Source organism: Ptychodera flava, chromosome 7 (genome assembly GCF_041260155.1).
Source record: "Ptychodera flava strain L36383 chromosome 7, AS_Pfla_20210202, whole genome shotgun sequence".
NCBI lineage: Eukaryota > Metazoa > Hemichordata > Enteropneusta > Ptychoderidae > Ptychodera > Ptychodera flava.
This window is the reverse complement of record NC_091934.1, coordinates 5,082,642-5,338,085: the sequence shown is the minus strand read 5'-3', so window position 1 is coordinate 5,338,085 and position 255,444 is coordinate 5,082,642. Positions and strand designations below refer to the sequence as shown.

The 255,444-nt window shown below is 37.2% G+C and overlaps 16 protein-coding genes and 1 long non-coding RNA gene across 19 annotated transcripts; 7 read left to right on the top strand and 10 right to left on the bottom strand.

Moving 5' to 3' along the window:
• Positions 1 to 14,070: 14,070 nt before the first annotated feature.
• On the bottom strand, positions 14,071 to 16,649 carry LOC139137772 (uncharacterized). The gene is made up of 2 exons (XM_070706039.1): positions 16,401 to 16,649; positions 14,071 to 14,482 (listed from the first exon to the last, which is right to left on the bottom strand). The coding sequence occupies exons 1-2, from the start codon at positions 16,532 to 16,534 to the stop codon at positions 14,071 to 14,073; spliced, it is 546 nt and encodes a 181-aa protein (XP_070562140.1). The 5' UTR covers positions 16,535 to 16,649.
• A 550-nt stretch (positions 16,650 to 17,199) lies between these two features.
• LOC139136657 (uncharacterized) lies at positions 17,200 to 31,445 on the bottom strand. The gene is made up of 4 exons (XR_011553217.1): positions 31,072 to 31,445; positions 21,586 to 21,708; positions 20,256 to 20,328; positions 17,200 to 18,001 (listed from the first exon to the last, which is right to left on the bottom strand). It is a non-coding gene; the product is annotated as an uncharacterized lncRNA (long non-coding RNA).
• A 23,042-nt stretch (positions 31,446 to 54,487) lies between these two features.
• LOC139137771 (uncharacterized) lies at positions 54,488 to 62,461 on the top strand. Its single transcript, XM_070706038.1, has 5 exons — positions 54,488 to 54,751; positions 55,309 to 55,940; positions 57,823 to 57,997; positions 61,516 to 61,648; positions 62,451 to 62,461. The coding sequence occupies exons 1-5, from the start codon at positions 54,497 to 54,499 to the stop codon at positions 62,459 to 62,461; spliced, it is 1,206 nt and encodes a 401-aa protein (XP_070562139.1). The 5' UTR covers positions 54,488 to 54,496.
• Positions 62,462 to 79,946: 17,485 nt separating this feature from the next.
• LOC139136655 (uncharacterized) lies at positions 79,947 to 100,826 on the top strand. The gene is made up of 5 exons (XM_070704435.1): positions 79,947 to 80,447; positions 81,104 to 81,735; positions 83,421 to 83,595; positions 97,570 to 97,702; positions 98,920 to 100,826. The coding sequence occupies exons 1-5, from the start codon at positions 80,223 to 80,225 to the stop codon at positions 99,060 to 99,062; spliced, it is 1,308 nt and encodes a 435-aa protein (XP_070560536.1). The 5' UTR covers positions 79,947 to 80,222; the 3' UTR covers positions 99,063 to 100,826.
• LOC139136536 (uncharacterized) lies at positions 88,785 to 91,139 on the bottom strand. The gene is made up of 4 exons (XM_070704259.1): positions 90,955 to 91,139; positions 90,485 to 90,742; positions 89,989 to 90,083; positions 88,785 to 89,867 (listed from the first exon to the last, which is right to left on the bottom strand). Exons 2-4 carry the CDS (start codon positions 90,501 to 90,503, stop codon positions 88,785 to 88,787), a joined length of 1,197 nt encoding a protein of 398 aa, XP_070560360.1. The 5' UTR covers positions 90,504 to 90,742; positions 90,955 to 91,139.
• A 2,180-nt stretch (positions 100,827 to 103,006) lies between the features above and the next one.
• Positions 103,007 to 121,265, top strand: LOC139136631 (deoxynucleoside triphosphate triphosphohydrolase SAMHD1-like). Of its 2 annotated transcripts, XM_070704405.1 has the most exons (19): positions 103,007 to 103,141; positions 104,897 to 106,198; positions 106,848 to 106,922; positions 107,375 to 107,494; positions 108,336 to 108,706; positions 108,957 to 109,030; positions 109,770 to 109,930; positions 110,724 to 110,842; positions 111,064 to 111,134; positions 111,421 to 111,579; positions 114,337 to 114,384; positions 115,403 to 115,582; positions 116,572 to 116,663; positions 117,037 to 117,093; positions 117,602 to 117,800; positions 118,068 to 118,142; positions 118,328 to 118,429; positions 118,699 to 118,839; positions 119,945 to 121,265. In XM_070704405.1, the coding sequence occupies exons 5-19, from the start codon at positions 108,544 to 108,546 to the stop codon at positions 120,065 to 120,067; spliced, it is 1,764 nt and encodes a 587-aa protein (XP_070560506.1). In that variant the 5' UTR covers positions 103,007 to 103,141; positions 104,897 to 106,198; positions 106,848 to 106,922; positions 107,375 to 107,494; positions 108,336 to 108,543; the 3' UTR covers positions 120,068 to 121,265. The 2 variants fall into 2 exon arrangements, with proteins under 2 accessions (XP_070560506.1, XP_070560507.1); XM_070704406.1 differs by lacking the exon at positions 103,007 to 103,141 and having other exon boundaries at positions 106,082 to 106,198; positions 106,848 to 106,934.
• A 4,718-nt stretch (positions 121,266 to 125,983) lies between these two features.
• On the top strand, positions 125,984 to 139,851 carry LOC139136630 (uncharacterized). The gene is made up of 15 exons (XM_070704404.1): positions 125,984 to 126,233; positions 126,768 to 126,981; positions 127,391 to 127,521; positions 128,308 to 128,452; positions 128,956 to 129,138; positions 130,115 to 130,335; positions 130,750 to 130,890; positions 131,144 to 131,372; positions 131,767 to 131,851; positions 132,367 to 132,536; positions 132,827 to 132,940; positions 133,385 to 133,522; positions 135,306 to 136,748; positions 137,179 to 137,501; positions 138,331 to 139,851. The coding sequence occupies exons 1-13, from the start codon at positions 126,144 to 126,146 to the stop codon at positions 136,739 to 136,741; spliced, it is 3,297 nt and encodes a 1,098-aa protein (XP_070560505.1). The 5' UTR covers positions 125,984 to 126,143; the 3' UTR covers positions 136,742 to 136,748; positions 137,179 to 137,501; positions 138,331 to 139,851.
• On the top strand, positions 137,127 to 138,726 carry LOC139137770 (cyclic GMP-AMP synthase-like receptor 2). Its single transcript, XM_070706037.1, has 2 exons — positions 137,127 to 137,501; positions 138,331 to 138,726. The coding sequence occupies exons 1-2, from the start codon at positions 137,127 to 137,129 to the stop codon at positions 138,724 to 138,726; spliced, it is 771 nt and encodes a 256-aa protein (XP_070562138.1).
• Positions 139,852 to 141,005: 1,154 nt separating the features above from the next.
• LOC139136629 (quinone reductase-like) lies at positions 141,006 to 146,301 on the top strand. Its single transcript, XM_070704403.1, has 3 exons — positions 141,006 to 141,235; positions 144,479 to 144,715; positions 145,643 to 146,301. The coding sequence occupies exons 1-3, from the start codon at positions 141,106 to 141,108 to the stop codon at positions 145,873 to 145,875; spliced, it is 600 nt and encodes a 199-aa protein (XP_070560504.1). The 5' UTR covers positions 141,006 to 141,105; the 3' UTR covers positions 145,876 to 146,301.
• LOC139136628 (uncharacterized) lies at positions 146,072 to 150,489 on the bottom strand. The gene is made up of 3 exons (XM_070704401.1): positions 150,413 to 150,489; positions 149,621 to 150,095; positions 146,072 to 147,973 (listed from the first exon to the last, which is right to left on the bottom strand). The coding sequence occupies exons 2-3, from the start codon at positions 150,080 to 150,082 to the stop codon at positions 147,614 to 147,616; spliced, it is 822 nt and encodes a 273-aa protein (XP_070560502.1). The 5' UTR covers positions 150,083 to 150,095; positions 150,413 to 150,489; the 3' UTR covers positions 146,072 to 147,613.
• A 3,658-nt stretch (positions 150,490 to 154,147) lies between these two features.
• Positions 154,148 to 156,391, bottom strand: LOC139136076 (uncharacterized). 2 transcript variants are annotated; one of them, XM_070703864.1, is made up of 3 exons: positions 155,809 to 156,391; positions 155,097 to 155,556; positions 154,148 to 154,600 (listed from the first exon to the last, which is right to left on the bottom strand). In XM_070703864.1, exons 2-3 carry the CDS (start codon positions 155,553 to 155,555, stop codon positions 154,226 to 154,228), a joined length of 834 nt encoding a protein of 277 aa, XP_070559965.1. In that variant the 5' UTR covers position 155,556; positions 155,809 to 156,391; the 3' UTR covers positions 154,148 to 154,225. The 2 variants fall into 2 exon arrangements, with proteins under 2 accessions (XP_070559965.1, XP_070559964.1); XM_070703863.1 differs by lacking the exon at positions 155,809 to 156,391 and having other exon boundaries at positions 155,097 to 155,568.
• A 4,014-nt stretch (positions 156,392 to 160,405) lies between these two features.
• Positions 160,406 to 161,977, top strand: LOC139136075 (histone H4). Its single transcript, XM_070703862.1, has one exon. It carries the CDS (start codon positions 160,408 to 160,410, stop codon positions 160,717 to 160,719), a length of 312 nt encoding a protein of 103 aa, XP_070559963.1. The 5' UTR covers positions 160,406 to 160,407; the 3' UTR covers positions 160,720 to 161,977.
• Positions 161,978 to 167,769: 5,792 nt separating this feature from the next.
• Positions 167,770 to 171,021, bottom strand: LOC139136627 (tripartite motif-containing protein 2-like). The gene is made up of 2 exons (XM_070704400.1): positions 170,886 to 171,021; positions 167,770 to 169,694 (listed from the first exon to the last, which is right to left on the bottom strand). Exons 1-2 carry the CDS (start codon positions 170,962 to 170,964, stop codon positions 168,838 to 168,840), a joined length of 936 nt encoding a protein of 311 aa, XP_070560501.1. The 5' UTR covers positions 170,965 to 171,021; the 3' UTR covers positions 167,770 to 168,837.
• A 5,212-nt stretch (positions 171,022 to 176,233) lies between these two features.
• LOC139137769 (solute carrier organic anion transporter family member 1C1-like) lies at positions 176,234 to 183,062 on the bottom strand. Its single transcript, XM_070706036.1, has 5 exons — positions 182,899 to 183,062; positions 179,320 to 179,479; positions 177,525 to 177,703; positions 177,069 to 177,133; positions 176,234 to 176,618 (listed from the first exon to the last, which is right to left on the bottom strand). Exons 1-5 carry the CDS (start codon positions 183,060 to 183,062, stop codon positions 176,347 to 176,349), a joined length of 840 nt encoding a protein of 279 aa, XP_070562137.1. The 3' UTR covers positions 176,234 to 176,346.
• A 9,844-nt stretch (positions 183,063 to 192,906) lies between these two features.
• Positions 192,907 to 193,761, bottom strand: LOC139137768 (solute carrier organic anion transporter family member 2A1-like). The gene has a single exon (XM_070706034.1). The coding sequence runs from the start codon at positions 193,759 to 193,761 to the stop codon at positions 192,907 to 192,909; it is 855 nt and encodes a 284-aa protein (XP_070562135.1).
• Positions 193,762 to 218,476: 24,715 nt separating this feature from the next.
• LOC139137767 (uncharacterized) lies at positions 218,477 to 219,667 on the bottom strand. The gene has a single exon (XM_070706033.1). The coding sequence runs from the start codon at positions 219,665 to 219,667 to the stop codon at positions 218,477 to 218,479; it is 1,191 nt and encodes a 396-aa protein (XP_070562134.1).
• A 17,481-nt stretch (positions 219,668 to 237,148) lies between these two features.
• LOC139137766 (solute carrier organic anion transporter family member 1B2-like) lies at positions 237,149 to 245,184 on the bottom strand. The gene is made up of 4 exons (XM_070706032.1): positions 244,982 to 245,184; positions 244,389 to 244,480; positions 238,207 to 238,533; positions 237,149 to 237,327 (listed from the first exon to the last, which is right to left on the bottom strand). Exons 1-4 carry the CDS (start codon positions 245,182 to 245,184, stop codon positions 237,149 to 237,151), a joined length of 801 nt encoding a protein of 266 aa, XP_070562133.1.
• Positions 245,185 to 255,444: the final 10,260 nt, after the last annotated feature.

Genomic DNA, 255,444 nt, shown 5'->3' with positions numbered 1-255,444 from the left:
TGATCTCTGATAACTTTATGACATGGTCATGTTTCTTTTCAAAGATGAATCTAGGCTCTTTCCATGTAAGTCCTTAGTTTTATTTTCGGAGATATTATCACTACCAAAATGTGATTTATCTTTCTTCTGTGGCAGCAGAGAGGTTAACAAACGAAACTACATGGCCGTAGCCTGCAAGGGGTTGGGAGGAAGGGGGACAGCTGCCCCGCCCCCCTCTGGAATTTTGGTAAACAGGCAAATTTTTCGAATACACAGAGATGCTTATAAAACACATATTTTCCGGGGCGATTCCCAGCACGCGTGCTTTGGATTGATGAATTTATACTAATCTCCAGTGTCGCTGTACCTACACTGACTCGTCGCTGCAATTTCTATTGTTTCTATGGTTTATTGTACGCTTGGTTAACTGAGTAAAGTGTTTCACCTAAATAAAGTATGTTGTCATTTACACGTTAGTCACTTCGGGTCACGTGTTCATAACAACTTTGGCAAACCCAAAATGTCCAAGTTACTTTGTAATTATTTAAAAAAATCACTCTGTGCATGTTACTATGTCATTATTTGTGATTTACTGACTGATAGGCATAGACCAGGACGGGATTTAATCGATATAGCTGTCGGACATTTCTGTCAAAACTATAAATGGTACCCCTCCCGGACAATAATTTAATCGGCTTCATATCAGACATTATTGTTGCAGTTTCTTTTCCTTCACTATGGCCCGGGACGGAGGGGGGGGGCAGTATTGAGTTAATAATAATTGTCAGAAAATCATAATTAACACTTTATTTGTATATTACCTGCATTAAAATCGAGACGGTAGGGGTCATTAATTTAGGGCAAGGCCACTAGTTTTCATGCAAAAGATTGGGGAAGGTCTCACTATTTTCCACGCAACCAGAGTTGTGCCTCGTGTAACACGGTGCAAAAGTTATACATCAAATATCTGTCCCCATTCTTATTCCATTCGAATAAACCTCGAGTATAACCAAAACCCTTTTGTAATATGCCAAGGTGGATCTGTAAGCCGCGAATGAGATCTGCAGACTGGTCAAGCCAAATATACTGACGTCTTCGAAGTCACCATGACCGAGAGGACAGACTGACAAAAATGAGATTGCGACTGTGACTGACGAAATCACTGCTACAGTGATATAACGGATCACGTTATTACACAGGCATAAAAAATCACCACAGATGACGCCCCGACGAAACAAATTGTAGTCCACGATTAAGGACGAGAAACACTAAGCGTTGAATTACTTTAAGACGCAGTTCTAAACTTAAAGATCATGCCACGATAAAAAAGTGAGCTGTAACACATGAAAAGAAAAAACAAGTACATGAGCAATGAGGTATTTCAGTGTTTCAGGGTCGCTGAGAGGAAACGGCCCCCTTTCACACTAAGAATCTCTGATAAATAATTACCTAGAAACGCATATGAACCATTTAATATTCGAAAGCCTAGATATTAACCAAACCAACTGCGCTTATGTTGTATCAAGTGCTTACTCAAGTATCATGTTACGGAAAATTTAAATAACCTTTAAAAATCCTTTTTGACAATGCAACAATATTCCCGGTAAAAAAATTGTACACCAAATATCAAAACTATCAGACAAGTACTTTTTAGGAAACATTTTTTGACCAAAAATGACAAAAAGTGCCCCAAAACTCTAAAATTGTAGATTACGTTATAATTTGAATATCTCACATTTTGCCCATCCCTTTGAACCTGTATACCAAATACAAAAGCTGTCAGACAAGTGATTTTGGTGAAAAAAATTTTTTTACCAAAATTGACAAAATTTACCTTAAAGGGACATTAGCTGTAACTTTTGACTAATTTTTCACTACAATGTATCAACTACAGAATTTTACTATAATCCAATCATCATGACCAATACTCGGTGTCCTGGTTGCCAACACGGCTTGTATATGTGAAATAACCATTGCTATTGTTGATAAATGTATTGTAGTCCGGATCTAGCTGAATACAAAATTTAAACAATAACAATGCAGATATCGATTATACTCATATAGGGTATATTTATGAGCTAAATATTAGGAATTTCCCCATGGTTTAGGGATTCAAACCAGAAACTGCAGATGATACACAGAACAAACAAAATTTAAAAAGTGACCAAAGTTACAGCTAATGAGTCGTTAAAGTCTAATGTGGTGTTCCGTATACTTTCATATATGTATATATACAAGAACGTATATCGAGTATATTTTACCCAGTGAAAGTACGATGAGGTAGGTAGAATACTACTACAAACCACAATTCGCAGGATTTCCCTTTTTCTACCTCATTTGCATATATTTGATACTGACATGTTCATATCAACAAATTCACATCTCCACCCTCGCGTGCACCTGTACACCAAGTTATAAGATGGTAGGTGCTGTGGTTTTGGAGTTTTTGATGTAGATGGACACACATCCGCACATACATACATACATACATACATACATACATACATACATACATACATACATACTTATAGAGTCTGACATACAGACGCTACCAACTCACCATATAAGCTCTCTTAGGTATATATATACATACCGAAATGTGAGCTAAAAACTTCAAAAAGATCTACATTCTGCCAACATTGTTTGAGCCAGTCACAAAATTAAAGTTACAATTACTAGGTGGAGTAAGTGAGAGTATGTTCTGGGTGAAAAGAGAGACTAGTCGTACACTGAGAGTAATATAGTTCAAAGTAAGACCTTGCAAGAAAAGCTGTATTTAACTAAGGACTAAAGGAAAAAAGAGATACTTCAAGAGGATTTACACTCTGCAATTGATTGAAGAAAGCATACTCTGAGATAAGTCATACAAGTAGAATTTTTTCAAACTTGCTCTTCTTACTCAGCTCGCTCTTTTGCTGACAAATAAAGGGCAAGCACTGCTGATATTTCAGGGGAAATTTCCTACGTTCACAAAGTATCATGTTGAGTACTTTTTAATTGTTGAGTGCAGCATCGATTGCTTGCACAATAAGAACCAGTGCTAAATTCAACCATCCCCTCTAAGGTGAATTCAGTATTAATTGTGATTGTTGGCCATGATTTTCAGTAATTTTGTTCAGTGTTTCAAGTTTGGATTTCTATTTCCTACTGCACTATGAAAAACCTATTCTTTAGTATCTCAACACAGCGACCATATTAGTAATAACCTTTTTTTATTGTTGTCAAATTCAAGTCCACATTTCAATTCAATTTGTAGTGATACCAGTGCTGATTGTACACACTGTGTCGTGAAGACAAATTCTCCGGATTTCATTATCTTGAGGGAATTGAAAAAGACACAGTGACTGTATTTGTTACAAGGAATAAAAATGCTAGAAATAGTCCAAAGTTCATGATATCAGGGGTTTTTATTTAAGAAATTACACGTACAGATGAACAAGTTGTTAAATACATTTGCTTTACTTGAAAAAAATCCAAAACTAACAGAATTAACCATGCTGTTCACACGATTTGCTGAATGAGGAAAAGCAGACACTCAATTGATGAATCAAAGTGAGACTTATGTGGTCACTATGTTCAATGGGCATGCATTTGAAAGATATGGTGTGGTGCACATCTTGAAAGGTATGACTGTGATCTGAAAAGTCATGCACATGACATCTTGTTGAGCAAATCCTAAAATTAAATATGGCATATTGTGCTCCACAAACCATACTTAGTACTTTAATACTATTAGTATACGGTGAATATTTTAATTTGGGTAATTATTGATTTTGGCGGAAAAAATGATAATCCATTAAAGATACAAATGGACAGTTCCATAGCAAGCTAAGCACTCAAAACTGTACGTATAGTACTATTTACTACAGTATGATGAGAGTACATGTGAAATGCAAGGTTACCTTGATGTTTGAGACACCTTTGACAAGTGGATAGGGTAATGAACTCACTATCTGAGGATGGTGAGTTCGAGACCCGGTTCAAGAGCGGGTAGGTCCAGAGTAAATGACTCACTGTTGGAGAACGGTGAGTTCAAGACAATAACACAGTGTTGTGCTCATCCTGTAATTGGGCTAACGCCCGTTGGATGATAGACTGATAAAAAAAGGTGAAACAATTCTGGACATATAGCCCAAAGAATGGATATTCAAATGACCAAATAATCAACAAGCACCGCTCATGAGACAAGTGTTAATGCATCTTTATGTCACAGCAGACCATATATGAACTGATCACATGTTTCATTACATATTGCAGTTTTGCGTAAATTTAATCTTTTGCCACATGTTTGCAACTTCATTGAAAGTTTTTCATGATCAACATCATGAATAATATTCACCACATATTAATTCTAAAGGTCATTAAGTATACAAATGTATAATTAGCTGAAATAAAAATACTGTCTTGGACTTCTCTCATTGTATCATCACTTTATATGGCAAGTGTAATTGCCTTTGGTCAAGTCCTTTATGTTCCGTATGCCAAACTGTGAAAGCTCATTAGATATGCAAATTAGATGATCCCTAGGAACATGCCAACCAAAGCTATCTGATATGTGTAGTTTTTTGAGAATAAAATTTTCTGACCAAAATTGGCAACAATTGCCCCCAAAAAGAAAGATTGCAGATTTCATCATAATTTAACAAATATCATTGAGTTCATCTATAGGAACCTGTATACCAAATTTCACAGCTATCAGATGAGTAGTTTTGGAAATACACATTTTTTGACCAAAAATGGCAAAAATTGCCCAAAAAATACAAAATTACAGATTTCATCAGAAATTCAATACCTATTACTTAGTTCATCTATAGAAACCTGTATACCAAATTTCAAACCTATCAGACCAGTACTTGTGAGAAATACATTTTTTGACTAGAAATGGTAAAAATTGCCTTAAAATGCAAATTTGCATATTTCTGCACAATTTGAACAAATCTGAAATAGATCATCTCAGGGGACATATGTACCAAATATCAAAGCTATCTGACTGTTAGTTTTGTAGACGGAGATTTTTAAAGATTTTTTTACCAAAAATGACAAAAATTGCCTAAAAAATACAAATATGCATATTTCACCACGATTTGAAGAAATCTGACTGAAGTCACCCTAAGTAAACTGTTTATCAAATTTCAAAGCAATCGGACAGGTGGTTTCAGAGAAGAAGATGTTTTTACCAAAAACGACAAAAAATGCCCCAAAAATACAAATATGCAAATTTCACCACGATTTGAAGAAACTTAAGTGAGGTTACCCCAAATAAACTGCATATAAAATTTCAAAGCAATTGGACTCCCGGTTTAAGAGGAGGAGGCAATTGTTGACAGACGACGACCGACAATGACTGAAAATCAACCTATTTGACAAGCTCCGCATGACTGACAGCGGAGCTAAAAAGTTGATTAAATATGCAATTAGGAATTGCCATGAAGTAAAAATGCTTGATAACTTTCAATAATGTTATATAGTATCTTCTATATACATTGCAAGTTTTGTTAACTTTTGTAGAGTCAATCCATATAACTATATATACCTAATTAGGACAATTCATTAAATATGCAAATTGGCTATAATCTTTCATGTAACCCCTTACTATCTTTCACAGCTGATATATCCTTGTGTGATCAACATTTGTAGCAAATCTAATCAAATTGTGTACAGTCATTCTCAATGTGTATCAGTTATTTTAATCATTAATTATGCAAATTAGCAAAAAGTATGTAAGCCAAACCCACCAAAAACTAATCAGTCTTGCCATTTTCTAACTAAATCTATGTACCAGATTTGATTCTAATCTAATGAGCCGTTTTTGAGATATAGGGCCAACAGATGGATAAATAGACACACAGACATCGCTGCGACATAAGCTCATGTATTAACACATGAGCTAAAATGATGCATTTAAATTTGACTATCCTTAAGCTGGGTTCACATATATCGGTTAGTGGGGGCTGGAGGAATCGCGATTGAAATTTTATTTTTTCTGATCTCCCCCCCCAAAAAAAAAAAAAAAAAAAAAAAAATTCGTAGAGCCACATATTTATTAGGTATGCACTCAAAGAAAAAAAACATGTATTTGGCAGTTCTGCTCAAAGATGTACAACACTGCTTGTTATTAGCAATTTGTAGAGCCATATTCCTAAGGCAAGTTCTCTAATATTTAACCACATCAGTGGACTATTTTGATTTATCAGTCCAAATCAACTTTAGCTAAATCCAACTCTGGCCATGCCAATGGCACCTGCTGAAGAACACACAAAATGACAATCATGAGAGTATGCAAATTGTGAATTTCTGCATTCATTATATGCTTAAAGGTTTTACGAAATTGACAATACTGTAGGTAAAAATATTCTATCAAATAAACATTTAAATCTCTGAAACATTTGGTGTAACAATGGTAAATTTGGTAAAATCAAACCAATTAGTCACATTTTTCATTTAAATTAGTCTTTACTGAACAAAGTTTTACTTTAATTTGTGTTTATTATTTTACTATGTGAATGTGAAAATTTAGAAAATTTAGCATGGTAGCCCCCATCTTTTTTCTTTAATATTTGATTATTCTCATATGCCAGAACTCAAAACTCCCTGATAACATTCAAATCTCCTACTCTTCCATGTGCTGCTTTCTGGCCTGATCTTATGTACAAGTATGTTTCCCTGCCATGAGCGTCACATGACCCAAACTCTCCTTCAGCTATTTCATAGTCAGAGCTATCTCTGTCACTGCTGGTATGCAGTGACAGTAACACTGTCCATAGGCAGCAGCAGCAGGGCAGGAGCAGTATTAACTTTGATAATTCTGACAATAATTTTGTTCAGTTTATACAACTGCATTCTTGCTCTTTTTCCTACAGCATATTGCAATTCGAACTGTCCAGTATTCAGCTTGCGAACACAGTCTGTGAATATGTATCCTGCATTTGTATCACAGACAAATGACTTTACTCTGGAGTCTGTAATTCATTACCACCAAATATTCACATATGCAGGCTTTTGATGACAAACTGAATATTGTGTGTTTCAGCATGCTGTAGGGAGACAGCAAGAACTGTATTTGATATATTGCATAGAAATATTGAAAAATTATCAACAGGTGCTAACAGGTGCAGCAGTGCTCCGATACTAATTGGCCTACTTGTTTGTTTTTTATGAAATACATACATGTACAGTGTACATCTTTTCAAGACAAAAATAGTGAAATGCGACAAAATGCTTCCAGATCTTGTTTAATTATTGCTAACATTAGAACAATTGGATGACATTAAAATGTTATTAAATTTTCATTGAATTACCCACCAAACCTTGGAATTGTAAAAAAGGGAAGCAAAATATTTTCATATCCCCCTTCAGGCAGAGCAAAATTTTCAAGTCCCCCCTCTACTACCCTAAAATTTTGACTCCCCCTCATTTTGTGAACGCAGCCATAACACTGCAATGGAAAATGTGCAAATACCATCTTTCTATGCAACTGATTTACTTGTAACAAGTCATTGACAATGACATAGTCCCCACTTGTAATAGGAGTATTAGTCTTGATGGGGCAGGGAAATGAGGTCATTAAGAAGTATCACTGGAGTGTATATGTTCAGATCTATGGACACATGGTCTATGTCATTGTTCCCAATTTGAAACAAGAGGCATGTCTAAGTTATGGTTCTAAATCGGGAAAAAAGATCAGACCTCTAGCTGTATTGGCCAGCCAAGAAAAACATATGGGCATAATAAATGAGGTACAAGATGTGACATCTTAAGGTCTATTATTCTATCAAAATTAAAGCGTATAGAACTTGTGGTTACTGAGTTATGCATATATATGCATATTTAAGGTCAAAGGTCATTCAAGGTCACGTGACATTTTGAAAAAAAAAACATTGTATTGCTAATTAATCCATATATGCCAAAATTCAGACCTCTAGCTCTATTGGCTTGCCCACAATTATATATGGGCATAATTAACGAGGTGAAGCGTATGTTGTCATAAGGTTTCCCATCCTACTAAATATACAGGACATAGCATTTGTGGTTACTTATTTATTGACATAATCATGTATTTTAGGTAAAAGGTTGTCGAGGTCACATGACATTTTGTCAAAAAATTTCTATTCTATAGTCTATCCCTATATACTAAAAATCATACATTTACCTCTATTGGCTTGCTCAAAATTAGATATGCACATAATTAATGAGGTAAAATATGTGGCGTCATAAGGTGTCCAATCATACCACATATGAAGGGTGTAGCACTTGTGGTTCCTGAGTTATGGACAAATATGTATATTCGAGGTCAAAGGTCACCAAGGTCAAGTGACATTTTGTCAAAGTGTCTGAGATATCTGCGTGAACGGATGGACTCACATGGATGGACTCACGGACTGACATGACCCAACTATGAGCCCCCTGGACTTTATCTGTGGGGACTAAAAACTGTGTCACTGCATCCTTTTTGCAATATGAATACGATGAGAAACATTTTTTTTTTCTTGGCCTTATACATGGGAGTCTATGGACTGCCTTATACATGGGAGTCTATGGACTTCCTTATACATGGGAGTCTATGGACTGCCTTATACATGGGAGTCTATGGACTTCCTTATACATTGGAGTCTATGGACTGCCTTATACATAGGAGTCTATGGACTGCCTTATACATGGGAGTCTATGGACTGCCTTATACATGGGAGTCTATGGAGGTGAAAACTAAAAAGTCCTCTAACATGGCCAAATTTGATCGCATTGTGAAACAAATCGACGTTCATCTGTATGAGGTAGGGTACTATCCTTGTACCAAGTTTGAACGAAATCGCTCAAGGCGTCTCTGAGATATCTGCGTGAACCGACGGACGCACGGACGCACGGACATGACCTAACTTATAAGTCCCCCCGGACAGTGTCCGTGGGGACTAATAACGACAGGAGTCTAGATGTTTGTCAGTGATGTCAACATAGTTTGCTTAACTCACATAGATAACTAAGCCGTATATATGGTGTATTTGTAGACATCTGTCTCTCATTAGCAAACAATCAAGCAAATTATTTTTAAACAACAAAAAATAAAAACATTAATTTGCACCTACAGGGTATAATTTCAATGAAAAGTATTTCATTATTGAAATAAGAATGTGACGGACATAAGAAGATTTACAGGAAGATTAGTAGAGGTATAATTGCTCACTCATGATAATTTTGATATTTATAGTGTGGTGAGAGTCAACTGCACCTGCTTGCCACTAATTATGCTGAAGTGCTTTCAGCTTTCTAAACAGTCTGGATAGCCTGAACTGAAATTCACTTTTTCACAGTAACAATGTTGACATACAGGCTGTGTTTAATAGATGAATACAGACATTTTGACATACTTTAGCCAACAGACTAGGTGATAAACAGAACAAAATTTCCAGAAAAAAAGAAATCTTGGAGCTGCATACTCTCGAATATCATTTGGTTTGAAACAGGTTTCTAATATTTTGTCACTCAAAAATCCCTTTGGCTCAAAGTTGGTAGTCAGCAAAGATATTTTGACCAAAAACAGGAAAAACTGACCCAAAATAAAAATATGCAAAATCACTGCAATTTGACAAACCTGACATGTCACCCCTAGCAACCTGCACATCAAATTTCAAACTTGTGCAACATAAAATGGGAATTGTCCCAGACTTACAAATTCTCGCAATGGCTGATTTGCATAAAGATGGCGATGACGTCATAGCCGCAGTGCATTGTTGTCCTCAGGGGTACAACGCAACGTTGCTAAGGTCAGGAGGGTCGCCATTGTTGTTGTCTCTTTTGACATGTAAATCATGGGTCGGTACGCCTGTGCAGTCGGACACTGTCCCGAAAAGTCGTACCGCCGATCTGAAGGAGTACAATTTTACAAACTGAAGCATCAACCTAAAAGTATACAGAGGATATGGAGAAGAAGAATAATGTTGACAAGATCGACGGTGAAAAGACAGAGTGATTTGAACGACGTTTGCATTTGCAGCCGTCACTTCCATGGAGGTGCGAAAACCAAATTTCACAACATCCCAACGATTTTTCCAAAGAAGTGCGATGACGGTGATATTGTGTGGCCACAAAATGCCAATACACGTCGACGAAGTGTTGTCAGACGAGGGTTGTCGAAGCGGTCACCCCTTTCTGTTAACAATAACAACAACAACAACGAGACAAGTACAAGTAGTGGGATGTTGACGTTGACGGAGAAGTTGGAGTATTTGAAGCGAAAGGAGCTTACGGAAAATAATGAGGTAAAATTTAGCCATTTCGTCGTGTTTTTTGAGATTTGGCTATACAGTGCATGTAAAACTAGATACTCGAAATAAAAGAAACCGTCGGCATTCCCAGCAAGCCGCAGATCGAGCCAGAGTTCATTTACAAATGGCGTAAAAACTGACCGACACCTGTGCAGCCATGGGGGCTATCTTTTCCACTCTCTAGAATGCAACGCATGGTAGTTATCTGAAAATGAACGGAGAAAAGAGCGTGTGTGCAGTGATATTTCTAGACCTGTAATATAGTTTCTTAGCGTTGGGTTGTTGGGAGGGAATCCATGTTGTTTTGGTAGTCCTGTGCGTCTAGTCTGGGGAATTCCCAGTTGATACAATGTTTTCTTGAGGAGATACACTGTTGCAGCTACAGGTTGTGTCTGTCTGTTATGGCTATTTTTAGCTCACTGTTTATTTTAGTCGTTATATTGACCTTCTTTCAACCTTGTTTTCAGCGCAAGAACAGAGGGAGAAATCACCAAAGTTGTCAACCAAGTTGGCAAGTTTACAAGCCAAGGAAGATAAGGAACCAGATGGGGTAAGACGATGACTATTTGCTGTTTCAAGTATTTCAGATCATCATGTCACAATAATGCCAGTGAGTAATATGTGATTGTGAAATGATTTGTATAAGGTCAATCTCCAATTTAGCATGTTGTTACCTGCAATAATTGTAGCCACTGATATGTGCAATGACTTCTTATTGCTGTCCAGTATATTGAAGCAAGGCATTGATCAAAACAGTTTGTTCCAGTAGTAGAACTCTTGTTTGTCCTTGGGTGAAAATACTTTGTGAAAAAATGCCATTGCTAATAGACAAGTGAATTGAAAATTGGAATTTCTAATTCATTAATAGACAGGTTGGTATGTAGTTGATATAAGCTTACCTTCTGAATAAAACTTACTCCGAATTATGAATAAACATTGGCTGTGAATTAATTTTATATCATTTGTTACAGGTAGCTACAAGTTCTGTTTCTGGGACTAAAACAAAAGCTGCAAACAGATTAGAAGAGTTGCAAAGACAATTACAAGAGGAAAAAGCGAAAAATAAGAGACTTGAACAGCAATTAGAAATTGAACGTTTTGGTTTGAGGAGATTTATGTGTAGCAATGAGGATTTTAAGTTTTACACTGGATTACCAGATTACTTTTGTTTTCTTGCTGTTTTTGATTTTTTAATACAGATGGGAAATTACATTATTGGGGTTCTAGTTGTAAAGGTAACGCTCCTTCTTATGTTACACCAAGGGGAAAGAGAGGAGTTTGGCAGCCGTTGATGAGCTATTTCTTACACTGAATAAGCTTCGCCAAGCATACCTTGAAAAAGATCTGGCTCATAGATTTCATGTTTCTGAATCAACAGTAAGTAGAATATTCTCAACCTGGATCAATATCATGTATAGTAAATTCTCCCAACTCCCTATTTGGCCATCATCAAATTTTGTTCGTTCTAAAATTCCCAATGTTTTTAGTTCTCTAGGTTACGAAGATACATTTTTAATCGTAGATTGTACAGAAATTTTCATTGAACATCCAAGCAGTTTAGCCTTACAGAGCATCACATTTTCAAAGTATAAAAATAATCATACTGCTAAGGGTCTGGCTGGCATTTTACCACATGGACCAGTAGCCTTCATATCTGATTTATATGCTGGGTCAGTTTCAGACAAAGAGCTAACTGAGAAATGTGGCTTGGTGGAGAAATTTTCTGAATTACCTGGTGTACATGTAATGGCTGACAAAGGTTTTGAAGTACAAGAGTTGTTTGATTCTGTTGGTGTACGTGTAAACCACCCTCCTTTTTTAAGAGGATGTAGTCAGATGACCATCAGTCAAGAAACTGAAACACGAAGAATTGCTCGTCTGAGAATTCATGTTGAAAGAGCCATCGAGAGAGTTAAAAATTTTAGAATATTGCAAATGACAATTCCAATCACTTTATGTAGACAATTAAATGAAATATGGCATGTTTGTTGTCACCTGACAAATTTTCTACCGCCTCTCATTGATGATCGTAGTGACTAAGGTAAATGACGTCATTCCTGTGTCAGCAAGGTGTCTAAATTCTAAATTGATATTTACAATAATACACATTTACATTTATGTAATAATTCAATAATTTATTGCAATTTATATATAAAGAATTTGAACATGAATTATTTATTTATTAAAATTGTATTTATCATATAATAAATAGTATTTACATAGTTTTCAACCTTAAATATAAATAATAACTAAACATTTACAACTAAATTTGAGTGTATGGGTCATTTGTTACCATAAACTAGCTTATTTCTGAATTTCTCTTTTCTATAATAATTTTGCATTTATGGTAAAAAGCAGTTTGCACTGTTGTATGATGGTAAAATGTGATGTCTGTTTAGTGGTCACCATTATATGACAAAATTGAATGATGTCAGTTCAATTTTAAGAACTTTGAATGCATCCAAAGTATACAGATAATTCTGAAATATAACATGGATCAGCACTGATAGATTTTCACACTTTACTCATCAGTATCCCTTGTGGCCAATGCAGGCAAAATATAGGTAAAATAAAATTCCCCCAAAGTTGGCAGCATTTCCCCCCACAAAAATGGATCTTTGTGAATCCTCTCAACAGCAAAACCACATGGTGACCACACAACTAAATCACACCAATCTAGCCCACATACATAAAGCTGGCCCTGTATCTGGTAATAATATTTATGATTTCTTCTCAATTTAAGCTTACTGTTGGGGAAGTCAAAGAAAGTATCAGGCATTTTGGAAGCTTCTTCTGGTGTATATTTTGCATATTTTGACAAGGACTTGACTTCCACACAACCATGTTGGGCAATGTTAGCAATACCTGCTTGTTTAATAGTGACAAATCTATCCAAAGATGCACCAAGGAAAGGATAATTTGGATTGACAACTAATCCCATCTCTTTTGTTGTTACTATGTAGCCATTTTTTTCTACATCTTGTATATACTGTGCTAATGCAATACTCTCACTTGTAGGCCCCATTTGGTATGTATTATTAGAAAAATTCTTTGGATTAATTATTCTATCAACTAAAATATCAGGGGGAAATTTTTGCCTACATACAACCTCTTTAAATTTACTGGCTGTGATTCTAAATTTACGATATGCATGCCATTTTGGATTTCTATACTGACCCTGTGTTGACATTTCTATTGCATGTGACTCATCAATACTGCTGATGTTTACTTTGGATTCATAAAAATCAAATTCATTTTCATCAACATTAAAAACTAAAGGTTGACTGCTATAGTGGACATTTGTACCTGACTTCGAATTCACACCAGTATCACAAGAATTATCATCTGTATTTCCTTGCAAAACACCTTTCACTGTGCATGACTTGTCAACCTGAACTTGGTGTGTATTATGACGGGAGGCTCTCAATTATTAGAGTACAAGATCTCAACAAGATGGGTTGATCTTGCACAGGCACTTAAAAAGTCTGCAAGTTTTTGAACTTTGTCCTTTGTCACAGTTTTCTCTTCTGTTGGGCATGCGTTGTAATCATCTTTTCTTTTCCGAGGTCGATATATTTTATCTGAATTGCAGTCTCGTTCATAGTCATACTTTATCCAATCAATTGAGTCAAATTTGACAGCTGTGTTGCCATAAACACTAGGGTGGTGGTGGGTTTGTAATTTCTCAGTGCTTGTTGTAGTTTCAGGTATCTCATTCAAACCACATCTTTGAAAATCCATAACAGAAAAAACAGTGGCAGCCACATGTTTACAATACCCACCCACACCTGCCTTACAAACACATTTACCACCTAGTATTTTACCGGTGTCCTTATGAACTATAATTAAGGGAGTACTGTTTACTTAGTGGCACTGGTTTGTCAGTCTTTGCATATGACTTAACAACCATTGACTTTATAAGTAGAGCTGTTTGGTCTTCACTGTCATGTAAGAAAATGTTCCTGACATGGTTACTTTTGTAAAAGTTCCACCCACTGTCCCTGTGTTTCCTAGCTGTACTGAGGCAGTTGTCACACTTGGAAATAAAATAATCAAAAATGCTGCTATCTGTGAGGTCAGGAAGACTACTCAGATTCCTGGTCCATCCACCTGCTGGAGGGTATGTCAGCAAAGACTCCACAGTGTTTGTTGAGACTGGTACATGGTTCCCTTCAGTACTATGTTCTCCATCAGGATCAAATAGGTATTGGTCATCCCATCCATGACCAATATACAGGTACACCCTATGACAATAGAAAACACAGTATGAGTTCAATTATAATTAGTTGATTGGGTGAAAAATTGAAATATTTGAAATTATTTACTGCATAAGGGCCTGGATAGAATTAACCATGGTAGGGCTGGTGCTTTTGAAATTTTAAAAGTAGTGACTCTCCCTCCCCAAAGTTCTTACACTAAGAAAAGGTCCTCCCTGAACACTGTTCATGAAAAATGGTGAACTCCAATGTGTCTCTATTAGTGCTACTTACACCAAACTTCAATCACACACCAACTATATTACTATTATTATTATTATTGTTATTGAGTACTATTAAATACAATGCATTGTTAATCATTCTGTGAGAAAATTTTAAATAAGGAGTACATAGAAGATATGAAAAGTATGCATGCTAACAAAATGCTGTGATTTGGTGGTGTTTTAATATAAAATATTTGTATTCCAATCATAATTATTTATTATTCTAATGCATTTTAGAGTGTATGAAGTTATTATCATCCTAGCAGGTTTACAAAAATATGTTAACAAAATGCGATTCTGTGGCTTTTCTATTATTTAAACTGTATGTTAGGTATTGTGATGAAAGTAATAGTAAGAGTCAAGGGGGGTTCCCTATTTACCTTGGGAAATATTGAAATATTCTAACAGAAATATGGTTTTGTAAAGTCCGTTCATGAAAAATGGTGAATCTCCACTAAATAATAAATGCTTGCACAAAATTTAGTAACCCCCTAAATGCTTGCATGAAGGATAGTGACCATCTTCCAAATCGCACCAGCCAAATCCCCCCCCCCCCCCGGTTAATTCTGTCCGTGCCCTATAAGGTCATTCAAGTGTCAGGGAATCCCTGGACTCATTGACGGAAAGGTGGAATACACAGACTCATTTTACAGTTGGACGCTACACCACCACTACCAACTATCATCGCTCCTCACTATAATCTCTGTAGGATTATATTGTCATGGCAGTGATGTGGAGAGCACCAAACGTCTAAATATAAAAGAGCCCGTTCCACTTTCCACCACGCACCATGGCCATTGAGTGCGCAATTTCTACCGTGCATGATGACCCGACATTTACGGAAATTACAGATTTCTGTTGAGATACCACTGCCAAAGATGCATTACATGTAATACTGGACGTGACCAATGTCTGTCTTTGATAAACAGCAAGAATAAATACTTAGCTTCAATGAGTCTGCATAGCTTCGTAATCCAGACATTACACTCTGACTCAGACTAGTGACTTGGCTAACCAAGTTATCAATGAAAGACCAAACTGAAAGCATATCACTAGCGGTATAAAGCAACATATTTGGTATCCGATGCCAGTCGTTTCGATGATATCCTGGTTTAAGGCGGATATTTCCGAAAATTCAAACTAGCTACGAAATCAAGACGAAGTGGAGACACTGCATTGTCGCCATTTTATAAGTTTTTCGGACATGCGCCGTCGTCGGCGGAAAGTTTCTATGGCTCTTCCAATATGCAAACACATCCTCACTTTTCACGTTCAATTATACTTCGTACTATTATGCAGTTGGATTCAGTGATGGGGAGGGAGTATGGTATTTTCATCGATACTACACACAAAGTCGTGACATTACGAAGGTTCGCGTCAGTGTAGTTATCTATCTGCGGATCCTGACTGCTTGTTGCCGCTTGCAAGTCTCTATCGCAACGTATTTCACCGTGCCGACTTAGTCAGCAAATGCACATAGATCCATAATATTTATCGTACCTATTAGGTTTTTTGTCGTTGAATAAATAGATTTAGGAAATTTGATGTTTCCTTACTATTTGAAAAAAATTCTGTTCATATTTCTTTAGCGACGAATCGCTCTTTGCTTTATTGAACCACACGTACACGGGACTCCAAAAGCTGCAAGTTGTAAAAATCAACTTTTATGAAATTTTAATTACCTTTCAACAAGTTCTCGCTTGTTCCCTCGTAGACTTGCACCTTTCCTGCATCTGAGCCACCTCTTCAATTCTGGAATGGTCAATTCTTCAGGTTTGCGACCATTTAAGTTTGTACCAGGGATTGCAGACGACATGTTTGCTTATGAATATGTATGTAAAAGTTTACAAATGGCTACCCTAGCAACGCCTTGTACCCCTGAGGACAACAATGCATTGCGGCCGTGACGTCATCGCCATCTTTATGCAAATCGGCCATTGTTCGAACAAACTTGTTACCTCTAGCAAACCACATACCAAATTTCAGACCAATAGGACAAACAATTTCAGAGTCGAAGATTTTTTGACAAAAAACAACAAAATTGCTGGAAAATACAAATATCCAAAATTTGAACTTCAGTTATCCTTAAGAACCTGCAACTGAACTAGCAGTTCCTGAAAAGAAGATGAATGTTGATGGAACACAGAGGATGGAGGACTGAGGACAATCCACTTATATTAATAAAGCTCTGTGTCATTGACAGCAGGCTAAAATCTCACTTATGAAGCAGTCTGTAAGAAGTGTTGTGCTTTAGGAGCAAAATTAGTGTGAAAGGAAGATATTGTATAGCACTGATTCTCGATTCTCACTACATGAAAGATGAAACACACATGCAAAGAAAATATCTGTAAAGGCATTTTTCCATCAAAAGTCACAATACTCAACATCGTCAAACTCTAAGGTGATGTTGAACTTGTTAACCCATTAATGCAACTAACATTATGACACCCCCTGAAAAAGAACTCACGAAAGATGATACAGTTCAAATTGGTAAATAGGTGCTTTAATTGAAATATATAGAGACCTCTTGCATGTGATAAAAAGAAATATGTTTGAATGAAATCTTATTTGAAATTCACAATGTTTGTGCTTGCAATTCAGTGAGAAGACACAAAATCACTAATAAAGTATTGCTGTTTTTCTGTATTGCCCTTTGCATGATAAAAAGTTAAATTGATAGCAGGCCATCACATTGACATTTCAGATCTTATCACATTTGAAGAAAATTACTGGACATACGTGGGTCATGGTGCACTTTCCTCAGTTCACACCTGCCAAAGTAATATTTCCAGACATAAAAATAATAATGGCTGGCAAATTTTGATAATATCAGAAAGAAAGTAACATTGCATATATGTATGCTCAAATACATTGTCCTTGTGTCTAGGGATTAAAAAGCTACTTAAGTTTGTGAGAATTACATCATCCTATCAATTTTACTCCTTTGTACATGTATGTATCATTTACATGAAGATGCAATCCACATGGGGGTTGGACTAATCATACCAGTGTGATAATTAATATGATCCTGCATTTGCATTGCCTAGGAGTAGTCTATGTGAAATTGTAGTCTCCTGTAAATGTTTGCTTTCCTAATGCTATGGCTCAGCTTTTAACATGGCATTTCAGTTATTTCCAGTCCCTGTTGTACAAAACTTTTCCCTGCACTAGGTATTTTTCAGCTTCAGACTTTGTTACTGTGACAAAAAAGTGCCTGTCAATGGCTTCTTCCTCAGCCTCAGTCAGTGGTACTTTTCATCCATGAATGTAGCATGCTTCCTTCCTATGGAAAGGTAAGAAATGAGAAATTGAACAATTTAAAAATTAGAGACATGAGGACACTGAACTTTGATCATTGTTTTAACTCTTTATTACATGCTCAGGATGTCAGTTTGTTTAATCCTCTTATTCCCAGGTGGTATTTATTTCTATGGTTTGTCTATGGAGCCTGGTAGAAAGATGATTATATGGATTCAAGATACTGCCATGCATCAAAATTAGTGTTGTTCAATGATAGCCTACACTTGAGTATTAGCCCCTCACATTGTCTAATATTCTATCTACACCCCATGATAATTCCTTCCTAAGCCCTCCCAAGTAAAATCCATGGCGTGACTCTTACAAAGGAACCAGTTTTAAAGATCCCATTCAAAGCAAACAATCACACAGATATACCTTAATTGTTAAAGCGAAGAAATCTGTGGTACTGTCTCAGATTTTGAAGCACTGGGGTTGAATGGAGGGAGATCACTTGCTTAACTGACATAGTTTCTATGGAATTTAACTTGAATAATGCAATACAGTATACATACAAACTACATTTAGCATCCACTACATCCTAACTGAAAGGCCACTTTGAGACTGGTTTGATTAGCTGTAATACATAAACTACACATTTGTATAGACATCACAAAAACACACATCATTAGACAGTCTAATTTAAGTTTAAAACAGTACAGTACACCTGTTACTTTTCTGATTTAAAAAAAAATATTTTGTTTTTGTACCAACTATCTTTTCTTCTCCCTTGAAATGTCAAGTTTTCACCTAATCAAAGTGCACTGTGAATTTTGGTGTGGACTAAAATTAATTTACTAACAATCACAATTTAATATATGATATATGCTGTCTTCACAAGTTGAACACTGGACATGCAACGTGCTTTTCGCAACAGAAGAAGACAGTGCAGTTCGTACAATTGAGAATAAAATTAATAATAAAATCATCAAAACTTACAGCTACTGTTCTGAGGGAACATCAAACACAGTGTCTGAGAGTTGTTCTGAATAGATAGGTTGCAGTCAACTAGGATTGTATAGTTTGTTTTGAAAAATGGTCAATATAAAAATGGTTTCACTGAATTTCCCTGGATACCACAGAATCTGGTTTTGATGATATGAATATATGCAACCTACATGTATTTATACACATATCTAATGGAACTCAGATGTGACAGGATCAGACTCAGACATGGTGGAGATCTTTTCACAAAAGCAGTTTATACCTCACTTAAAAGGGAAGAAAGGACAGGATAAAGGTCAAGAAGAGGTATTACTGCAGAAAACTTGGGAAGGAGAATAAAATTCCACAGTTTAATATCATCAGTACTTCAACGTCAGTGCCACATCCAAGCTGCCATGAGTGAGAGGAACAAAGAAACCCTATCAATGATAATTCATCCCTCACAGTTGTGTAGATTTCCCATAATTTATTGCAATTTGTATCCTCGGAGATACTTGAGTGAAGTCTACTATATCTCCCATGTGTAGACAAATTCACAGACTATCTATCAAAATTTTGAAAACGTACTTTTATGCACACCATTCTTCTCAATTCTCATTTTAAATAATTTGGAAAATTATGCATAATTGAGAGAGGAGATAGCATTTTTGTGAAATTTGCCAGAGATTGTCCTCAGCCATACAGAATAATGTGATGGAAAGTAGGGAGACTAGTTGCACCTGTTTTATGAAACAAAAGGATATTGATTTTTTGCAATGGAAATGACAAAAGAAGTTTGCATGCTAAGATTTCTGAGAGAATGACTCCTTCAGTTTGTCATAACTTGCTGCCTAAAAAGTATGGCATTTGTAGTACCCGCAGAATGTGACTTTTATGGTTGTTTAGTGGTTATTTTCAAAATTTCACTGAAATATCTAAACGTACTTTTACTAGATATTATTTAAAAATTATTCTGATGCTACACACTAGTGCTTACATGCAGAACTGAAACAGTTTTTAGAAATTTTAAATTACCTTCAAGGATACAAATCAAAGAGTATTGTGGGTAATTTATTGTACTGTGTCCCTCTAGTGTGCATAAATGAGGTCTATATCTAGAAACATACTGACAGGCTGTAGGCCCTAATGACTGCAAGTTACTAAAATAATTTCCCTTAACTTAAGAATTAAAGGAAATTATTTAATTTCAGGTAACTCACAACTTAACAGGCAAACACATGTACATGTACTGTGTTGTCCTTACAACCACTCAGTACACTGGCAAGGCGTCAGTATATCATTAACAATTCACTGACCAGTTTTGGCTTCTCTTTCTCATTTTCAGAAGAACATGGCGCTTTCTTTTCCTTTGGATCTTTTCCCTTGAAGCTAAGCAAAAACAAAGCATACATCATGTATAAATCATTTAGCAAAACTAAATATTTTTACCTGCAGTCATGTAACTGAATATTCATCTTAGAAATGCAGAATGTCTGTATTTGACATTGCAGAAGAAGAGGTATTAAACTTATGAGCACTACTCAATCATGATTTGGGAACACCTGCCAGACAGTATCACTTTCCCACCTGCAGAGTCAGTAAAAAGCAGTATTGAGCCATAACTATATGTATTTTCAACCACTTGGCTTTATATGTTGTAACAGCTTTAGTCTGAAAATCATGTGTACAGTATCTCTGTCTTCAGGGACCTTCAAATCTTCAAGTCTATGTTAAAGTGCAATCTATGGGACATGTTTTGCTTCACAAGTTTTACTACCTTTTAGGTAAAAAAACAATTAACAAGGAGAATATTCCCAAATCATGATAATGGAAAAAGAAGGCTAAAAATGAGAAACTTTTAAAAACAAAGTAACTTTCATTCTCATATTTTCAAATGACTAAACGGGAGACTTGATCTACTTACAATGCCAAATATCCTTCAGTTAAAACGCCCTAGACTTTGATGAAGCCTGATCTTCCAGTCTATCAATTTCATGTTCTGTGAGCACCATGCCCCCAAGAAATTTGCAAGATGCAAGAACAAGAGCATGTGCAGCATTCTGAGACAGTTGATGAATCCCAAGGCACCGGGAAAAAGTTTATTTACCAAACATGCACACGCTATCATGTTTGCAATTTTCTTGGCAATTGATAGTTTCAAGTACATGTACCGGTATATGGCATGTACAGCCCCTGATATTTTAGGAGGGAGGTTGATGCAGTTGGTCTATATTAATAAGTTTGATGATGAGAAACCAACTTCATTTTTGGCCTAAAAGATTGAAAAGCAAACAAAGTGATACTTTGGAATGAAATTTATGTACAGTATACATGTAGTTCATCATGTGAGTGTTTGATTTTGATGACATCTTGTTTATCTTTCTTTGAAGTGATCGGATTGGTTGATATGCAAATGAGCCATTGGTTATTTGAGTCCACAACTGCAGAAGTGCCTTTGCTCAAATACGACAAAAATTAGGAAGTTACAACAACAAATGCATAAAATGGTCATATTTATTCCTATATGTACACACATACTGTTGCCCAGTATTTTTACCATGATCACATGACTTCTAGGTGCATGATACCATCTAAGTCTATCTGGCATATATTTATACTGCATTAGGAAAATTATTCATAACTTACAATTATCACTTTTATGATCAACATCCTTGGGACAGAAATTCATGACAGCGACCTCAGGACTGGGATCCATGGTAGTGTCCTAGGACAGGTATCCATGACAACATCTTCACCCAACTCCTATAGCTTTAAAAGAACAAATCACATACACACCGCAGTGAGTTCAAAATGAAAGCTAATGACTCTGAGTCTTTATCACCACTTCTACAACCTTGGCACTTTTTCCCCCCATGATTCAAAATAAATCAAGTTGATGAAGCCCTAAACTGCAACTTCTGTCACTAATTTAGCTACTGGACCCCATTAAAAGAGTATAAAATTGTATTTTATAATCACAGTTCTCCACAGGCCCATTAAATGTGGCAGACAGCTGGAATTACCCACTAACAAAACATGTAACAAAATACTGTATAAGACATGTAAGGCCACTTTGGGATGTGACTCTTTTTTCAACTCTGTATTTTTGTGGTAGTTTTAAGGATTAGACCTTTCAGTATTTATCTTGGTCAATACTCTTACGATGTGTTTCAACTTCAAAGGACATTTTTTTCTAGAAAACTGACCAGCTTTATGCTACATGTAACTTCACTTGATACACAGTGAAGTTCCATGCAGTTACAAAGTTGTTATTCTCGATTGCTTTTTGAGAGTGTATTTATCATGTGATCATCATGTCTACTGTGTAGAGTCACTGTGACATATTGAGGAAAGTTGTGACAGGTACTTAAATTTTATGCAAATAGTATGCTAATATTGTTATGCTAAAATATGGAAATGAGGCAGCACAATTTTTCAATCCAATCGTGGAGACCATTGATGTTGCAATTTGCAAGATTTATTATATTACTATGTAAACAGAATTGCTATTCCCCAATATGTCAGAGAATTTGCCATCTTGATGTTAAGAAGTGGACAGTTTCATTTGATTTGTGAATACAAGCTTTGGGGAGGGCAGAATTTGAGAAAAAAAAGGATCGGAGTGTCTCCTTGAATCTCATGCATACCAATCAACCCCCGACCCATTGCTCATAATTACTGAAGTCTCCCTTAGTTTAGTTTGGTACAAGAAACATAGCTTTTGATTGTTATTGGGAATTGAAACATGCCATGAGCGTTAACACACTGAAATCTTGAAAATGTTTTGTACAGCATGCCAGGAAATAAAGATTGTTTATGCTTCCATGTTGATTTATTCTCAGCAAAGTCAGACACGCATCTGAATTAAATTCTGAGTGCATTGCAAACCATAAGACATGGGAACTTGGTACATGATTATGGAATGTGAAACATAAATTAGGCTTACCCCTTCAGCATGGCTGACTTTCTGATTATTTTTTTCCCAAAGGATATGCTCGTGAACTTTATATTTATAAGCCAAGATTTAGTTTCAAACTCCCAAGAATACTATAATATTAACACATAATCTAAGTATTCTTACTTCACTTGATGATATAATTTAATAAAATCTCTTTCACCCACGCCCATAGAAAAACTTCAAATATATGTAGACAAAGAGGAAATATATAGGGGAAAGAGCATTCCTTAAGATACAACAATTATTGAATGTTTGGACTGGCCTAGGTATTCTAAGCTTGATTTGAATGCACAGTCAAAGGCAATGTGACGCCAATGGTAAAGGCTTACATTCACTGGGAAAGGGCTGAACGAAGGGTCACAATAGCGAAGGACCAAGGGACAACTGAACAAAAGAAGAGTGAGCTCTGTCTCAAAATATCTCCAGATTTCCTTTGGAAGCACATGTTTGACATGGCCCAGACGCGCACGGTTTGCGCTTCCACTGAAAGATTAGAGATTTTTGGAGACAGAGCTCATAATGTTTAGCTGCAGTAGGACTGAGTCCCGGGCTCGGAGTAAGTCACCTCGACACCTGTCCGTTTTGACCCCAACACTCTCTTGTCGCTAATTGTGCTCACCTCTACATTGTCATATCTTTCTTGTTTCATGACGTTTTACTGAATATATCATGCATCTTTCCTTGGAAAATTGGCTTCTGAACAAACAATTTTGCTGTTTAGATACACAAATGCAGAGCTCAGACACTTTTACGACCAAGCGCAGCGCGCAGACAGCTGTTCGTAGTTTTTGGTGACTTTGATAGACCCGGCCCTAGCCCTGTGTACAATGCTGTGTGTCCCCAGAGTTATACGGACCGGGGAGGCCGTATAAGGCCGGGAACAAACAGCGTCGTACGCTGGGCTAGGACTGCGACCGGCCGTCTGCATCGCTGGGCAAGGACTGCGACCGGCCGTCTGCCAGTTGCGAGCTCGGCCAGTGCCCGCGCCGACCAACTCGGCCAGTGGGAGAGGTCGGCCACTTACATTTATATGATTGCGTACATTTTCTCTTCACATTCAACAGTGATGTTATGATGTTATTTTGTTGAACATTCAGTAAACAACGAAAAGACGTTCCACTCTGAAAAACACATTGGTGGCCCTAGGCCTTTCAGCAGATCGCGGGTAGGGCGTACGATCGAAAGGTACAAATTGGCAGTATTAAACATTGCTGCGAATCCGTAGCCTTTGCCACTCGGGTAGCTTGGTCATTCCCAAAAGAACATGCCAAGGACTGGCAGGGCTCGTTTTCGCAGCAAGCAGTAACAATGACTTAATTGTTGATCGTTGGATAAATAACGTTTTACGCTATGGTTTTTATGGTAGTAAATCGTAGGTTTTAAGTTTTTTTAATGGAAAGCAAAACACGATGTGACGATGTACCACATACACTGCGCAGCCGATTTCATCGTGTAGTTAGCGTTGAAGCGAGGTAACCTCCATGGGGAAGGAAGTTTGCAAACATTGCACTCTTGAATGACATTGACATCGCTTTCACATTATTTCACAGAGAAGAAAAAGTGATCCGGACTTTATTTACGGGGATTTTGACTCGGGTGATGATCTGGTGAACTTGTGTGCGTCAACCAAGCGTGGTCGATCTGCCAAGAAGAGCAACAAGAAGGCTGCACGTCGTAAGAAATTCTACGCTGTTGCAGTGGGAAGAAACACTGGGATCTTTGTTGACTGGGACGCTTGCCATAAGCAGGTTGTTGGTTATTCAGGTGCTTGTTACAAGGGTTTTAATGCACGCAGATTAGCGGAGGAATTTTTGCAGAACTTTTTCGACACCAAGGACACGAACTCTGATTCAAACGGTAAAGTACAGTGTTGCAATTCCGAAGAGAGCGACATGCATATTCCCGCCACAGCACATCCCTCTCTGTATGAGTCGTTTGATACCGTGATTGAGGGTTCTTTGAATGAAGATAACAATTTTTCTTCGCCAGAAACATGTGTGATGATCCCTTTTACGCGTGATGTACCAACTAGTGAGGTGACCGATGTTTTGCCGCCAAATAGTCCGGTGGATGGCCGAAAAGAAGAAGAGTCTGTCAACAAAACGGATGTTAATACGCACGTTTCTTCTCTAGCCGTAGAAAGACTTGAGAGTAACTACATAGTACTGACTGATCGATACAATTCCCTCTTTGAGGAAGTTGCCTCACTGAAAAATGATCTACGGTCTATCTGTGATCATTTTCAGAGCCAGTTGTTACAGACACAGAAGGCCGTTGAATTGCAGTGTCAAGATCGTGTTATTGCCGAGGTACGTGAATTGAAAAAACAATTGTCATCGTTGCGGAATTCTCTTGAGAGCAAAGTGGCGGAGATCGAGGGCAAATATGCTTCAACTGTATATTCAGTCGGTGCTATCATGGACAAACTTTCTTTTATTGATGATAAAATAACAACGGCTGATACTAAGTTAGGAAAGGTAAACTTGGTGAATTCGTTTGCTGAATCTTTGAACTCCGTGTCACGTTCACGGAGAAACACCTCTGCTTCTGCGACCGCTGTGACGTCATCAATAGAGGTTGGTGTAGGTGCAACTCGTGATTGTGAGCGTGTTGTCTCCAGTGTCGCACCTCCCGCAGATCCTCTTTGTCACAATGTAGTTGGTAATATCACTCCCCAGCCGCAAACATCTCATTCAACAACACCAGAACCAATCCCGTCGAATACTCCTCGGTCTGATCCTCTACCGCCGTCTTCCGCGGTAAACCAGAGCCCAGCGAAATTCTCACAATCGACAGCGCGTTCGCCTACCGTTCCAACTCCCAGTACTCCGAACGCGTACGCTAACCGGTATCAGAGTCGTCCAGATGAATCGCGTCGTAGCAGCGTTGATGAAGCTGATAGTCGGACGAGTTCTACATATCGCCGGACACAGTCTCGCATATCGGGTCCGCATCGTCCACGATTCATAAGAGATGACGGTCGTAACGTGAACTGTAATGTCCTTGTATTAGGTGACTCAATTACTAAGTACATCAACACGAGTTTGTTATATAAGAATAAGCGTTCTGTAAAGCTTAGAGCTTCAAATATTGATGAAGCTTTTTCAAGTTTGAGAAATGTCAATAATATTGATGCAGAGATTGTAATCTTGCATATAGGGTCGAATGATGTTGGTTACTTACGTGATGATGTAATAATTGATGGAATAATTTCACTGTGTAATGAAGTTAAATATGTCTGTCCTAAAGCAATGATTGTTGTGTCGGGTATCTTACCTTTCCATGGTGAAAACTCCATTCTAAATAATCAAATCCAGTATATTAATGAGAAGGTTAAGAATGCATGTTCTGACATAAATCACTGCGTCTTTGTAGATCATTATAGATTAGGTACAATAGCTACCTGTATCACAGTGATGGAATTCATATAAATTCACGTGGCACAAGTTTATTGGTGAGTGATATTAAATGGGTGTCAGAGCAACAAAGAGAAGCGATGTAACCACTCATTCTCGTACATATAGATCCCCGTCAAATTTAGACGGGTGGATAGTAGAGATTCTTTCCAAGGAAATAGGCCCTACAATAGAAGGCCATACTATAATTATGGCCATGGTTTATACGCTAGATATGATCAGGGTGATCGCAACCAGTTTAGATTGTGACCAGCACAGCAGATATGTTAATGCAAGTTACCTGTATCACAGTGACGGAATTCATATAAATTCAGGTGGCACAGGTTTTTTTGATGAGTGATATTAAATGGGGTGACAGAGCATCAAAGAGAAGCATTGTTTCCTTTCATGTTGTTTGTTTTTAATGTCCTGGGACTGTCTAGATACAGCCACTAATGGCTACAATATTACACAGTGCTCCAAAAGAGTTGTTGTGTGTCCATTAACTTTTGTCAACCTAGTGCTAAATTTAGCACACCTGTTATTCTGGCTACTTTTTTCTATTCCTATTTGTAGTCAGCTGTTCATAAAGTTTTCCTTCAATTTATCCAGTTCTGTTATTCAGCTTTTACACTGACATGTGTTTTGCCTCGCAGACACAGAGTACTGCTGTTTTAAGAAGGAATTTTAAGCGTTCTTTTTTACGTGTTGGAAGTTGGAACATCCAAGGTGGTTTATCAAAAAAATGTGATGATGAAGATTTTCTATCAATTGTTAACCAATTTGATATAATGTGTATTCAAGAAACCTGGCTTTCGAAGTCAAACACTGTTGCTTTTGATAGTTATAGTTATTTTAGATCTGATAGAAATTACAACATAAACGTAGTAAACGTGCTGCTGGGGGATCTGTTGTTGTATTTAAGTCATGCTTTAAGTCAGGTATCCATAAGATGAATTCGAAAATTTCTGACTTGCTCTGGGTAAAACTTGATAAGGATTTTTTCTCATTCAGTAGTGATGTTTTTATGTGTTGTGTATATTTGCCTCCACAAGGCTCTGTAATGCATGTAAATATGATTATTTTGAAGCTCTACATTCTGAGATTCTTGAATTTTCGAGTTTGGGAGACATAATTTTAGTAGGAGACTTTAATGCTAGGACAGGTAATTTGCAAGATTATATTCAACATGATGACATAAATCACTGTCCTACACCTAATGATTATATTCCTGACTCCGTACATCATAGAATTTCAATGGATAATGGTAATTGTAGTATCAATCCCTTTGGGAGACAACTTATTGATCTTTGCATTCAAAATGGCTTACAGATTTTAAATGGTAGAACTGCAGGGATCTTTATGGAAAACCAACTTGTTACAAGGGAAATGGATTTAGTACAGTAGATTATGGTATTGTTGCAAAGAATTTAGTGGACCGGATAGATTATTTCAAAGTATATGCTTTTACACATTTCTCTGATCATTGTCCAATAGGTTTTTCTATGAATATAAATAATATTGTGAAGCGGTCAGTTGATGTAGAGTGTAAACCATGTCCAAGTAAATATTTGTGGAATGATAATGCTAAAACAAGATTTCTTAAATACTCTGCAAAGTTCATCAATTCAAGAAGACTTTAGAAATTTTAATATTGACTGTCAAAGTTCCCATTCTTGTGATGATATTGTAAAAGTATTTGAAGGTATTATTCACAAAGTTTCAGATCGCTGTTTACGTAAGGTTACGCCGAAATTGAAAAAGAAGAAATCAAAACGTGTTTTTCAGCCTTGGTTTGATAAGTCTTGTTTTTCACTTCGTAAAGATCTGAAAGATTGCTGTAAACTGTTGAATCGCTACCCAAATGATCCACATATTAGAGGGAGATGTTTCACTCTGAAAAGAGATTACAAAAAATTGTTAAAATATAAACGGTCTTCTTTCAGAGAGAGTCAATTGAGGAAGTTAGAAAAGGTTTATTCCGAAGACCGTAATGATTACTGGAAATTGTGGAAGGATATTTCAGGGAGTCATGTCAGTAAGAAAGTAGACTCGTCTATTTCTCCTAGTGAATGGTTTTCTCACTTTAAGCAGTTGGGTAATTTTTCTTGTGAAGAAACTGATGTTTCTAAACGTATTCTTTCTGAATTAACAAAAATGGAAGCGGCCAATGAATATGATGTGAGTTTTATTCTTAATTCCTCATTTACAGTATCAGAAATTTTAAAAGCTTTGCGTAAATTAAAATCGGGGAAATCCCCAGGTGTCGATGGTATTTTGAACGAAATGCTAAAATATGGTGGTTCTTCCATACTTACTCCATTGTGTTCATTATTCAATGTCATCCTCAGATCAGGAACGTTTCCAAATGCTTGGAAAAAGCATATTTGGTCCCTGTGTTCAAATCAGGTGATACATGTGATCCGTCAAATTACAGAGGGATTTCTATAAATAGTTGCCTTGCAAAACTGTTTACCTCTGTGTTGAATAATAGGCTTATAAACTTTCTTAATAGCAATGGTATTCTTTCGCCATTTCAGTCTGGTTTCAGAGCAAAGAGGAGAACTGCAGATAATCTTTTAGTTTTGCGGTCAGCTATTGATCAGCATGTCTATGCGAAATTTTCTCAGTCAAGCTATAGTCCCAGTCGTAGGTACCTATATTGTTGTTTTGTAGATTTTCAGAAAGCATTGACAGGGTTTGGCGTACAGGTTTACTTTGGAAATTACAGAATATGGCATTAATGGTAATTTTTATAGCTTAATTAAGTCCATGTACAACAACATTAAGTATTGTGTGAAAAGTAACAATTGCTTTACTGAAGAATTTGACTCCATTTAGGAGTTAAGCAAGGGTGTAATTTAAGTCCAACTTTGTTCAATATTTTTATAAATGATCTTCCCAGTACATTTGGTTCCAGTGAGGACTGTCCTATCAAACTTGGTAAACTCCTTTTCAATTGTCTAATGTATGCTGATGATCTTTTATTGATTTCAGGATCTGAAACAGGCTTACAAAGCTGCTTAGATAAACTTCATAGTTTTTGTCGTGAATGGAAATTAACTATTAACATAAAGAAAACGAAAGTTATTGTGTTCAACAAAAGTAATCATCTTGTAAAAGGAGTTACACTCACTTACAATGGAGTGACTCTTGACTTAGTGAAAGAGTACTGTTACCTTGGTTTTGTCATTACCCCAAATGGTAAATTCAAAGGTAATTTTCACAATCTTAAATTGAAGGCAATGAAAGCTCTTTTCAGCCTTCGTAAGGGCCTTCAAAATGGTTCACTTTCTGTAAAAGTTGCATTATCACTCTTTGATAGTTTAATTGTTCCTATTATGACGTATGGCTGTGAAATATGGGGACATGAAATTAATGACAAGTGTAACTTTCTCAATGATGTTAGTATTTCTTATTATAGATTTATCCTAGGAGTCTCTAAATATGCACCGTCTGATGGTGTTGTTGGAGAGCTGGGTAGATATCCATACACTTTATGGTGATAAAACACATGCTCAAATACTGGCATCGATTGGTTTTATCAGATGACATCTTATTGAGATCTGCTTATACATCCAGGTTGAATTCAGATTGGTATAATTATATACAAAGAATATTGAACTCTCACAGTGGGAGCGATATATGGTCTTGTGTTTGCAATATTAATTCCACAGTTAATAATGTATATGATAGTTTATGTGAAACTTATGAACAAACATGGCTGAAAAACATTCATAATGATAAAAGGAAGTGTGGAATGCAGAGGAATAAGCTCCGAACTTACAGACTTTTTAAGACAAAATTTGGATTTGAAAGTTACTTGCTAGATATAAGATCTTTTACCTATAGGAGGTGGCTGACAAAACTAAGAATTTCGGATCACAACCTACAAATAGAACTGGGTAGAAGGTCAACTCCTAAAGTTCCTGCAAATGAAAGATTCTGTAAGTTTTGTAAGTCTTTAGTTGAGGATGAATTTCACTTTGTTATAGAATGTCCAAAATACAGAACGTATCGAGATGGTCTATTTTCATCCACAAGTTTGTATAATCCAGGCTTTCTTGATTTGAATGACAGTGAAAAGTTCATATATATCTTTACTCACAAAGATAAACTACCTCTTGCCAAATTTATTTCTTGTACTTTAGTTCCTCCCCCAGCAGCGGCTTCATCCAGTGTTTGCTGAGTTTTGTAATTTTTGCCTTACCGCACTCCTTGAGTGTGTTGTCGAGCAATAAAGTATTGTATTGTATTATTATAATTTTAGCGAGACCTAGAAAATAGAAGAACACTGTAGTCTCATCATATAACCATACTCCTACTGGCCGAACTCGCAACTGGCCGACCTCTTTTTTATTCGGCCCGGCCTGGCCCTGCATCAGAATTACATAGCGGCCGCCGCGTGGTATGCACAACGGCGGCCGCTGTGTTAACCACACACTGTGCCCTGAATACCGTGCTGTGTGTTCCCGGCCGTTATACGGCGTCCCACCGCATACAATGTATCTGTCGAGCCCATTCAGGTGCGTTCCAGACGTTACAAGATTCAACTAAAGTCTTTCAAAGTGCTATTAGCATCGAAAACTCTGAGGACATAATTTTCATTTTCAGTTTCATTCATACCGAAGTGATCGAGACGGTCAGGGGCCTAGGGTCGAGTGACTTGTAGAAGCCGCTGCAGCTCACAAGTTACCCGCGACAAAAATGGGGAAAGGTTATAACTTCATAACAGCCGCATAGTGTCATATATAGGAATACAAAGCAGTGGGCACTTACCACTATATCCTTCTCTGACTTGAACGAAAACCAGGAACGTAGTTATAGTGTTCGGTAGATCATGGAGGTACTACCTCCATGGGTAGATGTACCACGTCTCTCCGGGACCGTGGCTGTACAGTCGATCCCGCTGGCTGAAGTTGTTTGCACTAGTTACTCACACATGGCAGACATAACCATCCGAGCTCAGAATATAGTGCGTGCCGTGTTGCGCTTGATTGACACGTTAAAGGTTGCTAGTTTGGTGTAATTGTTTGACATTTAGCAAGTACTATACTTTTAAACAATTGCTAAGTAGATAAAAATAGATGAAACTTTGAAATTATGGTCCGCTACCTCCGCTACCCTTCGCTACCCAAAATCTCATTTGCATAAATGAATCGTGCCTCATATCATGCAATAATTGCAATAATTTACAAATACATGCGTATCAGTTTGTGACCAACAGAGATCCAGGCAGAAATCGACATGTATAAAGGGTGATATAAATGTATTGTAATTTATACTGAACAGGCATGCACCTAGTGTACACAGAATTTCAGTAGAATTTAGAGATATCAGCCGATGTCACCGTCGCGGCTCAACTGCCGCCACGCGCAACTTCGATTTTAGCGAGCAGACGTTTTCCTAATCTCGCGCTGGCTTTGTGTACGAATGGAACGTATAGCAACGCCGTAGTAACCAGAATCGAGGTAGTTCAGAAAGGCACGCGATGGCCCATATTTGGGCACCGAGCCTGCTTATGATACGTTAAAAATGCATGAATGTGAGGGCGTTTCCCCATAGCTTTACACAGGTACGTGAATGGAGGGAAATGATAAATATGACTTTCTTCACGTAAAAATACAGACGTTTGTCTTATGATAATCACAATTTTTGTTTTCAAAGTATATTGTATTGAGAAATATTAGTATGTGATTTAAATCCCTTTGAATATTCAGCGTAATTACATCGAACCCACAAATCTTCCAGTGAGAACAAATGAAATTCAGTTAGCTAGCAAATACGTTTAAGCTGTTTCGTATTAGAGAAATCTTCTACAGAAATCATATGGACCCGATGTGACAGCTTGCTATAAATGCGGTGCAATACTATCTACAACCAGAAATCCCAATGTACTGATAATGATTTCGAAGGGAAAAATGATAGAGAGAGTTAGATAGATAGATAGATAGATAGATAGATAGATAGATTGATAGATTGATAGATTGATAGATAGATATAGGGGAGGGAAGAGATATATAGAAAGACAGACAGAAACACAAATATACAGACAGATTCATTATTTTTTATTGAATATGTTCCTATTAGCTTTTGTAATGTCCAATAATTTACACATTTTTGCTCACATTTCCTGAATTTCCCTGGAGGCACTTCTCTGCAAACCTTCAGGAGTCTAAAGGAATTGTACGATTGTACGAGATGATATTGAAGACTAGAAGCTGAGAGTTATCGCTTAAATACCCCAAATATCATGTCCAACATCCGAGTGTGATGATCCAAAACCCTCTGACATTAAACAGTAACAATCAAGACGTTAACAATTATTCAATTTTCATGTTGGGCTTTTTCTGCGGGGTGTCCCACTCTGTTTTCTTTTCTCGAAAGGGCCTTTTTTTTCTACTGAGTTTTTTTTTTTTTTTTTTTTTTTTTGGTAACCTCGGGGTTTTTTTTGTAACCTCGCTTTGGTTTTTTTTCCAAGCTGACCTCGTTTTGGTTTCTTTACAGCCTCAACGCCGGCGCGATCTCGGTCGACTTTTCAATTGTGATTCTCTTTCTTTTTTTAGTCAGACCTGATGGTGGTTCGTTTTGTTTTTTGGTAGTAGTGCAAGTACTATTTGTGGTTTTGTTTTTAATCATTTCAATATGTTTTGTGTGTGTGCTTGATTTTTTTTTCTTTTTTCCCTTATAATCAGCATTCATCGCACCTTTATATCAAATACAAGTGTATGTGTACGTCAATAAGTGTGGGAGTGTGGTATTTCCAAATTTTTGAAAAGTTTATCTTCTCATTACGGTTTAAAGAATATTTTAAAATTAAGCATTACATAACATTCTGCTCTTTTTTGCAATAATACTTTTCTCGTTTATTCTCTTCCGTAATTCCATCGAATTTTTATTTCAATCAAGAAATACGGTTGCACGTCATCTTTATCTGTACAGGCACATTCAAATATTTAATGACACGTATTTTCAAATGAATGCTATTTTTATGAAAAGGTACATTAATAAAATGCAATGATGTGGACGAAAGAACTTTTTTCTTTATTATTCATACACGTTTAAGACTTTTTTTAGAAAGAAAATTTGACAGTTTATTTTTACTCTATGACGATAAATATTTTTGAAACATTTGGCGCGCCGTAGGCGTGCAGTTCTTATTGAAAAATAACAAACTATTTACCATAGTTTAACGCAGTATAATATGAATAGGAGACCCCACCTGGCATAGTGAAGATACTCCGAAATTAAATTTTAAATCAATTTTCAATTAAGATAGAATGCATCTGGGAAACAGATATTTGGACGCTCAGAATTTTTCAATTCTTACCTCATCTACAACGTTTGATTTTTATTTTCACCGCCTTACTTTTCTTTGAAATCAAAAATTTAATTTTTGTCTATAGACAAAAGCCATTTTAAATTTCAAATGTCTGTCAATCTAACTTTAGTTGTTTCCCTAGTTCCATACATTTGCAAGGTGACCCCAATTTTTATTCCTGATTCTAAATGTGAATGAATGAAAGATTCCTTTCGGAAAATTTGTTCGAAAGTTTAAGTCTTATACTTTCGAGGCACATACTACCCAAAGGCAGAATTACGTAAACAAATTGACAATATAATTCCCCCGAGGCACCATCTGTTCTCACAATATCTGATCTGTTCATTAATATATAAAATTAGTTAATCATGTATATACTCTGGCTTACGATCGAGTGGAAACGGCACGAAGATTTAATACTTCTCCAAATAACTGTAGGTATACATCACAAAAATATTCTACATTATTTTCGTGGTTTTGTGTAGACAGTAAAATAATCTTGAAACGGTTCAGAAGTACATTCATCATATTGGAATTAGATGCGGTATATCATGATTCTTACTTTTGGATATGACGCTAATTTCTAGTCAAAGTTTTCGTTGGTTTGACATCATTTTTCTCACGTGCTATTGGCAAACTAAAACACCTTCAGAAAATTTTACAAACCCGTAATTTAAATCGTATATATTGATTTACTTAGGAAGATTAAGCCAACCTTAATGTTTTGAACGTGACATATACTATCATGTTATTTCACATAGAGGATTGCCTGCATATAACTTACATTACCAACATGTCATTACTTAGAGTCTCCAGTACTTTAGGTTGGTGGACAATAGTGTAAAGCTAAAATTCAATGATTTAATCGTAATGCTATTGCATCGTAAAGAAATTGTTCCGTTTTTGGTATTCGCTTCACAAACCTTAGTCGATTTGGTTTGAATAACATGTATTTTTTGCAGATACAAAAAATATTGTGAACATGTCGACAATAGTGATAATTAAAGATGTGAATACTACACGCGGGACATCGGATTAATGATGAATCTCACGGGCAATATTGCTAAATCTATTCAGAATTTCATGAACACAAACAATTTAACACAAGTGTACGTCGCTAGTCCACCTATCTCAACGGTAAGTTCTCGAAATACCCTTCTGCTGATTCACTCTTTTGCATCCCTTATTGTAGATTAATAACCAATGTAAAAACACCAAAACGCGAAAAGGTTAGCCGAACTGATTGTTTGACCTTGTGACATGAACACTCTGTATATAGTTCTTTACTTTTTGTATAAAAGCTCAATTCGAGACAACATTCCTGATACTACATGGTAAATTATTCAATAGTTTTGATAAAATGAAACCATTTCTAAGACTTTAGCTCCAAATTGTATATAAACAAAAAAAAACACATTGAGTGTTATATCTATGAATTATGACATTATCTCGATAAGGACACTATCGAGACATTCATCTACACATTTGTAACATGTCAGTTAGAGTATTGCAAGAGTCTCTTGTTCGGAATTAGCACAGATCAGTTTCGCCGTTTGCAATCTCTTGAAATGCCGCAGCACGTTTAATCGTTCGTTCTCGCAAAACTGTTCATATTACACCTAACTAGTTGAAGTATATTGGCAGCCTGTTGAAGTACGTATTAAGTTTAAGATTCTGCTACGTTACGTTTAAGTAAACTAGTTATTACTCTCAAATTAATTAGAGGCTTTGCACCTGTACATTTGGCACAGTGCTAGCTGATATAAGCAGTATGTCCAAAGCAGAGATCTCCGTTCTGCAGACAGGTTACGTCTGATTCCACCTCGCGGTAATTCAGTAGGACATACAGCCAGAGAGCTTTTTCAATGTGCCTGCTATCTTTGTGGAATATGTTGTCTGTAGAGGTTCGTACTGCAAGGAATGTTGAGTATTTAAACGCGGTTTGCGGTACATTCTCTTAACCGCAGGACTGTTGGTATTGTGTGTTATTATCCGTGCCGTTGGCATTAAGTATTTTGTAAATGTTGCATATTCGTTTTAGTGTTCTGTACAGTGTAATGTGACTTATATGTGTATTGAGATTTTTAAACAAACAATAATAATAATAATTAATATAAGTATTATATAGAAATAGGTTCAATTTCCGTGAACATTTCACGATAAGGGTATTTTGGGTCGAAAAGACCAAATATGATATCGATTTCACTGCCCCATGTTTCCATAGTAACCATTTTAGGGATTGAAAATTCCAGTTTTTCTAATATCCCATGAAAAGTTACTTTGATTGATATGAAAATTACCTAGTGGGCTAGTTCGGATCAGAGAACACAAAAACAAGGCCTATCTCAATGTTTCGAGTTGCCATGGTGACTATTTTGGGATTGAATATGCTACTTTTTCCCTAATTCCTATTAAAGAACTATTGATTGATGTAAAAAAATTGATGATAAGGGTTTTTCTTGTTAGCACACCAAAGAATCACACTCATTTTAATGTGAGATGTTTCCATGATAACCATTCAGGGGTAAAAATTACCAGTTTTTCAAAGATTCCACCTAAAATCCAGTAACCAACAGAATATGTTATATCAAAGAGATATTTTGGGTTAGAAAGACCAAATATCCAGTGTAAAAATCCAGTAATCAACAGAAATATTATACCAAAGGGTTATTTTGGGTTAGAAAGACAAAACATGATATCCATTTTTACTGCCTTGTGTTTCCATAGTAACCAATTTGCGTTTTAAAATTTCAAAGTTTTTCCAAATTCCATTAAAAGTAATCCCAGTTACTATGCAAATGCTCTCCTAAGTGTATTTATCACAGCATGAACTCCATGTTCATTTTTGTTTCATGTTGCCATGGTAACCATTTAGGTAACCACAGTTTTTTTATTTAAAACCATGCATATTTTAGATCAGGGGTATCTTTTTTCGTTAACAGACAAGAAAAGGCTATTTTACGAGATTCTGCCAATAAAGTAAATTTTCTAGTCTTTTGATGTGTATACTTGCACACCTTTATACCCATTCATAAGGGTAGTGATGTCAAAAGGAACACCTAACTGGGAGGAGAGAATATACGTACGACAATTAGAAGCCACCCCTATTGACAAAATTAAAATAAACAACACCTCTTTTTCAGACTTCCCACAGCTTCAATGAACTGTTATTAGATTTCTATATAATACTTATAGCCCCTAAACTTGTAATAATAATAATTAATATAAGTATTATAAAGAAATAGGTTCAATTTCCGTGAACATTTCACGATAAGGGTATTTTGGGTCGAAAAGACCAAATATGATATCGATTTCACTGCCCCTTGTTTCCATGGTAACCATTTTAGGGGTTGAAAATTCCAGTTTTTCTAATATCCCATGAAAAGTTACTTTGATTGATATGAAAATTACCTAGTAGGCTAGATCGGGTCAGAGAACACAAAAAAAACCAGACTTATCTCAATGTTTCGAGTTGCCATAGTAACTATTTTAGGATTGAATATGCTACTTTTTCCCTAATTCCTATTAAAGAACTATTGATTGATGTAAAAAAAATTGTTAATAAGGGTTTTTCTTGTTAGCACACCAAAGAATCACACTCATTTTAATGTGAGATGTTTCCATGGTAACCATTCAGGAGTAAAAATTACCAGTTTTTCAAAGATTCCACCTAAAATCCAGTAACCAACAGAATATGTTATATCAAAGAGATATTTTGGGTAAGAAAGACCAAATATCCAGTGTAAAAATCCAGTAATCAACAGAAATATTATACCAAAGGGTTATTTTTGGTTAGAAAGACAAAACATGATATCCATTTTTACTGTCTTGTGTTTCCATAGTAACCTATTTGCATTTTAAAATTTCAGTTTTTCCAAATTCCATTAAAAATAATCCCAGTTACTATGCAAATGCTCTCCTAAGTGTATTTATCACAGCATGAACTCCATGTTCATTTTTGTTTCATGTTGCCATGGTAACCATTTAGGTAACCACAGATTTTTTATTTAAAACCATGCATATTTTCGATCAGGGGTATCTTTTTGCGTTAACCAGACTAGAAAAGGCTATTTTATGAGATTCTGCCGATAAAATAAATTTTCTAATCTTTTGATGTGTATACTTGCACACCTTTATACTCATTCATAAGGGTAGTGATGTCAAAAGGAACACCTAACTGGGAGGAGAGAATATACGTACGACAATTAGAAGCCACCCCTATTGACAAAATTAAAATAAACAACACATATTTTTCAGATTCCCACAGCTTCAATCAATTGTTTTAAGATTTCTATATAATACTTATAGCCCCTAAACTTGTAATAATTAATATAAGTATTCTGTAGAAATAATAACGCGAATAATAATAGATTCAATTTCCGTGAAAATTTCACAATAAGGGTATTTTGGGTCGAAAAGACCAAATATGATATCGATTTCAGTGCCCATGTTTCCATGGTAACCATTTTAGGCGTTGAAAATTCCAGTTTTTCTAATATCCCATGAAAAGTTACTTTGATTGTTATGTAAATTATCTAGTGGGGGAGTTTGGGTCAGTAAATACAAAAAAAACAGACTTATTTTAATGTTTCGAGTTGCCATGGTAACCAGTTGGGGATTGAAAATGTTACTTTTCCCTAATTCCTATTAAAAAACTATTGATTGATGAAAAAAATTGATAATAAGGGTTTTTCTTGTTAGCACACCAAAAAATCACACTCATTTTAATGTGAGATGTTTCCATGGTAACCATTCAGGAGTAGAAGTTACCAGTTTTTCAAAAATTCCACCTAAAATTCAGTAATCAACAGAATGAGTAAAATCAAAGGGATATTTTGGGTAAGAAAGGCCAAATATCCAGTGTAAAGATCCAGTAATCAACAGAAATATTATACCAAATGGATATAGACAAAATATGATATCCATTTTCACTGCTCAGTGTTTCCATAGTAACCTATTTGCATTTTAAAATTTCATTTTTTTCCAAATTCCATTGAAAGTAATCCCAGTTACTATGCAAATGTTCTCCTAAGTGTATTTATCACAGCATGAACTTCATCTTCTTTTTTGTTTTATGTTGCCATGGTAACCATTTTGGTAACCACAGTTTTTTTATTTAAAACCGTAGACCCTCGAGAGGATCAATGTTAAAACTTAATTTACTGTTTTTTAATTATTTTATGGATTCTAAGTAACAACTCTTAACATTTGTTCTATATCTGATTCAATAATTTCAATTCATTTGCCTTCATTCTAGGAAGAATAATAAAGATAATGTATATTGGGGTCATTCTGGTCAAAATTGTTTTCCCTTAATTTTAGTGTGTTGATTAATTTTATATAGACCAGAAATAAATTTTCAAGCATTTTTAATTTTGTGTCATGCAGTCATCCCAAATAAGTGTGATATAGTATAGTACTAACTTATTATGCATTCATCAAATTACGTTTATGCCTTTAAATTAATTTGATGTGCTAAAATTAATTCTACTAGTATCCGAACCCAATTCCCCTTATCACCCAATGTACCATTATTTATCACAAGCAGGAACAGTAGCGCACAGTTTTTTTGTTTTATTTAAAACACAATTCACTGGTACTTATTTATTTTATGGATTTATAATTAACGACGTATTAATGTTCATTTTATAATGATTTATTTTGATTTATTTGCCTCGTTCCAGGAAGAATAATGAAGATAAATTATTTCTGATTGTGTAACTAAAAGTAAAATTATGGCCATGTAGTGGTACAGTACTTTTTGTGTGACCTGGCGTGACCCCATAAACTCTATGATTTGCAAGATCTCCCCTTTCCATGACAATGTCTAAATTTGAAAATGGTCCTTGTATACCTTTAAACATTTTTTGAAACCCAGCAGGCCAAGACAAGGGGGAAATATTACAAGTTAAATGTTTCATGTTTAATACTGCCCAGGGCTCGAAATTAACTTTTTTTCCCAGGTAGTCCACTTGGGCTACCATTTCCTGAAGTTGGTAGCCCAGTGGCTGATAGTCCATGCATATTTTAGATCAGGGGTATCTTTTTACGTTAACCAGACAAGAGAGGGCTATTTTATAAGATTCTGCCAATGAAGTGAATTTTTGATGTGTATACTTTTGATGTGTATACTTGCACACCTTTATACCCAAGGAAACAGGTATAATGGACGACAGCGGGAGTTTTGTGACCTATGAACACGTTTCACTCTCAGAGTTGTATGCAAATTTTAAAAGTCGCCATGACAACATGAAAAAAATATGGCCTTTTCATCAGCACTAAGACATACTGTAGCAGGGCTTAAATAGACCATGGCCCTTCTGTTGGGAGGAGGCATAATTTCCGTGTCATTGTGATTGATACATTATTATCAAAATGCAACGAGAATGCGTGTTTATTGGCCATCGTTTCCTGTGCCTGTCATTTAAGTACGTCAGTTCAGATATTGAAACTTTGTTGCAAAGTTCCAGGGCACGGCTGGTCGTCTCCAGAAAAGTCATACAATGGCAAATTTCTATGCCCAGCTGGGTTTGACTGCATTTATCTAGCTCGTCCCAAAGTGACGGACGCATCTTTCAACCTTTCAGCTTGCTGAAAAATGCATTTATTGATTCGTCAAAGGCCTGTGGACTCGCTTATTTTTGCACAAGTGCTACATGGACATAGGAAAAAGTTGTTGAATACTCAGTGTTTCAGTGAATCCGCCATGATGAGAGTTCTCAAATCAAAAAATGTTGCCGAGCTCGAATACAAATGTCTTCTCATTAAATTGCGTCATTGTTATACAAGAGTTAGCATTCCAAAGTCTGTCACCCTGATTTTTTCAAAGTTTGGAGAAGGCCAGTATTTCCATCTGAATGATTGAACGACGTGAAACGCAAAATTCCATCGCATATTATCTGGCAATATGTACAGTAGAAATACTGTATACCGTCACTCATGGTACGTATAAGCTTACGCTCAACAAAATGGCCACAGGCGGCGTGAACTTTCTGAAAGGATTTCCTAAACTTCCAATACTTGTTACCTTAGGGACTCACTTGTGATGTCCTAAAAAGTATTCTCAGAAGTAATTCCAGTTTCTGTCAACATGCAAAGCTCAACGACAAGATTATAGCACGAGACGTAGTGTACAGACTACACATTCTCGCGCAGGTAAACTCAATTGCGCATGCTCATATTGGCAGACTACACTGGCAAACGACTGCGCATGCGTGAAGGTATATTTGCAGCAAATACACTGGCATAGACTCTCCACAGTCGCTGTACCTTGTTTTGTGCGCGCCCACGACTGCCACGATGGGCCTGCATTCGAACACCTCTTTTTCAGAATTCCCACAGCTTCAATGAACTGTTATTAGATTTCTATATAATACTTATAGCCCCTAAACTTGTAATAATAATAATAATAATAATTTGTCTAATGAGTACAGCTGCAGAAAAATGAGACGCTTCTTGGCCTTGAATTACCTTATGCGTCAACTTTACTTTTAAATAAATGCATCAAGTTTATGCATCATTTTACTTTTAAAAAAACAACCCTTAGTTCAACTGTCAGCCTAATTTCTTAATGATTGACGTCAATGTGTGTGCGGGGAAGCATATCCAAAATAACTTTTGTTTTGTGTTATTCCCTAGCGACGTTAAGTTATTGCATTAAGCCCTGGATACGAGAATGCGCATGCATATAGTCGTAAATAAGCGTTGGTTACGAGTTTCCTAGTGTCACAATAAAGCACGTTTACGATATTTGAGTTCTAGATATCGCTTTCTGCATAACGCGACTGGTTGTATTGTCGCCCTTCAATCTTCGGTCTACACCAGCCCCTAAATAGCTGGCAACGTCTTTGGCAACAATGATATTAATACAGGTGAAGGCTAGATAGGAACAGCTTCTTAATGCATGGGTAAACCTATCTGACTCGACTAGGTTTAACAAAGGTGCAAAGATGATCTACTGCCAATCATCCATTCGTATAAACTTTGCTATTCTAGGCTCAAACTATCCTGAATTTGTCTGAAATTGTTTCCAAAGACAGGTAATGAAGAATCATGAGCATACAATGATAGATGAGATTCAAAAGCCGAATACAAAATAGAAGAACCACATATCGGGCCTTGTAGAACACCATAATTGATTTGATTTATCGATGAACTATGCTATTTTCACATTCGTATTCTTTTTATAGACTTTTCAAGCGCTTTCAACACCATTGAACCATATGTTCTCCCTAGACGTCTTATCAATATGAATGTCGATGCCAACATAATTCTCTGGATCAGTGATTTTCTTAGAGAAAGACCACAACGGGTATGTGTAAATGGCTACATGTCAGAGGAAATTGTACTGAATGTTGGTGCTCCACAAGGTTGCGTGTTATCACCTACTCTATTTTCTATTTACACAGATCACATGAGGTGCAATACTGCAATATCTTGTTTGTTCAAATTTGCTGATGACATGGCTCTTATTGGGCTACTCAAAAGGAAGATTCTCTTTCTGAATATTTCCATAATGTTGAAATTTTAAAGAACTGGTGCATAGATACTGTAGATAGCTATTTAGATATGAATATTAGTATTAAAAACAAAAGAGCTTGTCATTGGTTGTAAAGTTTGCCCGGATTTTACTCCTGTCACAATCAACGATGAATCTGTTAAAGTCGTTTCATGTTTCAAATACTTAGGTTCATTTCTAGATGAAAAACTTACATTTGATGAAAATACTGACTATATAGCGAAAAAGTCTCAACAAAGATTATTACCTTCTCAGGAAACTCAAATCGTTCAATGTGAGTCAAAATATCTTACAAATGGTGTACGGATCCCTCATTGAGAGTGTTTTAACCTATAATATCATTTTATGGTATGTAAATTTGACTGTAAGAAAAAAAGTAAGCTTTCTCGTATTGTGAGGATGGCAGAAAAAATTATTGGCTTTCGTCAAAATTCCCTTGTAAACCTTTACCAGCTGGCAGTGAAAAGGAAAGCGCAGAATATTGTCAATGATTCTGATCACCCTCTTCGTGGTTACGTCCAGAAACTCTCGTCAGGGAAACGTTTTCGGTTTCCTCGTGCAAAGAAAAACCTCTTCAAAAAGTCATTTCTTCCATCAGCAGTTTCAATTTTAAACTCAAACTCGATGTAGTTGTTTTAAACCTCCAGTTGGTCCTTTGTTGTTTCCGTCTATGTTTCAATTTTTGTATCTATGTCGCTACCTTGTGTGTGTTTTTAAGCATTTCAATGTGGAATAGCGTCCCTTTTTATAGAATGCTCTTGCTAGTTGTACTATTTTAATTTGTATATGATGAGCCTGAAGGCAAATTTCTACATTTTATTGTGGATAATAAAGTAATTGTTGAATTGAATTGAATTCATGGTATCCACCTGCTGTCTGTCAGGCAGATATTGTAACAATCAACAGTTTTCTCATTAAAACATCCCGCTTTAAATTTATGTAACAAGATATTATGATCAACCGTACCGAAAGCCTTCTGAAAACAAATTAAAATAATCCCTGTCTTGTTAATGAATGGGACACCTGAAACCAGATTTAAATTCATACAATAAAAACTCTTACAGAGATATTTTCAACTTGAATAGAGACAATCTTTTCAACATTTTCAAAACTTCAGATAGCACCGACGCTGACTGGTCTGTAGTTGCAAAAAGGCAGATCTGTCACGTTTAACATTGGCAAAACTTTTGCACTGTAAATAAAACAATGTAAAAGTTCTATAAGTCCGAATATCTGTCGAGAGGCGCATTCTTCAGAATGCAAAATTCATATTATTTGGATAATAATGATTCTATTCATTTCCCGTTTTACTGACAAAATATTGAAATAACATTTTTGGTGGTATATTCTGAAATATGTTTGAAAAGCCTTTTTGAAATAGAAGGCATGTTTCAAATATTTTCGATAGGATTTCTTTGTTGAATCATTCCAATAAAACTCCGATTTTTTTTTTTATTATCAAAATAGGTTCTACTTTTTAGTTTGATATCCGACAAATAATTCTCATTGGAAACTGAAAAAGTTTTAATGAGTTACTTTTACTTTTATGTAATAAACTGAAAATGTGCATATCAAAAATTAAATTTTGGAATTTTTTCTTTTAATTTTCTTAATTAAAAAAGAGAAACTAAAGAGTGTTTCTCCATTTTAACGAAAAGAAAATAGCATTTTTTGGAAGTGTTCTGAATTTTTTATTTCTCAGTAAATGGATTGGACGGTTGGTACACGCATTGCGCCTGTCCATAACATGTACCCACACTGGCCATTAAGTAAAACGCCGTATGGCCTGTGGATACTACATTTGTTTGTCGGCTAGATTTAGACATGCTCAAGTGACAAGTCACACTCGCTCAATACACGATAGTTGTTGAATTAACATTTAACAAATAAATTTTAGAATGTATGGTTCTGTTCTCTGGCGTTTATGAATTGTGTATGCGTTACTTGCTTTGTGTTTAGTTGTGTTTAGTCGGTAATTGCGGTCGCATACTATTTTAATACCTTCATTTGTACTTAATTTCTGTTTATAAAGGATTTATGTAATATCCAATATATTTTCCCACTAAATTGCATATGTTTAAAGCTACTGAAACATAAATGCGACCCTGGACTGCATGTTATCCTCAACGATTTAGCTGTTATCATCGTAATTTTTTTCATTGTTTGTTTGTTAGTCTTTTTTCCACATCAAGGGGGGATATTAATTATCGATAAATTTATATATTTATAAATATGAACAGTATATTTCATACATCTTTAAATCCAGATTCACTCTTTGCCAAAATCAACATTCTCCTTTAAGTACATAGCATACTCCAAGTGTCTTTTTTCAGAGGTATTACTTCGAATGTCTTGACTTTGTTTTTTGTCTGTAGTTTTTTTTTAATTGTTTTTATTGATTGTGTGGTCTTTTGTTTTGCAGAATTTAATGCAAGTACTTAGGAATTTAGGGTTCGCAGGCTCCTTTTCTGCTGAAAATATCACAAGTGACAGATATATCAAAGCGAAGAATGACTCTTATATATGGTCTCTTGTTGAACAAGAAATCTGCACAAGTAAGTTTACATTTGTTCAATCTTATATTTGAAATTAAAAAAAAAAAAAACATGCCACAGTAATAAGTAAGCTTACCTATTTAACTCTGCTTTTTATGAATCACCGTTTCATGCACATATTTCTATCAATCTGATAGAGACAGTATCTTCCAATTCTCTTTATCAATCTACCTGATTTACTAATATCTGCAATTCAAAATGGCCGCTTGCCATGTGTTACCCATTTTGAGAAGATTTATTTTCGATTTTTACAAACATCAGACGAAAACAACTATGTTGATACTATTTCAACTGTGACCGTTCGTTTTGATGCCAATTGCAAGTTTTAGTTTACTAATCCGATACTAGGACGATGACATCATCTTATTCACGTGAAAGGTATTTGTTTTGACGCTTTTACGCTTTAGATGATTGATATCTTTCAAAGGAAAGCTATGCCTAAAGGATTTTAGCAAACGTGTTACCTCACATAGGGCATAAAAGTGATTCTTCAGGAACATTTCGCCTTTATCGAAATATGCTCTTTCTTTCATTTCATTCTCCACCTTGTCACGATAAATTTTTTTCGCGAAGGATGTAAATAACAAAGTTTACGATATGTAAAATATAGATTTTTACGTTGCATTAAAATCATTGAAAGACCTGTGTTTATTAAAGTACGGAGTAATCTCTACCAGAATAAGTCAATGAAAGCGAAACCACATTAGATTAAAGTCGACATCCAGTGTTCCTACCATCATTTTTAATGATTATCTTTTATAGAGAAAGAAGAATAAGCTGATATTGTATAACGTTTCTCTTCGCAGATGCCGACGTATTTGTTGGGCACTACAACAGCACTTGGGCGCTGAGAGTCCGAGACAGAAGGTTGGGAAGTAAAGCTAAATGCTTGACAATTAAGGATTTTGCAGCTAACTATACGAATGAATTATTTAGCCGTCGTCGCTAACGGGACAGCAACATGGAAGTTCAAATTTAATATTTTATCGTTTTATTTAAATTTGGAAGCATTTATTTCGGAAAGGTGTGAGGCATCGTGTTTAACTGAATATTATTTCTTCTTCTCATGCTTACTGTCCTTTTCCATCATATTTCGTATAAATGACACTGAAATCTGAAAGGAATATCTGTACGGTTTCACGTACGTGTTGCACAAAGTGGTAAGTTTCTTTTTGGTTTCTTTTAGGAATTACAGTATCCAACTTTCGATACATATATTGCATTGTTTGATTTTACAACTGAACTTCATTCCCGTTTTTAGCTATTTCATTTTTATTTGTTCCGTCTTCACAGTAGTCACATTTCTACTATAGACTTTACATCTACCAAACCGTCGCTTCATTGGCTCATATACGCTTATATCCGCGTATTTGTTCTCTTCATTCCTAGATCGTTAAAAACACACTGTCATTTTCGTGTAGAACACACTAATTTTCGTTCTTTTTTTCCATTGTGCTTATACAACCTTTGGTAAAGGTCGTCCGTGTACGTTCGAAACGTTAGGAAGAATAAACATCCATTGTATAGTAGCAGATGGGCCTTGTCGATTATGTTTCACACGTTAAGATTAATTAATTTTTATTGAATTGTTGTTGTCAGATATACATGTTACTATTTGTGCCAAGATACAGATTTGCGTGATTCTACAGATTTTTATTGTATTTACTCCGTTGTGATCGGTGGTAGACTATGGAAATTTAACCAATTCACCAGTCGTATTTGCCAACAGAATATACTAATAGATTGCCAGTGGGCATGGTGACACAAGAAGACACCTATAAAATGTACTACGCTGAGTCCCATCTGTTCCTCACCAGTGTCCTGTTCACGAAAGCTTGTTGCTTGATAAAGTGTATGAGAGAGATGAAATCTGAGTCGACAATCATTCGGATGCAAAAGAGATGACGAAGTAGTCACTGTCGTCATGTCTGGTTGAAATTTGCAAATAGGCTTTAAAAACTGAAATATCGCGACCAAAATTACTCTAATATACAGTGATGCTAAGTGCAGCATATCCTTTCATGTTTGATGTTAGAAATATTCTTATATCATCATATTGACACTTCAAGAAAATCGCAAGTAATACAAGACCCAGTCAATGGTACAATCGGAATGAATCCAAGATACATAAAAAAAGATGATACTCCTGGGTTCAAACGCCTCAGAGACAGCAAAAAGCTTGGAATGGCAAACTTTGTGTACCCTGGATCTGTTTAACACGGTATTTGGTTAGAAATTACGTCATATTTATGATAACTTACATCAATTCGTTTTAATAATCTTTACGGCCCTGATAAGGCTTTTGCGGCCCGAGGTCGTACGGCGGAAGCGCCCGAGCGTGCGAGGGCTCGTACGCCGTACGACCAAGGGTCGCAAAAGCCGTATCAGGGCCGTAAAGGTTTTATCATATATCTTATGGAATGATAAATATGTGGTTTACGTAATATTCAACATTGTTTAGACAATAAAAATGCGTGCGATATCAAAAATTCTACGCCATTTGTGTCAATTTTTCAAAAATGCGATCGCCGCTTCCCGTCGTACGGAAAAAAATAATATTGCATATATTCATTAATGGAAACCACACTTACCAAAATCTAATCAATTCTTGCAAGTAGCATATGGTACCTGTGTACTAAATCTGACTTGAATCTGTTCAGGCGTTTTTGAGTTATCGTGTAAACACACACACACAAACGCACGCACACGGACAGACAGATAGACATCGCTATGACATTAGCCCACGTGTTTGAACACGTGAGCTAATAATAAAAGGGTCACCCTTACGATGAGTATTTCAGTGACTACTATAAAATTGTATAGAACATTCAACCCAGTGCACTACATAACAAATTAGAAGTGTCCCGTCTAATAGACCTTTAGACCTGTAAAGCGGATTAAAACATGTACACTTGTCATAAACACCTGCTGCGGATATAATGAAATAATCGCCATAAAAACACGTCAGAAAGGCTTAATGTTAACATTTTAACTCGTTTTTCTCTAATCTTCGCTTCACTGTTGGGTTTGTTATGATTTCTGAATTTTCTAAAAAGAAATTGAAATTCAAGATTATAACAACAAAACCATATTAGAAAAAGGTGTCAAATTCTGAAAGGAGAATACCAAGATATGCAATATCTGAATTAAAAGTAATCTCAAACAAAGATTGACTTAAAAGTACAACAAAAATGAATTCGTCAATTTCACAAAACAGTAGAATTTAGCTTGGCCGTCATTAGGGGCAAATTAAAGACTGTGTCAGATACACAATGATTCATTGGCCAAATACATTTTGGGATCGACTCACTATATCGTATATGTCTAACAACGGTAAAAACGATGTGTAAAGTAGCCTTTATTTCTTTTATATTCATCTTTCCTTAGATCATGTGCATTTATTTTATAACCTGAACTACACTCAGTTCTAGAGGCATAAACATTTGAATATATGTACAAGTATTTGTTCCAACTGATTATCTAATGTGAACATTTTAAGCCGCACACAGTAGAGGACTGTACATTTGTTGTTGGGGAAACAAGTATCCAAATTAGGAGTGCGAGAAAAAAAGGTTACCAGTAATCGGAGAGTGAACAAAATTGAACAGTAAATCAGGTACGGAAAAAGATGCCACCTCTTAATTCGTCCAGACCCCCCAGGACATCCAATGGTCAACCCCTTAGACACGGACCATTATTCTATGAAACTGTCTCGGAGATATCAGAAAGTGTCATTGCCAATAGCAACTAGTTATGTAGTAATTTTTAAGGGGTGCTGTACGAAACACAGCGTATTTTTCTTGAAATCACTTTTTGCAAATACTAATTTAATTTTAAGAAATTGTGAACCCAAGATTGAAATATCCGTTGGGTTCACCAATTACCTTGTCACGTAGTCATAATTTTGGTGAGAAAGAAGTTTAAATTTATAAAAATGTATGTATATCACCCGATTTCCTGGTTTCCCTTTCTCACAATTATATTATTAGATTTCTACAGAATTTAACTCCACTTTTGCCTGATCCAATTTTCTGACATTGTCACATTATCTTCTTTATATTCAATTTTACCAAAAGACAATTTTGTTTAGCAATAAAATTCTCACATTTCGGAAAAAGAGATATTTGAATTTTGCCCTTTCACGATTTTCATCACTTTTTGAGTGTCAGTGTTACAACCCCTGCCATTTTTGATTGGGATAGAATATGCAAAATAAAAATAGGTGGTTGTCTTCTGAATGTACTCTTGTTCCAGGGAAATATTGAATTTCAGAAAATAATATCAAGTTTTTTTATCTTAAATGAACTTTTATCAGAAATACTAAAATGAGGTTTTCTACCAAAATATATACCCCTTAATCATTCAAGTAAAGTATTGATGCAATACTAAATTTAAGATTCTCTGCGTTTTATGTATACACTACTAGGGGGTTTCCTTGTCATCTTTGATGACAAACATTCACTTGGAATGGAAAAAAAATGCGTTGGGTTAGTGCAGTACCATTTCCCTTCTCAGTCGTTCTAAAGATTCCCACCTTTGTAACAAATCACTAACAATGAATTCAGCTCGGTTTACCGGCATACTAAGTTAGAGCCTTTCAGGATAATCGCAATAGTGCCACATTCGTTCACTATAGATTTGCTAACTTCAACTTAAGCCTGACATTTTATTCGTAAAATATTACTCCTAATGCGATGATTCAGACGATTCCGGGACTAACTGTAAGTGTGACAACTACTTCTACAATTTTTTTTCTTTCAGTAGAATGCACCTCGAGAATATATATTTGGACTGTCAAACTTCTCAAAATCTCTTCCTATCTACCACTTGCGAAGTTCACTTTAAAGCTCTTTGAGTAAGAGTTTTTAAATCAAAATTCCATCTTTCTCCATTGAGTTTACACAGGGACGGCGACCAGTTTGAACTTCCAATGTTGGTAAATCTTGTGTAATTTGTTTCTCAAGTACCATAAAATTTATGGTGACCCCCTGAATTTATGCTTTATTTTAAAAGTGGTTGCCTTGGGAAAATTTGTGCGAAAGTTTAAATCTTTTACTTTCGAGGCGCGCACTACCTTATGGATTTTTTTGTGTATTAAAAGGATCACTTACAAAGGAACTGACTTTCGTTAACACCAATTGAATACTTTCCCAGCTCTAATAAAGTTGTATACTTGTTCAACAATTCTATATTTCGAAGGACAGGTAGTCATCGCAGAAATGTTTAAGAATATGCATAAAGAGCTGTTCAGTTTCAATATAGCATCAACAACTCTTGATCAATTTTTGTTCATGTCATTTATTACAAGGTAAAATTTTAGGGTGCATATACCTAAAATATATTTTTGTTTGATATGACACGAATGTGGGATCATAATAATCTTTACGGCCCTGATACGGCTTTTGCGGCCCGAGGTCGTAAGGCGGAAGGGCGAGAACGTGCTCGGGCCCGTACGCCGTACGACCAAGGACCGCAAAAGCAGTATCAGGGACGTAAAGGTTTTCATGATTTGCCTAATAGAATGATAAATATGCATTTTATATAATATTTAGAGGTTATTAACCAATATCGCATGTTCCTGTGTCGAATCAGCATGAGTGTCATTTGTGCTGCATCAGACACGAGACGACATCGAGTGTCTGACACAGCACAAATGACACGAATGTTGATACGCCACAAGGAAAAGGCGATATTGGGTAATAACCATTTTATCTTATGCCCGTGCCCATAATTTTACTAATCGTACAAAAACTTCAAATTTTGAGGCTTTACGTTATTACGCCTTGCGCATAAATATTGGAATGTTTATGTGAACAGGCTTCTTCTATAAAGTATACGACGAAGTCAACATCACGCGCGACATCGCTGCAAGTCCTCCATATCTCAATGAACCCGAAGAAGGAAGACACCGGGATTCAAAAATTGTCATAAGGGAGGACGCTTTTAAGGTGCAAAACGCTATTACAATTGTAACCGATGAAAAACTTCAAATCTATCCTGATTTCGATCATGCTCGATCGTCGTGCGGCATGGAGCTCGCGCGGCAAGGGGCCGCCATTTTGTTTATTTACCCTGAGAATTGCCATGTCAACAGTCGTCGCGCGCGACATTGCTGTCATGCCACGCGCTCACTACCTGTTCGGGGGCAGACCGTGCACAGTGCCGTGCGAACGGCAGAATGTTTGCTAGAACTTGGCCAAAAAAATACGACAACTTCATAAGGAAAACCATTGGAAAACATAACAAGACTCAACATGTTATTTCCGTATTCGGCAACCAGAAATACCCGTGTTCCTCGACGCCCTTCAATTCTTTACGTCGGCGACATTACTTTGCAGGCCGAGAGTGGCAGCCATTTTTTTGTTTACATTGTTTACCAACACACTGCTAATGTATTTCGGGAGAACTCCAAAACCTACGTTTATCGTGCATATCTCGACATTTCCAGTGAAATATCACGGCGGATATTTTACGGTGAACGTCACTAGGATGAAGCAATATGGGAAAGGGTACATGATAATCAGCCTTATTGAGGATATAAAAATAGTGTGCGATATCAAAAATCCATCGTCGTTTGTGTATTTTTTTCATAAATGCGATGGCCGCTTCCCGTAGAGAATTGACTAAATTTGTTTACCTGCAGAATTCTAAAACGCGCAAAGCAACATGCGTATCAGTTTGTGACCAACAGAATCCAGGCAGAAATCGACATGTATAAAGGGTGATATAAATGTATTGTAATTTATACTGTACAGGCATGCACCTAGTGTACACAGAATTTCAGTAGAATTTAGAAATATCAGCCGATGTCACCGTCGCGGCTCAACTGTCGCCACGCGCAACTTCGATTTTAGCGAGCAGACGTTTTCCTAATCTCGCGCTGGCTTTGTGTACGAATGGAACGTATAGCAACGCCGTAGCAAGATAGAAACGTCGTAGCAACCAGAATCGAGGTAGTTCAGAAAGGCACGCGATGGCCCATATTTGGGCACCGAGCCTGCTTATGATACGTTAAAAATGCATGAATGTGAGGGCGTTTCCCCATAGCTTTACACAGGTATGTGAATGGAGGGATATGATAAATATGACTTTCTTCACATAAAAATACAGACGTTTGTCTAATGATAATCACAAATTTTGTTTTCAAAGTATATTGTATTGAGAAATATTAGTATGTGATTTAAATCCCTTTGAATATTCAGCATAATTACATCGAACCCACGAATCTTCCAATGAGAACAAATGAAATTCAGTTAGCTAGCAAATACGTTTAAGCTGTTTCGTATTAGAGAAATCTTCTACAGAAATCATATGGACCCGATGTGACAGCTTGCTATAAATGCGGTGCAATACTATCTACAACCAGAAATCCCAATGTACTGATAATGATTTCGAAGGGAAAAATGATAGAGAGAGTTAGATAGATAAATAGATAGATAGATAGATAGATAGATAGATAGATAGATAGATAGATAGATAGATAGATAGATGGATGGATAGATAGATAGATAGATATAGGGGAGGGAAGAGATATATAGATAGACAGACAGAAACACAAACATACATACAGATTCATTATTTTTTATTGAATATGTTCCTATTATCTTTTGTAATGTCCAATAATTTACAAATACATGCGTATCAGTTTGTGACCAACAGAGATCCAGGCAGAAATCGACATGTATAAAGGGTGATATAAATGTATTGTAATTTATACCGAACAGGCATGCACCTAGTGTACACAGAATTTCAGTAGAATTTAGAAATATCAGCCGATGTCACCGTCGCGGCTCAACTGTCGCCACGCGCAACTTCGATTTTAGCGAGCAGACGTTTTCCTAATCTCGCGCTGGCTTTGTGTACGAATGGAACGTATAGCAACGCCGTAGCAAGATAGCAACGCCGTAGTAACCAGAATCGAGGTAGTTCAGAAAGGCACGCGATGGCCCATATTTGGGCACCGAGTCTGGTTATGATACGTTAAAAATGCATGAATGTGAGGGCGTTTCCCCATAGCTTTACACAGGTACGTGAATGGAGGGATATGATAAATATGACTTTCTTCACATAAAAATACAGACGTTTGTCTTATGATAATCACAAATTTTGTTTTCAAAGTATATTGTATGTATTGAGAAATATTAGTATGTGATTTAAATCCCTTTGAATACTCAGCGTAATTACATCGAACCCACAAATCCTCCGATGAGAACAAATGAAATTCAGTTAGCTAGCAAATACGTTTAAGCTGTTTCGTATTAGAGAAATCTTCTACAGAAATCATATGGACCCGATGTGACAGCTTGCTATAAATGCGGTGCAATACTATCTACAACCAGAAATCCCAATGTACTGATAATGATTTCGAAGGGAAAAATGATAGAGAGAGTTAGATAGATAAATAGATAAATAGATAGATAGATAGATAGATAGATAGATAGATAGATAGATAGATAGATAGATAGATAGATATAGGGGAGGGAAAAGATATATAGATAGACAGACAGAAACACAAACATACATACAGATTCATTATTTTTTATTGAATATGTTCCTATTATCTTTTGTAATGTCCAATAATTTACAAATACATGCGTATCAGTTTGTGACCAACAGAGATCCAGGCAGAATCGACATGTATAAAGGTGATATAAATGTATTGTAATTTATACCGAACAGGCATGCACCTAGTGTACACAGAATTTCAGTAGAATTTAGAAATATCAGCCGATGTCACCGTCGCGGCTCAACTGTCGCCACGCGCAACTTCGATTTTAGCGAGCAGACGTTTTCCTAATCTCGCGCTGGCTTTGTGTACGAATGGAACGTATAGCAACGCCGTAGCAAGATAGCAACGCCGTAGTAACCAGAATCGAGGTAGTTCAGAAAGGCACGCGATGGCCCATATTTGGGCACCGAGTCTGGTTATGATACGTTAAAAATGCATGAATGTGAGGGCGTTTCCCCATAGCTTTACACAGGTACGTGAATGGAGGGATATGATAAATATGACTTTCTTCACATAAAAATACAGACGTTTGTCTTATGATAATCACAAATTTTGTTTTCAAAGTATATTGTATTGAGAAATATTAGTATGTGATTTAAATCCCTTTGAATACTCAGCGTAATTACATCGAACCCACAAATCCTCCGATGAGAACAAATGAAATTCAGTTAGCTAGCAAATACGTTTAAGCTGTTTCGTATTAGAGAAATCTCCTACAGAAATCATATGGACCCGATGAGACAGCTTGCTATAAATGCGGTGCAATACTATCTACAACCAGAAATCCCAATGTACTGATAATGATTTCGAAGGGAAAAATGATAGAGTGAGTTAGATAGATAGATAGATAGATAGATAGATAGATAGATAGATAGATAGATAGATAGATAGATATGAGGGAGGGAAGAGATATATAGATAGACAGACAGAAACACAAACATACAGACAGATTCATTATTTTTTATTGAATATGTTCCTATTATCTTTTGTAATGTCCAATAATTTACACATTTTTGCACACATTTCCTGAATTTCCCTGGAGGCACTTCTCTGCAAACCTTCAGGAGTCTAAAGGAACTGTACGATTAAATCGCTAGTCAACTGCTGGCTCGTTGATCTTGTTTTTATATAAATAACATGTTATTGTAAGCAGAATAATCACCAAGGGAGTAAGCCAGCCTAATATTAAACAGGTTGCCAAGCGTTTGTCAGATTAATATCATTGTGTACGAGGCTATCACGGCAAAGGTTGATGGGTAGGATTTTGGCTGGATATCGCAGATGTTCCATATAATCAATGAATGTGTCGTTCTCCATATTTGTTGATTTCAACGGCAACCTCTCTTCTTCGAAAACACTCTATGAACATGTTGCTTCGAGGATTCGTCGCAATTCTTACAATGTCAATTGTAATTTGCTTTTTTGCATCGTCATGGCTAAATATTCATGGTGGTCATTATAGAAGAGCTTACCTACCACGACCGAGGAAGAAACTGACGACTCTGGAGAAAACCGAAAACAAAAACTATTCTGGTATGAAAGACACAAGAAGTAAAGTAAGCTCATCGACGTCACTGAAATCGCAGCAGACACCTTTTAAATTTGTAAGCAAACATTGTGTTATTGAGTATATACAGTGATATGACTGCCTCTTCTACACTGTATTAGCTTTGTGTGTAGGACTTAACGTCACGGCCGCCAAATTAATTTCTGATTTTATGCAATCCAATGTATTTGATGATTTAGAGCTTCTGTAAATGTGTATTCGCCATCTGTATATATCCTGCAAATTCATCATGGGCAGCATTTGTTAAGGCGTCTCTGCACTTCAGAAGCCTACCAAAGATAACTAATTGGGCCAAAATTTAACATGCAATACTTTCTCCCAACACTTATCACTGATAAATACAATGCGACACCGTTACATATCATTCTTACGTAACGTTATAACAATGTATGTTATATGTATGACATTGTTATACATATTTCTTTTATTTAGCGTCATTAACACAATGGTAGCCTTTAAAACTTGTCCTATAAAGAAGAGTTTGAACTGTTGCCTTTGTGGTTAAATTTAACTGGCCACTTTCAATACATCTTATTACGTCTGTAGGTCAATCCAAATTCATCTACACGAATCCTGCTGTATATCAATCCCATTGGACGCGGTGGACCAAACTGTCAGTACGGTCATTTTAAACATGCCCTGCAATACTCTATCGCGCAAAATCGTTCTTTGGTGAACGCCATTATGTTTTATGAACATCCTATGTTCGGAACACTCGAACAGCTGAGAGACGCAAGGACACTAGAAGAGACATTTGATATCGACCAGTTGAAGAAAATTGTTAATATTATATCTCTGGAAGAATTCAACGCGAATTGCAACAAAACAGTCAAAACCCTATTAACATCTCCTAAAGCACGAAAACACTTAACCAATGCGTATTCAAATTCTGCAAGACTTTATCATTCTGCATTCGATTTAGCACTACCACAGTACGAACAATTACCTGCAACAAAAGATCAACTTACCGAACGGCTTGAAGCAGCGTCCTCGATGAACTGTGTTGGAGTTTGGGTCTTCAAGGCTGCAGGTCTTTCCATACCGACAATTAATGAAAAAGTCGACAAGCATCTGGTACCGTCACTTAGTATACGGCATTCGGCGGACGGCATTCGTAAAAATATCTTGACGGGACGACCATACCTTGCGATCCATTGGAGGAACAAGCCTGAAGAATTGTAAATAAGTTGATATCGCTCATGCCTCTGTTGTAATGAAAATTTTATAGATAAGGTGAAATGCACCTCGGCGACAGATATTTCAGATATTGGTAAATCTTGGATAATTGTTTCGCTGGTACTGAATTTTAATGGTGACCCCTAATTGGTACTCTTGATTTTGTAAGATGATAGTTAAAGATTCCTTCAGGAAAGTTTGAGCTAAACTTTAAGCCTTTCAATGTCGAGGCGCGTATTACCTTTCGTAGAAACTTAAATTAACTACGCGGAATACGAAACTTTGTGTTTGAAACTGATGGGCTCATATGTGTCAGATAATACTCTTAAACTCAACAAGTGTTTCGCTAATCAGACAAATGGTTTTAGGAGAGTTTGTCAAGAATACGCTTGTGTCACTGCATGAAAACCCAATAATACATATGCTGTATCAGCATGGATTATTACCTGTATTTTAGCTGAATAGTGCATATGCAGATGAATAGAGTCAAGAATCCATTGCTTTGTATTCAGCAAGTCTGTATTCATGTGGATTCATGTGAGTTCAAGTGTATTATTCTATTATTCAGGCAACTAATTAATTTGCATTTGATTCAATGTGTTTGATAACAAATATTGGCCCTGTCACGAATTGAGGCAAAATGAAAATGTTAATCTTTCGATGGTCTGCAATGATTATTGAAAAATAATACACCATTTCCCCTAATTTAACACAGTATAATATGAATATGCAAACTCACGTGCTATAATGAAGACACTACGAAATTAAATTTGAAATCAATTTCCATTTAAAATAGAATGCGTCTGGGGGACAGATATTTGGACTCTCAGACTTTTTCAATTCTTGTTTGACCTACCACCTGTGGGGGTTCATTTTAAAGTCCTTAGTTTATTTTTGAAATCGAAATTTTATTTTTCTCCATAGAGTTACACCGAGATAACGGCCATATTGAATATCATACGTCAGTAAATATTGTGTAATTTGCTTGTCCAGTTCCATAAATTGGAAAGGTGACCTCCCGATTTTTATTCTTGATTTTGAATGTGAATGATTCAAAGATTCCTTTCGGAAAATGTGAGCGAAAGTTTAAGTCTTATACTTTCGAGGAACATACTATCTTAAGGCAGAATTACGTAAACAAATTGACTATTTAATGCTCCAAGGGCACAATTTGCTCTCACGCGACCTAGCTAATCTGTAAATTAAATATAAAATTAGTTAATCATGTAATACTTAGCTACACGATAGAGTGGACATGTCCAACGGGATTTAATTTTTCTTTTGATAACTTCAGCATCATTTTCTTCTGATAACTTTTACATCATTTTAGCGGTTTGTGCAGACAGTAAAATGACCTTGAAACGGTATAAAAACTGCATTCATAAACTAAAATTAGATGCGGCAAATCATGATGGTTTCGCTACTTACTTTTAGACGTGACGCTAATTTCTAGCCAAACGTTTTAATGGTCGAAGACCATTTAGTCAAATTGGTATGGGCAAACTTAAACACCTTCAGAAATTTTACAAACTCAAACTTAAATCATATATTTCGATTTACTTTATGTACTTAGGAAACGTTAAGCCAATCTCCATCTCTTTGCACATGACGTTAACTATCATGTAATTTCACATAGACGGTTGCCCCTTTAACTTGAATTTCTAACATGTCATTAGTAACAATCTCAAGTACTTTAGGTTTGTGGAATATATTTTAAAGTTGAAATCGCGGTAATTTAATCGCAATGCTACTGCATCATAAAGAAAATGGACCATTTTTGTATTCATTGCACAAAGCATATTTGATTTTGTTTGACTAACATTTTTTTTTTTTTTTTTTTTTTTTTTTTTTTTTTTTTTTTTTTTTTTTTTTTTTTTTTTGCAGATACAAAGCATTTTGCGAACATACCGACAATGGTGATAATGAAAGATGTGAATACTACAGGCGGAACCTTGGACTAATGATGAATCTCACAGGCAATATTGCTAAATCTATTAAGAATTTCATGAACACCAACAATTTAACACAAGTGTACGTCGCTAGTCCACCTATCTCAACGGTAAGTTCTCGAAATACCCTTCTGCTGACCCAGTTTTTTTTCATCCCTTAATGTAGATTGATAAGCAAAGTAAAAACACCAAAACGCGAAACAATTAACCGATTTAATTGTTGGATCTTGTGACATGAAAACTCTTATAGCTCTTAATTCGAGACAACATTCATGATGCTACATGGTAAATTACTCGATAGTTGTGATAAAATGAAACCATTTCTGAGAGACTTTAGCTCCAGATAGTATATAAACCGCAAGAAATCACGCAGAGTGTTATATTTATGATTTTGGACATTATATCGATTAGGACATTACTGAGACATTCATTCGAGCATTTTGTAAAAATCCAAGTTAGATTATTGCAATAGACTCTTGTGCGGAATAAGCAAAGATCAGCTTCACCGCTTGCAGTCTCTTCAAAATGCCGCCGGCCGTTTAGTTAGCCGTACTCGCAAAATTGACCGTATCAAACCTGTACTAGTTGATTTACATGCTCTTGGTTAAGTACGTATTAAGTTTAATATTACGCTTCTTTACGTTTAAGTAAATTAGTAATTACTTTTAAATTACTAAGAGGCTTTGCGGCTGTGCAGTGGGTAGAACGCTAGCTGATATTATAGTACGTTCTTACAAGAGATCAAGTTACATCTGCTTCCCCCTCGCGGTAAATTCGGTAAGACATACAGCCAGACAGGCTCTTCAGTGCGCGTCATCTTTGTGGAATATGTTGTCTGTAGAGATTCGTACTGCAACGCGGTGTGAAAACCTATCTCTTTAACATGAATTATAAGTGATTTATTTTTGGTGGTACCTTTTCTTCACCGCAGGACTTCTCGTGCGGTGTGTTTTTATCCTTGCTGCTTGCAATTGTTTTGTAAATGTTACATATTCTTTTGAGTGTTCTGCACAGTGTACTGAGACTTATATGTATGTTGCGTTTTTAAGGAATTTTACTAATAATAATATAAATATTTTGTCTAATTTGTACAGTTGAAGACAAATAAGACGCTTCTTTGGTATTAAATTTCTTATGCATCAAGTTTAGTTTAACATAATTATGCAACCTTTTGTTTAACTGGAAGCTAGCCTAATTTCTTAAAATGAGTGGAATCAATGTGTGTGCAGGGAAATAGGTCCAAAATAGATCTGATAATTTTGTTTTGTGTTATTCCCACGCGACATTAAGTTGTTGCCTTAAGCCCTGAATAGGAGAATGCGCATGCATATAGTCGTAAATCCAATTACTTAAAGTGTAGTATGAGTTTGAGCCTAGAAATCACTTTCTCCATAACGCGTCTGGTTGCATTGTTGCCCTTCAAAATTCAGTCTGAACAAGCCCCTAGATAGCTGACAATGTCTGTGGCAACAATGCTATGATTACAGGTGAAGACTAGATTGGAAAAGTTGTGAAATTTATGGCTAAAGCCATAAGACTCACCTTGGTTTAAAAGGTTCAAATGTAATCTATAGCCAATCAGCCATTCGTCTAAACTTTCATTCAAAGCTAGGCTCAAACTATCCTTAATTCGTCGAAAAATTGTTTCAGGAGACAAGTAAATGAAGAATCATGACCATACATTGAAAGATGTCAATTAAAAGCTGAATTAAAAATAGCAGGGGACCACATATCGGTCCTGGTGGAACACCAAAATTAATTCGATTTAACGGATAAGTATGCCCATTCACAGTAAACACCTGTAAGCCAGATATTGTACCAATCAACAGCTGTAAATTGTCATTGAAACATCTTGATTTCAATTTATGTAACAAGAGATTATGATCAACCGTATGGAAAGTCTTTTTTGAATGCGAATGAGACATATTTCAAACCCTGTCTATCTGAAACCCGATTCATACAATAAATTATTATTATACAGATATATTTTCAAATTGAATACAACATTTTCGAAACTTCAGATAACACCGACACTGTAGTTGCGAAATGCAGATCTAGATCTCCCGCGTTTTTTAAATTTTACAGCAAGTTTAGCACTCTTAAATAAAGCATTGTAAAGTTTAATATTCCAAATATCTGTCGCGAGGCGCATTTAATATATATCACTAACCTTCGATATACAAGGTTCATTTTATTTTAGATAAACGCGATTCTATGTTTTCCGTTTTACATGCAAAACATAAGGTTCATTTTATTTTAGATAAACGCAATTCTATGTTTTCCGTTTTACAGGCAAAACATTGAAATAACGTTTATGGTAGTATTTTCCATCCAACACATTCTAAAATATGCTTAAAAAGCATTCTGTAATAGAAGGCATTATTTCAAATGTTTCAAAGGATTTCTTTTTCCCCAATATTTTTGATTGAATCGTGTTTAATTAAGCTCCCGTTTATTAATAACAAATGCGTTTTGCTTTTTCATAAGTTTGACGAAGTTGTGTTTAGTCTGTAATTGCAGTCGCATATCATTTTTATACCTTCAGGTTTACTTAATATCTGTTTATAAAGTATTTAATGTAATTTCCACTTTATTTACCCACTGAATTGCCATTAAAACATTAATGTGGCCGTTGACTGCATATAATTATCCCAAAAGATGCAGCTCTTATGTCGTAATTTTTACATTGATTGTTTGGTAGGCTTTTTCCCACAATCAGGGGGAAGGATATTAATTACCGCGGTAGTCCCGCGTCCACAGACTACCAACTCTTCTCTGGGACTACCAAAATCCATGAAATGGTAGCCCACACGGACTACAAAAGCCTGGGGCCTGACAGTCAGTCAGTACTTGGCATGACTACATGTCCGGCCTGTCACTTTGGTACCAGCTAAATGCAGTCAAACCAATGTAGACACAGAAAGGCCAGGCTATGACTTTGGTATGCAAGTGACGAAGACGACCGTGCGGTGGAACTTTGCAACAAAGTTTCTAAATCTGAACTGCCATACTTCAATGACAGGCACAGGAAAATATGGCCAATGAGAATGTATTTTCGTCGCATTTTCATCAGAATGTATCAATCACAATGATATAGAAATAATGCTTGGTCCGTACAGAAAGCACATGGTGTATTTTTAGCCCTGTTGAAGTATGTCTCCTTGCTGACAAGGTCGTGTCGTTGTCGTGACGACTATCAAAATTGCATAACATTCATTCTGCCTGTTTCCTAAGGTATTAAAGGTGTGCAATATTCACATCAACTGACTAGAAAATTCACTATCTGAATAGAATCTCGAAAACTAGCCTTTTCTCGTCTGGTTACCGAAAAAGATATCCCTGGACTAAAAATGCATGGGCTACCAGCCATTGTCACTGAGCTATCAACTTCAGTCCAAGTGGACTACCTGGGAAAAAAGTGTATTTCGAGCCCTGCACCGGTACATTTATTCTTAATACACGATAACATTTAATACATCTTCAAATCAACATTTTCTCTGTGCAATAATAACATTCTCCTTTCTGTACATAGCATACCCAAAGCGTCTTGATTCAGAGTTATCGCGTCGAATGTTTAGACTTTGATCGCAAATTGTTTTAACGGACGGTGTGGCTTTATGTTTTGTAGAATTTCGTGCAAGTACTTAGGAATTTAGGAGTCGCAAGCACCTTTTCTGCTGAAAATATCACAAGTGACAGATATACCAAAGTAAAGAATGACCCTTACATATGGTCTCTTGTTGAACAAGAAATCTGCACAAGTAAGTTTACGTTTGCTTAATCTTATATTGATAATATTGAAAGCATTGCATTAATAAATAATCTTACTTAATATATGAACTATGCATGTTAGGAACCACCGTTTCATGCACAGATCGTTTAAGTAAAAGCAAAGAGTCTATGCCTAAGTTACCTATCAATATGTGAAAGACAGTACGTTCCAATTATTGCTATCGATATACCTGATTCACCGATATCTGCAAATCAAAGTGGCCGCTTTGCCATCTGTTTAGAGAAAGTTTATTTTCGATTTTTACTAAATTCAGACGAAAACAACTTGATACTTTTTCAAGTGTGGCCTTTAATTTGGATGCCAGTTGCAAGTTTAATCTACTAATCCGATGCCAGAACAATGATATGATCTTATACACGTGAAATTAGTTGTTTTGATCCTCGTACGCTTTAGATGATTGGTATCTTTCAAAGAAATGCTATGCCTAAAGGTTTTAGGGAAAATGTTAACTCACATAGAACATAAAAATAATTCTTCAGGAACATTTGGCCTTAACGAGATATTCTCTTTTATTAATTTTATTTTCTTGTCACAATCACCTATTCTCGCGAGGGACATAAATAACAAAGTTCACGATGTATAACATTGAAAGTACGGCTGAGTATTCTCGGTCGAAATAAGTCAATGAAGGCTCAAGCACTTCAGATAAAAGTCGATTTGCTAGTGAGACGTCCCACATTAGTTAAGAATATTTATTTTTATATATGGCCATCTGCAATTGCAGATATTCCATGTCCTAAATCATCATTTTTAATGATTCTCTTTCTCAGAGAAAGAATAATGAGTTGATATTTTATAACTTCTCTCTTTGCAGATGCCTATGTATTTATTGGGCACTACAACAGCACTTGGTCGAAGAGAGTTCGCGAGAGAAGGTTGGGAAGTATGGCTAAATGCCTAACAATTAAAGATTTTGCAGCTAACTATACGAATGAACTATTTAGCCGTCGTCGCTAACGTGACAGCAAAATGAAATTTCAAATTTAATATTTTTTTTCGTTTTATTTAAATTTGAAAGCTTTCATTTTGGAAAGGTGTGAGGCATCATTACTAACTCAATGTTATTTCTTCTTTTCTTTCTTACTTTCCTTTTCTATCGATCATATTTTGTAAGAATGATATTGAAATTTGCGAGGAATATCATACAATACTTTGGTATTCGGCGTCAGCTACCCTTATTGAGACGTCTACACTGAGTGTTTAATTATATGTCGTTGTCGGCAAATAGATTTCTGGCTTGATTTTAATTTGCTTTTGCCAAAAATGAATATGCACCTTGCATGTACATAAAACTTGTTCGAAATGCAGATGTTTCCAAAATGATGTGGATCATATGCAAAGTGAATACATGCAAAGTAGGGACTTAATTTCTTTTAAATAAAATTTAAAGATGCTATTAGTGAGTCCATCTGGCTAGGAAGGGTCACGAATGACTCATTAACCATGGAGAAAACAACATCTTTGCAGACGATGACAATCTATTACAGCAATGTGTGTGTGTTCGCCGAATGACCAGAAAGCATCATCTTTTTTGAACAAGGCTAGACTGAAAAAATCTTCTGACAAGAATCTAATCAATTAATCTAAAAAGTTCACTGAATACAATAAATTGAAAGGGTGCTTGTAAGCTTCGGCAATGCAAAGATGTTCTGGTGCAGATATTTTCACAGTACAATTCTACGACACCTCTATGGAAGCATTTCGATCCAACGGGCGCCATAGAACCTTCTAGCCATGTTCGAAAGAACTTGATAAAGTTTTTCTCTTCTAATCTTGTTTACATGAAATCAGATGCCAATATCTCCCTATGATTATTTTGTCACAAAATGACGTAGATATAGCGAGGCGTATGACAAGGAGAACGATGATGGCGATGGCGAGGACAACAAAAGTGTACTACTAATGATTCAGAGGGTGAAGATTACAATAATTATGATTTAATTGAATACTGTAAGTCTAAAATTTGGGAAGCGAAGTGTGAATGTGAACTTTGTGAACTTCTGTGATTTACATGTATGTTGGCTTTCATTAGAAAACTGTAAAATAACACAATTCACAGATTAAAAACAAGAGCGTAGAAATGAAACTGTTGTTAAGTCCTACTTATTGTTGTGTGTATATGTGGTAGCCTTTAAATCGTCAAAAGTGGACGAATGTATTTTGCTTCAGCTGTATCATTTAATTCAAAAAGGCTAACTGTTGTCCAAACATTAAATAAAAGTTCCGAACTGTCATCTATAAACATATTTATTGGATATTATATTATGTGATTCGGTGCTCTTTAAACATTCATCTATGTGCATGTCCATAACCTCAAGTAGTGATCAGTGGTAGACTATGGAATTTTTACCAATTTACCAAATTTTCAGTACATACTAGTAGATTGTGTGAACCAATTTATCAAGTTTTTCATTATTTTCAAGTAGATTGTGTAAACAATCTATTGTCAGCAGGCATGGTGAAACAAGAAGTGTACTGGGTTGCGTCGCATCTGTTCTTATGTAAATAGGTGGTCTGATTAAGTCAGTTCCTAAACTCTAAGATTTGAATTTTGCATAATCTGATCAATGACAACAATTATCACATGTTGCAAAAGGCAAAGTTGTGAGTGATGCCTGATTCTTTTCATTCTGAATGTGTTTTCAAAATCCAAATGGCTTACTGTTTGTCTGAATCCCAAAGTGCAAACCCAAGGCAGTTACGATACTACAAGGAAGGTTTAAACCACTGCCATGACTCGCTATGATAATCTAACAACTTTGCTTCTATACTTGAAATTCATATACGATGGTTGAAGTAATGTGGCAGTATATCCTAAGTTTTATAACGCATTCAACTGCATGTTCTGAATGCCATGAGGAAAGTTGGCGCAAAACGTGACCAATGCTATTCAAAGTTACTGTTTCTATGGAAATGTATCTTATTGTTAATTGAATAGTAAATGTCTGTGAATGTTTCGCATGGAAAGCTACTAGAACTCTGATCCAAAGATTATAGAAATAACGGGCGACTCGCTGACCATTAACGATTATTTATGGGCAAGTGCGAGAGGAAAGCCAAAAATTAACGGGCGAGTTTTGCCGAGCCCGTTTTTTTTTGTTTTTTTTGGCTTTCCTCAAGCCCGCGCCCATAAATAAACGTAAATGGTCAGTGCGGAGTCTGTTATTTCAATATTATATTATCAACAAACCCAAAAAAGTCACAATTTACGAAAATTTCTCGTGCGAACGACAATGTGGCCCCAGAACCTGTCAGTGAGTAGTGCGCACGCTGCAAAAAATTTGCAAATCCGGAGATTTTTTGAAAAAGCATCTAATCTTGGCCCACAAATGCTCCATTTATTTTGAGGTTGATTATGATCTTGTACAAATCACAATTTTCATTTTAGCCGTAAAGTTACTGTGTTTACGATATTATTCATATTCACGGGCATGAAAACAAACCATTACTATGTATTTGTGGGCAGTCACGTGATTCAGCTCGGCCATAAAACGCAAGGGACAGGGCATGTTAATATAATGACAGTTAATTGTGGTCTGTTTCTAAAGTTATTGAAAGTTATGGGGTCTGTCAGATGTACTGCTGTAGTTATGAGACTTATTTGCGCAAAGTACCCCAGCAACTTTATAAGATCCTGAGTACAGTACATCCACTCATTCTGTTTTTAGCCAACCAAGAGTAGGATTTCATTCAAATGAACAGCTTATTCTAAAATTGCACTTCACTTCACAGCGCACACATTTTATGTATCCGATGTCATTTCAGTGAACCAATGTTAATCAACAAAGGTATATATAATGAATAAATTCAACATGCGTGTATGTGCATGTCCATAAGTTCAATTAGTGATCAGTGGTAGACTATGGAATTTTTACCAATTTACCAAATTTTCAGTACATACTAGTAGATTGTGTGAACAATCTATTGTCAGCAGGCATGGTGAAACAAGAAGTGTACTGGGTTGCGTCGCATCTTTTCCTCATTTAATAGGTCGTCTGATTAAGTCAGTTTCTTAACTCTAAGATTTGAAGTTTGCAAAACATGATAAATTAAAACAATTATCACATGTTGCAAAGGGCACAGTTGTGAATTGTGCCTGATTGTTTTCATTTTGAATGTGACTTTTCAAAATCCAAATGGCAAACTGTTTTTCTGAATCCCAAAGTACAAACACGAGGCACTTACGATAATACAATGAGGTTTAAACCACTGCCAAGACTTCCTATGATAATTTAACATCATTACTTCTTTACTTGAACCTCATATATTATGGTTGAAGTAGAGTGCCAGTATATCCAAAGTTTCAGAACGCATTCAACTGCATGTTCCGAATGCAATGAGAAAAGTTGGCGCAAAAAGTGACCAATGCTATTCAAAGTTACTGTTTCTATGGAAAAGTGTCTTTTTGTTAATTGAGAAGGAAATGTTTGTGAATGTCTCGCATGGAAAGCTACTAGAACTATGATCCAAAGATGTAAAGTCAATTGTTGTCTGTTTCTAAAGTTAATGAAAGTTATGGGGTCTGTCAGATGTACTGCTGTATTTATGAAAATTTTGAGAAAAAAACAGCTCATGACGCAAAGTACCCCAGCAAACTTTATAAGATTCCGAGTACAGTACATCCACTCATTCTGTTTTTAGCCAACTAAGAGTAGGATTTCATTCAAATGAACAGCTGATTCTAAAATTGCATTTCACTTCATGGCGCAGATATTTTATGTCTTCAATATCATGTCAGTGAACCATGTTAATCAACAAAAGAAATTATAACGAAAAAAATCAACATGATAGGGATGATCATATGATTTATCAAAGATTTACAAGCATGACGAATCCTAGTAAATTTTAAGATCTAAGGTACAGAGGGGTTTATGCCTGCAGCTTGGTCATTTTTTGTCACCTGTGCTCACACTCCAGGCTCAAACATCATGTATGGCCGACTTTGCGCCCTCATTTGGCAGGATTTAAAAACGTTTTTAAGCTATATCTAGCAATGCTGATCAATTGATTTAGGGACCCTACTGCTGTGAACGTGATTGTTTATTACATCTTCTGAAAAACAGATTTATATCAACTTATCATCATATTATATGATATGAAATAGTGTTCAGAAAGTGAAAGTCAAGTGCCATTTATGCGAATGCGTAAAAGATATTGTACTTCACAGGCAATGCTAAGTAATGTGAAGGTTAAAGTTCTGGTGAAACGCCCATGTTGCAAAATCACAGAAATACAGTTCATTATCTGTAGGACAGTTATGTTTATTTCCTTTATCGTTTAACGCGCAGGATTATTAACTATGAGAAGAGGAAATGCAATGCGGGCGTGCCTCCAAAACCTCTCCGTACGGCTTTTTTCGGCTTTCCGAAGTTTGCCTGACGTCCTATCTTATAACGCTGATAACGGGAAGTAAGTATTTCACACATTCGTGAGCTCTCACGGGGAGTAAGCTTAACTTCTAGGGATTCCGCTTGCATAAGTAGTATCATACTCTGTTCACGCTAACGCGTGCAACACTTGCAAAATGCTGAATGCGGCGAAAATTATATCAAAACGATTGCGAATGTATATTTTGAAGTGAAATTCGGTTTCGCCAGCCAAAGCTACAAGTTTTGCCGATTGACCGAAGCGGCTAGCCGTCTGGCGGCGGAAAATCGCCGCCTAAAAGCAGGACGATCGCCGAGTATATATGCACAGATCGCTTCGTTTACCCTCTTTCATAGACGATAAGGCAATAATCTTTCTCAAATTGAAAAGAAAACGTAACAAATGCGATGGACGGTGCGAATAGATGACATATTCTATTCTCACCAAGTTACTTCCGGGTTTATCACTTGATTTTGGGCTAACGCCTGTTGGATGATGGACTGAATAAAAAAAAATTTCTGGCTCAGTTGAAATCTCATTATTGTCCTCCGTATATCCAATCAAGAGATGGACAATCTATGTATTGTATTTGTTCGTTTACATCGCCGACATGTGTCGGCTGCTCTGATTCGCTAAAATTTTTAAGGCAGTCAATCGTCATTAGTAAAGGCGTCGTGAAGTTCATACAGTTGTCGATCCGGTTTTTACAAGGGATAATTACCGGTACTAAATGTTGGGGTTTTTTGTGTTTGTTTTATTTTTTGGTTCGAAAAAGCAATCGAAGAACAGAGAAGTACGTTTGGTTGTTTTATGAAGGAGGTATATATTTGGGGTAGAAAATCTAATTTTTCGGATAAATGATAAAATTTATTTGGGTTTAAAAACTTGATGCTATCTTCTGAAATTTAATATTTAAGCTGAAACAAGGGTATGTATAGAAGAAACATTCATTTCAATGTGCGCTATCTAACCTCATACTGAAATGGCGGGAGTTGATAGACTGACACACAAAAATGATTAAAAATGATAAAATCATAAAAAGCAAAATGTCCCTCTTTCAGAATGTTTGAACTTGATTTGAATAATCACTACGGAGAAACAAGACCACTAGCCAAAGTTGAAAGTATCAGTGAAGTATCGTCGAGTCAGTTTGTGAAATGTCTTGCAATTCCTCAAAGCGAGACCAATATTGAAACTACACATGGCAGACATGTCAGATGAAGACTTGAGGTCTCGGCTCAATGGCAAAATTGCCAGACAACCTAGACCTGGCCCCTCAAAGATGACAGTAACCACCAGTTCAAATACAAAACCTTATACTATATCTAGAGCTTTCAGGAAGTGAACAGTCCTTGTCGATCAAGACTTAGAAAGTACTTTTTCGGTATTAGGTTGAACTGTTTGTCAGCTGGCACGCCCTGCATGCTTAGCGATCATTGTGGTCTAGCGAATTTGGAAGTGAGGATGCGTATCTAACATTGCATTCCGACAACATCACCATCAACATTGGAACAGGTCATAATCACGACAACATGGTCAGAGAATGGACGTCTTTGCTGAAAAAGATGTTCAAAAATTATGACAGAAAATTTCGTCAGAGTCAGGAGTTGAAAACCGTGATTAACAGTTCAGCGACAGAGGGAATGATAGTTGGTGAAAACACTGATGTTCCATAACTTCATAAATATGCAAGCCACACTGACCAAAATCTTATCAGTTCTTGCCATAAGTCTATTGCACCTATCTACCAAATCTGACTTGAATCTTTTCAGCGTTCTTGAGTTATTGTGTTATCAGACAGACAGACAGACAGACACACAGACATACAGACACAAAGAGAAACAAACAGACACACACGGACAGACAGACAGATAGACATCGCCATGATATTAGCTCACGTGGGTAAGCACTTGAGCTAAAATGCTAGTTCATAACTTCATAATATGCATGCCACACTAGCCAAAACCTAATCAGTTCTTGCCATTGGCATATGGTACCTGTTTACCAAATATGACTTGAATCCGTTCAGGCGTTTTCGAGTTATCGCGTAAAGAGACAGATAAACACATACCAACGGGCAGACAGAAGTGGCCACGATATCAGCTCACGTGTGTTAACATGTGAGCTAAAAATAAGCACCATATGATTCGATTTGGAAATTAAAAACTATGTATTCTCGTAGGCATTGAAAGGAAATTGCATCCGTACCATTTATATGCAACTTGAAACATCATCTTTCAATATAATGTGATTCAAAAAAGCTGAAACACGTGAAATCCCAGCGACAAAGAAAACAGAGTGTTCGTGGATCGACATCAACGCCTATTGCATCGAGCTGTATGGTATCAGCTGATCGATACAATGAGTAAACGTCGATAGTAGTACAACATTCAATAGCAAACAATATCAACAGAGTTCAAGTGTTAATCAAATGTTTAAATTTCATTAATAATTGCATCTACAAATTTACTTTGCGATGACTTCTTGAGAAGAGCTATTGTATTTGCCGAACGGGAATACTCGACGTACAAACGTGTGCTTGAAAGGTACAGTTGACAAACATACAGGAGTGTCTTTGTGGAGAACTACAGTGGAAACCGACGATGAAAGTTGTCGCCACACCGATTACATCCGGATTATCAGAACTGGGTAGTCGAGATGTTAGATCAACGGAAAGCCCACGTAACGGTCGTCATGATTGTTGGTCGTATCTGACCTTTGACGAGACTTTGAATGGCTCCCGAGTCATTTCCGTAGACGCTTCTGGTTAAGGTTGATGACAGCTGCCAGTGTCGGCCCGCTTATGGCTGGTTCGAGTATCTTTTCAAGGTTGCCTCATTTACAGGACCACTTACATAATATGCCGTGTGTCAAACCTAGCATCATCTAGGAGTTTGCAAGCGGACTGCGTTTTGTTTCATCTAGGCTGTACATCAACGAAGCGAGCCATGTTGTGAACAACGTAGTAAAGCACACGTGCTGCAGCGTACCAGCCAGACGGGGCCTTCTAAGCGAAAACCAGACAGAGCAGGTGACAGTGTGTGTGGGAGGACTCAAAAAAGACAAAGTGTACAGTAAGGCATTATTATCAATATTGTGCACAATTATCGATTAATATATGGCATGGCTTTACCCACAATGTCCCCCTTTTCAAATGCCAAGCCCTTATTTGTTTACAAACAAAAAATATGTATTGTTATGTTCTCTACGGGGCCATAATGCTCGGTAATCAGTTACATTATCAGTAATCATCAAGGGGCTGACGTCACAAAATCCACTGGTATTGACAAAGCTATAATATACTGAATCGGAGATATATCATGCAAATACCAGAGAGTATACATGGAGGAGAAGAACACCACTGGTGCAGTATAGATTATATTTCTTTCTTAATTCACCTGAAATAAAGAATTCTTACGTTTACGTGGAAGTTACGAAGCATGTAGAACTGATCATATGGCTGTTGAATTGATAAAAATATTGCATGCAGGAGAGAGAAAACAGGGTATTGGAAAGATAATAGTTGCCTGTTGCAAGATACTGTGTATTTGAATAACCTCGTTATTGTTTTCGAAAATTTGGTTGTACTTATGATCATTTAGAAGTGTCACGAAACAGTAAAAGTTGCATATAATTGAAAACCAGAAGAAAGAAAGTAAGTATTTATCTATTTGCATTCAAAGGCCTGGCACCGGCCAATATACAAAGAGGAGTTATATGACAGAACCCCATTGCCTGTGAGTGGAATCGCGCCGCTTGCACTCACAGGCCATCGGGTTCTGTTATTATTACATATGTTCTATCTTTTATTTGCATACCTACTGCCGTAACCTATGGGAGTTTGACCGTTCAATAACTTTCCGTATTTTGTACAGTACGCGGAGTCCCGAATACGGGCGACGCGCCTGTTTGACCTTTGACGTAGCAATTTTATTTCAACAATCGCGCGCGTTCCATTCATATCGCGCGTGCCGCATCCCTCAAAATTTACCATAGAATTAGTTTATACGGACGATTAATGGAGGGAGGTGTATAATAATAGGGTTATACACAAAATACGGCCCTGTATGGACGAGGGCTCAGTGAGTGACGTATTGGACTCGCCTTTGGCTCGTCCAATACGTCACTCACTGAGCCCTCGTCCATACAAGGCCGTATTTTGTGAATAACCCTATAGTATTTATCGAGAGAATCGACGATTAGTCGTGCGTACTACCACAGGGCACAGAAATCAGTCCCCTGGGGTGGGGGAAGGGTGGGGAGCGATAGGTTTTTGTGCAACGGTTTCCTTTATTTGATTTTATTAATTTTGACAGTGATATTTCATATAAAGAGGTCAACTCTAAACCGTCTGACTGCTTTCTTTATTACTACAAGTAATTTTATTAATTTTGACTGTGGTATTTCAAATAAAGATTTCGACTCCACACCGTCTAACTGCTTTATATATTACCGACAAGTCCTTATCTCCTCTCCAACTTGTGTATACACCACTGTAATTGCTCCAAAAACATTGCCAACTTGCTAATCCGCCGTCCGTATCAGCGGATTAATTGATTGAGTCAACATCGCAGCCGTCGCACACGTGGTGAAATATTTTAATTAAATATTTTAATACGTGTGGGACGGCTGTGGTGTTGACTCAATCACTTAATCCGCTGATACGGACAGCGGATTAGCAAGTTGGCAATGTTTTCGGAGCAATTACAGTGGTGTATACACAAGCTGGAGAGGAGATAAGGACTTGTCGGTAATATATAAAGCAGTCAGACGGCGTGGAGTCGAAATCTTTATTTGAAATACCACAGTCAAAATTAATAAAATTACTTGTAGTAATAAAGAAAGCAGTCAGACGGTTTGGAGTTGAACTCTTTATTTGAAATATAACGGTCAAAATTAATAAAATAAAATAAGGTAAACCGTTGCACGAAAAACCCTCCCTCCCCACCCCAGGGGACTGATTTCTGTCCCCTATGGTACTACTTATCTGTCAAAGCTTCAGGGCGACCCTGCGGACTTATATAATATTGACATCACTTTAATAAGGCATCGAATCAGATTTCACTTTTCACAGGTCAACGCCGCCACACCCTCCATTTTGATTGGCTAAACTCTTGTTTACTTGTCTATCAAGGATGACGTAAGAGGAACGTCAGAGGGCTTGAACTCTGCTTGCGATCGCTCACACATACGTAGCCATAGATAGCCAAATGACGAGAACTTTGAACGCGGAACGCTTTTGATTTTTTCACATTTTGAGCTTGAAATTCTTCTAAATGATCGATACAAATAACAGTTCGAAGATTTTTACGAGAAATTTAAGAGTACGATACGGCAAACGTAACTTGTCGAATGATCAAATTTGAGTGTTCACCGTGGAACACAAGCGCTCACTCAGTCTCTGTTATCAATAACGTGTAGGACACACAAGCACAGAATAAACTGCATGTAAAAGTGACTTTTTATTGTAAACAGGGAATGTGTGATTCGATGTATGGCGGCCACTGTGTATCCATCATTCAACCATTGAGCCAGAAACGGAAGTCGCCCGTTGTCAATGTTTTGACTTCGCTGACAAACAAACTGCTCCTGTGGATATTAAAAATCATCCTCACACTATAATAAGTACATGCAATTTTCTTTGTCGTAGTTTTTAATCGGTAATGTCGTGCATTTTACTATAACAAGCATCGAACCAAAGTGAAACGAAATCTTGTAGACGACATTTTTTGTGTTTACAAACATAAATAGTTCTGGGTCAAATTTGGTAAATACTCATTAACATAAAGGAATGCCATAATGTTTTTTGGTATTGCACTGCAGTGCAAATACCGGTAGTATGCGCGCGCTTAGATGCAAGTAAACTGTGGTACATATGTAATAATATAGAATACATAACTTGTGACAGAGAATAATACAAATCAGAAAGAAAGAAAGGGAAATACACACAATTTCGTCAACTGCATGCATCAATAGGTGTGTACGTGTGATTTTCTCAATTTCAAGCTTTTACAAAATAACAGCGACTGCCCAGTTGATCAGTATTGTTTGAACTGAGCAGATTTTTGGTTTCTGGTTGTACAATAATTTCAATTATTAAGTATAATTTCCTTAAATAGTCATACAACGGACACACTAAAAGAAAATGGTATTTACCCTCGACAGCGTCATTGTATATAGATTACAAAATTATAAAAATGCATCAATACAATGTCTTCTCCCTTCCTATATTGCAAGAGGAAGAGCAGCACAACGGAAACAAGCAAATGTTTGAATTACTTTATAATCGCAATGAAGTGTTAGGTATTTTTCTGGCTCTAATAAACTTTTATACTCTCTGTATAATCTCAGTTTAGGTTTGAGTGACAATCTGGTTTGCCATTGTTGCTTAATAATATCTGAAGCTCTTGCTTCAAATATTTAAATAAATAAATCTATATCACCCACTTCCTGTGTAAACCAGACAACACCAAAACCATGTGATAACAGGATAGTTTTGACAGAAGTTGCCCAAGTATGGCGTCCTTATAAGTCTCAATTACATAACATTCGATAGGCCTGTCGAGGGAGACGATTTTCAGGCATCTGAGACAGTCTCGTTCAAAAACGTATACAACGTTTTTAAGTATGAAAATAACTAGGTAATCGGCCACAATCCTCAATACAGCTTAATTTGTGGTATTACGTGCAATCCCTAATATTCTGCACCATTTTCTCTGGATTTTCTCAAACACGTCATAGTATTGATTCCCCAGATTTCAGAGCGACAACACAGAATGGGCAAAATCATGGTATCAAACAGTCTAAATATAGAATGGAAATCAAACTGTTCGATTACTGGCTTGACTTGCTAGTGTAAAAACTGCTTAAGACCAGCTGTTTCTAGTGGATAACAATACGCCCACGTATTTATAGTACAATACAATCTCAATATTACATCGGTACCAAAATGCTACCTTTCCCATCTGGACCTGTGGCTCCCTTTTCGAAAGATCATGACCTTTGTTTTACCCAGATTTACTTGCATATGCCACTTTGTACAAAATTAGTAAAGAATATCAATCAACCGTTGAAGATTGCTCACAGAATCTGAAAATAATACTACATCGTCTACCTATAATAAGCAAAAAAATCGGCCATCTCTTTTATCAACTGAATTCCCTTATATCATGTTGACATGAACATGGAATTAACTGAATAGGATTGGGCTTAAAGTGCAGCCCTGTCTTACACCGACTGGACACTCAAAGTACTCTAAGGTTAAATTACCTGACTTAACACAGGATTTAATATTACTGTACATAGAATAAAGAATGTGGTACATTTTACCTCTAACAACAAGTGACATAACTCTTTACAATAGAAGTGTATGATTCACTTTATCAAATGCTTTGGAGAAGTCGATGAAAATACAATATAACTTTCCACGTCTGGTACTTAAATAATTTTGGATGATGGCATGTAGAATGAAAATTTTGTCAGTCGTACTGTAGTTTTTATTCTAAATCCTGCTTGACAATCTGAAAAAATACTAGATTCGTCCGACCGTTGTGTTAAACGTTCGTTTAAGATAGAGGTAAATTTTTTTCTGAACACATTTAGTAGGGATATTCCTCTATAGTTGTTAACGTCATCAGTAGCACCTTTCTTGAATACTGGAATAGTAACAGCAAGAGACCATTCTTCAGGAAATTCTCCAGTGTCAAAAATAAAATTAAATATTTCTACCAATAAAGGTAATATTACATGTGCTGAATATTTGAAAAATTCATTTGGTAGCCCGTCTAGACCTGGAGATTTGTCAGTCTTTAACTTTCTAAGGCTATTCAAAACCTCGTTTTCTGTGATAGAATCATTTAACGCTGTCAACTCCTGATCCAAATCATTGTTTCTAAAATCAAACCATTCAATTTCTTTTTGAATGGAGGATAAAAACTATGAACCACCTATGTCAGAATGATTGCACTCCTTATGCAGATTACTGAAATAATCATACCAGGCTTGAATGCATATTTCATTTTAGTCCAGAAAGCATGTGAATTATTTTCTCACGCATCTCTACAATTATTTCTTATACTACCCTGATACGTTTTCTTAGAGTTTTCACATGTCTGTTTGAAGAATTTTCTTGCCCGTTTATAATTATCCAACGAATCAGGAGTATCCAACTGTCTGAACAGCATTAAATTTTCTTGCATAGTTTTCTTGCCCTTTGACATGACCTTCCAAACCAAGGCGATGGGTAGATTTTTGTGTTTTGTATTGGCTGCGCCTTCCTTCAGCGCCTGCGGTCTGAAGGGCCTCATTTAATTTCTCAATTGCACGATTGCACGATTTACATTTGGTAGGGCCATGCGGGCTTCCTGTGTTGTATCAATTACATCTGCGGAAACAAGTTTGTCTCTGAAAGTGTTTCTACAATTCTCTGAGAAATAATAGCGTGTACTCTGTGCATTAGTATTACTTTTAGTGAAGGAATCTTTCGTACTAAAATCTCTTACAAAATTCAAGCAACAGCTGACAGGAAAGTGATCTTATTCTATTCTTGGAATAACTACAAAGAAATGTACCTGAGAAAATAAATTCAACCAGCTGACATGATGATGTAATCAGCGACACTTGCACCATTTGGTGTGACACACGTAAAATGATCTTCTTTGTCATTGGTCATTCTGCCATTTAAAATGTGTAAATTAAAATTACAACAGTTGTTTAGCAAAGCCTTTCTCGCCTCATTGACAAAGTGATCTTTTGATTTACGTGGCGCTGAAAATAATGATGGATGATAAACTACATCATCGATTGGCAAGTGATCCATGGAATCATCAAGTATGAAGTCATTTTCCACACCCGTACGAGCATTTAGATCACCTCCTATAATAAAATAACAACAAGGGTTTTCATGTTAAAGATGCACAAGTTGATTTTCTAGCGAATCTATACACTCAATGACAATGTCTGGGCGGAAATAACAACAATAAAAGATGATATCACTAACTGAAAAGACTCTTATCTAAACGCACAAAAATACAATTTTGAAGATGAGAGTGTAATTTGTTACATTTCTCAATAATATTTTTTCTAATGTAGACAGCAGTACTAACAAGATCGAGATCGATCTAACAAGATCGAGATTTTCCTATGACTTTGCTACGTACCAAAGTGCATAATATTATGACCATTTGGGCCTTCGGACTACTATGCCCGAAAACTTTGGCATTGTCTGCCACCTTGCAGCAGCTTGTCGGACGCAGCCAGTACTGTCTTTGTTGCCAAAAAATGGGAGAAAATGCTGTGTGTACATCATACATTTATAGTAACAACTAAATTGAGTATAACTATGACTGTCATCATTCTGTAGACTGACAAAGCTGTATTTCCACTCGGCACTCTTACTCGTAGTTCTCGGCAACCTGTTGAGGGAATTTTCTGCGGTTCTCCCAGCTACGCATTTTTTGTGTTCAGCGGTGACTGCGATTTTGTCTGTGAAGACAAATCGTATGTTGGCTATTTCCATCATACATTTAGACAAAAGATGATATTCGAGACTCAAAATCCTACCATTGGGTGGTTTTTACCCCTGATAAACCATCGTTTCAGGAGAATTCAAAATGTCCCGCCGAGTGTATGCAAACGATCTGCCTCATCAGCTATCCCTATTGAGTGCCAACGGTACTGTATATTCCAGATTACATTCGGCACAGCGTACTGTATTGGTAGTGTGGCATCTCTTCTTCGTCTTTTGGGGATAAAATTTTCCTCCTTTTCTTCCCAATCCACAGACAATAAAAAAATTTTGCTGGTTGGGGCAAACGGAATAGTAAAGCTTTTGAAAATTAAAGGTAGTTCATTCCAGGATGTTGAATTTGCTACTGTGGATCTGAGTAAATTGAAAAAGTGTTTTGCAATCAAGTTTGAAATGAATTATTCGATTTCTAATAGGTTTTCCTCTTGTGTGCCTTAGTAGTGCTAACCTGATTCATTTTGCCGTGCGTTATATTTTTCCGTGGTTAATGACGGCCAAGTAAGGAATTTGGTTTACGGCGTAATTTTAATTTTTGGGGTTATTTTAGATTGTATTATTATTTGTACGTATTCTTTTGAATTTCCTAGATTTTCGAATTTAGCACTGCTGTATTGGTCTAAATTTTCTGTGAATCGAAAATTAAACGAAAACGTTTGAAATGTTACTGGGTCTGTCTGCCGAGTTGTCATGGCGACAAGTTCCTGACCGGTCTCTTTCACGCTTTTCAGACAACTTCTCTTGCCCTTGTGACGTTCGCTTCTTGTAAAGTTTGAACTTGCGGTGGCAAAGGAAAGGTTCGTAGTCGAATACATCGTTCCTGATTATCAAGCTTGGAAAGGTAGTCGACACTTCAAGGCAATTCTCACGCCGAGATAAAATGTCTTTTGGCAGCCTGATATCCATCTTTGCGGGAGATTTCAGGGAAATTAACTCCCTCTAGAATTTCGAAAATCTGTCAATAGATAAAGTAGTTTTCCTTGAAAATAGGGTGAATTAATTACTATCTCCTGTATTGATTACTTCACTATATTATAGATGGACGGGCGTCGTTGTTTCTATGGTCTATCACAAATGCATGTGATAAACTTGGCATGACAAGGAAGGGAATGTTGATTGTCCGGCACCACTCGTTATGTAATAGGTGAAAGGGGTACATACATTGTGTGTGCAGGGGTAGATATGGGAGGGACTGTACCGGCTGCTTTCTGAAATTTGTTTTAAATTTTAATTAAAGTGTTTTTTTATGTGCTTTGCTGAGACACACGTCAATACAATTTCAAGTTTTCCTCGCCAACTCAGTGATCATCGATACTGCCCCGGAGTCCCCTCTTTTTCCAAATCTCCCCCAGTAAATTCTCAAAAGGCGTTTGTAAAAGACTTTCTTCATGGTAGAGTCGTGTCGTAGACTGATTGATAGCATTACGAGGAGTATTTTTAAAATTGCATAGAATAGCGTATAAAAGTGTACCCGGTGCACTCTAGAGTAAATCAGAAATGTCTCGTCAAAAATAACCTTTTGACAAGTAATGCAGATTAAAACATGTACAGCACAGCTGGCCATAAATATCGTCTGGTGCGGATATTATGAAGATTATCGCCATAAAAACACGACAGAAAGGCGTAATATTAAACATTAATAAGCTCGCATTTCTCTAATCTTCGCTACACTGTTTTGACATCCAAATGTAACAATCTATTGCGAATCTCTAGAATCCGTGTAAATTTAATGTTGTTGGTTATGATATCTGAATTTTCAAAATACGAGTTTGAAATTAGAGAGTAATTACAAATTTACAAAACAAAATTAGAAAATTGCCTCGAAGTCTGAAAGGAGAGTACTAAGTCATGCAATACAGAATTTTGCATGGCGTCCTTTATTCTATGAACGTGTCTTGAAGATGTCAGAAATTGTTATTGTGAATAGCTACTAGTTTTGTAGCAATTTTAGGGGAGCTGAACGAAACACAGCGTATTTTTCTCAAAATCACTTTGGCAAATTTTCATCCAATTTTAAATTATTGTTTGTTGAGTTAATCTTTCAGCAGTCAAACAGTCGTAATTTTGGTGAGAAAGAAGTGTAAATTTATGAAAATTTATGCATTTCACCCATTTCCTGGTTTCCCTTACTCACAATTCTTAGATTCAACTGAATTTAATTGCACATTTGATATTTATTGTGTATTTAAACGATCGATTACAAAGGAACTGACTCTACTATAAACATCGATTAAATACTTTCCAACCTCTGGCGAAGTTTTATAGCTGTTCAACAATACTTTATTTCGAAGGACAGGTAATCTTCCCGGAAATGTTAAAGAATATGCATAAAAGCAATAGTTTGGTCACAGTCAGTATCGATATAGCACCAACAACTCTTGTCCGTTCGTTGTTTACGTCGCTTACCACAAGGCAACACTATAGGGTGCATATTGCTAAATACATTTTTGTTTGATAACAAGTCACCGTTGATGACGCAACAGTCCCCTCTTGTTAATTGGTAATTTGATTACCAATTTGACCCCCCTAAAATAATGAAAAATAGACATTGTAAGATATGAGCCCACAAGTAAGCAACGCACATTAGGTCTATGCCAATCTAGGCCCTTGTCCGACCTAAAACACAGGTGTGATAAAATTAAATATAATACGGCTAGTTTTCAATCGGGTTCGACGCAACTCAAGTGATACAAAAAGCAAATTTGGGATCATAAATACGATTTTTCAAATAAAATACCGAAGTTTGTCTGATGGTAATTAAAAATTATGTCTTAAATGTGTACAGTATATTGTATTGAGAAATATCAGTATGTCGATATAAATCCTTTTTAAAATTCAGCGCCATTACTCTGAATCCCATGTATTTTCAAATTGAACAAATGAAATACAGTTATCTGGCAAATCTGTTCAAGCTGTTTCGTATTAGAGGAATCTTTTCACAGAAATCAAAAGGACCCGGTGTGACAGCGGCCATATAAATGATGTACAATACTATCTACAAGCAAGAATCCGAATATACTGATACTGGAACGAAAATTACATGTATACAAACATATTTTAGATAGATAGATAGATAGATAGATAGATAGATAGATAGATAGATAGATAGATAGATAGATAGATAGATAGATAGATGGAGGAGAAGAGAGAGACAGACAGACAGACAGACAGACAGACAGACAGACAGAGACACAAACATACAGACAGTTTATTATTTTTTCGTTGAATATTTTCCTATTATCTTTTTTAATTCCCGATAGTTCAATTGTGTAGCCTAAAGCACCCCTATATCTGTATAATTTCTCTGAACTGGGGACACTTCTTCTGTGTAAGCCTCCAGTAGAATCTGTAGTAGGTGACCAAAAACGTTCCACGATTATAAATCACTACAGTGTTTGTGGCTGGTTTATGTGATTGATATATAAATAAAAATGTACGATATGCACAATAATCGTCAAAAGAGTACGCTAATACGGAACAGGTTGCCTAGCATTTGTCAGATTTATATCATTGTTTAATGGGCTATCTTCGCAAAGGTTGATGGGAAGAGTTTTTGTTAGATATCGCAGATCTTCCATCTAAATAAATGAATGTGTCCTCCATATTTTTTACTTAAAAGGCATCCTCTCATCTTCGAAATCACTCTTTGAACATGTTGCTACGAGGCTTCCTTGCAATTCTTACAATGTCAATTTTGATTTCTTTATTGGTATTGTTATGGCTAATTCTGTATGATGATTATTTTGGAAGAGGTTACCTACCACGGCCGAAAACCGAAAACAAAAACTCCTCTGGTAAGAAAGACACCATGGAAGACACAAGAGGAAAAGAAACCTCATCGACGTCACTGAAGTGGCAGCAGACACCTTTTAAATCTGTAAGTTTAGTGTAAACATTGATTTAAGCAACAATTGTGTTATTGAGTTTATATAGTGGTATGACTGCCTCTTTTAAACTTTATTCGCTTTGTGAGTAGGACTTCACCTCACATCCGCAAAATTAAGTTCGTATTTTATGCAATCCAATGTATTTGACGTCTTAGAGCTTCTGCAAATGTGTATTCAACATCTGTGTACATCTTGCAAATTCATCTTGTCCATTAAGGTGAGGCGATAACACATCACCGAGTCGGCCAACAAAATTAGAACAAACTTACCGGCAGGTATTCAATGATATATGATGGTTTTATGAAATACGCCATCCCGTATGTTTATTTGATACGCCATCCCGAAGGTACATCTTACTTTCATATTCAACAGGCAGCATTTGTAAATGCGTTTCTGCACTTCAGGACCCTCCGAAAGAGCCCTCTCCTTTAACTAATTGGGTCAGTTGCATTACTTTCTTGCAACACTTATCACAGGTAAAGACAATACGACAACGTTGCGAAACATTGTTGTACATACTGTACTTGTATTAGCGTCATTAACACGAAGCTACACCTTTAAACTTGTCTTATACAGAAGAGTTTGAACTGTTGCTTTATTATTAAGTTTAACAGACTACTTTCAATACATCTTATTACGTCGGTAGGTCAATAAAGAATCATCTACACGAATCCTGCTGTATATCAATCCCATAGGACGTGGTGGCCCAAACTGTCAGTATGGTCATTTTAAACATGCCCTGCAATACTCTCTCGCGCAAAATCGTTCTTTGGTGAACGCAATTATGTTTTATGAACATCTTATATTCGGAGCACATGAACAGCTGAGAAACGCAAGGACACTAGAAGAGACATTTGATATCAACCAGTTGAAGAAAATTGTTAATATTATTTCTCTGGAAGAATTCAACGCTAATTGCAACAAAACAGTCGAATATGTATTAACATCTCCAAAAGAAGGAAAGAATTTGACCAATGCGTATTTAAATGCTGCAAAACTTTATCATTCTGCATTCGTTGTAGCACTACCGCAGTACGAACACCTACCGGCAACAAAAGATCAACTTACAGAACAACTTGAAAGAGCGTCTTCGATGAACTGTGTTGGAGTTTGGGCCCTAAGCGCTGCAGATTTTTCCACACGGACTACTCATGAAAAAGTCGCCAAGCATCTGGTACCGTCACTAGATATACGGCATTCAGCGGATAGCATTCATGAAAAAGTCTTGAGGGGACGGCCATACCTTGCGATTCATTGGAGGAACAAGCCTAAAGAAATGTAAATATGTTGATATCGCTCATACATCTATTGTGAAGACAATTTTATAATTAACTTAAAGATAGAGTGCGCCTCGAAGACAGATATTTCAGATATCGGTAAATCTTTGGTAATGTGTTTCTCTAGTAACAAATTTGAACGATGATCCCCAATTTTTATTCTTGATTTTGAAAGAGGACAGTGGGCAGATTCATTGAAGAAGTGTGAGCAAAAGTCTTTCAATGCCGCAGCGCATATTACCTTTCGTAAAAACAAAAATTAACTACACGCAGTACGTTTGTATCTGGTCTGATGGAACTGATGGGCTAATATGTGTTAAAAATAACCCAAAAATCAACAAGCGTTTCGCACATCAGACAAACGGCTCTAGGAGAGTTTGTTTCTCTAATGCCAGACTCCTTACATTTGTCTGTATAATTGATGCACTCTTTAAAATATATATGACAAGAATAAGTTTGTGCCTGATGACAAACATTTGGTCTGTCACCAATTGAGTCGAAATATAAATGGTAATCTTTCGATGGTGTACGATTATTATTGAAAAATAATAAACCATTTCCCCTAATTTAACACAGTATAATATGAATATGCAACCCCACGTACCATACTGAAGATAATACATAATTAAACATGAAATTATTTTCGTTTACGATAGAATGCGTCTCGGGGAGAGATATTTGGACAATCAGATTTTTTCATTCTTCTCTAATCTTCCACCTGTTGGGGTTGATTTTGAAACCCTTTCAGTAAGGAAAACTTTCACCGCCTTTTTTTTAAATTAAAATTTCATTTTTCTCAATGGAGTTATCACGGCGATGACGACCATTTTGAATTTCAAATGTCAGTAAATCTTGCATGGTGACCTCCGATTTTAATTTTTTATTTTGAATGTGAATGGTTGAAAGATTTCTCGGGGAAAATGTGAGCGAAAGTTTAAATCTTGTACTTCCGAGGCACATACTACCTAAAGGGAGAATTACGTAAACAAATTGACTGTATAATTCTCCAGGGGCACCATTTTTTCTCACACTAATATGTAAATATAAAATTAGTTAATCATGTATATACTTCGCCTTACGAAAGAGTAGAAATGTCTCCATGATTTAATATTTCGCCTAATAACTTAAGATATACATCATAAAACTATTGTACATTATTTTCGTGCTTTTGTAAAATAATCTTGAAACGGTTCAAAAGTACACTCAACTATTGGAATTCGATGTGGTAAATGATGATTGGTTTGGCATCTTACTTTTGGATGTGACTCTAGTTTCTAGCCCAACTTTTCATTGGTTTAAGACCATTTTCTCACATTTTTTGGGCAAACTAAAACACCTTTAGAAAATTTTACAAACTCAAAACTTAAATTTCTATTATATTTTTATTTACTTTATGTACTTAGGAAATGTTAAGCAAACATCTATGCTTTGAAGATGACGTAAACTCTCATGTAATTCACATAGACGACTGCTTACATATATTCAACATACATTCTACATTACTACATTACCAACATGTCATTATCAATAATCTCTTGTACTTTAAGTTTGTGGAAAACATGTTAAAGCTGAAATTGCGATGATTTAATAGCAATGCTATTGCATCTTGAATATATTTGACCATTTTTGCATTCACTGTACAAATCTTAGTCGATTTTGTTTGAATAACATGTATTATTTTTGCAGATACGATGTACATTGTGAACATGTCGACAGTGTTGATAAAAAAAGATGTGAATACTTCGGGCGGGACCTTGGACTAATGATGAATCTAACGCGCAATATAGCTAAGTCTATTCAGAATTTCATGAAAACCAAGAATTTAACACAGGTGTACGTCGCTAGTCCACCTATCTCAACGGTTAAGTTATTTAAATACTCCTTTGCTGACTCACTCTTTTGCATTCCTTATTGTAGATAAACAACCCAAGTAAAAACACCAAACGCGAAAAAAAGTTAACGGAAGTAATTGTTGGACCTTGTGACATGAACACTGTGTATAGCTATTTAGTTTTGGTATAAAAGCTTAATTTGAGACAACATTCCTGATGCAATATGGTAAATTATTCCATCTCTGTGAAAATATTGAAACGTTCTGAGAAAATATAGCTCAAAATGGTATGTGAACAGAAAATAATTCACACTGAGCGTTATATCTATAAATAAAAAATCTATCTCGACAAGGACACTACCGAGACATTAAATCAAAGCATTTTTAACGTCTCACTTACATTATTATAATAGTCACTTGTATGGAATTAACGGAGATCAGCTTCATCGTTTGCAATCTCTTCAAAACACCGCAGCACGTTAAGTCAGCCGTTCTTGCAAATTTGGTTATATTACACTTGTACAAGTTGATTACATTGGCTGCCCGTTGAATTACATATTACGGGTGATCGAGCCACTAATTTTTTTACCAAAGATTTTCGTTATTTTTCTCTTACAGTAAGACTTAGATGTGGGGATGAGATTAGGACAAAAAGTCATTATGTCACCAGATTAATTTGGCTGCTAGCAGGATTTGAAATACGCCCACTTTATCCCCTTCGAATGACAGAAATTATGGGACTACCGTAAGAGTTGCCCTACCCGATATATTTACCTTCAGTTACTTTCTTGAAATGCTGCACTTGTTTTATTTACACGTGAACCACATTGAATAATAAATGAAAGTTAAGATGTTTTTTCCGCTGAAAATGTGCATAATATTTTAAATTATCACTTCTCAGGCCTTCCAAAACAACAGTTAAAGCTGTTGCAAACTTAAATGTAATGACCACGCCTTGTTCCATACTATGCAGAATTATTTAGATTTCCAATCCAACAATTTGCTTATAAGTACATGAATTATTGTTCAGATATTGCATCAAATGAAAATATATATGCCTCAAATAAAAATATAGGATCACCAGCCTATTTACAATGCAACATCGCTTAACATCACCCCCTACCCATATGTGATATAGGAAAAATCACAATTTGATGAGAAATATGTCCTTTTAAAATTACTTTGTTGAGATTTTTAAATACTTTGTAAATATATCAACATTCAAACATTTAAAACTTACAACTCGAAGATAATATCATGTTATTCAATCATCACTAGCAACGTCCGCTTTCATGCTAAAAGCTCTGACAATAGGTTGTATGGAGATAGGTTTCCATCAAAACCACTGTGTAATTTTTACAGTGAGCACTGTCCCGTACATTGGAGGCGCGGGTCGTAGAGTGCGCGTTCTATCGTTTGCAGCTATGATGACGCAGCAAGCGACTGGTTCACCCTTAATGGTATACTGTCACCTGTTCGAATTTAGCCACAGTTATCATAGAAAGAGAAAATTTAACCAATCAGAGATTCTAAGGGGTGGCCGTTTTTTAAAATAGCGCCCTCACAAGGGCATTTTGAATACCAATGAACGCCCCTTTGACCATATATGGGCTTATTTAGATTACAGGTGACAGTATACCTTTACAGGTGTACCGTCACCTGTTCAAATTTTGCCACAGTTACCATGGAAAGACAAAAATCTAACCAATCACGGATTTCTAGCTGTGGCCGCTTTTCAAAAACAGCGCCCTCACATGGGCATTTTGAATACCAAGGAACGCCCCTTTTACCATATATGGGCATATTTAGATTATAGGTGACTGTATACCTCTAAGTTTAAGATTATGCCACTTTACTTTTAAGTAAATTAGAAATAACTTTTAAATTATTAGAGGCTTTGCACCAGTGCCTTTGCAGAGTTGACATAGCAGCTGACAACGTCTTTGGCAACGATGCTATGATTACAGCTGAAGACTCGATAAGAACTGCTTCTTGATTTATGGCTAAACCCATAAGACTCGACTCAGTTTAACAAAGGTCCAAAATAATCTATTGCAAATCAGTCATTCGTCTAAACAATTCTAGGCTCAAACTACCATGAATTCTTCTAAAGTTGTTTCAAGAGATAAGTAATGAAGAATATTCAATCATGAACATACGATAAAGGACAATCAAAAGCGGAATACAAAAAAGCAGGAGACCACATATCGGTCCTTGTGGAACAACACAATTGATTCGACTTATCAATGAAGTATGCCCATTTACGGTAACCACTTGCCAGATATTGTAATAATCAAGAGCATTCAATTGTCATTCAAACATCTTGCTTTCAATTTACGTAAGAAATGTTATTAGTCTGTGGGCCGAGCCCTAGAAAAAGCTCTGGAAGTTGATTTTTTTAACCCACACGTTTGTAGATATTGATATTATGTGAAAAGACAGTTTACAATATGCTTGTATGGAAATCACAATTTTCCATTGCAAAATCTTGCACATTAATTAGATTTTTGACCAAAAAGCTTGGTTTTTTTGTAATTTTCAGTGAAAATGATGAAAAGTATGTTGTTACTCTGTTCATGATAGTTATTGTTGAGTGTACCAAAATAATTATAAGAAAAATTGAAAACAACTGTTATTTCATCGAAAAACATGAAAAAAGCACTTTTTTACCAAAAACACACATTTTCATGTTTTTTGTGAAAAAAAGAGATGATGTGTTTATTGGTTTACTGTATGTTCAAAACCATGAAACTATTCCCTTTTCATCTTTAATTTTCCCACATGAGATCCACAAACATTTCTTGAAAATGTCCAACATATATTTTTTAACTAAAACTGCAATTTTTTTAACTTTTCACACTAAAAAAGAAGATGTATCGACCGGGCATTTCCTTTGATTTTGTTGAAACGGTTGCTGATCCTACATGATAAGGTGTGATGTGTTGTGTTATTCCTTCTTCAAAAAACAGTGGTTGGTGTTACTTTCATATGGCTAATTACCTTCTTTTAATTAATTTTTACCAAATATGGAGAAATCCCTAGGGTCCATACTTATCGTATTCTTAACCTTGATGTACTCAACTATTTGAGAGTATATGGTAAAAATTGCCTGGAAGTTTCAATTTACACGGGAGAAATGACCACAATTGTTAGTCTTCACTCTGGTTTTTTATTCTTTGTGTTTTTTGTCAGATGAACAATCAGTGGAAATACATTTCAATTGAAATCTCCCTCATTTGAAAGACACAAGTGTCCATAATTCTCTATTGTCAGTGAGTGTTATCTGTATTGCGATCACTATGATTGAATGTTTGATTTTGTCTATGTCTTCCTTACAGTTAATTAGTTTATTCAATGTCACTTTCTATGTCTGAGGAGCTATCATTCTCTTCATCTGCTAGTTCACTTTCATCAATGTTTGTTGTGTTTGTACAGGAAACACACTGACACAGCTCTGTGCAATGCAATTCCACTTCTCTACATGAACATCTTGATGAGCATCCAGACTTCTTGCATTTACAGCTTACAAAATTGATGATAGAATCTGGTGCAGGGGAAGTGTCATCCACTGGATTGATAGCTCTGAGTCTTGCAGTATCCATCCATGTCCATGTGGGCTTGGTGCATCCATTTTGGCTTGCAAACATCGCCTGTAGATTGCTGTTTGGTAGTTTGCACGCTGTGTATGCAATTTCAGGCTGTCTTTGTTTGGAGGGAGGGCACCATCACTGTGTAGGCCAAGACGAAAGCAGTTGTATCTTGCTTCATTCACATTACTGCATCGGCTTTGTCCATACAAATTACAGACAAAGGACTCTATTTGTGTCATCAGGGTATCAGACAATGTCCATGACATTCCCAAGTCATGGAATGTACCAGTGTAGGTATCACTTCCAAGCAGCATTTTTATCATCTTCTTCTTGCCTTTGCTTTGAAAGCACTCACGCTATCACAGCCAGAGAACACATGAAGGCCAAGGAGAGCCAGGGAAGTCTTGTCTCCCAAAGACTCTGATATCTTATTTACATAGAGGATTTTACCATTTTTGCTGGTTTGATGTAGGAACAGCTGGCCCTGTAATTGATGAGCACAACTCACAACTAACATCAAGACATCTGTATCAGGACTGCGAATGACAATGTTGTCTGCCTCCCCAATGTATGATGCATGTTGAGCATGAAGTAGTAGTCTTGTGTCAGCCTCTCATGGTCACACTGTAATTCAGGTACCTCGGTTACGTCCATAACACCGTCTGCAGATTGCAACCTGTAGCATAACTCGCCATGGTAACATACATGGTGATACCCTGCAGGCATTCTGATTCATATTCTTTCCAGGATTCAAACAGAAAGAGCAGGAGAGATTCCTTATTCTTACCAGAGGCAAGATACTTTTTGAACTGCCTTGGCATATTTAGAGTTGGTCTTGTGATCCGGATCTCAGTAAGGGTACCTGTGTTTGCTCTACGTTTTCTCTCTGCATCTTTTATGGACTGTTCTCTGTACTGATCGATGACAAAGTCAATTCTTGTTGCACCATACTTAGCGGCGATTGCTCTCAACTGGTAAAATATGCTGGATGCAAATTCTCCAAATGTAGCTGGTATTTTACTTTGTATTTGAATCATCGCCATAGCATCAACAATAATGGCAGTCTTGCCTTTGAAACTGAGGTCAACAATAGCTTCTGGAAATGTTGCCTCCAGATGATGAGCAAGAACAGCTTTATTTGTCTCCGTCATTGTCTCATCGAAGTTGGCCAACATTGCTGGAACTGGGCCTAGTGGGTATGTCAGAGCATCATGAAGATCAAGTTGTCGTACCTGTGCAATCAACAGCATTCTCTGGAGAAGATTTCTATTTTCTTTCAGCGACAAGCAGTTCATGGTTACTTTTGACTTTGGTTTCTTGGATATATCTGCAAACGTCTTCCCTCGTACCACGGACATTTTGTCAAACAAATCTTTGACTCCTTGTGTAAGACGCTCACTCTCAAACTGTAGGTAGGCCTCTTCGCCTCTTGAATATGCATTGGTAAGATCTGATGTGATCTCTTCACTAGCTAGGGCACCAGCTGTAAGATGAACTAGTTGACTATCTTTATCACTGGTGAACGGTGACCCAACTGACAGCAAGGTTGACATTACTTCTTGCACATCAGATTCATCTCTCTTCATCCTGGCTTGTGTCAGGTCTTTATTTTCTGACTGCTTGTCTGTCTTACCAGCTGGGTGAAGCAACCTGTTGCAATAGCTGAACGTGCTGGATGACTGAGAATCCATCGGTTGAGGCACCCTTGTTTCGTGTGAAACCAACCAGGCCACCTTTTGTCTTGGATTCACGATTGAAAGTCTGTTCGATGACTTGATCACATGCTGTCATTGAAAATGGATGATCACATGATCGCTGTACAGCAAATTCACCTTCACAAAATTTCTCATATACATCAGGATGTGCTTGTGGCAGAGCTAACATTTCCTGCAGATAGACTGGAAGATAACGTGAATAATTGACCTTCCCATAGGCAAAGTACCATGGTAACATCTGTCGTATAGCAGCTAGATGTAAATGCCAGTCCCCCTCACGTGTACCTCTGATGAATAGGAGTAGTAGCTGTACCATGTTCAAATACGAACTCCAGAAAGCATAATTGACGTTGCTTTCACAGCACCTCTCTATATGGTCTGTGTATTTCTGTTGTAACTGCTTCATTTCTTCTGTATTCACTGCATCAATGAACGAATGGGGATAGCTGTCACGAAGATCAAGAAGGCTGGCGATGACTGGTAAATGTTCCTCTTCAGTCAAGCTGTCAAGGAACTCATTAAAGCGGAGACGGTGCATGGCCTCTGCAACCAGTTTATGGCAGCGAACACTTCGGTTGTAATGATGTCCGCTCATTACACCATTGACTGAACCTTGGGCTAAAATACCAGACTCTATCATGATATCCTCCAAGCCAGCATCTCTGAAGCGCTTTCCTATTGCGAATAGAAATGACATCGCCGTGTGAAATTCTCCAAGACGTAGTATTAGGCGTTTTGTGTACTCTTCATTCTGCCATCGGATTTCCTGTGCCTTTGAATAAATTGCCAGATCCATATTAAGTACCACACTTTGCAGACGGAGTTTATTAGCGATGTCAACACTTGTACTCAGTACTGTGTTTATTGTGGACTTCTCTGTTGGACTGGCATCTATCACTGGTAGGTAGCCAATTTTGCTGACAGGCTGTATGATATTGCCTGAGAGTTGCTGATTGAATCCAGTCCATGCCGGCAAAGTCACATTTCCTTCCTCGACCTAATGATGCAAACATGAAAAAATCAAAGTGCAAATGTTAAAAGAAGAAAGAAAATATATAAATAAAAATAAAAATCATGCGACATTTAAGTAATTGATGATATGTCAATACATACGGTACCTGCACAGTTTTGCACATCCAAAATGCCAAGTCTTTAGTAAGTGGTACATCAATCACTCTATCCTGGTTTTGAAACATGCAATCAGCATCTGAACCTATAGGTAACATGAAAAAATAAGTTATTGTATTGAACTTGATATTCCAATAATAACAATAATAATAATAATAATAATAATAACAACAGTATTTCATGGTAATAGTACATTAAGAAAATGTCGATTAAATTAGCAATACAACAACTTTCATAAAATGTAATTAAAACATTAACCGACAAGGAAATAAATATAAGGGTTTCAACAGTTAAAGGGACACCGTTATATTGGGGTTAACGAGACTATGTATGAACAGTAATTGGTTTGATTGTTTACATATTGTTTAAACTGAGAAAATGCAACAATGATTGAAATTTAGGATGAAGGGGAAGGGCAAGTAAGGCTTTGTGCAAATGGTGCGATAATATGGCAACATTTCATGAGTGTGCGCTTACAATACTTACGACCGTAATATGAGACCATGACATCATGATACGTGGTGACTGTGATGATTATTGTATTTCACAATGTACAACCTGATGGTGCAGGGCCATGGCGAGGTCGACCATGGTACTCAATAATGTTGCTTGGTGGAGCGGTAAGTGTCCTTTGCTTTGACTTTGTAATGGCAACTGCAGTTGAAAGGTTGTCAGCTGTACTAGCTTCATCTCCAGTGTTCCTTTGAATTATGATTCCATTGGTGTTGTGAGTTGTACCTTTTCCTACAATATTATCATAATTGAAATAAACCTCGTAAGAAAATAAAAGTTAAAATGTGAAATTACCTCCTTGTATTAAAACTGCAAAAAGTAAAATCACAGCAAAATGTTTAACACAAAGGCTTTAAAAAATTAAGTTTTCATGGCGTCTTGGTGTAAATCATAAGCTGTAACATGGAAAGCTAATCACAGTATGTGTATCTGAGTCTACTTACCACTTAGAGTTTCTTCACCAAAATCATTATTGTCCCAAACTAAGGTGGTAAACACTTCTTGACAAAATCCTAGGTGGCAAACCATCACTGTGAAGTTGTTGTTGAGCCAGTGCTGTGTCATGCTCTAAAACCGATGAATGTGAAATACAGTGGCCCAAACCATTCAGCAATCCTATCAGAGATGAAGATCCTGTCATGTAACACACTGCCATACCGAGAGACAAGTGTTTTGGGGTGACTTTCCGTCCTCGAGATGACAAGAAGATTAAGTCCTGGCAGACTGATAACAATCTGTTTTCTACAGCTGACGGGACATCCACGCGTTCACTTGTGAGAAAGTCCTGTGATGTGCCAGTACACCAAGCTAGGAATTGAACAGCTTTGTTGGCACAATACTTCTACTTTGTTGAATTGACAGGTCTTCTGCCCTTGGAGGCCAGTTATTAACGCCTTCAGTTTCTTCAAGAATACTGTGAATATTCATTGCAGTGTGAATCATCTCAAGCCTTTCATCTTGGCTGTTATCATAGCTTGTTGTCATCGACTGTGATTCCATTTCATTTTCACTCTCTTCACTTTCAGAATCTGTATTGGTTATATTCAAGATATGATAATCTGCAGCAGAATCTCCTCGGTTAGCCATCAGTATTTCGCATTGGCGATACTTAGGTCGAATAAACACTAGTTTGTCACCAAACCTTGTTTGCAGTCTTTTTTTTAGTGACGAGTTTTTGTATGTAGATGCATCTATGTCTTCTTCGTCATTGATCATTTTAATAAAGATATTTCTCATCACATCCATTGCGATGCACTCTCTGCCTTCAATGATTCTCTTCTGTACAACTTCATCACAAAATTTCTTAAAGGATGGGGCATACATGATACCGCTGTCTTCCTCTGCTTTTTTCTGATATGTGTAAGTTACACATCTTGTGTAACTTAGGTAACATGATTGGTGATACTTAACTTCTATACTGACTAAGTCTTGACCTCGCAGTTGAATCAACAGTTTCTCGTCTTTCCTAAGTTCCGCAGCTTTAATCAATGTATGCCCATCAGTTTCACAGGAAGTAAGTCTTTCATTTGACCTCTTTTTTGTTATCGGGTCCCGTCTTTGTTTCCGACGTCTGCACAAGATGCATATCGGTGGTAATACGTGTATACTTCGGCGCTTTGCTGCCGAAATGGCGGTGGAAGTAGGATTGGACCGCAGGTGTCGCTTTTTAGGAGAAACTTGGTATTGACCGTCATTATCAACTTCCGTCGGCTCATTTGATTTGCTTGTTAACAGCGTTTTCCGCACAGTACCTTTCTCTTTGCGTTTCTGTGCCTGAGTAAGCCGGTGTTTATCTGTAAAACGCTGATAGCATACACGATGGAAGCCCGCCCGATCTCGGCATTCAGCGCTTACCTGCAGTGCTATTTCCTGCTCCAAACCATCAGAATCCTTCCATACTTCAGTACATTGAAGTAATTTAGCCCATGATTTATCCGTGAAGGAATAAACAGGCTCATTTCTTTTCGTCTTCGCGACGTGGCATACACACTGCATATTGGCAAGGGCGGCCATCTTGTACGTCTATATAACGCATTGTTTGATTGGATCACGCGATTGAAATGTCATCGCAGCCACCAATGAGAACGTTTGTTGCTCCCGACAAACAAACTAATGACCTTTTACCCCTATTTGCATCTACTTCGTTTTATGGGACTTTTTGGTTTAATTCTACGCCCCACTCAGGCAAAGGAGGTTGAAAAATTTGTTTTCTATATCTTTTGGGCAAGTATTTGTCATTTCAATCGTTTATAACCTCCAAATTCGATTTAGTTCCATTTTTGAAACGATAGATCTGGTCGGCCCATGGACTATATGATCAACCGTACAGAAAGCCTTCCGCAAAATCAATTAAAATCATCCCTGCCTTTTTAGCGAATGAGACAAGTTTCAAACACTGTCTGAAATACAATTGAAATTCATACAATAAATTATTATTATTATTATTATTATTATTATTATTATTATTATTATTATTACAAGTTTAGGGGCTATAAGTATTATATAGAAATCTAATAACAGTTCATTGAAGCTGTGTAGGAATTCTGAAAAAGAAGTGTTGTATATTTTAATTTTGTCAATAGGGGTGACTTCCAATTGTTTTACGTGCAGCGCAGAATTATGCATTATACTGTACGGAGAGAGGGGGATATCATTAAGCCAAGGGGTAATTAAATGCTTGTCGGAAAAGTGACACTAAGCAGTGTACACGATACCAGCAGGCCTAGACTTTTAACTTTTGTGCGAACTTTACGGATACACGTTCAATCGGTTCGGTTTAATTTTGTTTTTAGTTTTCTTCCATCAAAAGTCACGACTATGAAAAAGATTTCCGATATAAATTAACAATCTCTCTCTCTCTCTCTCTCTCTCTCTCTCTCTCTCTCTCTCTCTCTCTGCAGTGCTATGCTGCGACCACCGAACGAATATTCCCCACCCCACCCAACTCTAACATAACGTATCCTGTACTAATTCTTTCATAAACATATCAATGTACCATGTACAATGGATTCATTCTGTTGTATAATTTAAAACTTATTCAGACTTACTTCGTAAGCGTCATATTGGCATTGCAGAATAAACATTTTTCTGCATTTCGCATGTTTCGCCCTGGCAGTGTAATCTGGCAGAGACCCTGCGATTCGCGTTCTTCTCTGTCGAAACACGCGCGCGCCCTTCAGAGACGCGACGCGAATCCCAGAGCATGCGCTATTGGGAGTGCGTGGCGTGACATTAGAACGTCTCCGATCTCGCGCTATCGTGTCGTTGGAATGTTGACAGAAACTGGAATTACTGCAGAGAATACTTTTCAGGATATCACATGTGAGTGTCTAAGGTACCACAAAGGACGTTTAGGAAATCCTTTCAGAAAGGTCACGCCGCCTGTAGCCATTTTGTGGAGTATAAGCTTATAAGCTTACGTAACTCAGCACTGCAGCGTATACAGTATTTCTACTGACGGTACTGTACATATTGCCGGAAGATATGCGATAGAATTTTGCGTTTCACGTCGTTCAATCATTCAGATGGAAATGCCGCCCTTCTCCAAACTTTGAAAAAAATAGGGTGAAAGACTTTGGAATGCTACACTACAGTTTTCGAGAACTCATGGACCGTGGTTTTATTCAACAATCGAGAGGGCTAGGGTGAGTCGAAATTTTTCCTATGTCCATATAGCACTCAAAATATGCGAATCCACAGGCCTTTGGCGAATCAATAAATGCGTTTTTCACCAAGCTGAAAGGTTGAAAGATGCGTCCGTCACTTTGGGACGAGCTAGATAAATGCAGTCAAACCAGGCTGGGCACAAAAATTTGCCATAATATGACTTTGTTCTGGAAATTACGAAGACAACCGGCCGTGCGGTGGAACTTTGCAACAAAGTTTCAATATCTGAACTGGCATACTTGAATGACAGACACAGGAAACGATGGCCAATAAAAACGCATTCTCGTAGCATTTTGATAATAATGTATCAATCACAATGACACAGAAATTATGCCTCCTCCTGACAGAAGGGCCATGGCCTATTTGTAGCCCTGCTACACTATGTCTTAGTGCTGAAAAGGCCATGTTGTTGTCAGGTTGTCATGGCGACTTTTAAAATTTGCATACAACTCTGAGGGTTGAACGGGTTGTTAATGGGTCACAAAACTTTGGAGTCCACTGTCGTCCATTATACCTGTTTCCTTGGGTATCAAAGGTGTGCAAGTATACACATCAAAAGACTAGAAAATTCACTTCATAGGCAGAATCTCGAAAAATGGCCTTTTTTTTGTCTGGTTAACGAAAAAAATACCCCTGATCTAAAATATGCATGGGCTACAATCCACTGTCACTGGGCTACCAACTTCAGAAAATGGTAGCCCAAGTGGACTACCAGGGAAAAAAGTTAATTTCGAGCCCTGGGCAGTATTAAACATGAAACATTTAACTTGTAATATTTCCCCCTTGTCTTGGCCTGCTGGGTTTAAAAAAATGTTTAAAGGTATACAGGCACCATGTTCAAATTTAGCCGTTGCTACCATGGAAAGGGGAGATCTAGCTAATCATAAAGTTTATGGCCAGGCCAGGTCACACGAAAAATAATGCACCACTACATGGTCATAATTTTACTTTACTTAAACAATCAGAAATAATTTGTCTTCATTATTCTTCCTGGAATGAGGCAAAGAAATCAAAATAAATTATTATAACATGAATATTAATACGTTGTTCATTATAATATATAAAATAAATAAGCACCAGTGAATTATGTTTTAAATAAAAAAACTGTGCGCTACTGTAACTGCCTGTGATAAAAAATGGTACACTGGGTAATAAGGGGAATTGGGTTCATAAAATTAATTGAGATACTAGTAGAATTAATTTTAAGCGCATAAAATTAATTTGAAGGCATAAACATAATTCGATGCATAATGAGTTAGTACTGTACTATATAACACTTAGCCTATTTGGGATGACTGCATTAAACAAAATAAAAAATACTTCAAAAATTATTTCTGGTCTATATAAAATTAATTCTAACACACTAAAATTAACGGAAAATATAATTTTGACCAGAATGGCCCCAATATACATTATGTTTACTATTCATCCTAGAATGAAGGCAAAGAAATTACAATTATTATTATTATAGAACAAATTTCTTAGTTGTTACTTAGAAATCCATTAAATAAATAAAAAACAGTGAATTATGTTTTAGCATAGATCCTCTCGAGGGTCTATGGTTTTCAAAAAAAAAACTGTGGTTCCAAAATGGTTACCAAGGCAACATAAAACAAAAATGAACATGGAGTTCATGCTGTGATAAATACACTAAGGAGAGCATTTGCATATTAACTGGGATTACTTTTAATGGAATTCGGAAAAAAAATTTGAAATTTTAAAATGCAAATAGGTTACTATGGAAACACAGGGCAGTAAAAATTGATATCATATTTTGTCTTTCTAACCCAAAAAAACCCTATGGTATAATATTTCTGTTGATTACTGGATTTTTACACTGGATATTTGGTCTTTCTAACCCAAAATATCACTTTGATATTACACATTCTGTTGATTACTGGATTTTAGGTGAAATCTTTAAAAAACTGGTAATTTTTACTCCTGAATGGTTGCCATGGAAACATCTCACATTAAAATGAGTGTGATATTTTTGGTGTGCAAACCAGAAAAACCCTTATGATCAAATTTTTACATCAATCAATCGTTCTTTAATAGGAATTAGGGAAAAAGTAACATTTTCAATCCCAAAATAGTTACCATGGCAACTCGAAACATTAAAATAATTCTTGTTTTTGTGTTCTCTGACCCGAACTCCCCCACTAGATAATTTTCATATAAAATCAAAGTAACTTTTCATGGGATATTAGAAAAACTGAAATTTTCAACCCCTAAAATGGTTACCATGGAAACATGGGGCAGTGAAATCGATATCATATTTGGTCTTCTCGACCCAAAATACCCTTATACTGAAAATTTCACGGAAATTGAACCTATTATTATTCGCGTTATTATTTCTATATAATACTTATATTAATTATTATTATTACAGATATATTTTCAATTTGAATATAGACAATTTTTTCAACATTTTCGACGCTCTAGTTGCCGAAGGCAGATCTGCCACTTTTCTTAAATATTGGCACAAGTTTAGCACTCTTGAATAAAGCATTGTAAAGTTTAATATTCAGAATATCCGTCGCGAGGCGCATTCTATAAATTACTAACCTTTATAATGAAAAATTTATCTTATTTGTGGATAAGAACAATTCTATTTATTTTCCGTTTTACAGACAAAACATTGAAATAACGTTTTTGGTAGTACTTTTTAAAGAAAAAGTAAATAATGATTGTTCTTTTTCAACGAATGAAAGTACCATTTTTTGAAGTTATTTGAATTTTTCATTTCTCGCTGGATTGGACGCTTGATACACGCATTGTGCATGTCCATAACATTTGCCCACACTGGCATCGAGTAGAAAAGACTTATGGTCTGTGGAGACTACATTTGTTTATCGGCAAGATTAAGACATACGCAGTATGACAAGTCACATGCGTTCAATACAAGATATTTCTCGAATTGACATTTACAAAATAACTTTTAGAATTCACGGCTATTTTCTCTTGCGTTTATTAATTTTGTATACGTTAAATTTATTTCACCTGCGTTTATTTGAAGGGCTAATTGTATGTCGGTTTTATGTCTGATGGTTGAGAGATCACTGTTTGAAAGTAACGAAGCCGTGTTTTGTCGGTAATGTGTAATGTCGAGATTATTTACCCACTTAATTGCATATGTGTGAAGCCTTTGAAACATGAATGCGGACATGTCCTGCAGTGCGTGTTATCCTCAACGATTTAACTGTTAACGTCGTAATTTTTTCATTGATTGTTTGCTAGGCTTTTTTCGTAAATCTTCAAAATCTTGCAAAAATCAACAAACTAGTTTTAGTACATAGTATACACCAAGTGTCCTAATTCAGACGTATGGCTTCGGATGTCGTTACTTTTATCGCAAATTGTTTTCAAGGACGATGTGGCTTTATGTTTTGTAGAATTTCGTGCAAGTACTTAGGAATTTAGGGGTTGCAAGCACCTTTTCTGCTGAAAATATCACAAGTGACAGATATACCAAAACAAAGAATGACCCTTACATATGGTCTCTTGTTGAACAAGAAATCTGCGCAAGTAAGTTTACGTTTGCTTAATCTTATATTATAATATTAAAATCTGTCAGTTTGTTCACGAGACATAACTTAAATGAAGTGCTCTTTGGTGTTGACGGTTACTCTGACATTCATAATCACTTGCTACTGTTAGCCAAAAGACACATCTATGCCATGAAAATGAAACAGAGTAAACCACACTTTGCAGCTTTTATGTTGCAAGTGAAATTCAACTACCATCTAGAGTACGAAATAGCTCTGGAAAAAAACAAATTAGAGAGACATTGCAGCAAATGGATTTCAATTTTACACAAAATTGTAGATAACTAAGCACTGTACTTCATTTTAATTTAAGTTCATGTTACTAAAGAAAATGTTACCAATAAAACAATTTAAATACAAAAAAAGCATTGCACCAATAAATAAGCTTACCTATATGAACAGATCATTTAAGTCTAAGCAAAGAGTCTATTCAAAGTTACCTTTAAATCTGTTTAAGACAGCACCTTCCAATTCTTGTTATCAATCTACCTTATTTACCTTAATCTGCAATTCAAAATGGCCGCTTTGCCATGTGTTACCCATTTAGAGAAAGTTTATTTTAGAATTTTACTAAATTCAGACGAAAGCAACTATGTTGATACTACTTCAAGTGTGGCCATAAGTTTTGATGCGTGTTGCGAGTTTCAGTCTACTAATGCGATACGAGGACGATAACATGATCTAATACTACATGAAAATTAGTTGTTTTGATCCTTTTACGCTTTAGATGATTGGTATCTTTCAAAGAAATGCTATGCCTAAAGGTTTTCAGCAAACATGTTACCTCACATACGACATAATACTGATTCTGCAGGAATATTTTGCCTTTAAAGAAATATACTATTTTCATTAATTACATTTTTTGTCACAAACACCAATTCTCGTGAAGGACATAAATAACAAAGTTCACGATATATCAAATATATATTTTTACGTTCTATGAAAATCATCAAAATTACTTATGGGTTTTTAAGTACGGCTTAGTATTCCCGGCCGGAATAAGTCAATGAAGGCGAAATCACATTAGATATAAAACGATTGATTGACGAGACGTGCCGCGTTAATTAAGAATATTTATTGTTTACATACTGCGGTCTGCAAATGCTGATATTCCATGTAATTAGCCATTATTTTTAATGATTCTCATTCATAGAGAATGATTGATGAGTTGACGTTGTATAACGTTTCTCTTCGCAGATGCCGACGTATTTGTTAGGCACTACAACAGCACTTGGGCGCAGAGAGTACGCACTAGAAGGTTGAAAAGTATGGCTAAAAGCTTGACAATTAAAGATTTTGCAGCTAACTATACGAATGAACTATTTAGCCGTCGTCGCTAACGTGACAGCAAATTTAACATTTTATCGTTTTATTTAAATTTGGAAGCTGTTATTTTGGAAAGGTGTGAGGCATCGTTTCTAATTGAACATTATTTCTTCTTCTCATTCTTAATTTCCTTTTCAATCATATTTTTATAAATGATACTGAAATGTGTAAGGAATATCTTTACGGTTTCTCATACGTGTTCCAAAAACTTGTAAGTTTCTTTCTGGTTCTTTTATGAATTACAGTATCCACCTTTCAGTACATTGCATTGTTCAATTTTACAACTCAACTTCATTCCCGTTTTTAGCTATTTCATTTTTATTTTTTCCGTCTTCACAGTAGTCACATTTCTACTATAGACTTTACATCTACCGAACCGTCGCTTCATTGGCTTATATACGCTTGTATCCGCTTATTTATTCTCATATTCCTTGACCGTGAATAGCACACTGTAATTTTCGTGTAGAATACACTGTAATTTTCGTTTTCTTTTTTCCATTGTGTTTCGATAGCCTCTGATAAAGGTAGTCCGTTTACTTCCGAAACGTTAGGAGGAATAAACATCTGTTGTATAGTAGCAGAAGGGTCTTGTCAAATATGTTTCACACTTAAAGGTTAATTAACTTTTTATTGAATTGTTGTTCTCAGATATACATGTCACTATCTGTGCAAAAAATACAGATTGCGTGATTCTACAGACTTTTATTGACGTTTGCTCCGTTGCGATCTGTTGTAGACTATGGAATTTTTACCAATTTACCAGTCACGCTTGTCAACAGAATATTGTGTGATCGAGCTATCCTCAGCCGGCCTAGTGAAACAAGAAGACACCTATGAAATATATTACGCTGAGTCCCATGTTTCTCATATAAATAGTATAATTTTATTCATATTAAGAGCTGATTCAAAAATTGTATTTCACTTCACTGCGCAGATATTTTCTGTTTCCAATATCATGTCAGTGAAGCAATGTTAAAGGTACACGGTCACCGAAAATTTGAATATTCCATATATGGTAAAGGGACGGGGCTTAGCGTACTTACCATTAACATCTGAAGCTGTTGGACCTCCATATTTGATGCGCCAAAGTTCATGCAGACGACGCTACTAAGTATGCCATGGCTGGTCGTGTGGGGCGCGCTTTTTAAAAAGCGGCCACCCGCATAAAATCTGTGATTGGCTATTCAAAAATCAGGTGACCGAATACCTTTAATCAAGAAAAGTAATTCTAACGAAAAAAATGCAACACAGTAGGGATAATTATGTGATTCATCACAAATTGATAAGCATAAAGTATCGTCTTAAATTTTAAGATCTAAGGTACAGAGGGGCTTATGCCTGCAGCTCGGTCATTTGTGTAATCGATGTTTCTATGATTCAACATAGGAGGCAAAACACAACAAAAACTCATGGCTCAAAACATTATATATGGTCGACTTCACGCCCTCTTGTGGCAGGATTCGCAAACGTGTTTTCCTATACCAATAAAGATGAAATGATTTAGGGACTCTACTGCAGTGAACGTTATTGTTTCTTACATCTGCTGACAAAAATGATTCCTATTAACTTGTTGTTATGTGATACTCAAAAGTTTTGAGTAAACGAAAGTCAAGTGCCATTTATGAAATCCGTAAAAACATTTTACTTCACAGGCAATGATAGGTAATGTGAAGGCTAGACTACAATTATATTTGCAAAAGCACATAATTTAATTATCCCAACTATGTTGAATTGTATAGATTTGGGTTTTCATCAATAAAGTCTTCAAACTATGGATATTAAGTATACTTATCGTCTTTAAAGCTATGCCTGGTTCATGTAGGTTCAATCATCATATACATCATATTACAGTATAATCTATATCCCAAAGAAAGACCACTGAAATTTATACTGCATAGATGGTATTTGACTCTGATGAGACTAAACATGTCAATAAACTATTTTACTTGTTTAATATGTCTTCCAGAGAATAATATACTCACCACTTGGTCCTAATAGTCATAGATTTTGCTTAAATGATCATAATCTCCCATTAACAAAATAAACAGATTCTTGTTCACCGGAAAATCAAAACTAGGACTACTTTCTTGTACATGTATATGAATGTGAACTGACTAAACTAGATGTATAATGTGTTACGTTTACAGCTCTGTGTCCTAGCGCAGACATTTGATTGCCTATTGTAACATAAAAAGTCCAACTTGTCTAGAAGGGGAACAGCTTAATCATTTATTTGCATACTGTCACGACTTTGGTATGCATCTATAATTAACTAAAGGTGAGTCGACAAAAGGAAATGAGAGTAAGATCGCTCCTATCTAGGGACATCGTCAAACAGGATGGAACGATCTGTCAAAATAGAACATGGAGGTCCAGATTCGATGCCTGGTTATTATTAGTGACTTAAGTAGTTGTAGAAACAATACATAATTTCTAAAGGACGATTTAGCTAGACACAACGACAACAGCACTACCTTAAATGTAACCTATAGTTCCTTAAATACTTCTCTCAAAGAATAAGAGAACACGTTCATACATCAGTAAAATATGTATGTTATCACACATTACAACAATTCCGAAAAATATCGAAATTCACCACTGTAAAATACCATAATAATACAAAGTCTTTCAAAAATTTATTAAAATCTTTACAAAGGTCACTGAAACCGAACATATACCACTGTGAACGAGACGAGCTACTTGGCTGTGATAAAAGATTTGACCTTCAAAATATCTAGGCTAGTCAACATGATTTTATGTCATGCCCTGTGCCCTGTAAGGAAGCACATTATCTCATCCACAAGTAACAAACAGATCATCTCTTAATATTCAGTAGAGGCGTAATTTTTACGCTTATGATGTTATGTATCAACATTTTTTTGTTTACTGAGTGATTTTATACATTTTTCTATGTATTCTCGATATCACAAAAGGTCAAAAAGGCTCTCTGTTTATCTCGAAGCATCCCTCGCCTGGCCACTACGTGTGGACGTTGGTTCAAGTGTATAGTGTATACTGTTAGACATATTACGGTTTTCAGTAGCAAACATTCTGCTGTCACAGGCTTGTATTATTAGTTAGCCAATCAAGTCTGAGTTACCTCTAGGTGTCCATTGTTATGCATACAACGCACCAAAACACCAGTTGTTATATAGGATAAAACCCGAGTACGAGGGCTCTTCTGGTATATAAAGTCCAACCGAACGATAAAATGTCGAGGCCGCAGGCCGAGACATTTTATCGTAGGGTTGGACTTTATATACCAGAAGAGCCCTCGTACTCGGGTTTTTTCCGACTTAAAAACTATCGCCCCTAACTGGTATATTTTCGTTTTCAATGTGTTTACGTCAACCGTCCCCTTTGTCAATGTAACATGTTTAGGATATGAATTAAAACTTTTATTTGTGAAATAGCCTTCCAATGTAATGGAACATCCTATAAATGCCCTAGGGCACATTAGATTATGTTTGTACCAAAGCAGATTTTCTGTTGCAGCTGGATTCCGCTGTGTTACCAAATTTCAATATTAAAACGTACCAGATGTCTACAGAATATGACATGTTCACTTTTGATTGGACAGTACTTCACTACGGCGCTGTCATTCGTTTCTGGAATTTGGAGACCAAGGCTTTACGAGTAGATAAAACACCCTGAATTGAGCACTCTGATTAGTCAATCAACAGTAGATAGTTTTTAAGTGACTTTAAAAGATTCTAAAACACATTCATGGTTTATATTGATTTAGTCTGATATCATTGTTGAACACGTATACGACATGAAAACTGGCAGGTTAGTGAGATGACCTTTCAGATGGTGCTAGTCAACATGATTTGATGTCGTGCCCTCTGTCCTGCAGCGGAGATGACGTCACTCCATTATAGTACTCATGCGTGTATGTTCAGTTGGGTTAAAGATTAATCGGGAGTTTGATTATCCAGGTCCCGTATGTTGAAATCTTGCCAATTGCTTATATAGCCTACTTCAGTTTAAACGTCACTGTTCAGTCCCTATGAACATTTGCTTGTCTAAATTCATTGTGCTTTCGATCGCCAAGAGACGAGACGAGGAAGAAATATCAGTCAAGGTAGTTGCGGTGAGTCCCACAATCTATAGACTGTTCCAGCGAACTAGAGTTGACCTGTGCGAATTCACAGGCTGGTTTGTTTCAAAGAAACTTGAGGGATATACGCAAATGACTCAATGTTTGCAACGGCAGTTTTAGACGCTTTATTGGAATATGTTCATTATGCATGTTCGAAACAAGCCCAACTGATTATATGTATATGTCGACAGTGTTTGTTTCGACTTACTTGACAAATATCCTATTATGTTTACGCTTTCACTTTGAGGCTCACCATGACGACGACATAATAGAGATGACGTATAATGACACGCAGTGACCTCAGCAACTCCTTGTTTGCTCATACGCAAATATAAAAGCTCTGAAAGGTAACCACTGGAGCGTGATATAAGGTGACGCATATCAGCCATCTGGACGAGTACAGACAATGTTATTTATTGTCCGACATCATGATTATCTTAAATATATACAAAATCGTTAACGGAAAATTAAAGCCATCATCATTTCCAATGATTATCGATAAAATTAAAATTTTCATATGCTTGAATTGCCCTGTATCGAAAATGATGTTTGTAAGAATTTCATTGCTACTTCTGATAAATATTTTGCCGTTGTATATAAGAAGCAAGATGAAAAATATTTAGGTATTTTCAGCAACATGTTTTTAATTTGTTTGTTGTTGCATTTTTTTTTTCTTTTGTTTGTTTTATTAGTTTTGTGTTGTTTTCGAGAACGTAAGTACAAGTATGTAGATTCAATATTTGGACAGTCCACATCGAAACATTTTCAACTCGGTCATTTCCCATCTTACTCTGACCAAGGTTATAGATAGGGTTGGAGTGTATACATCGAGTGGGCTAACGTCAAAACAAGTGTCACAAAGCAAAAGAAGAATCTCCAATCAGTACACTCAGTTTACATTGAATGCACGTACAACATATTTCGTCATTAAAGTATAATGCGCCACCGTTACAGATATTTGGACTCTCGAACTTTTACAATTCTTGTCTGATCTACCACTTGAATTGTGGGGATTTATTTTAAAGCTCTTCTTGTTATGAAACTTTTCTCTATTTTCTCTTTAACGTTAACACGGGCATTGCGGCCATATCAAAAATCTGTAAATCATAGGTAATTTGTTTCTCTATTACCAAAATTTATTAATTTTGAAAAAAATGGTTGAAAAAATTCCTTGAGGAAAATTTAAGCTAAAGTTTTAGTCTTTCACTTTCAAGGTGCATACTACCTGAAATTTACAAACCTATTCACAAAGCAAATAGTATCACAATTCATGGATATACATTATTCTCCCTCAAGCTGATGTTAAAATAACTCAACCTGTGTGATTACAAACCTGAAAGTAAATCTGGCATAATTGGCCAATTTCATAAAATTCCAGGATATGGTGGTTCCCTCAAAGAGAATTCGCCTTTATCGATATACTTATAATTATAAGCATTCCGAATGAGTTGCTGATACTGCTTGTACGCCAACAAAGACTTTGGCTTGCTAAACAATTACGAAAACAAAGAATTGTAGGTGTACGTGCAGTCTGTCACTATAAATCAGTTGATTCAAACAGCCATGATGAACATATTAAAGCGTATTAAAACTGTGTTGTTGTAAACCTGAGTCATTTGCGTGTACCTCTTGAGAATTTAAGGACAGGCAAACTTGCATTTCCTCAACGATCATGTACATTACTGTCCATTGACAACATAAAAAAACATTAATGCATTTTCAAATTTCATAATTCTTGGTTTTCAGAGATGGCAGCCTTGTTGTTGGCCAAAGAATGGATGTCTGACAATAGTATTTCACCGGTGCCATATGTGAATCGGCAAATCGCAAAAGAGATCGCTAAGAGGACTGGTTTGAGAGTGTATTCAACGGTAATAGACCCTGAGATTCCTAAACAGGTAGCAGAAGATGCGAGAATGTCAAATGTCGAATTAATGAAGCCAGAAGTTGATAAATTTATCGCGACTCTGCGTCAAAAACCAACACGGGACTGGTTATATCTGTACAAACACTATTACCCGAAAATCGAAAGTTTAGATATACCAATACGATTGGTGGTCGGCCACGCTGCGCCCGGAGAAGACAACACCGCTAGTGCTGCTTGTAACATACTTGATAAAGAGTGTAACAAAAGCACTCATTTGTGGATTTTCGTCCACTTTATACCGGATCGCCTGATTCATCAGCCAAGAGAGTTTGTTAATTCCCCTGGCTTTAAAGAAGAGATGGCAAAGGAAATAGACGACTGTGCTGTCATGTCTACTCTTGTAGCCGCTGTCGGACAGATAGTATATAACCATTTTAAGAATCACTTTCGAGGTCTGGATGACAGAGGTAGGCCAAAATGCAAGTGTTATCTACCATATCCTGAAGAACAATTTTCGAAACTGGTAGTAAGCCCGGCGAATATCAAAACTCACGCTGAAATTCTCATGATTTGCAATGAACACGGCGAAAATCCTAGGCAATTAGCCAAATTTGATAGTATCGTCGAGTCAATTTGCGAAATGTCCGGCAACTTCCCTGACGTGAATCCGATATTGAAAGTTCACATGGCAAACATCTCTGAAGAAGACTTAAGGTCTTGGCTTAACGGCCAAATCGCCAAGCAGCCAGGACCTGGCCCAGCAAAGATTACAGTCGTCACCAGTTCAAATACGAAAGCAAATGCTATATCTACAGCTTTGAGGCAGTGTACAGTCCTTGTCGACCAAGACCTTGAAAGCACTTTTTCAGTAATTGGTTTGAACTGTCTGGCAGCTGGCACGCCCTGCTTGCTAAGCAACCATTGTGGTCTGGCGAAATTCGTAAGTGAGGATGCAAATCTAACATTTCATTCAGACAACATAACTGTCAACATTGGAGCTGGTCATAATCACGACAACATGGTCAGAGAATGGACGTCTTCACTGAATAAGGTCTTCGGAAATTATGACAGAGAATTTCGTCGGAGTCAAGAGTTGAAAACCCTTATTAACAGTTCAGCGACGGATGGCACTATTGCGAAGTTGATGGAGTCGCTGATGAAAAATTGCCCGGGGAATGAAGGTTATGAGACTAACGCGTTTAGCTTTTTTATACTTGATGTGGTGAAAATTTCCCCCTCTTGGTTGATTGCACAAAGAGTAATTTTCAAGAGACACTATGCAGCTATAAAAAGTGGAATATCAGATTTGTCTGTTGATCAAATATTGACTTCAATGAAAACACTTCACCAATAAGTTTCCAGCAATCTATATTTTGAAACCTTATCTAATTGTCCGTCATCTCTGTTAGTTTTGACTGAAATTGGTCAGTAACTCAGAATTAGTCGTAAATGGAGAAAGATTTAAAAAATATCTGTTTGGCCGCTTGTCGTCTTCGTCTGCATTTGGCCTCTGGTGGCATGACTTGTGAAATACCCTGACTACTCCGTAAAATTAACTCTTCTGATAATTTTCATTACCTCACGCAGTCTGACAGCAAGCTGTCCACGTTGCAAGTTCCTAGTGAATACGAGCGTAAAGTTACTATCAATCCAGAGCGGCACATACTGTTTTAGAGGTGACAGCACACGAAATTTATTAATGTAGTAAATAGTCGAAACGCAAAGAGTTCTAAAGAGGCATGGTATAAAACAGTCGAGTAAGTCATATGCACACGGCTTGATCAGCAGTGTTCGCCAGATAACATGTATCCATTCTTTGTGTTTTTTTAGTTGCTAATGTGCCAACCCTGCAAACAGTGGAACAAAGTGGAGCCTCCTCAAAATCAGGCCTGTCTGCAAACAGGGGTACGAGTTTCAGTATGTATATTGTTTGGTGCACTTGAATAATTCATGGAAAGCAACTTTTTTGTTGGGACAACTTTTTTATTCACATTGACATTATTTTAAACTCTAGGTGTTTTGAGGAACAAAATCAAGTCCGCTTCTTAAAAGTTTTAAAGAGCGGTAAAGGACCTCAGTGTCATTATTTTGAGGAAGTGAGATTCACAGACTGAGCGGGCGATAAAATTGTAGCAAAACACATGATAGAATATTGTTTAATTTTTTGCGACTTGTTGATACGTCAACTGTTAAAAAACTTATGCAGCTTTAACCCTGACTGGCCACATTCCGGCTACTCTCGGTGAGTACTGTGGTACCATTCGAACATACTTTTCAATTGATTCCTTTGTATTAAATAGAAAAATCATTTTCATGCAATGCGATATGTATTACGTGTAAACATACATGGGTTTCAGGTCGTGACCATGGTACCAATCCTGAAGAAAGTTCAGCTACTTCAGTATCATCGTCGCAAAGTGAAACGGCATCGGAACCCAGTTATAGTCAGGGCAATCAGGACGCTGGGAAAAACCTCGGTGAGTTAAATATCATCGCATTTTTCTCCATCATTACCGATTAGATACATACCTTCAAATCATCAAAAGAGGGTCTTTTTATTCAGAGCCTCTTCGACTAATTATAATACAAACTTTAAATGACAACTAATTGTCCATTTTGCTATCAACATTACCCACCACAAAAATTGCGACAGGTTGCTTTTTTCCAAAACCTTTAAAGTCACCTTGAAAATGATATTAGAATCGTCGTAGAATGCACATTGCTATGTCTATTTTAACATGAATCTTATTCGCAGTAAAAGACTTGCAACATGAAGCATTACTTAATCTATTAGCGAGAGGTTAAACGTACATCCTTCCAAAAGATTGCAGGTTATGTTGCACCACTGTCGATAGCCTTTTGCTATAACATCAAAGTCATAGTTTTTATATGTTGTTTGGTCACATCTTCATATAGGTAATAGACAAAGTTTAAAACATACAGTACATTTGAACTCTATGTAAAAGCCATGAAGCAATTGATGACGCCTACAGTGAACGAAATAAGGGAAACTTGAAGGAGGGTAACACTTCCTCGCTACACTGACCTTTGTGTTCTCAAAATCACCAAAACGTTCTTCATATACATCAAATAATATTAGATTACGTAAGTAAGCAAGTTACGCAGACGTAAAATCTATTTGTTCCTTTTTGTTGCGTAGCATGTCACTTGCATACGTCTTTCAAATTCAGCCAAAATTTTGACATACCTGTCGTTTTGTGTCCAGATAGTTTTACTTTATCTGGACGTTTATGGGGAATTAAAATACCGTACTTTTAGGCCATTACAGAAAAGAATATACCTTTATTACATTAACAGTTGTAAAGGTCACTGCAAGAGACAGTATGGATACCGTGTCCCAGTCTGATCTTGATGAGAGTGTATTTCGACATATAAGCAGTGACGAACAGTTACCCACAGTGAGGAAGTACTTTGAAGAGAATAGTGTTACCATGGGGGAACCCTCTCAGGGAGAAAGTCTAATAGTGCCAGCAAAGGTTACAACTATCGATGGGCTTGAGACGTTATGGTCCGATATGTGGAGTGGAAAACTGGACGAGGTTTTTCGCAAGGATCTAATCACGAAAGATGTTTGAAAAGAGTAAACACTACCACCATTACCGTCAAGGCGAACATTCGAACATGGGAGTACAAACAATGTAAAGCATTCTTACAATACAGCCGCACAGGTATTATTTTTCTTAACTATATATGATCACATTTCATAATTGCTGAGACACGATGGAGTTGCAAAGTGGATTCGTAAAGTATTTTCCTTACTTGAACCTTTTCATGAAGGATAAATTAACTCTTTGCAATGATTTATCTGTCTTATTTTCCATTTTCAGCCTTACGTAACACCGGTTCGAAATATTCTCATCAGTAAACAGTTGTAAATAATTTACATAACACATAATCTTGGTGCGATTGTTTTTCCAGAGGAGCAATTTGTGTCATCGTCAGAGGTCACTGAAACAGAAAGAATTCCCATTCGAATGCGACGAGCTACGAAGGTATAGAAATAATTTCGTTCCATAATTTGCATTTTAGGTACGTTTGTTGATTGCATTAAATTTATTTTTAGTATATGGCAGATCTATAGCATTGAAATTTCGTTTATGGGCTCTAATGCATGCCTAGCTTTGTTCACATGATAGTGAAATTTACAAAACAATTCTCAGGTTAAATTTCCCTTGTCTGGTTCACAAATCTGTGGAACTGCTTCTCACGATTAAGATCCCCGAGATTTGTTTTAGGCTTCTCTTATTTAGCTCCTTCACGTTTTCAGGTCGTAACATTGTGAACACTTCTTGTTACTTCAAAAGGTCAAGAAGGTTAAGCTTAAGTGTCTTTTTTCCGACCAAACATATATAGGATGAGATAATTTTGGTCACTGTTACGTTTTCCCAGATATTTATCAGACAAGGTATATCAACAGTTACAAAGATCCTTTGTTTCATCAGCTTTCCCAGTGTCCGAGGCTCGTTCTGCCTTGAAATAGTTTCTGCTTTAGAAAATTCCGAACTTAATTAGAATATTAATGCAAGTCGCATTGCTTTCAGCTATTTTAGTAAATTATTAAATGAACATATTATGCAAATCGCCAGCGTGTAGGTCAATTATGGCTATGTCAAGTATTAATAATATAATCAATCTTTTAACATCGGTTAAATATTCTTGTGTCAATATCATACACTTTAATAACACGCATTAGAAGTACATTTAAAGCTAAGGGTTTTGAATAATACATAGGTTATCCAAGACCCAATCCATGGTACCATTGAATTGGATCCTGTATACATGACAATCATTGACACTCCTGAGTTCCAACGCCTCAGAGACATCAAAAAGCTTGGCACGGTGAACTTTGTGTATCCTGGATCTGTTCATACAAGATTCGAACACAGTATTGGGTAAGAAATTCATCGTAGCATATTGATAATAATTTGATATGTTTATACCCTGGAGAGTTTTGATGTCATACCTAATATGTAACTGCACGTCCGATGCCTTTGTTGTGTTTTTTGGGGTTTAACTTTGTAAAAAATGCTGGTTTTGTCAAAATAAATTATGAAACCACTTGTCAAGAAACTTTATCATTATTCTACGTTTGTGTGGAGTTTCTCTTATTTACTTTTGTACAAATCTAGGATAAGTGAACGAAACAACATTTTTGAAGAAATTCAATTAACCTGATGTTCAACAATCTAGCTCGGTTATCGAACCATTCCTTTTAAGGGCGGGCATTTAGTCTAGCGGTTTTGACTGTGATGTCTTCGCTACGTGACTGGGTGCCGTACGTTGTAGTTTGAATCCCATCGAAAATATACTGAATTTAGATCGTTTGAAATTTTATCCTGAAGGTTCCAAGAGATGTATTGAATTGAACATTTTCAATTTTTTCGTACAAGTGTCCACATTCCTTTCACCAATGTCTGACAACGCACTAAGATTAGACGAGTCCAGGTCACTGAGAGACGAAGAAGTGGACGATTGACCACAATTTACGATTTGTATTGCCTAAATTTACATGGCCGGGTGCTTCATTTGATGCCAATATTCATTCATCTTTAGTATGCAGATTTACCTTTGGCAATGATGTTAGCGGTATTCGAACGCTGTCTCTGCTTGTCAATTAGGCCTTGAGTTTGGTCTACCACGTGTCAATGGTGTCTCACGTATGCTTTGTTACATGTTCATTCTCAGAACATGCTACCTTGCGCTGAAATTGGTCAGGTACCTGAAGGAGAACTATCAGAATACACTCGGCATAACGAAAGAAGAGGAACTGTGTGTTGGTCTTGCCGCATTGTGTCTCGACTTAGGTTAGTGGTTTCTATCTCAACCTTCGAACGATCATCAGAATCTTGACAAAGGCGATAGCCTCTAGTCGTTAAACTTTTAATTTTAGATGTTAATAGAGAATCAATATTTGCTATAAGTGCACTTTACTTTTGAAGTAAAACCGACTATTATACAAATGGTAATTCCATATAAAAGACTCATAAGGTGTCTGCATGGTATGTCTGATACTTCCTCACACTAGGTCGTGGTCCATTTTCTAATGAAGAAAAAATTATACCTGCGTTAAAGATAACAGGACACGATGAATTCACTGTAAGTTAGACATAAATTCTTGTCTTCTGGTTGTCTTTCAGTCTTTAATTTGTTTAAAAATTCAGTCCAAAGAAAGAAATATGGTACGTAGAATAGGAGACGTATGTTGGCCGGACAGCAATAATAAGGAGCATGTAATAAACAAGCGTCAGCGTACGAGAAAAATTCCAAAATGAAAAAAAAATCAATAGTTATCATTCAAACTGGAACACTCTACTGACGTTATTCTCCCATGCGTTTATATTGTGTTTATGTTGTGTTTCTGAGAAAGACGTTATATTTTTAGCACACACTGGCGTCAGTTAAGATATTTGACTTGATGGTGAAAAAGTACAAGCTGCAAGAAGTTTTCAAGACATATGGATACCAAATGATGGACATTGAATTTCACCTGGTGAAAGAAATGATCTACGGACCACTTCAATTCGGAAACGAGTATCTCAAGGTAATGCGTAGTTTATCTAATCCCTATAATATTTTGCGGCATTCACTGATTAAATTTATCGATCATATTTAAGCTCCATAAGCTGTATCTTTTGGCTATTTTTTCAGAGCTTTTGTTTTGTGGTTTCCCTACACTTTCTGCATTGAATCCCTAAACTGTAATTTAATGCCAAGTATTTAGCATATCAACACAACCTATATGAGTAATATCTACATAATTATTGTTGAAAATTGTATTCAAGTCCGGACATTCATTTGTAAAAAATAAACAATGATCACTACACATACAAGCTGTGTTGACAAAAAGAATACTCGTTAAATTTCAGCAGTACACACGGATTAGGGTCAGACAGGGTAGTTGATATACAGAACCAGAGTACTGAAAAACTTGCCACAAGTTACAGCTTATGTCCCTTCAATCATAGGATAGATTAAATGACGTTAACTTGTTTCCTTTCTGTTTACAAAATGAGAACAAAGCGCTCGGTAAGAATAACTTCAACCTAGATTTGTCCATTGATACTAGATCAATACATTTAGGCTGCGTTCACAAAAAACTGTTAGGGGGCTGGAGGAATTCAGGGGGGATTAGAGAATTTTGGGGGTAGTGGAGAGGGGGACTTGAAAATTTTGCTCTACCTGTAGGGGGGGGACTTGAAAATTTTTGGGTCCCTTTTGAGTTTTAAATTTTCCAATTCCAAGTTTTTGTAGGTAATTCAATGAAAAATGAATACCATTTTTTATGTCATCAAAATGTTGTAATGTTAGTAATAATTTAACAAAATCTAGAACCATTTTGTCACATTTTATGACTTTTATCTCAAAAAAAACTAAACGTGTGATTTGTCGTAAAAAACAAAAGAGTCTCGTAACAGGGCAGAAGCTGCAACTGTTAATGATTTCTGCAATATTTCTATGCAATATAACAACTACAGTTTCTTGCTATCTCCCTACAGCATGCTCAAACACACAATATTTAGTTTGTCGACAAAGCCTGTATATATAAATAAAAATATGTATTTGGTGATAATTTAATTGGAATCTAGACTGACAGTCAGTTGTCAATGATACAAATGCATGGCACACATACATAGGCTGTGATAGCAAGCTGAATACTGGACAATTCAACGTGCTGTAGGGAGTAGAACAAGAACGCAGTTGTAAAACTGAACAAAAATATTGCCAAAATTATCAAAGTTAATACAGCTACTGCCTACGGGTAGTGTCACTATCAGATACTACCCTGCTACTGCAGTGTCATTGTCACTGCATACCTGAACAGTGACAGAGACAGCTCTGACTATGATGTACATGGTAGTTGAAGAAGAGTTTTGGTCAAATGACACTCATGACAGTCAAACTCACTTGTACACAAGATCAGGCCAGAGAGCAATACATGGAAGAAAACATAGAAATGTTTGAATTCTGGCATATGAGAATAATCAAATATTAAAGAAAAAAGATGGGGTCACCATGCTTGATTTGCTAAATTTTCACTCACTTATTATAAAATGATACAGAAATAAAACTTTGGATAGTAAAGACTAAATGAAAAAATATGTGACCAAAAGGAATTATTTATTTTTTAACCAAATTTGCAATTATCACAGCCAAAATTTCAGAGATTAAAACATTTATTTGATGAAATATTTTAACCTTCCGGTATTGTCAATTTTGAGTAGCATTTAATTCATATAGGTCTTGTAGTTTTGAAACAACTTTTGGTAGGTCATTGTGCAATACCGCAATTAGCCAGAATTCACAATTTTCCTACTCTCTAATGATTGCATTTTGTGTGCTCTTCAACAGGAGCAATTGACCTGGCCAGAGTTGGATTAACTCAAGTTGGCTTTTAGACCAATAAATCTAAAAAATTCACTTATGCATTTACAGAACTTGCCTTGGGAATATGACTATACAAAGTGCTAATACAGGTAGTGTTGAACACCTGTGAGCAGAACGGCGCAATACATGTTTATTTTTTCTGCGCTCACATCATTTACAAATATACGGGCATGTGATAGTTTTTTGGGGGGGGACTTGAAAAATTTTGACCATATAGAGGGGGGGCATTTGAAAATTGTTTAGAGTACTTAGGGGGGATCTGAAAAAAAATAAGATTTCAATCGAGATTCCTCCCCCCCCCCCCCCTAATCGTTATTTGTGAACGCAGCCTTAGGGAAACACAGAGTAATGCCTTCAGGACCGTTGCAGTTAAATCTTATCATTACATCTCGGCCAACATCTTGTACACTCTTGTATTAAACGAAACACACAAATAGAAATTTTGTGTCAAAGTTTCTGTCCCATCAGTAATCTGGAAAGGTTACTTGCTCTCCGTCGTGTAAGAAGTACAGTCATCACTTGTACTTTGGCTACGTTATGCGTTCTTTTCTTTCTTTCTTTCTATCTTTCTTACTTTCTTTCTTTTTTTAACAATTTTACTGCGCTGCACTCATTGGAATTGCCACAGTATAAATGTAGTTACCACGGTCGCTATGCCTTACCATCAGTCTACACTAGCCTAATTCAGTCACGTGATTTGCATGTGATCACTGAACCACGTGGCTGATGCCAATTGTCAAGCCAGTGTCATTCATGCTGACGAAGGCTTTCTGAAAGGCCCCGAAAGCTACCGACAGTAGTAACTTTATTTGTTGAGTGCAACGGTTTAACTATATCATGAAGCATAAATGTAGGTTTCATAAATTGAGGTTTCATTACTCGTGTCACTGTTAGTTATTTCCTATTCTTACAGGCAGACTCATATCAAGCGACTAGTCCCTACCGATATTTCTTGTATGAGGTGAGCTAACTCACATGTTTTCGATTTTCTTTTCCTATATGTATTTAAGTCCTCATCTAAACTGGTGAGATTAGTTTTAATGTTCCATCTTGACATTTTAGATTGATTGGTTTGTTTGTTTGTTTGTTTGTTTGCTTGTTTGTTTGTTTAATTATTTATTTATTTATTAGTTTATTTTGTTTGTTTGTTTGTTTGTTTGTTTGTTTGTTTACTTAACAAATTTGATTTAAAATAAACAATAAAAAGGCTCTACAGTGGATTTGGTGACTAAAACAAGGTGTAAATCACGTATAAAAAAATCAGTCCCCTTGAACACACTACATGATAAGCAAAAAGAAAAGGCGACGTTAATGTCCAAAACTTTAAAGCAGAGATCAATCTATTGAAGAAAAACATGATAAAAAACAAGCATTGTCCATGTCAAAAAGTTATGATGATCGAATGAACTAAATTGTAAAATTTGTAAACTTTTGTACCATGTTTATTGTCCTGGTACATGCGAGCGTTTAACTAATAGTCCGTACTGCAACTATACCAATCATTCATCAGGTTATCCATAGACCAACAGCGTCCGACTCAAAATGTTGTTGTTATATTGCTTTCGCTATGTTCAGGGGGAAATACTAATGGAGCAAGATAATCATCACCATGTAACTAAGAGAATGGCGTGTATATAATCCCGCGGTGACCTTCATGCATTTTTTGTAATTATAAATACCCAAAATTTGTTAAAATGCTTTACGTCTACTACCTTTATTCAATCAGGTCACAAATATTCGGTATGTTGAAGAGATAGTTTTGTAAAAATGTGTTCCTACATTTGTTCGTATCAGCTTTGTCATTGCCACCATCAAATCACACTTTGAAACACTGTATATGCTTTTATAATCTGCGAATTGTATGGCTACAATAGCATTATGTTGATGATTTTGATGGTATTTTCTCGCTTGTATTTATTCGTCTGGCATAATTTTGCTACCGTTATTTAAATTTAAGTTTACTCATTCTTATCATTCAGATCGTTTCAAACAGACGAAATGGAATCGACGCCAGCGAATGGGATGGTCTTGCCAGGGATAGCTACCATCTCGGTATAGTTCATGGTAACTCGATGCATGAACGGTTTATCAAATTCGCAAGAGTGTTGCAGGTTCCGTCCAAAACGGAACAGAGAAAACAGATATGTTTTCGAGACAAGGTGAGGACAAAAATGAAATCGATTTCACTTACCTCATCAAAGTACATAGCTTTAAAAGTCAACGATATGCACTTAAGGTTAAAAACATATTTTGTACTGATGTCATTTCTTCAATTTATCCCAGACAAATGTTTCAACAGATAATAATAGTTCTGGATTTTCAGTTTTTATTATCTCAGTTTCTCATTCATATGAATATATATATATATATATATATATATATATATATATATATATATATATATATATATATATATATATATATATATATATATATATATATATATATATATATATATATATATATATATATATATAGTGGTGAATGAAAAGTGACCCATGCGGGACTCGAACCCACACCCCCCGTAGACATTACGGATGCTCTACCAACTGAGCTAATGGATCAGTCGGTCCAATGTGGGCGGTCCTGACTCTTAGATGGGGCTTTTCATTCGTTGTGCGTTGATGGTGAGTAAGGCGGCTAAACTCAACACCTAACCTTTCAACCTAAGGATCCCGCGGGATTCTACAGGGCCTCGCACACAAGTCACCAACTTATATATATATATATATATATATATATATATATATATATATATATATATATATATATATATATATATATATATATATATATATATATATATATATATATATATATATATATATATATATATATATATATATATGATAACTCAGATGAGGTCGAGCTGTCGAAATGGCAGTCTTGCTTGGAGGACCGGCTGGGACAAAAGAGGACCAGCCTACAAGATGATCTCTTGACCCCCCCATCACAGGTGGTGCTGTATGAACATTTGCAGGAGATAAAATTCCTCACTTTTCTAACTTTATAAATATATATATATATATATATATATATATATATATATATATGTGTGTGTGTGTGTGTGTGTGTGTGTGTGTGTGTGTGTGTGTATTCTATTAACTATTTGTAAAAGCGTTTCTATTAAATTGTCTCGCCTTCAAAGGAAGCACCAAGTGCATGTGAAATGTTACGTGCGAGATACAGACAAAGAGGTCTGACTACCTTCCATTCAGTGAAAATTGGAATTGACATTATGTAAGTAAAGTTCATGGCACATCTGGAAGAAAGTGTGATACATGAAATTCATAAAAACAATACATGTCATTTGTTACGAAGCATAGAGATTCTGCCTATAACTAGATACAATGACGCTCATAGTTGATGTGCATAATTTGGAATCCAGTCTGACGGTATATATACTGTGATCGTGGGGCATCAAAGTATTGTTTGGGAAGAAGATTAAATGTCGATTAAATGTCTGCAACAAGTACGGTTTTCCGCCGTCGGAACATCAACTTTCAGCAGAACCATATTCCACTGATTTTTTCTTGATTAATGTTTTTTTAATTATTTTGTACAGGAAGACTGATATTATAACACCTTTAAAAGTAGTCTACTTTGGTTTCAGGATTGCAGATGCAATAGTCGCTGCTGCGCCATATTTGAAGCGAAGAAAAGAAAACGGGTGAGTATATCATTCTTTGATACCAGGGACTGTCTACCTGAATGTACTTTTTCAGAATATTTGATACCAAGTTCCGAGTGCAGCGAAGAATCTATGAACATTAAGTAGCGGAGAAGCATATACCCTGAAGAAAATATAACCCGAGGCCGCAATATTTCTTATAAATTTGTTTTAAACCCCGCCTCGAAAAGACCCGGGATCGGGATGAACTGAGGTGTTACGAAGATTATGAGGCGTTTCTGTCTTTTGTCTTCTTCTAAAATTCCAATCATTATATGAATATGTTGCTAGGTTTTTGGCTTAAGTGGGTTTAACGTACCATGATCAATATCAAAATAACTTGTAGCATGACAAACTTATTTCAAAATGTTTAAAGAGAAATATGTCTCGGTAAATGGCTAACTATTTTTTGAAATTTTTTCAGCAAAGGTTGAAGTGGTATTTGCAATGTGTTTATCTCCGGATCGTTCAAAATTGTTATATACTATTTCATTTGACATTGTTCTAGGGAAGCTGTTGGTATGAGTGAAATTCTCAAAGACATGGATGCGTACATGACCTTAGATGACACTATTTATACTGAGATCCTAAAGTCACATGACGATGATAAGCTGATGGAAGCTCGATTGATATTGCAGAGGATTCAGAAAAGAGAGCTCTATAAACTAGTTTGTAAAGTGGAATTTCCTGCAAATCTGACCAAACAGGTAACGTGAGTCATCATAACCAAGTGTTAGCTTTACACGTTTACCTATTTTTCTAATGCGACAACCTTTCGATGAAATGCTATATACATTATTACTCCAATAACTATGATGTTACATAAAAGTTCCTTATGGCTGTCACTTAAATTGCAATATTTGGATTCTGATTTAGAATTGCAGATTCTGAAACAGTTCTGTTTTCTATAAAATGCATCTATAATTCATGTAGAATATGATTGTTTATACTTTCCGAACGATTGTTACAAACAGGACATAAGACAAGAAGATATCATCACATCTCATGCCAATGACGGGTCTTTGAAAGAAGACGATCTGAGATTAATGGTAAAACATCTTCATATCGACACAAGTCCTTTATTTTGTTGACACCGTACAATAATTAGGGTACAATTAGTCTTGCTGTGTTATTCAAAGTTTACGACATTGTCCTTGTTGTGCCATTTTTTTATTTATTTGGCGGAATTTAAGGCATAAAATAACCTACACCTTTTTCTCGGTGTTTAAATTAGATTGTAAATATGGATTACGGAGTGGGAGATAAAAATCCATTCGATGACATGCTCTTCTACAGCAAAGACGATGCTGCTCCGAGATATGCTCTTCCGGACGAGGTAAAAATTCAACGTCTTTTGAGCGATTTGTTTCTCCGTGTATTCAACTTACTTACGATCTTAATTGTTCGTCATCTCTTCAATAATGGAGAATGTGAAATATCTTGGTCACATGTAGCTTTTTTAAATCGTAAACCTATTTATCGTTGGACCAATTAGAATTTGACAACCACATTACTACTTCATGAGCACAAATATAAATAGAAAATGCGAGTTCATTTCGACTTAATGAGTCGTAAAATATTCAAGTTAACATTGTCTTTTTCCAGATATCTCATTTGATACCGAAGACGTTTCAGGAGCGTAGGCTCTTTGTATACGTCACGGATTACAACAAAAATGATATCGCTACACGCTGTGTAGAAGAATGGGCCAGAGAAAGTGGGCTAATTAAACCACCACAACCTCAGGTATGCATAGCTGTCATGACGTATCAATCTTGCAATGCTTTTAGTTTTCTCAAAAGCACCAATGATCCGGCAAAGTATTTTCCACGAAAAAGTTAAATAAAAAAAGTAATGATGTTGTAGGGAAGGCGATGAAGTGCAGACAATATATAAATATATCCCGAATAGCACAAATTGCTTACCACATGTAAAATATCAAAATACGTTCATTAACACACGAAAGCGGAGTCGACCTCCCCTAGTTTGCAGACGGTCTAGGCCATAAAAGATAGGGAAACATCCGAACAGCGGCAAAGGAGTGTTAGTAGACAGAGATCTCCAATAGCCGGAGAAAAAAGGTGAGAAAACCGTTAAGTGGAAGGCTCGAGGCAAGTCGTCTTTGTGGAGGGACTGCGTTTGTGTCTAAGGGACAATGACAACCGCACACTACTTAACAGAGAAGAATGCCTAAGATAATATTTTTGAATGCAACGTATAGAAAGGGTCAAGCCAGTCTTCCTGGAGCATTTCGATGTCGTAAGACAGAATGCAACCATATATTCTGGGCCAGAAGTCTACTTGGCGATGGCAGATGTTATCGATCCTGATGAAATTACGGGTATCCACTGAATTGGATTTTTGTGGACCTTATACGTGCAGGATAATGCCGACATGATTACATTCTGCTAACAGGTGGCATCAATCTATGTGGCAAGCACATAATAGTCTTTGACGAAACACAAGTTCTACTATCTGTCGATGATGACGTGATTCAACAGAAATGTATATGTATCTTTCTAGGCATGAATGTAAAGAAAATAGTCATAGCTAAATGGAGAATCGACTGTCACGTTACAAAAAATTGCAAAAGAGGTATAGATATATATTCTTTGAGAAATTGAAGGAATCAATGGCGAAATAAATAACAGCGTAAAAACTAAATAATGTGTTATAGAAATCTTGCAATGACAGCTGTAACGACAGCAAAGTGAAATATGGTAAAAGAACGACATGTCAACGACACGTTTCCCTTACCTTCTGTTTCGCAAAATCTACGTGAAACATTCCGTGTAATTCTGCTAACACGTTTCAAAAAACTGACCAGAGTAACGTTATCACTCTTCTACAGATTCCGGGGACATTACAATACACTGGTAGCGAAGACCAGGTCCCTCTTCAAACTGGAATCAAGCGTCAAGTCGAGGAATCATATGACGACGAAACTATCAGCAAAATAGGAAAGTTTGACTAAACCCTTGTAAGGGGATGTTACATCTCAGGCCCTATCAAAGAAAGTAACTTTGGTTGAATTGAGATGTTTTGTACTTTAAAATTTGCGTGTGCTTGTGCAATTTGCCACGATTATCTGAGTGATTTGGGGAAATGGCAAAAGTTGCTTGCCCATGAAGGGGGAATATTTGCATTATTAAATAGCGTACATTCATTGTAACAATTCAAGATACAGGGTAGGGGAGTCAGTCACTCTGGTTATCATGCAAGCTTGTTGGCTGTTGGCTTTAGACTGTCTGATAAAGAAGGAAGACGATTTTGGGGTAATCATAGTGCACGCTGAATTTCAAGTGGATCATACGTTTCTGAGTCAGAATACGCGTTTGAAAAGTCTGAAATAACAGTTAAGATGATAATTTTCGAATCTGAAATACCAATTTGATACATTCCTGTCCATTGAGCCGAAAATTTAACCTCCTTGTAGAACACCACAATCATTGTACTACTTAACTTTGTTTTCGCACATGTATACCACATTTTCTACGTGTCATGGGACAATACCACGGAGCGACTTAAATATATTTTCTATGACTTACCGTTGATTACCATTAACATATTGTCTTCTCTTAAACCACCGATCAGTGAATTTACTTGTTTGTTTTACAGCATAACTCAATTAAAAATTTGTACTTTGTCGTAAAATCTGCTATTTTGCAGCAGTCTGTACGATAATTTTACTATCTGAGTTTGTCATGCCGCGAGTGTGTAATTTTTCTGAACCGTATAGGCATTACTGATCTAAATCAGTGCGTCTTTATTGTAACTCTCCTTGACGACTATAGATCATCGGCATGTATATATTATTTGAATGAATATAAAAATATGAATATGTTGAAGAATACACGTCAATCATCATTGCAAATTTCATTCATGGCTTTTGTATCATTGCCTTACAAACTTAGATTTTTTATATATGCTATTTGTTTGACCATAGTTGGATAAAATGGCTTTGAATGTTGTCAGCTTGAATTTGCTATGTCAGTACATTCACTGATAATAATCATTATGATCCGTGATCTAATGTTTAATCGATGTTTCTGTCCTTATTGCATTCACTCCGATAAATGTAATAGTGTTTTGATTGAAATTGACATCACATCGCTTTCTCTATGTTGGTTTTATAAAATCTGGCTATGAATAAAAATTCCCTAATCAAACAATTAAGATTGAGCGGTGTATTTGTCCAATATTATTCTGGGGGTGTTTAATCGTCAAATATTGTACACTGTGCAGAGTATTCTTATTCATCCAGGGCTACTATTGTACCTGAGATTTGGCATTGTAGTGACGCAAAATTAGAGCTGTAAGTCTTGAAGCTCAGTGAGGTGTTGTAACTTCTGATGGATTTATTCTTTTTGCAAAATACAGTTTTTGTCCAAGAATCAACATTAAGGTAGCGTTGTAGTTAACAACACACTTTTTCATAGCAATATTTCTTACAAAGATGATATAAAAACCCCTTCATAGTATGAATTTTCTGAAAGCAAAGGGTCTAAATTGCACTCAAAGGATGAAGAGGGTACGCGTTTCGGTGAGAAAACCTCAATTTAATGCAAGTCAAAAAACTTGATACTTCTGTATTAAATTGAATATCTCATGTGTAGAAAAAGACTACAGTTTTGTTTTTTATTATCTATTATCATTCTTCTATGGCAGAGGTTGATAGTATGACATTCAAAAAGTGATTAAAATCATGATAAGCAAAATTGAAATGACTCTTATTCAAATGTTAGAACTTTATTGCCCAACAAACTAATAATTTTGCTATATAGTATTTAAAACACATAATGTGAAATTTTCATAAAATTTGACCCAGCCATGTTGGACATGCGAGAAAAAAGGAGCCAGGAAATCAGGTGATTTGCATAAATTTACATTACGTTTCACTTCTTTCTCACCAAACTTACAACTGATCGTTATACTAAAAGGTGAACCAGGCCAATATTTTAATCTTAGATTAACAAATTTTTGAAAATTGACTGAATCTTTGCAAATAACAGTGATTTTTAGCAAAATACACCGTTTTACGTGCAACGCCACGTTAATATGTGTAGCGTTTGGAGTTGTCAACATAGCGTCAGTGTAATATCCAAATTCATCGGTGACAACTATATATCAGACTAGAATTCCTTTGTCTGGAATAAACTTTCACGTTGCACATACTATTCAACAGGTTGCGTTTTGCTGCTACGCCAGCGGTTTGTACTCCAACGTATTTCAGAGGAGAGTTAGAAAGTGTATTTTCATTGAACAAAAATTAAAAAGTGACAGATGTATTCCATTCAGGTATACTTGCAATTTATAAACGATATTTATCAGGTAATTGGGCTTACTTTTGCTTCATCTCCACAGTATTTGACAGTGACAACGTAAATAGACTTATCGTATTTGCAATGATTGGAATACGAGCACCATGTTTGGAAGGTGAGTATCTAATGTTTTTCAACTATACTTGTCAGTGATGCTCTTGCCATGACCAAAGTTTTTATTATTAGCAAACTTTTTCTCGAGAATGTCGCCTGATGTTGCATTTAAGATTGATTTATATGGCTTCACCCAACGCATTGATTCTTGTGCCAATGATCCTGTGAGCTAGCTTTTGATTAATTCGTTAACAAGAAGGTATGCCTTCATTGTAGCAGAGTTTAATTTGAGTCAGTCTTTACGTCCAAACCAATGCAACTGCAGATATTTCAATCTTTCTGATCATGTCACGGTCCAAGTGAAGACTTGATAGTCTTTCAAGCATCCAATAAGTAGAACAGCTTCGTAAAAGTGGATGAGAGACTCAAACTGGTGGATAGTATTCCTCTCGACAATGACCTTCCTGGAATTTCGTGCAACAAATGTATTATTTCGGAAATGGTGAGCTAGTCCACCGCAAGGATGTATATAAGTAAAACCCAGTAAAATTTGCCGTTGTTGAACATTTACATTTTCAATAGTGCCCAGGTATTCTTGTAATAACGTCGTCAGGTGAGGTGCAAAATAGTTACTCACGGGAATGTGGTTTTAGCCGGAAAGTGTCGATGAAATTCTTCAAACGTGACCGACAAAACTACCAACAAATATATTGAATGCTAAACTACAAGGTGGCTTATTGTTACTGAGAACTATACGTATAGTAAGATATCATAGTCGCCACTGGTGTATTTAGTATTGACCACTAGTATATACAATCTAACTCGTGACCCTTTCCTATCTGTTATTTCAACAAATTTGTGTGCTCTTTTCTCTGTCAGCATTTTCTAATCGGACAACACGTTCCACTATGATAACCAGTGTTTCACTTGAGTTTTCTATTTCTTTGCATATCAAAACCTCTGTTTGCCATATCCTGGACGCGGTATCTTTTCTCCGTATATATAGCAAGGGGTGTTTATTCCAGGCATCGAGTCAAAAATGCAATCAAGTTAGCGCAAAGCTTGATTTGATAAATATTTCGTTCAACTCGACCAAATATCAGATTATGCCACAATAAGGTGTTTTCTGTTACTACCGTTCGTATTATACATTATACGGTATCTTAAGTAGCGAACGAAGTGTACAATAAATTCGTTTAAAATATTTCCTTGTATAATCATGATTGATTTTAAGGAGAACAAATTAAGATTTATTAATGTCAAAATGAAATGATTCTGGATCATTGAAAGATATTTCAGACTACTACTCTGTATAGACAATGCAACACCTATACGGAAGGCTTTTAGCCTTTAACGTGGCTCATACTAGAAACGTCCTTCTCCCCATGTTATGGTATTCGTTCATACAACAAAACCTGCATAACGTCGATTACACTGAGTGTTTTGTTTTTTCCCAACTACTCTCGCTAGCAGCAGCATGGAAGTACTGCAAGCAGATTCTTCAACGTCGCGTCATTCCGCATTCAATGCACGTACACAATCACAAGAGCGCCATCACACAACAGATTAGAACAGATCGACTTAGCTGGACGACAATAGCAGCGAACAGCAGCAGTCTGGAGAAGGAACGTGATACGTATACTAAGTAAGTGAACCGGACTTCTACTTGTGGTGTGTGTATGGCAAAATATTAACAATTTCTGACCGTTACTAGATAGAAAATGACCTGGTTTTGTGGTAGTCTTGCTAAAAATTTGTGAACAATTCTCTTTCATTTTCGATTTGACTATTCTGACAGTCTAGCTAACTTTATTAATAAGCTTATAGCATAACCGAAGCTCGCAATATAAGTTTCATTGCTCATATAACCATGTTTATTTTTCGGAATCAACTATAGAGACAATGTCTGCCGGTTTCGTCGTTGAGCATTGTCGCTCTGTTGATGGCGACGCCGTTGTTGCGCAGTCCATGTAGACACGGAAGTGATCAAAGTTCACACAGGTATTTAATACCCGTGCATGTGTATGTCAACGAGTCTGCGTACAAAGTCTACAGTTGTTTTGTGTCGGTAGTTGCGTTCGGCTTTGATCGCTGAATTTTGTATTGTATTCCCGCGTTTTCTTCGAGTACATGTACTTCTGTATCTTTTATAGTCCAAATTCGACCAACACCAAAAAAGAAAAGCCAAACGCTGAGACATTGAAATGAGTGAGCTATTCCTTTGACATGCATAGAATAAAATCAGTCTCTCGCAACAGTCTTTTACACAGTTGAATAAAATTTGAATAGAAGCTGTTACCTTTCCCAATTTTAGTCAGTATTTTCGTTAAGCACCGTTTTTGACAACTTTACATGATGAAATGCTAAGTAATCAGCCTACCAACAAAGCCCATGCGTATCCACTAACTGCTGTTGCAGTTGAAAATAAATTTATTTTCGAACTTTAAATCATTACCTCATATGTAGAGGATTTGTTAAACAGCTAAAAATACTGCACATATCATCAAGCTTTCAGGAGTAAAACAGAAATTAACACGATTGGAACTAACTTGGGATAATTGGATCTTTATATTTTTTCAAATTCTCAAAAGTATTAGATGCCCTATAGTTGAATATTGCAATATTACAAATTACTCATAAAAACAGGTGTGTAATTAAAAAAGAAAAGCAAATGAGCTTATATTTGCAGATTAAATCGACATTACCTCACCATCCAATTATCCCAAATTAGTTCCAATCATGTTCTTATTGTAGTTGATTCTTTACTGATTATTGATTACTGATTCTTTTATGTTTCTGTAAGTGACATCGTTAACAAATTCAACGCTGAACATGTTTCGGTCAAATGTGGACGCACTGTTGAAACACAGAAAAAGAACGTAAAACGGGATTTCAACAATTATGCTTCTGATTTTATATCAAGTGTCTATTCATATAAATCCCTTCATCGAAAATCAAGAATTCTTAACACCCACCCCTCAACAAACAAACTTTCTTTTTCCATGACTACAACTCAACTTTCTCTCCCGTCCCCTGATACGATGAACACAGGTGTGTTTACTTAAACATCTAAACGATGTTTTAATTTCATGGCAATGGGAGAAATAACATTTTGGGTAGTTGGGACCTTTTGTTATGAGGTGCGGGCAGAGGGGGCTTGGGGTTATGGGTATTGAGGGCCGGGCCATGCTGTTTGGCGGACTACTCCAATTATGAAAGTGTTATGAACTTAAGTGTGCCGTGTCGTTATCTTCTGTTGGTTGTGTAGCCTTTCTCATCAGATGAGTGAGCGAGGGCCATCGAATGATGCATACATGTATGAAAAGCATATAAAAAGTGGAAGTGAAAGGGCCAATCCTTATAAATTATTTTCAAAAATTTCGGTTGAGAGGGAATTCTTTGGATATCATGGTGGAGGAGACTGCCCCATATAGCCTTCACCATTTTCAGCAACGTTTAATTGCGTTCAGAAGCAATGTTAAGTACAAAACCCTTCTGCTTGTAATTTCTAGACCTCGAAAACGGCTGACTGTTAACCTGTTCGTCAGATTAGAAGTATACTGTGAATATCAACGAATCACTGGTATTACGACATTCGTCGGATAACGTCTTACATATTTGGTGTACTTTGACAATAGTGAAGATACATCCAGTTGGCTGGATAGTGATAACACGATGGCCAACGAAGAAAATGATATTCTAGAAAAATTTGAAGCGGAAATAAATGAAATAAACCTTAATGTGTATTCGACAACATCGGCCAAGGTATGTAGGTCACCCGACATGCACAGTGGCAAAAACAATCACGCAAGTAATCGTAAGTTTAAGTTAGAATGCGCCTCGGGACAGATATTCGGACTATCAAAATTTTATGATTCTTCTCTGATATACTACTTGTGGGGGTTCATTTCAAAGCTCTAGGTACAAGAAAGAAATTTTAACCTGCTTTTTTTTCGAAATTCGATTTTTTTCCTTAGATTTAACACATGGATGGCGGCCATTTTGAATTTTCAATATCGGTAAATCTTAGAATATTATATTTGTTTCTCTAGTACCAAAATTTGCACGGTGACCTCAATTTTTGTTCTTGATTTTAAAAACGAATTGTTGAAGGATTCCTTAAGGAAAGTTTGAGCAAAAGTTTGAGTCATTCACTTTCGAGGCGCATACTAACTTAAAGTCAAGGATAATCTAGCATATTTTAAGGCGCCGACGCAAGCGAACATTATATTTACTGAATAGTTGTAGGTGTATATTAAATTTTTATGCATTTTCACGTTCTTGTTGCTGTTTTGATAGAAACGTTGGTTACTGGTCGACAACTCACTCGGTATCCTGCATAACCTTGCCAAAGCCAAGGATAATCTAGTATATTTTCAAGGCGCCGACTCAAGACGAGTATTAGATATTTACAAGGCTGCCGCGTCTGATGATCGGAGACTATTCTCTCTTCTGATTCTGAGCTACGTTACAGATCCTGAAACTGACGTTGAAATCATCAAAGATGATTCAGGTAATATTCTATGTATACTAACGTTACGGTTCACAACCAAAATTGAAAACTCTGATTCGAAATATTTTGCCTTGATAAGTCTATACATTCTCCGATATTTAATGTACCAATGTGACACCCCTTTCCATCGAACAACCCGACAAAAAACAATCCGCAGTGAAACTTTTACATTACTTCATTTTAGACATCGAAATCCTTTTGAAATGGTTGCATGATACATGGTATATACAAATATGCCCCGAGATTCCAACAGTAATTTTGAGTGGAAGTAAACAACAGTATGCTGTGTTTTAGCTCTATGAAATTTAAATCAAATGTAAATGTCCATATGTGAACATTATTGCACAATAAAAGAAGGATAGCTGTTAAGATATTTCAAGCAGCTTTAACACTTATCCCTGAACTGTAGACGTTATAGATCAGTTATTGCGATTGCTAAATGGTGTGAGATCAGGACATGGTGATCGGCGTGGTTTCTCGCTGCAGGAAGTTCTTGAAGGACTTGAAAACTTGTCATTACATCCACACAACAAGGAAAAGGTAATTCCGCATGCGTGATCGTTTTAACAGTGTGATCTCTTTCAAAATGAAATATATTGGTTCATTTCTTGTTTAATTTTCACTATGTTCAACTTCATTCACCAAATCCTCATAATTCTGTAAATGCAGATACTATGTTTTCAAGCAACGCACAAGATGCCGACAAATTTTGAATTGTACCTAGGCTGTTTGATAAGCAAGAATTGCATTAAATGCCTTCTTACAACAGTATTTAGCAATGTAGCCAAAACTTTAAAAAATGTCAATCTGTCTGTCTGTTTATGAATTTGTATCACAACGTGGGTTGGTTAAGAGCTTTCTTTAAAATAGAACTTTAGAACCAATCCGCTGGCATCACATCTGTTTTGATTTTTACTTTAATTCTCGATATCTGTATAGGTGAATCTGTAGACTTTCTGTCAATTGCATTTATTTAGTGAGTTTGTTTTTATGTATTATTTATTCTTTTATATCTATTAATTTTATTGTATGTATTCATATTACACCCCTAACACAATAACATGAAACCCGATCAAATGGAACAATCTTTTATCCTTCCATTCTAGTTGAATGTGTCAACTGAAATCAAGTATTTTATTCTTATACATGTATTACAATATTTCACTTGTAAGAATTTATAATTTACTACTTCCTTGACAAATTGATTTTCAATGAATGAGAAATCGTTTCAAATCGTGATTATATTACGAAATAATTCGATATGAAAGAACTGCCAAGTTATCTTCTAATCAGTTTCCATTTACATTCGATTCGAATTCAATCCAGATATTGACAGAAGGAGTTCCCATCTTGCTGGATATTTCTGAAAGTTGCAAAACAGAAGAAAAGAATCTTGTTATCAGGACACTATCAAAACTTGGATTATTTCTTGAAGAAGGAGAGGTCGGTGATATTGCTGAGAGTGTCCAAGGTAAAAAATTAAAAGCACAACAAATTCTCTTTGGTAATTGAATGTTATGCTCTGATGTTTGTGTTTAAAAGTTGCGGCCACGCATCAAAATGTCTAAGACGAGAACTTTAAAACAGTCTAAGCAGCTTGCAGTGAAATATATGCAGAATACATTACCATATTGTTTGTGTCATTGATTTCGTATTTGAGAAGATGAACCACGGTTACTCTACCCCTAGTGAGATAGAGTAACCGTGGATGAACTCAATAATTTTTTCATGAGAGAAATTGGGGAAGAGACAGTTTCTGTCGGTATTTAGCGGCTGACGTATTTTAGTGCAAAATAAAACCAGCTCTGTCAGATCGTGCAGTAGCCTTACAAACTCAGATGTGAGAACACGAATATGGTCTCTGTTGATTTGTAAACGTATTTTCTTTCGTGAAAGATTTTAATCGGTGGTGTTATATATAGTGTATATGATTCTAAATTACTTGTGGTTTATATTTTGACCATATCGCATTAGAAGAGGGACTTCAAGACGACATTATGTTTGTGGAGAGTTTGCTTGGCAGTTTGTCAGAGTTTGATCCAAGTCAAGTGTCTGAAGTACAGGATATAATGAAAGCTGTGCTGGAAGTGACGTCAAAACACAACAGGAAGACGAGAAGTATTATCTTGGACAAGGCCATCAATCAAAACATTGCAGGTAACACAATATTAGGATTCCAGAATCTATTCTGTACTTTGTTTCCATTCAATGCTTTTAACGTTTATGGTAAACACAGCTCTCAATGCCTGACTTAGTTTTTTTTTAGATTTCAGCCAAGGTTCGTTTCTGAATGTAAAATTTAATGAACATATTTATTTGAAACCTGTTTCTGTTCAAGGTCAGACAAGCACTAAGTTCATTCACCGAGTTTGGGGGTTTAGTGTCAATTAAACACGTTGAAAAAGGGACGTCTGAACAACATGTCTATATATCTAGCGCAATTCACTATCTATATAATATCTAAAAGAAAATAGACCGTATCCATTAATACCCTGCCCTCATGCCCATGAATAGATATTGTAGAGAACAATGTCCTTGTTTCCTTAAAGGGGCAAAGTCGGGCATTTTTTTTTTTTGAATTTTGTTTAATGCAAACAATATAAATTGTTTGACATGTTGAAAGATACTGAATGAATGAGTGAGTGACCATGTGTGTATTCGACCCCGGTTTAAGACACGATACATGAAACCATCGCGAAAATGAATAAATGGTCATGACCATTAATTCATTTTCGCGATGGTTTCATTTACCGTGTATAAAACTGGGGTTGAATATATGCATGGTCACACATTCATGATCTTTCAACATGTCAAACAATATAAATTGTATCTCACATTAAGCATATATCCCAGGCACTGAGAGAATTTTTCAGGTACTTCCTTTTGTATTTTCCTTATATGGACATTTCAGTCTGAAATAAAGAATAAATAAATAAATAAATAAAAATAAACACAATTCATGAAAACATGGCCAACTTTGTCCCTTTAATGTAGTTGAGTTTTTAATAAATTAGCTATTATAAACTATTACACATACAGAACAGCGAAGTTGTAATATGAGGGAAATCGAAGCATCAGTCAATAATGACATTAATTATCTATGGAATATTTTTTCTTTATTATTGTATCTAAGACATTTTGATGAGTTTCTTTACAAAACTCTTCATGGAAGAGGATGCCTCGTTGTATGACGATGATAACAATGACAAATTTCAAGCAATGTACATGGCGGTCGCTCTGCTAATGAGTTACAGTGACGTCAGCGTTTCCTTTGCTAGTGTCATGGGCAAAGCAGGATTGGTGACGTTTTTGCTCAGTGTATGTGACAAACACTACGACAATCTCATGCAAATGGTAAGATTCTTTTCAAGGCGAAAGTAAAACAAAAGTATATTGCGGGTAGTGCAACCCAACTAACTTTACGTCCGAAAACACATTGTTTTCGCATCTTCAAAAGTGAATTCGAGGAGGTAAAACTCTTTGTGACAAAGTTATATCCTACAAGCATGTTACCACATGTGAGGAAAAACAATTTTCTTTCATTTATTTATTCATTTATTTATACAATGTTTATGTAGTTGTGAATTATACTGTAGATAATTTGGTGAGTCTTGATTTACACAAACTTTTTATCAAAATAACAACAACATTGAAAGAAAAGTGAAAAATCTGAATAGAGTAGGAATCTCTCTCTCTCTCTCTCTCTCTCTCTCTCTCTCTCTCTCTCTCTCTCTCTCTCTCTCTCTCTCTCTCTCTCTCTCTCTGTAGAGGGAGCGCCTTAAGGGAATGGAGAGAATTTTGCGAGGAAAGGTGCCAAAACATTTAGAGAGTTTACTCGAAGACAATGAAAAAACTTATGTCGATGAAAAATCCGAAGAGCTGGAAGAAGCAGAATTTCACGCGAAAGAAGTACGTTGAGTTGTTATAGTACCCACAGTTTCTTCTCGTTTTAAAACTTACGTTATGCACAAAGGGAAAAGAGCCTTGCCCACAAAGGTTTGATGCGATGCTGCTTTCATTTTTGGCTTTGAATTTTGAAAATATCGCGTTAACTTTTTAAAATATCGATATTGTAGATTGATGGAGACATTCAATAATTATCTCAGTCAGCGACGGAACTATATATATGAAGGTTGATTTCTATAATCATCTATCCGAACAGGGGCTTTCAGATACAGACACGGAAATTGAGAAATTCCGTTTTGTACCGATGGGTATACGAGCTGGTGTAAAATATGGCGGTAAAGTAGCGTACAGAATGGATGCAGAAATTGACGATGTCTTCAACAATAAAGCAGTATTTCTCACCAACAAGCCGTTGAAAGACAATCAAATGTACGAAATCAAGATCGATCGCTTTAACAGCAATCTGCCGTTTTCTCTGGCAATGGGTAAGCAATCAACTTTTACAAGCCTTACTTACAATAGACGTATCTGATATATATGTATGTATGTATGTATGTATGTATGTATGTATATATATATATATATATATATATATATATATATATATATATATAATATATTATATTATATATATTATATTATTGACTGATGCTTCGATTTCCCTCATAATATATATATTATATATATATATACAATATATATATATATATATACAATATATATATATATATATATATATATATATATATATATATATATAAATATATATATATATATATATACATATATATGTCTGCTAGACAATAAACAAAGGTCGAAAGGTCATAAACATGGAACGTGTACTTACCATGCTATGGTTTCAAATTTATTAATTTTCAGGGGTCTGTATGTATTCCGAATTTCCCGAAGATGTAGTATATTATGGTGATGGACATGGGAAGGGCACCGGATTTTGGATTCTTCGGTAAGCATATGAAATATTGAATATATGCAAACAGAAATGAATATGAATCAGTTGGCTTTTACACAAATCACAAGTATGCTATAGTCGATCTGAAACTAACTAATTCAAAGTGTTGTTGTTGTTGATAATGAACTGAAGTCCAGACAATAATTCATATGTCACAGCAATGAAATTGCAAACGATGATGTATCGTGTTTGCAAAACTGATATATTGTTTCGACGCAGAAGAAAATTATTCGTTTTCTCCACAGAAAAAATAATGAAAATATTATTAGTATTAGTAGGTATTAGTAGCGACATTTTCACATTTTTAAAAACAAAATGAGTAAACTCTTTAAATTTACCCTATTTTAAGGGGCTACGCCAACATAAGGGGAAAAATCCCGCGACCTACCTTCCCTAATTTTCGGAGACATGTTACCGGAAACACATTTTTTATTTGGCCTTATGTTAGGATAAAGATTTTCAGCGTTGTGTTCGTTAGTCTCCGACTTTCTCGTCTGCTTTGAATGTAGGACTGGTGATTTTTGGCAAGACTTTACACATATCGGAAGTTCTTATCCTTTGAACTTTGAGAACATTAAAAGAGGAGATCGTATTGGTCTTGCCAGACACTCTAATGGCACGCTTCATTATTTCCTGAACGGAGAGAGCAAAGGCATTGCTTTCAAAAATGTACCTGAAGGTCAGCTATCCTACCTTGCGTTTCAATTAGAACTACAATGTGTCTTCTTAAGATGCACCATTGTTATCCTACAATCTTCATAAGTACGAATTTCTTCTAGCCTATTAACACTTGTACATGTATGTCAGAACATATTACTCAACTGTACGCAAAAATACAAACAGACAGACTGACTAATTCCTGTAGGAGAGAGAGGGGGGAGGGAGGGAGAGAGAGAGAAAGAGAGAAAGGGGAGAGGGACAGAGAGAGAGAACAGCTGATATGATGGACACGTTTCATTGCCTTCATAGGTGTGTTTCCAGTAGTGGCAGTGACAGGTAAATGCCTTCAAGTGTCCATTGTGGACGACCCATCTCCTGTCGTCATTTTAGAGGAAGAAGAGGACAAAACCAAGAAATCAATAGGTGTGACACTTTAATCACTCCTTGAATATTATTTTATACATAGTGAAGAAAATGTAAATGATAGTCTAATTCACGAGTACAATTTGTAATTGGAATAGATTAATCTGTAAATTGCTGGTGGCGGACAAATGGATTAAAGACGATATGTTTTCAGAGGTTTGTACACCAAGTTTTATTGTACTCACAATGAACAGCAGTTCAAGTGAATCCATAGTTTAAAGTTCAACAATGACCAAGTACTTACTAGAGAGTGTGCAATGAGTCGTTACACTTGTAGGCGCGATGCTTGCTCCTGTTGTGTGCTTTATGTGAGTTATGAAAATATATTATGAAATTGCAAGTAAAAACGGAGTTATAGAGCATTCCATACGGTTATTTTTATTTCAATCGATACTTGTTGTCAATTACATAAAAATACATACGTTGTCTTTTGTCGTTTCATAGAAACTTTCTACGTCGACGCAGCTTTCGGTGCTATGCAAACTTTCAGACGAAGCCGAGCTCCGATGGGACGCGACTTTGAGTATCAGCCCTTACCTAAATCACAGGATGACATCGCGTTCTTAAATAAGACTTTAGAAGGTAATTTACCGGTATTTATAACAATTCTGCCAATCAAGATCGTTGCATGACATCCCCCCCATCACCTGATCACTACCACCTTAGGTGATTTAAAATTGCATATGTGAGAATATAGGGTGTTGTCTAGTTTTCAATTAACACGTCAGCATGCATGTCTACAAGTATTTCAAATGATCACTCCCATAGGAAAAGACAGATCTTCCTTTGCTACTTCGTTCCCTCGTTAATTCGTCAAACAACAACAGTTTGCCCTCTTTAATTTTATTTCCGATCGACAATTTACTGAATTTTCAACACCGGATAGATAATTCTGCTGCTGGACAGAATTGTTCTGGGGCTGTTTGAAGACCAGTTTAGCTTTGATGAAGATTTGTGAGCGATAGCCATGTACAAGTGCTTCATGTACTCCACAGCGTGCGGTCAGAAAAATTGGAACAACTTAGCTCGGTTATTGAACCACTCTTTTTAAGGATGGGGATTTGACCGAGTGATTTTGACTGTGATGTCTTTGCTAGATGACATGGGTGCCGTATGTTGTGAGTTCGAATCCCATCGAGAATTTACTGAATTTAAAATTGTCATTACAAATCAATGATTCAAAACCAAACCATCGATGTATGAATTAATAATTGTCATATCCGAAAAGTTAAGATAGCATGATGTTATGTTTCTCTCTTGTTTCTCATTTGGAAGAAATTTCTCTTAGGGTATCATTGCACTAAACCAATACATTTTTTTCAAATCAATACTTCCTATCAAATAGGGACATGAAAACCGCTTCCCACCTTATATTTTTCAAAAAGCAGAGAATCTGGAGTTTAGTATGGAAACAATAGTTTACAAGAACGAGGAAGGGGTACATATTTTGGATAGTATACCTAAATTTTGATATTAATGATTGAAATTAATGTATGTCAAAAACTTGATACTCCTTTATGGAATTAACATCTCATTTGAATCCAAAGTATCTATTGTCATTCTTAAATTGCATCTAGGTTTAGAGATTGACATTCATAATCGCTTTTTAAAATCATATCAGCAAAATTGAATGACTCTTATTCCAAATATAAGGAATTTATTACCTAAGGAATTCGTAGTTTTGTCATATAGTATTTTTTTCAGATAACATAATGTGAAAATTTAAAAAAATGACTAAGCTATAGTGGAGTTAATTTTTTAATGTTGAAAACGGGAGAAAAAAAGAAATCAGGAAATCCGTGATTTGCACAAAGTTTCTTAAATTTACACTTCTTTCTCACTCAACTTTCGACTGATTGTAATGCTATAAGGCGAACCTAACCAACATATTAATCTTGGGTCACAAAATCAATGAAAATTGAATGAATCTTTGCAAAAAAATGATTTTGAGCACAATACGCTGTGTTATGTGCAACGCCTTCACATAATCATCCTCTGGTTATGCTGAACACAGCGGTGGATGATCGTTTGAGTTATGGAGGCGAAAAGGATAAATTTTTAAAATATCGCGATGAAACGATGGATATATCGTGAAAATTTAGAGTGTATAATATAAATCTTGATGTATTAGACTACAAAAAGGAAATTCAGATTTCTTTGATTTCAGATCATTTTTTCGAGATCAGAAAATGGGACTACGACTCTTTGAAATACGACGAGCTTGCAAAAGATCTTTGAGAAAACAAGCCTGTTACAATCATTTACTCATAACCTCGTAATTAAGCAGTATACGCTCAGTATGTTCCTGTGGGTGTCATTTCATAGAGTGACTTCATTGGTTCTTATGATCAAATCTTATTTTCAGAAAAACGCAAAGCTCAAGAACAGGCCTACAATATATATTTCCATCTGGATAACATCCAGGAAAATCTGGCACAAATCGTAAAACGAGCACAGAAGGGATACATGGTCGAAAGAGATTTACTCTACATGATTCAAATGACCGTCGAATGCGTAATGCTAATCGTCAAAGGTGGATGTGAAAGGGATCCCATCTCAAAGACGCCCTATCAATTCGTTGGACTGACACTGAAAATTCAAGGTGCACTTTTGAATGCATACCACAGAAATGTCGCTCCAGAAGATCCAAATACACTAACTGGGAGACTCAGCAACATATTTGAGTGTGTTGTTAAACGCTGCTTCGGGAACATTCGCAATTTAGATGGTTATATCTGGACAGGCAGTACAAGTGAGGGCTTTGCCTTGACAGATTATTCTGAAGGCAGTGAAATCCGCCTTGACGACGAAATGGACATTATGGTCCCCATAGCAACCATCGCCGAGGGTTCAAGAGGAGGACAGATGTTCGATGAGATACAAGATATTCTAGTACAGACCAACAGTCCACAAGTTGAAGGTGGTGCAAATATCGGTCTGACGCTGAATTTTGAAGAAAGCCAGCAATTCCACGATAATAGTTGCCAAAAATCGAAAGATGAGCAGATCTCCATGATCACCGAAAATTCCTCCTCCACAGATTCTCCTGATGAAGGCAAAGTTCAAACACCTCGCAAGGAAACAGCTACTCCAAACACACAAAGGTCTGAAGTCTGTGATGTCACTGGTGAAGAAGGCGAGAAAACGCCGGAGTGTAGTGTAAAAAGTGCAGTAGCTGTCAGTACGGCAAAAGGAGATGTGAACGAGGAAACTTGTTTAACCAGACCAATAGACACGAATATGTCAAATCAGCAAAGCGGAAGCGAAAACAATGATAATTCACTGGTGAAGGCATTTGAAACCGCTGCCCAACTCAGTCCCACTGATGAACCATTACGAAATCCAAAGCCTAGGGACAAAGCTGGTAGTGATCTTTATTTTGGTGCGAGTGCGCCCGAAAATGTAGATAGGGAGGCTAAACCAAAGGGTCTTGAAAGGTACATAAGCGAACTCGAGGAGGTTGGAACTCGCCAGCCAAGGAAACACCCTGCGTTTATATGGGTGAAAGCATCACATCCTGGATACGTGAAGGTACAAATACCAGCCAACAGGAAGAAGTTATTCAGTGACGGACTTATCAGACACCTGTGTACTGTTGAGAATGAGGATGGCGAAGAGGTGATCTACTTGTCCAGGACAAAGTTGTTGAAAATTCAGGAAGCATTTGTCCGCTCTGAAATTCCCAGCGTTCAATACTGCATCGATGTTCTACCACCGGTGTGGGGTGAAAACCGTGGTACATTGGAGGTAGTGCAACAGGGACCTGTCCAAACACTGTGCTTACATCATCATCTGAAGTAAAGAGAGGGTGAGTTAAAAAGAAATATCTTGTTTATGTTTGTGTAAGCTTCTCAGCGCGGTTTTTTATTGCAAGAATGTGTATTTTGGTATGGGCGTGGCGTTTAATTACGTATGCTGTTCCTGTCGCACTTCATCTAGACAATTACAAAACCTGCGTGTCAGGTCACTTTTCACTCCCTTTTCCTATGTTGTTTGTATCATTCACTCCCTGTATGTGTCCATGACGCAAATTACGATGAGTTTAACCTGTCTATAGTTTTACGGGGCGAAATCGACATTTCGCTTAGAATCAGGCTAAATCTTACTGATAAGTTTTAGATTGTTTCTGTGATAACAGACCACGGCATAATGTGATTAGTGTGGTATAGGTAGTGCTAATATTGCGATGAATTCATTTCAAAATGAAAATCTTCAAAGAAGTTTACTTTATGTCACAGCATTGACAGGGGGAAATTACACAACAGCAGAATTCGACCAAACAATCGATGTCGCTTTGGTTCTGTCATGCATTGCCTGGCCATCTGAAGCACAGGAGTGGATTTCAAGGGCACGACAATGGCCATCTAGTGACATCGTTCAGCGAATCGTACGAGAGGGATGTCACGTGGTTCCAAAGGCGTACCCCGGTGAAGAAGACGATGACGAACTTCAATGGAGATTGTCGTTTTCTCTGGCCGAACGAACCTTGGCCAACACCTTCATGCCATGGCAAAGGACGACTTATCTTGTATTGAAGAAACTGTGGCGTCGATATCTCAAGGTAAATGCGATTTTATGTACTGAAATTCACCATCAACTTTTTGTTCGCTTCCGATATCAAAGGTGTGTATTTTTCGTTGCAACCTTAACGTCGTTCGAGGATTGATGCTGATTGTTTTACGAAATTCACCGAGGAAAAGCACATCGTTCGTTTCTGTAGTCGAGCCCCAACCTAACCAAAGTGCAATATGCATATTAGATCAGAACATTTTGAGATGAAGTTCATGATAGGGTCACGGTAATTAGTCTAAATATTTTTAGGTGATTATGTATTATTTTTCGCACTCTGACTTCTTCCGGACACAGAGGGCGGTGCTATATCTTCCTGACATAGAAGGCGCTGTTGTCTTAGTTGGTCCCTGATTGTGATCAATGCAGTCTATTTCACCTCTGTTTGCCTGTATGATAAAAACTGTAAACATCTGTAAATTCTATTGGTTATGAATTCTGAAGTAACATTAGACTCTGTCTTAGCAACTCGCTGGCTACTTTATGTGATCCTAGTCTCGTCTGTGTTTTCTAAGACTTATGGGCTCTGCCTGGCCAGACAGGCGGACAAAGCCGGCCAGTTGAGAGCGTATGAGTGAAAGCACTCCAGAAATAAGAAGCTGCCCACCCAATGGAGGGCTTTGACAGAATGTAGAGTCTTGTCCAACATGGCAATCTAGCCAAATATCATTACTAGGGTACTTTTTCATTTCAATCATAATCTCACTGAATCACGTTGATATCACAGTTGACAATTTTAAAGGGAAATACGGTGATGATGGTGACTGTATTTGATCAAGTCTGCATATGACGTTTATTTTACTGTTGTTTAACCATTCTAGGAACCTAAAGTGATTTCATCATATCACTTGAAGACGACAATGTTCTGGGTTTCAGAGAAGATTACGCCCAACCAATGGCAGGAAAACAACATCGGTCGGTTTTATCTCGCAGCTCTTAGTACTCTCATCGAGTTCCTGACGAACAGGAAACTTCCAAACTTCTTTCTACCTGATAATAATATGATTGGTCACGTGCCAAATGAAGACGTTCAAACCATCTTAGAGAAGTTAGTAGATATAAGAAAGAAACCACGATCGTACCTGGATGGTCTGGTCAGTCCGACAAACACATTTACTGTGTTCTCCGAAGAAGCAGTGGAGCCGTGTGTTGACAATGAGTACGGACAACACGCCATGTACAGACAGTTATTCAATGAATTCTTCTTCAAACTGTGATAGGAGAAAACGACTATACTGCAAGCCTAACCGGTAGATGTCGTCCAGTCTGATACAAAAATATTCAGAAGTAAAAAGTTCATTCGCATAATGTCATGCAAATATTTTAGACCTGCAAACAGTTTGATATATGGTCTTCTCCAACCAGATATCTTGTCCTTGAAACAATACCTAGGCAACAAATGCCTGACAGTGTGAAGTTTTGTTTTGTTTTTCATTTATCTTCAGCATAGATCTACCATTGTTTTGGTTTTAGGGGTCGCGTAAAAACAATTAAATTTGACAAAATTTACCCTCACATCCGGAAGAACAAATTACATATGGAATTATTCTATTTAGAAAGTTTCACTATTAAAAGAGACAGATTCAATGGGGGTAGGCTATATCACTGTGTTAAATCAGTTATCATGAACGCAGATTGTATCACAAACACATAAGACTACAACATTTCAACCTTTGCGTTCGACCACAGCATAGATTAAACTGTCTTCATTCTCTCATTTCACTATATGTGGAAACTAAGGCGTTGCAATGGAGGGTTTTATATGTGGTGAAGCACCTGTACACAGGTGACAAATTTCGTTTTATTTTTAAATCACATTCTAAAGAGATTATATACAATACTACATCTAGTGAGGTTTTTAACGTGTGTCTGTGTCCGTTTCAAGGGACAATAGATGTAAGAGTTAACAATATTTTCATTGTTATTGTCCTTCAAAACACGTATTCTTTTCTTCTTTTATTAGTCCCGCACTGCGGTATGCAAACCGTATTGTGTGGACATGCCATATTATTCTTGACAAAGGAATTTAAATACTAAATACTAAAACTTGGTTGCAGTTGGCAACACTATAGTATTTTGCATTACACACATACAAAATTTCGACACGGTGTTAGCAGTCAGAAAGAAAACGTATTTCACAACAAGGTCAAAATAGTGAAATACATCAACAGACATGGCAATGGCTATTGAGCTTGCACTGCGGTATTGTTTTGCTTGACATTGAAATTGATTGCCCAACCTAATAATATCATCTTGTATCGCGTGCTATCGTGTAAATATTTGTCAAACGTAACTACAATAAATAAAGCCATTAGGTGTGTGTGGTTTTCAGCATTAAAATATGAACGTGTTATTACTCCTATTATGACATTCTATCTCCGGAGTATAACTCCCAAATGTTACTTCTTCCCTTATCCTGGAGATTTTTCCTTGTCTTTCATTTTTTTGGGGGTTTTTGTCCTTGTGTTTTATGTCTTCGTTATTTTCATTGTAGGCCTAACCGGAGAATTTTTGCAAATTTTATCCAACAACATACCGGCCTTTTATTTTGGTGACTAATAATAAAAGCCCTTAGGCCCTAACGCTTTCTACGATGTCATCCGATCACTGAAAAGTGTTGTAAAATGCTCTCCCAAAATTCCAGATTCTACGATGTCATCCGATCACTGAAAAGTGTTGTAAAATGCTCTCCCAAAGTTCCAGATTTCGTGAGGTTATCTGACCAAACACTGTTTTGTTTTATGTGTATTTTTTTTACACAACACTTCGAACACGGCGTCGTGCGATTTCCCCTCGCCCATTTCAAATGTTATGGTACCAGCCCCCGCCTGCTCAAGATCACGTATTCTGCTGAGACAAATATTGTGCAGCAGACGAGAGCACCGAAGTAATGACCCGTTGAATAACTAGGTCATGAGATCAATGACTTGAGACGTGGACGGTAAGTGGTGTTGTTGTGGCATGCATGGCAGCGTCTTGATATTTATAGATGATTGTTTGTTACGTCTGCGGAAGAAGCTCGTGTATATGACGCTCGACTGAGTCCACTTTCAGGTCGGGGTGCTAGCTTTTGGCATCAATTCGGGATTTCAGGCGGAGGAGGTCAGGTTTTGTAGCTGAGGATCAGTTTTAGCAAAGATCTTTAAAATGCGCCTAAGGTGGCTGAGACATAAAGCAATGTAAGCGGCATGACAGGGGTGTCACACCCCTTTTGAAAATCAGTACATTTCAGTAAAAACTTAGCCCTGTTTGATTGTTTATATATTTTGTGAGAATACGGAGGTAAACAAACAACAATAAATAATTAAACCTAAGTTGCAACCGTAAATGAAGGTAATCAATCGGGGGCTCCTACATAGAGAAATTTACTGAGGCCTTTTTTATTGTTGCCCGTGTATGTCAAAGTGAGCTTTCGGGGGCGACTTCCCTATACGTTCCATGTGTGTTGATCTGTTGGGGCTGTTTTCGCTGATCAAGTTACAATGCAACACAGAGTAGCGCCCCCGGGGAAAACACGCTTTCATTTAAAGCGAGTCATGCAGCTGTGACCTACTTATTCCATTTATTCTGTCTGACAACACAACACCACTGTGAGCATGGCTACCGGAGATGGTCTGAAGATAGTGTTATTCCTGGGTACTGTCCGTGATGGACGAAACGGTCTCAGGGTAGCCAAGTTTATGAAGAACAAGCTTGAAAAGACCGGACACCAAGTCACACTGTTTGGTAAGTGAATCTTGTACATTTCAGTACAGTGTATCACTGATTGTGTTCGGTGCACACGAGCGACGAAACTGTCGATCAATTTAATTTGAATATCCCTTACAAATATCCGAAGCTTGCATACACACTGTCTTCTTCTATACTAGCTCTTGCAATGCTACACCGTGACAAATGAAGTTATTATACCGCATTTGAGGAATTCGAGCGCATTTCTCACCATCGGGCATACCACATACACATCCACACTTAATACAACCGTGCCGTGGTTGTAAAACTGATACTGATTCAGACACTGTGAGTAACGCTCATAGCCTGTGAGTAACGCTCATAGCCTCTTATATGAATTATGTAGGATGACCATAAATTTGTTATTTAGGTGAAGACTGACAATTTGATGCCCTTAGGACCGTGTAAGCAACTGTGGTGACGTCATCTCTGAAAGCTATTTTGCACAAAATCGTAGAGTCACTAGTGACGTATGTCAAAGTCAACTGCATGAATTCGTGCACTGACAGCCAGTGTAATAGTATTCTGTAAATGTCATAGATCAGCAGATCTTCGGTTGAAAGTGTGGTGACACTGCCACCACGCCAATGCAATTGTACGCTTTAGGCCTACTGTGTTGTGACGCTGCGACCACGCCCACTCAATCTGGACGAAAAAAAATGCCAGTCTGGCATATCCCATACCGAACCGTCAGTGTCTGGCCGGAAGAGGCCCCACTTATAGACACTGCAAAGAGAATAATTACGTCGTACAGAAAACACACCCATGGTCTCTTTTAACCTAACTATTACGTAATTTCGGGCGATTTACTAGTAACAAGGACGTGCTGTATGGCACGACGGTACCACAGCACAGGCGCTCATGGGCTGCCATAAATAATAGCAGCGCAAGCAATAAATATTTCTGAATGCGAGCGATGGAGGATATGTGCTGTAAACAAAGGCATACCTAGGCCCCTGAAAATTCTTAGTTTCAACGCCATTACAGGTGTTTGAGTACTATGTTACTTCCTGGTGCTCGTTGTTTTCGTCATGTTTGGCTTTTAGCCAGGTGTGTGCCAAAGATTACTGCAGTCTAACAGAACGGACGCACCGCACAAATGACGATTTTACATCTGATAGAGTGGTACAGCAGATTTTTAAAATTGTAATAAATAGGCCTAAAGTTAACTTCGTCGCCTCCTATCATGATAACTTCTACAGTCAACAATACAACATATAGGCCTATGCATGGAGGAGTGCGCAACTAGACCTTGGTGTGTGTTTGATGATAGATAGGGGAAAATATAGGTCAGTTAGGCCGAGAACATTTTCAAAACTACTGGTTTGCCAAGAAGATGTTAACGGGGGAAGAGGAATCCTTTAAGAAAGTCAGGCTGACACGATCTTCTATTCCGAAAACGAAACAAATTTCGGCAAATCACGAAAAGCGAAAACTACATATTCTCAGTCCGATTACAGCCTCATCGAGTCATGTAGTGTAATGGTCCATCCCTTGACGTTTGGTGGCGACTGTGTTGATCTAAATGTCAAATATGAATAGAACTTGATGTGGAAGCTTCCTGGGAACAATAGGAGGACTAAAACATCATTTGCAATGCCACTCTTCCATTAAAATTGGCCTTACTTGCTGCTATCGATCTATTAAACTGTAGAGATTATACTTGAATCGTTACAACCTCACTTTGCTCTAAACTTTTTTATCCTGACCTAGCGGTTATCCCAATGACTGCTGCAAAACCGAGTGAGTCCACGCATCAGACATATTATTCCCAGGGTATTTCAAAAAGACTAATTCAAGGGCATATGTCAGTGAATGATTTATTAGCACATGAAATGATCAGATGATATCTATGAAGGACATCTCCATCATAGAGAGATTTGATAGCTATTAAGATAGTACGTGTCTCGATAGTGATAGAGTTGAACTTTTGCCCAAACTTTCCTCCTGACACTTTAAACCACCGTTTTCGAAACCAAGAATAAAAATCAGAGGTCACAGTGCAAAATTTTGGGTTTAGAGAAAGAAAATACCCGATATTTTGCGACACTTGAAAATCAAAATGGCCGCCATTTCTGTTTGAACTCTATGGGAAAGACACAATTTTCGATTTTCACATAAATAAACCGGTCGAAACATTATTTAGTCTATGAGCTTCAGAATTATCCCCAACAAGTGGTGGGCAAATAAAACTGTGCGTGTATTGTAAAAGTTTTACAGTGCGCAAATCAAGTTTCTTGGAAGATATTTGATCTTTTCGGCATAGAATGCAAGGGTTAGTATACAGCTAGTCCTGCGATATACTCGTCAGTCCTGTATGCTCGCAATGCCCTCCAGAATTGCAGTACATCTTGTGATTCAGATGATATAATTAGAAATAAGAAATAAATCATAACAGCAACAAGCACATTACTTAGAATATACGTACATATCCTACAGAGTACGCAAATAATCGTCCGGCAAATTTGTCGTGCACACGTAGAAAAAAAAAACAGAACTCGAAATGCTAGGGGTTGAATTCAATCAAGCAGAGGAAAGAGGTGAGATGTTGGTAGCATTCGAGCAAAGTAATAATAATGACTGATATATTACATAGGCCTGAAGGTACAAAAGTTTGGTACAGATGTCGTGACCGTTGACACACGAAAGCAAGTAAAGTTGCATGACCTTTGTGCATTCCTCCCCGTTGAAATAATGTTAACAAAATATAAGCTTATTCTTAAGTCGCACAGACTGCAGACACGAAGCTCCCCAGTGAACTTTTCGAAATATTCCGAAAATCTCTACTTGTTAGTCTCCAAAGGCGATGAAATCGAAGACGTTCTACGGCTGTACGCGTCCCGAAATTGAAAATCATTTTGCTCAAACTTTCTGAAAGGAAACTGCAAACGATTCCATTTCGAAGCAAAAAGTAAGAATTAGTGGCTACCGGGCAAAATTTTGTACCAGACGAACAAATTACGCAGTATTTCTCGGCTCTAAAAATCAAAGTGGCTGTCGTCCCTGTGTTATCTTTATGAGTCAAATCGATTTCCACAAAAATAGGTCCGTGACAATTTTATTTGCTCTTGAGTTTCACAATGAATTGCCATAAACTGTAGAACAAAATTGTATTGTAGAAGTTTGAGAGTCCGAATATCTGCTCCCGAGGTAGATTCTATCCCAATATTATTATCATTAGTATTACTATGATTATTTATTTATTTATTTATTTATTTATTTATTATTTTTACTGCACAGATCCTCTTGAGTTGGACTTTCCGTTGTTAAAGAAACCACTACAATTCTACAAGGATCGTTCTGAAGCACCTGCTAAGTTAATAGAATGCGACAAGATAGTTCAAGAAGCAGATGCGTTTGTGATCGTCAGTGGAGAATACAATAACAGTATTCCACCACCTTTGTCTAATACCATGGATCACTTCCCTCTGAAGAGCTATGGATTCAAACCAAGTGGTATTGTCTGCTATTCCATGGGTGAGTGAGCGCTTTTGACAATGTCAGTCATTTCCTTGAGTTGGGGTTATCAAAATAATCCGAAAATTAGTCTTGTACTATCGCTTGCTTTAAAAACGATGGCAAAAGTTTCGCTTTTGCATTTCTCCTGCATCAAACAACGCTTTGGATGTATTGACAAAGAAGTTGTGCGTTGTATTTCAATAAATTCTTACATTTCGTGTATTGGTAGAAGCCAAACAAAATTATGCATTTCCAAACTGAATGGAAAGTATTTCAAAGAGAAGAGTACAAACAATCTCCTTTTTTCTTTTATCTCGTTTTTTTCAAATAAATAATCTTTCTGTGAGGTCTATCAGAGATCCAACGTTCGCTAGTGCTAGGATCATGTATCCCAAATTTCTCGCCGAACACACGATGCAAACGCTTTCTAATAGATTTCAACACTTAACAAGTGAACACATGTCTTATTCATATGTATACTAAGTAGAAGTAGTGTAGACGAGTGTTAAGACGAAGGAGATTTGCCGAAACTTAAAACTGTGGAATAGATTTTGAAGGAAATGATAGTCGGACGGTTTTATTCTCATAAAAACTTTTCAAGATTTTTATACCGACATTTTCACTTTCTACTGAGTCGGAAATTTTCTTTCATCAGATAAAAGTCCAGGTAACAGCTGTACAAATTTAAACTCCCTCTCTTTCACCATGAGAGATTTGGTTAATGTAGGACTGTCCGACATGTCATCAGGTTTTAGAAAAAAGTAAAACAGCGTTATTCAAGAGCACAAACTGAAACTGATAAAACAAATTGGTCATGATGGATATGTACAACCTTGGATTAAAATGTTTTATGGGGTTTGTCTTGATTCGCATCGATCAAAAGCTCACACAGACGACAATTTTCCGGTTGTTTTGTGAACTCACACCTCGTCCTCAATCACACAGGTATGTTTGGCGGGATAAGAGCGGCCATGCAGCTTCGTGCCTTGCTTGGTGAGTTGGGTTGCATATCTGTGTCCAATATCTTCGCCATTCCACGTGTTCATGAAGCTTTCGACGAGGATGGGGTACCGAAGAACGACCACATGGAGAAGGGGGCCGATCGTCTGTTAGCTCAGCTCGACTGGATGGCCCATGCAATGAAGAACCACAGAGAGAAAAACGGAGTGCCTCAGTAAACCATTTATAAATATCCTACACAAATCAGCAACCAACCTTTTCCCTACGCTATTAAAATATAAGAAAATTATGTCAACGTCACAATACGGAATACTGCTTTAGTTATTTTTGAGGTATTATGGACTTAAAATATTGTCAATTTGTCTGCGACAAAATACCATACGCATTAGTGGATATCAGTTTTTTTACCCAACAGGTGCTAGTTTCCAAAGACAATCCTTCGTCCGTCACACGTTTCAACAGGCTATCAAATTTGAATGTGAAATCCCAAGCAAGGCTGTTAGCTTTATTCCAGACCAAAAATGCAGAAGTGTACAACACATGTCACACGAGGAAGGACACTTGAACCCTGGATTTGATGTTGCTTAGAGTAGCATTTGTCAGACATCCGGGCTCTTTGAATAAACTCTTTCAAACACAAATAATGGTCATAGTGTTCGTTGTCCTTACTTGTAATTTATGCCTCTTCTCTTCGTTATTGCATTTATTGTTCCTCGATTCATATTATGGTGCAAGTCACGTTCTAGTATAATCAATTGAGCAGTTTTCCTTTGAAGTCATCGACAAATTGTATGCATATTTGCGTATTTGATAAGCAATTGAACAGTTAATCAGTTGGACTCATACGACAGGATTATCGCCAGATTTTTAGGAATGAAGCACGTGACACTAGATTAATGTCTTCGATCTGGCGTTTTCCCGATCAGTGCTAATTTTCTTTTCAAAAAGCAACACTTTGGTGCTGATAGATGTTTTTGAGTTCGTGTCCAAAGACGAGTGCTGTACATGTGTTTGGTCACCATCGAGGTCAAATGCTTGGCAATACATAATACATTTGGAGAAGTTCACATCATTACCCATTTTGATCGGCCTCACTTTATCGAGCAGGGCTTTTCGCTTAGCCGTTAAGATACCGTTAGCTGCAGACAGTCACCAATCAATTGATCAAATAAAATATATGAAAAAAGTGGATGTAAATAAGTGTTGGTCCATCTTAAGTTTGGTACACAGGTGTAGGTGCCACCTTTGTCGCAATGCTTGAACACCATATTTATATCACTATGTATCCGATGAAACGCCTATGTTTCTGCTGCCTCGAAACAGGCTGGTCAAAGTTATTTCCTTTGTTTCGAATAACGGCAATACTCGGAATTGCGGCAAACTCCCTCCCTTTTTATTCAGAGTAATACCGATATATCAAGGACAGCAGGTAGGATACTCTGGGCTGCGTATTGTTCCAGCACAATTGCACGCCCTCTACGGCAGCGTCGACAATAGTAAAAATATTACAGTGTAATTTTTTTCCGATTTCGTCCATATTGTCATTACTGTGAAAGGAGCGACATGACGCGTTTTCGTTCACGATTAGGCCAAATTTAACTCGTTTAACGTGTGCGCTGAGACATAATTTTAACCCAAAATAAAAGAGCGATACTCGTAGATTAAACCAGTAATCATATTGTATCGCACAGTTGATATACTCTGTTCAAGATTCAGGAACCAATGTCGTTCACTACAAAAGCATTCAGATGATAACTTGTCAAAATCACATTAAAAAGCTACACTTGGTTCAAGTCGTTTTTGTCGTCGTTGCCGTTTTGAATTCACGATAGGGTGACAAGTATTTAATGTTGCTGTCTTTTATTGAAATAATCGGGCATTCACACACAATCATTCAAAGACAATTTAACATTCCCTCTCAGTTTTTTGCCTTATAATGAGATAGGGATTGTTTCTCTATCCACGATGTGGTGGTGGGTGACCGTGGTGTGGTGGTGGCTTATTGCCTCCATCATCCCCACCGCCGTCACCGCCTCCGTAGTTAGGGTCGTTACTATTATTTTCGTCGTTGGCGATGTAACATTCCCGACTTGTGTTGCCGAGTCCGCTGTCACTGCGCGTTTCGCCCTTGAAACATCCCATAATATATGGATAGTCTTCGGTCATGTGATACCGGTAGACACCGTTGACGTAACGTCCATGACATTCATCTAGGTCGTCGGAGGTCAGAAGATCACCATTTTCGTCGATGGGTCCATAAATAGCATAGCCATCGAGTGCGACACCGACAATATCCGACGGTACTCCGAGTTGGTACTGGAGATGAGCAATCAAAAAGCCAATTAAATGGTTGCCTAGCGAGAATCTTTCGCTTTGAAAAAAAAAATTGAGAGAAAATAAGGATGACCTTTTACGGGTGAAGCACTATATGTGAAGGAGGCATTCCGACAAAGAAACACCTGGAATTCCCGATCTACATTTAATGAAAAGCAAACTACTGCATGTTTTTGTCGGCGTACTCGCCACTTTAGGATCGTGAGTTCATCTCTTGGATTCGACATGATTACGCCGATCAACGCACTCCTGCTATTGGCACTTTCAAGACACGTTGCAAAAAGGCCAGTCCGTTGAAATTACATTGAATTACCTCGCGAAGGCATGCCGTCAAATCACAAAATTTCAAATGACATTCACATAAAGCTCTTACAATAACGTCATTGGTGAAAATGCGCGCCTCTCGGCCATTTCGTCATCTATCTGCGACTGCCGGGAAGTTCGGTCCTTACATTTCGAACAAACGTGTTTTCACAGCGAGTTTTGATAACATTTCTGAAGAAGAATCTGAACATCCGCGCCGCAATCAAAAGACATTACTTTCAATCGGCTATTTTCAACCTCACCAGTTCGATATTTTAACTGAAGCGAGACCATTGCGACCATTGTTGCCTTCTATAGAAATTACTTCATTGAGTTTATGATTCCGTTTATTACTCAACAATATTTGCAAAAAGTTGTATATCAAAGCAGCTATTTTTGTTTGAAATGCAGGAGGCGCTTATTACACATATGATACATGATTTACAATATGTACATCAGAATTGCAAAATCAATATGGAAGTATTAGACTATTGACAGGTACATAAGATTCATTCATCCAGAAAATAAAATGGAAATGGAACTTCGAAAGTAATTGCGAAAGGGGAAAACGATTTGAACTACTATGTGTTTCTTCATAGTTTTAAAGAATGAGAGAAGATGGCACCTTCACTGATAACGTGAGTGCCTCGATAGTGAACGACTTAAACTTTTGCTCAAACTTTCCTCAAAGAATCTTTCGACCATTCTTTTTCAAAATCAAGAATAAAAATAGGGGTCATTTTGGTTAAATTTTGGTACTATACAAACAAAGCATCCAAGGTTTACCGATATTTGAATTTCAAAATGGCTGCCATCCTTGTGTTAACTCAATCAAGAAAAATAAAATTTTGGATTTTCGAAAGTCTAGGATGGTGGAAATGTTTCGTACACCGGGAGCTTTAAAATGAGCTCCCACAAGTAGTAGATCAGAAAAGAATTGTGAATGTTTGGAGTCCAAATACATTTGAGATGCATTCTACCTTAAAGATTTCTTTATGTTTTCAAGACAAAATTTATGCAGTATTCTTCAACGCATCGAATTACCCAATATCGATTCAATCGTCTTCAAGATGAGTAAAAATTGTCGGGCGATACTATATCATTACTAAGCCCGGGAAACAGCCGGGACTGTTGCACTCTCCGGTATGGTAATCGATCGACAGGGCCTTTGTTCAGACTGTGTGATTTTAACGTTAATCATCCGTAATGAAATAATTATTTGAAATTTATATAGGTGTAACTGTGATCATACTCAGAACAAACTAGCAATTGCACGAGACAATATTACGTTTGATAAAGATAAGAAGTTGTAAATTCAAAACATACCGGAGCGACGCATGAAGCCGGCATCTTATGATAATGGTAACGGTCGTTGGGATCGGGATGGCCATCGCAGACATCGAACGTTTCAGCATCGTCTCCTTCCACGGCGTTCAATCCACTGCTAGCAAAGGGGCTGAAGAGCGGTACACCGTTGACAGTCATTGCAATCGGTCCCCCGGGAAGACATCCACCGGTGGCTGCTTCGGTAGGATTGACAGGAATGTTAAACTCATAGTCTTGCTCTCCGACAGTGTTTGGATTGATACCAGGGAAATTACCGGTGTCGTGGTCTGGAATACCGTTACTGTAGATGGTGTGTTTGTCGCCGTCTGTGTTCACGAGGATAAAGCCAGTTAAACCGCTGTTCTTTTCTTTGGTGCCCTTGTTGTAGAACTGAGCAATCTCATCGTCGGTGAGGGCGTACGCGGACGCAGCAAGCAGCACATAAATGACAACTCTCATCATCTTGGAACGGTCCCTGTGTAACGAATGTGTACATGACACATGGGAATTCGCCAGTTTCTATTGTATATGCTGCATGCTACAGAAATCTCTCTCTCTCTCTCTCTCTCTCTCTCTCTCTCTCTCTCTCTCTCTCTCTCTCTCTCTCTCTCACACACTTGACATTTGAAGATGGTACATTTTCTACCAAGAATTCACTGACTTGAGATGTCACTTTTGAGGTACATGTCTAATTGGAAGATACACAAGAAAGCTTAAGTTGGAGAAATTTAGAAAAATTTGACGAAGGCATATGTTGTAAGAAACTTATCCAAATCTTCAAAAACGACTCACCTTGTCCCCTATGCTCCCAAACTCAGATTGGATTGAACTGTTTTACTCAATGATAATTTTCTTCTTATATGCAACCTGACATAAACATACTCCACCACAGGTGTCACTGTTCCCTTAGATGACAAAAATAGAACATAATCGGCGACTTTGCCCGATGTGGTAGGCAGATACGATGTGAAATTGAGTCAACATTATTGGTTGAGATTACGAAACTTGTTGACATAGAGCGTTCATAACTGACGACGTCGGATGTGTTAGCCCCTCTATTCCAACATAGACAGTAGAAGTGGCTGTCTATAGTTCAACTTACAGGGTTTTCCAATTCTAATTGTGAAGTAGACGATTCCTGATTTGTCTTCCACTGTATATACTGCACTGAAATATAAATGTCTCATCTCCAATGATTCAGACAAATGAACAATTATGAATTTCATTTCGCTAGTGCTGAAAGTTTTTAGTTAATTTTTGACAATTTTGGTCTTGTGTTTTCAAATTAGGGAACTGTGGCGCTTGTTCGCCTAACGGCATTAAAACTAAAAAAGTCATGTTGTAACTAGGGTTTTAAATTACATTTGTTGCTATCTTTCGTTGTTTATTTTAATCTTCCATTTTATGTGTCTTCTACTTGGAGCCGGTAGGGTTTATAAGGCATATATCACTTCTTATACTTTCTTTTTATCGAGTATCTTCTTCTTCTGACCAATATGTTTTTACGTTCTGTTTTTACTTCTGTGTATCTCGTTTTTATATTGTATTCCGGCGACTTCGAATTCAATTAGATTTTGCAAAATGCCAGATTTCAAACTTGTATCTCACGTTTTCTCCAAATCTGAGTAAATTTTCACCATGTACATATATTTTTACAGGCTGGAGGAGACAGGCAATGTGGCCAAGGACCAAATGTCAATAATTCAATCAAAGACACACATCTTGGCTTTCTCGGCTAAACAGGAAATAATAAAAATGTTATACTGATCTGTTTCTGACCGGAACGTCTTAAGCTCCCATGACATGGCAAAATTCGTACAACTTCTGAGTATAGAGAACTTCTATGGTGAAGACCTCAAGATGTGTGACAGGTGACCTGTCACGTGACCATTCTATCAATATAATTATGAAGACAAAATAGACCGTTTACTGAGATAAAGTATACGTGGTATTACCGATTAAATGACCTTTGCCCGGAAGTCAGGTGATGTCACTCGAATGGGTTCCCATGAACTTTGACTACATTTCATCAGATCAATCAGTTTGGATAATATTATTAATATTAAAAACAAATAAATAAGATTATGAATTGCTTAAGATGGTCATCAGGTGTAAGGGGCAGCCAACGAAGTTGTCCATAGAAAAGGGAAATTTCGTAAAACGTTTTCGAGAAGCAGCATTTTTTGCATTTTAACAGGCGAGCAATGGATGGGCAGGATTTTTTTATAATCAGCTGGAAGGTTGCATTATTTTACTCAACAGGCGGTTCGGGAAAAATCGGCAAGGATCAAGATTCGGTTGCTGAGGAGAGACAAAGTAATACGGCGTATGGAGGGGGAAAGGCTCTCGGAGAAGCATTTTGTTCTGATAAGAGGGAGATGGGGGAGGGACGGCTTTGAGTTGTCATGGTGATGTGATGAAAGGAAAATAATAAAATGTTACAAGGAAGCATTGACTCTCTGCTACTGTTTATGAAGGAAGGCAGTTGCGAACAGCTATCATTTTGCTCTGTGATGTTACACTTGTACAAAATGTCTTGCATGGTGTCACTGTATTCAGCGCACTTGCCTTGTACCAATAGTATTGATTGACTCAAAGCATGTTCTGCGAGGACTGGGATCTACCACTGGTGATATATATACAGATTGAAAATTGCGACCATGCACCACACATATTGTCAACAGTACTGACAATTGTCTTCAAACATGGCATAATTGCAATGAACAGTTTTATATCGCTATAAAACCAGTGTAACTGCATCGTGTAGCCGAAGGGGTACGGCTTTTCCATTGTATGCGTATGCCCACCGTCGCTCCACTAATGTGGTGTGCCTTAAGGTTTATGCGTCTTCAGTTGAACTTGAAATTTCTGATAAATTCTCTGTTAAGAAACTAGATTCAGATTCTCAAAGAAAAGTATTCGTTACAACTATATCTGGGTATATTCTTGTACTGAAATCATTTTGTAAAAAGTGCATTATCAACGGAAACCATTTTATTGGACTAAAATCTTATATTGTCTATAGTTTCATGATGATGACAATGGAAATAGGCAGATTCGGAAACGGAGACACTGAAAACATCGCAACACTTAGCAAGACTTTGAGTGACAACAGTCATTTTCAGGATTTTTTTCATATATTACTGCCACTACAGTGCATTCATATATAAATGTCATACATGTCATTACAGTTCATTGTTGGTTTTGCGAATGGAAGTCGTTGTGAAAATGTTTATCCTTTGGGTAAACAGTACAGACATATTTTTCAAAATTGTGATAAAACATTGCATAGTTACATGGAAAACCACCCTGGTTATAATTTCTCAAAATTGTCTGACAATACTCCAAGAACATCAAACACTGCAAGGAAGAAGACTCTTTTATCGCTGCATTTGACGAACTGTTTTGTGTTTCGGATTGTATGGCATTTGATGTTACAGTGGAATTTGATTGAGTGTCCTGTTTGCCTTACACAGCTCTACAAGTCTACATGTTGCTTATAATTCAGAGTAAACATTTGCAACAAATTGAGTCTTTGGTGTTAGATAAAAAAGACTAGAAGAAAAGTGTCGATTTTACACATACAAGTGCAATTCTCCACCAGCACTGTACATTTTTTGCCGTTAAATTACACATCCAGTGTTTCTAAAATAGTTCGCGGTATTTTGGCACGTAATTTCCCGGACGGCATCATGCACGGCAACGGTGAAGTTAGCATGGAGGAGACGGCAACATCTCTCTGCCTTCAAAATTTTCCTCACTTTGTGAAGCAATGTTAACGCCGAGAGTCAGTCACGTTGATGTTAAGGACTTTCTTCGTGATATAGATACGAACGCGAAAAATATGTCAGTGAGTTCAATTTCGTCAGTTGTATTTCCCAAATCAAAGTAAATACCCGAAAGAAAACCTTGATGATGTGTAGTGCGGTGTCAAGCTTATTGTGAGTGGCATGCTGAAACGACTGTCGTGATTGTAGACCAGACAGTGTATGGGAAACGTTTGCCGTGCGCTGTAATCTCACACCAAAGACTCAATTTGTTGCAAATGTTTACTTTTCTAATGATATGCAACATGTAGACTCGTCGAGCTCTGCAAAGCAAACCGGACACTCGATCGAATTCCACTGTATTTGACGTCAAGGTTTACTATTTTAAGGTTCATTAGATAAATCATAATAGTTTGAATAACTTTCCTCCTCACAGTTGAAATAATCTCCTTAAAAATTTTGCCAATGAAAGATGTTGCTTAGCGAACTTCAGAGACAAGTACGTTCCCGTTTTGCGTGAAAATCTGAAATTGATGAAAGATGCAGGTGAACGAAGAGATGAGTGCTTTCATGAATGTTGTACCCTGACTTGTTTGTTGTTGACTAAAAACTGATTTGATTATGAAATTGACTTTTGGAGATGGGATGAAACCACACACTGCTACGAAATATCAGTAAAGAAGCTACAAACGCAGTCTAAGTTTCATTTCACGAAAGCTCGACTTTATTGTAATGTTCAAAATACAACGAGTTTCCTATATTGATGAAATTATTATTAAAATTTCATGATAACCATCGATTTGTAGTTTCATTCGCAAAACTACGATAGATTGTTCCTCTACCCACGTGGTGGTGGTGGAGGCATGCCGCCACCTGGCGGTGGTGGTGGACGATCGCTTCCGTCATCTCCGCCACCGTCGCTTCCACCTCCATTGTAGTCAGGGTCGTTACTGTTGTTCTCGTCGTTGGCGATGTAACAGTTACGGCTAGTATTGCCGAGTCCGCTGTCGCTGCGCACATCGCCCTTGAAACATCCCATAATATATGGGTAGTCTTCGGTCATGTGATATCGGTAGACTCCGTTGACGTAACGTCCGTGACATTCATCTAGGTCGTCGGAGGTCAGAAGATCACCATTTTCGTCGATGGGTCCATAAATAGCATAGCCATCGACAGCGACGCCTACAATATCCGACGGTACTCCGAGTTGATACTACAAAAGGAACGGGGGAAATTATTATCAAACTCTGCAATCTCTTTCGAGAACGTTACAATTAAAACTTATCAATTAAAATTTTAGTAACTCATTATAGTTAAATTTTCCTCCATTTATGTTCCCTGTCATTAATTTTTCATAATATTTCAATCATTTGTTCGTTCTTCTGCCCATAACTTCAGCTTGAAATAAATACTTTGGCGTACAAATCACCAATCATATATTGACACGAAATCGCTATGTCGAGAGCTCACGAACTCTTTAAAATAAGTAAGCCTATAAATATAAAAGTTATTGCTGTTTATGGTGGTCATATTTAAACTCTCCGATTCTAAAAGTTTTTTTCGCATCTATAAAAATCCCGCACGGATGTGCCAAAATGCCTGTTTTTTTAAAATATGATCGACCTGACCTATTTCCTAAAGACGTGTTAAAGGAAACACACATAATATTTTTCGGCCTTAGAAAAGCCTTATATAATATTTTGACTCACCGGAGAGACGCATGAAGCCGGCATCTTATGATAATGGTAACGATCATTAGGATCGGGATGACCATCACATACATCGAAATCTTCAGCATCGGGTCCTTCCACAGCGTTGGTTCCGCCACCGGCGAACGGATTGTACAACGGGATACCGTTTGCAGCTACACCAATGGGGCCTTCGGGAAGACATCCACCGGTGGCTGCTTCGGTAGGATTGATAGGAATGTTAAACTCATAGTCTTGCTCTCCGACAGTGTTTGGATTGATACCAGGGAAATTACCGGTGTCGTGGTCTGGAATACCGTTACTGTAGATGGTATGTTTGTCGCCGTCTGTATTCACGAGGATATAACCTGTCAGACCGCTGTTCTTTTCTTTGGTGCCCTTGTTGTAGAACTTGGCAATCTCATCGTCGGTGAGGCTGTACGCGGACGCAGCAAGCAGCACAAACACGAAAGCCTGCATCCTGTAGCAGAATTACCCCAACGAAACAAAATAATTAAATAAAACAAATTTAAGCTGTCGTTCCAGAGTTGCTTCCATTCTATACTCCAGTCAGTCTCTCTCTCTCTCTCTCTCTCTCTCTCTCTCTCTCTCTCTCTCTCTCTCTCTCTCTCTCTCTCTCTCTCTGCGGAACAAAATCGCCAGAAAGAACGTCAAAAGTTGCAACTAATTATCAGATTGACCAATACCCTCACAGCAGAAATGTGATACTCACCGTGCCTTTGCTTTGTAGGATTTGTTCAATGGTACACAGCACAAAAGAGACCTTGACAGCTATATACAATATTCGTTTTGTAACCTAGTTGAACCAGGTGTCGAAAACTTCTGTGAGAACGAAACAGCTTTGTTGTGGTACCATTTTAAAACCGTTACCATCACTGAGATACACATCAGATAATTACACAGTGGGGAAATGGTGATTTAACCTAGGATTACTGATATGTAATGTCAATGAAAAATAAATGATGATAAATCAGTAAGGAGAAATTCAGAATAAATTTTGTGAACAGATAATCAACAAGTACTTCCGACAACAAATGTACAGAAAATACACGTATGTAATTCGCTATTATATCGACAATGAAACTCAAGATGAAACTACGTAAATCCGTGGAGAGGTAGTGACCAAGCAACATCTTGAAATACGTCCAGCCAACTCTTTCCATTCTCGGTCCAGTAATGTCATTATATCCACAATTGAAATAAATTACAACTATTCATATTGGCAGACAGTTAACTGTGATTACTTCAATCGCCATATGGTATGTCTCTCCAGCTTACTAAGTTAATTCAATGGCCTTTACGTGTGATATCGGCCTATTACAGTTGCTTTTAAAGCCCAAATAACTGCAAATAATATGCATTATTTTCATGATTTTATTTTCAAACCAAAGTTGGATCGAGTAATTATGCTAAGTGAAGGACGTGTATAGAAGTATCACTGCTCGCTGATTTGGACCATGCCTACTTGTTTTAACAGGTTAAATAATAAACGGGTGCCGCATTAATAAAATGGCGCCCAACGGAAAAGTACAAAAAATGCAGTATTTCCTGTACATAAAAATTGTGATCATTTCGAAGAAATAAACATGATGCCATATACTTGAATGCACAACAAGCGATGACCAAAATTTTGTTGTTGTGCCGTTTGTCTGTGTCACATGATTAGTCTTGAAATGGCGGGAAATCTTAAATGATGTTAAAACGTTTGAATTTACATGCCACTTTTGACACTTTTGACAATATTATACAATTTTTCAGCCTTAAATGGGTATTATTCAAAGAAAATTCTAGGATGTTCGCAGCTATACGGACTTAAAATTTGAAGATTCGGAAAGTACCTGATACGAAAAAGGATTTCTGACAAAAATATTTGTCATGATGATCATTGTGACTTTTTTATTCCGAGGTCAGTTGATGATCTCAAAGAGGCTGATGCCATTCAAGTATTTATTTTTGTGTTCGTCGTGTTGTTTTTTTCGTGAAAGCAGCCAAATGGCAAGCTATCTAATATTGCATCACTTCACCCTTTCAAAAGGACTGGTTGTTTTATCAAGTTTAAAACTTAAACATTCTCATGAACCTCAATTACTCAAGATTAGCCGGTGTTGTAAAAACCTGTGAAACAAGAAAGGTGTATTTATTATCACAGTTTGTTGTTTCGATGTTCCTTCGGCATTTTTCCACAGTATTTCCTAATCTCTGCTTCACTCAGCTCCAGTGCTATCTCAGTCAATATGAACTTACTGTAATTATTTGCAATTGTATTTGATGGGTGACGACAAGAAAATCAAAAAAACGTCAAGTTGATTGATCAGTTGTGTTATGAACTACACATCAAATGACGATACAACTGACCAGCGTTCTTGTTTTAGTTTGTCTCCAAAGTTGAAGTGTTGCTTGTTGTCGTCGCTTCTGGAAGATGTATCAGTGGACTGAATGATTGCTCTGATTCAGTGATTGATTTAGTGATTTAGTAAGTAGCTAGATGTTCGACAGACTCACTGAATGATCGAGAAAATTGTTTTATTAGCAAAACTCGTAATTAACTTCGAGGCTGAAGTAAAATGCGATACTAAAAATTGTTTGTCGTAGTGGTTTTAAAAGTGTTCAGTCGATTAAATTATCTAATCCAAATGTTGCGTTTATTTAAAGTATTACAGGGCACATTTTGTTTCCCATAAACTGATAATGCATTCGGTCAACTCTTTAAGTTAATTGATATGCAAAACGGTGATTCTTTCACACGTGTTGATCTCTGTGTGACTTATGAGTGATGACAGTTTCTGTAGAATCAGGTGACATATCACGTGACGAATGACCCTTGCCGAAATGAGACACGCGATGTTTTTGAAGTGGTTACGTAAGCTTGGTAATAAAGCTTGACCTACTTATAGATGAACTGCTTTGTAATTTCAGATAGCGATGATGTTCACAGATTCAACAAAATGACAAAAAATGGATGGTCGAAAAAATTAACTCAGTCCAGAATCTAAATTTGTTTGAGGCTCTACAACTGCGAGGCATAATGTGTTGTATGGACTGTAGGTTTTGGTTCGGGCCACTGAGAATTTTAGGTTGAAACCAAACAAGTTAATAGCGATGGGGTATTAATCGTTCATTTGCTGGTACGATATGTAACAATTTAAAACGTTTCTGTCACTGATTGATATGTGTAGCGAGGAAGTATAAATCAGTGTACCCCTAAAAAAATGAAAGTTTTGGCTGACAATAATTCGCATCAGTGGATTTCAAACTTAACATAAAAGGTAAGAAGAGTGGTCATACTGACTTTACTTGAACGTTCAGACGTGATAATTGTCACGATCTTACAATGTGCAGACGATAACGAATGCTGATTTTGAACATCCGATGTCTATTACTGTATTTTACGAAAGAAAATAAAACGTCTGTGTTCGGTTGAAGCCGGCCAACACAAAACTGTATTGATATAAGAATAGAGATATCGATGTTCTGCTGCTTGACGTCACTGGTTACTTTGAATTCAACCGAAGGGCTCTATGTCCATCAGAACCTCTCTGAAAGCTTGGTTACGAATTGCCTGAGATCTCGTTCTTCTGTCACTTTCAAACAAGTTTAAAAATATGTAACTTAAAAAGTCGATATTAAAACAGCTTAATCGCATTTTCGGTGTACTGTTTCTTTGGCTGCCCCTTTGCCTTATTATATAAACCAGTTTTATTTAATCCGGAACTTGGAACGACCCCATCTGTTCACACTTTGTCCTTCAAAAGTCATAGTTAGAGGTAGAAGTAAGACGTCTACTCGTATAAAAGTTTATGTACTGGACTTTGGCGTTATGTTGTGTTATACCTTGCTGGTGCGTTCGTTGTTGACTTTGTCAAAGTTAATCCGGTGATAATCTGGTGCAGATTAGTAATTTAACTTGCTTACTTTGGCGAATTAGGCACTCAAACTCATCAGATAATAGACTAAATTACTACAACCTTTGCTTGCCTTGGCGAATCAAGCAATCAAGCTGGTAAGATACTAGACACAACACAGTGACAAAACTTCGCTAAAGATTGTCAAAGGACGTGAAAACGAAAATGATCAGGTCATGACCTTTCATACAATTTACCGAAGATTGAAAAGACGCGACGGATAATTCATTCACCACACTGTGCAGGAATCAAACAAGAAAATTAACACAACGGGAAGGAAACACTTTTCTTCCTCAAAAGAAATCGTTAAAAAACCAGCGCTAACATACGACAAATGCACCAAAGCTGCAAAGAAAGGCAGGTAGTAAAACTCTTTATTGGCATTAAATAAAATAAACCATAGCAAGAAGAACGTTGTCCTGAGACAAGACACCCATACCTCTGGGCGGACTTCGGTGCAGTTCCCTATGGTCTTACTTTCCTACTTCCGTACAGGTCGTTGAGGGCGTCCCTCCATCCATCGTTGGCGTGGCATAGCATTCGACAGTTTTCCTATATATGGTCCATGTATGGACCAATCGGTGCTGACGGTAAAAAGGTGCAGTCAGCAGGCTTTGGCGAATGCAATAACATGGCGGTAAATGACATGATCTTCAACTACCCTCATATCATTGGTTGCGACATGGGAAAGCTTACGAAGAGAATGAAACAGCGATTTGAAAATTCACAGATATCACGTGTCTACAACACAAATGAACTTTCCAAAATGAAGGCAACTTTTGACCGTAAGATGAATAATATCTAGATGATTATGATGAATTGTGAAATATTGAAACATTTCTACATTAAAATACTAACCATCAGAGACGAAAATCTTTGTATTTTATTATTTCATTTTGTTGTTTGAGCATTCGGTGAGTCTCCTTTAGCTACAATCCCGCCATTGTTAATAGTAAAATAATATTAACTATATCTTTGGAATGATGCATATTGTGACTTCAGTAATCGACATGCGAGGACCCGAATCATCAGCTATCAGATGAGAGTTTAACCCACATGTACAATGAATGGAGGCTTCGGTTTCTCTTCACACAGAGGCGACCGTACAATTGAGTATCGACACTTTCTACGTTGTGTCGTCTTACATAGAGCAGCATTGTGAGGATCCACATCAAGATATAATATATGTATTTCTTTTTATTCTACGTCTTTGATTGGACAATTACACCATTATAATGCAAAGGAGGACCAATGAACGCATTGCACACATATTGTGCTCCAAAGGTGGGAAATGCTTCTCAAGGTTTTTCATATTTAAATGTCTGTATATTGTTTCTTATTGCGTTCGCAACGGGGTTATATATCGTTGATCGAACAGGCACGATTTATCTGCATTGTGAACTGCAATCATGTCTGGTCGTGGCAAAGGAGGCAAAGGTCTGGGGAAAGGAGGCGCCAAGCGTCATCGTAAGGTTCTGCGTGATAACATCCAGGGTATCACGAAGCCAGCTATCCGTCGTCTGGCCCGCCGTGGTGGTGTCAAGCGTATCTCTGGTCTCATCTATGAAGAAACCCGTGGTGTATTGAAAGTCTTCTTGGAGAACGTCATCCGTGATGCCGTCACCTACACTGAGCACGCCAAGAGAAAGACCGTCACCGCCATGGATGTGGTCTATGCTCTGAAACGCCAGGGCCGTACTCTGTACGGTTTCGGCGGTTAGCAAATCTACCAAAACCAAAACAAAACGGCCCTTTTCAGGGCCACCACATTTTCAAGAAAGAGAACTACCGTTATACAATAAGTTATATGTCACATTGAAACATCAATTTAATATTTTGCTTATAACAATAGCTGTTCTTTGGTAGCGTTGGTATCGTTCCTTGCAGCACGTTATCAGCATTCAATTTAGTATTGTCTACAACTTATGTGACAACGCGACAACGATACAGTGTTCTTTATCGATTCGTTTTTACCGAGAAGGGTTGGGGGATCGGTGGACAATGTCCTTCACTTGGAGATAGTGACTTGTCAAATATCAAAAATTCCAAGGGCTCTTTTAGAAAATATAAAATAGCCCTTGACGTGAGAGTTAATACACAGAACTAATCATAAATACTAGTAGATTTGCTGTTCACAAGTTAAAAGCATCATTACGATTCGAGTTAAAAAGGGTCTCTACTTCTACCACCATGTCTCATCCAAGAAAGACACGTCGGTGAGAAAGAAATGCTTAGCTTTACTCTTTTCCGATACCCACAAATGCAATCTCCTAGTATGCAGTGATTCATGCCAATATCAAGAATGTTACCGTACCACAGTAACAAAGCATCTTTTGAATGACTCAAGCGCATATTGTCGCCATACGTCGTTATCATCAATTCCGTTTAAAAACTGTAGATATCCGATGTGACGCCATATTGCTTTTGTTATCCTACAGGTAGTCATGTGGTGTGACGCCATATTGCTTTTGTTATCCTACAGGTAGCCATACATGGCATGTTTAAATATCAATGAAACGAGAGAGAATGGCAAGAAAGTAAATTTATTTTGACCAATGTTTTTCCCCTCCTTTTTTTTCTCTTTACACAGAACCTGACGCTTTTGTCCATGTGTTAACTGGAGCGTCTGTCTTGCATTAATTTATGGTAAACAGAAACAGTGACGGAGATGGATCACAGCTGCTACACAGTGGCATCAAAAATTGTGTCATTTTGAAACTTGCATGTATGTCCAATTATTAGTGTACTTCAGGGGAATTTTGATGGCAAGATTTTTCCAGAGTTGTAATATTATCCTAGAGCACCTCATAACAGAAGCAGTACAACGAGTTTGTTTGCCTCATTAATAAAATATATAATCATAGTTCAAGGACACCTTTCAACTGCCAATAATTCGGTATTCACTATAAACTTAATAGCATACAACATTGATCGCTGTAGGCATGCCGTCAGTCACGGTCCTTCCGTAAATTGTGGAGAGACAGTGCTTCAGCAAATAGAATAATGGATCACGGACTGGTTCATATTGGTATTTACAATTAGCGTTTGCTTCAACATGCCTTTCGGAAAAATGGTAGGTCGGTCGGCACCTTTATTTCGGGAAAATTTGGCGAAATCGTGTGTGATTTTTAATGCAAAAAAAATGCGGTCCGATTATGTACACCAGATTACCGGAAACCATTATGTTTTTGTGGTTACCTAAACATTTAGGCACGGTTACTCTGCTTAACTGATATCGGTAAGAACATGGGTAAGACCATACACCCTCGTTTTTCTCGACGATCTATGGTAAAAAGGACCCTTCCTATCTCCAGAACCACATGGAAAAGTTATGAGCATATTAACAATATCGGTATTAGTTGTTATCATCTAAATCGTCTGAATTTCCCTCCACAATGTCTAATTATTTACATTTTCAGTGTAACGCCATATTGCTTTTGTTCTTCGCAACTCTGCGCTTCTTCTATTGTATGACAGACAATTGCTCGCTCGCCTATAAATAATGCTAAATTCTTGGGCGAGAATAGTTTGCCATTGATAATGAATCATTAGAAGTTGATTTGCATACCCGAACAATAGATATAATAGTCGTTTACATAAATAGTAGAAATAGTCGTTTACATAAATGAATGTAAACGATTGAATTTGGCGGGACCGTGACTTTTGTATCACTGATTCTGGACTTCTCGTTCCTTTGGGGGAAAGCATACGTACATTCCACCATAGAGCTGGTCCGTTCTAGTTCCAGATTTGACAGACGTCGCCAGACTGGCCAAGTGTATTTCAGGCGACTATCAAGATGGTACAATGGAGATAAACCAAGAATGCTTTATGTCTCCAGTCTACAAAATAGCTACGTGATTTAGTACATTTTCCAGACCGTCCGCACCAATCTTTGACTTTGCTAGCTCTACAAACCAAGGACGTTTTTGTACATTACAAAGTTAATTTTTTATGTTTCTATTCCTACTAAGTACTTGCGGGGCTTTCGTTTGGGAACGTCTCAGCTGAATGAAAGACTTATACACGACTTGTCTTAGCTTTCGGATGTGCAAACAAAACAAAGCTGTGTTCAGATCACTGCATTGAAGAGAGCGTGCGAAATTCACGGTAACCCGATGGCCCGAGACCAGCAGTTTTCATGCCAGACCAGTAACTCTTGAAAGATGCCCTGCTGTTCCTAAAGACGCGGGCCAGTAACTTTCCCAGCCTTTATATACAAAAGTTTACCAGAATGTTTTGCTAAGCTAAATACCTGACAAAACTATTCAAATATACGAAATTTATTCTTTCAATAATTGCAATAATCGCAAATAAAAAGTGAACAGACTATTCTGTACTGCATCAAAGCGAAACTTAGACCTTGCCCCCACGTTTTCTCGCGGTATTCAATATGCTCCGCATTTGTTAAACATGTGTGAGGTTAGAGATAGATCTCGTCGTGGTCACAAAGAGTAATTGTTTAGCGTACCGACCATATTGCATGTGTCGAGGTAAACTGGATTTCGAGGACACTTCAACATTGGACTTTTATATGATATCGGATATTTACAACTACTGGACAACACAATATCGAAATTAGAATTGTTTGGTCATATCGTAGACCCTCGAAAAAAACTATGGTCATGTGAAGTGGTGAAATCTCCGATATTTGATATTTACCCATCGTTTTAGACAAGTTTAGTATCGTATAATTTAAGTTAGAGTCGGACTCCCAGATATATATCGATTATTTGCTCGTGATTTGACAAGTATAGTATCGTCTAGTATCGAAGTCAGAGCCGAAATGATGAAGTCGGGCATGGCAAGATCTGTGAGTCCGCAAATCTCCGACATAAAGATCGGACGTTTGTCTGGAAATCGCCGATAAACATCCGTGATTTACATAGACCAGACGTGCCCGAGACACGAGGCGAGTCATTCTAGTAACGATATTAGGGTCCCAATCGCCGATAAATGTGTAAATATCAGTGATTTCACAGATCCGGCGTGTCGAGACGCAAGGCAAGTCACTCCAGAATTGCCAGGTATTGTTTTATACCATAAATAGTCTCCAAATTGCAGATATTATATATATATATATATATATATATATATATATATATATATATATATATATATATATATATATATATATATATATATATATATATATATATCAGCCTTAGGTAAAATATCGGCAATTTCTCAAACACGGCGTGCCACGTCAGAAGGCAAGTCATTCTTGTATCATCTAGTATCGATATTAGACCCAATATATAGATTGTTATGTATGACGGAAATATGTTGGACGTCAAACTTCGATACTTGAATGTTAATGTCCGATATTTAAATATTGTGCAAAGTACCGTCATCATTGTATTTTGACCTTGATGGTCATTTGCCTTGGTCACCTTGTAAAGAACACGCTTACATTTTAAATTTGTGAATCGTCTTTTAACGAGGGTTTTGACATTTCGAAATTATTTCTCTTCATCAGTTGCCCTAATTTTTGTATTTCCATTCTTGAATTTGGTGGATCCCTCAGAGAGGAGAAGCCAGAGTCGTTTTTGGAAGAGTCAAGTGTTGTATTGACTCCATTTATGTGTGATCTGGTTTTTGTGCTGCCAAAACCTACCCATCCCTGTTCGGAGTTCCGAATGCTTAGCATTTCCGTGTTTGGACGACATATTTCAAGCCCAAGCTTGTGTTCTTTTCCTCAATGTTAGAAATATTTGTTGTGAAAGGCTATTTTACGAAATAAAAACGTTGTATGTATTGGTGCTTAAAAAGCCCCCACTCAATTATCAGATTTATCTAATATAAATATTAGTTACTTGATGAAATTTTCAATGGAAAACAAAAGAATGACAAACTGGTAATGGGCTATTGACACATTCGCTAATGCGAGAACCTGGGATTGAGAAGGGCGCCTTTTTAACCTTTCACTGATTTCATATGTTTTTAACACTGGGATCAGTTGCCCCAACTTTTGGTTTTGATAGTCATCTTCATTTGAAGAATTAAAAAAGAATGAAAGAATTAAAAGGCACAAAAACACTTTGATGTTAGGATTTTGAAGTGGCGTCTTTTATATTTTTTCAATCGCATGTTCTTGGCCCCAATACTGAGCGCGGGGTAGAAAATCTCCACTTTATTTGGATTTGACCTGATGATCGGACCAGTTAATTTCCTTCAGGGCCGGTTACTTTTTAAAGTGGCTGGCCCGCTTGGCCAGTAGAGATTTTACGTGAGTTTCGCACACTGATTGAAGATGTTGTAGCTAGACTTGTTCCAAGTCTTTCGACATATAAATATAAAGGGGGCTGATCTTGTCAGTCAGTAACTTCACATGCTGCCGAGGAAAAGCCAAGAGACGGAGGACAGACTATATTATACCAATGGTGATTGCTGTTGCTATTGTGATATTTTTATTTGTGATTTAGGGAGTAAATGATAGACATTTCTCCCTGATACGGGCGATCAAGTCATACAAATTATACAAATTGCATTGCATCTTACGACACATTTTATTTGAGTTTCAATGAAGAGAGCGTATTATCATACTATTATGGCGATACGAATTATAATTCTGGTAACGGTAGTTCTCTTTTTTGAGGATGTGGTGGCCCTGAAAAGGGCCGTTTTGTATGTGTATGCTAGGCATACGATTTACTTAGATTTGGCTTGAGTCTTCTTGGGCAAGAGTACCGCCTGGATGTTTGGCAAAAAAAAAAAAAAACGGAACATTTTTTCAGTTTATTTTCAACTAAAGTTCAGTGGCTTAACATTGAAAGACATCATATGAAAAATTTTATGACAATGAACGCCTGAAACATGAAAAAATTATGGGATTCAGGGACAAAACACGGCACGTCCGATCAGTAGCGTGGGTTATTAACATTTGCATAAATTTACTATAGTCCGGCTTTTATAGGGGAACTTTCTGTTTAAAGTGGTTGTACAGAATACTTTGTGATAGTGGCCTTCAAACGAGTCACTTTCAGCGTTATTCTTGCGTTATCGCTGTCTACACAAATTTTTTCCACCTTTGGTATATTTTTTGAAAAAACTGGAGACTGCATAGAAAACGTTCGAATATCGAGAATCAGGCGCAGTCCTTGAAAGAACCACAGTCCCTCTATATAGGACTGTGAAAGAGAAGCAAATCTCGAAAAAGCAGTTTTTGTACGACCGAATGGGTTCTTTTGGACCAGAAGTTCGTATAGTCTCGTTTAGCAGTAGGAATATCAATAGTGTTCCACTGCCGACGATTGGAAAAATATTGAAACTCGGAAAAGCAAAAAAGTACACAATTCACCGCACGTTGGTAGAGTAACCGTGACTGTGGGGTTGCGATTCTCGCAAAATTCGCACTTACGTTACCATTGCACTGGATCTACTAAACATAATATTGAATGTTATGCGGCACGTACAAGTATGTACTGATGGAAGTTGGTACCTCCATCATGTTGTAATGAAATAACCGAAGCTTCAAATTCGGTGGCGCTATACAATGTGTTAAAATGTATTGTGAAATTCGTTCAGTTTTTATTGAAATTGAGAACACGTTACAATATCGGAGCTGGAATTACCAATTTGAACTTGGACAACCTTCGTCTCGTCGATAATGATGTTGTGCCTCCAGCCCGCCTGTAAATTTTCTCTAGTGACTACTTTTGCGTCGATCAGACAAACATCTTTCTCCCGTTCAAATTTCACACAACGAGTGAGTGAGTGTCTTTTTTAGGAAGACAGAAAATTAACTTTTTCAGCATGAGATGAAATGATACATTATGATTGCACATCTATAACTCTGACGTGTAGGTAGCAAACATTATGCCATAACAAAGTGAACTGCAGCATGAATGATGAAATCGCTACTTCTCCTCACGGTAACGATAGAAAATACTGCATCTGCAACATAAGGTGAGAATCAGCCAGAATGATTGCAGTGATTCTCACCAGTTAACTGTGAGTCTAGTTGATTCTTACCTATGAACGGCGAGTCTGGTTGAATTTCCACCAATCAATGACGAGTATGATACATTATCACCGTGAAAATTACCATTCTCACTGTACTTGGTGGAAATTCTGAGAATTTCCAGTCTCACTGGTGAGAATGTGTTATAACACTGGATTCTCACAAGGGCGCCCACTGCTCACTGAGAATTTAAAAATACTCTCACTGATAGCGAGGAGGACAAGAGATTTTTCCAATTGCGAGGAAGCGCAACTTTCTAGCTCCAGTCTCACAATTTTACTATAGAGGTTGGATTACAGTTTTATCGAAAACATGTCCTTGTCGAATATATATCGCTGGAGAAGACCATGGCCGGGTAACATCTGACCCGATAAATATGCCCCCAATCGTTTATTTACGGTCTGCGCGCCGCTGACAGATGACTTACATTCATGCTCATTATTTCAGCAAAGGACTTTGGTAGGTCAGCACTGACACCACTCAAATCGACGTAACAACGGTAACAGATGCGACACTATTTTTGAGCAGAATTGAGCAAGCGTCCCACACCACAATAATGGAACTTTACGGAGCAGAGTTTTGTGGCGAGACGGTGTACGGAGGTATGAAACGCGATCCCTGCGATTACTTGGCCGGAGAAATGTACATGCGCGATTGAAATTTCATCGGAGTACGATTTTCAGTTGCATCATTTGGTATAATTTGTTTTATACAAATATTTTCCATAACACTGCATGGTTTGGTCATACCGTGGATTTTAAGACCATGATCCATCTCATGAATGACAATGACAATAGCCTTGTATCTTAGCAATAGCTTTGAACTTTATTTATGCATTCTGTTAACTCCAAGTCACAGTAAAATTAGCACAGATGACAGCAAAGTTCGAGTATCTGTTCGGTATAAAGTCAATTTTCTGTACAAAATCAAAGTCCGAGCAAATTATGTAAAATCCGTATGAAATGAAGATTACAAATCGTCAACGGAGCCAAAAATGTGGCTGTACCTACAGTATTTCAATGCTTTTGCACGCCGACGTCATGTTGTGGTCGCATACAATAGGAAACCTTGTTGTCGTTGTTGTTGTTGTTGTTGTTGTTGTTGTTGTTGTTGTTATTGTTGTTGTTATTGTTGTTGTTGTTGTTGTTGAACATTGAAGAACATTGCGCTCTTTTTGCCGTAGTTTCATTCACGTTGGTGTCGTTGTAAGTACATGTAAAGTGATAACCCGGGCTTCCAGGACTGGAAATACCGAGCAAATATTAAGGCAGGGTTGTAGTGAAAGGAGCCTAACGTTTCGCCCTGAACACAATACATGCCCAATATTTCTAGCTATGCAACCCTGATTGCAATGATAAAAATATCATCGAAATAACAGCTTCAACAAATCAGTGTTCGCGATCGTATTTGCAAATAACAACATAGACAACAACATCAACCAGATCATTAAAGCTCTCTACGTAACATGTACTAGTTCTGTCACATATTTCATGACTGCCAGTGATGGCGCTATGCATACGTTTTTGTCGACGTCCATCAAGTATAAAGGGGAAAGATACACAAATAAAAGTGAATTGAAGAATTATAAAACTCTCACATTTCTGTAACGTCTTAAAATTTCTTGTACAAATATCGTATTTTGTTTTCAAAAGACACACCTACATCTATATTTTAGGGATGTGTGCAACATTCTTCATAAATTCGTACAGTGATCGACTTGTGGAACTTATTAATTCATCTCTTGGTATCGAGAGATCTGGGAGGCCTTCTTAGAATCACTTCGCAACTGCCAGGCTTGACTTCAAGTGGCAGATATGGCCGCAGCATTTGCGTACTCATTTTGCATGCATCAGCTCTATGTTGTTAAACGTCGGGTTCACAGGTTGAACAACTTAATGCAGTTGTTACCGCAGTCTGCAACCACCAGTTGTTGGTGTTCCCCGGATGTTACAGCAAGGCCGTGTGGACCTGATAATTCACCGTTTGCTGCCTCCAATACACCTAGTGGTTTGAAATCGGCCCCAAACTTGCGGATTTTGTAGGTAAAGGCGTCACACACATAGATGTTATCCTGGTTGTCAGTTGCAACGCCCATAGGTCGCCAGACATCCTCTTCTGCTTTTAAACAATGCAGAAAGCTCCCTCTGTCGTCGAAAACTTGCAAGCTGTCGTGGCGGTAATCGGAAACGATGATCTGGTTTTTGCTATTCACGGCAACGAACTGCGGGGTGAAGAATTGACCGTTTTTGTATCCCTTACTCCCGAAAGACTTGATGTACTTTCCGTCGTATTCGTATAATCGGACGCACGCACCTTCACTATCAACCACCACGACTCTGTCGTCATTCGTTAAGGCAATGCCCGCCGGTTTATGCATTTCGTCACTGCCGAACATCCGGATCAGGTTTCCGTCTTCAAGACATACATACACACGATTCAAGCCTTGGTCAGTGGCTAAAATCGCCCTCTTCTTTCCAACAGCAACGTCGAATGGGTCACAGGTATTATTAAGCGCTTTGAAAGTCACTTCGTTCACGAAATCGCCGTCTCTTGACAACACCTCAATACTTCGATTCCGACCATCAGCGACGACAAAATCATTGTTGGGCATAACAGCGACACCACGTGGTCGTTTCATCTTCCCATGATGCACGGCAACTGGGCCGTCTTCGATTTCCACAACAATATCATCCTGTGCCAAATCGACTGCTTCCATCATCCTGGTTTTGAATTCTGTCGAGAAAAATATATAATCACTCTTGTGTCATTTAGTGATTTAGCCAACCTGTTAGAAGAGGTGATTTCATGTCAAGGATGACTTACCCAGCAATTTTGATTTTTTTTTTTTTTTTTTTTTTTTTTTTTTTTTTTTTTGCACAGAGGCGACACAGTGCAAGTTCGTGCTGATATTTTCAAAGATTAAAGCTTTTAATTTATTCACAGCTTACAGTTGGGCCATATTTCTGACATATTGTCAACAAATAAGGAAATTTCTTAAAAGCTATGTAAAGTAAATACGTTACCCTGGCAGTGCACACGAGAGTGCAACCATGGACTTTAACGTTCATGGTGCAATAAGAGAAAGGATTTCTAAAAGGATAACAGCTTTCGGGGTGAGGTTGGTTTGTTTTTTTATTCATTGTTGGAGATTTCTTTTTGCCTTGTTTTGCTAATTGGACTACAGCAACATTTTGTGTAAAATGGTTAGAAACTGTTGGAAAGAACTTGGTTTTGTACAATTCACTAACTTTAACAGAGTCTATCACATTAAATACTGCTAGTGTGACGTCATATCAGCGGTATGATAGTGATCATGCCGCGGTCGAGGACGCGTTCCATAGGTACTGTACCTGCAACGATTGAACTTCGACACAGAGACAAACAGATAATATACTAGTAGTTCAATCTGCACGTTATCGTCTCTACGAAGTCTAATACACGAGGCTGAATGCAGGAAAAACCTCGAAATGTGTTGCTGACTTACTATCGTAAAAACCAGTGGTCAAGATTGATCTTATGTGGTAAACCGTCATTCACTGTGACGCGCGTATTGTCATGGAAACGCTGTACATTCATTTATCTGATCAGTGTGCTTTGCAACTAGAGTGACACTAGAATAGATATGTATAGACACAACATCTGTGTCGTCATTTTAGCATTCACGTTTTAATTAAATGACATGTACATGGGATAGGCCGGTCGGCAGTATCCTAGGTTTGTTCTTCAAAATAACAATGTAAGTTTCATTACATGACCCCAGGCTGTGGCTTTACTGTATATTCTGATCGCCTAAAACCATGGCGACAAGTTCATTTTCAAATAACATTACAACTCTTGTTTGGCTTTTTGTCCGTACAGCATTGATTCCAATGTTCATACCTGTAAGACTGGCGTTTAAAGAATGGAACTTGAAGAAATACATACCTTTATTTACTCTTGCCTCCGCGATGTCAAATATCAATTCTGTTACAGCATAGTACTTCGTCTCACTGACGGCGTTCATGGACACTAAACCGTTACTGTATCGTATCGCGTGGTCTTTAATTGGGCATGGTCGCTATCTGTGTTGACTGGCGGTCAAAGGTTAGCTCGTTATTGACTTATTAACCCCACTCTCTGTTAATTTTGAAACAAGCGACGCTCTCTGCAAAGAGCGGAGAGAGGTCTCGTTTGTACACGAACGAACCGTCCGCCGTTTAGAAATATGATCCCCGGGCTGTTTGTACTGTACATGTAACTTTACTATTCTAAAGTATTTTCAACAAAATGTAAATATGAAGGAGGAAGTGAAAACCGTTCGGATCTGCCCTCCGATATCATTCAGGTGCCGCCAATTGGCAAATTTCGTTAATTTTACAAAATCAACAAAACAACATGTTTTGAAGGCTGATATACTGATTTTACATATTTTTGACCTTGACTGTAAAAATTTTGAGGGGAAAGTAGTGGTGTTCGTAATTTCCCTCCCACTGGCATATGAGGAAAATATGCCCTCCCACTGAATTTTGATGGCCCCTGCCCTCCAGTATCTATGGTCTGCCCACTCCCTGCTCCCCACAACAGTTCATGTACCCATCTGCCCTTTTCCCACCGCTGATCATTCCCCATTCCCCACTAGATGTACATATTCCAACATGTTCTTGTCATTTCAACCTTTGAACATTGCTTCCCTGGCAATTAGGCGCTTTATTTTCCCTAAAGTTCTACCAACCACAGCATACAAGCACCCCCGGCTCTACCTAGTTTACGGTACCCAGTGCAAAAACTTTCCCCCACTCCATGCAAAACCTGAAATTTCTTCCCTACCCACAGTAAAAAATTAATTCTTCCTCCCCGCATGGACACGATTTTGCACGAACAGCTTCGTTGGTTGCACCGAGCCCTTGCCCTCCGAGTCCCCCGATTAAAAAATTGCCCTGGCCACTGTTCTATCTCCGTCAACGACGGCACCGTCCACTCGCATGGGTCCGTTACTTCCCACTTCTGATTTCGGGGAGCTGCCCGGACAAGAGACCTTGGCAAGTGAAGATGCCGCGACGGCTCCCAACTGTCATTTCTGTGTCACATGCAAATTCCTTCCCTATGGCTAAACCCTCAACAATGACCGCCTCAACTTTTGCTCCTGACGTTTTTTTTCCGAGTCACCTGCGGTGTAAATAAAATAATTAAATTCATCTTTATAAAATCTATCATTTGAAATTCTCTCTCTCTCTCTCTCTCTCTCTCTCTCTCTCTCTCTCTCTCTCTCTCTCTCTCTCTCTCTCTCTCTCTCTCTCTCTCTCTCTCTCATTTTTTAGGAAAGGAGGGCGCTGTTTTGACGTACGTACACGTACAGGAAAACTCATCTTGTACAAAAGCGATCACATAAAATGTTTTGAAACAGGATGACTTCCCTCACTTGTCAAGGAAAAAGTGAACATTAACATAACCGTGTATAAAAGGGACATTTTAGCCGTATTTTTGACCTGTGTCTGTAGTCTTACAAATAAATACACATTGAAAGAAAATTTCCTATACAATTAGCTTATATTTGAGTGACTTTTATTTAAGAGACAACCCAATACATATTTCATATTAATCAGAGACAGTTTCGTATCGAGCCCCCATTTAAGTCCCCTATCCGTTCAAATGCCCTCCCCCCAAAATATCCCTGATTTTTTAAACCACCCTTCAGAGATGTTTGCAGTGCGGCCGGTCAGACTGTGATACGGTTTGGGTCAGGAAGGTACTTAGGCAACGTATATGAATAATTTTGTAAAATGCTCTACTCAAATGCAAAGTATACGTAACAAAAACTGATTCTCTTCCAATCGATGATATTTTGATTTTGTATTATTATTCTCAATTTTGTATTTTTTTAAAGAGATGACACTGAAGAATAGTCTTATTAGATGCTATTATGAACGCTTTGCAATGTCTGGCAGTGATCAACTGTTTTAAAATGGTAAAGACCACAATCATTTCTATGCTCACGGGCAGTATATTCAACACATTTTGGCAGAACGGTGAGCTGCGGAGGGGGATTGCTTAAGATGTGGAGAGAAAGAATGGGGTCACTATTACTCAATTTTTAGTGCAAAATCAATTGCAACACCTATAAGATTTACACCATTTCACACATCAATTTCTCAAAATTTTCGATCGGAGATGGGGAATGCCCCCCTCTAGAACTCTAACCCGTGGGATGTTCTAACAGTTTTATTTGGTAAAAATACAAATTGAAAACACCTCTGATATGTTGCACCAGACTGCACCATTGCGCACATCAGTATCTCAAATTTATCTACGCGAGAGAGGGTACAACCTCATTTGACACTTCCCCCCTCAGCCTCCCGAGTGTTCTCCCCCTGTACTTTCAATTTCTGCCCAGTCAGATATCCTAGTGAATCTTGTCATGATACCCATCAAAAGTAAACAATTCTATGAAGTTGGATACAGCATCAGCTTTCATATTTACATTTTATTGTGAGTTTGAATTTCATTTAGTTGATTTCACCTTTTTCAACCGTCATGAGATAACCGATGATAATTTAGCAAGGTACATCAGGATTTGAAAGATCTTTATTTACTATTGCTGCATTTTTGCAAATTTTACAAATATATATCTTGACACTGTAGTCTGAAAAATTACCCAATCATTGCGAAACTGGGGACAAAGTTCTGCTGCTGATCACAATATTCTGACACAATGACAGACTGTGTTTCCTGACACCAAGGTCGACAAATATAAAAGATGTTGACCAGTCCAGGGTCCAGAATTCAGCTTGTTTCCCGCTCAAAATTATTTTACAGACTTGCCTATACCGTCTTATTCTAAAGTTTTGGTGATTTCCCCGTCGTTCATCATGAGAGAACATAATAAAGCCGCAACTAAGTGGTATGATTTGAATGCTTCTTGGCTTTGCTTTGACAATCCTTGCTACTCTGACATTACTAGTTACTGAGTTAGTTGGATTAATATTGTAATAAATAAAAACATGTGGGTTTAAGTAGAAGTGAATCACTGGTTTCTGTTACGATACCAGTTTTACCCGAAACTCAGACCGTGAGTATTCTCATCTTTACATAAACCCCTCACAATTTCTTTATTACAAGATGATAGTAAGAGTGTCACAGACTGAAACCAGATCGATATATTTTGTCGTGTTTGGCTAATAGATTATAAAACGCGATTTGTCGACTGTCATTTGAATACAATGATATTGTCATGTATACGCATGTGCGTTCAATACATGGGAATCTTGGGAATGTAGAGCAACGTCAATTCCGAATACGATTGGAACTAATTTGGGATAATCGGATGGTGAAGTAATGTCGATTTAATCTACAAATGTTATCTCATCTGCTTTTCTTTTTATAGAACAACATACTTGTGTTTATGAGTAATTTGCGATATTGCAACATTAAGCTACTGGCACCTAACACTTTTGAGAAATTTGCAAAATAGGAAAATCCAATTATCCCAAATTAGTTCCAATCGTGTTTCCATCTTTAGAAGAGCGCTCATGAACTTGTATTGTATAGACGTCGTCGTACTACATCTGATTTTAATCAGATTACGATGTATAGTAAATCAACATTTTCAGTGAAATTCCACAATCAAATTTGTCCCACACATATGCATATGTAACCATGCTCGTCTGATCGGGTACATTAATATCAATAATCAAGCATCTATAAATACACAGGTTTAGCTAGTTTTGTAATGTAAGCTTACAAAAATTATTCATAGTTTCCTAATAGAGTACAATGTACAGTGAATCAACATTTTCGGGGAAATTCCAAAATCAAATCTTTGTACACATATTCAAATGTAATCACCCTATTCTTAGCATGTACAATTATGTCAATTATTCAGGGTCCATATACTAACAAATATGACAAGGTTTATTTTGGAAAAATATTAATATTCAGTTTTGTTCCAGCTCCAATGTATAGTGGATCATAACTTTCAGAGAAATTCCACAATTAAAAATTAACTTTCTTATACACATGTGCACTTGTAAGCACCCTGTGCTAATCAATTATATTTATATCAGTTATCAAACGTCTATATGTGAATAGATATTGCTAGTTTTATATTGGAAAATACGCGTTCATAGTTTTCTCGTAGACCACCATGTATAGTTAATCAACATTATCTATGAAATCAAAAAATCAAATTTATTGTACACAAGTGCACTTTTTACCTAACACTTCAAGCAAAAGTACATTTACATGACTATTCACACACACACACACACACACACACACATATATATATAGAGAGAGAGAGAGAGAAAGAGAGAGAGAGAGAGAGATAGATAGATAGATAGATAGATAGATAGATAGATAGATAGATAGATAGATAGATAGATAGATAGATAGATAGATAGAACTTGTTTTCATGGGGAAAATGTAAATAGTTTGCCCAATAGACTCCCGATTTGACATGATTTGATATTTTGGACGAGGCACTATATCGTGTATACTGTGCCTTACTTTAAAGGGGGCTTCAAAATTATAGCAAGTCAGAAGGGGGACTTGGAGGAACTTTTTATGGAATCTCCCGCCCCCGCCCTTGAGATGTGTTAGTGAATGCAGTCTAAAGATGCGGCTATGAGCTGTCGCCTGTTCTCTCTCTCTCTCTCTCTCTCTCTCTCTCTCTCTCTCTCTCTCTCTCTCTCTCTCTCTCTCTCTCTCTCTGTAGATCATAGTTCGGAGTGAGATAAACTTATTTGTCAAATATTGTTTATGTAAAACAGTTTTCAAAAGTGAAGTTTGTTAAGTGATATACTAACTTAAAGGTCAACACACACACACAAAAAAAAACTTTAAAGGAAAGGTAATTTTCCGGCACAGCATTAGAGAAGGCCAGCAAATCGTTTTATCAACCACCGATACCAAATACATGTAATGAATGCTAACTTACAACCTAGCAGAAAAAATCAAGATATCATGATGCATAAACCAACATTACGTATTCAAGAAGTGCTTTAAAAAATGAATGTTGTCATTACGTATACAAGTAGTGCTTACAAAATGAATGCTGTCCAGTTATGTATGCTTTATGAAGGATAAACAAGAATTTGTAAAATTCATACAGAACATAAGGGTGGAAAAAGTACTAGTGTGTAGCTGTTGTCGCTTAAACTTCCCGCAGGAGGGCGTCACGTATGAGCTTCTTCATTTAATTACTCTGAATGATTTTGTGAATGAATGAGTGAATGAATTAACGAATAAATGAAATTTGAATGAGTTAATTTGAAAATGGATTATTTTATGGTGCTCTATTTAAATTTTGAACTGTAAAAACCCATAGCATACAATGTGGTAACATTTTTCCTGTTTAATATGATCAAATTTTTAGCCAGCCGTTACAGTAAGAATGTTATCTGGAATCTACTTAGGGTTTCTCATCACACGGTCCTACTGTTTCGTTCACGTAGACCTGGGGGATTTCAGGGCCTTTATTTTTTCTACTGAGAGACAGCAAGAGGATAATATACATTGCTATGGCGCAGACCCTGTACACGATCTGGAATGCCAAGATTTTTACTCGAAAGTCGAAGAGGTCGTATATCCAACATGTACTGAACATGTTACACTCTGATACTCCCCAGAACAAACACGCCGAGTCGATTAGATAACCCATCAAAATAGGAGTGGGCACCCAACCTGAAATAAGATGACAGAAAACGAAAATTTTATCCACAGTTTTTGGAAAACATATTCGGGTTTAATATGTCTTGCTGCTTCAAAACTTGATGCCTCATACGTCTTCTCGTTTCGTTGTTTTCAATCGTTATGTGACGTATGTAGAAAAGAAAATTTAACTGTCGCAGGTTAATGCCAATCAATTATGGAATTGCCTTTATCAATAATCAGTTGCTGGTGTTTTCTCGTAACATGAAGAAAATGAAATGAAAATTAAAAGTAGAAAATAAATGAACGGCTACGTCATCTTCACGTCACACATTTGAAATTTGAACATAATTTCTGTCCTTCAACAGTTGTACATTTGATGTTGATGTCACAGGGCTTCCAACTTCTCTACGCTGCTCTGATATCGACGTATAGTCTTACCTCTCTTGAAAGGAGTTAAATGAAGCTGTGAAATTGACTCACCAATTACGTGAGCGATGAACTGTCGAACAGCTACAGCAAAAGGCTTGTCCTCTGGTGCAACAACGCTGATTGAGAAGAAAGGAAAATCACATTTCCTTCATGGAATAGTTAGCACTATTCACTATTATCATAGTAAGGCTATATCTGTTTAGACAAAACGCTATGAAAGCACGCCTTTTCTGGTGTATCCTATGTGATCATTGTGATTACAATTTGGAAGAAACTTTTGAATGAGACTCAGCTCCAAACAGTCGAATGATTTCAAACTTACGATGAAACCCGTTGAGAAACTTTTACGAAATCCATGCTTTTTCTTTACTATTATTCCACATGTGCTCATAGACAACAAAAGGGCTTTATACTTTTTGTTTGGTTTTCTAAACCTTTCCTAAATATTGTAGAAACCTGGTTCACTGGTTGTGGAGGGACCACACGGCTAGCGAATGGTCTACTCACCGTAAAGGCAGCACGATGAATGCGGTGACAGGTAACGCAGATACGAAACTCGAGAAGGACGCGAATACTATAAATATTTCAAACATTCTACCACACGTTTCGCCACATATCCCACCAACAGCCGTCCCCCTTCCTCCTTGCTGAGAGACAGGACCAGTACAACCACAGGAGCTGAAGTTCTGAGTTCAAAAGACAGAAAACCGCTATTTTTATATCAAATACAAATGTTGACTCAATTTACCAACTTATGGCTATTGTTGTATGCACACAAAATTGTGGGTTAAACAAAAGAAAGAACCAGATATGAACTGAAAATGATCACGTGTTTCATTATATGTTAAAGTTGTGCGTAAATTTAAAGTTTTGCCACATGTTTGCAACTGCATTGAAAGTGTTTTGACCAGCATCATGAACAATACAAATATGTAATTAGCTGAAACAAAAATACTTAATTTCTTTGACTGTTGTCATTGTATCATCACTTCATATAGCAAGTGTACTTGCCTTTGGTCAAGTCCTTCAAGCTATATATGCCATACTGTGGAAGCTCATTAGATATGCAAATTATAAATTAACTGATATGAAAATATGAAATGACTTTCAATATCGTTTTATTCTGGTACCATTAATATATATAACATATTTTGCCAAATTTGATCAAGTAAATCCCGGTATATATCCCTAATTAGGAATCATAATTAAATATGCAAATAAGGAATTGACTGAAATAAAATGCTTAAGGACTTTGAATATTGTTTTATCAAAGTATCTTCAATGTATATAGCAAGTTTAGTGAATTTTGGTCTAATCAATAAGGATATATACCCGTAATTACAAAAGTTGATTAAATATGCAAATTAGGAATTGACCGAAGTAAAAATGCTTAAAGCCCCAATAGCTGCAAACGTTTAATAAACCAATGTCCAAATATCCTTAGTTTTCCAAGAGTTTTCTTTGAATAAGGCCCATTAGAGATTGAAAAAGTGTTTAACGGTGCTATGAGTGTCAAAGTGGCATGTAAATTCAAAGGTTTTAGCGTCATTTTAGATTTCCCGCAATTTTCAAAAACTCATCATATAACAGAGAAAAGAAAGATTACAACAACAAAATGTTGGCCGTAGCAAGTTTCGTCAACTTTGGTCGGAAAAAGTCACATAAACATCCCAACTTAGGAAAGTTTATGAAATATGCAAAATAAAAATTGTTAGAAGTAAAAATGCGTAATGATTTTTAATAATGGAGTGAGTCGTTCTCAAAATATTCTTTCTAAAATTATTTATCATGCAAATTAGCAAAAAGTACGGAAGCAACACCCACCAAAAACTATTTAGTTCATGCCATTTGCAAACTGAATCTATGTATCAGATTTCATTCTGATCTGATGAGCCATTTTTGAGATATCGGGCGCACAGACAGGCGACAGACAGACAGACATCGCTGCGACATTAGCTCACGTGTTCACACACGTGAGCTAAAAAAGAGGGTATTTTAGAGACTCATTTCACCATGTTCATGACAATTGTGGTATGCACATAGACAGGAGTCAGAAGATACAATTATCTGGCAGACACCAGAAAGACGCTGCGTTTTACTTCGCACATTGTTGCAATAATAAAAGCTTTAAAATACATATTTAGAGTTGAAAGGTGTCAAACATGCATTTGACGTTTACGATTCCGGTTTTTTTCAGATTGAGAAAATTCCGCAATTCTACGATTCTTCATGGGAAAGTTATTGAGAAGCAACAATTTTGAATTGTGTCAAAACCATGATTTTGAGGTTAGGCGACCGATACCTTCGAGGTTATGGCTTCAGTACATCCTGCGAGGCATGGAGATTTGTAAGTCAGGCCGTCACTGCCGCATACTGGATCGTACTCGGTGTCGGAACATGCGCAGTTCCAATTGCACTCCGATATAACTTTTGATGCACCAAGGTTGCCAAGGAAGCTATTTCTGAAAGGAAGTTGAAATTTTTTATAAAGTTGACTCAGGTTGCCAAGTTATGTGTCAGATTTTGATCACAATTTATCATTTTTGTTTATCATTGCCCCCGAGAAAAATATTTGTCGTTATCAAATTTTGATTCAATGGCACAATTATTGAGAACAAAAGATAAGGCATAATACGTATATTCTAAGGTGACAAGTTTAACATGTAGGCAAAACTGTACCGTTTAGAGGCTGGGTTTGGTAGACTTTGTTCAAGTCGGTGAATTTTTTTAAAAATCGAAATACAATTATTTTCAAGAATTTCTCTTGAGTCTATTTTATTTCATACAAAACTACTTGAAATTGGCAGCCAAGGTCGGGATTCCCAAGCAATAGGACGTGTTACCTTTGAGTCTGCGCAGTAATGAGTTGGTTTCTGCTGGATTGTGATTCCGAGTGAAACTCCCGTTTTTCAATCCACACATCGTGGTTACTCCACTCAAATCCACGATTTATATGAAAACAGAACACAAATCATTGCGTCCACCACACTCACACGTTTACAAATCATAGACTTGAACCAAGGCAAGGGTTTTGCTTGCATTTCGTTATTCTAAAAATAACATTTTATAGCTTGCCCAGCAGGCTGCCTAAAGATGGTCACCAGCGAGGTATGATATTATATGTACTGCCATTCAGTCTACCCACGCCAAGTATAACTTCACCCTGATTGGTTGACCATGCGAGCAGACACCCAAACTCACTTCAACAGTAATCATTCAGTTAAATCCGTATGGGAAGTTCTAAACGTACATGTTTTCATATCCAACATCAAGGTTCTTATTTTGTACCCACATAGTTAAATAGTATTGCGGATCTTGGTTTCTACTTGCAAAATACGGTCAACTTAATCACTTTTAATCAACATTATCATTTTCATTAGTTATCGATAAATAGATTATCATTTTACCTCCCCAAAAGCGTTGAGGTTCTTAACGTACCGAATTTCATCATCAATGTTCTTACTCCACCCATAGCATGGTTCTTACATTCAACTTGACTCATATCGCGAATATACCAGTTCTTTACACGTCTCGACCATGTACCAATCAGACAGCAGTATTTGCGCACTCAATATACTTGTATGATATAATTATCGATAATGATTAAAAAAATGATAGTGTTGACCATATTTTGCCAGAGAAACCAAGAACCTAAAGGTTATTTGACTAAATGGGTATGCAAAGTAAGAACCTTGATGTGGGATATGAAAATGTGTGCGTTCAGAACCTAACATAAGGATTTAACCTTATCTTTATTTTTGAAGTGGGTTGGGGAGTCTATTCGCATGGTCAACCAATCAGCGTAAATCATTATTGGCGTGGATACACCGAAAAGAACTACATATCATACGTCCGCAAGCGGCTCGCTGATGCGCATGCGTCTCTGCAATACGACGAGAATTGTTCCATTACCAGATACAGGCCTGGACCGACCACACAGTCGCTGCCATAGCAACGTCTCGCATTACAGCCTTACATATTTGTCTGCTTTGGTCAAGCTTTGCGAGCAATAAAGTTATCAACTTTCTTAAATCTTCAAATTATATTGAAAAGGTATCACTTTTTCGTTTGTGATGCAATAATTGCATTCGTTTGTGATGCAGTAATTGCATCATAGAAGCCATGCCCGGTAGTGGCACGCTCAGGCAAAATGGATGTCCAAACGTGTTCCCAAAATAACGGAAAGTGGGCATTTGTTGTTTATCACTTAGTTCCGTGAGTACACGAAAACATTTACATTTCGCAAAAGCTGATTTGTGGAAGGATTAGAATGCGTTTAAATCCGGTAAATACTTTCCCTGGAAGTACGGCTATGTGAGCGAAAAATTTAAAAATGAGATTTCTTTTTCCAAAAGTTACTATGTTGCCCCAGACTGTAATGGAGGTAAGCTGGTATAGACAACAACAATAGACTACATTGATGTGTCGCGATAGTCTCATTGCTCTATACAACATCGACATGACATGATTGTAACTGTTTTTGCAATTGTCTCACTTATTTATAGATCGCTTAAATTATGGGGTGTTTTCTGGTTTGTGTCCTGTATTTCACATAATAAGGGCGTCTTTTTGTTGATATATCTCAGATAAGGAGTGGTTGGAAATTTTGCGGAACAAGCATAGGTACCCTGCCTTTTCATGACTTGTGTAAAGGGCAACCACCCTGGCGCAAAGCCTGTTGGGAAGCCGGGTCCAGAGGGTGCCATAGGCGACTATAACCGACCAGATTATCAACACTTGTAACCGAAAATGACATCTTGAATAACATTTTTATCAAAGAAGCTTCATCTACTATGGAAAGTGAATTGTCACTTACACTTGAAATTGCATTTCCAGTCTTATTCTGCGCTAGCGCATTATTAGCTCTGTCTTGGGCTATGTACGTGATATTATCCCGATTATTCTAACCATACTCTAACAGCGTTCACGTGTGTCTTTAGTCTCTTGTCGAGAAAAACTTAGAAATAAACACCCAAATATATAATAGCACTCAGCCGATCTGTTTGACAGCACACTTCTGTTCTGCTGTAAAAAGCTCCATTTTGTCTTGTTGAAAAGTCTTAATGAAATCATACATTTCTCTGTATGTATTTTCATCCACCATCCATCCACTGACCGGCAGGTGCAAGGGCGGTGCTCTTCATTTAAAGGCGGAGCCTCCCTTTAAAAGGACGCGAAGCTATGACGGCGTTCATTGTGTAAGTGGACACCAAACAGGCAACACGCGGGCACACACTCCAGAAAATGCCAATTTTTAGTTTTCCCCGGCCGCAAAAACGCAGACAGACTACCAAGCCATTTGCGCAAAGTTGCTGCCGATCGAACTCTGTGGTTATATTCAAAGTCTAAGGCGACTGGAAGACAATTTTTTAGGAAATTCGAGCGTTCACGGTGGGGAATCAATGACTATTTGCGATTTGAACTGACCGTCAATCAAACGCTTGTATAAATTCTGTTTGCAGAATTAGCAAAATGTGACAAAAGGTTGAGATCAGTTTGTGTAATTAATGTTATAGAAATCAAACATCATACTGGCCAAGTGTTTGACTGGGAGGAGAACTACACTTATGCGAGAACTTGGGATTGAAAAGTGCGGCTTTAAGGGAGCCTGATTATCAACTTTCTTGTGCTATCTCAAGTCTGAAAGCCGTTAACAACGAAATGAAATATCAAGCATAATGCCATATATTAATTTGGGTTACTCCTCCTTCATTATCTCAAGATAGGATATGATTGCATGAGTTTTCGATTATAAATTAATAGTTAAACAGATTTTTTGCCCACAGTAATCGCCATCTTTTAGCGTAATCCTGTAAATGTAGGTTTTTACCACGTACACGATTTCACTGAAGCGACTGCCAACAACGAAAACCTCTCTCACCTGATCGATGCATTGGTAAAACTGGAATAGGGAATCGTTACGCCGGCAACACTGTCTTGCTCACAGCCTAGGAACAACAACGGGATCGGCAGTAACAAGGAGACGACTCCAAATACGATCAGAGATTTCGCTGTCGACGACGGCGATGGTTTCAAGTAACGCATAAGTAGCCCACCAGCCAGAATTCCGAATGATGACGTGAGAACTATAACAGTACCTTAATCGTAAAAGAAAGTGAGAAACCTTGTTATAAACGTTGCGTTGTATATACCGAATCACATAGGCATTGTATGATTTGGTAAATAAATATTAAGTTGTATGATTTTTCATTTTCCGGTAAGCTCTGCAGTATTGTAACTTTGGTCAGTTTCTTAAGCCTGGGGGGGGGGGGGTCGTTGGATTATTTTTTGCAGACGTCAGAAAGTGGATAACCCAACTATTCCAACTTTCGAAAACAGGTGACCCCTCTTGAGTGCGACATAGGTAAAATTTAGTAATTCAGATATATATATATATATATATATATATATATATATATATATATATATATACAAAATGTATATATATATATATATATATATATATATATATATATATATAATATATATATATATTTGCAGTATTTTACATTGTCCGTCATTCTGTGTTTAATGAAATTGTTATCGTGTTAAGATAGGAACTTAAAAGTGTCAATTCTAAAGTTTGAATACAGTATTTTGAAGAAGCTGTGAATGTATTCCGCACTTTCTATGCATAACCAGATGTTCTGAACTGTTGTAAGAGAAATATGATTGTGAAATATTAGTGCATGTTGCTTTCTAATATCGAATTGCCATATAGAAAACAAAAAAGTATCGGGAATTATGCTTCTCATATGAACTGCGGATTTAACGAATTGTAGACTTTCGATTTACAGACATCAAAATATTTTTGATAAATATCTCCGGAATATTAAATTACTTCTTAAAAGAAGTTATCACTCGTACAGTAGAGAGTTACTGGCATTGTAAGTGATTTTCTACTCTCTCACACAATACCAAAATACAATTCAAACTACAAACTACACAAAATAAAATAATAAGATTTGTTCGAGATAAGCACCCCAGGGAACACATTGGGCCAGCTCTCTTTGAAAAACTAGGGTGGCTTCGTGTGGAGCATAGGGTGGCATATCTGAAACTGAATCTAATGCATAAAATAATAAGGGGTCAAGCTCCATCTTATCTTATATCAAATGTTGTCACTAGACAAAATGTACACAATTACAATGCAAAGCTTGGTAATAATTTTGTTTTTATCCCAGGAGGATCTATTTTTTTTCAAACAAGTTTTCTCTTTTCAGCTTCACAGGTATGGAACAGTCTTGCATATAACAGAAGAAATGTAGACTCTAGTTTTAATTTTAAACAAATGTAAAAAGGTATGTATTCCTTTGTGAATCGTCTCAGAAGAGATTTCATTTAAATTTTGATAGTGTGACTTTTCAGAGTGTTTTAGTCCTTTTCACAAATCTTTTGGAAGTGTTTTTATTGTTTCTTATGCAATAGCTTTTCTTTTTCTTTTTGTCTATTGGTCTTTTGTGAATCTGGACTACAGTATGGAAATAAGTCTTTAGACTTTTCTGTGTAATCCATGCACGATTTTGGGTTTTCGCTGGTTTTTTATGTATCATGTTGTGCAAAATAATAAAATAAAACTAGATAGTCCAGCATTTTGCTGTGCAGGGCAGTGTAGAGAAGCATAGCGCAGTGTTATACGATCTTATTCACTGTAATATAGTGCAGAGTGGTGCAGCGTTGTGAAGAATCACGTAGAGTTGTCTAGTCTAGTCCAGTCCACTCTAGTCTAGTCTAGTCTATAATCTAGTCTAGTCTAGTCTAATCTAGTTTAGTCTAGTCTACTCTACTCTATTCTACTCTACTCTACTCAACTGACTCTATAGTCTACTCTACTCTACTCTACTCTACTCTACTCTATAGTCTACTCTACTCTACTCTACTCTATAGTCTACTCTACTCTACTCTTCTCTTCTCTACTCTTCTCTACTCTACTCTTCTCTACTCTACTCTACTCTACTCTACTCTACTCTACTATACTGACTCTATAGTCTACTCTACTCTACTCTTCTCTACTCTATAGTCTACTCTACTCTACTCTACTCTACTCTACTCTACTCTACTCTACTCTACTCTACTCTACTCTACTCTACTCTACTCTACTCTACTCTACTCTACTATACTGACTCTACTCTACTCTACTCTACTCTACTCTACTCTTCTCTACTCTACTCTACTCTACTCTACTCTACTCTACTCTACTCTACTCTACTCTACTCTACTCTACTCTACTCTACTCTACTGACTCTATAGTCTACTCTACTCTACTCTACTCTACTCTTCTCTACTCTACTCTACTCTTCTCTACTCTACTCTACTCTACTCTACTCTCCTCTACTCTACTCTACTCTACTCTACTCTACTCTACTCTACTGACTCTATAGTCTACTCTACTCTACTCTACTCTTCTCTACTCTACTCTACCCTACTCTACTCTTCTCTACTCTACTCTACTCTTCTCTACTCTACTCTACTCTACTCTACTCTACTCTACTCTACTCTACTCTACTCTACTCTACTCTACTATACTGACTCTATAGTCTACTCTACTCTACTCTACTCTACTCTACTCTACTCTACTCTACTCTACTCTACTCTACTATACTGACTCTATAGTCTACTCTACTCTACTCTACTCTACTCTACTCTACTCTACTCTACTCTACTCTACTCTACTCTACTCTACTCTACTCTACTCTACTATACTGACTCTACTCTACTCTACTCTACTCTACTCTACTCTACTCTTCTCTACTCTACTCTACTCTACTCTACTCTACTCTACTCTACTCTACTCTACTCTACTCTACTCTACTCTACTCTACTCTACTCTACTCTACTCTACTGACTCTATAGTCTACTCTACTCTACTCTACTCTCTTACTCTACTCTACTCTTCTCTACTCTACTCTACTCTACTCTACTCTCCTCTACTCTACTCTACTCTACTCTACTCTACTCTACTCTACTGACTCTATAGTCTACTCTACTCTACTCTACTCTTCTCTACTCTACTCTACTCTACTCTACTCTTCTCTACTCTACTCTACTCTTCTCTTCTCTACTCTACTCTACTCTACTCTACTCTACTCTACTCTACTCTACTCTACTCTACTCTACTATACTGACTCTATAGTCTACTCTACTCTACTCTACTCTACTCTACTCTACTCTACTCTACTCTACTCTACTCTACTATACTGACTCTATAGTCTACTCTACTCTACTCTACTCTACTCTACTCTACTCTACTCTACTCTACTCTACTCTACTCTACTCTACTCTTCTCTTCTCTACTCTACTCTACTCTACTCTACTCTACTCTACTCTACTCCACTCCACTCCACTCCACTCCACTCCACTCTACTCTACTCTTCTCTACTCTACTCTACTCTACTCTACTCTACTCTACTCTACTCTACTCTACTCTACTCTACTCTACTCTACTCTACTCTACTCTACTCTACTCTACTCTACTCTACTCTACTCTTCTCTACTCTACTCTACTCTACTCTACTCTACTCTACTCTACTCTACTCTACTCTACTCTACTCTTCTCTTCTCTACTCTTCTCTACTCTACTCTACTCTACTCTACTCTACTCTACTCTACTCTTCTCTACTCTACTCTACTCTACTCTACTCTACTCTACTCTACTCTACTCTACTCTACTCTACTCTACTCTACTCTACTCTACTCTACTCTACTCTTCTCTTCTCTTCTCTACTCTACTCCACTCCACTCCACTCCACTCCACTCCACTCCACTCCACTCCACTCCACTCCACTCCACTCCACTCCACTCCACTCCACTCCACTCCACTCCACACTACTCTACTCCACTCCACTCCACTCCACTCCACTCCACTCCACTCCACTCCACTCCACTCCACTCCACTCCACACTACTCTACTCCACTCCACTCCACTCCACTCCACTCCACTCCACTCCACTCCACTCCACTCCACTCCACTCCACTCCACTCCACTCCACTCCACTCCACTCCACTCCACTCCACTCCACTCCACTCCACTCCACTCCACTCCACTCCACTCCACACTACTCTACTCTACTCTACTCTACTCTACTCTACTCTACTCTACTCTACTCCACTCCACTCCACTCCACTCCACTCTACTCTACTCTACTCTACTCTTCTCTTCTCTACTCTACTCTACTCTACTCTACTCTTCTCTACTCTACTCTACTCTACTCTACTCTACTCTTCTCTACTCTACTCTACTCTACTCTACTCTACTCCACTCTACTCCACTCCACTCTACTCTACTCCACTCCACTCCACTCTACTCTACTCTACTCTTCTCTACTCTACTCTACTCTACTCTACTCCACTCTACTCTACTCTACTCTACTCTACTCTACTCTTCTCTACTCTACTCTACTCTACTCTACTCTACTCTACTCTACTCTACTCTACTCTACTCTACTGACTCTATAGTCTACTCTGCTCTACTCTACTCTACTCTTCTCTACTCTACTCTACTCTACTCTACTCTACTCTACTCTACTCTACTCCACTCTACTCTACTCTATTCTACTAGTATCGTCTTTCCAAGAAATGCAATGCCCTGTTTCCAGCTCATAGGCCTACATAGTAACTAGTAAGACAAACCTGTTAGCAAACTTGCTTTAGCGGCAGACACTCTGAATTGATTCTCAATATACTTAGTGAAGAACATGAGCAAACCAGTAGCGACGGCTCTCTCAAATCCACAGCCAATTGAAATTGACATCAGAGGCACATTGCTAAGAAGGCGTCGAAGTGCTGATGGAAACTCTGTAACAAGAAATGTAACGCACAAGAAAAATATCATTTTAATATTTCCCCTTATTATTCAATACAAACTTATGAATATTACATTTGTATATCGTATTATTTATATTTATTCCAACCCCTATGCAGGTCACCATATTCAATTAAAACAATACGTTTTATTTTCTCATAAGCGTGACCACCTAATATGACGGTGCGTGGTGATTTAATCTATACTTCTTCTGTGTCACTTTAAAGGGAAATAGCTGGCCATTTTTCATGAATTTTTTTTGATACAAGACACTATTTATATTGTTTGACACACTGAATAATTGGATGATCATGCATGTATTCCATCTCGGTTTTAGACACGATAAATGAAACCATGGCGAGAAAGATAAACGGCCATGACCATTTTTTCTTTCTCGCCATGGTTTCATGTATCGTGTCTAAAACCATGTTAATACATGCATGATCACCCATTCATTCATTATCTTTCAACGTGTCAAACAATATAAATAGTATCTTGTATCAAATAAAATATATGAAAAATGACCGACGTTGTCCCTTTAAGAATGGTTTATCAGTAATTTTGAAATGTCTCTATCATTTGTAACTCATCAAACAAGTGCTTAGTATTCATCTTATTCCTAAAGTATGTTGAAATACAGAGTGTTAGCTTTGCCGTCACATTGAATTTTTGTAACACGCGGTTATTTTCGACAAACGATTTGAAGACCTTTTGTGGACCATTTGTGGACTTCCATATCGCTATCATAAATAGCATTAGATCCCATTATCATTAAATAAATTGATATCAACATCAAAGTGTGCAAATGGCTGCATAAGACTTAACACCTTGCATATACTAAAGATACGAGTACTTTCGCACCTTAAAAACTTTACTCTGCCTTTACCTTTGATGGGTCTTATGGCCTCTCGTTCAACATTGGTATTGTCATGACTGTAACTGGTCGATACAGACGGTGAAGTCACAACGGCATCTTTTTCCCGCGATGGAGAAAATCTCTTTGGAAGGAGCATAACAGGAATGCCAATTACGCCCATGAGAGTGCCGTTAACAAGATACCCAAGCCACCAAGCTCCGACCCATCGTGTGTCACTGGGGTCTATGTCGATACTGGACATATTTACTCGATCGAAGTCAACGTACAGGCCGATGAATAATGATGAAAATAGGAATCCAATAACAAGTCCCAGAAAAACCGTTGTAAAGTAAATACCTGATCAGAAATAAGGGAAAGGTCATTTTAAATTCAGAGGCTTATATATAGGTGAAACCATTTGTTGTGATTTAAGTAAAATTTGATTTCATGCCGACACTTTTAGAGACATTGATTATGAATTGCTTCTCTGTTAAATCAAGATTGCATTTCTTAGACACACTGGAGTTACCGGAATGTGTCCAAAAAACGCACATCAATCAATCCATCCCTGTTTATTTCAAAAACATAAATGTACAATGTACAGGTGTAGTAACACTTGTTAAACACAATACATATCCCTTGAAAATGTTGAAATGGCCTTAGGTGAACGTGAACAGAAACAGAAAATGTACACATTTTAATTTATACATCTTAATCTCCGGATTTTATTGGGATCCACAAATGGCACTTAGAGTGCAAATTTATTGATGACTTTGGCGTCATTTTTTCAGTTATTAAAAGACCGGTTATGACTTTCTGATGAATGTTACAGAGGCTACCTATATACAATTAGCACGACGATCTCAGAACGCAATCCAAAGCTATACTATTGATTTCAAGCGTTACGGGATAGTACTTATCAAACTTTCACTGATATCATCTGATATAATTCCTATAATTGCGCCCTTTTAAACATGCGAAACAATTGTTACATGATTTAGTGTGACTAGCTGGATAGTAAGTAGATAACAGGCTTTAACACTGTAGAAGTTGCAATCGACCTCTAGCTACGAATAATCTGATTTTGTCATCAATTTTGTGGTGAATGTGAACATTTCCAGCTTCTCTAGCGCTCTCCACTGTGAAGATTTTGCACTGAATTCAGCTTCGTACTCTTGTTGTTTGTACATTGTGTAACACTTCTCTGTCGAGTCAAAATTTAGCAATATATCTTGATCGTTTTCCATCACAAAAATGGATTTATTATCATTTCTAGAACCAGATATGAACTGAAAGTGCTCACGTGTTTTACAACAGATTCATTAATAGTAGTACGTTCCACAGAATGTTGGATACCCAGTACACATACTAGAAAATGTTAGCACTAAACAGAACTTGACCTACTAACGTGACCCCTGAATGGAAGGAATGACCTTGAGTTTGACAAAATTACAAACTTAGTTAACAAGCATTGAAATTGACTGCTGATGACTCGACATGTATTGGCATTTATCAGACACTACTGGACGCATAAAATAATACAATATGACATGAAAAACTGCATACTTTTTTACTGTTATGAAGTTGTGTTAAACCACAGTCCCTCTATCTCTATCTAGGTGATTAACACCTTTCACAATAGGCGTTTCCAGACCGGTGGATAGAGGGACTTTGGTTAAACGTACCTTTGACCTGTACAAAATAAACGAGCAAGGAGATGTTACGCAACAATCGCAGACCTCAGGGATAATCACTAACCAAAACACAAGAACAAAGACAGAGATTGTATATTCTGATAGCAGTTTAATTGAACACACGACCAGAGTTGCAGACAGACTTCTGATAAGACTAGGCGTGTATACGGTCTACTGCAAGAGTAACTATCTCTGACGAGGATTTATTGTATTACGTTTTTCAATATTCCTGTCATTAAACCCAATTCATACCAATATGATCAGCACCCGTCTGAGGCGTGTAATAAGAACAATCAGAGTTATGTTATATCATGATACGTAGCAGGTTTCATCAATTTTCGCACAGTACTCTGAGAGTTCAATCACTAATTACAAAACTTTATTTAATATGTACATGAGCTAATTATTAACTTCACACGCCCTATGCTTCTCAGTCAATTAGATATTTATCAGATCAATATCCGTAGCAACTTTCATCGAATGTAATGCTGTAATTTTGGAGTAATATCACTAATTACAAAGTTAATTGAATATGCAAATGAACCCTTAATTAACTCCACACATGCTTTACACCACAATTAGCTATCTTTCCGATCAGTATCTGCAGTAGATTTCATCACATTTGGTCCAGTTATTTCAAAGTTATATTACTAATTACAAAACTTCATAAAATATGCAAATGAGCTATTTGTTAATTTGACACTGCCAAATGCTTGTCAGTACAAATAGATATTTATCATAGTAATATCTGTACCCGATTTCACTGACTTGGATGCCGTAATTTCAGAGTTAAGTACCTAATTACAAAGTTCATGAAATATGCAAATGAACCCTTAATTATTACACCACAGTTAGATATCAGTCGGATCAGTATCTGCAGCAGATTTGATCACATTTGGTGCAGTTATACCAGAGTTATATGACTAATTACAAACTTCATAAAATATGCAAATGAGCTATTTCTTAACTTGACAATGACCAATGCTTCTATGTATAATTAGATTTATATATGGTCAATATTTGTATCAAGTATCATCAAGTTTGGTGCACGAATTTCAGAGTTATGTCACTAATAATAAAAGTTCATTAAATATGCAAATGAGCGGGTAATTGACATGACACTCACAGTATCATGATAATTTTCGGAGATTGTCTTCTGTGAAAAGTTTTATGGAATTTCGTGCAGTATTTCTTGGTATATGTCCACACTGTCATTACCGTCTCCATAGGGAAACCATTGTACGGAAAAAAATGATATTGCATAACTTCATTAATATGCAAGCCACACTAACAAAAATCTAATCACTTCATGCAAGTAGCATATGGTACCTGTGTACCAAATCTGATATGAATCCGTTCAGGCGTTTTTGAGTTATCGTGTAAACACACACACACACACACACACACACACACACACACACACACACACACACACACACACACACACACACACACACACACACACACACACTAACACACACATACGGACAGACAGACAGACATCGCTATGACATTAGCCCACGTGTTCACACACGTGAGCTAAAAAAGTGCACTCGTATTTAAACATTTCGTGCTGTATGAACCACTCTGATTTTGGCCAAGCAACTTTTGGCTATCTGGCAATGCAAAAACGGATTATCGATGGCATATCGTGCAAATTTGGAGAATAATTGGTGGTTTGAACCTTCCGCTTTTCCATGTGCAATCTTAATGACTATCTTGCTGCCTGGCGTGCATTAGGTTCATCGCTGTTCAATACTGATAGATAAAGTAACGGACGTTTAGCCACAGTCGCTTGCGGTTCGATGGACGCCTACTTTTCTAATGCATACCAAATCAGTCGTCGTGTATCGAACCACAAGCGATTGTGCGTTTAGCGTAGTGCATTATACATAAATACATAGGTACATAGATACATACATACATACATACATACATACATACATACATACATACATACATACATACATACATACATACATACATACATACAAACAAATAATGGTTTGGCGAACACTATCATGTGCCTAGATCGAGATGTCTTTATTGCAAATGCCACGTAAGCTTATGTGCTATAATGGTTTTTATTACATGCCTCGTATATCGAACGTCGCGCGCTCCATAGGATTCAATGGTAACTCGTAGATGGCGCCGCGGGCCGCATAGTCATCACGGGACTGAAAGTGAACCGGCACTATTTTGAACTTGAATACTTTTGGATGTAAAGTCTTGAAATTTCATGTTTTGCACAGAAAATCCGGTTTTTGGAAAATCTCGCATATAAATATTGATAAACCGCATAATAGTAGTTTAAATATATCAATACATCATTCGATGATGAAAACCGTTCTATTTTAAACCGGTTTTCGTCTAACATGAAAATAAAGCATTTGACTATAATTTGCCAATAAACGTAATTATTTTTGGTACAAACTGAGTGAGAGAGGCATGTAATAAAAACATTATAGCCCAAACAAGGGACTATGTACCCTCGGGGCAGGAGACCATTTGCCCTCTTTACGTCGGGCAAATGGTCTCCTACCCTCGGGCACATAGTCCCATGTTTGGGCTATAATATATAACGTGTCTTCGCTTACCCATGTAGATAGGGGCTTTCAGTTTACCGGCACCATCGTCTATATAGGTTGGTGTTAAGATCAGTAATGGTGTGAAGAACACTCCGACAAAAATGTGTCCAAGCAATAAAATTATGACTGCTTGCATACTTTCCTTTTCGTCGATCTTGGTGCAGACGTGGCTTGCGTTACCAAGTCTATCGTCCGACGAGTTGCTATTACCGCCCAAACACAAGGTCGTGTCATTTGTGCCAACAACCACAGTCGAGTATTTGTACGTGTCCGATAGGAAATGTGGGAGTGACGTGAAACACTGACACAAAGCCGCTAGGATTATACCCAGTCCAACGACCCGAGGACGATGAACACCTGTTCGGCCGAAGAAAACACTCCCAAAGACAACTGTTATCAGTGATGCCGTTTCAAGTAAGGTCGAATTTAGTCCCATTAGCGCACTGTCCAAGGAGTACCGTTTCTGGATGCTGGTTAGCCCAGTTAGCAAAGTGGTGAAGGTGACAGTACACATGAAGCCGGATACGCAAAGAACAAAGAACGCCAATTTGAAATTGGCGAACATTTGGAGACACTTCGGCTGCCAGCTTCCTATGCCAAACATCATATCTGGGTCATGCTGGTTCTTAGGCAAGACGGCGACATGAGCGCGCCCATCTGGTCCATCTGGGAAAGATGCCCTGGTCGTAGCTGCCTTGCCAACTTCTTCTAGCCTTTCCAGCTGTGCACTTTGCTGCTTTCTGGACGATGATTCATGTTCGCCAGTATCGTATCCGTTCTTGTTGTCGTCTTTTATGATTTCCATTATCCTAGAACAATTATCAGAACATGTTATGTTTTTTTCATCGGAACAAATTTAGAGACGATTCATCGTATTTTGTTTGAATGTATTGCATTTCTAACATCAAAATAGGCACACTACGTTAAGCAATTTTGACTGTTCAGTTTAATTCCATTGAGTTAGTAAGTGCATTGAAACAGTATTTAAACTTTGCAGAAACATTCGAAAGATTTTCAAGTTAACAAACATAAGTAAACTATGCACTTACGCCAAGGAATGGTACCCAGCGTCATTATCTCCGAACGAAGAGCAGTGTTTTTTTCGTGTCCCGTTTGAAAGGGCGGGGTTTGTGGGAATTGGGCCCGTACGATTAATGTTAACATTGCATCTAAGACGATTGGCAATTGATGAAAGACAAATTTAGAGATGCAGCTATGTAGGTGTCATGCATGATTTAGATATAGTACATGGAATACATTATTTTGTAAACAAGAACGTCGCACGGGCGCTGACGACTCCTCTCTTTAAAATTTGATAAATAAGCTCACACAGATATTTAAAAAAAAACAGGTATTGGTATAAGTGCTCTTTGCTGCAAGTCTATCTGAAAAGTATAACTTTTAATTCCCTCAGAGAATTGTTCCGTGTCGACGTCGAATATTGTTCAGGATGAGCAATAAAGTATGTATGTCAACGAACTTACCTTCGCTTTGAGGTTTCTGCTGTTGAAAGTACTTTCACTGCACATATACAACAAATGAATGAAGGACAAACTCCTGAATGCACTGATCGCAATTGTGATTAGGCTGCGATGCCATGTGACTCTTTTAAGTAATAACGACAACTACGTCACGTGACCTTTTCATATTGCAATAACTACAAAAATATAGCCATGTATTTTAACCCGTACTTTGGGTAAATACAGACAAATAATGTAATTTTAACCCGTATTGGGGTAAATACAGGCAAATGAAACTATGTATTTTAATCCTTATTGGGGTAAATACAGGCAAATTAAGAAAAATAGAGTAATACAGCAACGGTATTTATGGATATAGCACCCTGTATTTTTGTGGCACCTACATTATCTATGCACCACGAAAGATGCATTTGAAATACGCGTAAATAGGTCGATACTGACACATTCATACATACATATCTAAAGTTTATTTATAATCATATGCTAAAGTTACCGCTTAGTTGAATTTATGATGTATTTCACCTATCTCTGTTATTAATAGCTGAGCTAAGAAATGTTTTCTGTGTCACAACCTTCACTATAGGGAAAATTTGCGAGACTAGAGCAAGGAAATGACGCTTTCTCGCAATCAGTGAGAATCTGTTCTTATTCTCACCGCTGTCAGTGAGAAAATTTTAATCTCCACTGGAGATTGGTGAGAAATGCACCCCTTGGCAAGAATCAAGTGTGAGAACAAATTCTCACCGGTGAGAATGGAAATTCTGACCAAGTTCAGTGAGAATTGAAATTCTGATTTTACCAATGAATTGAAATCTTACTGATTCTCACCAATGAACGGCGAGTCTTGATGATTCTCGCCAGTGAATTTCAATTCTCACTGTACTTGGCGAGAAAATCCATTCTCACCAGTGAGAATTTGTTCTCACACTTGATTCTAGGCAATGAGTGCATTTCCCACCAATCTCCAGTGCAGAGAATAAGAACAGATTCTCACTGATTGCGAGTAAGCGTCGTTTTCTCGTTCTAGTCTCGCAATTTTTCCCTATAGTGATTAGAAATATCCATAACACAAAGAGTTTTGTCTTCGCCTCAACAAATGCGACCCCGGGTCGTCAAGGTATAATTATCTCTAGAACTATGTTTCGAATGAGTAGTTTGAGCACTGGGCGGCATTCAAACGTACGTGAAATCATGTATTTACTTACTTATGAATTTCATGTTAAAATGAAACTGAACTTTGTTGAAAACATTTCACAATCTTTGACTGCTAATTTTTGTATCCCATAATGTGTAGCTGGTGGAAGGTTTGGCTAAGCTCTCATCATGCTTATTTTCTGTGTTCCCTTCCCGTTTCTCAAAAACTATACAAAGGCGAAATCTCTTTTGACGTCAGATTTAATCGGACAGGCATGATTTCAATGGGGTAAAATAATCATAAAATGAAAATAACATGCAGTCAAAGGTCAAATTTGACAGATGTCAGTTGCGCCAACGAAAGAGATCTGATGTCCCTTGATATGAAGAATGATGCCGACATATCATGACACAGAGGGGACTATAGATATCACAATAGTGATTTTAATCACGGTCCCTCCAATTTACAATCGAGCCAAAAAAAATCCTTGTTTCGCTCAGATAAAACAGAAATATATCGGCAACCGAATATCGAGATCCACGCAGGTGTTTGCGTCCATATCGGAGCTTCGCAAGTTTGAGCGGAAACATCCACTTATGGACGCAACAACACTCGAAGTTGTCAGGGTGGTTTAGGTTCCTGCATGGTTAGACTTTATCTTAAGAAGTATGGTTGTGAGTCAAAGTTGGAAACTTTGCTGGCGGTTAGCCAACACGCAATGCAACTAAGCGAACAAAGATGGCCAACCAGCTTATTCATTTGTGAACACACACATATATCGCTGTCTATAAAACTGTGTCTTTTCAGTCAGCTGGTTCTCAGCAACGTAAGAATCACGGGCCACCAAAGTTGCATTCAAGCGATAAACATAACGGCGTGTAACCAGCAACCAGACAAGACATAGAAGGTATTCTACTAAAATTAGACCATGTGCTCCATGACACTGACAAAATGAACTCCAAACTTGACCAGCTGCAGTCAAGTAAGAAATGAGAGAAATAACAGAAGAAGTGGACCAATATTCTAAGAAAGTTCTCATCTGCTCGCCTAAAATATTTGAAATTTGATAGTTACTCTTCATTTTATTTTCTAATAAAGTCATCATTGTGTAAATATAACACTTTCATTTCAAATCCGTAACATTCATTCCTACCGAAAAATCCCATAAAACGTGTATGTCCCACTTTATTAATAATTAATAATATTCACTTTGGAAAATATTGCCTCTCAAATTTGAAAGGACCCCGCAGAATTTGAAGATCGAGTGGTGACTGTTTGAACGCCCCCGGTGGTTTTGTGAAGGCCACTGACTCACACTTGACTCGAAGTTTGGAAAATGGTAAACGTTTCACTGTTGTCAAGAAGTAAATGTGCTTAAACAATCAAGAAGAAGAGTCTCTCAAATTCAAAAACTGTTTCTCTGTTTCTATTCAGATCAAATCAATTATAGTTTGTAAAATAATGCTTATGCAAAACTGCTTTTAAAAGTGAAAATTCCCAACCTCAGCAGAGCTCAGCATTCCTCTTACTTGCTATTGTACCGTAGCACAGAATAGTCTTACCAGGAAATGAGTTTATCTTTAATGCAGAAAATTACTGAAAGCGTTATGAAGTAATTTTAAACTTTAAAAGACCGATTAATTTCCCCCCAGGCACGCATAAATCGATACTGGTTCAGACCTGTTTCCTGTCAGCGTATCTACACCTGGCCAATGCATGTGAAATTGTCTTCGTTGTATTTGGATTTGCAATGTCTTCTTCTGCTCGTCCGTGTCCGCCCTTCCAGTGTATAGAACACAATGGACTGTAAAAGTGGTAAATTGCCCTACTGTCACCCGAATAGATTATAACTGCACAGTGTCACGTGATGGAGGGACATTTTTATCCAAAAGAACCAAAAGTGAGCCTCGGTTTTAATCACATCGTGAGTTTGACTTTGACATTGAGTTGTACGTTTTTATTACTTTAATATATCCTAAATTGCAGTTTTATTACTGTAATGTTTTATTAGGAGAGCTACACTATCTGCATTTTGTCACAACTAAGAGTCAGTAGTGACGTCCTCAGTGCAGTGCTAGGTATTAAATTTCGTGAATACGGTCCTATTTTACCAATATTAACAGAGATGACTATTGTGTTTTCTCACAATTGAACAGTCTATAGTTTGCGTGAGGAATCTGTATCTCTAATCAAGTTTACGTACACAGCGGGGACAGGTATGAACAGTAAAGCCTAAAGCGGTCAACGAGGGAACCATGGCAGTCAATGTTCAATGACAAAATTTACTTTTGTTATTTTACATACATCGATAGTGCATGTGTATAAGCGATGATCTAGAAAGCATCATTGTCAATCTTAATATTTGAAACAAAATTAGTTTTCAGGTCAAACAACCTTAAATAACAATTTGGGAGATGATAACCTATGTGTTATCCGTAGTTTCCTCATAGACTACAATATATAGAATCTGATTACACAAGAGGCGACAGCAAGAGAATACCGCGTAAGTATAGACGTCACCGTACTCTACATCTGATTTTAATCAGATTGCAAAGTATAGTGAATCAATATTTTCAGTGAAATTCCAAAATCAAATTTGTTCCACACACACACATGCACTTGTAACTACCCTTGTCTGATCAAGTACATTAATATCAATAATCAAGCATCTATAAACACACCGATCTAGCTAGTTTTATATTGTAAAAAATTATTCAAAGTTTCCTCACAGACTGCAATATACAGTGGATCAACATTTTTTATGAAATTCCAAAATGAAATTTCTTGTACACATATGCACATGTAATCACCCTCTTCTAATCAAGTACAATTATGTCAATTATTCGGGGTCCATGTATGCTTAAATATTGCAAGTTTTATATTGGGACAAAATATTCACAGTTTTGTCTTAGATTCCCATGTAAAGTGGATGAACATTTTCGGTGAAATTCCGAAAGTAAATTTCTTGTACACATGTGCACCAGTAAAGAAGAGCATGAAACCAGAGCAAGACTTTCTCTACATTCAAACGCTTTTTTGGCAGGTATCGCAAGCTGGTAGGTAAATACAATATCTCTCTTCAACAAATGATCGCTGATGGCACCGGTGACATTGGACCTTAGTTAGTGACCACTACCTATCTGACTTACAGATTGATATATGGCGGGTGCCAAATGTGGGGCAGGATGCGCTTACTATTTTCGAACCACCTGACATCACTTCTTGGTCTTTTGGCCAGAGGTTCATATATCTTTCTTTTATGAATTTGACTTTGTTTGTGTACCGTCTATGTACTGTCTGTTCTGCGCTGTTTTGTGTCTATGTTTACAACTATTGTCTTACAAATTCTGACCTAGTGTTATTGGATTATGGATTGGTATGATTGCGATTATTTTACCCCATGCTAATCAAGTACATGTATATTTATATCAGTCATTAAACATCTATAGATGAACAGATATTGCTACTTTTATATTGGAAAATACGCATTCATAGTATCTCGTAGACCACTGTAAATCAACGTTATCATGAAATCCGAAAAATTAATCAAATTTGTTTTGTACACACATGCACTTTTTACCAGCCACTTCAAGAAAAGTACATTTAAATGAATTATCAAACACATATATGTGGGGATATAACCTGTTTTCATTGGGAAAATGTAAATACTTTACTCAATTATGATTTGATATTTTCTGGACAAAGCACTAAAAAATCTGAGAACGTCTTTTTGGAATCTCCCCCCCCCCCCTCTAGAGGTGTTTGTGAATGCAGTCTAAAGATGCAGCTATTATGGGGTGCCTCCAATCAATCTCTCTCTCTCTCTCTCTCTCTCTCTCTCTCTCTCTCTCTTCTCTCTCTCTCTCTCTCTCTCTCTCTCTCTCATAGTTCAGAGTGAGATCCCCAATTGTGTTGTGGAATCTCCCCCCCCCTCTCTAGGTGTTTGTGAATGCAGTCTAAAGATGCAGCTATTATGGGGTGCCTCCAATCAATCTCTCTCTCTCTCTCTCTCTCTCTCTCTCTCTCTCTCTCTCTCTCTCTCTCTCTCTCTCTCATAGTTCAGAGTGAGATCCCCAATCGTGTTTATTTAACACAGTTTTCAAAAGTGAAGTGTGTTAATTGATATACTAGATCAACACACAAAAACAACATAAAAGGAAAGGTAATTTCCCGGCAAAGCATCAGAGACGGCCGACATATTGGTTTATGAGCCATTGATACCAAATTCATGAATGCCACAACCGAGGAGAAAAAAATCCAGATATCGTGATTCATAAACCAATATTACGTATACAAGTAGTGCTTACAAAATGAATGCTGTCCAGTTATGTATGCTTTATGAAGAATAAACAAGAATTTGTAAAAATCATACAGAAGAAAAGGGTGGAAAAAGTACAAGTATGTAGTTGTTGTCGCGTAAACTTTCCGTAGGAGGGAGGCACGTATGAGTTTCTTTATTTTACTTGGAATGATTTTGTGAATGAATGAATTAACTACTGAACTAATACTTGAATTATTTGATAATTGATAAGTTTATGATGCTCTTTTTAAATTTCGAACCGTGAAAAAGCCGTGACATACAGTGTGATAACATGTTTCCTGTTTAATATGTAATATGATCAGATTTTTATCCAGCTGTTAGAGTTAGAATGTTATCGGGAATCTACTTAGGGTCTCTCATCACAAAGGTATTACATTCCCACTGCTTCGTTCACGGAGTCTCGGGATTTCACGGCCCTCGTTTTTTTACTGAGAGATAACCAGAGGACGAAAAACATTGTTAAGGCGCAGACCTTGAACACGATCTGGAATGCCAAAATTTTTAATCGAAAGTCGAAGAGGTCGTATATCCAACAAGTACTGAACATGTTACATTCTGACACTCCCCAGAACAAGCACGCTGAGTCGATTAAATAACCCATAAAAATAGGCGTAGGCACCCAACCTGAAAGAAGATGACAGAAAACGAAAATTTTATCCGCAGTTTTTGCAAAGCATATTAAAAATGCATTCGGATTAAGTATTTCTTGCTACTTCAAAACTTGACGTCTCATACGTCTTCTCGCTTCATTGCTTCAATCGTTATGTAACGTGTGCAGAAAAGACGCTCTAGTTGTCGCAGGTAAAATGTCGATCAATTATGGAACTGTCTTTATCAATAATCAGTTGGTGGCGTTTTCTTGTAACATGAAGAAAATGAAATGACGATTAAAAGTAGAAAATAATTGAGCGGCTACGTCATCTTCACGTCACACATTTGAAATTTGAACATATTATCTGTCGTTCAATAGTTCTACATTTGACGTTGATGTCACAGGGCTTCCAACTTATCTACGCTGCTCTGATGTCGAAGTATATTCTTACTGCTTTTGATAGAAAAAGTTAAACGTAGTTGTGGAACTGACTCACCAATTACTTGAGTGAAGAATACTCGAATAGCGACAGCAAAAGGCTTGTCCTCTGGTGCAACGACGCTGATTGGGAAGGAGGGAAAATTGTAAATCACATTTTGTTAATGGAATAGTTAGCACTATTCACTATTGCCATAGTAAGGCCATATCTGTTTAGACAAAACTGCTATAAATGCACGCCTTTTAGGGTGAATCCTATGTGATCATCGTGATTACAATTTGGAAGAAACTTTTGGATGAGATTCTGCTCCAAACAGTCGATTGATTTTCAAACTTACAATGAACCCCATAGAGAACTCTCGTAACTTTTACGAAATCCATGCTTTTTCTTCACTGTTATTCCACATGTGCTCATAGACAACAAAAGGGCTAAATACTTTTTGTTTAGTTTTCAAGACTTTTTCTCAATATTGTAGAAACCTGTTTCACTGGATGTGGAGGGACAATGGCTCGTGAATGGTCTACTCACCGTAAAGGCAGCAAGATGAATGCGGTGATAGGTAAGGCAGATACGAAACTGGAGAAGGACGCGAGTACTATAAATATTTCAAACATTCTACCACACGTTTCGCCACATATCCCACCAACAGCCGTCCCCCTTCCTCCTTGCTGAGAGACAGGACCAGTACAACCACAGGAGCTGAAGTTCTGAGTTCAAAAGACAGAAAACCGCTATTTTTATATCAAATACAAATGTTGACTCAATTGACCAACTTATGGCTATTGTTGTATGCACACAGAATTGTGGATTAAACAAAGGAAAGAACCAGATATGAACTGAAAATGCTCACGTACGTGTTTCATTATATGTTTAAGTTGTGTGTAAATTTAAACGTTTGCCACATGTTTGCAACTTCATTGAAAGCGTGTTCACCAGCATCATGAACAATACAAATATGTAATTAGCTGAAATACAAATACTTAATTTCTTTGACTGCTGTCATTGTATCATCACTTTATATAGCGAGTGTACTTGCCTTTGGTCAAGTCCTTCAAGCTATATATGCAAATTGTAAATTAACTGTCTTGAAAATAAGAAATGACTTTCAATATCATTTTAACCTGGTATCATTAATGTAAATAGCATATTTTGCCAACTTTGATGAAGTAAATCCTGTTATATATCCCTAATTAGGAAAGTTAATTACATATGTCAATTAGAAATTGACTGAAATAAAATGCTTAAGGACTTCGAATATTGTTTTATCAAAGTACCTTCAAAGTATATAGCAAGTTTCGTAAATTTTGGGCAAGTTAATTAGGATATATACCCGTAATTACAAATAAATTATTAAATATGCAAATTAGGAATTGGCTGAGGTGAAAATGCTTAATGACGTTCAGTAATGTTGTATCATAGTATCTTTAATGTACATAGCAAGTTTCGTCAACTTTGGTCAAGTAAATTCAGATAAATATCCCAAATAAAGAAATTCATTAGATATGCAAATTAGAAATTGTTTGAAGTAAAAATGCCTAATAACTTTTAATAATGTTTTATCATAGTATCTTTGATATATGCAGCATGTTTCGTCGACTTTGGTGGTGTCAATTCAGATATATTCCTAATTAGGAAAGTACATTAAATATGCAAATCAGTGATTTGCTGAAGTAAAACTGCTTAATGACTTTCAAGAATGTTGTATTGTTGTATTTTCAATATAGATACCAAGTTTCGTCAACTTTGGTCTGCTCCACTTAGATATAAATCCCTAATTAGAAAAGACCATGTTTCGTCAACTTAGGTCTTGTCAATTCAGATATGTATCCCTAATTAGGAAAGTTAATTAAATATGCAAATTAGGAATCGGCTAAAGTGAAAATGCTTAATGACTTTCACTAATATTAAATAATTGTATCTGCAATGTACATTCCAAGTTTCGTCAATTTTCATCACGACAATTCAGATATATATCCCTAATTGGGAAAATTCGTTCAATATGCAAATTAGCAATTATCTTTCATGTCATCCCTTAAGGTAGCTACATACCTTTTAGACACAGATTTTTATTTTTTTCTCAATGGAACACGTCCCAAACCCCAATAAAGTATACATTTTCTGCAAGCCCTGATATAGAGCTATCCGACCAAGCACAGTACACGGTCATTATTTGCATATGAGTCACGTGACAAGCGTTTTGCTGAACCTTCCAAAAACCGGTTTTTCCCGCCTTATGCGAACACGCTGCAAGATTTCCGGTTGGAATTTCTTCATTGACAAGCCCTGACAATATCCTTTCAAACCGTCTCTGCGATTTTTTCCCGGAGGCTCCATTCAAATTATATGGCTTGATAATTAAAATTCCTTGAAAAGCACCTTCATATAACACCTTTAAGAGCGCATTAAAAAAAAACAAACAAAGGCATATAAAGAAAATCCCAGACATGTTTTTGAAGGATATTGTCAAGGCTTGTCAATGAAGAAATTCCAACCGGAAATTTTGCAGCGTGTTCGCATAAGGCGGGAAAAAACGGTTTTTGGAAGGTTCAGCAAAACGCTTGTCACGTGACTCTTATGCAAATAATGACCGTGTAATGTGCTTGGTCGGATAGCTCTATATCAGGGCTTTCAGAAAATGTATACTTTATTGGGGTTTGGGACGTGTTCAATTGAGAAAAAAATAAAAATCTGTGTCTAAAAGGTATGTAGCTACCTTAATACCTTTCACGGTTTATATATCTAGGTGTGATCAAAATGTGTGGCAAATCTCATCAAATTGTGTGCAGTGAGTCGTTCTCAATGCACATGTTTTTCTAAATTCATTTATTATGCAAATTAGAAAAAAGTACGGAAGCCATACCCACCAAACACTATTCAGTTCATGCCATTTGCAAACTAAATCTATGTATCGGATTTCATTCTGATCTAAGGGACCGTTTTTGAGATCTCGGGTGCACAGGCAGGCGGATAGACGGACAGACATCGCTGCGACATTAGCTCACCTGTGTGAGCACGTGAGCTAAAAATCGTTATTTTTCGAGACTCATTTCACCATGTTCATGACAATTGTGGTATGCACATAGACAGGAGTCAGAAGATACAATTATCTGGCAGAGACCAGAAAGACGCTGTAGCATAAAGCTTACTGCGTTTTACTTCGCACATTGTTGCAATAATAAAAGCTTTAAAAGTACATATTTAGAGTTGAAAGGTGTCAAACATGCATTTGACGCTTACGATTCCGTTGTTTTCAGATTGAGAAAATTCCGAAGCAATTTTGAATTCTGTCAAAACTATGATTTTGAGGTTAGGCGACCGATACCTTCGAGGTTATGGCTTCAGTACATCCTGCGAGGCATGAAGATTTATAAGTCAGGCCGTCACTGCCGCATACTGGATCGTACTCGGTGTCGGAACATGCGCAGTTCCAATTGCACTCCGACATAACTTGGGATGGACCAAAGTTGACAAGGAAGCTATTTCTGAAAAGAAGTTGACATTTTTTTAAAAGTTGGCATAAATTGCCAAGTTACGTGTTAGATTTTGATCACAATTTATCATTTTTGTTTATTATTGCTCCCGAGAAAAACATTTGTTGTTATCAAATGAATTCTGATTCAATAGCACAATTATTGAGAACAAAAGATGTGGCATAACACGTATATTCTAAGGTGACAAGTTTAACATGTAGGCATTACTCAAGCAAAAACTGTATCGACCAGAAGGGGGTTTCGCGAGACTTGGTTCAAGTCGGAGAATTGTTTTAAAGTTAAATAAAATCATTTGCAAGAGTTTCTCTTGGGTCTCTTTTATTTCATACAAAACTAATTGAAATTGGCAGCAAAGGTCAGGTTTTTCAAGCAATCGGATGCGTTACTTTTGAGTCTGCGCAGTAATGAGTTTGCTTCTGCCGGATTGAAATTCCGAGTGAAACTCCCTTGTTTTTCACTCCGGTCATCGTAGTCACTCCACTCAAATCCACGCTTTATATTAAAACAGAACACAGATCATTTCCTCCAACACAATCACACGTTTATAAATCATAGACTTGAACCAAGGCAAGGATTTTGCTTGCATTTTGTTATTCTAAAAGTAACATTTTATAGATTGCGCAGCTGGCTGCCTAGTCACTTTAGTCACTTGTAGAAAAAACAAACTTGAAAATAAACAACCAAAGATATAATGACACTCATTCGATCTGTTTGAGAGCACACTTCTGTTCTGGTGTAAAAAAAACTGTATGTGTCTTGTTGAAAAGTCTTTATAAAATCATACATTTCTCTGTAATGTATCTTTATTCACCATCCATCCACTGACAAGGTGCAGGGACGGTGCTCTTCATTTATGGGAGCCGGATTATCAGCTTTCTTGTGCTATCTCAGGTCTGACCACCGCTAACTACGAAATGAAATATCAAGCATAATGCCATACTTTTAATTTGGGTTACGCCTCCTTCATTATCTCAAGATATGGTATGATTGCATGATATTTCGATGACAAATAATTAAGCACCAGGCTTTCTGTCCATAGTAATCGCCATCTTGAAGCGTTATCCTGTAAATATAAGTTTATAACACGTACACGATTTCACCGAAACGACTGACTACAACGAAACCTCTCTCACCTGATAGATGCATTGGTAAAACTGGAATAGGGAATCGTTACGCCGGCAACACTGTCTTGCTCACAGCCTACGAACGACAACGGGATCGGCAGTAACAAGGAGGCGACTCCAAATACGATCAGAGCTTTCGCTGTCGACAAAGGCGATGGTTTCAAGTAACGCATAAGTAGAGCACCGGCCAGAATACCAAATGATGATGAGAGAACAAAAACAGTACCTTAATCGTAAAAAGAAAGTGAGAAACCGTGTTATAACCGTTGCGTTGTATATACCCAATCACATAGGCATTGTATGTGTTGGTAAATAAATATTAAGCTGGTATGATTTTTCATTTTCTGGTAAGCTCTGAAGTATTGTAACTTTTGGCCAATGAAGGAACTGGCCAGTTTCTTCAGCCTGGAGGGGGGTGGATTACTTTTTGCCGACGTCAAAAATTGGCTGACCCCTATCCAACTTTCGAAAACAAGGTGACCCCTCTTGTGCGCGACAAAGGTAAAATGAATATAAATTTAATAAGGCAGAATATATATATATAATATATATATATATATATATATATATATATATATATATATATATATACTCTGTGCCCAAGTTCAGAGGTTGCCATAAAGCCATTATGGTGATAACCGGGAGGGCACATTGTATACATTTTGTGTGTATATATATATATATATATATATATATATATATATATATATATATATATATATATATATATATATTATATATATATATATATATATATATATATATATAAGCGGTATATTTTAAATTTTCAGTCATTCTGTGTTTAATGAAACTGTTGTCATGTCATTTGTAAGATAGGAACTTAAAAGTGTCAATTCTAAAGCTTGAATACAGTATGTTAAAGAAGTTGTGAATGTATTCCACACTTTCTATGCATAACCAGAACTGTTGTAAGAGAAATGTAACAATGAAGTATTACTATTAGTGCAAGTTGCTTTCTAATACTGAATTGTCATGGAGAAAACAAAAAAGTATCAGGAACGTATGCTCTTCATATAAATTTCGGATTTCACGATTAGTACACTTTGCAAAACAGACTTTCAATTTACAGACATCAAAATATTTGTGATATAAGCTTATATCTCTGAAATATTGAATTACTGCGCCTGAAGGGCGCGCATAAAAAAATTAACATCCAGATATCTCTGATATATATGTCTGATATATGAAAATCATGCGGCTGAAGGGCATGCTAAAAAATATGTTTGATATTTTGCAGTAGCGCGCCCGAAGGGCGAGCCAAAACTTTTTAAACATACAGATATCTCTGATATCTCTGATATACATATATATCTGATATATCAAACTTTCGCGCTTGGAGGGGGCTCTGAAAAATATGTCTTATAATTATTGAAGTTCCACGCCCGAAAGGCGCGCCGAAAAATGCAACTCAAAGATGAAATTTGTGGTTGGCATAATGAATTACGAACAAGTATGAGCCCTTGGTGATTTCCCTATCACCAAAGTCAAAAACAAGGTGCCCCCATGAATCCACCGCTTCCCCCCCCCTCCAAAGGCCGAAGAAACTGACCAGTCCCTAATTAGGTAGGGTATCAGGGCTCTCTTGAATTCGTATGTCTGTCTGTATCTGAGGTTATCTATAGACAGTAGAGGGGCTTCCCTATTCTTCTTTCTATGGTTTATCCATGACTGTACCCAAAGATCTAAACTGACCAGTTCATAATAAGTTGTCACTTGTACAGTAGAGAGTTGCTGGCATTGTAAGTGATTTTCCACTCTCTCACACAATACCACAAAAAAAAATTCAAAATGAAATTTGATGAACTCTAGAAAATTTGTTATTTTCTCTAAGTTGCACCATGACTGAAGTTGGTTTGAGTAGCAAACTGATACTTTAGTCTGGTGCCGAAACACAAAACCCAAAAATTTCGGCCCAACAATGGTTCTCGGTTGTTTTTGTACCTACAAAGCCTACTGAATCAGGATCTGCATGATGCCACCCTGGCATCCTTGGGCATTTTAATATATTCAAGATGGCCGCCAAGATGGCCGCCAAAACATGTAAATGGTAATATCTCAGCTCTATGATATGTTATCAAAGTTATTTTGGTGTCATTTGCCAGGTAAACAGGGCCGAAAAATTCAGTCCTTTCATTGCCCAACATTTGCAACTCTTAATTTGCATAAAAATCCAAGATGGCTGCCAAAATCACCTCCAAAACAGTATCTCAGCTCCATGAGAAGCTGTTGGCGTCATTGTGGTCTCCTTTGCCAGGCAAATGGGGTTACGGAACTCATATCTTTCATTGCCTGATATGTACAACCCTTAATTTGCATAAAAAGCCAAGATGGTTGCCAAAGCGACATCCAAAAACAGGTAAATTATCATATCTCAGGTCAATGAGAAGCTGTTGGAGTCATTTTGGTCTCTTTTGCCAGGTATATTGGGTCAAGCAATTCATATCTTTCATTGGCTGACATGTGCAACCCTTAATTTGCATAAAAATTTGCATAAAAATCCAAATACCTGTTTCAGTGTGTAAGGAGTCATATCTCAATACACTATGCCACTGAGTTTGGTGTCTTTCGGCATGTTTCATGGGTCAAAAATTGGTATCTTTTGTTATATTTGCTAAAAAATCAACCATGAAAATCTGAATTTGATACTTACAACCAAAGATAGTTGCTAAGCAGGTTTCAACAACAAATATCAAGGTATATCTTCGCTGAGATTGCATACTAGAGACTAATACAGTAAGGGCTCAAGGCTGAAGAATAAGTTTCTTTCGTTATATTAAATGTGAAATATTTCATTGAATTCAAGTCAAAATGACCACCCAATATCAACTATGGCCACACAAATGGATGCCACAAAAACATTGAGTTGTATCTTAATCCACCAAGCATTCTTGAGATCTATTTTGTTGTATTTGGTCCGGTTTTATTGGTCGCAGGCTTTTCATTGCTTGTTTTCTGAACTGGAAAAAATCTTACTTCTAATGGAAGGATTTTATCCCACATTTCCGCTAAAATGGTTTCCTAAAACATTACATCGTATCTTAATTTATCCCGCATCTTTCACACAGGGTTGTGTGTGTTTTAGTCTGTTTGAGAGGTCATGGGATTCACATTTCCATCCACATAAATTGTCAAACCATCCATTTAAATTAAATGATAATGAACTGTATCTTTCCATACAACATCAATGGTAATTTTATCATTTGCCAATTAACCACATAAATGAGCTTCAATTATTTGAGGCGAATTTGCTGAGAATGCATTCGCACTTGCACAAAAGTGACTTGTTTGGTCATCTTTGAGCCAACTTGAGTCATCAGTCTTGTTTTTCTTTGCACCAACTTAGTCACTCAGATCATTTTCAGGAGGATCTTTACTATTGCTGCCCTTTAAATATATGACCGCAAGTGAGTGTAGCAGAGGCCTTCTATGAATATCTTTATCATTGCAGGCATGGTTTTCTGATTTGACAATGAAGATACTTGTCTTTTGCCACTTTTGACAACCAGTTTTAATGTCATCCGTCAGACGTTGTACCTTAAGCTTTACAACCGTCATGCTACAAACAAGTCTCTAGTTTCTGCTATAGTGCCATTCATAGGCAGCAGAAATACCAACTTCTTGCGTTTGACATAATTCAGAGCACTTTCAGCTGTTCAATAGCATTACAAACACCAATATTAGTAAGGTGTGAGTTGCATATTTACCAATCGAGCATTCTTAGACCTATTTTGATGAGTATGGCCATGTTTTATCCAGTTGCAGAATTTGAATCTCCAGTTATGTGACCTGAAAAAACTTCCAAGAACGTTACAAAAAGAGGGAGTTTATCTGATAATGCGAATAATGGTGTCAAAATATTACATCATGTCTCTATTACTTAGTAGCTCACAAGACCAACTTTTGTGTCTTTTGATACATTTGAAGGGTCAATTGCATATAAACTGTACAATCCAACATATATCAAAAGTAAAGTCAAAACATCATCGATGCCCTAAAAAGAGTCGCAAAACAGGCATGTAGCCTTAACTTATATTATCATTGATCATCTTTGAGATTGAAGCTTAATCTTTGGCCGCATTTTAGGTATTGAGGAACACACTTTTCCCATTACATGAACTGTTTACGTACCATTTATCATTTGGTGGCACGTTTTATAATAGTTATCTGTAACAATGTACCAAAATACTCATTTACAAGTTTTCGACCAGAACTGTAAGATTCTGGCACAACATCATCTTCATCGCTTTTGTTATTAGCAGGGCCATTTATATTGGCAGATGCTTGCTATACTATACTGCCAAAAAATACAAATGTCACAGCCAGTTGAGTTAAAGAGCGCCTGTAACTTCCTGTGGAATATGGAGGGTCACCTGTACATCCATTAGGAATGAATTTATGCACATCTGAAGGAGCTGGTTAGCCTTGACTGAAAGTTTAAGTGAAAAGCGATTTGACTGATTCATTTTTCAGCCAACCAAAGTCACGAAATCCGTTTGACACCTTGGATCTTTGTTCACTATACCGTTCTTATTTATATATATATATATATATATATATATATATATATATATATATATATATATATATATATATATATATATATATATATATATATATATATATATATATATATATATATATATATATATATATATATATATATGCTTCGCTCATGGTATGTATTGCCGTTGGAGCACTCTGGTGAGTCCATATTTTCAATCCTCAACAATGTGTAACCGTACCCTCTGTGCCCAAGTTCAGAGGTTGCCATAAAGCCATTATGGTGATAACCGGGAGGGCACATTGTATACATTTGTGTATATATATATAAATATATATATATATATATATATATATATATATATATATATATATATATATATATATATATATATATATATATATATATATATATATATATATATAAAGTTTAGTGAAGTAAAGTAAGCCCTTATTGAAGTCGTATCCCACTTGGGATCTTGATCTTAAAGTACAATAAAGGTTTTGCAAAATCAACAACAAACGAGTATTAAAAAAGAGAATATATGTATAAATCTTAATATCTATATGCGTATATTACATGTTCATCAATATTTTACTTTTTTCGTTTTTTCTTGTCCAAGTTATATGTCGTAAAATGGCTAGCATGTAGCCCACTGCACCATAACCTAGCAGTTGTAGCTCTTTGTCTGCATACATTTTTGGTTGTTGTTATGTTACTTTTTATAGTCAAATAAAAGTTTGTACAAGTCATCAAAACAGTACAGGTTATTTTGCAATGTATTTTTGGTTTCATTCCGAGACACAAGGAAAAATGCACATGCTCATCAGTATAGAACTTTTATGTCAGGAAGTGGATTAGAAGTAGTGAAAAAGATTGCTTTAGGAGGAGCAAGGTGTATATATGTTTAATTACAAAAACAACAACAATCCAATTAAATAGTGGGTATACGTAATTGTACTGCAATTAAACTGTTCAAAGTGCTTTGGATGGGTGTCAAGCGCAAACATTGGTATTCTTGATGCCCCTACGGATGACCGTAATGCAAAAACTTTAAAATTGTTTGCAGCATGACGGTTGCGAAGCTAAGGGTAGAACTTCAGAGGCATAACATGAAAGTATCTTTGCTGTCAAAAAAGAACAATATAATTTATGTAAATGGTGGTTTGACAAATTATATGAGTGGAAATGTGAAATCCATGACTTCTCAGACGGACCCAAACACATACAACCTTGTGTGAAAGATGCTGGATAAATTAAGATATGGTGTGATGTTCTAGGAAACCATTAAAGCTGCAATGCGGGATAAAATCCCTCCATTAAAAGTAAGATTTTTCCAGTTCAGAAAACAAGCAATGAAAACCCTGCGACCAATAAAACATGACCAAACACAACAAAATAGGTCTCAAGAATGCTTGGTGGGATAATATACGACTCATACTTTTGTTACATACATTTGTGTGGGCATAGTTGATATTAGGTGGTCATTTTGGCTTTCAATGAAATATTTTACATTTAAAATAACGAAAGAAACTTATCCTTCAGCCTTGAACCCTTACTGTATTAGTCTCTAGGGTGCAATTTCAGCTAAGATATACCTTTATATATATTGTGGAAACAAGATTAGCAGCCATCTTGGATTGTAAGCATCAATTTCATAATTTTCATAGTTGATTTTATAGCAATATAACAAAAGATACCAATTTTTGACCCGTAAAAAATGCTAAAAGAAATCAAAATCAGTGGCATACATTGTAGTGTTTTGAGATATGACTCCTTACACACTGAAACAGGTATTTGGATTTTTATGCAAATGTTTATGTATATTAAGGGTTGTACATATCAGCCAATGAAAGATATGAATTAATTGACCCAATATACCTGGCAAAGGAGAACAAAATGACTCCAACAGCTTCTCATTGAGCTGAGATTGATATTTTACCTGTTTATGGATGTCGTTTTTTTTATTGTACTTGGGCCTCAGCCCAAGTACATTTGTTTTCATTCCGTGGGAAAAAACTCTGTAAGGTATAACCATTTCTGGCTGAGACCAGGGAGGGCAAAATGTCTTGGCTTCATCTTTCTGGCATAATAAATGGCGTAATGATGTTAACTGAATGGAAGTGCTGCTCTCGGCCAGTCTTGAATAAGTGAGATGTGAATATTAATGCTTCTCTATCTGAGTTTTTGCCACAAAATCTTCTGAATATAATCAAAATGTGCATCGAAATGCAACAATTAATGCACCCTCCGTTTCCTAGGCGATGGCACGACCCTTGCTACACTCACTGGACCAGCCAAAGTGGGAGGGGTAATTTCAGTCTGGTCAAACAAGAGGGCTCGAGACCAGAATTTAACATTTAAACTTGAAACATGTTTAATCGCTGACAAGATGTGGACTAGTGTTAATCCAAGTAAAAGTGTGAAAAGGAAATGTTTTATATCCCGGACACAATGAAAAACATTACGACTGGAAACTGTACCCCCAGCTGAGAATAGTAATGCCCACAGCGATGGAGAACACTTATCCTTGAGCTGAGAAAACCAGACCATCATTTCGAAATAGAGCTGCAGATTCGAGAAGCTCGTTCAAAATAGCTAGGTACACCCCACAAAGGGGTGGTTTCGAGTTTTGAGGGCAAATTTCGCCTCCTTCATATAGAAATCGTACGTTTGTTTTTCCAGGAGAACACACCATTTGACACAAAATTTGCATGTAAAGGGGTCGCCAGTAAGCACGTGGTCAAATCTGGCATAAGAAACAATATGAAATATTGGGTATAGCCAGTCCAAATAAACTGATTTTAACTTTTGTGTTTTGTAATTTATACCACTGCAGTAACATTACCTTTTTTTTGACAACATCACACAATGTAATACGTTTTGAAACTGAGTACTCCGACGTATTCTGTGTCTCCTTTGCTAAAAAATACGGTATGCCGATTACCATGTAAGGAGATGATGACGTCAAGACAGATTTGTAGTGCGTTTGGTCCTGGATGGTGCACGAAGTTTTGTCAAGGTAGCTTGTGTATTTATTTCCTAAATGGGAGAGATTAGGGTCGATCTAAACGAAGGCCGAAGAATGTTATGATACTCTAAGCGAGCTGAACTCTAACGCGAATGGAGGATGTCTAGAATGATCTCGTCTCATTAAGATATTTGGCGGTCAGTAGGCCTATGAATTTCAACTGCGTCACAAGTTTGCGAAATGAGTATTCCGTCGAACGGTCAACGAACGATATTTTAGAAATCTGGAGACATGGCACATCGCATTTTTATTTTAGTATTTTATATTTTACAAAAGATTTAAGAAGCAATGATTTTGTCGAAAATTCTGAAAAAAATGTAGGAAGATTTGATCGCGAACACATTTTCACTTGGGGTCAACTAGCCCTGCGTACGATGCTGTGTGTTCCGCTACAGCTAATCGCCCCGCTCACCACAGCCCTGAAAAGACCCGTACGTAGGGTCGGTGACTTCAAATCCATTTTGGGACTTGACGTAAAAAGCCAAATTACTGCCAAAATTCAGCGTTCTTGGGCCCAAGTCGTATCCCAGCCTACCTCAGCTACTCGATCGCTTCCAAAAATGACAGTCCTTTATTCACTTCTCGTAAATAACCGTCGATGTCGGCAACTCTCTCGCTAGCCCTGGGCCCTGCGTACGATGCTGTGTGTTAGCTGTAGCACATTGCATCGTACGCAGGGCTAGGGGTCAACATGGGGTCGCAGCCATGTTGCCTCAAATCTTATTTCTGTCTGCACTCAAAACTCAAAAATGTCGGATATGAACCTGAAAAATCGATGTAATTTTGTCAAACTTCGGCGAAATTTCAGCCTATAGACAAAATTTCATCTAGGTAAGGTAAATTTACTGAAATTTGATCGTGAAATAATCCTGAGCTTGAACGTGACAGCTCGCCTTCTCCGGGAAGTTAAGTATCCAGCTGCCCATACACAGTTGATATGGCCAGGTTTATGAGATTGTTTTCAAGCGACGGCGGCAGACCGTACGGGGCTCTGGATATGAACCTACCGCCGGTGTAGCTGTAATAACTGTTGCGTTATTTTTAGTGCCCACGGACGAAGTCCTGGGGGTGTTATACTTATAGGTTTGGTCATGTCAGTCCGTCCGTCCGTCCGTTCACGCAGATATCTCAGACATGCCCTGGTCAATTTCTTTCAAACTTTGCACAAGAATGGTACCCAACCCCATACAGATGCACGTCGATTTGTTTCACAATGCGATCGAATTTGGCCGTGTTAGAGGACTTTTTAGTTTACACCTCCATAGACTCCCATGTATAAGGGAGTTCTCCATAGACACCATGTATAAGGCCAAGAAAAATAAAAATTTAGTTTCTCATCGTATTCATATTGCCTAAAGGATGCAGTGACACAGTTTGTTGTCCCAATAGATAAAGTCCAGGGGGCTTACATATTGGGTCATATCCGTCCGTGAGTCCATCAGTGAGTCCATCCGTTCACGCAGATATCTCAGACATTTTGACAAAATATCATGTGACCTTGGTGACCTTTGACCTCAAATATACATTATTGTCCATAACTCAGTAACCACAAGTGCTAAACCTTTCATATCTGGTATGATGGGACACCTTATGACGCCACATATTGTACCCCATTAATTATACACATATCTAATTTTTAGCGAGCCAATAGAGCTAGAGGTCTGATTTTTGGTATATAGGAATAACTTAGCAATACAATTATTATGACAACATGTGACGTGACCTCAATGACCTTTGACCTCAAATATACATATTTGTCCACAACTCAGTAACCACAAGTGCTACACCCTTCATATTTGGTATGATAGGACACCTTATGACACCATATATTGTACCTCATTAATTATGCGCATATCTTATTTTGAGCGAGCCAATAGAGCTAGAGGTCTGATTTTTGGTATATAGGAATAACTTAGCAATACAATTATTATGACAAAATGTGACGTGACCTCAATGACCTTTGACCTCAAATATATATATTTGTCCACAACTCAGTAACCACAAGTGCTACATCCTTCATATTTGGTATGATAAGACACCTTACGACGCCACATATTGTACCTCATTAATTATGCGCATATCTAATTCTGAGCAAGCCAATAGAGCTGGATGTCCGATTTTCGGTATATAGGGATAACTATAGGGTAGAAATCTAAATATGCCCATCTAAATATTAGACATCTACCATCGAGAACAAAAGAAATTTGCTGTAATTTGAATATTTAAGGAGTTTAAGCAATTTCCACTATAAATAAAGAACCCCTGCCTCAAACTCCACAAAAGTTGCTAGACATATTTTGCCGTTGTCATGCCATTGCTTCGTTTAATAACCAGTTAATCCCTAATTGACAGGAGGAAATTCAAGACCATATTTGAATAGTAGTATATATTGTCCTCAAAATTACTCTATCACGGCCCAAGTACTCATTGCCTTCAGCAATACTGCCTTGTTATTATTATTATTATTACCTTTATTTCAGGCCATCGGCCCATACCAAGAAAAACATTAATATGTAGGCATTACAGCGAGAAATAAATTTTATAAAAGAATAAAAAAAACTACTGAAAATACTAATACAATACATTCCTACAATGCTGCCAGAAAGTTGAATTAAAGTAAAAATCAGAATTAACACAACTGTATATTACTGAATTCTTGCTTTCTGTTAATCTTTTGCAAAAGTTCAATGTAACTTTCGTTGCAATGAAGCAAAATTCAAAATATTTCTTGATACAAAATTGTGACTGATACTAGCATCACGTTTAAGATCAAAAATTATTCGCAATGCATTATGATAAGCCACTTTTAGAGTTGACATCTGTCTAGCACTGTAGTTACACCAAACATTAAGACAATACATACTATATAAAAAGCTTCTAAAAAGGGTACATTTCACAATCTTTGAACAGCAGCTAAAATTGCGCGCAATCCAATTAGCTCTAGCATAAACACATCGAAGTTGCCTGTGCATATCAGCGTTGTCTTCCCCCGACGAAGAAACAATATATCCAAGATATTTTTAGTGTTGACAAATTTAAGAGATTTTCCATATAAAAATACGATAGGAATTCTGTTAGGTTTCCAAGACCTCGGGAAAATAGCCATACATTCTGTTTTAGTGGGATGAAAAACAATATCATGCTTGTCCCCATAGTGTTCACATATGTTAATTAATTTTTGTAATGCTTTTGCCGAGGGGCAAATCAAAACCAAGTCATCTGCATAAAATAGGTGATTAACAACTGTGTTTACCAAACAGCATCCAACACAGGCTGATTGTAGCTTTGTACTTAGATCGTCTACATACACAGCAAAGAGCATAGGTGAGAGATTGCTGCCTTGCCGTACGCCATTAATAACACTGAATGCGTTTGACAAAGCAGACGCCCATCGTACAAAAATAACTGATTTGAATACCAATACTGTAAAATACGGACTATAAACAATGGTATACGCCTATTTATCAATTTTCTAAACAAAGTCCAGTGATTTACCCTGTCAAATGCCTTAGTAGCATCCATGAAGCACAAAAATATGGGTGTATTATGTCTCTTATAAAATCTACAATTTCTTTAAGTGTGAAAATGCACATATCTGTGGAATGACTTCTTTTAAAGCCAAACTGGAGATCACTAGTAACAAGTAAAGTTTCAATTCGTGATAAGATACACAATTCAAAAAGTTTAGAAATCGCTGTCACCAAAGCCACGGGCCTGTAATTATCGACCGAAGTAAGATCCTTAGATTTGTCTTTAACAATTGGACAAATAACTGCATGCATAAACATATCTGGTAAATAACCATGGACGACAAAGCCAGTAAAACAAAGGCTCAAAATGACACACAGGACTTGATCAGCATAGATCAAATGCTCTGCAGCAATACCATCGTTACCACAGGCTTTACCTTTTTCAAGTTTGTGTATACATTCTTTAATCACACCGACAGTAACCACCATTTGATTATTAAAATCTATTGTCTATCGAAGACATAACAGATGATTTATCACGAATAGTTTTGACAGAATTAAGCAAACTTTCATAATGTTTTTTCCACATATCAACAATATTATCTTGACCAGTACAACCGCTCACACTGGTTGGAATAGCGGCATGGCCACCCTTTGCATTATGAACAGAATTCCAAAACTTGCGTGTACCCCCTCGTGTTAAATTATGGGCCAAGGACTCCGCCCTAGCTTTGTTTTCGTTTCTTTTACAAGATCGCAAGACAGACTTAAATTTAGCACGAGTTTTACTCATAAGATGAAAGAGTGGGCCTGATTTTGGCTTACCATTTACCACCCAAATTTTGAACGCATCCCGCGCAGAGTTGTGAAAATTACGCACATGTTCATTCCATCCAGGGACAGAATTAAAACCAGACTCACCGGATGATGAAGTTGGAATACAACTATTGGCAGCTAATTTCAAACATGAAACAACATTCGAGTAAAATGACTGTAAACCACGTATGTGATCAACATTCTTACAGTTGGGGTCACGGCACACAAAAGCTTCACTTGGCACTTCAAGATTACGAAGCAAAAACCCAGTTTCGTTTCCATAAATGAATAAATTTTGAGGGGTCGCTTTACTCCAATTAAAACTGCTATTATAACTGCGCATACCATGCTTGCAAGGATCAGAACGAATTAATCCACCAGTTTGTGTGTTTACACAGAGAGGAAAATGATCAGACGACACAAAATCATGAAGGATACGAATATCAGTGATGGAGTTATGAACTGCATGAGTACTCACAAAATGATCTAACCAACACGTAGTACCATGTGCTTCACTTATAAAGGTGAAATTATCAGCAGAATTATCTAGCTTCTCAACATCAGATATATGCAGATTGTTTTCACGACAAAAAATGTCAAGCTCATTACCAAATAAAGTACCCAAATTGGCATTGAAATCACCAATAATAGCAACATTAGAAGTTTCTACATCAGTAACAATATTTCTGATTTTCGCTAAATATGACATATAACTATCATAATTATCATGTGAATAAGTTGGCAAATAAACGCAAATAAAGAATAATTTCGCTGAGGATGTAATGATTTCAACACCCAATAACCTAGTGTCATCTAAATACTTTACATTTACATTATGTCCCAATGACTTACGCCACAAAATTGCAACCCCACCAAATGGGCGTCCGACGCGAAAACCAGAAGTGTCGTCAATGGCAGACACAGCGCAAGCGTTGAATTCCTTGTGAATATTAGGCAGCAACGAAAGTTCAGCTTTTGTCAACCAATGTTCTTGAAGAAAAACAATATCATGGATGTCACAGAGAGATTTGATAGCATCAATGGACGATTTTATACCACGACAGTTATAGGATGCAAGCCGTAGGGTCATGGAAATAGTTAATAAAATTTACGTACAAGAATACCGTCTGGCCACAGAGCAGGATCACGAACTGCGTCAGCGAAATCCCGTGTCGTTTCAATCACGAAAGATTTATACGTATCGTATTTTGTAGTGAGCTGTTCGCATTTTACTTCAGTCTTGCAGCGACTTTCAATGTAACGTTTAACATCTTCGGGAGTTGTTGTCGGAGAAAATCTTGTGATAAACAGTTTAAATGGAGGATTAGGACGTACTACCTTTAGCGAGCATCCTTCCACCGGTTTTGCTGTCCCAATTACATGTTGGGGGCGACGTTTGGGCCGGCGCGTCACCAATTTGAAATCTCCTTTCTGATTTGATGACGGGTTTTCCAAGTTCCCAGAAGATGCTCGACGAGGCGGAAACAACGCAGTATTAGTTGTCACGTTACCAACAGCCACCTGCGACTGCACAGCTTCAGCATATGAATTGGTATTTACACGCCAAACTTCATTACTAGGGGGAGGTGCTAATTTCATAACAGATGTCTCAGCGGAATCTCGACACACCACCTGTGGGATCTTGTCACGTTTTTCAACTCCCAACTGAATATTACCGAGACAGCCTTTCATCTCGCAGATTTCTTGTCGCAAAACGTGCAGTTCATCCGCCAAATCACCCACCTCAGACCGAGCATTGTTATCTTTCAACTGCGACAGCTCACGCCTCATAAATTTCAGTTCAGTCATTAAGGTAGAGACATCTATGTGGTTGATGTCAACTGGAGGTAACTTTGCGAGGTTTTTCGCAACAAAGCATGGGAGGTCTTCCTCGTCCAGTTCATGTAGTAGTTTGACCATATCCATAACATTATTATAGCGTTTGTTTTGGCCCTGACGCTTTACAAGCCGTCCAAAGTCATTATGGCAGAATTCGAAGAGGGTCTTCTTGGCCAATTCCACTTCATCATCACCAAAATGATCACAACATAATTTGACAAGCATATCAGTAGTGAGAGCATCCATTTTGTTCACCAAAAAGCATAAAAGCTCATTAATTATCACACCACTACTCGTTGTTCTTACTTGTCCTCTATCTCCATCACTTTTTGAACCATTGCCTCCGCCGAAGCGTTTTTTGTTGCAGCCTGTACATAAATGCATGTCTCCTTGGCACAGACGCACTTTAGCTGAGAGCTCACCACAGTCCTCACAGCTTAGGAAAGTCATTCTGAAAGCTTGCACGTACTGACGTGGCAAACCTCCCGAGGTTATTATGTAACAACACTCGTGACTCGATTCGAAGCAGCTGTGCAAGGCAAGCAAATCAAACCGTTGGGGACTAAAACGAAAATCCCGTTTTCTGCACGCAATCGGCAATATTTGTCACATTAAACTTCAACGATAAAGTCCAGGTACATTGATACACAGCTACGGCTAGGTAGGCCCTGTTTACCTGGCAACCATCTTGGCTTTTTATGCAAATTAAGGGTTGTACATATCAGGCAATGAAAGATATGAGTTCCGTAACCCCATTTGCCTGGCAAAGGAGACCACAATGACTCCAACAGCTCATGGAGCTGAGATACGGCATTTTACCTGTTTTGGAGATGATTTTGGCAGCCATCTTGGATTTTTATGCAAATTAAGAGTTGCACATGTCGGGCAATGAAAGGAATGAATTCCTTGGCCCTGTTTACCTTGCAAATGACACCAAAATCTCCTTGATAACATTTCATAGAGCTGAGATATTACCATTTACATGTTTTGGCAGCCATCTTGACGGCCATCTTGAATATATTAAAATGCCCAAGGGTGCAAGGGTGGCATCATGCAGATCCTGATTCAGTAGGCTTTGAAGATACAGAAACCACCGAGAATCATTGTGGGGCCGAAATTTTTGGGTTCGACCAAAAATCAGGGTTTCGGCACCAGACTAATTGGCTAATTTTCAACGTTTGGATTGAGTATTTAATATTGAATTTGATCAGATTTGAAATGTACATCGGTAATTTTGAGGTTCAATACCGTACATGCTGAATACTTAGAGTGCGCGTCATACTGATCATAGGTTAATCTGAGTGATTTACAAATCATTTAACCGGAGACATATATCGACAGCATTTAATTTGTTTGGAGGTCAGAGACCCATTTGTCATCTCCCAATGCTATCATGATTGGTGGATGCTGTTTATAATTACGACTCATTAGCATATTATGTGAATTATCGTGCCAACGCTAACCGTTTAATGTCAAGGGGCAGCATTGTAATTGCATATGTGCCGTTTATATTCGAGTTTCATCTTCACAATGGTTCACTGAAAAATGCAGGCCGACATCTTCATGCAATAGCACTACAGTCACAGGAAACAGAACCATCACTGAAATCTCGATGAGAGATGAAATGGTAGGATAAAACTGGCATAAGTTGTTGGAGAATATCATCATGTAAGGTCAGGCCAAAAGAGAAGAACTGATGGTTGCTGGAAACTCCAAAACCTTTCAATCTTTGCAAAGCACTTTCAATGGATGGCTACAGCTAATAACATGCGCCCTCACCTCGGTCAGCGTACACTTACACAACATCCATATTGGTCACTGAGCGGTGTAAGACTTGATGAATGTGAAAGTGTGAACTATTTCGGCGTTATATACTGATGTTTAACTTATTTACATATTTAACTAATTACAGCAATTTGGTCAAGTGTGAAAACTGACAGCTGTTAAATACGGATGTTCAGTTAGGCTAAAAAATTGCTGTAGGTGTGTTTTGTGAATGAATTCATTTCTTTATTCAAAAAGCATACTGTGACTGACCCTGAAGGGTGGCCATGACGTTTACCCATTGTTAAAATTGTTCAGCATTCAGAATATTGTTAAGTTCACATTATGAAAACGTACATTTAATAACGTAAATAGTGTAGCGTCGGGCAGTGTAGTGCAGTGCAGTGAAGGGGTGAGACTAAAACGAAGGACAGCGAAGGATAGTGAAGGACTACGAAGGACGGTATTTCTGGATGCAGAAAGGACGAGAATAGTATTTTTAGCGCGGAATTGAGCTAGTGAAGGGCAGCGTAAGCTCTCAAGAGTAGGGCGATGGACTGTGTTATCCGTATAAAATGATTTGAAGGCAAGCCTTTTCACTACATGATGGGACGAAGGATATCTTTTCACGGCAAAATAAGGCGAAGGACTATGTAATTAGTGCAGAATATGGTGAAGGATGCTAGTTTCATTATAGTGCAGGCCTAAAAATGGGTCAAAGGAAAACATTTTTACTACACAAGTGGGTGAGGAACAGTATTTCAATGGAAAAATAAAGCGAAGGAAGTTCAGAATATGGAGAAAGACGGTTGACTACAAAATAGGGTGGGCCAGGTTTTTAATAGGAAAATGGGCACAACTTGCTGCTTTGACACCAGGAACATCCGAATCCTGGTTAGAAGTTGGCCAATGTTTCAATGATTACAAGCCCCGATATAGTGAACATACATGTCGACGGACATTCACATGCAACTGAATGTAAACGCCACATTGTATAAACAGTACTCTGCTCAGCAGCAACGTCTGTGCTTCACGTCAGATTAATGGGATAAAGGTAAGGTAAATCAGCTCCTAAATGCGTGACCTTTCCATTATTGGGAACAATATTGTTTGTTTTTGTTTTTTTATGATTTCCGACCTGTGCATCCAATGTTATCCGCACGGCGTGTGCAAATTGTAGTTTCAGGTTAACAAAGGACTAAAGGTTCGGTTGTAATGCATAACTTTTATTGTCGGGCAATTTTTTTCCCGTATTTTTTGATGGCCTTTGATGACCTTTGACTTACTTCACGTGTATCTCAGCAACTACAGGGCCTACGTACAGCTTTCGTTTCTCGTGGATATTGCGAGGCATCCGATGAAAGTGCTACTGACAATCACGGCACTTGAAATACACGGGCAACTCACAGATCTGTAGGCCGACACAGCTGACATGGTACCATTGTCTGCATAAACAGCACATGACTTCTTCTACAGTTGACAGATCACCAGGACACGTCCTGGAGGAGCATGTAGACAGATTTCGTGAAAGCTCCAGTTCTTTGATAATTTGTGTCATCTGATATCTTTGCTCTTTTTCATATACCCTTAGGCCACTTTTTGTATTGAATATTTCTTGAAGTAGGTTATACTCCTTATTAAACTTCACATTTCTGTGTTTACGAGGCTTGTCATCAGGTCGCAAGGCAACATGTACGTATTGCTGCATCACTAGACTAGTGACCCATCTCCTTACTGTAGTACTCTGTATCTCATCATATAATCTGCCAGTAATAACACTGTAGGCATTCAAAATGACATATATGCCGCAGTCATATCCATTTGGTTGTTTGACGGTATCTGTACACATCACAAGTTTCCAGTCATGAGGATGAAAAGGGCCTGCTATGGCAACGAACGCAGCGCCAACAAAGAATAGCGCCCTTAGTAAGATTGATCTTGGCTCACTGATGAAAGCTGAATCCATCAAGGTGATCATTTTCTTCTTCAAGTTAATGATGACAAGAACCCAGTGTGTACCAGTCGTGACATCAATATTCAAAGGAAACAGGACTATATCCTTATTTAGTACCTCATTTCTAAGCAGAAAACTGAAGTATATTCTGTATGCCTTCAATGCAATGCTACTATAGATGTATGTTGGACACACTAAGATAGATTTCTGCTTGTGATTTTCCCGTACAAGTGCAGATATTGCATGTTCAATGGCTTCTCCGGTTAACCATTCTCTTGGACGTATACTGTCCATCACAGCTTTTGCGGTGTCCCAAACACCATGAGCTTTCATTTCATTTGACAGCGTTGTGTATTCGTTATCTGAAACAGCATCTGACTTTTCCCAACTGTGATTTCCAGTATGACCATGTGATTCACACGATGTATCCTGGGGACGCAGTGTGGTGCTTGCTTCTAAATCATGTGCCTGTGTTCGTCCTGTATTTGCTCTATCTATTGGCGTAGATTGTAACTGTGGTCCAGTTGCTGACCGATTAGCAGCCGCGTCAGTGGCGTCACTCAAATTTTCAGCTTTGTAAATGGGAGATACATTCGGACTGTCTTGGTGCCTCGCATATAACAATGAATCGGCTGCTGGGTCGACATCGTAATCATAATCTTTTGTTCTAGCCCGTTTTCTTCCTGATTTTCCTTCTCTCCCTTTCACTCTTTTTCGCAGCATTGACAGCGAATATTTACTCTTGTCTTTGCCACGAGATTTTCCTATCGCCAATTCAACGGCTAGAATGTGATAGCAGAGACCTGTACTTGGGCAGGAACAGACAGCTGGCTCTGGGAACATCTTGACTGCGTGTACTCTGTTGCTTGTAACGCTTCTTACCGTGAATGTTTTAGTTTGAGGTGCCAAACCAATACATCCTGAGTCTAAAGCCACTTTCGCTAGGGACATCTGGGACATACGATAATTTCGACCCATTTCTACTGTACGGGAACGTGTTGGAGCTTCACTCTTGATATGATCTATGATAGTGTCGATTGGCAGAAATTGGGGCAGATCTACTGAACCAACTGTTTGTCTTCTTGCTTCAAATTTGGGCTTCAGATCATACTTTCCAAACCCAACCAATGCTCTACGAAATTCATAGAGGTAGTAGTTCTGCATGTAGAACAAGGAAAGGATCATAGCATCCGCTGGAAGTTCTTTCCATGCATTCTGCTCTTTGATCAGTTTGTGCATACTTTCACTGATATTGTTGGTGACAGATATGTCTCCCTGAAATGCAGCAAATCTTCTTGTCACAAATGATGATCCATGATTCTTTAAATCATTGAAAATGTCTTTATCAAAGTATTCCAGGAAGGCTTTGCTCCAATTCGCTCTCAGCTTGACATAAAGCTCGTTGAATTCGACTTCAGTCATAGCATCTCGTAGCCTTTCGACGTGATCTTTAAGTACTTTGACATCATCTTGTTGGCCACCATGCCTCTTCACCCACATTTCAACGTCTCGCAGCAGGTGGTTGCCACAGTAGACATTGGTTACACCGGGAGACTTCTGGATGGCACAAGCTATACCACGTTCCCTATCCGTAACAAGTGGTATCGAACCCTTCTCACTAATATCCAGCTCCGCGAGGATACTTTGAACAAAAGCTTCGTGGTGAGCTTTGAACTTCCTTTCGTGAATTAAAAATCCAACAGGAAAGATAGGGTCGCCTGTCAGGAGGACATTTCTGGCTACAAGGGGAGATACATAAAAATCGCCCAAATTAAATGTAGTGTCGTAGGACAGCAGTTGAGGAAGTGTTTTGTCCTTTACTGATATTCGTAGTATATCCCGTGTTTCTGAAATAAGGTCCTTCTGCGCGACAATTATCACAAGGTCCGGGTACATTTCCAATCGCCAAATGAAGTCATCTAAGTGAACTGCCAGTTCGTACATACTGAAAATTTCATCGTTTGTTAGTTTTTTGGTTTTTCGGGCAATGTAAAGAGTATTTGCCACCTGTTTTAAGTCTCGCGGTCTGTCCACAGGCATTCGTTCCTGGAAAAGATTCTTGCTTTTCTCGCTCTGCTTTTCTTTGTATAGATTGATTGGCTCTTTTCCACTAGCAGCATCGTGTTTCATATCTGTGATGACACTCTTCTTCGTGGGAATAAATGGTTTATTGCTTATTTTTCTGTTTCCATGTTTAGAATCTTTGGAAAGAGATTCGTTGCCCATATAATGCAATAAATATAGACGTCTGTTGCCTCTGTTATTTGCTCTCAAGCAATAAACAAGGCGCTTAAATCCTAACAGGGAATCTTTTCCCTTTCCATCGGGATCCTTCAGATAATAGTAACGCTTAAGTAAAGCAGACTGACGACTCTTTCCCTTGTTTGTATTATCACCTTTCGATATCCACCTATATTGATCATAACGGAAATCCATGGCCTCTTCTTCTCTTTCTGACCTCGCTCTATACAAGTATACCTCCCCTCCATTTGGCTTCACAGGGGGCTCATGGATTATATTTTCATTTTCATATTCAGTTCTCAGAATATTCTCGACTTCAAACATGGTAAACTCCTGCTGCCGACCAGTCTTAAATGGTGTATTTGTAAATGTCATCTGAAAAGAGCGATTTTGTCACCATTAACAAAGAGTTTTAAATACTGGCTAATATTTAGACTTCAGTATCTAAACTTAAAAAAAGGCAAATAGTTACTTGCGACAGTGAGAATTACAATACAGTTGAGATACCAAAGAGATAACATTTATTTATGCGCTTTATTTATTTTAGGCGGGTATATATTCTTCATATTTCTTTGGATACATGGTTTGCTCCTTAGTGTCATATTTCGATGAAAAAATAAACATGAGGACTCTGGAACTGGTGACGAGTGATGATGTAGAACTTGAACTTGTTTATTGAATACGGGAACCATGGTTCCATATCAATAAACAAGTTAAAGTTCTATGTAATCACTTGTCCTCAGTTCGAGAGTGTTACTCGTATATTTTCTCATCAAATTACGACATTAATATAAAATGAGATAATGTATACGCTGACAGCCTGCATTGGCCCAACGTTCTTCGGTCGTCATTCAATCTGTTATGTGGGCCAATCAAATTGTCGATTTGTATACATTATTGTGAATGTACTCGAACTTTGAGATGTGGTCATTGATCTGCATGGACAATCAAATATTATACTACTTCATTTCCTTATCAGCCGTGGCATTTTCGGCCATATTTCAGTGGGGAAATAGGAAAATCTGTCAAAAATGGCATCTTGTCGCAGATATTTAGGTTATAGAAACTGCATTTTAGACACATTTTTATGTAAATTACTGCTGATTTATGAACACTTTTGACACTATACTCGGTGTGCATATGGTACATTTTGCGGCCGGACTTTTCCAAGTTTTGAATGTGAAAATCTTTGTCTGAATCAGCTTTTAAGATTGGTGTTTATCGTGGTTCCATTACAATACTGTACTTCGAGCAGTAGTGGCTTTCGTGAAACGTATTCTGACATAAATTTCTGAATCTAATATTCAAAATTAGCATGCATCCTTTATTTCGATATGCGACTTTCATATTGATTTTTACCCAACCTACATCTTACTCCCCGCCTGCCAGACACTGAATTGGCAAAACATTGTATTAATCATTATTCTCTGTGACACCGAAAATAAAATGCGATATTTTTGATGTGATACTACCTATTAAGACAGTAGTGTCTTCACGAGATAGTTTGTCGTCATTGACGTATTTATTCGTGCTGAGAAGCGAAGAGGGTAGGATGTGAACTGACAGGGAAAAATGAAAATTACACATTTCAACTGCCAATTTTTGCTTTTCTGGTGAAAATAGGGTGAGCCGAATTATATCTGCATCAAATTTTGACATTCGATGTACTACAATAACATTGTAAACCGATGTTTTTGCCTCTTTTTTGATGTGAACAACTAATAAGTGCTGGATTTCAAGCCGTTAACATGAGCTGGCCGCGTAAATCATGGTGTTTCATGTAATATCGATCATGTCAATTATTCGTGTGCTAAATCTAAAACGACAATCACATGAAGAACCAGATATGAACTGAAAATGCTCACTTGCTTGCGTATAAATTACTGTTGTCTGTGAATTTAAACATTTGCAACCTGTTTTACAACTTCATTGAGAGTGTCATGATCAACATCGTATATCCCTAATTGGGAAAGTTACTTAAATACGCAAGTTGCAAAGTTTTGTTAACTTTGATCATGTCAATCCAGGTATATATCTCTAATTAGCAAAGTTCATTAAATATGCAAATTAGGCATTGGTTGAAGTAAAAATGCTCCATGGCTTTCAATAATGTCGTATCATAGTATCTTCAATACACATAGCAAGTTTCGTTAACTTAATTTTGGTCAATTCAGTCAAGTTGCAAGTTGCATATTTTGTCAACTTTGATCATGTCAATCCAGGTATATATCTCGTATTGGTAAAGTTCATTAAATAAGCACATTAGGAATTGGCTGAAATAAAAATGCTTAATGATTTTCAATAATGTCGTGTCATGGTATCTTCAATATACATACCATGTTATGTCAATTTTGATTTTATGAATTTAGATATATCTAATTAGAAAAGTTCATAAAACATGCAAATTAGCAACTTACTGTTGTGTTACACTTTCATGTCTTTCATGGAAGATAAATTCTTGTGTGATAACATTTGTAGCAAATCTCATCCAAGATTGTGCAGCCGTTCTCATATATGTCAGTTTTTTCTTAAAGATTAATTATGCAAATGAGCATGAAATATGCAAGCCATGCCCACCAAAAACTAATCAGTTCTTGCCATTGTCAAGCAGAATCTATGTACCAAATTTGCTTATGATTCGATGGGCCGCTCTTGAGATATCGTGCACACAGACAGACAGACAGACAGACAGACATCGCTGCGACATTACCTCACGTGTGTGAACACGTGAGCTAACCAAATGTAACCTGAATGTGCCCACGTGGTTTACAACAGGTTCATTTCATAGCAGTACACTTCACAGAACAATCAGATATCTGTCAGAGCATTATATGTAGTAAGTTTCATCAAATTTCGCTCACTTCTCTCGGAGTTAAATGACTAATTACAAAACTTCAGTTAATATGCAAATGAGCAGTTTATAAATTTAACACTGCTCAATTCTTCATCGAACGATTAGACAAAACTTCATTAAATATGCAAATAACCCTTAATGTACTTGACACTGCACAGTGCTTCACACGACAATTAGACATTTACAAGATCAATATCTGTAGCTGGTTTCACCAAATTTGCTTCCATAATTTGAGTTATATCACTAATTGCAAAGTTCATTAAGTATGCAAATGAACCCTTTATTAAGTTCACACTGCTAAATGCTTCACAACACGGTCAGATATCTGTCGGATAAGCAGATTTCATTCAATTTGTTGCAGCTATATCCGAGTTATATGACTAATTACAAAACTTCATTAAATATGCAAATTAGCTGTTTCTTAACTTGACACTGATCAGTGCTTCTCAGTAAAATTAGATATCTATCAGATCAATATTTTTTGTAGTTATCATCGAATTTGGTGCAGGAATTTCGGAGTTATATCACTAATTATAAAAGTTCATTAAATATGCAGAAGTGAAGATAATTGACATGACACTCACAGTATCAACATAATGTTCTGAGATTGTCATAAGTAAAAAGTTTCATTAAATTTTGTGCAGTATTTCTTGATATACATCGACACTGTCATGACTGTCTCCAGAGGAAACCATTGTATAAACAACCTGATGTTTCATAACTTCATTAATATGCAAGCCGTACCAACCAAAATCTAATCAGTACTTGCAATTTGCATACAGTACCTTTCTACCAAATCTGACTTGAATCCGTTTTGGCGTTTTTCAGATATCGTGTAAACAGACAGACAGGCAGACAGACACACACAAACACACACGCACGGAAAGACAGACAGACATCGCTAGCGCTACGACATTAGCTGACGTGTGTGAACACGTGAGCTAAAATGACAATCGATATCTTTTAGCGTTTCTTCTTCGATTTCTAAATGAAAATTTGGTTAGCCTGAAAATGCCACGGATGATGTGCCTATCGCGGCAATACACGTAGCCCTTATTCTTTCAAATCCAAAGTAACAATTATCGATTTTGACATGTAAGTCCGACAACTTACCTTGTTCGGTTTTGCTGACAAGTGTTTTTCGAAAAAGGTTCAGTAAGTTCAGTAAGTCTGCTTGCTATAAAAAGCCCAAGCTTAGCCAAGTAAATGAGTGTCAATTCTCTTTATTTGTATTTCGAAACTTACTACATGTTGATTGCCCACTTCTTACAACTCTGTTTGATTTCTACACCAATCACACTTGGTTGACTCAGAAATGTCTAAAATGAATGCAGGTATATGAGAAAGTGTTTGATGCAACAGTTTCAAAATTTGTGCGACAATTACAATGAAATTGCTCCTGATGTAGCCAATCACATAATTAAGCGGCATCCATGTGACCCAGAGCCTTTGTCGCGTACTTCCAGATTCAGCCTGGTGGAATCGACTTTTGACAGTCGATTCCCTTGCGGGCCAATCACACCTTTCGTTAGATTTCGGATCGGTACATCAAAGCTTAGAAATGCCCCTTCATTGCATGGGAAAATACATTGTGACAATACAACGCCAATGGACAAAGCCACATACTGGCTTGTTGTAGTAAGGGATGGACCAGTAGAACTTTTGCGAGGTGTTATTAGAATGATACTTTATACACCATGGACATTCTTTGCGCTGTCAAGCAATGTGACTGATATTTTCCATGAACGTCAGTTCTCAAACTGTGAGGTGATGATGCTGTCCTTCGCAATATTGTGAGGTGAAAATACCGTCCCTTAAATAAATCTGAGGTGAAAATACTTTCCTTCGCAATATTCTGAGGTGAAAATATTGTCCTTTGCCTATTTCTGAGGTGAAAATACTTTCCTTCGAAACATTGTGAGGTCAAAATACTACCCTTCGTCTAATTCATATGTGAAAATACCATCCTTCCACCCATTCTGATGTTAAAATGCAGTCCTTCGCCTAATGCTGAGGTGAAAATACTTTCGTTCACAATATTTGATATGAAAGTCAACGCCACAGACTGACTTGCTGTAGCAAGGGGTGGACCAGCAATACGTGAGAGGGTTGTGAGAATGATTTTTACTTCATTTCGTACATTTTGTTTTGGACACATATGATTTCTTAAGCTTTCGCACACAACATCCATACCGAATTTAGAATTTCTGCAACTTTTATCCCGTAGTTTCATGCACTGTATGTCACAGCTTTTGGGAAAGGAGCAGGTTTATTTTAAAATTAGTTAGCTCCACACATTCTCTATTATTTCATTACAAGAGCTACTTGGCGGAAACATTACATACATTTCATCAGAAAATTACATTAGAGAAGGAAATGACTCTTCAGTGTCTGTGAAATGTAATGCTTCTGTTCACAATTCTGTCCTTCGTCGAAAGCTATTATAATAATGGTGTCCAAAAGGAAGCTTCGTTAGATCTTTGGAGGGGTGGTCAGAATAATATGTAACTTTCTTCGGTTTGTTTTTTGCACCTCGAAGGGGGTGCTACACATGTTCTCAAAGTTGACGCAATATTTTATGCACTCTTAAGCTCTTAAGACTGGTATTTTCCAGGAACGGCATTTCTCACCTTTTTAAGATATTTCTGCAGATTTTATCACACTTTTGATCAACCTATTTCGAATTCAGAGATCTACACAAAATTAACTTTCCTATCCCTGAAATTATTCCGCAATGAAATTAATGCATTCTATGGTGAAAATACTTGCTTTTAACCCATTCTGTAGAAAAAATGTTGCCCTCAGAGTCCATCCGATGTTGTCATGCACCTCGTTCTCAGATGAAAATACCGTCCTTCGTCTGATATTACGGTGAAAATACCGTCCTTCCGCGCACTTCTCAGGTGAAAATCCCGTCCTTCGCTCTATTCCGATGTCTTAATACCGTCCTTTGTTCAATTCTAAGGTGACAATACCGTCCTTCGCTTTATTAAGAGGTGAAACTACTTTCCTTCTTTATATTCCGAGGTGAACATACCGTCCTTCGTTCTATTCAGTGGTGAAAAGGGGGTCCTTCGCCATATTCCGAGGTGAAATGGGACCCTTCGCAAAGTCATAAATGAGAATATCGTCCTTCGTCCGATATAGTGGTGAAAATACCGTCCTTCGCCCTATTCCGGGGTCCAAATACCGTCCTTCGCTCAATTCTCAGGTGAGAATATCATCCTTCGCCCTATTCTGGGGTGAAAATTCTGTCCTTCGCTCATTTCTGAAGTAAAAATGCCGTCCTTCGCTGAAATCTGAGGTGACAATACCGCCCTTCGCTCAATTCTGAGGTGAAAATACCGTTCTTCGTCCGATATAGCGGTGAAAATACCGTCCTTCGCCCCATTCGCGGGTGAAAATACCGTCCTTCGCTAAATTCGGAAGTGAGAGTACCGTCCTTCGCTCTATTCTGATGTGAAAACACCGTCCTTCGCCCAATTCAGAAGTGAAAATACCGTCCTTCGTCCGATATAGCGGTGAAAATATCGTTCTTCGCCCAATGCTCAGGTGAAAATACCTTCCTTCGCTCAATTCTGAGGTGAAAGTACCGTCCTTCGTCCGATATAGCGGTGAAAATATCGTCCTTCGCCCAATGCTCTGGTGAAAATACCGTCCTTCGCTCAATTCTGAGGTGAAAATACCGTCCTTCGCTCAATTCGGAGGTGAAAGTACCGTCCTTCGTCCGATATAGCGGTGAAAATATCGTCCTTCGCCCAATGCTCTGGTGAAAACACCGTCCTTCGCCAAATTCAGAAGTGAAAATACCGTCCTTCGTCCGATATAGCGGTGAAAATATCGTCCTTCGCCCAATGCTCAGTTGAAAATACCTTCCTTCGCTCAATTCGGAGGTGAAAGTACCTTCCTTCGCTCAATTCGGAGATGAAAGTACCGTCCTTCGCCCAATGCTCTGGTGAAAATACCTTCCTTCGCTCTATTCTGATGTGAAAATACCGTCCTTCGCTCTATTCTGAGGTGAAAGTACCGTCCTTCGTCCGCGATATAGCGGTGAAAATATCGTCCTTCGCCCAATGCTCTGGTGAAAATACCGTCCTTCGCTCAATTCGGAGGTGAAAGTACCGTCCTTCGCTCTATTCTGATGTAAAAACACCGTCCTTCGTCCTATATAGTGGTGAAAATATCGTCCTTCGCCCAATGCTCTGGTGAAAATACCTTCCTTCGCTCAATTCTGAGGTGAAAATACCGTCCTTCGCTCTATTCTGAGGTGAAAGTACCGTCCTTCGTCCGATATAGCGGTGAAAATATCGTCCTTCGCCCAATGCTCTGGTGAAAATACCGTCCTTCGCTCTATTCTGAGGTGAAAATACCTTCCTTCGCCCAATTCAGAAGTGAAAATACCGTCCTTCGTCCGATATAGCGGTGAAAATATCGTCCTTCGCCCAATGCTCAGGTGAAAATACCGTCCTTCGCTCTATTCTGAAGTGAAAATACCGTCCTTCGCTCAATTCTGAAGTGAAAATACCGTCCTTCGTCCGATATAGTGGTGAAAATATCGTCCTTCGCACAATGCTCAGGTGAAAATATCGTCCTTCGCTCTATTCTGAGGTGAAAATACCTTCCTTCGCTCAATTCGGAGGTGAAAGTACCGTCCTTCGTCCGATATAGCGGTGAAAATATCGTCCTTCGCCCAATGCTCTGGTGAAAATACCGTCCTTCGCTCTATTCTGATGTGAAAATACCGTCCTTCGCCCAATTCAGAAGTGAAAATACCGTCCTTCGTCCGATATAGCGGTGAAAATATCGTCCTTCGCCCAATGCTCTGGTGAAAACACCGTCCTTCGCCAAATTCAGAAGTGAAAATACCGTCCTTCGTCCGATATAGCGGTGAAAATATCGTCCTTCGCCCAATGCTCAGGTGAAAATACCTTCCTTCGCTCAATTCTGAGATGAAAATATCTTCCTTCGCTCAATTCGGAGGTGAAAGTACCGTCCTTCGTCCGATATAGTGGTGAAAATATCGTCCTTTGCCCAATGCTCTGGTGAAAATACCGTCCTTCGCTCTATTCTGAGGTGAAAACACCGTCCTTCGCCAAATTCAGAAGTGAAAAATACCGTCCTTCGTCCGATATAGCGGTGAAAATATCGTCCTTCGCCCAATGCTCAGGTGAAAATACCGTCCTTCGCCCAATTCAGAGGTGAAAATACCGTCCTTCGTCCAATATACCGGTGAAAATATCGTCCTTCGCCCAATGCTCAGGTGAAAATACCTTCCTTCGCTCAATTCTGAGGTGAAAATACCTTCCTTCGCTCAATTCGGAGGTGAAAGTACCGTCCTTCGTCCGATATAGTGGTGAAAATATCGTCCTTCGCCCAATGCTCTGGTGAAAATACCGTCCTTCGCTCTATTCTGAGGTGAAAATACCGTCCTTCGCTATATTCTGATGTGAAAAGGGCGTCCTTCGCCCAATTCAGAAGTGAAAATACCGTCCTTCGTCCGATATAGCGGTGAAAATATCGTCCTTCGCCAATCTGCTCTGGTGAAAATACCGTCCTTCGCTCTATTATGAGGTGAACATGCCGTCCTTCGTTTAATTCTGAGGTGAAAAGGGGGTCATTCGCCTTATTCCGATATGAAAATGCTTTCCTTCGCCCTATTTCGTGGTAAAAATACCGTCCTTCCCTCAATTTAAGGCCAATATACTCGCAATCATATCTGAGGTTAAATTACCTTGACCCGCAGTCCGTAGCATTATTCTGCAGAACATTATATTCTGTCCGTCAGCCTATGATAATACAATGCTTCATCTCATTCTTTACTGAAAAGGTTGTCCTTCGCCTAATAATGTATAATTACATTTTCGAAAATAATTGTTTCTTCGCTTAATTGCGTTTTCTATTCGTCCTTCACAGTCCTTCGCTTTCCTTTTATGTCCTTCCTTTTAGTTTTTGCTGTGCAGTGAAGTAGTAATCTAGTTTAACCGTATTGTAGTCTAGTGTAGTGCAGTCTAGTGTTATTATGTCTAGTATTGTCTAGTCTATTGTGGTGCAGTCTTGTGCAGTACATTATAGAGTAGTGTATTATATCTTTGTGTAGTGTAGTGTTGTGAAGTCTTGTCTCGTCAAGTCTAATCTAGTCTAGTCTCGTCTAGTTCAGTCGAGTCTAGTCTAGAGCAGTATTGTGTAGCGCAATTCGGTGTAGTGTAGTGCAGCACGATGCAGTACAGCTTTGAGTTTTGTATTTTCGTGTAGTGTAGTGAAGTCTAGTCTAGTCTAAGCTTGAAGTAGTCTGTAATGATACCAATGTCATCGCCAAGTATTCAGTTAACTATTTGGGTGCACATTTGGATCAGAGATTATCGGGAGAGAGTATGGCCAAATAGACAATTCAGAAGGCAAATGTCCGTTTACAATTCTTCTTTAGTGAACGTCAACTGTTGGGCAGGAATACACGAATACAGCCTCATTAATTGCCTTTTTGATTATGCCTCTACTTACCGGTATCAAGGTTTGAAGGTTGTTAGCAAACATAGACTACAAACTACACAAAATAATAAGGTTTGTTCTAGATATGCACCCCAGGCCAGGGAACATATTGGGCCAGCTCACTTTGAAAAACTTGGGTGGTTTTGTGTGGAGCAAAGGGTGACATATCTGAAACTGAATCTAATGCATAAAATAATAAGGGGTCAAGCTCCATCTTGTCTCATATCAAAGGTTGACACTAGACAAAATGTACACAATTACAATGCAAAGCTTGGTAATATTTTTGTTTTTATCCCAGGTGGAGCTAATTTTTTCCAAATAAGGTTTCTGTACTCAGTTTCGCAGTTGTGGAACAGTCTTGCATGTAACATAAGGAATGTAGATTCTAGTTATAATTTTAAACAAAGGGTAAAATGGCATTTGCAAGATTCCAAAAATTTGTGAATCGTCTCAGGAGAGATTTCATTTAAATTTTGATATTGTGACTTTTCAGTGTGTTTTAGTCCTATTCACAGATCGTTTGAAAATGTTCTTTTATTGTTTGTTGTGCAATTGTTTATATTGCAATTGTCTTTTCTTTTTGTCTGTTGGTCTTTGTGAATTCGGACTACAGTGGAAATAAGTCTTTAGACTTTTCTGTGTAATCCATGCACGACTTGGGTTTTTTGCAGGTTAATTTATGTATCATGTTGTGCAAAATAAATAAACAAAAATAGATAGTCCAGCATTTTGATGTGCAGTGCATCAGTGTAGAGTAGCATAGTGCAGTGTAGTACGATCTAGTACACTGTAAAAGAGTGTAGTGCAGAGCAGTGCAGCGTTGTGAAGAATCACGTTGAGTAGCCTAGTCTAGTCTAGTCTAGTCCAGTCTAGTCTAGTCTAGCCTAGTCCAGTCCAGTCTAGTCTAGTCTAGTCTTGTCTAGTCTAGTCTAGTCTAGTCTAGTCTTGTCCAGTCTAGTCTTGACTAGTCTAGTCTAGTCCAGTCAAGTCTAGTCTTGTCCAGTCTAGTCTAGTCTAGTCCAGTCCAGTCTAGTCTAGTCTAGTCTTGTCTAGTCTAGTCTAGTCTAGTCTAGTCCAGTCTAGTCTAGTCTAGTCTAGTCTAGTCTAGTCTAGTCTAGTAGTATAATCTTTCCAAGAAATACAATGCCTTGTCTCCAGCCCATACATACTGCTGAAATCACTAATGTGTTCAAAACGTAAAAACAAAGACACTGCCGCCAGCACGTCTGACCGCAACTTTTTCCGGCTGTCAGAAAGACATGTCAACCGAAAACATGAACCCGCCACATTCAAAACATCGACGCGCGAAACAGAAAAGTTTGACTGCCCAGACCAAAAACATAAAACCACGCCCACCTTCCAAACGCCAACCACCGCACACTTACGCTGTGTTTGAAGCGTGTTTGTGCACAGCTTTTCTCTTGATTTGCTTACTGGTTTACCAGACTTGGTTCAAGTTCATGATTTGTGATCGTGTGAGTTGGGTGATCGCTTGGAATGCAATGATTTGTGTTCTGTTTTCAAGTGAAACGTGTGAGTAGGATATGATTATGAACGCATTGAGTGGGGTGAACGCGATACAGGGAAGTTTCACCCGGCACTCACTGTAGCTGCACAGACTAAATAAAAACGCGTTTGATCGCTACGTAAACTGGACCTGGGCTGCCAAATTTTACACGATGAACTTTTACAGATCATTTTATTTTCGAAATTCACCGACTTGAACCAATTCTCTGCTGGTTAATTTACCTTCGTCCTATGATACCCTAATGGCTCAAACGGAGATATAGGAGTGGAAAGGCAATCTTGCCCAAGTTGCAGGATTGTAATGGAAATCTTACTGCGTGGTGGGGATAAAGTTACTGGCGATTTTCTCGTCATGCAGAGAGGTGGCGAAAAGTTCCGTTTCAGCGATTGTGGGTTACGAAATTAATGGCAACGCTTTGTATCGTGTCAAGTGTTAGATATCTCTCAAAGAAAAACAAACCAAAAGAAAATGACGAATATGGCAATAGTGCAGAAGATGTCTCAACCAGTGCCGTCGCACGACGTGTGAGAAGCCGATGGTCAGGTGGGAATGGACTTTTAAAAAACTGACGCCAGTAGCCTATGAGAAATTCACCGATGAGAATATTGCTAACTGTGATGAATATGTGAATATTTTCTGAACAACACTCAAAAAAATCCAGTTCTTTGATTTCCAGTTCTTGCATATTTCACAAAGTCCTATAGTCCATGATTACGAGCCATGCTTCTAGTTGTTTCTCCCGCGGCGTGTCGATGTTCTGTTCGGGTAAATCCTGTTCATCATCTCACAATTTTTTCAATTTTCCAAAGATGAACGACAGAATGTCCGCCGGCCGCGCCAGTCGACAGGACCACGATGTCTGAACAACGTCTGAGAAAGTTGTTGATCGTGAAATTTGAGGTCAAAATTGGAGGCGTGGTTTAACAGATTTGCTCTGGCGGGTAGAACTTTTCTATTTCGCGCCACGATCTTTTGAGTTTGGCGGGTCGATGTTTTCACTTGACAAGTTGAGTGACAGCTGGGAATATCTTGCGGTAAGACGCGCTGGCGGCTGGGCCTTTGTTTTGACGTTTTGAACACATCAGTGATTTCAGCAGTAAATAACTAGTAAGACAAACCTGTTAGAAAACTTGCTTTAGCGGCAGACACTCTGAATTGATTCTCAATATACTTAGTGAAGAACATGAGCAAACCAGAAACGACGGCTCTCTCAAATGCACATCCAATTGATATTGACATCAGAGGCACATTGCTGAGAAGGCGTCTAAGTGCTGATGGAAACTCTGTAACAAGAAATGCAACTCACAAGAAAACTATCAATTTTATATTTTCCCTTTTATTTCAATAAAAACTTATGTATATAACATTATGTATATCGCATCATTACATTATTTCGACCCCTGTGCAGGTCATCATATTCAATAACAGCAATACGTTTTATTTTCTCATAAACGTTACTATCCAATGTGATAGTGAGTGGTGATTTGATCTGTACTTCTTCCGTGTCACTTTAAAGGGACAAAGTCGGTCATTTATCATGAGTTTTGTTTGGTTCAAGACACTATTCAAAATGTTTGACATGTTGAAAGATACTGAATAACTGGGTGACTATGAATATATTCGACCCCGGTTTTAGACACGATAAATGAAACCGTCGCGAGAAAGAATAAAATGTCATGACCATTTATTCTTTCTCTCGTTGGCTTCATGTATCATGTCTAAAACCGTGGTCGAATATATGCATGGTCACCCATTTATTCAGTATCTTCAAACAATATAAGTAGTATCTCTTTATGAAACAAATATACGAAAAATGGCCGACTCTGTCCCTTTAAGAATGCTTTGTCGATAATTTTGAAATGTCTTCATCATTTTTAACCTATCCAACAACTGCTTAGTCTTCATCTTATTCCTAAACTATGATTAAATGCAGAGTGTTAGCTTTGCCGTCACAAGGACTTTGTGCAACACGTAGATATTTTCGACAAACGAATTGAAGTGTGGACTTCAAAATTGTTAACATCAATAGCATTAGATCCCATTATCATGAAATAAGTTGATGTCAACACCACAGTGTGCAAATGGCTACATAAGACTTAACACCTTGCATATACTGAACAGACAGGTACTTTCGCACCTTAAAAACTTTACTCTGCCTTTACCTTTGATGCGTCTTATGGCCTCTCGTTCAACATTGGTATTGTCATGACTGTAACTGCTCGATACAGACGCTGTGGTCACAACGGCATCTTCTTCCCGCGATGGAGAAAATCTCTTTGGAAGGAGCATAACAGGAATGCCAATTACGCCCATGAGGGCGCCGTTAACAAGGTACCCCAGCCACCAAGCTCCGACCCATCGTGTGTCGCTGGGGTCTATATCGATACTGGACATATTGACACGATCGAAGTCAACGTACAGGCCGATGAATAATGATGAAAGTAGGAATCCAATAACAAGTCCAAGAAAAACCGTTGTAAAGTAAATACCTGATCAGAAATAAGGGAAAGGGCATTTAAATTCACGGCTTATATATATATATATATATATATATATATATATATATTATAATATATATATATATATATATATATAATATATATATATATATTATATATATATATATATATATATATTATATATATATATATATATATATATATATATATATATATATATATATATATTATGTCATTGTTATATTAAGCTGACAAAACTAAGTGTGCATTGCCGCACTAAAGTCAAACCACAGAACTGTTGCTATACAAAAATACTAAAGCAACACTGCTGTGCATTTATCTATGCGCGCATTCCTATGTCGTTTTCATGTTTTTGCGCATTCTTATTGGTTGAAGATTAAAAAAAATGAGAAGAAAAATACTCGTCACCGCATCATTTTTGCAATACGTGTAGGATGAAAAACAAACTTACATTTGTAACAATAAGTAAATAGAAGAAAAGAAAATTGAGTACGAGAATGTGATAACAAATCGATCTATAGATGTATCTATCCATCAATCTATTGACCGATTAATTGAATAGATCGATCAAGCTATCGATTAATTTATTTATCTTTCTATCGAATTGATATATCCTTCGTTCTATCGATCGATCTGCCCATCCGTTTATCTATCGATCGATCGATTGATCGATCGATCGATCCACCGACCATCTATCAAACATCGATAGATAGATCGATCGATCTATCGATTGAGTGATCGAGTTATCTGTCGATACATTGTTCGACCTATCTATCTATCTATCTATAGCTGCCATATATCTATAGTTGCCATCGACCTCCAGCTAAGAATATCTGAGTTTGTCATCAATTCTGGGCTTATTGAGATATGCCACTTAAATTGAACGGTGAACATTTCCAGCTTCTCTGACCACTCTCCCTGTGAAAATTTTTCCCTGAATTCAGCTTCGTACTCATGTTGTTTGTACATTGTGTAAAACTTCTCCGTCGAGTCTGAAGTTAGCGATATATCTTGATCGATTTCCATTACAAATATCAATTAATTATATTTCTAGAAAAAGATATGAAAGAAATGCACTTGTATACATTTCGCATTGTACGATCTGCTCTGATTTTGGCCAAGGAACTTTTGGCTGCTTGGCAATGCAACCACGCATTATCGATGGCCTATCCTGCAAAAAATTGGAGAATCATTGGTAGTCCAGTCAATCTACGAGATTTTGGCACCTAACCCACCACAAATTGCAACAGAATTTTTTTCTTCGGAATGCATTTTAATGAGGTACCCAGAACAACATATTAAAAGTTTACTCGAATCCACCTTGGGGAAATATGTCTAATTTGCATAAATCAAATATGGCGGCCAACCATCCAACAAAATAACATAATTGGCTATATATCACATATTAAACTAGCTATTTCAGATATTTCAAAGACTGACACTAGTTATTTGGCTCAGGGAATCATTTTGGAGGTATAATGTTTCATATAGGCACCTCGTTAATTTGCATAATTCCAATATGGCGGCCAACATTCCTACAAAAGACATTTTTGGTCTTATACCACGTACTAAACAAGCTATTTCAGTGATTTTAAAGTTAAAAGTATTTTTCTTAGGCATGGACAAACGATTTTCGAGATGCTATGATTTGCATAGCTAATTTGTTAATTTGCATAATTCCAATATGGTGGCCAACATACCTACAAAAGACATTTTCTGTCATATACCACGTATTAACCCTTTTGGCGCCAAAGTCTATTTTTGTCAACTTTATAAAATGTACCACTGTCGATTTTTCTGCTTTTTGCCAAAATTTTGATTAAAATCTGTAGCTGCTGAAAAATGATATCCATTTGGTCCAAAATTATGAAAAAACGTACAGAAAAGTTCACAGAAATTGGTAAAATATCGCATTAAAATTTTGGTGTAAAAAATTACAGCAGTCAAACGGTAAACGAGCCATTTCTGCGATTTCGAAGTTAAAAGTGTATAGGCCTATCTTTGGCATGGACAAACAATTTTCGAGATGCAATGATTTGCTTAGGTACTTCGTTAATTTGCATAACTCCAATAGGGTTGCCAACATACCTACAAAAGACATTTTCTATCATATACCATGTATTAACCCTTTTGGCGCCAAAGTCTATTTTTGTCAACTTTATAAAATGTAACACAGTCAATTTTTCTGCTTTTTGCCAAAATTTTGATTAAACTCTGTAGCTGCTGAAAAATGATATCCATTTGGTCCAAAATTATGAAAAAACGTACAGAAATGTTCATAGAAATTGGTAAAATATCGCATTAAAATTTTGGTGTAAAAAATTACAGCAGTCAAAGGGTTAAACAAGCTATTTCTCTGATTTCAAAGTTAAAAGGATATTTCTTTGGCATGGTCAAATGATGTTTTAGGTGCAATGATTTGCATTGGCACTTCGTTAATTTGCATAAATCCAATACAAAAGAAATTTTCTGTCATAAAATGTATTGAACAATCTATTTCAGCCATTTTGAAGTTTAATTATATTTCTTGAGCATGAAGAAACACCTTTTGTGGTTCAATGTTTTTAAAAGAATTTTTGATGATTTTCAGAAATTAAATATGGCTGCCGAATTAATGCCCAAATAGCTTCTAATATAAATAAGGTTATGGTAGAGTTTTTAGGAATAGGAATATCAAGAAAAAACTGTCAAGAGGGCACAGCACCCAACGCACTGTATTTTGAAAATATTCTTCAATTTTTTATTAATTTGTTAACCCAAGATTAAAAATTGGTTAGGTTCACTTTTTAGCTTTGCAAGCAGTCGTAAGTTGCATGATATAGAAGGGTTAATGTATACAAATGTATGCAAATCACCCGAATTCCTGCTTCCCTTTTATCCGAATTTCAAGATTTCCAAAGAATATAACTCTGTTCTGGCTGGGTCATATTTTCTGAAATTTTCACATTATGTTTTTAAATGCTGTATAACAAAACAACTATTTTGTTTTGCAATAAAATTCTTACATTTTGAATTAGAGGCATTTTTATTTTGCTAACCATGATTTAAGCACTTTTTTGAGTGTCAGTCGTTCAGCCCATGCCATTTTAGAATGAAGATATACTCTTGTTTCAAGTGAAATATTAAATTTCACAAAATAGTTTGTAAGGGTTTCCTTGTTATCTTAGATGAGAAATATTTCTTCGAAAAAACTGTGTTGGCAACGTGCAGCTCCACATTAAGGCCTTGGACATTTATTTTTAAAAATATAGAAAATTTACATACAATAACGATCCATTTACGAATAAAAGTTTACTTTAATAGATGTCTGTGATACCTGAATTCGTTAAAATACCCCATAAATATATTGTATTTTGAAAAGAATGTTAAAGCAAATTTGGTAGACTTACATATATGACTTCCGAACGGATTAAAATACGTATATGTTGATGTGCGTTTACTATTGAATTGTAAGAAAGTCATGCAATTTTAATTATTTGTGATTTTTCTAAATATGACAACCGTTAATGATTGTTAGTCGTCTAATAATAATCTCTTTCTGAATATAACATTGGATTCATCTGTGTACGGCATTATTTGTGATTTTTATAGGTGCTTTATACTCTACAGTGTTAAAACATGTAATCTTTAATGTTTACTGTTTTAAAAAAGTCGTGGACAAAATCTTTAGTTTCTAATTTAGACTGAACCCCTTCCTTATGGACGAGTGCATCTTTGGTACATCCCCCTAGATGATAGGCAAGAAGTCATCACATGTAACAGCAAAAAGACAATAAACACAACAAAGATAATAACAGTGCAAAAAATAAAATAATGTGACCTAAAATAACACATGCCACAATAGAAACAAATTAAAACTTAGCGCTGATGCAAACAATGTCAAACTCTTAAAAACTTGATCAACACACAAACTCACAAAAATTGAAAATTGCATGCTTAGCAAAGACTTAAAATTAATTCAAACAACTCATTAGCCCAACAGAATCCAACTGTTACACGATACAAACATGCAAAAATGACACTTGGAAAAATGACTCAAGATGTACTTCTTTGTATTGTGTAACAGTTGAATTCTGTGTCTGGATTAATTGTAAGTCTTTGCTAAAGCATGCAGTTTTCATATTTTTTTGAGTTTGTGTGTCCAGAAAGTTTCTATGAATCTGACATTGTTTGCAATAGTGCTAAGTTTCAATTTGTGAGTATTACAACACTTTTTATTTCGGTCATATCATTTTTTCTGGTTTTTTAAGCTTTGTTGTGTTTATTGTATTTTGCTGGTATGTGTGATGACTTCTTGCCTATCATCTAAGGGATCTTATAAAGATGCACCCATCCATAAGAAGGGGGTTCAGTCTAAATTAAAAACTAAAGATTTTGAACACCCCTTTTTTTAACAGTAAACATAACAGATTACATGCTTTGACACTGTAGAGTGTTAAACACCCTTACAAATTACGAAAATGCCACACACAGATGAATTCAATGTTATATTAAAAAAGAGAACATATCATTCAAAAGGCTAACATTCATTAACATTAACAGTCGTCATATACAGAAAAATCAAAACATTTTAAAAATGAATGTCCAAGGACTTAACAGTTTCTTCTTGATAGTTTCCTAGTGCTAAAAACTATACCAAAACCGTTATTTATACTAGAAGCGGCAACAGGGCATTAATATGCAGCCATATTTAATTTATGCAAATTATCAAAGGAACTTTGTAAAAATTGAGCCACTAAAAGTGTTTCTTCATACCCAAGAAAAATATTAAAACTTTAAAATCAAAGAAATAGCTTGTTTAATGCGTGATGCATGACCGACAATGTCCTTTGTAGGAATGTTGGCCACCATATTGGATTTATGCAAATTAACAAATTACCTATGCAAATCATAGCATCTCGAAAATCGTTTTTCCTTGCCAAAGAAATATACTTTTAACTTTAAAATCACTGAAATAGTTTGTTTAATACGTGGTACATGACCGAAAATGTCCTTTGTAGGAATGTTGGCCGCCATATTGGAATTATGCAAATTAGGAAAGTACCTATAAGGAACATTATACCTCCAAAATAATTCCCTGGGCCAAATTACTAGTGTCAGACTTTGAAATCACTGAAATAGCTTGTTTAACATGCGATATATAGCAAATTATGTTATTTTGTTGGACGGTTGGCCGCCATATTTGATTTATGCAAATTAGACATATTTCCCCAAGGTGGATTCGAGTAAACTTTTAATATGTTGTTCTGGGTACCTCTCTGAAATGCATTCCGAAGAAAAAAATTCTGTTGCAATTTGTGGTGGGTCTAACCCTATTTTGACTGGACTATGGTGGTTTGAACCTTCCGCTTTCCATGTGCAATCTTAATGACTCTCTTGCTGCCTGGCGTACATTAGGGTCATGTTGTTCAATACTGATATACTGATAGATAAAATTACGGACGTTTAGCCACAGTCGCTTGCGGTTCGATACAAGACGGCTGCCTACTTTTCTAATGCATACTACAGCGGCCGTCGTGTATCGAACCACAAGCGACTGTGCGTTCAGCGTAGTACATTATACGTAGAGACATTCATGCACACCACGATTACATGATACCTTTACATACATACATAAGCTTACATACATACATATATACATACATTCATACATACATACATACATACATACATACATATATATATATATATATATATATATATATATATATATATATATATATATATATATGTTATAATAATATATGTTATAATAATATATAAAATGGTTTAATGAACACTATCATGTACCGAGAACGAGATTTCTTTATTTTAAATGCCACGGAAGCTTATGTGCTATGACGATTTTAAGTGTCTTCGCTTACCCATGTAGAGAGGGGCTTTGAGTTTGCTAGCTCCATCGTCTATATAGGTTGGTGTTAAGATTATCATTGGTGTGAAGAATACTCCAACAAAACTGTGTCCAAGCAATAAAATTATGACTGCTTGCATACTTTCCCTTTCGTCAATCTTGGTGCAAATGTGGCTTGCGTTACCAAGTCTATCGTCCGACGAGTTGCTATTACTGCCCAAACACAAGGTCGTGTCATTTGTGCCAAGAACTACAGTCGAATATTTGTACGTGTCCGATAGGAAATGTGGGAGCGACGTAAAACATTGACACAAAGCCGCTAGGATTATACCCAGTCCAACGACCCGAGGACGATGAACACCTGTTCGGCCGAAGAAAACACTCACGAAGACGACTGTTATCAGTGATGCCGTTTCAAGTAAGGTCGAATTTAGTCCCATTAGCGCACTGTCCAAGGAGTACCGTTTCTGGATGCTGGTTAGCCCAGTTAGCAAAGTAGTGAAGGTGACAGTACACACGAAGCTGGATACGCAAAGAACAAAGAACGCCAATTTGAAATTGGCGAACATTTGGAGACACTTTGGCCTCCAGCTTCCTATGCCAAACATCATGTCTGGGTCATTCTGGCCCCTAGGCAAGCCGGCGACATGAGCGCGCCCATCGGGTCCATCTGGGAACGATGCCCTGGTTGTAGCTGCCTTGCCAACTTCTTCTAGCCTTTCCAGCTGTGCACATGGCTGCTTTCTCGACGATGATTCGTGTTCGCCAGTTTCGTTTCCGTTCTTGCTGTCGTCTTTTACGATTTCCATTATCCTAGAACAATTATCAGAACATGTTATGCTTTTATCATCTGAACAAATTTCCAGACGATTCATCGTATTTTGTTTGAAAGCATCGCATTTCTAACAACAAAGTCTAGGCACACTAAGTTGAGCAGTTTTGACTGTTCAGTTTAATTCTATTGAGTTAGTGAGTGCATTGAAACAATGTTTAAACTTTTGCTGAAACATTCAAAAGATTTCCAAGTTAACAAACATAAGTAAACCATGCACTTACGCCCAGGAACGGTACCCTGCATCATTATCTCCGAACGAAGAGCAGTGTTTTTTCGTGTCGCATTTGAAAGGGCGGCGGTTGTGGGAATTGGGCCCGTACGAATAATTTAAACATTGCATCCAAGGCGATTGGCAATTGATGAAAGAAAAATTTATACGATACAGCTATGTAGGTGTGATGCATGATTTAGATATAGTACATGGAATACATTATTTTGTAAACAAGAACGTCGCATAGGCGCTGACGACTTCTCTCTTCAAAATTTGATAAATAAGCTCACACAGATGTTTAAAAAAAAGGTATTGGTATAGGTACTCTTTGCTACAAGTCTATCACAAAAACTATAACTTTTTATTCCCTCAGAGACTTGTTCCCTGTCGAATATTGTTCAGGATGAGCAATAAAGTATGTATGTCAAAGAACTTACCTTCGCTTTGTGGTTTCTGCTGTTGAAAGTACTTTCACTGCACACATACAACAAATGAATGAAGGACAAACTCCTGAATGCACTGATCGCAATTGTGATTAGGCTGCGATGCCAGGTGACACTTTTAAGGAATTACGACAACCAGGTCACGTGATCATTCATATTGCAATAACTACAAAGATATAGCCATGCATTTTAACCCGTATTTGGGGTAAATACAGACAAATAATGTAATTTTAACCCGTATTTGGGTAAATACAGGCAAATTAAGAAAAATAGAGTAATACAGCACCAATAATTATAGATAAAGCACCCTGTATTTTTGTGGCACCTGAATTATCAATGCATCATGAAAGATGCATTTGAAATACGCGTAAATAGGTCGATAATGCATATTCATACATACATATAGTTTATTTATAATCATATGCTAAAGTGACAGCTTAGTTAAATTTATGATGTATTTCACCTATCTCTGTTATTAATAACTCAGTAAAGAAATGTTTTCTGTGTTACAAATAATGCACAGCCATAGAAAATATCCATAACACAAACAGTTTTGTCTTCGCCTCAACAAATGCGACCTTGGGTAGTCAAGGTATAATGATCTCAAGATCTATGTTCGAATGAGTAGTTTGAGCACTGGGCAACATTCAAACGTACATAAAGTCATTGCTGTATTTACTTACTCATGTATTTCATGTTAAAATGAAACTGAAATTTGTTGAAAACATTTCACGATCTTTGACTGCTAATTTATTTTGTATCCCGTAATGTGTAGCTAGGGGAAGGTATGGCTAAGCTCTCATCATGCCAATTTTCTGTGTTCACTTTCCATTTCTAAAAAACTATACAAAGGCGAAATCTCTTTTGGCGTCAGATTTAATCGGAAAGGCATGATTTCAATAGGGTAAAACAATCATAAAATGAAAATAACTTAATACATGGACCCAACAACAATCGAAGTTGTAAGGGTGGTTTAGTTTCTGGTTAGACTTTATCTTGAGAAATATGGGTGTCAGCCATGATCAATACAGAGTCAAAGTTGGAAACTTTGTTGGCGGATAGCCAACACGCAATGCAACTAAGCGAACAAAGAAGGCCAATCAGTTTATTCCTTTGGTGAACACACAGATATCGCTGTCTGTAAAACTGTGTCTTTTCAGTCAGCTGGTTCTCAGCAACGTAAGAATCACGGGCCACCAAAGTTGCATTCAAGCGATACACATAAGGGCGTGTAACCAGCAACCAGACAAGACATAGAAGGTATTCTACTAAAATTAGACCATGTGCTCCATGACACTGACAAAATGAACTCAAAACTTGACCAGCTGCAGTCAAGTAAGAAATGAGAGAAATAACAGAAGAAGTGGACCAATATTCTAAGAAAGTTCTCATCTGCTCGCCTAAAATATTTGACATTTGATAGTTACTCTTCATTTTATTTTCTAATTGAATACCTAAATTAGAAAATGGGGGCTGGCAAATCTTTATAGTCTTGCCGTCGAGGCAAATTGTGTTCAGTCTAGAGAGAAATTACTTCATCGTACAAGGTATGGCAATGTTCAATAACCTCTCTTTTCCAGAATATTTTTGTACACTGAAAACAAGGCTTTTTGACTGCGCGGACAATTTAGCTTGGTGATATCCTCTCGACTTTGTCGGCCCACCGCCCCAGCCTTAACGATGAGTCAAGACGTTTACAGGTTAATCTATGGTTTGTCTAGAATTGAAATGTCAGAAAATAAGGGAAATCGAAATGTTTAATGTGAAAAATGGTTCATATAGTATTAGATTAAACCACATTGACGTTCACATGTCAGATTATAAGCAGTTACTTCAAGTCACGACAAAGAAAACTGCACAAGCTTACGTGAAAGGGAATTATCTTTGGCTTGCATTCACATTCCGAAAACATACCAGTTCTTTAGAGTTATCCATACCCGGGACTGGCAAATTTTGTTCGTTTCAGTCACTGTACTCTATAAGTAAGTACAAACAGACTGTAAGATTTGATTTTAATTCTTAAACTATGATATACGTGTAATCGGTGATATGTCCTCATATTCATCTCTGAACATATCGATGGAATGCTAAAATTATATTAGGTCGACTTTGTTATATTATTTATGATAGTAGAAAAATAATTTTTGGAATTGTTAGGCATGAACGAATGCGTTGTCCATCACATCTAACATTAGCGCAGTGTTACTTTCAACACTTTCCTGTCCAATGAAAAATAATTTTGTCAGAAAATAAAATGATCTCGAATAACGGTCTGGGTTGTCGATTAATACAGAATTTACAACCGAGTAAATTAATTTACAATAAGCCCACTGCTAAAGGATAATATTGCATTTTCTTTTCGTATGTCAGACTAATCAGAGTGTACTTGTCAACCCATTGCTTACTATAATTTTAATGCTAATGAATGCTGCGTAGAAGTACATCTATCGCTTCAACAATATTACCAACAGCAATGACAGCAAGATTTGGCTGAAAAAATGAAAACGTTTCTTCGTTTGAAATTTTCGAGTGCACGCTGAAGCGAGAGAGGATATTCTAAACATTTTTTTTTGTTTATTAACGATCATAATAGACTTTAAAACAATGCCTGAGCAAATTTCCGAGCAAGTGTAACGCCGGCATTTGAGAATGAAAGTTCACTGCGAGTAACCGTAATTGCTTTTCATCGTTAGAATAATAACGATCATTATGTATTTCAGTAGGTGAAAGAAAGCCTGAATAAATTTCCTGTATGCAAACATTTAAAGAGAAATCGATGAAGTCATCTCAGATGTGTAAATTAAATGCTACCGATCCAAGTTTAAAACAGTTTATGTCCTTTTCACGCTTCTCTAGAGTCTACCTACTTGTAGGAATGCACACTACAGTACTTGTCTACCTACTTGTAGGAATGCACACTACAGTACATGTCTACCTACTTGTAGGAATGCACACTACAGTACATGTCTACCTACTTGTAGGAATGCACACTACAGTACATGTCTACCTACTTGTAGGAATGCACACTACAGTACATGTCTACCTACTTGTAGGAATGCACACTACAGTACTTGTCTACCTACTTGTAGGAATGCACACTACAGTACTTGTCTACCTACTTGTAGGAATGCACACTACAGTACAAGTCTACCTACTTGTAGGAATGCACACTACAGTACATGTCTACCTACTTGTAGGAATGCACACTACAGTACATGTCTACCTACTTGTAGGAATGCACACTACAGTACTTGTCTACCTACTTGTAGGAATGCACACTACAGTACATGTCTACCTACTTGTAGGAATGCACACTACAGTACTTGTCTACCTACTTGTAGGAATGCACACTACAGTACTTGTCTACCTACTTGTAGGAATGCACACTTCAGTACTTGTCTACCTACTTGTAGGAATGCACACTACAGTACATGTCTACCTACTTGTAGGAATGCACACTACAGTACATGTCTACCTACTTGTAGGAATGCACACTACAGTACTTGTCTACCTACTTGTAGGAATGCACACTACAGTACTTGTCTAACTACTTGTAGGAATGCACACTACAGTACATGTCTACCTACTTGTAGGAATGCACACTACAGTATTTGTCTACCTACTTGTAGGAATGCACACTACAGTACATGTCTACCTACTTGTAGGAATGCACACTACAGTACATGTCTACCTACTTGTAGGAATGCACACTAGAGTACATGTCTACCTACTTGTAGGAATGCACACTACAGTACATGTCTACCTACTTGTAGGAATGCACACTACAGTACATGTCTACCTACTAGGAATGAACACTACAGTACATGTCTACCTACTTGTAGGAATGCACACTACAGTACATGTCTACCTACTTGTAGGAATGCACACTACATTACATGTCTACCTACTTGTAGGAATGCACACTACAGTACATGTCTACCTACTTGTAGGAATGCACACTACAGTACATGTCTACCTACTTGTAGGAATGCACACTACAGTACTTGTCTACGTACTTGTAGGAATGCACACTACAGTACTTGTCTACCAACTTGTAGGAATGCACACTACAGTACTTGTCTACCAACTTGTAGGAATGCACACTACAGTACTTGTCTACCTACTTGTAGGAATGCACACTACAGTACTTGTCTACCTACTTGTAGGAATGCACACTACAGTACATGTCTACCAACTAGTAGGAATGCACACTACAGTACTTGTCTACCTACTTGTAGGAATGCACATTACAGTACTTGTCTATGTACTTGTAGGAATGCACACTACAGTACTTGTCTACCAACTTGTAGGAATGCACACTAAAGTACATGTCTACCAACTAGTAGGAATGCACACTACAGTACTTGTCAACGTACTTGTAGGAATGCACATTACAGTACTTGTCTATGTACTTGTAGGAATGCACACTACAGTACTTTTCTACCAACTTGTAGGAATGCACACTACAGTACATGTCTACCAACTAGTAGGAATGCACACTACAGTACTTGTCAACGTACTTGTAGGAATGCACATTACAGTACTTGTCTATGTACTTGTAGGAATGCACACTACAGTACTTGTCTACCAACTTGTAGGAATGCACACTACAGTACTTGTCTACGTACTTGTAGGAATGCACACTGCAGTACTTGTCTATCTACTTGTAGGAATGCACATTGCAGAATATGTGGTGTGTAACTGATACAAGAAGTCCGTCACGGTAATAATGTCAACACTTTTCTCTTTAAAAGTTGAGCATTCCTGCGCTTCATGATTAGATGGTTTTTCGAGGGCTTAAAATTAAGAAACTGAGAATTCAAATTGGTAATGTTTCTCTTCTCCCTTATAATAAATAAAAGCACCCAAAGCTGACCTGACACAAGTCCTAAATTGTGTGATGTTGCACGATGTTTATACTGTACGGAAGACTATTATCCCAGGGTCCACACACTCTGAGTCATCAAAAATTCAAGCACATTTCAAGTTCTTTTTTAGCTATTTTCAAGGACTTTTTAAATTCCATACACCCTTTTTAGAGACCATTTATATACCAGAGTTTTCGGTAGACTCAAAATATGTTTAACACAAAATAATTTCCTGATGCAACAGAGGCAAACGAATATACCAATAGGAAAAACTTCTGCATGTTCACCACTCAATGCACAGAAATACAAATTAATGCAAAGAAATCAAAATGCAGCTTCTGCATAATAGTACTAGAAACATTCAATATTGGTTTGAGTGCAGGAACAACTGTATGTACAACAAATACTTTTGTTGACAAGTCATGATAACTTGGCACATCACTGTAAAGAACAACAATGGACACAGGATATCCAGTGCAGGCTACGTAGACAGACTTAATTTAGCATTCAATGTATTTCCAGATGCACGGATGGAAAACTGTAGCAGAAGCACAAGATACTTTTCCTAACCAACATTCGACACCACGAATTCGATACAACACATTAAAATTGACGATAAACTACGATGTTAGGAAAGCAGACTGACCAACCGGAACTAAAATAGTAAAAGATGCTCGTCATCGCCCTGTTTTAGAAGAAGCAGTGGCTAGAAACAATTTATTCTGGCCAATTATGAACACCGAATCATTGAATATTACAAGCTGTCATATGATACAATGCCTTTAGAGTTAGGAGAAAGTCGTTATATCTACAACATGGCATGTGAGGGTTCACTCTTTGCATAACGACGCCTTTGTTGAGTCGTCACCGAAAGGAAACATCTTGGTCAAATGAGGTCAACACATTGTAAATCAGTATATTGCAAAAATACATCTTTGTCCGCTTTGCTTTTATAACCCCATTTTTGTCGCAATGTTATAAATGGCCATCTTTAATAGCTGTCGTAGAAACAAGGACTCTTGTGAAGAAGAAGACTGAGTCTCCAAGGCTGACTACTAATGAGTACGAGCATGAGATCTTATTAGATTAATAGAGTTGTTATTGATGCCAATTTCTGTTTTCTATCAAATTTTTGTATTCTCTAGACACAAGAAATTTGAAGATACACTGTAAATGGATGCAAAGTTTACAGAGACCAGTCATGATGATTACAGTAATTCTATTTTTTGTCTGGACGGGAAAACAGAGTGGAAGGTAACATTTTTAATAATCCTAAGTCTCGAATATTTTGTCGAACAAGATTTCCATTTGACTGAGACTCCAAAAGTGGCCTCTATGTCCCCTTAATCTCCTATATCTCGTACTGTAACTACCATTGAATGTTGAGTTACATACTTCAAAGTGCATGCAAAGGAATCAAGCCATCTTCCAACATTCTAGTGTGATGCCACTTTCAAAGGGAATAAAGTTAAGGCATTTCCTTGCAGCTGTAAATTAAGCTCACACGGCAAGCCTTGAATTGCGAAATTTCACACTTCAAAAACAGTGAGGTTCGTTTTTAATTCAGTCGTATTCTGTGGGGATGTAACGAATCATTTTGTGGTACAGCTATTTTAAACCAACATTATTGACACCTTTACAGCGAAATATGACCTAGCATAAATGCAGCATCTGTACAATGCGATTTACCAGCGGTCACTTTCCTTGATATGAATGTATGATTGAGATGGGGCTACTCAATGACAAATACATACCCGGCATGATTCGTAAAGGTGTGTACTGGTAATGCGCAAAGTTTTTCCAATCCAATATACCGGGTATTTTATCTTACATCGTAGTTGTGAGAGGTTAAGTCGTGGTGTTGTGATAATTGTCGTCGTTGGAAAGTAATTTGGGTGAGATTTATTTTGAGTTGGCTGACATTTATCCCCAGGTAACCGCACCACTACTTAACAATAAAGATAAAGATCTCATGGTGACATCATGTTGCCTAATAGCAGAACATCTTCTGATGTCCTCTACGTTTCATTATCATAGGTACTATAGAATTAAAATTATATTGACAAGGCAATCACACGTCATAGGTAATTCCATATGACGTCTAAGTTGGCATCGTACGGCTTGTAGCTCGACATCAAACGAAGCCAGCTGATAACACGATGGAATCTAAAGAAAACCAACCCAGAACTTCTCAGAATCTGCCGACCTATTATTAGTCCCATGTACCTTGATTATCAAACTTGTCCTTAGTGATGGTAACCAACAACAATGAAGTCAACTTTGAATGCCACCTATCGTCTGTCTCAGTCGGCCACATGCTAGTGTCAGATGGTTTGCAAATCTGTACCATCAACTCAGCTTCTATCTGTTGTGTTCACTTATTATGGCTCGGCAAATGGGAACTACGGCTGGGTCTCTAGACACATACATAATCTCTGTAGCTTTAGTATCTACAGACAAATTCCCACGCAGACTTATTTTGTACGTAGCAACTGCTAGTTCTCTTTGCAATTTGAAGTGAAAACTGTAAGCTTAAGACCTTGCAACAGATTTGCGCATGCTCTATAGAGATCTTGCGCGATCCGTGGCCAACAAGCTCGTCTTGCTTTTAGCGTACACAGCCAAAGTAACTATTGGGCTACGCATCGCAGTAATCAAATATCTATATGATCACAAAAGCCACTTAAACGTATAAATATACCTTCGTTGTGAGTGTATCTGCCTCTGGGAGTTTTGTGTCTCTTTTATCTCCCTAAAATGCCCTATCCGCACCAATCGCTGCCTTTCTTCCATTTCAGTCATTGATTTCTGCCATGTTCTATCTCAAGAAATATTGTCAAAGTAGACATATGGTTTAACTTGTATTACTCCGGCGCGTCCTTTTGCGGCTTATGACAAATTAAACGTATTGTTGTGTTACAGAGGTCATTCACTTTGACGTCAATTCTGCATAAATGTTCAGAAATATGAACGATGTACGGTAGCGATGTGGATGTGAGAAATCAAACAAGTAAATAATTGTTCTGGTGTTTACGGTATTGCCATTTATAGTTACCTTAGCTATAAATACGTCATCTGGGAGAGATACGTATGGCGAGTTTGCATTTCAACTGTATGTACATGTAAATAACCACAGTACAGATTGTATATAAGACGTGTCTTTATACGTACGCAACCACTAGACAGGAGAAGGGACATATGGCAGGATGTAACATCCTTGTATGGAAAATAAACGGTGTTATCTTTGAAGACTATGAGCCTCTACACTGTTTTTTATCCCAATGTCCCTCGCTAGCTATTTCCCGAAGAGAGAAGGTGAGCAGTAATAGCTGTCCGAAAATTGCAACTGTTACAGTGAGTGTACTTCCCCTCCGCGAAAACTATAACACAGATAAGAAATTTTTCAGGGTAATGATGTCTATATTATAAATTTACCAAAGCATTTGAACTGAAGTTAACCACAAAATAAATTCTGACCTGTCAAGGCATATATCAGAAAATATTTGGAAATTTTAGCAGCTGTGAACTTTTTGCAAAATTTTCAAACAACTTGTTTACCCTGTAAATTTTGCAAACAGCAAATGCGAAAACAAATGGGTGAATATAAGCGTATTAGCCAATGCAGCGACGGTTTGGTAGAATGTAAAGTCTGATAGTAAAAATGTGACTATTGTAAAGAAGGAATAATCAAAAAATGAAATAGCTAAACAGGGCAATGAACATGGCAATGAACAGGAGTAAAGACAACGGAATGTGTTGAAAAGGTGAATACCGTAACTCTTGAATGAAACAAGAAAGAATCTTGCAAGACTTTGGAACCCGTCTGTACTCTGCACTGTGAGAGTGAATTGTGCAAAACAGGGTCCCTAGGTTTAAGATGAATGGCAGGGCCCCTTAACAGGGGAGGTGTTTTTTCTACCAGTATTTTTTGCTAATACCTATTGGATGGATGGTACCCATGATGGATATATTTCATTTCCATTTGTTTTCCTATTTTTGTTTGTGTTGAAGATATTTTGCAGATTCCAAATATTGTGAAATTCCGCCATGTTAAAGTGTTTGCTTACGAGTGAGTAAGCTAATTGTTTGCTTTTTATATTATATACATGTTTGTATGTCCCTCTTTATAGTTTCCTGCCACTTTCTCCGATGTATACAAGTTTATTACATTGTGAACAGTCGATGCCGTATATGATACTGCTGGTGTTGCAAGTTATTGCTGACGATACAAAACACATTTAAACAAGACGGGTTATTTGTGAAGCCACTTTCCCTTTAATACAATACCACAAAATTACGAACTGAAGAGCGCAAATCAAGACAGAACGACGAAATCACAAACTGAACAGGTTTAGTGTCGTTTTCGGCCACGGTAATGGACTAATGTACTTGAATTACCGAAATAACTATAAACAGTATATCATATTATATCATGCTACCATGCGCCATTTTTAGCACTGATAGCAGTGCTAAAACAGGCCCCTACACCAGCATTTTCGAAAATTGCCCGGTCGGTGCATTTGAACGTACCTATCTAAACCATAGACCCTCGAGAAAGACCGAAACAGTCCACTTTGTTTCAAAGACCGAAGACCGAATTTTGATACACGGATAAAGTGTGGGTCTGTAACTCACCTCTTGGTGTACAGTGTAAATAGGTTGGGATCGAAGATGAAAGACATCTCTGAAGCAGCACGTTTGGGGTATGATGT

What these genes read in the sequence shown, in the direction of transcription:
- LOC139137772 (XM_070706039.1), bottom strand. Translation starts at nt 16,534, where the DNA reads ATGTCGTCTGCAATCCCTGGTACAAACTTAAATGGTCGCAAACCTGAA. An exon ending in AAGCGAGAACTTGTTGAAAG is followed by an intron (nt 14,483 to 16,400) that starts GTAATTAAAATT and finishes CTATTGTCATAG; the next exon opens with GGTGTACCTGTATATTGGTC.
- LOC139137771 (XM_070706038.1), top strand. Translation starts at nt 54,497, where the DNA reads ATGTGTCGTTCTCCATATTTGTTGATTTCAACGGCAACCTCTCTTCTT. An exon ending in AGGAACAAGCCTGAAGAATT is followed by an intron (nt 55,941 to 57,822) that starts GTAAATAAGTTG and finishes TTTTTTTTGCAG; the next exon opens with ATACAAAGCATTTTGCGAAC. An exon ending in CTAGTCCACCTATCTCAACG is followed by an intron (nt 57,998 to 61,515) that starts GTAAGTTCTCGA and finishes TATGTTTTGTAG; the next exon opens with AATTTCGTGCAAGTACTTAG.
- LOC139136655 (XM_070704435.1), top strand. Translation starts at nt 80,223, where the DNA reads ATGTTGCTACGAGGCTTCCTTGCAATTCTTACAATGTCAATTTTGATT. An exon ending in AGCAGACACCTTTTAAATCT is followed by an intron (nt 80,448 to 81,103) that starts GTAAGTTTAGTG and finishes TTACGTCGGTAG; the next exon opens with GTCAATAAAGAATCATCTAC. An exon ending in TGAACAAGAAATCTGCGCAA is followed by an intron (nt 97,703 to 98,919) that starts GTAAGTTTACGT and finishes TTCTCTTCGCAG; the next exon opens with ATGCCGACGTATTTGTTAGG.
- LOC139136536 (XM_070704259.1), bottom strand. An exon ending in GGATGTGCAAAACTGTGCAG is followed by an intron (nt 89,868 to 89,988) that starts GTACCGTATGTA and finishes TTGCATCATTAG; the next exon opens with GTCGAGGAAGGAAATGTGAC.
- LOC139136631 (XM_070704405.1), top strand. Translation starts at nt 108,544, where the DNA reads ATGGTCCGATATGTGGAGTGGAAAACTGGACGAGGTTTTTCGCAAGGA. An exon ending in AAAATTGGAATTGACATTAT is followed by an intron (nt 116,664 to 117,036) that starts GTAAGTAAAGTT and finishes CTTTGGTTTCAG; the next exon opens with GATTGCAGATGCAATAGTCG. An exon ending in TTAAACCACCACAACCTCAG is followed by an intron (nt 118,840 to 119,944) that starts GTATGCATAGCT and finishes ACTCTTCTACAG; the next exon opens with ATTCCGGGGACATTACAATA.
- LOC139136630 (XM_070704404.1), top strand. Translation starts at nt 126,144, where the DNA reads ATGGCCAACGAAGAAAATGATATTCTAGAAAAATTTGAAGCGGAAATA. An exon ending in ATCCACACAACAAGGAAAAG is followed by an intron (nt 127,522 to 128,307) that starts GTAATTCCGCAT and finishes AATTCAATCCAG; the next exon opens with ATATTGACAGAAGGAGTTCC. An exon ending in TTTCAAAAATGTACCTGAAG is followed by an intron (nt 132,537 to 132,826) that starts GTCAGCTATCCT and finishes TTGCCTTCATAG; the next exon opens with GTGTGTTTCCAGTAGTGGCA.
- LOC139137770 (XM_070706037.1), top strand. Translation starts at nt 137,127, where the DNA reads ATGAATTCATTTCAAAATGAAAATCTTCAAAGAAGTTTACTTTATGTC. An exon ending in TGTGGCGTCGATATCTCAAG is followed by an intron (nt 137,502 to 138,330) that starts GTAAATGCGATT and finishes TAACCATTCTAG; the next exon opens with GAACCTAAAGTGATTTCATC.
- LOC139136629 (XM_070704403.1), top strand. Translation starts at nt 141,106, where the DNA reads ATGGCTACCGGAGATGGTCTGAAGATAGTGTTATTCCTGGGTACTGTC. An exon ending in ACACCAAGTCACACTGTTTG is followed by an intron (nt 141,236 to 144,478) that starts GTAAGTGAATCT and finishes TTTACTGCACAG; the next exon opens with ATCCTCTTGAGTTGGACTTT. An exon ending in TATTGTCTGCTATTCCATGG is followed by an intron (nt 144,716 to 145,642) that starts GTGAGTGAGCGC and finishes TCAATCACACAG; the next exon opens with GTATGTTTGGCGGGATAAGA.
- LOC139136628 (XM_070704401.1), bottom strand. Translation starts at nt 150,082, where the DNA reads ATGATGAGAGTTGTCATTTATGTGCTGCTTGCTGCGTCCGCGTACGCC. An exon ending in CGGCTTCATGCGTCGCTCCG is followed by an intron (nt 147,974 to 149,620) that starts GTATGTTTTGAA and finishes GCTCATCTCCAG; the next exon opens with TACCAACTCGGAGTACCGTC.
- LOC139136076 (XM_070703864.1), bottom strand. Translation starts at nt 155,555, where the DNA reads ATGCAGGCTTTCGTGTTTGTGCTGCTTGCTGCGTCCGCGTACAGCCTC. An exon ending in CGGCTTCATGCGTCTCTCCG is followed by an intron (nt 154,601 to 155,096) that starts GTGAGTCAAAAT and finishes TTCCTTTTGTAG; the next exon opens with TATCAACTCGGAGTACCGTC.
- LOC139136075 (XM_070703862.1), top strand. Translation starts at nt 160,408, where the DNA reads ATGTCTGGTCGTGGCAAAGGAGGCAAAGGTCTGGGGAAAGGAGGCGCC.
- LOC139136627 (XM_070704400.1), bottom strand. Translation starts at nt 170,964, where the DNA reads ATGAACGCCGTCAGTGAGACGAAGTACTATGCTGTAACAGAATTGATA. An exon ending in GGAGGCAAGAGTAAATAAAG is followed by an intron (nt 169,695 to 170,885) that starts GTATGTATTTCT and finishes TTTTCTCGACAG; the next exon opens with AATTCAAAACCAGGATGATG.
- LOC139137769 (XM_070706036.1), bottom strand. Translation starts at nt 183,062, where the DNA reads ATGCGTTACTTGAAACCATCGCCGTCGTCGACAGCGAAATCTCTGATC. An exon ending in TTTACCAATGCATCGATCAG is followed by an intron (nt 179,480 to 182,898) that starts GTGAGAGAGGTT and finishes ACTTCCTTTCAG; the next exon opens with AAATAGCTTCCTTGGCAACC. An exon ending in TTCATCGTGCTGCCTTTACG is followed by an intron (nt 177,134 to 177,524) that starts GTGAGTAGACCA and finishes CTTCTCAATCAG; the next exon opens with CGTTGTTGCACCAGAGGACA.
- LOC139137768 (XM_070706034.1), bottom strand. Translation starts at nt 193,761, where the DNA reads ATGGAAATCATAAAAGACGACAACAAGAACGGATACGATACTGGCGAA.
- LOC139137767 (XM_070706033.1), bottom strand. Translation starts at nt 219,667, where the DNA reads ATGACTTTCCTAAGCTGTGAGGACTGTGGTGAGCTCTCAGCTAAAGTG.
- LOC139137766 (XM_070706032.1), bottom strand. Translation starts at nt 245,184, where the DNA reads ATGGAAATCGTAAAAGACGACAGCAAGAACGGAAACGAAACTGGCGAA. An exon ending in CAGAATGACCCAGACATGAT is followed by an intron (nt 244,481 to 244,981) that starts GTTTGGCATAGG and finishes GCTTGGACACAG; the next exon opens with TTTTGTTGGAGTATTCTTCA. An exon ending in CAAAGCCCCTCTCTACATGG is followed by an intron (nt 238,534 to 244,388) that starts GTAAGCGAAGAC and finishes ATTTCTGATCAG; the next exon opens with GTATTTACTTTACAACGGTT.